Genomic DNA, 288,358 nt, shown 5'->3' with positions numbered 1-288,358 from the left:
TCTGTGCAAATCAGTTGATATGTGTTGTTGCATGTGAATAAATGCAAAAATGTGCTCTGTTGCCAGTGGTCATAAATTCATTGGGGTGTATACGTTCAATCTATCAATAAATCAGGGGGTTCATATAGCGCGGTACTAACCCGTGAGGGGCTCAAGGCACCTCAGCCAAAGAACCTGGTCTTGAGTTTCTTCATTAAGATGTGCAGGGTCTTGGAGTGTGTGTTAGCTGGGTGCCTGTTACATGGCTTGCCTGCGATGTAGGAGAAGGCTCTTCCACCTGCTCCATCTCTGCGTATGCAAGGGGTCTCTTCCTGCCCTTGTTTGGCAGAACGGAGTATCCTATTGGGTGCGTGGAAGGAGACACTCTTGTAGAGGAATTTGGGTCTGATTTTGTAGAAGTATTTGTAGATGTGGGTGAGGGGAGGAGTATGAAGGTTATTCTCCTCCTGACAGGGAGCCAGTGGAGGTCTCGTAGGTGTTGGTTCATATGTTTGCACCGTGGGGTCCGGAGGATGAGTCTGTCTGTGGCGTTCTGGGTTTTGAGCTTGTGTAGAAGAGTCATGTTGATTCCGGCATATAGGGCATTGCTGCTGTTGATTCTGCTGGTAATGACTGCATGGCTGGGGGTCTTTCAGCATTCAAGATTTATCCATTTGAGGTCTTATGTTGGATATGAAGGGAATTTAAACTGGTGAAGGCAACGGATTTGATTTGGGGGGTCATGGTGAGGGAGGATTCAAGGATGATGCTGAGGTTCCATGCGTGGTCTGTAGGGGTGGGTGGCATCCCGAGGGTGGAGGGCCAACAGGTGTTGGCCCAGGCTGAGGTGAAGGGTCTGTGGATCAGAACCACAGTCTACTCAGAGTTGAGCTCCATCCAGCTATCACTCAACCAGTCCGCAACATACTTCTTTCCTTCATGGGAGCAGCATCTTGTACCTTCGGGTTTCTTCAGGAGGGAGAGGATGAGCTGGGTGTCGTTGGGGTAAGACACAATGCTGAGCCCATGCTGTCGAATGCTGGTGGGGAGGGGGTCCTTGTAGATGTTGAAGAGCTTGGGGCTGAGCAATGATCCTAGGGGTACTCCGCAGTTGGTGTCCGTGGGTCCTGAGAGTAAGGGGGGAGTCGGATCCTATGGGTTCTGCCGGAGAGAAAGGATTGAATCCAGTTGAGGGTGATCCTTCGAATCCCTGCGTTGTGAACTTGGGCTGCAAGAGTGTGATGTGAGACGTCGTAAACTGCGGAGAGGTCTAGTTGGATGAGTGCCGCAGTATGTCCCTGGTCTAGTAGCATGCATATGTCATCAGTAGCGGCGAGGATGGTGGTCTTGGTGCTGTGATTGCTGTGGAATTCTGACTGGGAGGAGTCTAGGATGGAGTTCACTTTGACGATGGCAGTCAGCTGAGCATTCATGAGTCTCTCTGTGACTTTGGTAGCCAAGGGGAGGGGAGAGATGTGGCAGTTGACTTTCAGGCTTTGTCCAGTTGCATGGTGCTTCCTTGAGGATGGGTTTGACCCCTGCATGCTCCCAGCTGTCTGGGAAAATGCAGGATTTGAAGTAGGCGCAGAATGCCCCATCATAGTTAGTGGGCAATGGCATTGTTGGACCAGTGGTAGATGTGTGGTGGGCAGGGGTCGGGGGTCAAGAGTGGGTGCTGTGGTATTTTTTTTTTAAAACTTTCTGCTTTGGGGCACTTTTATAGTGCATTTTCCCACTCAATGCTTCAAATGCAAGGCTGGTGCTATTTCCACTTTAGCGTGCGTTTTTTTATCCCGGCACGCAAAATCTAACACCCTCCTTTTCCACCGGAAAAGGTATCTATTGCTTGTCAGCGGCGTCTTGCTGATATACCGCTAAAGCGGTGATGGATTCTGACGAAGTGTGGCGATAAGAAAATTATCACTTAGGGGAGTTAGCAAAAAATATTGCCACTTGTTGGTAATATGCCCCCAAATTTTTTGTATTTTACTGAGGGAGCTCAGTTTATGGAAAATCTAAAAAGATTATAAATCTCAGTTAAAATCACCAATTGTGCGGACTCCTTAAGGAAAATATTTACTGAATGATTTACAAAGATCCCTTTTTTGTGCTTCTTGACCTGATTGACAAAGATAAAAATGGAATTTTGGTTTAAACTTAGAGCAAATTTCTAAGTTTAAAACGTTTGGAATACACAAACGTTATTTACAAGTAGTAACTTTATGTCCTGGGACATAAAGAAAGTACTCATAAATTCTCTTTATGAAATACCTAAGTGGTAAACTTAGAAGTTTGGTCTAAGTTTAAACCAAACGTCTAAGGGATATATTTACAAGAATTTCCACTAAGCAAAGTTAGTTTTGCTTAGGGGCAATTCTCTTAACGCTGTGTATCACCCAAAACTAACACCATGGTATATGGTAATAGGATCAGCTTGGGCGGCAATTGTTGCCGCAAACACTAGCGTCATGGATATAAAAATATTGCCGCTAATGCGAAAAAAGTTAATCCCGCCAATGAGCAGCCAGAAAGTTCATTCGAGGCAGCCTCACTTCACTTTTTTAAGTTTTGTGGGAAAAAACAAATAGCCAGTAAAATACAAAAAAGGAAAAATACTACCTAAAAGCAAAAGGGAGCATCCTGGATCCAGTTCAGCAGAAGACAGTAACCCCCCTGAAATCCCTACAGCCAGGATGACCAGCCAGAGTCCCAGGAAAGAAGAGGACAAAAACAAGATTTAGTAAGGAGGAAAAGAAATCTTGATTGCGGAGGTGACGGAGAATCAACACCAGCTCTTCGTCAGCTCCGGGATGTCATTGGGGACCAGAATTGCCATTTGGCATCCATTGTGACCAAGGTGAATGCAGAAGCAGAAGTCAAGAGGACAGTGCCTGACTCCAAGAAGCGCTGGCATGGTGCCAAGTGCAAGAATAAGCAGAAACTAGGCAACAATCTACAGGCAGCACTGGAGACCGGAGGTGGTAGTACAGCATCACAGGAGCAGCTCGATGCCTTGGAGGAACAGATGTCCGCAGTCATTTGTGAAGAGTCGGTGGTTGGAGTTGAGGGACAGGATAGTGCTAACTATGACTAGCTACATCAAGAAGAGGGTAAATAACAACCAGGGACATATGGGGGTTGAGGGCAGAGTAATGTTACTTCCGTCTATTTAACTATAAATAAGTATCCTGCATCTACTCCCACAAACATATACTCTACCATCCTCCAGGTTTGAACGTGGAGTTCACAGAACATCCTATGGAAATCATTACTTCTAACTCTTCCCCTCACTCCAATGACATATTCCTTGACGATTTCAATCTCCATTGGGAAAACCTTTTGGACAAGCAGGTTAACACCCTCAAAACCTTCCTAGCAGACCACTCCCTGATCCAAGCCATCTCAAAGCCGACCCACACAATGGGTGCTACCCTAGACTGGATCATTTTTAAACAAAACATGATTGATTCACTCTCAGTTACCCCATGTGACTGGTCAGACCATCACATTATCACCATCCAAATTCCCTCAGCTAACAAGAAAACTTTCATGAAACAAGTCAAGCCAAAACAATTTATAAGAGACACAAAAAACATTGATTGGAACGACCTAGCCTCCCACTGTGAGAAGGTTCTCACTCCCCCCAACAACATGTCAGACGTCAATTACCTCACGTCTCTCAATAACTCCTCAATGACCAAAGTCTTCGACCGAGCTACGCCACCAAAACTAAAAAGAATTCCGAACAAAAACAAAAAACCCATGGTTTAGCGGAGCCTTGAATGAAGAGAGACGTAAACTTAGATCAACGGAACGGAAATGGGGGAAACATCCTTCCCCTGACCATCTTAAACTTCTCCAGGAATCTAGAAACTCTTACAATAAAAACATTCTACAATCAAAAAAGACTTTTTCAGATCAGAACTAGACAAGGCTAAAAATAGACCAAAGAAACTCTTTGCAATTCTGAAACAACAATTCCACAAATTAGCCAAATCTTCACTCCTAACATCAAAATCACAGCTGAGTAGTGAAGAATTTTCCACAACTAAAACAAACTCCCTCCAACTTGAGCTTAGTGCGGCGGCAAGTAATTCAGTCACCCCAAATAGCATGCAAGACGATAACTCTGCACTACATGAGCTACCACTGCCCAAGAATAACTCGCACTGGTCTACTTTCAAAACTATATGATCTTAATGACATCACCAATATTCTAGCAACTACCAAACTCAACAACCACTTCAATAACCCTGTCCCCTCAAATTGCTTACCCCACCTCTACCATACCATCGCAACTCTCTGGGCCAAAATAATCAATGCCTCGTTAGCACAAGGTCACATCCCGGATTCCTTGAAGATGGGACAAATCACCCCTCTCCTAAAAAAACCTACAGTTAACACCTCCGACCCCAACCACTTCCGATCAATAACCAACATTCCCATGCTAGCTAAAGTCTTAAAAAAATGTGTTGAACAACAACTGAAGCAACACATCTCGAACTTCAATCTACCGAGCATCCACCAATCGGGTTTTAGACCTAGTAATAGCACAGAAACAGCCATCCTGCACATAGTTGACAATGCCCTTCAAGCTCTTGACTGCAACGAAACCTGCCTGCTAGTTCTACTTGACCTCTCAGCAGCCTTTTTTACGGTCAATCATGACAAACTTCTAAGAAGACTAGAATACAGGATGGGTTCATCTGGGAAAGTCCTGCAATGGTTCAAATCCTTCCTGGAAAACAGAACACAATCGTACATGGTCAACAAAAATCTTTCCGCTGCCTCACCTAACCTACTATGAGTTCCACACGGCTCTAGCCTATCCCCCAAGCTATTCAACATTTATGTAGACCCACTTACCGATCTACTACAGCAGGCAAACATCTCCTTCCACATGTATGCGGACGACACCCAACTGTACATCAAGATCTCCTCTATCGAAGAGATAAAGACAATGAACCTGGCTCTCGAAAAGACCGTCCAATGGCTAACAACCAACTTCCTAAAGCTAAACTCACAAAAAAACGGAATTTCTTCTGATCTCCCCCGCTAACAACTCCACGGTGACAAATGAGTGGATCAAAATGATCACTGCTCTGAACTGCATGCCGACTCTGGTGGACTTCACCATATCACTTGGAATCACACTGGATAAAAACCTTAACATACAAAGTCATATCAACGTCGCTAAAAACACCCACTTCCACTTCAGCTATCTCAGCAAAATGAAGCCATTCGTCGAGAACACGGTCCTCAAAATTACAGTTCAGTCCTTAGTTATCTCAAGGCTGGAATACAGATGTACCACCATCTCCGGACTTCCTAAAAAATCAACCGTCCCTTTAAAAGTCTGTCTCAATGCTGCAGCAAGACTCTTAACCGGATCCAGGAAATAGGACCACATGTCACCACACCTGAAGGATTCAGAAAAGGGGGTGGTGATGAACAGAGTGCCTGAATTAAGCAGACCACTCTTACCCAGTCCAAAGATCAGGGCTTGATCCATCACCGTTTTTTAGCTCACTGCACCATCCCAGCTCAGAACTTGGCTATATGCAAATTAGTCTGTTCCTGTCCCAGTGCATGATGGGAACAGGGCAAACCAAACTACCAAGCCAATTCTTGTACTGGGAAGGAAACAAGCTTCCGGGGACCGGTTTCTGCCATTTCAGGCGTCGTCGGCCCGGCTTGCTTGAATCCTGATGGTGCAATGAGCAAGGGACTCACATCTGAGTATACCCTTCCACGCTTATGGTGGACAAAATGATTCAGAAAAGGGGGTGGTGATGAACAGAGTGCCTGAATTAAGCAGACCACTCTTACCCAGTCCAAAGATCAGGGCTTGATCCATCACCGTTTTTTAGCTCACTGCACCATCCCAGCTCAGAACTTTTGGGAAGGAAACAAGCTTCCGGGGACCGGTTTCTGCCATCCCGGAAGCTTGTTTCCTTTCCGGTGAAGAATTGGCTTGGTAGTTTGGTCTGCCCTGTTCCCATGATGCACTGGGCCAGGGACAGACTAATTTGCATATAGCCAGGTTCTGAACTGGGATGGTGCAGTGAGCTAAAAAACGGTGATGGATCAAGCCCTGATCTGTTGACTGGGTAGGAGTGTTCTGATTAACTCAGATACTCTGTCCATCACCACCCCCTTTTTGTAATTATTTTGGCCACCATGAGTGTGGAAGGGTATGCTCAGACATGAGTCCCTTGCTCATTGCACCATCAGGATTCAAGCAAGCCGGGCCGAAGACGGCTGTAATGCCAGAAACCGGTCCCCGGAAGTTTGTTTCCTTTCCGGTGAAGAATTGGCTTGGTAGTTTGGTCTGCCCTGTTCCCATGATGCACTGGGCCAGGGACAGACTAATTTGCATATAGCCAGGTTCTGAACTGGGATGGTGCAGTGAGCTAAAAAACGGTGATGGATCAAGCCCTGATCTGTTGACTGGGTAGGAGTGTTCTGATTAACTCAGATACTCTGTCCATCACCACCACCTTTTTGTAATTACCACACCTGAAGGTACTCAACTGGCTACCCTATGAAGCGCGAATCCACCTAAAGATGGCCTGTATCACTTACAATGCGCTACACCACAACACCACCCAGTACCTAGCCCAAAAACTTACCTTAGCGGAAGTAAACAGACACTCTAGGAGCGCAGACAATATACTTCTGAAACCCTCACGTTTCAACAAGACCAAAACCTCTAACAGAGCTTTCTCTGGAGCAGCGCCAAGAATATGGAACTTGCTTCCGCTATCTATCAGAAAAATCCCTTCCACGCCTCTCTTCAAAAAGGAGGCAAAATCATTCTTGATGAGCAAATTCCTGCCTTAAATCTGCACAATCATGACCCCAGCTATGCAACCTCCTAATTACCTCTACTTTTTAGTTAATGAAAGTAAGCTTAGACCTATTAAAACTCAAACTTTTTTTTTATTGCTCAATGCTGCTTTCCACCTGAACCCTTTTACTATATGCTGTTATTGTTATGCTTTTGTTTGTTATACAATGTGTTTTCCCCATTTGTTGTCACTTTGCTCGATATGTAAAGCGCTCTGATACCCTACCCTCGGTCTGGTTCGCGCTATAGAAAACTTGAAAAATAAATAAATGAACTATTTCTTAGTGCCCACCCACACTGTGTGCAGATCAAATGCCAGATGAATAGGTTCTTGGGGGTACAATCACATGTCTCTTGAGCTGTTGGTATCATTAACAGATACATAGAAAGTCACATAAGGGTGGTGTGAGGGACTTGTAATTGAGCACACATGCATATGTATCATGACAACTGACCACTCATAGGTCTCTTAACTATAAGCCATATTAATGAGCAAAGGAACATATTTACCAGAGAAGTGGCGGAGGATGACATTAGCGTCCTTGGCTTAACAGCAAGATCCGCCACTTCTGAACCACAGGGCTGCATCATATTTACAACAATATGGTGAAGCCCAGCGTCTCCCCCTGCGCTGGTGCTAAACTAAGCAGCCTAGCGCCAATGCAGGCACCCTTGCACCATAATGCAAGTGTCTGCAGTGAGGGGAAGATTGTTTTTGTGCAGAAAGGTCTCCCTTCCTGCACTTAAGCAATCAATGGACTTTTGCTATTTCCATGTGTGCTGCACAATGCAGCACACATGGAAACAGCAGAGACAAGGAGAAATAAAGCATTTTTGGAAATAGGGAGCAGCGTCTGAATCAATGTGTTTTGTGGTGGAACACCCACCGCAGCACACATTGCTCTCCCCTTTTACGCTAAGTAAAGTTTTTTACAAGGCAGTATTAAGCCATGTTAAGTGGCTCAACTCTGCCTTGTAAATAGGATGAAGCACATATCACACAGCAACATCACTAAAAGTGACGATCCTGTGGCGATAGAGGCTTGTAAATATGCCACAAAGTCACTGACTGTTGGGTCAGCCCTCTGCCACTTTTGAAATGCAGTACTGCACTGCATGTACAACAATATGGCTCAGTCCTGTGTCACAACATGCACTGGTGATGAATGTAGTTGTCTAGCGCAAATGCAAGCACACGTGCACTATGGTGCAAGAGTGTCTGCTTTGGGGATAGCCAGCTACATTTATTGCATGTGCATGCCGAAATGCCATCCTTCAACATAATGTATTAAGTGTGTCTGAGCCCAGCTTTACAAAAGTTACTGAGCGCTGTGTCAATCCAAGAAGACTAACACAGTGTCACATTACAGGCACTGCCTTGTTAAAATTGTGAAGCATGCTTTCCCTCAGTATACAAAAAAATGTTGATGGTCCAGTTGCGAAAGTGCCGTGGAAATATCCCAAAAGCTATTTTAATGGCTCAACTGCTGCCTTTATATGTGCAACGAAATGCAGCACACATCTATAAATGTTGGAGAGAACTTTTCAAAGTTGACTCACCCTTGTTGCCCACATGAAAAGCCGAACGCCTCTAGAAGCACCTTGTGTCAATAATGTGCACATTCCATATTGTCAAAAACATAACATATTGGATGGCCAAGGTGCTGCTATCTTTTAGTAAAAGGGATATGCATTTTAAAGTAGAGTGTAAGGGCCATATGTATCATCATCACCATTTGCGATTTCTAAATAGCGATTTTTAAGGAATCGCTATTTAGAAATCGCAAAATGGTATGTATGTAGAAATCAGCTTCTTTTTAGCGATTTCTTACAATTCCTTAATTGCGATTAGCCAATTGCTAATCGCAATTAAGGAATATTTTCCCATTCATTTCTTTGGGCCAGGAGGCCCATAGGAATGATGGGGAAATGTGTGATTAGCAATTAGCTAATCGCAAATTGGGAATATTTTCATAGGTGCAGGGGTGTCCAAAGGACACCCAGCTGCACCCCTGAAAATGACATGTGTGCGTATATGGCTCACATACATGCCCTAAGGGCATGTATGAGCGTCACATGGCGCCTTTTGTTTTAAAAAAAAATGTTTTTTCAAAGGAATTCGCAACTTACCACCAACTTGAAGTTGGTGGTAATTTGCGAATCCTTAGGGTAAATTAGCAATAATTTTTTGCTTCATACATTGCATTTAAGGAATCGCAATTCTTGCGATTCCTTAAATGCAATCGCAATCGCAAATTGTGCGATTCCTTATTGTGACCACATTTGCATGATACATACCATATTGAGAATTCGCATTCGCAAAGGCCGAAATTCTGCGAATTTCGGCCTTTGCTAATGCGAATTTCAATGATACATATGGCCCCAAGTGCTCAGAATTGTAGGAATGCGTACTATAAAATCACAACATGCATGTTCTGTTTGCAATGCTCCTAGAACCACACATTCCCCATTCCGTGCATGGCGAGTGAAGGTTGAGAATGGGCTTCATTCACATAGTGGAAATAATGTATGTCATTTGGCTACACGTTGCCTTGACATTATTGCTCAAAATGCACATTAAGATATCTTCTTGTGGTGTTCAGTTTGCAGTATGTCATTGTCATCATGGTCCTGGGCTTGGAGCTCCAAGACACATTGACATGCATAGAAACTGCCCCTTAGGTAAAGTTAACAGTGGCAGTGAAAAAATGCACAATTATTGGTGTCTGTATACATCCTTCCGGTAACAAATGCATCCAATTGCCCTGAGCTCAACAACAGTATGTATAATCCATGTGACCATCCCTGTGATATCCAGCAAAGGTCTGCTGTGCAACAATGCACCAATCTTATAATCCTGCTTTAAAGTCATATTTCCTCCTGCATGCATTAATATACCATTGCCATTGCACTAAAGTGAAAGGGTGCCTGGATAGAGGGAATGATTGTTAATGAACAGGAAGGTGTTCCTACCTGCACATCTACATTCATTCATGGGATTGACCCGTGATAATGTAAGTTGCCTACCTTGAAACACATAGATACTTCTCAGATTAGGGGAATACAAGCATATCTACTTGCCATCTCAACATGAACATCACTGTATCCCTGATCTCAAGTGCATAAGTGTTGTCCTCATCCTGCCTCTCAATAAAATAGGGTGCAGTGTAATCTCCACCTCAAAACCTAGTGACTAACACCCACACGCAAACTTGACCATGTAAGGGTGACTTATCCACAATACAGTTTTAAGCCACTTGAAGTAGATTAATTGTGCATTGTTAATAAGGTGAATCAACCAGCACTACAGGAAGGCCTGAACAGATGATGTAACAGGTGCAGCAGGGACCTATAAATAGGCCCCTCACTGTTGTTATACAGGGAATCTGCCCAAAACTATGAGAATGGGAAGTGTCATCCAGTCTTATTGTAAACTGCCAAAATGCTTGCCCAAAGTGGACATACAAATACAACAGTACCTGCCTTTTAAACTGCAGAGGAAGAAACATTATCTCCTTGTCATTTGCTTGTCCCACTATTCAATGAGGAAGATGAAGAAAAGCTCACAACCATCGACCAGGACCACCCTCCAAGAGCAGCTTGACTCCATAGGCAGCCCATCTCCATAAGCAGGACGGTCCACCAGCATTGTGGCATCTCCACCTGCCGTCCAAATCACTCAGCAGGCACCACCTTGGACCACACCTGTCAACCTGGACTCTGATGTCCCAACGATAATATCTCAATGTAGTGCAGTAGGAGTCCAGGTGAGATGATTGAGCAGGTGCATGTGGGGTCGGAGAGCCTGGCAGCCAAATTGGATGGTATCCGTGGGTGCCTCAGTCCCATTAGGGACCACTAAGAAGCCATCAGAGGCACCCACAGTCCGCTCCATGCCTTCAAGTATTGCATGGGTGACATCGCTGGTGTCATGAGTCAGAGACAACAACAACTGTCCTGTCAAAGTGGCACCAGTGATTTTGCCAAAGAGTTAGGGGAAATGCACCAGATCATAGAGAACATGGAGCGAAAGCAGGATTGCCACTTGGCTGCCATGGCTCCCTACCACGCTGACGTTGTTGGAAGAATGCTACTGCACCTTCAGGATCCACCTCTTCTGATCCTGATGTGTCTGTGTGTCCCTGTGCTGCTGCTAATCAATCACCACCCTCAATGGAGGCTCCAGACATATCAGAGGACAAAGATGTGGATGCAACTACATTCTTAAGGAGAAGGCAGTGTGTAGAAATGACAGGACTCCAGAAGATATGTTTGTAAGAGACATTTATTTCATGTAAGATAATCGCTGATCCCACAGACCAGCCAGTAGTGCGATGTCACATAACTCCACAGATCAAATTGTCAAACGCCAATGATTGTTCTCTCTCTGCATGTCACAGTGCGAGCTGTGACATCACCAAGTGTCAACACGCTAATACCAGCATGGACAAGATACTACATATCTCTTCACAATGGATACCATAGGAGCGAATGTCATATAAAATGGATTGTACATGGGCATCCTTGGAAAATAATGTTGTAGGGTATTGTCTTTCTAATTTGTTTTTCAATCTTCTCCAACATGATGTAAATGCATGTTATCAACAAATGTGCCATAAGGGGCAAACACTTAATTTCATTTAAAACAGTTTCCATTTTAAATGGCTAGCACCAAAACTGTCCCCCTTGCACAATTGTGGCAGAGTGTCTAATTGTTTGGGATGCTGCAGAAAATGCTCAATGTCAGTGCAAAACTATGAAATAAACCGTACAGTTGCTAGTAGGGTGCAGCGGTGGATTGAAGAAACTGGGGATGTGCAATCTAAAGTCAAGAAGGCTAATGCTGTGCTCCATTGGTACATCATGAATATGTGCATAAATTTCAACTTGATGTTGTCTCATCAAACTAGAGGTGAGGTCCATGCACACCGAGACTGTGTTCAACAACATACAGAAGCATTCACATACAAATGTTCTGTTCTCAACAACAACCAAAATATATGAGCATGGCACTCACCAGTGGTGTGTGGGTCCATGAATCATCAACATCTCCCTGAGTAATCAATGGTCTTCCAGCTGTGACAAATGGAAAAAAAGAAAATCATATTAAACCTGATTTTTCACATGTGTAACGTTCAGTATTGAAATCTAGTGACCACAACTTGAGGGACACATTCACAAGGCACTATTTACCCACACAACACCAATTTTCTTGATGTTGTGTGGTCAATATGGGCCTAGCATTTTTCACAAAGTTGTTTTCAGACACTAGATGTTGTTTGATCCTACCTTCTCTATAAGATAGCTTTCATTCTGAATTTTGTGTGAAGTGTTACAATGGGAATGGGTGTTGTGATAGGCAGTACACCACAACACCCATCTCATCTTGCAATGGAGGAAATATAAACGTGTGGCATACATATGGTCATGCGCCTACATTTGGAACATTTAAAACATGTTTAAAACCTTACACAACTGAGATAGATAAGTGATTCCATCAGGTCATGTGCTTTGGCACGTGTTCTGCGTTGTGCAGCTCACATAGGCCCTTCCTGCACAATGCAAGTCCTCACAGACCAATATTGTTGTCCACTATTTATGTATTCTGCATTGTGCAGCACAAATAAAAATGTGATAAAGCACTTTCTGATTGTTTATGTGCAGGAGGGTACACATTCATGCACATAGTCAATCATTAACATCAACCCAGGCACACTTGCACAATGGTGTGAGTGTGGGTTTGTTGGAGCTATGCATCTTTGGTTTACCAAAAGGAGATAGCATCATCCTGTTGCGTATATAACATTGTGTCACTGACTACAGTTATTAACCGAGACAACACACTGTGATATCATTCAACTTTTGGGATTTACTTACAACCTTGGCTGCCAACAATCCAGGTGATCCAATAGGCCCACCTCAAGTACGACACAATCCTGCCATCTGTGCTTCCACTGGTAGGCAGTCCTGTACACCCCGAAGATATGCATCATGTAGTTGCGGATGTGCTCCCACCTCAACTTCCTGATCTCAACAGCATAGCCATGCAGGAACCATCCCCCATATTCCACCACCAGTGGCAAAAAAACTGCACCAGCTAGAGGCAACCTCCAAATGCCCCCTCTGACATCCGTCCCTTCCTACCCTGACCCAACATCTCAAAACACACTACTGAACCCACTTATCAAACATAAATCCTAATTAAATACTCCCATAAACCTTACAACTTTCAAAAGTACCCCTTAGACAGACACCTGACAAGATAATCACAAAGATGCAAAAAATACGTAATGGACAAAGGACAGTCGGGGCAGTAGACTAGACACATAACCCCCCTCTTACACAACAACACCAGCAGATATCTCTCAACACCTTCACAATATTCAACTGACACTAACAGTGTGGTTAAAAGAGAAAGTGAAAGTGTACAGTACTCCGCCATGAAATAGGATGCTGACAGACACATGTACTGGGCATTTGCGGCAAGTTTTTGGACCCTGCAAGACAAATGCCACTAATAAAGGGTAAGCAGGAATTTTTCATTGTAGAAACTTGTATTTTAAGAGTGTTTGCCATGGCGGTTATAAAAAATATTATTACTTACATGTAAAAGGGGGCAACATTTTGCAGCTAAGTCATAGTTGATCAGCCAATCTACAATAATGCATGATATTGCATGCCTAACAACACCATATGGCTATGGGATGTGATCTGTGTTGTGTAGGTGACTTTAGCCATTCTGATATGTCTTGATATCAGTAATCCAGAGCTGTCAACATGCATTTGTTCCTCCCATTGATGCACATTAAGATATTGTCATGTGTGATAGATGAAGTATGCATAAGTGGTAGTCATAATGATTACCATTGGTTGTGTGGGTAACTACATATAAGACTGTTACATTACACATTGCTGTACTGTCTGTCCCATTTTAATGGGCTTGCAACACACATGAACTTGTACAACAAGCATGTACTACTTGTATTGAAGATTCATGATGCTGCATACAATGCAGGCGTTGACTACAGAATCACATTTGAGTATTTTCTTAGCTGGAGGCTACGAAGTGCACATTCACAATGTTCTGTCCAAAGGCACTCATGGGCATGTATTCAAGATTTTGTGCTAGGCATTTTTGAGCTAGCAAAACAACAAATGTTTATGGACTGTGTCTATCGAGCACATCCAATGTCACTTTTGCAAAATATTTACAATACGTTGTTACATGGCGTAAAGGCTCAGGTTGTGTCAAACAAAATTGCCCCTCACTTAAGCGTGACAGCGATACAGATCTTGAAGCTGAAAAGAAGAGAAAATGTCGGCTGGACAGTTAGCATACAAAAATTTCACATAAGTCAGCCCTCTGTTAATTTTCTGTCTCTAGAGGCTAAAAGAGCTTACAGAGACACCGCTGATGAGGAATTATGAAATGTACCAGCATGCAGAAGGGAGCAGCCATGACCAAACTCTGCACAGGTTAACAACCCACACAAAGGCAGCTATGGACATGATGTAGAACCAGAGTCCCAGCGGAAGAGGCAATGCCGAATCTGTGCCTCATATCTGAGTAGTGGCACATTGTTAGCGAAAAACAGCAATGCAGCTCTTCATATTGTGCACTCCTTGTGAAAGCATGGTGATCAATTCCTGGAAGCATATGCAGTCCCCAGGGCCTTGAGACCACGCTGTGCCTCTGTCTTTGATCTGGAGTGGTAGGTACAGGTGCAGCGGAGTTACTGCAGACTGACGTTGGAGGAGGATGCGTGCATTGTGCATGAGCCTGTGGCCCCCGACTGTAGACATTGATGTATCATTGATCAACCTTACTTGGGGGCAAAGTCCGGCATTTCACATGTAGACACATTGCTTACCTGATAAGCCCTCATGCTGCACCTGCTACCTGTGATCATTCGAGGCACTCCTGGTCAACAACAAAGGGAAGTCTGCATTGCATCACATGCACCAACACTGCACTGGTGCGATAGGGGAGATTTCCAATGTTGGTCTGCATCTCTCAGCATTACCATGCCAGAGGAGGTTGCGCTGGCCGGACCCTGTGGAGGGTGAGGCCCCTGAGCTGCACAAATCTTATGGCAGGAGACCTGTGACTTTGCACCTTAGTGGGGCAGCTGCATGTTCTGCATCTGGAGGTTTCCCTGCAGACTCAGAGTACAATGCTGTAGCCAGGCTTTTTTAAATCCAGACTGACAGAGGAATCTGCTGGTTGAGTCACATATTTGTAGCGTGTGTGGCGGTTTGTGGCCTGGTGTTGATGTCCATGTTAGGAGAAGGTTGGGCAGGGAGTAGGGAGGCCCAAGGGTAGTGTCTGGTAAGTATTGAGGGCAAAATTTGTTCCGCTCGCGGAATTTGCGAATTTTTGGCAATTTTGCGATCCACGAATCGCGCAAAATTGTCCAAAAATCCACAATTTGCGAGTTGGCGGATTTTTTTTTCTTGTTCGCACTACAAAAATACAATCTTGCGAGCGCAGCATTGACTTACCATGATTCTGCTTCGCTGATGAGTTTTCCTCCCTGTTCGCGTGCGCTGCGAGATTTTGGTAGCTAGCCGAGCGACGCCGGGAACGCGAACACGTCATTGCGACCCGAAACAGGAAATTGTGAATGCGAACACGTCATTGCGACCCGAAACTGGAAATTGCGAACGCGAACACGTCATTGCGACCCAAAACAGGAAAAAGGCATCGCGAGCAGGCTGGTTAAGTGGAAACAACATGTTCGCGACTTTTGGGACCGCATGCGCAAGTTCGCGTTCCCGAACTGGTAAAAAAATCTCGCAAACTCGCAAAGAAATTCACAAGCTCGCGGAATTTGGCGGATTTTTGCGAATCGTGATTACGAATTTGCGCAAATTCGCAAATTCCGCACATGCTTAGTGCCTGGGAAAGAGCCAGGGGTGCACTGCTTGTACTGTCAAGATTCCTGGGTGCACTGGGAAACATGGAATCTGTTTGCCAAAGTTCGATTGGAGGAGGCAACCTGGTGTTGCAGTCTTTCATTGCCCATGGTAGTGAGCTCTTTGGTGTATGGGCAATTTTCCTTGGTGACAGCCGGATAGAGATTTCTGTCTAGCATATACCCTACTGGAGGAGAGTGGATGCTTGTCCACAATGGACTGCAACACATGTTATACATGGAGCATGGCCCTCTGGTGCAACGATGTGCGTTCATGAGTGTTTGGTACATTCCTTGGGAGATACAACCGTATGTAACAAGCCCATTTTATGTTAGATGCATGGTCGTATTTGTGTTCAACTGTGCCTGTAGATGTAGGGATATTTTGACTTGTGCAATTGTGCTTCATCCCTAGATTACACACATCATGTAATTGCCATTTGTGAGCTTTTAGTGGCAGTCCAGAGGGAGTTGACACAACGTCAGTGTGCAAACATGTTTTTTGTGGTCCGTCTTCCACAATACAATGACCATTGCTAATGTGATTGATATGTATATTTTTGCTTTACTTATTGGTCTCCCTGTTGCACTTAACTCAACAAAGAGGAAGTATGATAGGATGGGGATATTGCCAGTGCTGCAAATTCATTGCAATGCCACACTCATTTTGTTGGGCTTGTGACAGTCACACTTTCTTGTCATAGCATTGCCATGTCTATAACCCTACATATACAGTGTTGATTGCTGATGCTTTGTCAGTTGTTCCATGGCTGACCTATATGTCATTGTTTGTGAGGATAGAAATATAGCATTGTTAGATCAGTGCAGTGTTGAATGATGAGTCATGCACAGTGTTTGAGATGCAAGACATTTGCTAAGGAGGTAGTTTGACTTGCCGATGCTGAATCTATGTGTATGCACTCTATTAACACATCCATTAGACTGGCTCTAGTATCCTTTGATTCTTCATCCTCAAAACCCCAAAGTTGATCCAGTCCCGGATTGTCATGTATCTTTGTGACTGTTTTCAGTAACAATATTTCATGTAGCACAGATTACACGGAGATGTTGTTTGTAAAATGATGCCTCATACACACATTGTATGGAGTACTATGCTCCTGTGTGAAAACAGACCTGATTGTGCTCAAGAGAATACACAATTAGCACTTTTTATTTCTCAAGGATAATCCATATGCAGTCAGAAGTTCAGATGCCCAAAACATTTGCCCATTCCCACTCCTACTTTAGTTGGTGTCATATCCCTTGCTAGATGAGTGATCTGTGTGACAATGTTGTTTTTATAACATAACTTTACATGATTGTTCCCCTTCTGAAGTTACAAACCAAGTATACAAGATAGTTGTGTTGTGATATTTTATTGTGCTAAATCACAAGGTCGATCATTTGGTTCAAAGCTATGGGTGAAACAAGACATTTCAGAGTTGTTATTATGAAAAGAAGTTACGGATAATGGCATCCCCCCTTGATGTTGTGTTGTATAGTGTTTTAGGACCTAGTGTAATTTTCCCGATTCATGCCCTTATATAGTTATAAAATACAGTATCCTTATATAGGCAGTGAAATCATTACCATATTAGGACATAACTCAAGTAGTCCTAATACGGCTTGGCTACTTCCACTAGTTCCGAAAATCTACACCGATTTCTTGGAAAAACCCGCCTTCAGCAGTCAGGGACCTCCCACTGCATGAATATTGATTTATCCAAGAACTCATGGAGTTTTCAGAGAATTAAGTCTCTAATGACGTTATTATGTCCAATCTTACGTCAAACTCTGCACCTTCAAGGTATAAATATGCCCACACTTGTCCAAACAAAGACACGGTGTTTTGGAGAAGTTCGACAATCTACTTGCCTGACGCACCCTGCTGCAGCAAGTGCCGAAGGAAGCCGACCCTCCAGAGATGCTGTACTTTCTCCAGCCGAGATATCCAGCTTTGGTGTTTCCAGGCTACCCTTGCGGGTTGCTGGGAAATAGAGTCCTGCAGAGAGAGATACCAGACCACCTACATTCTAAAAACCAAGGTACGGAGCTGATTAGACCCTAAGAGAATTCTTGGATTAGATTCTTGGCAAAGAATACTGAAACTAAGCTACACCTCACTTACTTCTTCCCTTGTACTAGACCTAGGTTAGGTACACCGGGGTAGGCGTATTTTAGAAGCACCAGTTGAGTACATTTAGTCATTATTCATCAATGTATGTATTTTATATACTATATGGCTTAGAAACCATATCATGCTTATACAGTATTATTTTATAATACTCTTCGTACTGTACGCAGTGTACTTTACAACAAGTATTACGATTGTAGCAGTTCATTTCTTTTGCTTGAGAAAGAAGATTGTTCAATAAATACCGTTTATTGAAAACGCCAGTCTATCTATTTCTCTGCATCTCTGGTGAAACGAAGCATGCACGATTGACTGAGTGAAATAACTGTCTAAACTACAGGATATACTATTCCAATGCGCAGAGCCTATTGGGAATGTAGGAACTACACTACAGTTGCAGCTGCTCAAGTTGTGGTATGGCTTGCATCAACTTCTTCATCCTGCCCATCCTCCAGCTTGTGCAGCCTTTCCTTGTCTTCTGGCAGAGGTGTATTAGTCCTTATGCAGATGTTGTCCAAAATAAAACAGACCAGTATTATTTTGCAGACCAATTTGGGTCTGTACAGGAGTCCCGCCTGAAATGTCGAGGCAAAGGAACCTGGATTTGAGGTCTCCAAAGTCCTGTTCCACAATGGCCCTTGTGCGTCACTGCATGCCACATTATAAGTGTGGGGCACTTTGTTAGGGTCATCAGCCATAGTGGCAGTGCATAACCTTGATCAGCTGAAACAGAAAATGGAAAAAAGTGTCCATTAGTATTTTGGCCTGATGTGTTTGCAGAGTAGACTTTTTGATTTTGTGTCATTGTGCAGTTTTCTACTGTCTCCTTCGACATGTTCTGGTACATACAATCGACCTGAATTGCTGACATCGAATTGCCTATACTTTACACCCTACACATCACTATGATGCCATTGGCCAGGCCCTGTGTAATACCTCGATGTTGTAACTGTCAGGATGACCGATTGGCTGAAGATGTAAGAGTCATGGACACTGCCTGAATACTTGGCGATGACATTGATGAGCACTCCAAGTTTGTCAACAATTGTGTGCATATTCATTGAGCATGTGTGCTTCCTGTTCCTGTAAATGTGTGCAGGGTCTGCAGGAGGCACAAGCTGCACCTGAGAGCAGTCCATTGCCCCAAACACATGCATAAAACCAGCAATGGTATAGCAGCCTTGCTTGTTGGTGAGTTGTTCTTGCGCAGTGTAGGGAAAGTGTAGACGCTGCGGCATCAGGTTGAAGATGGCATCCATGACAGTTTGAAGGTACCTGGGAAAGGATACCTGGGAGACATCCGGCCACTCTGGCAGTGGTAGGTTGGAAGGTGTATGAGGCCAACATGTGCAGCACTTCAAGTAGCTTGGTCTGCAGAGGGATGTTAGTGCTGCACTGTGATGTGACCTACAGCCTTGGTGCTATCTGATTGAGTAGGAATAGAATGGAGGACCTTTCACCTCATCTGGACTGAGGTGAATGAGGGTGATCCTTTGGCAGTAGACCCGTTCTCTTCTGTAACGCTGCCTCTGTGTTGGTGCTGGTGGTGATGATCTTCTTGGGGCTCCAAGTTGCAATAGTAGTAGCTCCATGGCATCATTGAGGTTGCCAATGAGGGTCTGTGATAATCTTCCTTATGTGTGTTTGCACAATTTTTAAGACCAGGTATGTATTTCAGCTAAAAAACTGATGCTAATTTGAGTTAGTTTTTGGGGGTTATCGACATACTGCAATTTCCTTGTAAATATCGTGTTGTGTGTTTAGCTGCAGTTTTTTCACGGGTACTCCTACCTTCCATTTCATTTTCATTATGTCTTGCTAACAGAAGTGGTGATCTTGGGGGGCGTGGCTTGAACACCAGACAAGATGGCGGCTTAGCTGCGGAGCTCCGTCAGCCGAGCTCCGATACCGGCTCATTACACCCGGTTGCATCGGTTGCAGGCTTCCTACGCTGCAGCACATATCGGTGGGAACATGAGGTGAGCTCATTACGCTACTCTATTACCTCCTACATCGCGGTTATGCCCAGAATTTTGCCGCGAATCGGCCCGTTTTTATTGCGGACGCCATTTTGTTTCACCTTCATTCACTTAATTGCCGATTTTTGCCAGATAAATGCCACAAAAAACGTTTTATGGCTACAATATTGCCATTATCTCCTTATTCTACATGGAAGCTTTTACTTTTGCTGTTGCCTGCTATTTTTTGTAATCTCTCCCTCTCTTCATGATTTTAAGTGCCGCCATTTTGTCAATGGAGGAGAAAAAGAACTCTCACACTTCATGATTGACTTTATATGGATTTATGCTGCACATTTGATGTTTTTAAGTCTTCAACATATTTTGGACATACTTGTTGTCTATTGTATCTCAGGTTCTGAGAGTTTTTAAGAGGCTTGTTGCTTTTCTATTATCTTTCCACATCCTCTATGGGGAAATTGCGCAACCTTAAACTCTCTGTCTCTGTTCAGTCTCGCACCTGCTCAGACTCCGACTCAACTCCTCCAGACATGGAAGAAAGTGCGACACAGAAGCCTGATTTGACACCTGGAGCAATTCCAAAAACGCAGTCTTCAAGTAAACTCCCACAATCTGGGTCAACAAAACGGCTAAAGAAAGATCCTCCTTCCCCAGGTGCTTCTTCAACTTCTACTTCCATGGACCTTATTCTAGAGGAAATTTGTGCGCTGAAACCATTTATGACTGAAACCACGAAAACTTTGCAATTTTTATACGATAAATGGTCCTCTTTAGAATCTCGTTTTCTCCTTGTAGAGCAATCAACAGAATCTCTTCAGACTTCGTGCTCTCGGATTACAACTCTGGAAAAGGACATTTCACTCCTCAAGAGGCAGGCGGAAGATTTGGAAAATCGAAACCGCAGAAATAATCTCCGAATTTATGGACTTCCTAAACACACAGAGGGTGCAAACCCAACCAAGTTTTTTCAATCTTTTTTGCCAAAAATCCTGGATCTTCCTACTTCTTCTGTTTTCAACATTCAATGAGCACATAGGCTGGGCCCAAAAATTTCTACCAAACCCCGAGGCGTCAACATGTTGTTCCTACAATATACTGACCTTCTCCAGGTTCTATCTGCAGCCAAGTCTGAAAAACAGATTGTTTGGGAAGGTCACCGCCTATATCTATCCCAGGATGTGGCTAAGGTAACGGCGGATCGTCGCAAGAAGTTTTTGGATTTGCATCCGCAGCTGCGTGCTCTTAACGCCAGATTTGGCTTACTTCATCCTTGCCTCTTCAAGGTTACCTATAAAGTCAAGACCACGACATTTGAGGACCCTTCCGCTTTGCAAGAATTTCTTCAACAACAAGGAGCTGATGTCATGGACACTTCAAGAGTTGTTTAATTGTTAAACTAACATTTTTGCTTCCTCAACTGTTTTTTGTTGCATTTCTTTCCTTACATGTCCACTCTTATGTGCTTATGTACTCATGTCTACACCCTTGTATTGTTACATCACAGACAAGCTTTGTTCTCTTGATAATCCTGTATTTCTTCTCATCTTCTTTACAGGTGTACTCTTTTCCTCTCTACCCCGATGTTGCCCATAAGTCATGTAACATGATAATTTACTTCGGATGTTCGATGATGTTTGTTCTCATTGTTGATGTTGTCATCTTCTGGCATCGTCACCCCCGCTCTTCATTTTGTATCTGTAGGTATGTTTTATAATTGTTTCTTTTTGTTCTGTACTGTCTACTGTTTCTCAATTTCTTACTCTCACTTTCTCTTTTTCATTCTCTCTTCTTCTTCCCTTGGCTTTGCTCAACTTTACCATTTTTCTTTTTTCTACACCTATGCTCTTAACTTTTCCGCTCCTATCTGTTCTCAACACTTTTCTCTTGCTTCACCTCGTAATTTTTCCTTACATTACTTCTTTCTTTCAAATTCCGGGTTGTCACATGGAACGTTAAAGGTTTAAATAACCCTATTAAAAGGCAGCGGGTTTTATCCCATTTAGCTAGGCTTAAAGCAGATGTGGCCCTTTTCCAGGAGACCCTCCTCTCAGAAACTGAAGCCCTGAAACTCAAACGGTGCTGGGTAGGCCATGTCTTCCATTCACCTGCTATAGGTAAGAAAAATGCTGTTGTGATATTATGTCATAAAAAGTTAAATGTTTCTATTGTTTCTCAAGAATGCGATGTTGATGGTCGTTGGGTGCTTGTTAAGTTAAATATAGGTAAGATTCCTGTAGTTATTTTTAATGTTTACGCATCTACTGGTATTGATAAATCGTTTTGGCCTGCTATATCGGACAAGTTGGTTACAATTACTGATGATTATATTATTTTTGGTGGAGATTGCAACCAAATTTTAGATCCTATTTTGGATTGAAATTCCAAAGTTAAGTTCTCCACTTCCAAAATGCATTCTCAGTTTACTGCTTCTATTCACAACAATGCACTAGTTGACATTTGGAGACTTTGTAACCCTGACCTTAGAGAATACAGTTTTTATTCTCCCTCCCATCACTCACAATCCCGTATTGATTACCTTTTTCACAGTAAATCCCTAGCTCAACTTACCCTTCATTCGGACATTGGATCTATTTTGATTTCTGACCACGCACCTGTTTTTGTTGATATTGACCTCATCCCCTTTTCCCCTCACCCTGGACAATGGAGGTTTAATAACTCTCTTCTCCTTGACCCTACTTTCTGTTCTAAATGTAATACATTTGCTACTGATTTTTTTTAAATCAATCAAACCCCTGACTCTTCTTTTGTGATAGTGTGGGATTCTTTTAATGCGGCTGCTTGGGGTTTTATTATTAATTTTGTTTCTCAAAAGAAAAAGCAGTTAGAAACCCAGTCGACTCAACTTTTGAGTAAAATTAAAAAACTTGAATATATCTATTATCAATTCAATACTGAATCCTCTCTTAGAGATCTCATTGATGCTGAATTTGCTTTTAATAAGTCTACCAGGATGGCTGCTTCGAATTCTTTAATGAAATGTAATTCTCATTACTATGGCGGTCAAAAAAAAAATGGGGAAATTATTAGCCAATTACCTTAAAATACGGAAAGAAAGAACGAAAATTGAATCTATTCAAAGCCCTGCTGGTGTATCCTTATTTAAGGATAAAGATATTCTAAACAAATTTGTTTCTTTCTATAAAACTCTCTATACTCCTGAAACCTGTACTGACTCGGCTGATCTTCTCTCCTATTTCCGGAATGTTCGCTCACCTCCTTCTGCTCATGTAGACTTTCATTCCCTGGATTCTGATATCTCTATTACAGAAATGGATTTCCCAACTCATTTCTCATAATCAACCTCTTTCTTTCTTTGAACTTCAAACGCAATTTTCGTTACCTTCCTCTTCTCGCTCACAATATAACTCACTCTCCCCTATTCTTATACAGTAACTTCAATCGCTACCTAACCCCAATGATAATCCCAATCCACTTCATCTCATATCTTCGGCACTGGATCACTCCCCAACTGCCTCTTTTCTCTATAAATCAATTCAGTATGCAGTGGATAGAGTTAAATCCAAAGTTGAATTGGCTTGGGAAAACGATTTTTCACAGGATTGGTTAATCCCTTCATGAGATAAGATTTGGTCGAAAATCCATAAAACCTCTAGAGCTGCTAACACTACTCAAACCCTATTTTTCATTTATAATCGTATTTTATTTGCCCCAGTTTCTAATCGATCTTTTCATCAGATACTCCTTCCACTTGTTGGTCCTGCTCATGCCCCTCTGCTGATTTAAAACATATGTTGTTTGAATGCCCACCAATTTCTCAGTTTTGGAGGCTGGTTTGGACTCAAATCAAAAAAATGTTTACATTTCAATTCCACTTCTCCATTATCAACATTTTTCTAGGCTCCCTTTCTCCTATTTACCCTCAATCCACACATCACTACACGCTATTAGACCTCTTAATAGCTATTGCTTTTCATCCCATTACCTCCAATTGGAAACAGGCTACTGATGTCACTTTTCGTGATTTGTGGAATGCGGTTTGTTTTCACGATCAACTTGACACTAATTTTGTCTCTCCCATTTCTCTGGCAATCAAACGAGATCTTCTATGGCTCCCTCTAACCAATTATTTGTCCTTGGTTGCTTCCTCGACATCTTCTTCCCAAAATTAAGCTAATGAGGTTCAAAAACCACCGTGATCCTTCCCAATGCCTTTTACTAAATCCACTAACTGTTTATTTATTATTAATTTCAATTGTTATGCTTACAATGTTTTCTCTTTTTGCATTAATTGATTGACTTTTCCCTGTGTTTTTTCTTGCTGATTATCGATATTTTATTTTGATCCCATTTAAATGAGATATTTCATATGGTTGTAACTTATGATTGCTTCTTCATTTTCTGCCTTTCTGTCCTTGCGTCCGTGATCTTGAAAATTCATGTTAACACCGGAAGTTGCCACTAACTGGAATTTGCAGCAAGTTGTAAATACAGCGATAAAAAAAAAAACATGCTGTGATATCAATAAATTGACTCTACAGCAACATTTACTTCTTGTAAATATGCCCCTGAGTTTCATTTTTCTTAATAGGGTCCCCAGTGTATATGTGCAAATATCTACAACATAATGGTTAAGCATTTGCCTCTCTCTGCCTTGACATGCCACAATTGAAATGCCTCACAGCTGGTTTACACGCTGAACATCTAAAACAAGGCAGCCATCTTTTTAATGTTCAGCAAACATGACAAATGGAGACTGCAGAATATAGAACCAGTGGAATTTAAAATTTCAGTACGTTATCACTCAACACTTGGCATTTTCCTGTAAATAATGTTGTTTATTTTCAGGGTCGTAGCAAAGGAGGGCAGTCCCCCTCAGGCGGCATGAGTTCTGGGGGTGGTGGCCTGACATCCCCATCTTACCTGCATCTGTGCAGGGCAGCCATCGTGGGACTCGTCAGCACCCCCTCTTACATGCGGCCACTGGATGGCAAGCACAGTGATCGCCGCGGGAGGCACAACGTCTAGCTACACCACTGTTTATTTTTGACACATTGTAAAGTAATTCTTAAAGATAACAATTGTTACAAATCTGTTCATTCGTCTGAGTATCTGGATCCCTTCTCCAGGGACCACTGAAGGAACAGGATGCCGGAGCGAGAGGCGCCAACTCTCTTACTCTTGCTCCTTAATTCCTAGTCCTCTCGTTCCTGCGCACTAACCTTCCATTTGGTTGTAGTCTGAACGTAGCCATACTAGACAACTCTTTTACTTCCTGCTCCTGTCCCTTCTCTCCATTGTGAACTGAACTGGAAAGCCATTTGGAATGCTGGTCTTCAGGAGCTCCACCTTTCTATACACCTATTCTGATTTTGTTAGAAAGAAGTGAAAAGAATAATTTAAAAAAAGTTAGGAAACCACCAAAATGACAACAGAAATCAAAATAGTAGCATTTTGTTTAAAACAAATGAGAATGTCTGTGATGGATATGAGTTTGTACTCCAGGAGTCACACCAGGTGATGTTATTGTACATAATCGCAATGGCTATGAAATTCAATAACCTTGAAGACCAGAGGTACGCAGACAACAGCTCACTCTATCACCACATAGAAATGCTATTGTAAGCCAAGCATTACCCTTCTTTCCGTGGAATAGATGGATTTTTTTGCTTCTTCTGCAGTAACTACAGAGACCCAGGCATGACGATGGAATAGGCACTCTCATTTGAAAGCCCAAATACCCATCCACAACATGAACATAGTCTGTGCCTAATCTTTGATCCCGAACGTCTTCCTTACATATAATCTAGCCAATGTCTGTGCAATGTTGTTTTTACTGTTAAAAACGCCAAATGGGGTCAGAACAGTTCAATAATAATGTGTTGCTTGGACTAATGTAATGTTTGTTACGGTCACCAAAAGAAAACATTTATAGACAGATTGCAACAAGTGCAAAATAAGGACGACATGTAGTCTGCTAGTTTAAAAAAAAACAGATCATAGCTTTGGCATCGATGGAAGACTAAGAGCATATTTTCATTTAGAGGCCACTGCTTGATTCACCCTTCAGTCCCATATCACTTATGTTGCCATGTGCTACACACTGGCAGTATGTATCGGGTCACATTGACAGCCCTATTCACCCTGAGAGAAAGAGTTAGAGAGAGAGAGGGAGAGAGAGAGAGAGAGAGAGATAGAGAGAGAGAGAGCGAGAGAGAGGGGGAGAGTGTGGCTTGCATTAATGGTGGAAAGCATGGCATATGCACCTGTGCTGAAACCTGATGTGGTCATGAGAGGTGGCTCCTGAGTGTTTGCTTCAGATGCCTCCTGTCATATCCTGCCATAGAGACATACAACCTTATTAACCAAATATATGGAAGCAAGATGAGCGATCTAGAAGGCTTAGAAGATGCCTCCACTTGCATGTAAGGAGGCTATTACAAGTGTAGGCTGTGGTACATCCTGCATGCCATGCAGCAACCACGAAGGGCCTAATTTAGGAATTGGTAGAAGCTGGTGGTCTGCCAAAAAGTGCCAGATTTCATGTCTGCCCAATTTGCCTCTAAACACTAAAAATTGGTTGGATGGTTTTTTGACACATTTCTCAAATCAGGGAATGGTAAGGTATGCACACATCTTTTTTTCTATGAAAGCAATGTGTGAGGATCATGATTCATAAGTGTTGGGATTGAGATTCCAGGTTAGTTCCATAATCCAGATTATCTCCCACATCCCAGATCTTGGACAATACCTAGATGGTATAAAACATGCAATTGCACATCCCAAGCATAGATCAAGTGAGAGAGGATGGTGAGAGTAAGAGCTCTGGATTATGTTTGAATTTTTGGAATAGGGTCCCTGGAACTTACAAGCCTAGGTTCATTTGTGTAGTGCCCCACTAATCTATGTTGTTGTACATATCTAGTTTGGGCTAGGGTTTTGCCTCGGCTAGACTGTTGCTTGTCTTATGGTCCCAGGTAACATTCAGAGTGTTGAGTGTTTTCCCTTGCCATTGGTTCACATTTGGTGATTGCATCGTGCTTGTTTGGTCCCAACAAAGCGAAGAGATAATTCCATAACGAGTAGTTGTTGTATAACGGGAGAACAGTAGTAATTTTGAAGAAAGAAATAGTTCTTAACACAATTGCCTATATGAGTCAAAGAATATACATGACATCATTGCCACTGTGCATGTATAAATCCATGTTGGTGTCGACTGGATGAAGCACTGCTTCCCTCTCATGCAATGTCTGGGGAAACATGACAGTGACCACAAGAAGGAGATGGCATATAACAGACTTCTAAAAGGGATCTTAGTTTTCCTCTAGAAACTGCAGCGAGGGAAGACCATTCTCTCCTCTGCATGTGGCCACAGTATGGTTGGTGCACCTCTGAGAAGGAGAAAAGAGGAAATCCTTTCAAGCTAGCAGGATGGCACCTTCTTTGGGGGCCAACTACCCCATCTGTTACCTCTAGTAAGTCGCAATCAGCAGGTTTGCAGGGAGGATGTCGGAGGCCACGCCCCCTTTCTTCATCACTCTCCAAATGCACAGGCTGGTGTGCTACTACTTGGGGGATGAACTCCCCTGGACTCTTGAGGGCCCTTGGGAGCTAACTACCCCTCCTGTTACCTCCGGTAAGTCACACACAGCTGGATTGCTGAGAGGTTTTCGGTGAACACGCCCTCTTCCTCCACCACTCTACAAACATTCCTCCTGGTGCACTACTAGTTGGCAATGGAATCTCCTTGGATGCTGAGGGTCCTTGGGGGCCAAGAACCCCTCCTGTTGTCACCAGTAAGGCCCACACAGAGGGATTGCTGAGAGGTCATCAGAGGCCATGCCCCTCAGCTTCGAAGAATGGACCTCCGCTTTGGAAAGTACCAAACCCTCTACTAATACTGAACCGGTATTACCTAATGAACAATTTAATAACTGGATCGAAGGGACCTTAGACTAGGTTCTCCCTAAGAAGAAGATCCAGATAAATATAGGGCACAACAAAGCAGCATGGTATACAGCCAACCCTTGTGAGCTAAAGCAACTGCGCAATAGAGCGGAGAGAATCTGGAGGAAAGATTATGCCCTCCTTAAGAAAAAGCAATATAGGGATACCATCAGAGCTTATAAAAAGGCTCAGGCTCTCTCCTTCAGCGAAAAATCACTGCTGCAGTTAATTCCCCTCAGGAGACCTTTTGCATTGTAAATAAACTCCTGAATGCACTCACCCCCCTGGACACCCATGAAGCTACAGACCACCAATGCAATGAACTTGCAGATTATTTCCACAGCAACATTTTAACCACCTGTTGCTTGTTCCCCAATTTCCCGCCCATCCCTCTGTCTGAGGAAACCAAGGTTTGGATCAGAGAACGTTCTCTGTGAGTGTTCCCGCCACTGGATACAGAAGCTTTCCAAACCACTTTTGCATTGGTCAAGAGTGGAACTCCCAGGGACCCGGCCTCCCTTAATATTTTGACATCTGTAGCTGCCTCTGTAGGCCCCACCATTATGAAAATCACCAATGCTTCGCATGCTTCTGAGGTGGTCCCTCCCCTGTGGGAAAAAAGCTTTGGTAAAAGCTTTGCTGAAAAATCCCAGCTTAGACTCCGACTGCCTTGGCAACTATCGACCCATCTCTCTCCTTCCAGGGGTGAGCAAAATCACAGAAAAGTATGTCAATCTGGCGCTCACAAGATACCTGGAAAGGGAGAACCTTCTTCTAGCATCCCAAACCGATTTTCGTCAGGGTCATGGGATGGAAACTGCCTAATTAGCAGTTGTTGAGGATTTGAGAAGGATCCCCGATGCAGGAGGCTCTCTGGCCGTGCTACTCTTAGACCTTAGCGCTAATCACTGCATCCTAGTCCAACGCCTTCAGGACTTGGATATTACTAGAGTTGCCCTTTACTGGCAGCAATCCTTCCTGAAGGACAGATACTTCCAAGTTGCTGAGGGTTGCAATTGGTCGTCGCTCTGAATCATACTAACAAAGCATCTACCCACCTTGGGCTATGCCTCCAAGAAGTGATGAGCTGGATGAGACACTCCCATCTTAAACTAAATGGGGACAAGACTGAGCTTATGCTGCTTGTTAATCCGTCTCTCTCTGAAATAGTCTCCTCCTAGCCTATAAGTATGGCCTCTATGCCTGCCCCTAAATCAGAAATAAAGAGCCTTGTTGTCTGTCTGGATTCCGAGCTTTGTCATTCTAACAATCCTTGTTACCACCTCAGCTCAGAAAGCTTGTAGTCCAGGCTCTTATCCTTTCACGCTTGGACTACAAAAATGACTTGTATCTTGCTTCCCCTAGCTTGGTGCTGGCCAAACTTCAAATGGTGCTGAACTGTGCGGCTAGGATTCTCATGGGAATTCGTAGCGGCCAAACAGCAAGGCCGGCCTTACATGCTCTCCACTGGCTTCCAGCCCTGGAAAGAGTCCAGTTCAAAGCCCTGTGCATTACTCACAGGCTGATAGGAGGGAAAGTACCTGTGATTATTTCATCCTTGGTCCAGCCCTACCTAGCCAACAGGGCCCTTCGCTCTAACGATCTTCATCTGGCCTACGTCCCCAGAATTAAGAGGGCTCAAAGCGGTGGCCGCTCATTTTCTTACTACGCCGCTAAACTGTGGAACTCACTCCCTCTGCAGCTACGAAAGGAACCCAACCATATGGCCTTCCATAAGATGCTTGAAACTTGGCTTTTGCCCAATTGATCCTGCCTCAGCCTTAAATTGGTTATGCCACAGCGCTGGGATGCCCTCAGGTAACCACATGCTTTGTAAATACTACTTTCATTTAATTTCTCCACCACTCTGCAAGCACGACTCTTGACGCACTACTGGTTGTGAAATGAATTCCCCTTGGTTGCGGATGGTCCTTGGTGGCCAAGAACCCCTCCTGTTACCTACAGTAAGTTCCATGCAGTGGGATTGCTGAGAGCTGGTTGGATGCCCCGCCTCCTTTCTCTGCCCCTCTGTAAACGTGCTTACTAGTTAATAAAATATAGAAACACACTTAAAAAACCAAAGGTTACAAGGACATTATAGTTATGAAATGGAGTTTAGAAAACTTTAGAAATTCACTTAAAAAACCAAAAGTTGCAGGAAAGTTATAGATAGGAAATAGAATTTAAAAAAACATGGAAATTCACTTAAAACATAGGCTACAGGGACATTATAGTTAGCAAATGGAGTTTAAAAATACCTTAGAAATTCACTTAAAAAATCAAAGATTACAGAAACATTATAGTTAGGAAATAGACTTGTAAAAAACATAGACATTCACTGCAAAAAAAGGTTACAGGGACATTATAATTAGGCTCAGTAATCACTCATACAAAGTCATGGGAATACATCAGATACAGTTAGCTGAGCTAACTATCACTTATGCCCCACAAGGCACTGCTTTTGACCTCACATATTACTTCACTCATGGTATGGCCAGTGACATCACTGCTGACATCTCAAATGACATCACTGATGACCTCATCCAGTGAGTGTACATGTTTATGAATGTTAAAGATGTATACTAACCTACAATAGTTAAATTAGTATACTAGTTGTACGACTAATTAATTTCTAACATGTGTGATGTGAGTGGGTTTTTGACTGTCTGTATCTGTGTGTGAGTGAGTGCCTACTGACATAGAAAGTTTTACTGGGGAAAAGTGGTAATTGACAGGTCACGGGCGGGGCAAGCTGGGTTCTAAGCAGGGCTCGCAACAGTGGGTTGCTGAAGAGTCAGGTTCAAATGTGGTTATTGACAAAGGCGGGAAATCTCCAATGGGTGAAGTCCAAAGTGTTCCTGCCTGGGAAGGCCACGACATCTAAAATATACTGCTCGGCATCTGTCCCAATGAAGTCTCTATCTTCAGACTTTTAAACGTTTCTCAAAGTCAGATCTTGACTGGTGATTTTACATCAACAACTACGACATAGATAGTGATACCGGTCTCCAACGGTTCTTGAGGCAAGAAGTTGGCAAAAGGTTTCTAAGTCCCTCTTCTTGCAGACAGGTGTAGTACACGGTAACACCAGCCAAGGGTCCAGGATCTGGGATGCATCACTTGATGGGAAGGACAGAAGCCAGCAGCAGGGTGCAGTATGATAGGTATATTTATTGTGTCCCTAAAGCTCAAACTGTAGGTCAGCCAACTGACTCCTGGAGTCATTTCTGAAATTCAGGGTTCAAGGCAAGTCTGTCCAGTCTTCAAGCAGAAGGGAAGTCCTTCTGATCTCCACATATCCATAGGTTTTTGGAGGAGAGCTGTGGGTTCCACATTTATGTCTAGTGTCAGCCTGTAGGTGGATGGCAAGACTTTGTCCACCCCCTTACTCCGTTCTGCTTAGTTCTTCCATCCAACGGGTGCAATCCTAAATAGTTAAATAAAGGGGAGGCAGGCCTTGATGTGAGTGTGATCTGCCAGTGATAAGGTAGGCATCCTTTGAAGATCAGGAAGAGGCTGAACACAACACCCCAGACTATCCTGTCAAGGGAGGACCACTCCTCACTCCCAAGTCCCTTTGTACACTGCCTGGGATCAATATACATATCACTAGAGGGATGTCATCAGAGGTTAAGTGACACCTGGACATTGGTAATCATGCATTTTGATTTTTGCCAGGAAACTGGCAGCTTTCTGAAAGTTGTAGCATTTTCCCATCCTGGGAACAGTGTTCCCTTAGCACACCACTGTCTATCCCAAATGGGATTTCTCCTTTGGTTGAACCATTGTTCATTCAATTTAATAAATCAATTTTGTGGCTCCAATATTTGCTATATTATGATTTAAGTGCTCATAAATGAAACTCATGAGTTGAAGCCTGACTTATCAATCATTTTATTCTCTATCACAAATATTTATTCATTCTATTCCAAGGAAGAGTAAATACTAATCATACATCCCAATGCATTTCAGGGAGTGCCCTTCATCAAGCGATATCATTTCTAAAAAAACAAGAAATAAACCAAATGAAATATATTGCTAATCAAATACAGAATCAGTGAAACATGTCTTGTGACAATATTATCAATAGTATAATCATTTAGTATGTATTAAAGTATTCACTAGATTGAATTCATTCATACAGGATGAACATCACTTCACTAGATTTCTGCATTTGAAAGATGACAGTTGGAATGGCAATTTATTGTGAGGCAGTCAAATACCTCAAAGTTGTGAAGCATTAGACAACCGTGAAAGATTCCAAAGATTATGGAAAAGCGTAATCTAAATCAGGAACGGAGGTTATGGATAATTATACTTTACTCTTTCTTTGCTGTTTATTAAGAAGGCTTCCAAGCAGCCAATTAAAATGGAACACTTGAAAAACGACATTTACCAACATTCAATTTATTTGACATCATTGCTGGTAAACCAATCAGACCGCAACTATACCGACAAGGTACCATAGTGCCATCTTCATTCCGCTTTCAGTGCCATAGACGGTGAACAATCCATAATCTAGCAATTTTTTAACTGGGGGAACTCTAAGAACCCAACTATCCTTTTGGGTAATGAACTCAGGTTGATTATTTGCTGGAACATCCAGAACTGTAACTGGTGCACTGGGTCAACATGCTGTGGCCTGCTCAATCAGTTTAACAGATCGCGCAACTACGCAGGTGTATGCTCTATTATCTTGACATTATTTCTATTTGGTAAATTCCTCTAATCTCCATTTGGCAGCACATTTACCAAGTCACTGTTAAAGTGATCCATTGTGGAACAAGCGCTCATGTATCTGTGTGAAACAAACGAGCTGACAGACGGTGCTGTCTGTGAGCGTGTGTTTAATCAACGCGTTAACTGAGCAAACAAAAAACCATGACCTAAAAGTAAGACTCCCATCGCATTATACTTTCAGATTGTCAAAGTTGAGACAGTCACCATGTTTGTTTCTTTTACATGTAAGGTGACCAAATGTCCTGGACTTCCACGGACAGTCCCGTTTATTGGTGGACTGTCCCAGTGCCCCAAAACTTTTCACAATTTTAAATACATGTCCCCTATGCTGAGAGGTCCGGATAGGCACTACAACTATTGCTTTTCTGTGAAATATTTTTATTAAATCATTGCTGCCCCATTGGGTGAGCCTGTTTTCTTAATTCCTGGATACTCATCTTATGGGCAAGAGTAAGAAGCTAATGCACTCCTCCAAAAACTTTAAATCCAGCGAATTGCAGTCTTGTCCTGCTCACTCTACAACCTCCAATAATTCCTCTCAGCCTTCTGAGGAATTACCACAAATGGTGTCTTCTCGCCCTACAGCTGTGTCGACCATGGCATCCAAATCACAACCTCCTTTCACCACCATAATAAGAATCAAACATGACCCTCCTTCTCTTGCAAAATCTGTGTCTCTGGTTTCTCTGGAAATGGTTCTGGAGGAAATTTGTACTTTAAAACCATTTGTTGAAGAAACAAGTTCTAGTTTGCTGATTTTAAATGACAAATGCTCATCCATGGATTCCCAGCTTTTGGTAGTGGAACAACAAATAATGATGTACAGAATTCATTGGAAAAAGAGGTTCTACAACTCATGAAATTGGCTGCAAATCTAACTGAAATCGCTGCAACAATCTCCGCCTGTATGCTCTTCCTGAAGGCCTTGAAGGGGAGGATCCAGTTACGTTCTTCACCGCATTTCTCCCATAGCTCTTGGGCCTTTCTACTTCAACCAAATTAAATATTCAAAGAGCACACAAACTAGGTTCATGCTTGTCGTCCTCATCTGCTCCATCTAAACCTCGTGGGGTGATCTTTTTGTTTCTGCAATTCACAGATTTACATCAAGTTCTGAACGCAGATAAATCCAAGAAACAGCTAAATTGACAGGACACAAAACTATTTATTTCTCAAGACGTTTCTTCAGCTACCCCCAAGCGGCAAAATGAATTTTTGGATCTCCGTCCCACTCGTCGTTCCTTGGGAGCTCACTATGGCTTATTCCATCCTTGCCTATTTAAAAGCCACATTTTAAAAAAAACTTTTACATTTGAGGACCCCACAGATCTTCAGAATTCATTCAATCTCATTCTCCTTCCTCGATGGAGATTGCTGGTTCTTCTACTCACACCTGCTTTAATAATTCTTCTGTGATGTTTAAATTGATTTTGCTTTCATTGTAACGCATTTCACAACCTTTCTATTCCTTCTTGTTTACATACCTTTTTGTTGCCTTTTCAGGTTTTCCGGATCCTAAGTTTGTACCTACCTCTTGTTCTTGTCCCATTCTCTGTCTTTATTGACATCCAGGTGTGGTTTACTGCCCTTTGTTAGGTGTGCCATCCCTGTTGTCTTTTCATGCTTCTCACCTCTCCTTTGTATTTCCCCGTGAAGGTACGTATCACAGTCGTCAATTGACATGTACTATCTCTTCTTACACATACTTCTTTTCTCCTTTCCCTCTTTCCTCTTAAGATATCTTTTTTCTATCCTCTGGCTTTACCAATTACTTTCTTTATACGCTTCTATTGTTATCAGTTCCATTGTTTTATGTGTATGGTTCTCGTTTTACATTCAGAGATGTTACATGGAATGTAAAAGGTTTTATTAATCCTATAAAGAGGCAGAGAATTCTTTCATACTTAGCTTCTTACAATCCTGATTTAGTTTTGTTACAGGAATCTTATGTATCAGAAGCTGAGGCCCTTAAACTTAAGCGTAACTGGGTTGGTTCTCTTCTTGTTTCTCAATCAATTAAAAAAGAATTGTGTTATTATTTTAGTTCATAAAAAATTGAAATGTTCTGTTATTTCACAAGAAATTGATGCTGAATGTAGATGGATTTTAGTTAAATTACTTATTAACAATATTTCTTTAATTGTTATTAATGTCTATGGTCCGACTCAAGCAGATTATACTTTCTAAGGTTGGGCGCAGTGCTCCGCTCCGTCCACGGAGTGTGCGTAGTGTTGCCTACTTCGCGATTCGCAAAGTAGGCCTAGTAGGCAACACTACACACACGCCATGGCAGAGTGAAGTTGCCTGCCATCTGCCTCCCTCTCGCCCTCTTCTAAATGTCCAAAATAATGTTAAACATTGTAAAACTAATTAAAAAGGACTTACCTGACATGCTGCGTCCCGGGGCTCCCTCTTCCTGGTGTCATGCCGACTTCTTCCAGACAAGTGCGCAATTATGTGATATTTTGTAATAGCCAACATTCAGCAGAGGCCCTCTTCGATATTTATTGTGTGTCAATAACAAATCACTCCACACCTCTCATGTGCATTCTATTAGTATAGTCTGCAACCACCAGTTGTTCATAGTTTGTGCTATTTGTAATGCAAATATTTGATGTGTTATGATTATGTATATTCCCAACATCACATAGAGTGCATGTTACCCAAGTCTGCAAGTATTTGAGGATTTTTTTTATTCAAGCTGATTTTTCTGAGTGGTCTTTATGGAATTATCTTAACTGTTGCTTTTTCCAGAGTTAGACAGCTTCTAGACTGAGTTCTTGCTGTGTTTCAGCAAATGTGATTAGACCACCCATCCATTACAAGTTGTATTAGTTGTTCTATACTTTCATTTTTTTGTTTACAAAGTATGCATATATGGGTTCTGTCTCCATGAATCTTATAATACCATTCCTTTACAACTCAGTCCAGTACTAATTTTACTGTCTTCATTCAATTTGTTATGTGACAAGGCCAGGGCTATTTTAATGAATATATTATGTGAAGGAAATTTGCCTTTCTTGCATGGTTACCACAGATTTTTCGCATTTTTGCTAGGTGTAGAACTGTGTGCACTTTATCCCTGTTAACCATTAGTAAAGTATTTGTGCTCCCCTAATTGTTATATTTAACATACCTACGCATCCCAAGTGTGTAGTCCAAGGTATACTGAGGACCTGTAAAACAAATGCCACTAGTGGACTGCAGCATTTATTCTCCCATCACTTTATACATGACTTCAGCTCTACTATTACAGCCTGACCATAGCAGCTTAAAATGTGCAATTCGACCTCTCACAGGAAACCTAAAAGGTCAAACCTACTTTTTCAATTGTATTAATTCCCCCCTACATAGGATTTATATACCATATGGGAAATTGAATGGGATTAAAAAGTAGGATATGTAGGAAATTATTTAGGAATATGTCCTTACAGTAACTTGCTCCTAAAAGCTTTTCACTATAGCATGCCTGGTTGTTCAGTAGAGAAACACTGGGACTCGTCATTAAATTCAATAAAGCTTTTTTTAACTCAAAAATACTAGAAACCTCTGCTAGGTTGTGTATTCCTTATCTGGAGTTTGAATGACAGGAGCTGGGGGATTCCAGGAGACAAGGTGAATCACCCCAGTGTTGACTAGAGAGATCTGCATTTAGATGGGAGGGAGGAGTTGTACCTCGGACCTGAATAGGGCTGTACCTTCCCTCCACAATGCTGGCTCCACTTCTGGTCGGGCGTCTGATGTTTTGCCCTATGAAAGGAAAGAAGGAGTCATGTAAACAGAGTGCTCCAGGACTGACCAGAACTGGTTTGGATTAGGCAAAGGCCCCTCTGCCCTCAGAGGGCAAAGGATTTTGTGGTATAAAAAGTGGGACCCTGATCCCAAGAATTAAGATCACTTTTGGACAACTCGAAGAAAACTTTGCTGAGGAGAGGAATCAGAAGAAACTGAGGAGAGACTAAGCTGAAGTGCTTCTTGGGGGATTGGCCTGCAGTTGTTGCCTGACTGCCAAAGAAAGGAGAAAGGAACTTTGTGTGCTTTATTCAACTCATGAAGGATCTTCCAGAGCTTGAGAGAAGAGCTTGCCTCCTAAAGTCTCAGGGACAACGGACGTCAACCCCCAGCTCCCAAAGAGTTTTTTGGAAGTGCCTGCTGCTGTTTTGTGCCTTCTAAAGGACTGCATGTCGCAAGGAGCTGGAAGTGTCTCGCAACGAAGAAGAAGTGTGTCACTGTCACAGCCGCTGCCGTCACATCGTGGATGTCGCCACTGTAGCTTTTGAATTGCACAGCATCTAGAGAAGTGCCTTTCATCCACAGAGAAGTGTGCCCCTCTTGGTTGCCACAGAGGTTTGAGAGCCCTGAGAGTCATAAGGCCTGGGTCTCATCACTGACTACTGTCAGTGGCTACTGTGGCTTGCTGTCTGTCTGTTGGGACACACCTAAGAGCAAGCTAAGGTTAGGTGCTGCACAGATGGTGTCCACAGAGGAGGAGAAGGGTTCCACATGGTTTTGCTTGGTGGGCCCTGAGAGTATGGACAGAGAAATTCCAATAGGTTCAGATTGGCGTAGAATTGGAGTATGCCCCTCCAGGTTGCGGGCCAGGTCCAGCTTCTATTGCCCAAAGCAGGGAAGCCCATCAAGGTAGTGATTGGTCTACCCTGTGTTTTGGCTGGAAGGGGGTTGTGTTGGACTTGGCCCTTTTTGCAGGGTCATCCCTGTAGTTTTTGCCTTCCTCCTGTATTTTGTCTGACCTGTTTTTGTTGGTTTTATGACTCCGGGCACTTTAACACTGCTGATCAGTGCTAAAGTGCATATGCTCACCCTATTGTAAATTAATGTATGGATTAGTGATTCCATGATTGGCTTGTTTGGTGTTCCTGTCAGACCCTAGTATACTACACCAGGAGTGCCCAGGGCTTGTAAACAAAATGCTGCTGGTGGGCTTGCAGTACTGGCTGTGCCACCCACAGAAGCAGCCTGTAAAAGTGTGTCTAAGGCCTGCCATTGCAGAGCCTGTGTGCAGACTGGTACTGCCATGCTGACTGGGCAAGTGCACCCACTTGCCAGTCCCTAAACCTTCCCTTTTCGTTATATCTGACACCCCTATGGTAGGCCTAAGGGCGGGGTGCATTGTAAGTCTAAGGTAGGACATGCCCTGGTGTGTGTGGCATGTCCTAATAGTGAATTACAGCTATTTTCATTTTTCACTATTGCAAGGCTACCTGTTCTCCATAGGCCAGAATGTGCAGTTAGATTATTACATCTTATAATCCTAACTGACTTAGGGAACTAGGTAGAAATTCGAGTTTAGTATGCCTGAACTCAGAATGATAAATACATCTTTTAGTGAAGATGATTTTAGCATTCTGTGTTTGAAAATACCACTTTTAGAAAGTGAGTATTAGCATGGGCCAAAAATACGTTCCGCTCGCAAAATTTGTGGATTTTCGGCGATTTCGCGATCTGCGAATCTCGCAAAATTGACGCAAAAATCGCAAATTGGCTCGTGGGCGGATGTTTTTTTTTGGATGGCCAGCTCACTCAAGGGGACCAAAGCTACAGGCACACAAGGTCACTGGAGGCAAATCTTCTGGCCCATTACGCAACTGCAGTGTAGGAAAACCACTATACATTTACCCAGCGAGGTAGCACTTACTGATTAGCCAGAAGAAAGTACTCCAGTTGAGTAGAGGTATTGCACACAATGGTGGCATCTTCGTGGATAACTATGCAGGGCAGGATTCATTCTGGCACGAGGCTCCTGTCACAAAAATTAAACCTCAACAGGAAGCACTTACAGATATAGCAGGTGCCCGAGTTGAAGCTCAAATTCAGTAACGTTTTAATCAGCCCAAAACCTTAGTGAACATGGTCGAGGCTGGGCAAGTGTGCTTTAACCCCATATCTGCCGTCGAAAATTAGCTCTAATACTCAAGGGAGGTCTTTGAATCCATGAGTTTCTCGAGCGCAATCCCCGTGTAGTTCCTGTGACCAGGAGGCTGTTTTCTCCTCACCTGCTGCCCTGCTTGCTCTCTGACCCTTTATACACAAGAGGCGTGTTGACACGCATAGAAACCCCGCCCGTTTGGCCCCGCACCACACACTAGCGGTATCAAACGTCTTCCCACCCTTTGCCAACTATGATGGACAGCTCACCCAAGGGACCTCGGTGCCTTTTGGCGTGGTGGCAAAGTTACAGTCACGCATGGTCAGTGGAGACAAATCATCTGGCCCTTTATGCAACTGCTGTGTAGCAAAAGGAGTATACATTTATCGAACAAGGTAGCACTTACTGGATTAGCCAGTAGAAAGTACTCCAGTGCAAATCGCAAAAAAATCTGCGAGTTCGTGTGGATTTGTTTGCGATTTCACGAGAATTCGCGGACCGCAGATCCGCAAAATTTGCCCATACTTAGTCGGTATTTTCTTGTCTAACTATCCAAGCCTGCCTCTGCTAGGTTGTGTATTTCTTGTCTGGAGTTTGAGTGACAGGGGCTGGGGGATTCCAGGAGACAGTTCGAGTCAGCCCAGTGGTGAATTGAGAGATCTGCATCTAGATGGGAGGGAGGAGTTGCACCTGGGACCTGAATAGGGCTGTGCCTTCCCGCCACAATGCTGGATCCACCTCCTGTGGTGCCTCTGATGCCTCTGGCCTGCACTGTGAAAGGAGAGAAGGAGCCATGTCAACACAGTGCTCCAGGGCTGTGCCTTCCCTCCTCAATGCTGGCTCTACCTCCAGTGGGGCGTCTGATGTTTCTGCCCTGGCCTGTGAAAGGAAAGAAGGAGTCATGTAAACAGAGTGCTCCAGGACTGACCAGAACTGGTTTGAATTAGGCAAAGGCCCCTCTGCCCTCAAAGGACAAAGGACTTGGGGTCTATACAGTGCGACAATGAGCCCAAGAATTTAGATCACTTTTGGACCAGAAGAAACCTTTTCTGAGGAGAGGAACCAGAAGAAACTGAGGAGAGACTATCCCTAAGCTGAAGTGCTGCTTGAGGAATTGGCCTGCAGAGATTGCCTGACTGCCAAAGGAAGGAGAAAATAACTTTGTGTGCTTTATTTAACTTGTGAAGGATCTCCAAGGGCTTGAGAGAAGAGCTTGCCTCCTGCTGAAGTCTAAGGGAAAACAAACTTCAATCACTAGCTCACCAAGAGTTCTTTGGAAGTGCCTGCTGCTGTTTTAGGCCTTCTGAAGGACTGTGTGTCGCAAGGAGCTGGAAGCGACTCGCAACGAAAAAGAAGCATGCCGCCATCGCAGCCGCTGCCATCGCATCGTGGATGTTACCTCTGTAGCTGTCCATTGCATCACATCAAGAGAAACGCCTCGCATCCACTGAGAAGCGTGCCGCAGTCGGAGGCCCTGTCATCGCATCACGGAACAAGGATGTCAACGCTGCAGCTGTCGCATCGAGTGGAAGCGTCTCGCATCATCGGAGAAGAGTGTCGCCGCCAAAGCCACTGTCGTCGCATCACGGAATAAGGGTGTCGCCGCTGCAGCTGACGCATCGAGTTGAGACTTCTCGCAACATCGGAAAAGCGTGCCGCATTAAGAAAAACACAATGTCTTTATTTCTTTGCACCAAAATTTCATCGCATCACCCCTAAAACGCAGTAAGGAATTAACGCATCACCATCTTTGCAACACTTTTGTTGCCCCGCGTGTCACATTTTAAGGTACAGTGACTCAAAGTGTCACATTTTAAGATCCAAAGTTAGTACAACTAACTAAAAGGGGGGAATTTCAACGGTTTTATATGAGTGAAATGTGTAGCTAACTATAACACCCCTTAAACCTATGTTTTTTTCAGTGAATTTCAAAGGTTTTTTAAATGCTAATTCCTAACTATAACTTGTCTGAAACCTATGGTTTTTTCAGTGAATTTCAAAGGTTTTTTAAATGCTAATTGCTAACTATAACGTGTCTGAAACCTATGGTTTTTTCAGTGAATTTTTAAGGTTTTTTAAATGCTAATTCCTAACTATAACATATGCATAACCTATGATTTTTTTATTGAATTTCAAATGGTTTTTAAATGATAATTTTTAAATATATTTATTGTTTTTTTTATATTTTCTAACTACATTTTTTGAATCTTTGTATTTTTAGATGTCATTTTTTAAATTACATTACACATTTTTTAAATTATTTTTTTACATAAAAATATTTTTTTTCATTATTTTATATTGTTTATAACATACTTACCTTATTTTCATTATTTTTTTTCTTTTTTTTGGAATTGCGCAGCCTACAAACACCCTGCTTGCTTACTGCGTGAAACGTGTCTGCCATTTTAGGGCCGCTGTCCAGGATCCACGTACAGTGTGTGACGGGTACGACTTTTCCAACGCGGTTGTTATGCGACTTGTACGCAACGCCTGGTGCATACGCGAGATGTACGTATAACGCGACGTTTATGTTGAAAAACTTATTTACATATATTTAATATACAATTTAAGACAAGAGATTATCTGAGGTTAATATAAAAATAATTTTCTTTAACTTTCTTAAAAAGTACATCACTCTTTAATGCAATTTCGCAAAGTCGCGGTGGGCGCAAGCACCGTGCGGGCAGAGTGCTTGCTGAATGTGCGCATCCTACGCGCACCCCATCTGACTTCAAAAACAGAGATTTGATTGGTTCATTACACTTCCTATTGAAACTATTGAAGTACCTCACTCATTTAAATCACTCTTCTTAGATCTGCTGCTCTTTCTTTTCTGGAGAAGAGATTCATGTAAACATAGCATTGGCTGCTAATCTACCATCATCCTCTGATTCGGAGAACTCATTAGAGCAACATTTTGTTCCTAAACCTGCACCAAAGGAAAAATATACCAGCATTGTCTGTACATTTTTCACCTTTCCACCAGGCTTATAAAAGGTGAATGCAACAAAAGTTACTTGCCGCATACATAAGGAAGTGCTTTCAAGGGGATACCCCAACAAAAAGTACTCCTGCGGAATTGCAAGCATGCGGAAGGACGTGCAATCTTAGCATCCGGTCAACTTTGCACGGGAGGAGTTAAGGAGATTGAGAGAGGCTCCTCCTGCTTCATCAGAAGGCCTGAGTACCAGTGGAGCAACACCAGCAAGCTCTACCTCACAGCCTGATATTTGTCTCCAATTTGGGAAACTTAGAATGAGCTGTGTAAAATGTGGACGGCTGATAGCATATGGAAAGCACTCGGTGGATCTGGTGTGTCGAGCTGTTGAACACCACCATTGTTAGATTTCTTTTCTCCTCTCCTCCCAGTTTTTAGTTCTCTTTTCCCAGTTCCCGTGTTTTCACCTGTTTTAAATAAAAAAAATACAAAATCGTTAAAAAAATCCCCAAAAAAACAAAACAACAAAAATAAAATAAAAGTTATTTTCAGAACTAACTACTCTGGTTAAATAAAGATCTAAACTAGTATGCTAGTGTGTGAAAGTTGAGATGAATGTATGTGTAGTGCATAATTGACTGTAAAAATACATTTCTGATGTGTGGTGAATGTATAAGTGCAGAATTATAAGGAAGTGCTGCAGCATGACACTGTAAACTGTTTAACTACATCGTGCTGTGGTACTTCCGAAGCACAAGGATGTAATATATGTACATAAATATGTTGCAACTCTGTGCTTCCCTCTGCACAGCTGCAGAAACCGCAGGCATGTGGAGACACAGTCACCCTTGCAACATGGAGCAAGGATGTCCGTGCCATGTGGAGATTGTTTTTGTGCAAGAAGGGACACCTTCTTGCACAAAAACAATCAGTAAATGCTTTTTTCTCCTTCAATATAAGCTGTGCATTGCAGCATATATTGAAAGTGAAAAAATGAGAAGTGAAAACTATGTTCCTCGTTGTGCCTGTGCTATGCAAATAGAAGGATGGTGTAGCATTCACAAACATGTCCAGATTCATGATTTCTGATAAATCTGGAGATGTTTTTTGTTCTATAAGTGTTCTGTCCAAACATGCACAGTAAAACTTATAGAACACCTTTTCAACGCAAAGTACTTTGTATAGTGAGATTATATTTACATGGAAAAGAAAAGTTATGCAGAATGCCTTTTCCTCACCTTATAAATAAGAAAGAGAGTTAATGGCCAGGCCAATTGTTATTATAGAAGTATATTTCTGTACTGATAACAGAGAACAAGATACATTTACAACTACTTACGTTTTAGGGAACTGATAGGACATGTTTATATATTACTGAAGGGAAGGGATGCAACCTAATATGACATTTGCAAAAACACTGACTGATGTGGTTTAAATTAAAAAGTTTCATTTCTTTTATTTCTGAAATTATCAAGACCTGCAAAAGCACCATTTTAGTCTATTATGTGCTATACCATATATCTTGCATACAGGTGTTCTGAAGCTGTCCCCTATTTTATACCTTTTTGCATTGCAATTTTCTGACAGAAAACTAGTCCATACATATTCATTTTCTTCAACTGTGTGGTAACACAGTTCATTCTGCATTTTAAGACTTACTAAAACTTACCTCAACAGTAATACACGTAAAAAACAGTACACATTTTATTCACTTGTTTTTTATAATCTAAATGGTGGTAAATTTGATATCTTAAAATTTAAATCTGTAAAAAAAAAAAGAAAAATAGTTATAACATATAATAATACATTTTTAACAGCACAGCATAATTTTAACATTTCACAAAGTAATTTTTTTGCCTTTTTTGGTGTTCTCAGAATATATTGAATTTCACTAGAATTAGTGATTTCATTTGTACTCATCACATAACAGCGGGCAAAAAAAACCAATCAATTAGATTGTTTAGAAAAAAACAATAAATTATGTATAGTAAAATACTAGATAATACAAATCACAGGTATATAAAATGATTACTGCTAAGAAAATGTTATAACTTAAATTTATATACACTTTAAATAATGCCAGTTAAAAGAACACCGAGACAATGTGCAACACAAGTCCATAATTCAAAGAAATACTTTTCCTTGAGGTCAAATTGTATTTTTCCAGTAATTTTTATGTAAATTGTCCAATGATAATCCTATGAAATGATAACATTATATTCCTCAGAGGCGGAATTATCTTCCTAAAACTTTGGCTTTAAAAATATTAGGTAGAAATGTGGTTATTCAAAAGGCAAACGTTGTTGAAAACCAACTCAGCATCATTACAAAGACTCCTGCCTTTCTCACTTTTGAGATATGCAGTGTAATGTCCAGATGTTATTGAAGGACCATTGTGGAAAAGTATTGCTACTTCTACAAAAGTCTTTCCTGATATTGATATATGTGTAGCTACAAAATGTTTTATTAAAGTGTCCAATTTTCTTCCATCAGCTGTACAATGTTGCATCATTAAAATGATATATTTTCCATACATTTGGATAAATACTGTTGATAACATTTCTGATTTGCATTGCCTACACTCCATGTTTTGGTTTGCAGCTTTAACTAATTCACAGAAAAAGACACTGATTTACAGACCCATAGTGTCAAATATAAAAATCTTTCAGTGTCTACATTAGTGCTACATGTATACATACAATTTTCACAATGACGTTCCCATTTATAACAAAGACCAAAAAGATTATCTATGTCTACACCTTCATTTTCCAATTCTGTAAGCATATACATTAGAAACTCCTGAGCATCTTTTTGGATAATTTGTGTAAATTGTGTAGAACCAGAACATACATCCAAAAGATTACTAACATCAGAAACGCTTTGTATTTTACTTTTATCTGTACTCAATTTTTTATAAAGAGAATGAATTAAGGAACAAAATCTTTTTTCGCGATTCTCCATAATTTTCTGTTTCAAACCTTCAAGAAAAAAAAACAACATTGAACACTACTTTAGCATAGCAGTTGACACCAGAACTATTTTCAAACTGATAACCAACAATCTCTTCAACAGTGTGCTTTTTCTTTGTGCTTGCAATCTCAACATTATCTTGTTTTTTTCCCTTCTCTACTCCTGCAGTACAGATATTCACATACCTTCTTTTTCGAGCAACCACACGTTTTTCAAATACAGGATATTGACCTAAATTAGGAGCATATGTTCTTCCTAACCTATTGTACTCTTTGACACAGTTGGCATCTGCAGTAATCTTAGTAACATCAAAATCAATCAAAAACAAACCAGATAATGTTCTAACTCTGGCCAAAGCAACATTGCCATGCCTTCTTTAAACACAGAATTTCCAATGTTCACCATAGCACTGTCAACACTTAAACCTTGAGATTTATGAATAGTCACTGCATATGTCAGAGAAAATTGAAAGTGTTTTCTACGGACATATAAATCTTTTACAAGCAAAAAACGAACAGAACAACGACCAATTTTTTTTACTTCTTCAATCTGATCAAATAAAATTTTTAAGTATTCAATACCATCTTTATTCTGATAATTAAGAAAATTCACAACTTTGCCCATTGCTTCATTAACTAAAACCATTTCTACATCCAAATTATACCTTAAAACTATCCGACAGTTCCTACATGCATATAGATTCTTTTCTAAACCAGCATTCTAAAGAATCCAAATTTTGACATCAATTTTTCGGTCAAATAATAGTTTCCTTCATGTTTTATTTTATCAATGGCTTCCACTTTTATTATTTCTTCATTTTCCAGTTTCAAAAGGTGTTCATTGAATAAAGAACACTCTGCAGTGTTGGCATTAAGCAGATCACAGATTTCTTATCTGCAGTTTCCGTGTATATTTTCTCAGGAACTATATTTTCATTTGGAAACAAATTGGAAAGTAATCGAGTCTGTAAAGCTTGTTTCCCATTTTCTGTCAGTAGTCAAATTCTTATATCTTGGAGAATAGTTCCATAATCAACATCATTTGCCTGTCTCATATTTGTATCGAGTTCTTTGTATTCAAAATAAGACCAAATGTTCACGTTTCCAGCACTACCCAGAGACTTTCGGGTGTCTTCATGCGCAAGTGTTTTAAAAATAGGTTGTCCTTTTACAGGAGTCAGATGCAGTAGATCTGCAAAAACTATGACGTGTTTTCCTCCAAATAACACGTCATACGCTGTTTTAAGAATTTGCTGCATTCTTAAATGCACAAAGGCAAGCATTAAGTTTGATACCATGCTTACCTCATCAATAATGAGAAGTTTCATTTCTTCAACACTCTTGAAACTTCACAACTAGCTTCTCCAGATAGCTTGTGGTATTCCAATTTGTTTTCATGCTCTACTGGTAGCATTAGTAAACGATGTAAAGTAATTCCTTTAATATTATGTGCTGCCAACACAGTTGGAGTAGTGACAACACAAGACAAATGCGACTCAGTTGTTTTCTGTAGATAACTTGTAATTACTTTAACTAAAAATCTTTTTCCTGTTCCAGCTTGTCCACTCACATACATTCGGATAGGTTGAAATGACGTGCATGAGCACTCTTTCTTTTCATGATGTAATCCATGGTCAATCTGTTGTCTCACTTGCTCATATATTTCTTTCTGTTCAATATTTAGGTGTTCTTTCAAGTTTGCTAAGTTTGATACATATTCTTTAGCTTGATAAATTGCTGTTTCCACCTCATTCATGGCGATTACTGCTTCGTTTTCAACAATTGGTTGTCCTAGTTGACCTTGACTCAGAGCAGCAGAACTTTGACTGTCTTTTAAACCTGTCTCTAGCAATCTCAGCTGCATTTGTAGCTTATTGATCAATTTCATTGTTCAACATTTTCACATAATTTGCAAAAGCACTTCATAGCTCTGGAAATCTCCACGTAATTCCAGTTCTGAACGCCATGGTTTGAATAGTTGTAAAAGAGATAAATAGTAAAATTCCCTTTTTATCAGCAGTGTCACAACTCAGTTTCCTGTGATGAATCAAATTTCTTTTAGTTTGTTTCACCAAACTTCCTTCGGAACCAATGACTCCATATTTTCCTTCATTGATGTTCTCTGTAGTATTCCGTTTAAAAGTGTTCTTTTGCAGTACTTCATAGAGACACATGTTCTCAAGATGATGACTTCTGTTTTGGATAATATGTATCCAACATATTAGTTTTCAAAATATCTGTACTGTCCGGATCTTTGGCTGCTAAATATTCAATTTCTTGTACAGATTTCAGTGCTCGATTTCGCATTGCTGCAAGACCTAGAGTCACATATATGATTCTTGTAGATTTGGAGTATAGACTTGCAGATGATAACAGATCTCAGCATTCATATGCTCCGATTTCTCGATGCAATAACATCTTCAAACTGAAAATTTATAATTTCTTACTTAGAGTCTTCTTGTGAGAAATGACTTCCCACATTTCTTTCAATTCTGTCTTTTCTGATTTTGTAATATAAGATTTTACATATTGATCAACAGCAATGGAATTGTCAGCATCATATTGAATATTCCACATGGACAAAATAACTGGGTTGTAGTCATTTATGTATTTTTTCTTAAGTTATAGGTATTTTTATTAGACTTTCTTGTGATAGTATGTCGCAAAGATGACATAAAACTGCTCACTCTTCCTTTCGATATTTATTTATTTTTATGCTTCTATAGCGCAGGAATTCGACCCCCGAAGGGGTATCTCCGCGCTTTTGTTCATACCAAAGCTATGACCAGAAAAAAGGTCATCAGGCAATACAGGATGTCTACATGGTCAAGAACAGATGAGTCTTTAAACCTTTCCTAAAGGTAGCTAAGTTGGGATTTTGCCTGAGGGTAAGGGGCAGGGAGTTCCAGAGAGTGGGGCCTCGATACGAGAGGACTCGGCCTCCCTGTCTTTTCTTCTTAATCCGTGAAGAAGTGTGTCTCACTGGTTAGAGGCGGCAGATCCGTAAGCAGAGAACGGCCCGGGACCAGGGTTCGATTCCCGACGCGGCAGGGTCGTGGACCAGGGTCAGCGGACTCGATAATTCTCGCCTCGGTGCCTACTCTAGTCAGAAACCACACTCGGCAACTCTGGGCATCAGCTTGCCTCATCTTCACAACGGCCCCCCCAGACCGCCGGGGATGCTTGGTCGCACCTTAGAGATACCCATCAGGGACCATCTCTCAGGGTGAGCCAGGACGGGTTCCCCAGCGGTCGAAGCGTGGAGATACTCCTCCGGGAGTCGATTCCTAGCGCTATATAAACCCACAATTAAATTAAATTAAATTACTTGTAACAAGGATTGGGTCTGAGAACGCAGAGAGCGACCAGGCTCATAGGGTCTGAAAATTTCAGATAAATACTTGGGGCCGGTGCCCAACAGGCATTTATGGATTATACAACATATCATGAACTTCACCCTCTGGCGAATTGGAAGCCAGTGAAGTTTGTTCAATAGAGGGCGTGAAGGGGTTCTGGGTGGAACATTCAAGATTAGTCTGGCCACTGTATTTTGGGCTACCTGTAGTCTGCTTAGTTGTTCTTCATTGGTGGAAATGAGCAGCCCATTACAGTAGTCCAGTCTACTGATTACTAGTGCCTGGAGTAAAGTTTTCCTATGACAGTCTGCTAAATAGGGGAAAACCCTTCTCAGAAGTCCAATGACCCCAAAGCAGGATCCAGTCACCTGATTAACCTGATCTTTAAGAGTCAGGGACTGGTCAAGTCGGACCCCGAGGTTTTTTACTACCTCTTTGGGGATGGGGACAGGGCCTAGTTCGGGGGGCCACCACTCAGGTGATCATAAGAGTGGGGCCTCTCCGAAAAGCATGACCTCTGTCTTACCTACATTGCATTGTAGGCAGTTAGAGGTCATCCAATGGGATATAGCTCTCATCCCAGCAGCAAAGGTATTTTTAACTGCTGGTGTTAGTGTCTGAAAGGGGAACAGCAGTTGAGTATCATCTGCGTATGATATTGGTGTGAACCCAAATTCCCTCACAATTTCTGCCAAAGGGGCCACATACACATTGAACAATGTGGGGCTTAGGCATGAGCCCTGTGGAACCCCCTTGGTGAGCTCCCTGGAGATGGAAAGATGGGAGCCCAATTGAACCCTTTGTGAGCGGCCACTGATAAAACTTTCTAGCCAAGCTAATGCAGTGCCTCCTATCCCTACCCTCTTCAGACGACTGATAAGAATGTCATGAGACACCGTGTCGAAGGCAGCAGACAAGTCCAACAGCACCAGAATCATAGATCCTCCTCTATCCTGTGACATCCGGAATGGTATCAGTCACGGAGAGGAGGGCTGATTCGGTGCTGTGGTTTGGTCTGAACCCAGATTGAGAAGGGTCCAGACCGTCTGCTGCCTCGATGTATTTGGACAGGTGAGTATTAACATGTTTCTCAGTCATCTTACTCAGATGGGGTAGGAGGGAGATCGGACGGAAATTTTTCAGGTCTGACCATGGCATTGCAGCATTTTTACGAATGGGGTTCACTATCACCTTCTTCCAGACACTGGTTACTCGTCCTTCCTTGAAGGAGAGATTGATTAGTGTACAAAAGCTTTGTATAAGCTGGCTCCCTAAAGAAACTATCATCTTCACGGGCAGGAGATCATCCGGAGATCCTGATTTAATATTACTATGCAGAGCTGTGACCTCAAGCAGACTGATTTCTGGAATGATTGTGAATCCACTGCTTTCTCGCTCTGGATTCCTGAGGGAGGGGAGGTCAGTGTCAATTGTATAGTTTGAAGTTTGAGTGATTTTCTGATATATAGATTCAATTTTATTTTCAAAAAAGACGGAGATATCGTCACATAAATTTTGTGTGAACTCATCAGGACTTTCGCAGGCCACAGGTTTTACAAATGATTGGAGAATTTTGTAAAGCTCTCTGGATGAATTTCCTGCGTCTATGAGTTGTGAGGCAAGACTGTTTTTCCTAGCCAATTTTATATTTTTGTGATATTTAGCTAAGGCCTCCACATACACCTTCTTACTACTAGTTGTATGCGTCTTTCTCCAAACTTTCTCCGATTTCCTACATCTCTGTTTTTCTGCCCTCAGTTCTTCTGAATACCAAATTTCTCGCTTATCTTTGGGATACTGTTATCACAGTTTCAGGGGAGCGAGCGAGTCTACCGCCTCTAGGAGGGCCTTATTAAACTTTATGATGCCACTTTCGACATTATCGTTCTCAGAAATAAGTGGATCTTTCCAGACCCTCTGAAATCCTTCGAGCATTATATTACGCCATCTCCTACGTCATGTGGCAGAAAGTGGCTTTCGTTGAGGCACGTGAAAGCCTAATACAGTGAATTCTACCACATAGTGGTCAGACCAGATGACAGGGGTTGGCGGGAGACATTTTATTTTAGGACAATTTGTAAAAATAAGGTCCAAAGTGTGTCCACCCGAATGCGTTGGGCCACTGTTTTGAATTTTCAATCCCAATAGCCCCAGATCAGAAAGCAAAGAAATTGTGTCAGGGTGATTGGGTAGGTCAGTGTGAATGTTAAAATCTCCAAGGAGGATAAATTCCTCCTTGGCTTTAAAATAGGGTGCTAAAAGCTCCGTTAGTGTGAGCGAAAAACCTGAACAGGGTCCGGGTGGTCGATAAATCAATGCTCCCTTCCAATGTGTTTTGGAGGAGGAGCAGATCTTGAAAATCATAATCTCCATTTGAGCACAGCATTTTTGCTCAAGCAGAGAGACTTTCAAGCCTTCTTTATATATCACTGCAATTCCTCCCCCTATTTTTATCGAGCGATCTACATTAAGAATCTTGTATCCAGCCGGGATTCCTAACATGATAGCCGGCACTGTGTGTGGTTTTAGCCATCTCTCCGTAAGGAAACATATGTCAGATGTGGTTGCGTGAATAAGATCCCATAGTTCCTGGAAATGTTTAGGTAAGGAGCGTATGTTTAATAGAAAGCTTTTCAACCCATTTAGCCTGATATGAGAGGGGTTTTCTTCAGTATTAGTGCTGAGAAGGGGGTTTGTGGGGGAAGTCAGGCAGTGTGACTCAACAGAAGCAGAGGTAGATGAAATGCTATAATTGCTAGCAGTCTGGTGGGTCAGGTGAGTAAAGGACGCTTGAAAGCCACAGATAATACACGATACAGGACCTTCAAGACATGGCCAATTGTGACAGTGACAGCCAGCGAGTGTGACTGGTTTCAGACTGCGCAATACCTGAGCCGAATATGAAAGTTTCATAGTACCTGCAATTTCTGGTATCTCAGCAATAAAGCCCATGGCCCCTGGTCCCGTCCTGTCGCGGACGGGCGCAGACGGGCTTTTCTTCGGTGCTTCTTAGGCGCGCTCATAGGCGCCCCCTGCGCGCAACCGCTGCGCGCTTGTTGTGAGGGCGTGGCTAAATAGCCCTGAGTAAGGTAGCCACTAGAGCGCTGACCTCTGCTCTAGCGGAAGTGCCCGGCTCTTACCTGTCCGCCCTCCGCTCTACGGCACTAATTGCCGAGTCAGACCAGGGCGGGCAGGCTGCAGTATCGAGCTCAGGTGATGCGGGGAGAGTGTCAGGAAATATATACAGCAATTAGGCAAGTTAGATTTTTTAAATCAAATCTAAAACAATAATACGACAAATTTTAAAAACTTTATCCTAACTCCTCGCAGCCCACGCAAGAATGCCTGGTGATCCTGATTCTTACTCAGCTAGCGCGTGAACAGCGGGTCGGGAAGACACTGCCACCGTCTTCCTACCGCAGACGCCCGATGCTCCTTCCGGTCTAAATAGCCCTGAGTAAGGTAGCCACTAGAGCGCTGACCTCTGCTCTAGCAGAAGTGCCCGGCTCTTACCTGTCTGCCCTCCGCTCTATGGCACTAATTGCCGAGTCGGACCAGGGCGGGCAGGCTGCAGTATCGAGCTCAGGTGATGCGGGGAGAGTGTCAGGAAATATATACAGCAATTAGGCAAGTTAGATTTTTTAAATCAAATCTAAAACAATAATACGACAAATTTTAAAAACTTTATCCTAACTCCTCGCAGCCCACGCAAGAATGCCTGGTGATCCTGATTCTTACTCAGCTAGCGGGTGAACAGCGGGTCGGGAAGACACTGCCACCGTATTACAGGACATGGAAATTTAAAATGACATTTGGTGTAGAACTTGTCCTTAGATTTGTACATCTACAGTATTTTCCACATCCGTGGCTTTGGAATCACAACACTTGTGCTTTTAAGTTATTTTCTTCTCTGCTTTTGGGTACAGCACATGTCGCATATTGTTCAATAAAACTCAAAAGAGTATCATCTGTATCTGTTCCAAATTTGGGAGCGTCCTTAATCCATAACAGCATATGTAAAATTGTAAAATGCACAACTTCTCCAAGAGGAGGATTTTTTTATTGCAGATAAAAGACATCATAGCCTCAAATATATGATTGAAATACTGGGATACAATAACAGGGTCCAAAGAGCACAATTCTCCAGGTGTCTTGTATTCAATGTTTTTTAAATTCGAATTTGCCTCTCGAAGAAATTCTAGTAAATTATCCCAAGCGTACTCAGCATAGCTCAGGGTAAGGAACCATGTTGGAGTTCCTAAGTTCCGTAGCATACATTTTAGTTCTCAATGACGACGGTACCAATATTCATTAGTTCCACGCTGACATGCCATCAAATGAATGTGCTGAGATTCTAGATGATCATCTCTCTGGTGCACTTTTCCCATAAAATCTTTTGCAGATACATTTTGCAGATGTATTCCCGATTTTAGAATATGGTTGACTGCATATGAAAGTCCAGACAAGTCACTTTCAAACAAAAGATAAAATATATAAAGGATACTTTCTCAAAATATTGGATCTTCTGCATATAATCTTGTTATATTAGATATTCAGATTCAGGAATCTGCACAGGACGCTCATCATATCGTCCTCCTTTTCCAGTTGGGAACAACTATGGAAAACAGCGAGCTTCCAAGCGCTCTTCCCATACACTCATGGGACTTCCTTTTGCTTTTTTCATTTGGAACAAATCAAAAGTGTTCACTTCTTTACAATGAAGTGGATGCACACTGTAGTGATCATAGATTTCTTCACATCTTTACATATCCACTTTTTCAATTTGTCCATGTGATGTTTCAGTATCTTCTGCTAAAACTATTTCTTCTTCTCCTATACAAACATTCTTATAGTATGTGTTGTTTTTTAACAAATACAATGTTGCATTTTGCACTTTCCCAACATCCACTAACTCCTGCCACATTTTCTTATTTTTAGTTGGCACACCATTAACCAGAATAACTAGTGGTTCACTTCCTACACTGTCTACACCAATAGTTTAAATATTTTTCTTTAAATCTAATGGTAAATACACAACTCTTCCTTTTAATCCTCTTTGTAAATCTGAAGAAGGCAATTTACCTGTTTTAGGCTCCTTATGAACAATAGCCGGAAACAGGTGCACACATTGAATGAGGATAGACTCATAGGTATTGAGATCTGTCAGTTGTGGAGGAATATCAGCCAACTCTAAATTATTATACACAGCTCTAGCTGGCATTCTATTCTCATCTAATTTGTTATAACAAAATTTACAAATACGCTGATCAGAACCCAAATCAAAACAATTCTCTACCAACAAATAAGTAGCAAATACCTTCCACTTATCATTATTTTCTTCTTCACTTTTTAAATATAGATCAACACTCCTAGTCTGATTTTTGTAGTGAGTTCGGCGACAGCATATACAAGAAAAATGTGGCCTTTCACTTGAAATCACCTTAAACTTTGTAAAATCATTTTCACATTTTTTTGTACAACTATGTAACTAACATTCTCTACAACATTTTCTTCAATTAATGTCTGTGTTTCTTCAGTCTCTTCTTCTGGACCAAAGTAACAAAACTCAATATCATCACAAACCTTTTTCACATCTGATACTGACCCACGTAAAAGAGCACTGTTCAACTCATTTAACTTTAGTGCTGGACTTTTTGCATAAAACAATCGTCTCACTAACTTCTGCATTTGAGCATGATGTACTGCCAACATCCTGAAATGGTGAAAAACACTTTGACATACTTTCCTAGAAAGACAAGCCAGAAAATGACCTTGCAAGCGAGTCTGTTTTCTCACTCTGTAAGGGTCTAGTCCTTGCAACACCTTGATCTTTTGTTTAACACTTTTTTTTACAATATTTTCATAAGAAATTACGTAATTTATCAATAGATTCTTGTCGTACACTACAAATACTACTACAATCCCAAGTGTACACTGTGGCTTTAGCACGTCTGCCTAGAACTTCATCAGCTATCACTTCTTCTGCATTTCTAGGAACCATTTGCACTTTCTCAGTTGGACAACCATTTTTAACCTCATAAGCTCGACCACTGGTGTCAACTGCATGCAACAAATCATTGCTCTGTAAATAACTCTCTTCATTAAAAAAAGGCTCTGAACTTGAACTGTGTTTACATTGCCCTAAAAAAAGTCACAAAAATTACTTCTGTTAATTACTCTTTTCCACTTTTGGCCTTCATGAAATGTATTGATTTATCTAGTGATCGAATTCTCTTCAATACTAAAATGAAGAGTTTCCTCTTTACTACAAAAGCCTTTTCAACAATGGATTAGATATGCTTCTTCTATTCATAAAATTGTGTTCTCTTTTTATATTTCTTTGTGTCTTTTAGTAAATTATAGACAACTCTGTTGTAAAATAATTTTTGGCGGATTTTTTTGTATTGATTTTCTTTTCTTTTACTATAAGTTGTATCCTTTGTTTTTACATTTCCTTTTTTGCCTTTCCAATTCTTTACACTTTTTTTGTGCCTGGAACATTTTCAATACTTTGCACATTTGCATTTTTTTCTGAATTTAGAAATATTTTTTATGAAGTCTTTTGTAGTTTTACCAGAAATGTTTCTCTTTTTAGCCACATTATGTTGGTCTTCCAATACATTTTCTTTCTTTCTGAGCATGATAACTTTATTTTAACGATGATGAACAGTATCTGTAAAAAACAAAAAAAAGTATTTATTAATAACTTAAAAGAATTATACCTTTTTATTACTATACAAACACATTTCATACATCATCATCATCATCAATAAACTTTATTTCAATCAATCTGACCTCAAACGTACAATCAAAATACATACAGGTGAATTCAGAGATAAAAGTAGCATCAAGAAACAATTACATATTAAAAAAGATAAAAGAAAATCGTTACACATTATTGCCGAGCATTAAGAATACAAGGATTCCTCAGACCATTTGGAGAGTACTAAAATCCTGAATTGGGGCACAACAACATAATATCGCAGAGGGTTGTACTAAGCTAGAAACAAGGATTTATCTGAGGAAAGTGCATAGTGAAAATAAATAAATAAATAAATAAGTCAGTTATAAAAGAGTTCATAAAAAGATGGTCACGATCTTATCATACAACGGTTAGTGTAGTCCTCACACTGGAGTTCCTCACTACTACAGGTTACTACTACACAAAAAGTTTTTACAAAAATTGTGGAAGTTAACTAATTAATTACCAGCTCCCTGAAGCGATGAGTAGGCTAGTTTTTGTCAGGACGAAATAAAAAGACTAAAATTAAAACCATCCAAGGTAACCACGGAGAGATCGTCTTCCAAGCTAATTGAGGATAAAATAATTAAATTTCTACTGTGGGAACTTCTGTCACTTGTAGGGGAGTTTTTACAAAAAGCCTGCGGGTACACCACATGGAGAATAAGAAACCTGCAACTGAATAGACAATCGGGGATCTGGTATCATGCTTGAGTATCCTGAATGCCTCTAAACAGCATCTAGTTCCAAAGTTCCTACAGATCTGCACCAGCCAGCGTTTTTTTGCTTTAAAGTAGCCAGGACTGCTGAAGAACACACGGAGTACTGACTCTTGGGGGCAATCTCATGCCGGGGAGTTCAAGACTTGCAAACCCCTCCATTTGTATGTGAAACAACGGAGTGGCAAAACCCCATACCTAAACTGAATTCTTGCAGCTGTGGCTTGATAACATCTAGAGCCAGCTGAAAACAGAACCTATCTTTTATTTCTAGGAATGCTGAGGTTAGTTTGCCTATTCAGGGGCAGCTGTGAAGCTGTGCCATTTTATACTCCTCAAAATGGGTCTTCAATTGTTTCCTGGATAGTGAGGAGCAGGCAAGCTCAGGATCAGCCCAGAGTTCCCGTTGCCCCATGCTGGTAAGCGTGTGTTTAATGTATGCTAACCATGGCATTTTAGCAGCCCCCAACAAATTCATTACTTCTAAAAGTTCCTCTCTGTAGGATGAAAGTTCTGGGGTAACTCATAGGCGACGCCAGTACATTAAGGGTTTAAGGTTTAGTACTTCTGAGATTGCCACGAGCCCCAAGTCTAATCGGAGGGGGGTTAACGGGGTACTCTGCGGGAGATTCAACAACTGTTTGAGGAAGTTGTTCTCTACCTGTGGTAAGTTCTCGGGACCAGAATGGCCCCATAGTTCAGCACCATATAATGCCCCTCCCCGGGCTTGCTCCTTATTCATTTCAATAGATGGGCTAACTGGTTTCTGGGTGGACTTACAGAAGACCTTCATGATTCCACCTGAAGATTGGCTAGTTTTAGGGACCATTTTTTAATGTATGCCTCCCAATCCATGGTTTCTGTGATAGTGATCCCAAAGATCACTTGGGATGGTCGATTGGTGTCGAATCGCCGAGAGGATGGGTGCATCCAGGGGAGCCGCTCAAGCTCCCACTGGTTGAACCCTCTCCCCTTAGGGGAAAAGGCCCCGTAGCGATAGCCTGAGTCGGGTTTTCTATTTGTGGGGTACTAGTTTGTGCCTTAATATTGGGGGGTTTCTTTTAGTCAATCTACTCCATCAAGGCAACTAAACCTGTTTCCAGTGGGAATATTAAAACTAAATTGCTTTTGCCAGTGATGGACTGGACGAGGGAACACACTGTTAGTAGGATCAGGTCTCCAGCCCAGCTCTGAATGCCGGGAATCGTAGGGAGGCCTAATGGGGGGGGGGGGTAAAAATAACCTAGAGGAAGTAGTAGGGTACCACCCTTATTCTTCACATCCCCTCTGGCTAAAATTCTTTGGGTCACCTGTGGATTTCTAAAATTAATACCAATGCAATCTCTGTATATGTCTTTGTGCCGTCTGCCTATCCAACCCACCCTGCGTGTAGTTAAAATCTCAACCACGTGCTCATAGCTAAAACAGCTTTGGTTTACAAGCCAATGGACGCATTTGTTTTTTAACTCTTGATGGGATTCAGATTTGCCCATTTTAAGTTCAGGAGTACCTGCAAGGATGAGAACATATGGGGTCGATGCAGGGGGTAAATTTATGACTGGAGGGGAGACAAAATGGTTAGTGCCTTCTGTATTTGTAGACTCACCACCCCCCACCTGCCTGTTATATGATTTTAGTTCTCCTGTTGTAGCCAGCAATGTATGCGACAGAGATGCTGGATTGACTTTGCCCACAGGTGGACTTACCCCGCTATCTCTATTGTCCTCCAATGCCAATCTTCCCTCATCAGAATTTAGTGGCAGGGGTTGCTCAATGGTGATTAGGCAGGGGTTGTCCGATACATTGCTTAAGGTGGGCTGGGCGTTTGTCCTCCTATCAGAGCCAGGGATATTATCGATTTTACCCCTTGTTCTAACCCAGTCATTAAAAATTGTGGCCAAGCCATTAATTCTCTCTTGTAGAGGTCTTAGTTCATCCTTGACTATATCCCTCATTTGGATCTGAAGATCCACCAGCTTTGTAACCCACGTTGGCAGATCACCTATGGATTCTGTACTCTCTTCTGGAATACCTTGAGGCTTTTTCCTTCTTGCTGTTACTTTCGCCATGGGGTTAGGTTTAGGTTTCCTTTGCTTCCCTGTTGGTTTGGCGTAAAAACCCTGGGTTGCTCTAGACTGGCTGATTCAGTAATTAATGGTTGATCGCTAGAGAACTCAGTTACTGAAACCCCTGTAGATTGTAAAAGACTGGGGTCAGAAGGTGCTATGTCTAGGGTTGGGGTCAAAGATAATCTTCTCTCAGTCCTCTCGATTTCAGTAGCTACTGCTCCCAGATCTTTTTCCAGCATTCAGTGGGTTTAGTGGATGTTTTGGGCAGGGCTATCATCTGTTTCTTCTCAACACATGCCCATTTCCCCATTATGCAGTTTCTTGGGGTAAGCTCTCCCAGGCATTATAAATTGTATGTAGGGTGAACAGGGAGAGTAATTGAAATAAATCACCCACTATGAGACTCAGTAGGGTACACACTATTAGATAGATAGATGCCAAAAAAAAGTAGTCAATACAGAAGAGCACTATCTAGGGCAAGAGGGTTATGTACACACAGGGTTCCTTCGAATTCACAATACAATATCAATTTATAGTTCACAGAGCGCCAGCCTGGTACCAAGCAAGGAAGAGACAGATCCGGTTATTTGGGAAGCAGAGCGTGGGATAAACAGTCCCTTTAGTTCAGGACCCAGTGAAAAGTTCTTAGATAACTGGCCCAGCCCAGCCTCTAATGGCCCGGACGGGTGTGGATGGGCCCGCCCTTGGCCCAGGCTTTGCCCGAGAATCGCCCGGGCACGCCAGCGCGTCCCGTGCTGCGGTAGAGCCTTGATCGTTATGAGGGCCTCTGGCACCCTCGGGTGACATGGTTCACCTGCGCCAGGCGGGGGCCTTCTGGGAAATGTAGTCCTTTGCCCAAGCCGTTTCCCTCACAGCAGTGGGGCAAGACCAGCAGCAGGGCTCCAATGGCTGTTCCCCTCACGGCGGCGAGGAGTGTGCAGAAGGGTAAGTTATGGGCCATTCCCCTCATGGCAAGGTGCAGAAAGAATGAGGCGTCCTGAGCTGTGGTAGAGCCTTGATCAATGTGAGGGCCTCCGGCAACCTCGGGTGACGTGGTTCACCTACACTGGGTGGGTGCCTTCTGGGAAATGAAGTCCTTTGCCCAAGCCGTTTCCCTCACGATGGTGGGGCAGGACCAGCAGCCGGACTCCGATGGCCGTTCCCCTCACGGCGGCGAGGAGTATGCAGAAGGGTAAGTTAATGGCCGTTCCCCTCATGACAAGGTGCAGAAAGAATGGCGCGTCCCTCGCTGTGGTAGAGCCTTGATCGATATGAGGGCCTCCAACACCCTCGGGTGACGTGGTTCACCTGCGCCGGACGGGGGCCTTCTGGGAAAGAGATCTGAGTGAATTCATAATTGGTTCACTTTTACTTTAGTAAATAGACTACTACATGGTACATAAACAGTCACTATGGTTTTGCAACAGTACAGATTTAGAATTTACAGTAGTGCAGTGTTGTATCTATAGTGTAGAAGTTGTGCTGAGGTACTGTTGTAGGGTAGTGCAGTGGTATTTCAGTAGTGTAGGATGTCTTGCTTTAGGTTTAGGTTTAGGTTTAGGGTAGTGTAACAATGTTTCATTAGTGTAGGGAGTCGTGCTAGGATAGCGTTTTAGAGTTTAGGGTACTACACTGGTGATTTGGTAGTGTAGGTGGTTGTACTGGGGTAGATATAGGGTTTAGGGTAGTGCAGTGGTCTTTGTGTAGTGTAGGGGGTCCTGCTGGGACAGTGTTCTAGGATAGTGCAGTGGTGTTTATATAGTGTATGGCGTCATGCTAGGGATAGTCTTTTAGGATTTAAGATAGTGCAGTGGTGTTTGTATAGTGTAGGGGGTCATGTTGGGGTAGTGCAATGATGTTTGAGTAGTGTAGGAGGTTGTGATGCAGTACTGTTCTAGGAAAGTACATTAGTGTTTATGTAGTGTAAGGGGTCATAATAGGGATAGTGTTTTAGAGTTTAAGGTAGTGTAGTGGTGTTTGTGTACTGTATAGAGTCGTACTGGAGTAGTGTTTTTCGGTAATGCAGTAGTGTTTGGGTAGTGTAGGAGGTCATGCTGGGGTAGTGTTCTTGGATAGTGCAGTCTTGTTTGATAGTGTAGAGGGTCGTACTGGGATACATTTAATGTTTAGAGTAGTGCAATGGTGTTTGTGTAGTATAAAGGGTTGTGCTGTGTTAGTGTTTTAGGGTAGTGCAGAAGTGTTTCAGTAGTGTAGGGGTTCATGCTGGTGTAGATTTAAGGTTTAGGGTAGTGCAATGGTGTTTGCGTAATGTAGTGGGTCATGCTGTTATAGTGTTTTAGAGTTTAGGGTAGTGCATTGGTATATGGGTAGTGTAGGAGGTCGTGCTGGGGTAGTGTTCTAGGGTAGTGCGTTGGTGTTTATGTAGTGTTTGGGTAGTGTAGGGGATCGTGGTAGGGTAGTGTTCTAGGAAATAAACTAGTGTTTGGGTAGTGCAGGAGGTTCTGCTGGGGTAGATTTAAAGTTTAGGGTAGTAAATTGGTGAATACGTAGTGTAGGTGGTCATACTGGAGGTAGATTAAGGGTTTACAGTCGTGCAGTGGTGTTTGGGTAGTGTAGGAGGTCCTGCTGTGATAGATTTAAGCTTTAGAGTAGTGAAATGGTGATTGGGTATTATAGGTATCCCTTAAGGAACCCTCCAGGCCCTGAGACTTGGTTTCAGGCACCGTGAGACACACCATCCCATACTCACTCCTTCTCCACTGAGACCGGACATGTGCCCCTACTCCCCTCCGACTACACTGGGACCTCACTAGGCTACACTGAACCTCTTCCACCTCGCAGTTCTGGACGATATCTAAGGCACTCCTTTTGGGATCACTCCCCAATGCCTCCTCAGACTCTCTGGAATTCACCAAGAGGTCTGCCTCCAAAGCAAGCTCTCTGGGATCAGAGAACTCACACTCCACCGGGTGCTGGCATTGCTCTGGAAAACAGGGACTTAAAATATGCTCTCCAACAAATGAATCACACAGCCCCCACAGTTGTTGACCAAGCTACCCTTTGCCTCACCCTCCAGTGCCTCACACAAGTACCTCACACCACTCTCCTGAGACGTGCAAGACAGTATCTGACTGTCCCTGTCACACAACCCACACTCTTCTGGCTGGTCTTCACACACACACACACACCAAGGTTTCTACCATGGGGGAACCCCTCTCCCTGTAACTCTCATTTAGAGTCAGTAGAGTGTCCCTCCCACCACTAGGAATATGGTCCCCTGTGCCAGTCCCCCAATCTATTTCAGGGACACTGCACTCCACTGGAACTACATCATGAACCTGAACCCCTTGGTGTATGTCAACCCCCTCCCTCAAGTTAGGTGCCACATCTCTGGGTGTTTGTATCTTTCTCTCAGCACTGGAAACTATAATCTTGCTGCCATCATCTGAAGTGGACTCCACTTCCAACTCAGCAAAGCTCACCTCTTGAGCTACCCATGTTTCTTCTTCAGCTGAGACCCTCATGGCTTCACGACTCTTGAACTCCAACTCAAGCTTCCTGATTCTTAATTCATGGGCCAAGGTCAATTTCAATTCGTCCAGGGCACAGGCATTTTTGCTCTCCTCCGCCGCCCTTTCTCTTTCCACTCTTTCTCTATCTCTTTCTATTTGCTTTAGCTTCATTTCAAGCCTCAACATTTCTAACTTATGATCTCTAGCCCTTTGGTTTTCCTCCAACTCCTCTGGGGATAAACTTTCAGCTGAATGTTTGCTGCCAGTCCTTGAGGCTGCTCTGAACACAGGCAGATCCTGTGGCCTGAACCATCCCTACAGTAGGACGCCAAAACAGAGATACGCGCTCCGAAGTACAAGATATTGTACGAGAGGTGACGGATAAGGACACCTTGACATCGATAATTGCTATATATGGGAGATCCGTATACACATATTAGAAATAGACTAAGACGTGATACGAACTGGACCATAATTTACTACTAAGCAACGTGGAGGAATATAGCCCTGAGGAAGTCTTAGGTCTTATATGACCAGACGAAACACGTGTTGGCTGCATGGCTACATGTTGACTGAAGAATTTTCTGAATACTGAAGATTATTTCCAATGAAGATGACAATTGGATTAATTCAAGATTAAAATTGACATTACAATATTGATATACCTGTTTTTGAGTGCTCAATGAAAATAATTGGTTTTGTTTGAGCTAACTTGTTAGCACATTGTTTTGGTCATGGTAACCGACCATTTTTTATCTTGAGCACCGCACATACTGTACAAACTTTGATATTCCTTTACCTGCAGTGCGCTCTTGTTCTAACAGTTACCGCATTTTGAGTGACTCCACAACAGTTTAGAAAAATAAAGGTATTTAATCTTAACTACACAAGACCAAAATGACAAAAATCCAACATACACAGTTCAAGAATATGGTTGCAAAGGAGTTCTTAAGGTTGCGATAGAATAATCCACAGTTGCGTGAAAAATTCACATTTGCGTCACGTTTAGTCAACAGTACCTTTTAAAAGCGACAAAGTTCCAAAGCAGAAGCTGGTGCGGTGGAAAACAAGCGATGCGTTGCTTCTGAGACCCTGGGGAGGCGATGCGACAACCCCGCCGCAGCAGCGGGCGTGTTGCGACAAATCCGGTCTGTATAGGGAGGAAGGCGGACTTGTATGGATTCCGGTGCGTAGGTTCCGTAGGAAGTTTTCTCTTGCAAAGGCACGATGCGATGATCATTGGAGTTGCGATGATCTCCGGGGCGACGATGCGCGGACCAGCGGTGATCTCTCTCTCGCAGCTCCTCGATGCGATGGCTTCTGCGACGACACTCGCGGCGATGTGATGCGGTCCGCAAGCAAGCGGTGCAGCGATCTCACCCAGTGACAACAGGCTCTGTGACGACACTCGCAGCAATGGTAATCTTCCTGCACCGGTCTGGTGCATCCCGCAAATGAAGGATGCGGCAGCTCTGCTAGCGGCAACAGGCGGTGCGACGATCTTGGCCTTCGTAGCGGCGGGAATGCGACAAAACTGGTGGAAAGTCTTTAAAAGCCTGATTTCCAGCTCCCCAACACAGGTACAACTTCCAGAGGCACCACACATGGGCCAAGCACTCCAGGAAGGACAGGGCTCTCTCATCAGAGCTCAGGGAAGCTGGGGGTAAAATCCTTTTGTTCCTAGGACTTCAAAACAGGGAGCCAGCTCTTCTCAGGCAGGCTCTTGGAGATTCCTTCAAGCAAGGGGACACAGCACAAAGCAAAGTCCTTCCCCTCTCCTTGGCAGCAAAGCAACAGCAGGTCAGTCTAGCAGAGCAACAGCAAGATAGTCTTCCTTCTTCAGTTTCAGCTTTCTCCTTGGCAGAGGTTCATTCTTGATTCCAGGATGATCTAATTTTCTGTTGTCAGGGGTCCTGTACTTATACCCCTAAAAGTCTTTGTTCTCTTTGTGCAAGTGGGCCCTGAGCCCGGTCTGAATTGGTTCTGGGTGTTCCTTGAGCACTTTGTTTTCCTGGCTTCTCCTTTCATTTCAGAGTGAGGGGCAGGGTCGTCAGCCGCCCAGCAGGAGGTGGAGCCAGCAGTGTGGAAGGCAGGCACAGCCCTATTCAGGCCCAGGTGCTATCTCCTCCCACCACTCAAGTTGCAAATGCAGTCTTTCAGCCTAGGGCTGACTCAGCCAGCCTCCTGGGGATTCCCCAGCCCCTGTCACTCTCAAACCAGACAGTCAATTCACAAACAGGCCAAGGCACACAGAAAGGTTAGACAAGAGAACAGCAACTTTCTCAAAGTGCTGTTCTCACACACAGGATTTAAAAACAACCTTTCCTGAAAGATGTGTTATTAAATTCTGAGTTCAGGGATACCAGACTTTTATGTCCTATCTTGTTCCTATGGGACGATATGCTGGTAAGCCACTGTAGCCAGCGTCCCTCATGATAGCCTATGGAGCAAGATAGCCTTGCAGTAGTGAAAAACGAAGATGACTGTAATTCACTACCAGAGCATGTCACCTGCACTAGTACATGCTCTACCTTTCACATACACTGCACCCTGCCCAAGGGGGTACATTGGGCCTTCCATAGGGGTGCCCAATGTGTACAGAAAGGGAAGGTTTAGGCCTGGTCAGTGGGGACACTGACCAGGAGGACATGGCATTTCACCGACTGCACACAGGCACTACGGTGGCAGGCCTGAGACACCATTTTAGGGCTACTCATGTGGGTGGCACATTCAGTGCTGCAGGCCCACTAGTAGCATTTGAATCATCAGCTCTGGCGCACTCAGTGCACTTTACTAGGGACTACTTGGTAACACAAATATGCCAATAAGGGATAACCAATTAAGATAACAATTATGCACTTTAGCACTGATCAGTAGTGGTAAAGTGCGCAGAGTCATTTTGCCAACAGCCACAGGTCAGGAAAAATAAGGGAGGAAGAAGCAAAAAGTTTGGGGATAACCCTGCAAAAAGGGCCAGTTCCAACAGGGAGTCATACTGGGGTAGTATTCTAGCATAGTGCAGTGGTGTTTATGTACCATAGGAGATCATGCTAGGGATAGCGTTTTAGGCTTTAAGGTAGTGCAGTGGTATTTCTGTTGTAGGGGGTCGTGGTACGGTAGTGTTCTAGGAAATAAAGGGGTGTTTGGGTAGTGTAGGAGATTCTGCTGGGGTAGATTTCAGGTTTAGGTTAATAAACTAGTGAATAGGTAGTGTAGGTAGTCATGCTGGAGGTAGATTAAGGGTTTACAGTAGTACAGTGGTGTTTGGGTAGTGTAGGAAATCATACTGGGGGTAGGGTCACTGCAAGACTACATGAACTTATTTGTCTGCAAAAACATCAAGCATGCATTCCATATGTTTCAGAACTGCATTTTACTATTAATACTAAACTCATTTTGGAAACACAGAACCAATGACTATTTTCTAATTCTACCAAAATGTGAGAACACAATACGTTTATAACCAATTACATGTCGGGAATCTTACGAATTACCAAAATGCTTCTCTCAGAGTGATTGCTAAATGCACAGACTCACTGTGTGATTCTAGACAAATAACAATATTTCTTATAAATATAGTAGTAGGATACTATATTGGTGTTTGAATAGTGGAAGGGGTCCTGCTGTGATAGATGTAAGCTTTACAGTAGTGAAATTGTGATTAGTCAGTATAGGGAGTCATACTGGGGTAGAGTTCTAGCATAGTACAGTGGTATTTATGTACCATAGAAGTCCATGCTAGGGGTAGCGTTTTAGGCTTTAAGGTAGTGCAGTGGTGTTTCTCTAGTGTAGGGGGTCATGGTACGGTTGTGTTCTAAGAAATAAACTGGTGTTTGGGTAGTGTAGGAGATTCTGCTGGGGTAGATTTAAGGTTTAGGGTAATAAAGTGGTGAATAGGTAGTGTAGGTAGTCATGCTGGCAGTAGATTAAGGGTCTACAGTACTGCAGTGGTGTTTGAGTAGTGTAGGAAATCATACTGGGGTAGTGTTATTTGTTGAATAAGAAGTATGTCAGTCACACAGAAGATTTTGTTATTCAGAATCTCTGTTTTCAACACCTCTCACCAGAACCATAAAATGGCAGAGTTTCCCTCTCATTTTGAACACATATACACCTTCATATCAAATTACATTCCTTCCCACATTAATTCAAAACCAAACACACATTTCTATTGGTTAGACATTTCAATCCTTTCCAAACTAAATACATTTGAACCCTACCCCCATTCTGCCTTCTGCCTGTTACCATAGAAACACTTCATAAACACTTAATTGAGCACACAGGTCAAACGTTCATCACACAATGTTGCTAATGAAAACAGCAAGTGTGCTTGACTTCTCAATATACCAACTTATCCTACGTAATGCTCTTTACAAACACATTCTGACCACTCAAGACCGCGCCGTGAGGGGAACGGCCATTCTGATAACAGCGCACCTACCTGCCGCCGAGGCCGCCGTGAGGGACACGGCTGGGGACATCACTGCACCCCTTGCAGCGCCGTGAGGGCAACGGCCGAAACTACATTTCCCAGGTGCCCCGGGGCTCACCGGCGCACCGGTGACGACAGAGGCAGCGCCCGGGGGCGCTATTAAACACGAGTGCGCCTCCCGTCCCGCGAGGACGCGCGCGGGACGTGCCGGGCGGAGCCCGGGCAGAGGGCGGGCCGTCTAAGGCCGTCAGGGGCCGGAGGAGGCCGGGACGGGCCAGATTGCTAACAACCTACATCAAATATGGGTAAGAGAAAGAAACATGCTAACGTGGAGGAGGAGGGAAAAAATGCTAAAATACCGAGGCACTTTAACTCCATTATGTCTTACCTCTCCTCGGCTGTGGGGGCCTTAACGAAGGAGATAGCAATTGCCGAGCAAGAACTTGGTATCGCATTGACATCCCCAAGATTAGCATCAGTGGCATCACCTACTGTGGAGGCTGTAACCCCCCTCCCAAGCACCTCAGCCAGCGTCCCTTTGGAACCCATTGTGTCCATTGTCAACCCCCCACCCCATGGTCAACCAGTAATTGACCCAGCACCGGGACCTCCTGCCAGAGAACAACTGCAGTTGCCCACTAGAGACATACCAGCCATTCTGGAGGGAAAATTGGAGGAACTCTTTGTAGCGAGGATTGAACCGTTGTTGGTGGGTATCGCCAAAGACATCGTGGATACCCTAAACACATGCCTAGAAGGATTATTAAAAAAATGCTCCTTATAGACAGAATTATCAACTCGCTCCCCTCTAACAATATCCAAGCGAGTGATGGCAAAATGGAGGAGAAGCGCAGGGATAAGAGAGTAGTGGGGGTCATGGACACGAATAATCCCATGGGAGGAACTCTGCCAAGACAACCTAGGCTTCAGGACTCCTCCTCACCCCTACAGCAACCCACGACAAGTAACCATAGTATAGCACTGGACTCACTTGTCCCGCCAGACAAGCCACAATTACTTAAGAGAAGGGCCTTGCCAAGTACTTACAAGCTGCATCTTCCACCGGATGCGGCCCCTTTGGTAGCAGTATTCATTGGGGTTGACCCTCTGGGGGAGGGGGAACGGGAATCATCAAGGGAATTACTGGACAAAGCTAAGTGGTGGACTGGCGAGAAATGTTGCGGAGGAAACATAGCTGATTTGATCATCCATGCAAGGAGGGTGGGATGGATTGGCAAACAACCAAAAACAACCTATGGTGACTGCGTGGTCGTAAATTTTTGTAAGGCTGATGTGGTGAACAAGTTGTTCTGGGATGGCTCAACAATATCATACGGGGATCGCCTAAGACCTGTGCCTTTGGGCTTTTTCTACCAACCACTACTCAGCCACAAACATCATATAAATTACCAAGCAAGATGGCAGGGCAGAAGGTTAGCAGCGGCACGAAGAAGCCCAAATGAACCCACTCAATTGCAACCACCAATATCTTTCCCCACACCTCCCACTACGGCACACCACATCCCACAGGTAGTACCTACGGAGGACGTGATAAGCGTGAGCACAAGTAATCAGTTTTCCCCCCTATCGAACTCGGACGAGATGGACTGACTAACAAGGGATGAGCCTATCACGCCCCCGGAAACCTTAAGCACTGACATGGCAGTCGCGAAGGAAGCAGGTTGTAAAATACTCAGCTGGAACATTGCTGGAATCGCCTAAAAAATGAGGGACACTGATTGGGTCTCATTTGTTTCAGACCATAATGTTATTGCCTTGCAGGAAACGTGGGATATGTCTTCATGTTTTTGGTTGGATGGCTATTCAGGATTTTCAGTCGCGGCATGCCCTAGTAACTCGGGCAGAGCAAGGGGAGGCCTTTTGACTCTTTTTTCCCTTGAACTTAGTGGAGCCCTGAAACAGATCAAATATGAATCTCCAAATTGTTTAATCGTAGAAAGGCAAATTGGCCCGGAGAAGAGCATTCTGTTTATTAATTTTTATAATTCTGTTAATATGGAGTTTGGTGGTGTTAACATCTCAAAATTGGATGCTTTTTTAAACCTATTCTGTCAAAATACTCTAACAAGCTATGAAATCGTATTAATGGGCGATTTCAACATCCACCCCTGTTACTTTGGTTGCACTACAATTGGAGGGTCTGAGATAGGGGAACAGGAGGTGCCGCATTTTGAACATACCAGGGCTGGCGAGGAACTTGAGGACCTTTTGGCCAACCTCAACCTCCTTGAATCTACAGCAAGGGAGGGGGAACCTATAATACCAACGTTTAAGGGGACATCCCGGGGACTGTTATTGACTATATTTTTGTGACACCTGGTATCTTTAATCACACCATTTCTTACTGCACCGTGCCATCCCCCTTTAGTGACCACAATCCTATCCTTTTGACCATCTGTTGGGGGGACCTCATGGGACCTAAGCCAGGACAGACCAGACCCGGACCTACCCTACGCCCTACAGACCAGGGTAGACGGCTGAAATGGGGGAATGTGGTACCAGATGACTTCTACTCTGACATCGGCCCACAGATAAATGATCAGATTACGATCTGCTTAGATCAGTCCTCTCAAGGCCAGGATATCATGGATGCCTTCAAGGCAATATGTAATACAGTGTCTTCTAACCTTATGGCCCCAAGGGGTAGGGGAGAGCCAAAGCCCTACAGGTGGTTTGATTCAGCTTGCACCAAGGCCCTTAAAGCCTTAAAATCTGCCCTTAAAACTATTCCTAGGGATAGAGCCTTGGTTGCAAACCTAAGAAAAGAATACAGGGAGGCTACTAAACACAGACGGGACAGTATTAAACAGGAGGCGTGGGAAAAACTTACTTCCACTGACATACTGCGGGACAGTAGGCAATTCTGGGCTGTGGTTAACCACACATATTTCTCGGTTTCACCCAACACAGATATTGATTGTGTGATACCAGATGAGAGATGGGTGGATCATTTTAGTACCGTTTATGGCGACATGGGTGACTGCATCAATCCACAAAACACTCCGGGTCCGGTGGCCATACCCCTATACTTTAATAGCGAGGAGGTGGAAAAGGCAATCCGTGCCACTACAAAGAATAAAGCACCAGGCCCAGATGGGGTACCAGCCGATTTTTATATTCATTCCCCCAAACTTTGGGCTGGAATCCTGGCAAAGGTGTTTACAGCCGTAAATAGAGCGTCCCCCCCAAGTACATGGGTGACCTCCACAATCGTCCCCATATTTAAAAAGGGCCAAAGGGACGACCCAGGGTGTTATCGCCCTATATCCCTCTTGGATTCTGCGATAAAAATCTTGGGCAGAGTCCTTCTGGAAAGGTTGAGGGATAGCATGGAGGGATGTGGGGGTTTGGCTGACATCCAGTACGGCTTTAGGGAAAAAAGAGGCACGATAGAACAGTGCTCAAACTTGCATCTGTTGGCCGCCAAGTATACGATGGTCGGGGAGGGGTCTTTGTACTTAGCGTTCATGGACCTCTCCTCGGCCTTCGACTTGGTCAACAGATCGAAGTTATGGGAAATCTTAATAAAGATGGACATTGAGGAAGATTTGGTGGCGTTTATAGCATCCTTACACCGGGACCTATTCGCCGCAGTTAGGGTAACAAAGGAGGGAAGATGTACGACCCGTTTCCACTCGAAGCGGGGAGTCAGGCAAGGCTGCATATTAGCCCCCCTGTTATTTACAATTTATATAAATGATTTAGGAAAGCACCTAGAAGGGGCAGCTAGAGATGTTCCGCGTGTAGGAGAAGTTAAGATCCCTGCTCTCCTATACGCGGACGATGCTGTCCTTATAGCACGTACAGGGGTGTGCCTTCAAAAGCTTTTAGATGCATTTGGGTCCTTTATGGACCGGCTCGACCTGAGGGTTAACGCCTCTAAATCCCACACTATGGTCTTAGGCCCCCAGGGGAAAAGGGCCAAAGCAAAAACATTTCGCTGTAGAGGTGAAGTAGTTTCGAGAGTGCATGTCTTCCCATACTTGGGAGTGCTTTTTGATAGTAAGGGTACCTGGGGTCCTCAGATACGAGCTAAAAGTTTAGCGGTAACAAGAACATCTATGGCTATCCTAGGTTTTGCCAAAAGGTTGGGCCATAGACCCATGAAAGCAATCATAAAGGTGTACAATAGTAAATCCCTTCCCGTGGCCCTATATGGTGCACCCCTATGGGGCTATGCATGCTTGGACAAAATCCAACTAGCGGAGAACAGCTTTTTACGTACTCTCCTCTCTCTCCCCCAATCTTCCGCAACTTTCTCTATTCATATGGAACTTGGCCTGGATTATGTTCAGGATAAATTGAGACTGGCACCTTTGTTATATTGGCTAAAGACTTGGTTAAACCCAGAACTAACGTTAAACCACATGATCTTGAGGGATGTGATGAGTCTGGAGAACTGTTTTAAGTGCCCATGGCTGGTCTATGTAAAAAAATCTTTTAATGATCTGGGTCGCCCAGATTTATTCACTGTTCCCTCGGGTATTACAAAGCAGGATGTGGACATAATTAAAAAACAGTTTATGACAAAGGTACGTTTGCTCCGAGAAGAATCAGAATTGCAAAAGTCTACAGTACGACTGCATTATGTGTCACTTTATTCACCTGCAATTGAGCCCTATTTATGTTTTGTCACAAACCCTTTCCATAGATTTTTGCTAACAAAATTTAGGTTTAATCTTATACATTTTTATTTGGGCAAATTTAATTTTTGGATGAAACCAGAGTTAGCACCTCCCTGCACATGTGACAATTTTTCAGTTCAGGACACGATGCATTTTGTTATATTTTGTGATTTTTTTCTCTGTACAAAGAAAAAAACATCTGTTACCTGTCTTAAAGGAATCTGGTTTCCTACAGGTGAGACCAGCCATGCTTTATTTAAAATCCCTGGGAAACATACGCATTACATTTGCCATGGCAAATTTCCTAGTGGCAGCGTCCAGAACAAGAAAATGTATGAACTTGTCAAACCAGCATACGTAACCTTTTTAATTGTTTTTATAACCATCATGTCACATTAATTTGATTGCAAAGAAACTGTTTAATAGCTTTTTAATTGTAAATAACTTTGTTTTTATGTTCTTTGTATGATTTTAACTGAATCGAATAAAGTTAATTTGACTGACTGACTGACATTCCTTCCCACATTAATTCAAAACCAAACACACATTTCTATTGGTTAGACATTTGAATCCTTTCCAAACTAAATACATTTGAACCCTACCCCCATTCTGCCTTCTGCCTGTTACCATAGAAACACTTCATAAACACTTAATTGAGCACACAGGTCAAACGTTCATCACACAATGTTGCTAATGAAAACAGCAAGTGTGCTTGACTTCTCAATATACCAACTTATCCTACGTAATGCTCTTTACAAACACATTCTGATAACGAATAAGAATAATGCTTTTAAAAACAGAAACATGCACCCTAGTTTTCAGTGTTGAATGTTGTCAAACAACCAATCATTTCTTTTCGGTTTTTCAACACTGCATCTTATCCACCAATTTAGAAAAATCTTAGTTTTCAAACTGCCATTTCATTTACAGAGACCATCTGAGTGCATCCAGACATCCTTTCAAGATGCTTAGAGTGTATATTGTGGGACACAGCTATATTTTCTGGAGCCAAAGATATGCAGAACACAAACGAAATCACAAAGACCTAGGTTTACCAAATGTAGACATTAAATGGATTAGACAGAGAGGGGTACAGTGCCATTGGTGAAATCCTTTTTGCATCTCCGACACCCTGACCTCATAATTGTGCACTGTGGTGGCAATGACCTAGGCACTTTGACTGGGGTAGGTCTGGAAATGCTTATGAAGGACACCTTTGGAGAATTGAAGTCACTTTTCTTCCAAACTGCCTTTATCTATTCTAACATATGCCAAAGGAAGAAATGGAACTGGTCCTATCAATTTTGTCCACAGATTGAGAAAATTAGGAATCGTGAATAAATCTGTTTCTGCTTTTCTCCGAGACTATAGAATGGGGTCCATATACCACAACAACCTGCGTTTCAATATGCATTTCATTTATAGGAGAGACGGTGTACATTTCACAGATGAGGGGAACAGAGTCTTCCTCTTGAACTTTAGACTCTGCATAGGTACTTACTTGTAGGTACTAAATTCTCTCTATAAACACAAGGTTTTTTTTCGTGCCACCCAAGATCTAAACACATAATCTTGATGTATATCTAAAAAATACATGCTTTGTTTGTTTCGGCGGCGAAATGCGTGGATCCTACGCGCATTCCGCGATTTAAAAAAATATATATATTTTGTATTCTTTTGCCCTAGAGGTCCTTATGGGACCCCCTGAGCAGCCTGGGGGTCAAGGTGTGTCTACCCTGCCCCCTTCTCATGTTTTGCACACATATTTCACAGACTTATGCAAATCCTCGCACAATCCGTGGATCCACCGCGCCCATAGATATATAAATGACTTTAACCGTAATTTTCTCAGGAACTACTGGACAGATTGACACCATATAAGCAAAAGGCACAAGACCTGAGGACTACCTCTCTGCCAAATTAGGTGTAATTCCGTTCAGCCGTTCGGGCTGTAGCTTGGCTAAAGGTCCTATGGGAAATTGCATGGGGAAAACACGTTTTGGGACCCCCCTTTTTTCTCGGCACCCGCTTGACCAATCACCCCCAAATTGAGCTGGCCAAAAGTTTAGAACATTTCAAGAAGATTCATCAATCGATGCCAAAGTTATTGCCAATAGAATGTTGCAGTTTTCCTATGGATAATAGGTCCTAACTATAACTACCTACTAGCGACCGCCAGTAGGTAATACATATATATGTATATATATATATATATATTGTCTACATTTTAAATGTTCCATGTGAAAGCACCCGGTTATTCAAAGTGAAGGGAAGATGAACTGCAGTGATATACAAAAACATGAGAGACTTACCTTCGAGGTGCATTCTAGGAGTTGCAGGATGTCAAGACTGCGTGACACTTAGCAGTCGGGACAAAGGCATATAAAGGCACGTTGCAACTTTAGTAGATTGCTTACCTGTGCTCAAGGCTACCACAGAAGCTGAAACATGTTAGGTTTTCAAGCAGGCTTTCACCTTGCAGTAATAAAGTGCCTGATCTTTCCAGCAGTCTGGCGCCCTTCTTTTCCATTGGAGTAGAAGGTTTTCTTTGGATGTTATGAGCATGAAAATAACACTTTGAAAGAACTCTACATTTTAAAGGTTCCATGTGAAAGCACCCGGTTATTCAAAGTGAGGGGAAATGAACTGCATGGATATACAAAAAAGTGAGAGACTTACCATCGAGCTGAATTCTGGGAGCTGCAGAAAGTCATGACTGTGTGATACTTCGCAGTCACGACAAGGGCGTATAAAGGCATGTTGTACGCCACTAATTCAGTAGATGGCTCACCTGTGATCAAGGCTACCACAGTAGCTGAACCGTGTCAGGTTTGTAAGCAGGCTTTCACCTTGCAGTAATAAAGTGCCTGATCTTTGTGATTAAAAACTGGACTCAGACCTTTACTATGGCCCCCGCTGCCAGTTGTAGCACACTGCCGGTATGCTCCTCTCAGGGATTCCCAACCCGTGTAGTTGACACTTACTCCCGGCACCGCTCATGGTTCCCTCTCCCCATGTTCACTTCTATTGGTTAAACTGAAGGCAGTTACCTTGGGTATGCGGGGGAAAAGGCGACCACCACTTTGTTATAACTTCAGGCAGTACAGCTCTCCTGGTGTCTCTTGTAGCAGGGTTAAGCGCTGGGCCAATCCCAGCACAGTTCCAGTGGGACGAGCCCCCTATGTCAAGGCGGCACTTCTTCTTGGCTGGGCCAATCCCAGCGCGGCTCCATGGACCAAGCCCCCTGCGAGGACCAATCACAGCGCGCTTCACTGATGATGTCAGCGGGCCCCGGGAAGATGGCAGTGAATTTCCCCGCCTGTTCTTCATCCGGGGCAGCGTCGGTGATTTGTATTGGTGAAGATTTTGGGGGGAAGCAGTCCCTACGCAAATTTACATGCTGTAGGCAGGATCGCCCACTGGATACAGGCACAGTCCAGTGAGGTGGGGTTCAAGTTCACACCAAACCTCCAGGCAGGAGTCAGCAGTGTGCCCCGCGCACATTGAGATTATACCTTGGCAGGATTCCGCCGTATGCCGATGAGCACACTGAGTCCACTACCTGGTCAAGTAGTTCCGTGAAGCACTAGATGAGCGCAGCGATTGGCACACAGCACCTTAACAGATGATCTTCTTGGGGACAGTTATAACCCTGTATTCCAGAAACAGGAGGCCAGCTCTTCTCAGGCCCTTGGAGACTTGGTTTTAGACACAGCACACATCAAAGTCTGGTTTTCAAGTAGGTGGGGGTAATACAGCACACAGCAAAGTCCCCTTCTTCTCTCCTTTAGTGGAATCAGAAAAACAGCAGGTCATCCCCAGAGCACACAGCAAGGGCAGTCTTCCTTCTTAGTTTCTCCAGCTGTTCTTCTTCCGGCAGAGGTTCCTCTTGATTGTAGAAGTCTAATTTTCAAGGGGTCTCAGTCCTACTTTTAAACCCCAAAAGTCTTTGTTCTTCATGTGTTAGGGGTTCTGGACCCAGTTCAAACCAGTCCTGGGGCCCTCTGCCAGTGCACAACTTCTTCCTTTGAGAAAGGGAGCCAGGGTCCTCAGACGTCCAGCAGGAGGTGGAGCCAGTCCTTTGTGGAGGCAGACACAGCCCTACTCAGCTACAGGGATCTCCCCACCCACCTCTCTAAATGCAGATGGGCCTATTGAGCCTAGGGCTGACGCACCCAGACTCCTGGAGCCAAGACACTTCACCAGCCCCTGTCACTCCCCAAAGCCAGACAGTCAATCCACAACCAGACAGTGGCACACAGGAAAGTTTGAACAGAAACATAGCAACTTTCTAAAAGTGCTATATCTAAACACAGGATTTAAAAACCATCTTCACTAAAAGATGTGTTATTAAATTCTGAATTCGAGGGTACCAGACTCCATGTCTCCATCTTGTTCCTATGTGAAGATAGGCTGCTAAAATGGTACACAGTTTTCCCTATTCTGTCCTATGGGCAAGATGGCCTTTCAATTGTGAGAAACGAAATTGGCTATATTTCACTATTAGGACATGTTACACACATCAGTAAATGTCCTACTTTTCACATACACTGCACCCTCCCCAGGGGAGTACCTTGGGCCTACTATAGGGTTGTCCTATGTGCACAGAAAGGGAAGGCTAGGGCCTGGCTAATGTGTGACATGGCAGTTTAACAAATTGCGAGCGGGCACTACAATGGCAGGCCTGAGATTTCTTTTAAGGCTACTCGTGTGGCTGGCACAATCAGTGCTGAAGGCCCACTAGTAGCATTTCGATTATCAGCGCTGGCACACTCAGTGCACACTACTAGGGACCTTACAGGTAAAGCAAATATGCCAATCATGGAGGACCAATCACGTTTAACAATTTACACAGGGAGCACTTGCTCTTGGACACTGATTAGTAGTGACCAAATGGCCCAAAGCATCTAAACCAGCAAAAGTGAAATCTAGGGATAGGCCCATAGGAATGAATGGGAATTACTAAATCGGTATTTACCGATTCGGTAAATAACGAATCGGTAAATACCGATTCTTAAATACCGAATCTTACCGATTCGGTAATTGTTACCGAAAAATTATCTACATCCCATTTACCTATTCCTAAATACCGAATCGGTAAAATTCAGTATTTAAGAATAGGTAAATTGAGATTACCTACATCTGGTCCAAAATGCTTAGTATTAATCTGTGAAATGCTTCCAACCTAAAAGAGGCTTTTAAGTGCACATACATAGACAACTTGACGATGCTGAGCATGTTTATTAGTCTGGTGTACTGAAGACCAACATCTGCCCTGGACATTTTGTGAAAAATAAGACAGTGCCTTTTTTATTTACTTCACTGTAAAGTAAGAAGTTAGGTAAGTTATCCAAAAAGTCGCTTAAGTCTAGAATCACAGATATATGCACAATGTGATATACACCAACTTGTGGAGTTGCAGAAACGCACACACATGCAAAAACAAATACTAATTTTTTTAACAAAGTGACACAAACAACCAACACACACAAACAACAAACAAGCAAACACATATTCGTAAAGATACACAATTAAACACACATGTGCAGATACACACACAGTAACCAACACAAATAGGTAGACTAACAGCACTGCTACAAAAACGCTTACTTTTTGGTGCAGAGCTTGAACATGTAAATATATAAATAAACTGTTTAAAAAAAAAATCTTAGTGCCCAACACTAGTCCTCTCACATCAACTGGGACACCCAGATTTGCTTACACAGGCCAAGGTTGGATTTAGTCTTGCGCCTACCACTTTCAAAGTTCACCAACCACCACTGATCTCTTGAACCCAGACCAGGAGAGTGACTCCAAGGACTAGTTGGCTGACCTCCTTATCTGAAACCTCAGAGAAACAACAGGCTTCCAACAAAATTGCACTTGCACATGAACTCTGCCAACTGTGAGTCTACCCTGGCAAGTTGTGCCACCCCAGTTCTAGACCCTTGGAAATTGGCCTAAGGTACTCTGACAGCTTCTGTGGATCCAGTGGAACTAACGCATCTCCTCTGTTGCGTTGTGTAACCTCAGCAGAATCGAGGCTCCGCTGCTGCTGCCTGGGTAAGAACCATCACCAAGACCAGCATCCCATTTCAGCCCGTTAACAGACCAGAACTGTTACTGCTCGACACATCCTCAGTGCAGGCCCTCGCATCTCTCATTGATGGCAGCCTTGACAATGACACCAAACTCCACATCGCAGGCTTGCAGATCCTCGAAAGCAATGCATTACTTCAACTGTGCAACGCATTCTCAATGTCAGACATTGCTTTCCAAGCCCTCGTCGACAGGATCCTCGAAGACAAAGCAGGACCTCGTACCACAGTTTTGCTGCATCTCAAAACCAACACATCGCTTCAGCAGCGCTATGCGTCTTTGAGGAAGATCCTTGCAATGCTCTGCAAAACAGGTTTTATGGTACTCTGTTCAGCAGACCTAACTGTGTCCCTGCAGCCTGTGCTCAATCAAGGTGGACCTGAACATTCACAGTTGGCGCTTTTGGCCTTTTGGTGCTATTCTCACTAAAATCTTTCAAATTGAATACCTCCGGTTCTACTAATTGAATTTTTGTGGTTTTGGTCTTCTTTTACTAATGAAAGATTACCCTGTTTTCCTAAGCTGGTGTGGGATAGTTTTGTGGTATGTGTTCATTGTGTTACTGCCTGAAATGTTGGACAAATACTTTACACATTTCCTGAGTTAAGCTTGACTGCTATATGCCAAGTTACCCGATGATTGAGCACAGGTTAGTTTAGGGTTTTCTTGTGACTTCACCATGAGAAGAATCGTGGTTGCTGCTTGGGGATGGTAACCCCCCGCCCTCACCCAGAAAACCAATTTCTTATACTCCCTTTCAGTAGATGCTGATTTACAACCATATCTGGTTTGTAGAGCGGACTCTCAGCATTGATATTTGCTTACTTACTTCAGATTGAACATGGTGTACCACATAGTCACAGTACCATGTCGAAAGGACTGGTTAAGTGGTCTAGATAAATGCCCATGCAAAAGAAGTTCTATTTAAGTGATGTTAAATCTTATGTTTCTCTGTTGATTTTATTAGGTCTAGACCAGTGATACTCCAAGTACAGCCCACGGGCGATTGCGACACTCCTGACCTTCACATGCGGCCCTCTGGTGAACAGCAACCCTGGGCTGCTGTTTACTTAAGATAGCACTAACTATCATAAAGACGGAGAATAAACGGGAAACCGTTTATTTACAAGATAACCGAAGTAAAAAAAACAGAAGCAAAAAAGGGTATCCTGCATCACTTAACTTTCATAACACATTAATTTTTAAGACAGCTTGCAACAAACGTGTATAAAAAAAGTTACAAGGCCTCTTCAAAATACATTTTTTTAAATTGAATATGCAAAAGCGTTTCACCTAAGTACATAAGATTGAATCAGTGCTTTTAGAAGTATTTTTCTAAAGTTTTTAAAAAAGCACGTGGTAATATTCATGCCTCCTTCCACCAGGATAACAATGCCAACGGTGAACTAAGAGTCAAGTTAGTTGTCCTATGGTGGGCTTGGGTACTAACTATACATGGACAAAATCACGGTTTTTAAAATCAAACTCATTAGATGGTTTTATCTTGAACACGGATACTTCAAGGTCCTTTTACATGTGAAATGAAGAAAAAAAGAGGCAAAGTGAAATAAAACAATTGCATTTGATTCTGAAATGATTTGGCATTTGTGAAGTTTTTTTATGATTATGTGACTTAAAAACGATTAAAGTTAATATTGATTGATTACATGAAACGTGCTGTACTCTGGACTCGCACATATGTGTATTTGTTATCTTGACACATTGACGATTTGACTTACACCATTGTTTATATCTGAGTCTGTAATTCATGAAATGACATTTTTTCTTTCTAATAAAAATATACTTGATGTACAAATAAAACATTCGTAGAACATTAAATCAACATAGTTGAAATACAGAACGCTGTCACTGCTCAATCCAAGCCTATTAAAATGCATGTATAGAGGAATCGTAGGGGTAGTCATGCGGCATTTACAATAACTTCAAAATGCACCACGAATCAAGCTGAAATGCATAATTTTCCGTTGCCTCCACGTTACAAAAGGCCATGTCAATACCACTTAAATTAATTTCTAAGTATGTTTAATGCTGCTCGATATACTCTGCTTCTATTTTATACTAGATACAATATTTCCTTTAAAGAAGGTAACACGTTATGCATCTCTGCTTCAGGAAAAATGTGTTGTTCAGCATCCCTGCACTCAAGTGCACTGCCTCCATCTGGTCTTGGCAGGGTATTGATTGGCAGGTTGTAGAGCTGGAAAGAAGAGACATTGATTGAGCAATGTGTTAACTGAACATTTCCTGCCAGCGTAATAAGTAACCCCTGGTATGTTTTGTGATGTTGTCCCCACACAGCGGTGGTGACATGAGGGAAAAGGACGGAACAGGAGAAGGCAATTACTTTTAAGCAGGGATCATGAAAAAAGATTTCAGGCCTCTAATAAACACCTTACAAATTGATTGATCCATCTTTGTATAACTGCGTTTCTGAGCTGCAGCAGAACTCAGAGCGCACTGACTCGCTCTTCAGGCAGTGAGTGTGCTTGTTCCACGCAGGTGTGAGCACTGGGCACGCAGACATTCGCGATTTTTAATGGAGTTAGGTAGTTTAGTTAAAGATTGGTACAAAGTGCCTCAAGTTGAACTTCCGTCCAGTTCCAAATATCTAATCTAGTGGACGATTCATTTTAGTAAACTAAGTGAAGCCCTGCTAACCTTGTCATAAAACACAACAAATGTCTATGTACGACCACCAAGTGCAATCACACATTTTCCTTTTCTAACAAGCCAGCACCCAATTAAGTACCAACCTAGATATTTATGTGTATGATGTTCTTTAGGTCATGAAACAAGCCTGAGATGATGTCAGTTAGTTTTGTGTACAGTAATAGTTACGTGAACTCCGGAATAGGGCGTGCACAGTGTCCGCAGATTGCAGCAGTTGAACTCAACGTTTGTCGTGGAATCGAGTGTGTCAATTCCAAGAATGGAGAATCAATGCTAGTAGGTGAAAATGTCATGTGGAATACGACTATAGATGATACTAGGGCATTCCGTGGCCTATTCACAATATTTCTTTACATTTGTAGACTTGGTGGGGAATGTGCTGGTCGGTCTATTGTATCACCATTGGGTTCAGCCAGGGGGAGGCTTGGGCCCAGGAGAAGAATAAGTAGATGGATCAGAGTTAAATAGACTAGCATTTATTTGCTGATAGTTAGTCAACAGAAGATTATGACATTGTGGGTGTTTCTGGGGGGTTGGGGGGGACATGACAATGTAACCTGTCCAGCTGAGACTAATGCATGTATGCGTGATAATAGGGTGATCCTAAACTAACATGTTTTGTCTCTCTGGCTCCACGATACAGAAATTGATCATGCAAGCGGAACTTCTGTGGAGTCTCCAGGTGCGAAGAGCTTCACACACATACGTATAGAGAGTGAAGAGTTGTACAACTCTGCACGTAGTTGGTGAATTCCAAGAAGAAGTAAACTTATACAAATGTGTACGTTTTGCTTTGTAATGCAGGCACATATATTTTAGGAGTTTCATTTAACATGTATTGCATCATGCCAGCTCGGATAATTACATGCTAATTTTCAAAAGAGACATCTAAAGGATTAATATAAACAGTGGTGTCACTCTTGCCAGACAGAGGTGATCATTTAGATTTTGATGATGTGGCGATCTGCCAAAAACAAGCAAATGCCCAACCCAGCAAACTTATGGTTTATCTACTCCATTGTAAAGGTGGGCAACGAACCAAGGGGCATATTACCAAGCAATAGCGATAATTATCGCTATTGCTTGGTTAGAGACAATTTTTTACCGCTGAGCTGCGGCGATTTTTACCGCAGATAAACCTAGGTATTACCAAGATTTATCGCAAATGCGATAAAAAACGGCCGCAATGCATGAATATCGCTGAAAAGTCAGCGATATTCATGCATTACCGAGCGAATGCTCTTAGCCATGTTATCCACCTCCCATTGGATAACATGGCTAAGAACTGCTCAGGGCAGGTGTTAGCTTTTGGAGATATTCGTGCTTAGCGCGAATATCTCCATAAGTTGGTAATAGGAGATAGCGATGTTAGCGACTGTTTCCAGTCGCTAACATCTTGGCACGCCCACTTTGCATGTCATTAGTGATAAATATCACTGACATGCAAAGTGGGGCCCAAGATGGTCACTATCTCCTACTAGCTGTCGCTAACTGGTGGTAGCGACAGCTAGGTAATAGGGAGATAATTTTATCTCCGCTTTCTTGGCTTTTAAAGCCAAAAAAGCGGAGATAAACCCCCTTGATAATATGCCCCCAAGTTTCTGATGGCTGAGCCTTAGTTGACTTTGTTGACAGAAACCTTTCACTGACGGCCCATCCTTCTTATGCCCTATGGTCAATTACATCAAAACATCCTCACTACAGAGGACTATCATTTCACCACATATTTTTCCTATTCGCTACCACCAGCGAACCAAGAACCAAGAAAAATGCCCGGTTCATGCTGTGAGAAAATGTCCAGTGCATGTGGGCAATTATTTTTTGATTTTCAGTAAGAAACTTCTGCTTTAGAGAGTTTTTCATTGAAAAACACAATCTTAGCTGAGTGGCCATCATAAAACTGGCACCTGCTCAGCAATACTTCAGTGCCTTAAGAGGGGCCATCGCCGTTAAATATTGTGGGCTGCCTTCTGCCAGGAGAGCAGAGACAATAGCCTGCACTGCCCTGGTGGACTGACTGACCTTCCACCTAACCAGAATCTTAATCTCATTTATCACTTAACTTAATAATTAATATTATAACATTTTAATGTTGGGAGCTCCATTGAAAACAATGGAGTGCTCTGAGCTTCTAATGGCTGGAGAAGCCCAGAGCTCCAACATTTCAACGTTGTCGTTCACAGCTGCTGCTGTGCACAAAGGCCTCACAGAGCCGGAGCGAATTTAAATCCCATTGAGCTCAGTGAGACCTTTGTTTTATTTGTCAGAACATTCTGCCCTCTAGTAGCGAAACGTTCTAATAGCCTTATAGTCCTCCGTAGCTGGGCTATACTGGCATTGAAGACCTGCTCCCTTGTTGAAGGCCTTCCTCTTTGGCTTGGGCCTTTAACACCGGAGAGGGCTTTTAATGGCTGGTATAGCTCACTACAGCAGGCTATAAGACTATATGGGAACACTGGAATTTTGGGGCTCCTATTGACAACAATAGAGTGCTCCGGGCTACTAATGGCTGGGTGATGCCTGGAGCTCCAACATTTCAATGTTGTTCTTCACAACTATTGCTGTGAACAAAGACCTCATGGAGCCTGGGGGATTTTAATCCTCTTGGGCTCTTAGAGGTCTTTGTTTTAATTGCTAGAAAATTCTGCCCTCTAGTGGCGGAATGTTCTAATATTTAGAGGAAGTGGTATGCAGTTCCTATGGGTGGCAGAAGAGAGGCAGAGGCTAGGTTGGTAAAACACCCTTACCCTAAGGTGGAGATAGGGTGTCTCCCAATTTGGCTGACGGGCACCCTATGAGGGGCTCAGACATCTTTTTCCCAAGCCGTTAGGTGGGGTGGGGAGGCCTCCTGGTGTAGATTTGGATCGGTTAAGCGAAGGAATGGTGTGAGAAGGGATAAAAATGGGGTGCAATGCAATTTAATCTGCAAGCCCTCTGGTCCCAATTAAAAACCGAAATGGTGTCACCGCTGATTTAATAGTCAGAGGTGGCCACAAGTTAGTGGTCAACATGTTTTTTGCCTAGTGTGTCATGGATCACATGGCGATTCTTCAGGACCAAAGGATGTAACTACATTATCTATACAGTGGTTGGTCCGGTGATTCTCTCTGGGGTGAACCAAGCATTCGTAAACCCAGCATTGAGGTACCTTTTTATGAGATGGACTGACCTATACAAATAAAAGGACACAAAATTACAATAACATAAGTCATAGTTGATCAACTGAAAATAGACAAACAGCCTCTGAAGTAACAACATGCCAAATCTCATGCAAGGGTGGTTTGTTCAACTAAAACAGTTTTTAGCCGGGTAAAAACAGGGAATCAAAATGTGTTATATGTGCAACACAACAAGGTACTGAGGTAAAGGTGGTGGAAAATCAACCACAGTCACGTTTTTGCAGCATAAGACTCACCCGATGTGGGTGGTAATAAGACTCAAGTACAGGTAGAGGGTTTACGTTACAGTTGTTAACATCCTTATGGTTGAAAAGTAAAAGAAGGGTTTGCCAATAGTTCAGAACCGCAAGAGAGACGAGCTACAGTGGACACCATTCATTCACAGTCGAAACGGCAAGCGGTGTCCACGGGGACAGAGTAGTATTTACAGTACTGTTGGAATCCATTGCCGGAAACCTGCTTCAAAGAGTGAGGGTGTGTGTGTGTGCAGGACAGACATAAGTACCCGGCATGCTGCTGGACCCTGCACATGTCCTGGAAGTGGCCCAGTCACGTGTTGAGAGACAAGCTGGGCGTTACGACTGTTGCTCGAGGGTGCTAAGCTACAGTGAGTGAAGGTGGGCCCCATATTGGGTGAGAGATCGCGGTCGTAAAGACCATATGGATTCCTCTGTGAGTGTGAAACAACAGCAGAATTGCAATAGGAAATTAATAAAAATGGAGAAAGGTAGCAAGGAACCTATGGGCACACAGTGGTGATGCCAGTTGTATCGGTATACAATAGAAAATTGCACTACAAAATATTTTACTGACACTACCAATGTACTAAAATAGGCTGGTGATTGGTAACAGTAGGGGAAGGTAGAGAGATCACCCAACTGTAAACGCTTGTAGTAGATGTGGACAAAGGGAGGGATGTATGTTAGCTAATGGCAGGAGTAAAATGTCAGTTAGTTGTCTGTTAGCTAGAGGAAGGTAAGACATAACACTCAAGAGGAGAACGCGACACCTTGAACGCATGAAAATCAGCTGAAGCGCTCAGTGGGGGCTGAGACAAACAGGTAGTCCGTGACCAGAGGCCACGGTAGAGTGGGGCAGTTAGGTTGCAAGCACCCTATATATCACAGGATGGTGGGTTGGCATTGCGTTAATCAGGGAGCTGTGTAGAGGGCTTATCTATTGACCTCACACCATGGAACATCCTATTTAAGCCCATTCCTGTCACAGGACAAGCAGAAAATCCAATGCTGTTCTCTTCTAAAGAGTGCCTGCTTGTTCAGGTCTGGGTGTGCCTCTATGATAGTCCAACCTAGGCTATCGTAGGAGTGTCGTTTCTCAGCAAAATGCTGGCAGAGTTTGATTTGAAGTTTGTGGCAACAAATGTTGCTACGGTGTTCCATAATTCTAGTTTTAGCTAATCAAGTAATGGTGTAAATACAATTGCTTTTGTTACAGTTGGTATGCCTCATTTGAAGGTGGGTGACAGTTGGATTTGCTTCGTGGTTACAGTGAGGGGCATACTGACCATGACCCACAGGGGAAATGGCCTGTAACTGCAGGGAGGCCCCACAGAGGAGGTTGATTGGTCTGAGTGGTAGGTAACGGCCTGGTGTGTACGAGGAGGAATGTTCTAATAGCCTTAGAGCACTCTTTAGCTGGGCTATACCGGCATTAAAGTCCCGCTCCCCTGCTAAAGGTACTCCCCTTCGGCTCGGGCCTTTAATGTTGGAGTAGGCCTTTAATGGCTGGTATAGCCCACTACAGCAGGCTATAAGGCCATATTGGAGTGAGGTGCACAGTGATTATTCAACCAAGGGTTTCACATTTACTAACAAGGATAATCAGTTATGCCTGACATGATCTAAAATATGTCAGGTGGGACCACAGATATGTTAACCGGTGTATCTATGTCCATTGTATCTCAGTCAAACAAGTAATGCTTTCTAAATGTTTTTCTAGCAAGAATATCAGTGGTAAATGATGAGATGCTAGCGGTTATTTGCATACTTTCGCCCCCACTACATCTCACATCAAACATGCATGATGCAGCTTGCTGCCCTACTTCAGTACTGGTGACGCCTTTAGTTGCTCTATCTTTTTGTCCTACTGGTTTCTGCTAATTTCTGCTTTGTTCATGTGAGGAGGGTCTCTGTTCCCTTCCCCCAGGGGCACTAGTGAAATGAAATCCATATTTTGAGCTAATAATTCGGGATTGCAGCTTCAGTGTTGTTTTGAAATAAACAAGGTGGACTACTGCACTCTTCCCAATCATACTTTTCCTGTGTAGGCTGACCTATGACCAAAATCTGTCTGGAAAGCCAATACTCTTTGCCAGGTCGCCGATCTCACAGCCCTGAGGCCTGTGAGGTTATCTGCTCAACAAAGACATAGACTCAAGGACTGATCTCCACCCCGATGACATGAGAGAAGAGTTAGCCCCGGGCTTTTAAGGTTGAAGACCTGTAGTGCCGGGCGTCACGTCAATCAGGGAGTGGAGACCATAACATCCACCCTTTCCCAGCTCATTCCTGTGACAAACTGGTAAAGGGTGGGGTAGAGGCTGCAGGTGGGAAGCAGAGAAATCAAATCTTAGCAGACAATCACCACAAGTGTTGAAGAGAAACTGTGCAGACTCGAGGTGTCTGCTTCCAATAATGAATGTATTAAGCCATGCTATTATAGCTCCATTGCCAGCAGACTCATGGAATGCAGAAGGCAGTCAGAAGGCATGCTGCTACTGCAGGTGTGGGCTCAAGAATGGAGCTTGTAGCTAAGCTTAAGCTTCCCACAATGCCCCAACCCGAGTGTAAGATAAGCAACAGAGAAGTAAGGGGCTCATTAGGATCGCGGATTTCCCGCATCCTCCGGGCCGGCGGAAGCCACCGCCGGCCCGGAGGATGCGGGAAAACCGCCGCGGATGCTTTAAAGACCCACCGCCAAATTAGGATGCTGGTGGGTCTTTGAATCTGTCCACAGCTTTTCCGCCGCTGTCGCCTTCCGTGGCGGAAAAGCATTAACATGGCTGGCGGTGTCTATCAGACACTGCCAGCCATATTATGATGGAGTAGGAAGTATGCTTTTCCACGGCGGCTTTTCCGCCGTGGAAAATCATACGGACCTTCACTTCGGGGGCCCGTTGCGGGGGTGGGGGGTGCACAATGGGGGTACCTATGGTACCCCCCTGCATTTGCGTGAACAAAGCGGCAGGCACCGCGCGGTGCCTGCCGCTTTGTGCACGCAAATGCCGTGCATGCATTTTTATCATTGCGGCGGGTGCAGCTTGAAGCTGCACCCGCCGTAATGTTAAAAATAGAGGATGTGACCGCCACCCTGGTGGTCACATCCTAATCTGCATGGAGGGACCGCCGCTGCCCCTGCGGACGGTCCCTCCTACTCTATGGTGGCGGACGGACTCAGGTCCGTCCGCCATCATAATCGGCCCCTAAGTGTATAAGAGGCAACAGGGACCCGCTTGCATGTTTCTCCCTCCTTAGGAGCCCGTGTTTCTTCCCAGTTCATTTCTTCATTTAGGATAGAGGCCTGGTCACACCAGATTCCTTTGTAGGGCACCTACCCAGGAAACCAGGCAGGCCCCAGCAGTCCACTTTGCTTCATAGAGTAAATCTGCTAGTCGGGCCTTATGTACCTGCTGTATGCAGATGTGGCTGTAAACTGAAAAGGCACTTCATTTTAATCGGTATGGCTGAACCAAATACATTTCACTGTGCGGCACAAAAATAGAAAATATTGTACACAGGATTAAGTATCATTGTTAAACCAAGCATCCCACCTGTGACGCGCAATGAATGTATTGACAAACGTGTCACTGCACAACAATGCAGGATATTACAGTGTTAAAGATTCCATCAATGAGCAACATCCATTGATCCATCTGGATCATAGAGGTAGGAGGTGGTCAGGCCACATCGCAAAAGTATTCCCAAAATAAAGTAGAGGAGGGGCATTTTTTTAAATAAAAATATGGCAGTACAATATAAAAACCTCACAACTAAAAAGCGTCATCTCACATGGTTGCAGAAGGGCAAGATCTGGCATGTTAAAGTGTAAAGCATATTCGTTCATAGCTAGGTAAGCAATACATGTGAACCTAGAGGTGCGCCAATGATAACACAAGATTAAGCCCCCCATCCCTCGGAATTCAAGCGACGGATGGGTGGAGGTGCAGAGGAACGAACTAGTAAGGATAAACATGGTATGGAGCAGAGAGTTACAAAGGGCAAGCTGGCTATGGAGTCAAACCTAATCCCGTACGGTGTGGGGAAATAGAAATTATGAAACAAGTTGTGCCGTGCATGCACAATGTGAACCTGGGTTCAGGAGTACTACAGGTGTTCAGAGCGAGAGGCAGGCAGTGGTCGAAGTGGGCATGATTGAAGGGGCACGACGTGCCAATACTTTTTTAATTTAAGGTTAACAGTTCCGCTACTTTCTCTGAAAAGACAACCGTCCTGGGAAATGATTTAGCTGCAGTACAGTGCAGGGAGACTCCAGTGTGGTGAACACAAGGGAGGGGCAAACAGCTAAGCAAACCTTCTTGACAGGGTGCCAGGGTGCCCGCTGCCTGAAAGTAATGCAGTTATGCACAACGGGCCAATCTGTAAATATAAAGGGAGCTCAGAAGCCGAATTTGGCTTTAATTAATGGAATCACTTGACACTTCCTGATGATACAAATGTATTCTTTTTGAGTGGTATTGGAAGGAGTTACTAGGTGAGCTGTGAAATGTGTACTTTTTAAAGGAACAAAACCCAGGCCCACCGCAGGGGCCTGTGATACACCTTTAACTATTCTCCAGTGCTCCATCCATGCTTCACATCTGTGGCTCTCTGGTTACATACATAGACCTCAGCAGTGCATTACTTAACTAATAGAGATTTAATTAAGGACGATAGTGCATTTTCCACTGTTCAAGTTAACTTGCACTTATTTCATGTATTTTACATTTAAGCTGTGTGTTATTTCACATGTAGTTACTTGAAGGTGAAAGACCGAAAAAAGTTATAGAACATTTTTTATTTTTTAGCCATGCCTTTGACCCCGCCTCCATGCTTACTCACCATTCCCCCTTTGTGCATAGCATTACAGTTTACAAACTTTTTTTAACATACTGTGACCGCTTGAGGCAGGCACTGTGTGGGCAGAGTTGTTATTCCTTCCCTCAATTGAAGAGGGAGGAAAGAGAATCTGTGTCCAGTTATTCCATATTGACAACTCTTTTTGCTGCCCGGCCTGTGCTAAAGCTGCGCTGGTGACTTCTCCCAAGGTCAGAGGTGGAGATCCAGTGTCTCTGAATGAGGCAGCAGCTCAGGTGTGGTGCACACCTGTAAACCTTTCAAAACCCCTAAAGAAGTGCAGTGGGGGAGGGGGTGAAGCAAGAGGGTCTCCCCAGGGAATTGTTTGTAAGTAAGCCTGGGCGCAGTTTGCGGAGTTTCGCAAAGTGCTAAATAAATCTGCCGTGCTATGTGGAGCTCTGAAACCGGCGGAGTGCATAAGATAAATTCCTTTTGCAGTGATTTTCAGTGCTGGTTGTTTGTCTGTACTATGTAATCATCGCAAATGGCACCATGCACAGTGTAAGCGGGTGCTGCTTCCTGTCTGCTGCTCAAGTAGATTTTTTACTATTTATTCAGCAGCTTTCTCAACGCAAATGGATGGTTTCTCAAAGCGAGCATACGCAGCCAGTCGCAATGAGAAACCCGACAGCCCATGTTGAGAAATCTCACCGGGAGGTTGAATTTCCTTGCTCGCGCTCACCAACTTGACTTTGATGAGCGCGGACAAGAAAAAAACTCTGCTCCATTTATTTGTAAGTTGAGCTGAATGGTGCATTTTAAAGGTTATCAGGTAAAGGGCTTCAACACCTTATCAGTTTTAATAAGTACTATGTACTATGTAAATGTAGTTAATAAACAGACAACCCTAAAGCGTGCGTACATTAAATACACAACCAGCTTCAGTAAGAATCAAGGCAGGTCTCTTCTTCTCACTTGCTGGGCAAAAACCCAAAATGTTGGTGTCAGCATGCAAATCTGTGTCTTGTTTACTTTGCAAAATGCATGCCAGAAGCTTGGATTGGGAGTGGTGTAGTCCATTGTATGGAACAATGGGTAAAAAACAAGAAGAAACATTTTACTACATTCAAGGATTCCTTCACCATTCTACTACCTTAGACTCAGACATTCCCAGAGATTATGCGTGTGACATGACTGGTTCCATAGTATGTTAGTCAATCTAAGACAGGTAGATTGCCCTTGAATAGGTACATTTTGTTCAGCATAGTTGAGTTAATCTTAGTCTTGTATTGCCAACCCCACAATTCTATATTACAGTGAAAATAACAACAGCGACAGTGATCACATGCTATGCTACGATATCACATTCAATATGGAAGAGAAGCACATAATCCTCCTAAGTTAGTGTAGGCTTCACCTCCCATATGTCAAATATGTTGAACCCTTCATGATAGAACAATAGATCCCACAATGGAAGAAATGCTTAAATAAATCTTCGTCACTGATTTAATCATTTTAGATTTTATTTTGCTTTCCACAAAGTGACTTTACAACTTTTTCCCCATTCCTACATGGTAAACTATGTGTCTATTTTTTATTGTATCTGAGAAGCATAGGATTTGAACTGCATAGCAAAAATTAAAGGAAAAGATGGGACATCATTTATTTTACATTTGAAGAGTGGTGGGTATATATCTCCAATATGTAATGAGAGGTATGTTTTTAAACTCTGTAAACAGTTCAGTAATGTGTATAAGAGAGTGAGAGATCCTAAAAATCTTGCTTTCTTGCTCCATGGACCTTGGGCCAGATGTATGACTATTTTTAGCAGTCACAAATGGAGAACCAAGCCAATGGCGTTTTCAATGTACTTACCCCAATTTGCGAGTCGGTAACCTGTTACAGACACGCAAAATAGGGCTTGCGAGTCGCTATTAGGAAAGGGCTTTTCATGGACCCCCTTCCCAATAGCGAGTCTCAGTGGCATTTATGAACGTTTTGCTACCGGAATGTGATCGAAAAACAATAATATTTTACCAACTTCATGAAGGGGGTAGTAGCCTATTTGCAAACGGGCTGGGGCCCAAAAGTGAACCCTTCCACTTTGTGAATGCAGGTGCCAACATTTTTTAAGAGCAGGCAGTGGTTCCAAATACCATTGCCTGCTCATAAAAGCTTTTTATTTGTTCTTTTTTAAATGCATCCATATTTCCTTAAAGGAAAACGGGCTGCATATCAGAAAAAAATGCTTTTTAAAAAAAGCAATCACAGACATGCTGGTTTGCCAACCCCAGCAGCTTACCATCCTTGTGATTACAGGCCATTCCCAGTGTGTCGCAAATTATAACCTACCTCATGAATATTAATGAGGTAGGTCTTTTACGACCCCCCTGGGAATCACTAAATGTGTCTGAGACACATCAGTACATTTCATTTTGCGACTCGCAAAAATTGCAATTTGCGATTCGCAAAATGAAATGGTCATACATCTGGCTTTAAGTGTTTTTTTTTCTTGCAACCACAGGTGTGAATTTGTGCTCTACTCAACTTCTAGATTACAAAATAACTTTGAAGCATTTATTAAGAATTTGTAAATATCTACCATTATTATTTTAAAATAAAACTAATTTCCTTCCATGAACACTTTTTCAATGCATCTGCTTAGACGGTTAGGATTCTCACTTTCATCTTTCTTTCTTTGGAGTTTTCAACAGTTGTGGGGTCTGAGAGTCTTAACAGGTGACATTCTGTGATGCATGGCAGCAGAAAGCTGCATTCCCGCGTGACCTCCGGCTGGTGAATGACTGGCCTAAATTGAGGTGTCTTTGACTGAAAGTAAAATGGAGGGTGGCAGTTGGGAAGGGTACTGCTGGTCCTTCGAAAACAAAAATGTAAATGTATGCAGTTGGTAAATCGTATGTAAAGGTTACTTCAAGCTAGTAAAGACTTTAACTTGTAGAATCTTTTGATGCCTTAAGGTGACAGAGATGGTTTCTTGATCTTTTTTTAGAGGAAATGTGAGCTTGATACCAGCTGAGTTGTAAAGTGCATTCTTCTATGACTACAATTAAGTATTTTAAAATCACTTGTTTTTGCACATTTTGCAGGAGTCTATCTTATATTGTGTAAGACATTTTTGAGATCTCCCATAGCTATAAATACACACCATTATTTCCCCACTGCACCAATTAATTGTATTACTTGTTACACACAATCATCTGCAGTGACTGCATTAACCAATTTTGCTTGTTTAGTTTAAAATAGGGCATATCCCGAATATTACACTAACTTCTATTGATTTTTCATTCAGAGAGAGTGTGTGTGTTGCAGTTTATAAATATGCATTTTCCCTGTGGTGAAAGGCCACATCTCTGATCTTTCCCCCATTGCACTCTATATCAAAGCTCCCACACCTCTTTTTGACACCTCAACTGCTGGGCTTTACGTGATACTTGTGAACTCCTGACAGTCCAAGAAGTGTGTAAAGGGGACGTGGCTTGGACGCCGTAAGAGATGGCCGCTCACCCGTGAGCTCCGTGATGGAGCCGGAGCTTTTTTCTTATTTCAACGTTTGCACTACAGCAAAAGGCTTGGAGGACAGCCGCTGCTTCGCTGAAGATGTTGTGCACATTATGATCCGTTTTGTGAGGTTCCCACAGCTTGTATATTTTGCTTTTCACGTGCTGGCTTGTGTATTGAGACTCGTGGCCTCCATTTTGTTTTGGGGAGAACAAAATCTGCTAAACGTTCCACGGTAATGTCCTTTTATTCGGTGGTGTATTACAATCCTTTCACTGTTCTTCAGGAGAATATGGCTGAGTCAGACCAGGTCCCATTAAATACACCTGCTTTAATGTTTCATTGCCTACTTCTAAAGTTTTATTCAAACCACCGGGCACATCGACTCAATCACCTGTGAAGAGGGTCAACCAAGATCCTCCCATGCCAACAGTATCTCCTCCCCCTATTTCAATGGAGTTAATTCTAGAAGAAATTTGAGTTCTTAAGCCTTATATGGAGGAGACTAATATATGCCTTCAGCAGTTAGACGATAGATTGCCTCATATGCAGAGTAGAGTGGTTCAATTGGAGAGTAAAGTGAAATCTTGCAGTCTACTGTGGTTCAAGTTCCCTCAATGCAGTCACAGATTTCAAGTCTTCAGAAGCAGGTTGAAAACCTTGAAAATTCCAACAGGCTCAATAATGTTTGCATTTATGGCTTAATAGAGGGACTTAAAGGTATGAATTTGCTCTCCTTTTTTCAATCGTTTCTTCCAAAACTGTTAGGCATCCCCAACTCTCCACCTTTGAATATCCAACGTGCTTATCGCTTGGGACATATCTCTCAGTTGACAAGTTTATCAACTAAACCGCGAGGATTGATACTGTACTTTTTGGAATATACAGATCTGCTGAGAGTTTTACAAGCCGCTAAAGCCAAAGGTAGAATCTCGTGGCAGAGTTCCGATCTTTTCTTTCACAAGTTTATACCAAAGCCAAAGCAGATAGAAGAAAGCAGTTTTTGGACATGAGACAGGCACTAAGAGATATCAACACTAGATTTTGCCTTATTCATCCATGTCTGTTGAAGGTCACTTATAAAAATAAAACTACATCCTATGAGGATCCCCGCCTACTTCAAAGAGTCAAGATCCACTTTTTAATCTTACTATGTTTTTTCACCTTACTAAAATGTTATGATTGTTTGTTTGTATAATGTATTTGTTACCTCATACATAACTTATTTTATTTCTTTTTCATTAGGCTTAACTTCCTCATATTCATTCATGTGATTACCCTTTCTCCTGATGATATTTTGTTCTCCCCCCGTTCTCATCAATGGCATTCCAGTTGATGTGCCATCCCTCATTGTGGCTCCACTACCCTTGATCTCTTTGTTTGTTTTTTGGTATGTCATTTTTTGTATCCCATACATGGTTTTGGTGTCTTTTTGTCTCTATAGTCCTCCTTTTTGTGTTTTCTTTCTCTCTTTTCTATACTTTCTGTTTTCTTACAATGGTCCTTATCATCTATCCTTATCCTTTTCTTATATCTTTTCCTCGGTCGAATGCCTCTTAAAATTAGTGTTCATATCACTCCTTTTTTCATGTTTTTTCCATCCTTTACCATCTATTTCTTGTTTTCTATCTTTTTGCAAATTTCTTCTTCTTACTTCATTGTTTCACAGTTATCTTTTATTCTTTTTTTCCTATTGTTTGGATAATGCACCAGTTAATGCTAATCTCATACACGGCAATGTTCTTAAGTTAATATTGAGTGATAAATGACTTTATGGAATGTTAAAGGTTTAGGTTCCCCTGTAAAATATGAAATGGTTTTTATCTCCTCTTTCCTCTTTAAAAGGAGACATTACTTTGTTGCAAGAAATACATATTGTTGATAAAGAAATTGCTAAGCTAAAGCGTCAATAGGTTGGTCAGGTCTTTGCTTCTTTGGGGTCAGGAAACTGTAATGGGGTAACTATCTTATGTTACAATGTCTTAATATACAATGCTTACTCAAGATGTGGATTGTGATGGCAGATGGGTTTCTGTCTCTTTATTTGTTGATAGGATTACTGTAACTATTGTTAATTTGTATGCACCTACTGCCAGGAGTATTATCTAAGTTGGTGACCTATTCTGATGATTATTTAATTGTGGGTGGTGATTGTAATATGGTTTTTGACCCTATCCTGGACAGACACTCTAAAGTAAAATGTATACCTTCTGCCATGCATTCTAACCTTACATTAAGAAAAGCCAATAGTCTGCTTGTCTTCAGGAAAGAGCTGAAAACCTGGCTCTTTACTCAATAGAGTTCTTCTGGTTCTTCTTGTTTTTAGTTGTTGTGTTTTCACTCTGCCTTTAGCACTCTTCGCTAAAGCGCCGGGATGCTCTTTGGAGTAGCCGTGCGTTATAGAAGAGATTAAATAACATAACATAACATAACATAACATCAACCCTTTCCCGATGATCTCTTGTTGATGCTTGGAGATTACGAAATCCCTCTCTCCAAGAGTATACTTTCGTTTTTCCTGCCCACTTTTCCCAATCTAGGTTGGACTATATTTTTATCTCCAATATTCTTGCTCAAAGAATTATTAATTCAGATATAGGGTCTATATTGATCTCTGACCATGCTCCAGTAACTTTAGATCTAGTATTTCTTCCTCCTCTTCAGGGAACCGGACGTTGGAGATTTAAAAACGCTCTTCTATCAGACTCACCTTTGAACATTTTGCCCATACTTTTTTCAAAGAAAATGAAACTACTGGTATTACACCCTCAAATAGTTTCGGACACTTTTAAAGCCTCCTCCAGAGACTTTATCAATACATTTGTTTCTCAAAAACAGAAATCAGCTGCTAATAAATTAAAGACTCTCACCTCACAGACTAAAGCACTAGAACATTCTTATTAAAAATCCCAATCTACGAACACCTTGAATGATCTTCAGGCCACATTTGAATTCAATCGAATTTCTACTGACAATGCTAATTATTTTCTACTAGGCTAGTGCGAAGTATTATGAGGGTCAGAATAAATATGGGAAACTTCTTACGAATTATTTGAAAATCAAGAAAGAACGTACTGTTATTGATTCTATCCTATCTTCTTCCAATCAAACTCTTTATAAAAGTGAAGATATTCTTTTAGAATTACATTTTTTTTAGCAAACCCTTTACTCCCCAGAGGTTCACTTGGAAACATATGATGCATTTCCCTTTACTCCTCCATTTCTGCATCTTTACTTCCTAACTTAGATTTTTCCTTGTTGAAACAGGATATTCTGATTTTACTGCTATTTGTTCCATTAAACAAGGTAAAGCTCCTAGACCTGTTGGTTTCACCATCAAAATTCACTATTATTTCTCGTCTTTCCTTATACCTAAATTACATCAACTCTTTACTTTATTTCAACTAAATCATCTAGCGATTCTTTTCAAGAAGCGTTGATTTGCCTTCTGCCAAAAGATGAAAAAGACCATAAATTATAGAAGAATTATCGCCCAAGCTCCCTGGTTAATTTAGACTATAAGATTTTGGCAAAAAATGTTAGCTCTACGCTTGTAGAACTTTTTACCACATTTGGGAGAGGACAGTGCAGGTTTATTAAACTTAGACTTCTTTCTGATAACATTCGCTTATTTATGGATGTTATTAGTACGTACGAATCTTATAAATCCTCCCTAGAAGCCATTTCTTTAGACTCAGAAAATGCTTTTGATAGGGTTAATTAGTCATTTATTTTTGCTTCCCTTTCCTGGTTTGGGTTTGGTCCTAAGTTCATTCAAATGTGTCAATACTCTATTCAACTCCCAAATCTTCTATCCTAGCCCATGGCCTCTTGCCTCCTTATTTTCCTCTACGTACAGGTGTGCGACAAGGTTGCCCTCTCTCCCCTTTATTATTTATTCTCACCTTAGGACCCTTTTTAATAAGGATTTTCTCTATTCTCCAAATTACTGGTTTTTCTTATGGAACACAAAATTTCGGCTTATGCTGATTATATTAAGTTACTTATGTCTCATCCTCAATCTTCTTTACCTGCCATTTTATTCGAAGTAGATAATTTTGTAAAGGTTTTGGGGTACAAATTGAATGCAGATAAATGTGAAATTCTTATCTTAAATAAGTTATATTTCCATGCTGACTTCAGTGTGTCTTCCCTTCATTGGAATCCAATACAAATTAAGTATCTTTAATTATTGTTGTCAGATTCTGTTACAAATTCTATCACTTTGAACTTAAACTCTTTATCGACAATCCTACTCAATCTTATATCTCACTGGAATCCATTATTTTTATCCTGGTGGATGCATCTTGATTCCATCAAAATCATGCTGGTTACCGTTGTATTATTTTATATCTCTAACATGTCTGTTAATATTCCCAAACATCACTTTAAAAATCTACTTAATTCTATCAACATTTTTATGGAATAGGAAAAAATCTAGGATGTCTTTGTGTAAAATTAAAAAACCAAAACTCCTCGGGGGTGCTAATTTTCCAACTTCATAAAATACCATCAGGCATTCTGTCTTAAACAGTTTAGCCTTTTTATTACAAGACAACAATGTTGTGCCTATACCTTTATGGGCTGATCTAGAGAAATCTTCATTCAATCCCTTTTCCATGTTAGAATCTTTATCTTTTTCTTCTAAACCTTCTTTCTTGTCTTCTCCAATTTTCAAGAAAACCTGCAGGATTCTTTCTCCTACTTTTTATGACACTCAAATAGCCTAGAGAGAAATGTTTAGCTTTCTCTATCTGGTATAACATGTTGATTAAGGTCAAAAACAAGGTTATTCTTTGTAAATATTGGTATTCTAAGGGATTGAAACGGGTATCTCAACTATATCAAGATGGTTCTAGTCTTCCTTTTTCTGAAGCTCAAACTCTTTTTTCACTTCCAGCGTCGTATGAAAATAAATACAACTTACTTACCTTAGAAATACAAAAGCTTATCACAATCTCTCTTCTGACAAAATATTTTCATTTTGTTTTTCTACTCTTTGCAAGTTATTAGACACATTACCTTCTGCTTCTCAGTTATATAAACATATATCATTTCTTGGGAAAAAGACCTATCAACCAATATGAACACACCAAAATGCTGCTGGAGATGTGTGAGTGGTGCCTTACGAATAACACATTTATATTCGATAGACTGTTTTACAAACAAATCCAAGGTTCGGCGATGGGCACTTGCTTCTCCCCCAGCTAAGCGAATTTGCATATGGGCTGGTGGGAGGAGCAGGTGCTAATGAAACTATATGGAGAAACAATGAACCACAATGTTGTTATCTACAAGCGCTTTATTGATGACAGTGCGAAAAGTTTTACTGAACAGCTAAATGAAAATTCGCTGAATCTCAAATTTACTTGTAATGTAAACAGGGAGAGTATACAATTTTTGGATGTAGAACTATTTGTTATGAATGACACAATACAGACACGCACCTACAGGAAGCCCACTGCGGGCAACACAATCCTCCACGCCAATAGTTTCCACCCGACACCTCTAAAACAGTCTATCCCATACGCAGAATGCCTCAGGATGACACGCAACTGCAGCACCAAGGAAGGGTTAGCTGAAGCAAAAACTAATCTCTTTACGAGATTAAAGCACAGGGGATACACTGAAAAAACATGCAAAACTGCGGAAGAAAAATGTAGCGCTAAAAACAGACAGGAGTTATTATTCCCTGATGTGACAAAGTCTGAAACCCGAGGACAGGAAAGACAACCCCCGAGGCTAATTACGGGTTACAATCGCCACCATGCCAACCTTCGAAAAATACTCAGAAGGCACTGGCCATTGATCCGTAATGACGCAATCATAGGTAACAGAGTGGGTGACAAACCACTGGTATCTTTCAGAAAAGCCCGATCAATGCGTCAACAATTGGTCAACAATGCCCCAGCCATCCAAAAACAGAAAAATTGGTTTCAGTCACAGAAAGGCTTCAAAAAATGTACCAAATGTAAAGCCTGCACCCATGGGAAAAATACGACGAGCGTTACAGTACCCTTTCGCAAGCAGCCTTATTCCATCAGGGAACACTACACATGCAAAACGGAATACGCCGTTTATGTGCTTGTATGTGTATGTGGAAAACAATATGTAGGGTCGACTATCCACCAAGTGCATGTAAGAATTTTACAACACCTGAGGGCCATTACAAATAAGGACCCAGCCTACCCAGTAGCGAGACATATCCATGAGATACATGGAGGGGACGCCAAAGGTCTGACATATTTTGTCATTGACAGCATCCCAAGAAATGTAAGGGGCGGCAATCGCAAGCTTGCGTTACGCCGCCTGGAATCCAGATACATTATCTTACTGAATTCCAAGATCCCCTCAGGGCTGAACGCAGACGAAGCCCTAAGTGTGCACATCTAGAAAAGCCTACCCCCACTTTACCTTAGTACCTTTTAACAAAGACCCAGATTGCGCCATCACTTTAACTAATTTCACGAGCAGTCACATGGAATCTATACCCGCAAACCACACCAAGCATTTCACATCGTTATCTAATCCCCGTATAGTCTAACAATCTTTTAACCATATCACAGGAGGATCTGCATACAACCAAAGGAATGGGTTGCGCACTGGCGCGGTATGCAAATTGTCATCCATGAGGTAAACGGGGGTGTGTGTCCTCAAATTAGGAACGTGAACGCTGACAAACACACGCTTCACTTACCAGACACACGAGGATGAACTGTGAACGCAAAAACATGTTCTGACTCTGCCACTAGGCCAGCAAACCGATTACCGGTGTTACCGAGCCCCTTTGTAGATTTTCACTTGTAAACCAATCCCGGCCTTGAGAGTGACACACCCTTTCCACAGATACGCCCAAATGGCAATGACGTAAACAAAGTAATATTACGTAGGGTGTAATGTCTTATGTTTTAAATAATGTGGTTAATGAAATCAATTCAATACGGGGTTTTTGATGAAATGAATAACGAAATAACGTCATTATGATATTTAAACATGACGATAATGTTTAGTCAACATGAATTTAGAAATGATGTTTTCGCTAAATAAATGTTGTATTCATGGTAGTGGTCACGTAGACATGTGGGTGTAACCAGAATCACCTAGGCAACAAACCAATGCCAATTAGCAATTTCAACTATGACTCATGTGATTGTGCAACATGTGTATGTATATATAGCGCAGATTCAAAGGGTCTGATGTTAGTGAGCAAGGCGGGAAGAGCCGCCGAAACGCGTCTGAGCAGAAGCTGATGTAACAAATAAAAACCCTTGAACTGAGATACACGGAGTAAGCGCCTCTTTTGATGGTGAAAGTTTGGTTGGTGTCAAAACATATATCTTCTATTACAGTGGACAGAGATAAAACTGAAGTTGAACTTTGTTGGGAAATAGATCTACAACCATTTTCCCACTTTCCTATGGAATAAGATTTGGACTAAAATAAGAAAGTCTTCTAGAGCGGCGAACACAACTCAAACTTTATTGTTTATATATATTACAGATTATTTATTACTCCTGTTGGACTTCAAAAATTAGATCCTACACTATCCCCCATATTTTGGACTTGTGCTCATCCATTTGCAGATCCTAAACATATGTTATTTGAATGTTCCCTTATTTATGTCTTTTGGTTAAAAGTTTGGAAACAGATTCATTTAATTTTTAATTCCCACTTTCCCTTTAATTTTATTAATCTTTTTCTAGGTAGTGTTTCTGATGATTGGTTATCTGAATCTGGTGATTTTAATATATTTATTTACTTCTAATGGTAGCTTTCCAGCAGATGACCAAATCTGTTCTCATAAATCCCGGATTGAAGAAGTACCTAAACCTCCATGATGAGGTTTTTGTTAGAGACCTGTTATCCTATTTTATTATGCAAAATGTTATTCCTCTGAATTTTTCACTGCTTATTTCGCATTTGTTATATTATTACTATCATTTATGTCTCTCTGCTGGTGTTATATTTTATTTTCCCTTTTTCAGGATTTAGGATCTCATGTTTAATAATTTCTGATGTTCATTTAAATGTTATCATTGCAAAATATTTTATTTACCATTCACTTTAAACTTGAAAAAAGAAGTGTGGAATGCCTCTAAGGAGAAATGTTTTTATTTCTCTTCGTTTTTCCTACTTTGCCTGTGTGCTGCAATCTATTGCATGCACACAAAGGAGGAAAAGCCTTAAAGTTTTGAACTGGAAGGGACACCTTCCAAAATAAAACCTATGTTTCAGAGAACAAACCCCCTTTTTACTATGGCACCAAGTTGTATGCTTTGGCGCATGGCTGCCAAAAGTGTGACAGCGCATGAGGAGATTTAGCGAAAATGGAGTGCACCACTGGGTAGCGATACTGGCAGTAGGCAATGCCAGACTTTAACAAAGGATGTATCTCTAAAGACCTAATAAAGCATCAAACGGATCGCAATACGGAAGATTGGCGCTGGGCCCAAGGTTTCAAGCCACAAGTGGCAAGTCAATGTGACACCTAACTTGTTAGTACCAGCCCAATAGTGCTTGTGTTTCATTCACCAAGATAGATAAATGGACTTGAAGCCCATAGTGAGGTCTCCAGGTTTAGTACCGTTATCAGCAGCCTGGCCCAGTAGATCAATTTGTGATCATTTAATCATCCAGCAGGTCAGTACATGATCATTCAATCACCTAGCTCTCAGTGCCCCATCTGTACCAAAATAATCCAGCCTGTTAAGAAGTCTGATGGGCTGGTCACTCGAAAGACAAGTAACAGCATGACGATGAGCAGAGCTTTAGTCACTACAATAATGACAGCCCAATAGCATCATTCATTGGATGGCATGTGTTTACATTTCTGCAAGGAATTGTCCAACCCATCAGAGAGTCTACCGTCTCTGGCTAGTCTATGTGGCGGCTATAACTAGAGGAAATCATTGATGGCTAGGACTACGAGGAACACCCCCAGTGAGATGTCTTATGTTGTAGATTTATGCAGGTTTACATGTCTGAACCTGTCTGAACCAGTCCCCACGGTCTTCAGGGGAGCAGTGGACTGTCCATTGATGTAACAAGCTGGCCCTGTGAGAATCCTATTTGTGTATGCCTGAACGGGTGAGTGGTTGTGTAGAATGCTCCCTAATCAGGACCTCTTAATAGACACTAAGAAGACAAAGTGCCAAACATTACAGTGGGCCCTGATGCTAATAGAAAACTAGAGGAACCAGCATTGGGTCTCACACTGTCTGTGAGCCTTTTAACTTTGTCAATGCGTGTTGTGTTTTCTTTTTAACTTTCTTAGGGGGATAACAGACATGAGTCGATATAAAAAAATAATTGGTTTGGAAGGCTTTGGTTCAAGAAGTGCACATTTCCTTTACAGTCCCTTGAAATAAGTAGTATGTGCAGAATACAGACAGTGATGTTAGCCAAAGGCTAAATCGGCTGACTCACTGCCATATGCTGAAGGGGAGAAGAAAATGTGAATGAAACAACCGTTCATCAAAGGATTACTACAACCAAAATGTCTAAACGCAAGGCCTAGAGGGAATGGAAGAGACTGCAGGAAAAGAGTGCCGGCTTGGTCAGGAGACAAGAAGGTGGGTGAGCAGTGTGCAGGGAGAAAGAAGACGAGAAAGATGGAGACAAAAATGGACAGGAGAGTGAAAATGGAGGGAAGGAGAGATAAAGAAGAAAAACTGAGGAGGGAGGGGAAAGAAGGAACACCTCATGTGAGGGGATCGATGTGGGGAGCAAGAGGTGGCAAAAGGGAGGAAGCGGAGAAAGGAAATGGCGCACTTCAAAATGGAGGTTGTAGGTAAAAGGTGACAAGTGCCTACTGGTCTCTAACAAGGGAAAAATGGACAGTTCCCGGTGCTCAAAGGGGGATATTCTCGAGAACGTGAGAATCATCGCCAAAATAGGTAAATGCAAATTTTCATATCGCAGTCTATCGCTGGAAAATCACTCTGTGTTAACGTCGTATTCACAACACAGCGGTAACATGCAATGGTTTCCCGATAACGCTCAAATGTACGTGATAAAATCACCGGGATGGCGATAAAAATCTAAACCCGAACGTGAAAAAAGTTGGGATGGGCCCAACTGCGATAAAAAATACAGCGAAAAGCAGCGCCACACCGCAAGTCCCACAAGCCAGTCAGAACAAATTACTGTAAAAGCGGCAACCAAAAACACAAACATAACGCAAACAACTCCAAAGCACCATGGAAGTAGCGCGAGCAAGTACAGAGGACAACCAGAACCCCACAAGCCCCATGGAGGATTAGCCTGGGACCATCATTGGGGAGATGGTGGCAGGAGTTAGGGGACCAGACACTGTACAACATGCCCTGAGCCAACAGCAACAGGGTGAGTAACGACCAGGGACTGGTGGGACAAGGGGAGATGGGTATAATGACACATATGCACAATTAAATATAGCACATCTGTGGACAAACCATGCCCAGGAGTCAGATATATGACCAAGAGCCCAATTTTCCCAAGTCTGCAACATCTCAGCACTGTATAAGCACAGAAGTGTAAGGCACACTGCTTGAAAGGGATAAGGGCCAGCCAAATCAGAGCTGAAGGGGCTACTCACCCACAATGCAGCACACACACACATAAGAATCTCAACATTGACAACAATGTGGAACAAACTGCAACAGAACAGAGGACACAGCTACTGCCGCTTCTGTGCAGACAATGGCCATTGAAATTTGGCTTTGCAGGAAACTGTTAGATGACAATGTACAAGTACAACCTCACATCCGTGATGGTGTAAAAATGTCAACTGTTCCGCATCAAATAGGCATCTCCTCACAAACAGTCACAATGTACATTGTCTTGCAGTCTGTCAGTAAACTAGTACAATGTGTGAAAATACATGTGAACACAATGTCAATCTGCATCTCCCTTTCACATTGCAGAGGGAGAATCAATACCTCCTGCAGAGCAGACCCAGCAACATAGCACTGATGATGAAGAGGACCTCCCCAACACCACCACCGATGCCCTCCAACAGCTCATGGACAGCTCTGGCACCCCATCTCCAAGAGCAGGGCAGCCCAGCTGCATCGAGGAGATCCTACCCCCTGCACAGACCACACAGCAGGATGCACCCACCACCACGGCTGTCTCCTAGGATCCCTGCGACCAACACATGGCATTCCAATGCCGTGTGTTGGGGTGCCAGGAGCAGATGGCTGATCAGCTGTGGGTGGGGTTTGATCTCATGGCAGCCAAACTAGATTCCATACATGTGTGTCTAAGTCCCATCAGGGACCACTTACAGCCCCTATTGGATGCCCACTGTCCGCTACATGCTCTCCAACAATGCATGACTGACATCGCTGGAGTAATGACTCTGAGCCAAAAACATCTGTCTATTCAGAGTAGCTCCAGCGAAGTCAGCGGGTGGACACATAAGGAGAATGATGGAGAGCTTGGAGCGGATGCAGGCAGAAAGAATGTTTACCATGGCTGCACACCAGCGAGATGTAGCTGTGATCTTCCATGCCCTGAAGATCCTCGTCATAGCATTGCCACCACAAGGCCTGGCGCCGATGAATGCTGCTGCTACCACTCCATCCACATCTCCGCACCTTGAAGTGTCAGTGCCACACAGTGCATCTGCCATTCCACCTCCGTTCCCTGATGTGTCACTGCCACACAGTGATGCAGACAAAACACCACCACCCGCATGTGAGGCACCTGACACATCAGGGGGCGAAGATGGTTTTGTGGTAGGAAAGAAAATACTTCTTTCTTACCACAAAACCATCTTCGCCATATGGCCGGTTACAACTTGGTTCTGCCCTCAGCATCATGGAATAACACCTTCCAATGATACACTCAGCGACACTCACCTTAGACCTCGACATCGACTGCAATATTTTGTCTGGTTACAGATGACACAGCAATCACACTGCAGACTGAAGTCTTCCACTTCTGATGAACTTGTCAATCCATAAAGCATTCTGGCTGGCCCTCCATGGGGCAACAATGTAAAGTGAGGTTTGCTTGGCCCTGTACTGGTTCAGCTACAACACTCCACTTAATGTGAATAAAACATTCTAATTCAGACAGATGTATCATGGCTATGATCAATCAAGTATGTAAGTATAGATGAATGTAGGGACAGTGACTCAACAAAAAGGTACTCCATGGTTAATGCGATCAATGAGCATGTATTGCGGTGACCCTGATGGGCAGTGAGACACACATTATCATTCAAATCAACACTCATCACAGTTGAATACAAGTGAAGGTGCGTAGACTTTATTAGCATATGCATGTCAGTACGGGCAAGATAAGTGCCACAACATGCAGACCAATGCAGCAGTATGTCAGAATGGGGTATGTTGCCAAGCGCCGCTGTCCACTCTGGGGGAGTGCCTCACCTTTCTCAGGTGTGTGTTAACCCACGTTGTTGTCCGCTCATGTATTTGGAGTCCAGGCGAATGCAGCCATGTCCACTGTTGTTGTGGGAGATGTGACCCGATCTCCAAGATGCAACAAGGTGTTGGGACATGTGCAATGGTTTCCAATCAGTGTGGCTGCAGGTGTGTAGTTAGTGTTACTCGTCCATGAAAGCGATTTCAGCTTCGTAGGCCATCATTTCCAACATGAGGCCGTTATCGACTTCATCAAACAGGACGACGAGTCGGTCCATTAGCAGGTCCGGACAGACAATTTCCCAGGTCCAGCTGCCAGCATGTTTGCCAAGTATCCCATATATGGGTATCACGGTGAAACTCCTGGTTGTGTGCCAACAGGGGCACACACACATGTCAAAATCCAGTTTGGCTACCGTCCTGTTGGATAGGCAGACATCCATGCACCACTTGAATATGCACGATTGACAATGCAACACAGGCTGAACGCAGGTGACATTGGCAAGGCGGAAGCCTAGCCGGTAACTGATCCGCAGCACTGCCAATGGCAGTGCCCCCAGTAAATGCAGCATACCTGCACAGTAAAGCTCCTTGTGACAGGGGTTGTGCATGTGTCCGGGATGTTCTGCCACTGCGTCAGTGGTTTTGGTTGAAGCCACACTGTTCTGACCTGCACCAGTTCTGTGGATGAAATGCCACAACTCAGATCAATGAGTTGTTTAGTGTGAAACAGTTTTACGCCTGGGATGTTGTGGGAGGAAGTGTGAAGGCCATTACATGCAAAATAACTTCGAGCAAGGACTTCTGTCGGCAGGATGTCCATACGTTGGTCTTTGGTTGGGCTGTGCATAGTGTGGAAGTTGCATCAGCTTCTATAGTATCTGTCAGGGGGTACCGGGCACATGCAATTCCGAGGTTGGAAGTGCAGATGTGCTCCAACCTGATAGTTCAGACAAAGGAGCTTTCATCCCTAATGTTAGTTTATCATCTGCTTGCATTTAGGAAATGTGAGGCGGCTTGTTGGGGGTGGGGTGGGATCTGTGCAACTTTGGGATTCATGTTTGACATGTCTTGCATGTGGCAAATGTGTGGCATGAGTGTGTGTTACGTTGCCCACAGCTGTTCGTCCCTCCCCCAAGCCTATTTACTTGTGTGCGCTGCGTGGTTGCATCACTTGCACTCCTACAGCACACCATTGTCATGCCTGTCTGCACATGTGCACAAGCCTGACAATGACACAGTGATGTTGGCCATTGAAGGTGGGCAGCTACGTGAGTGTAGGTCTATGGTAAGGATAGGGAGGATGCAGCTGTCGAGTTTATGCCTGACTGAACTCGTGCTGCGAGTAGGTCTAGGCATTTGGCTCATGCTGCGGCAAAACAGATACATACAACACTTGGCATGCATGAGCCAATACTCCGAGCAGTCTTGTGCTCCTTCATTTATCTGTTTGTGCGAGCTGCCCCCCGGGTGCATGCTACATTGCTACATTGTCAATTGCAGGCCGGGTGGCTCCAACACTACAACAGAGACACATGCATTAGTTACTTCCTTGTCCAGGCCAGAACTGAACCATGCCCAGAGCCCCGGGTAAATTCTTCACACCCCTACGCTGGACTGGCGTATGCCAGCCCAGCCCATTCCCCTTACAATTACAGGTGGGGCGACAATACTGCATGTCCAATATCTTAGCCACTGCCCGAGTTGACATAGTTGCGTCCACAGTGTAATGTGGTAGGGCCCTGGCCCATCATGCATACATAATGACCACATGGACACACTTAGATAGGCAGTGGAACTGGCTACGGGCATGTGTGCACGGCCCCGTTTTATTACCAGGGTCACATGTCCAGTGACGCCTGTGCTGGGTGGGTGTCGGGTGAGTATAAGCCAGCCCTCAGGTAGTGGTTGGTGCTGGCAACAACTAGAACAGTGATCATCATGATCACACACACAGATTCAATCATCAAGGGTCCATGACTTGTGTTTAGGGGTGGGCGGAATTTGCGTAATCGCGTTACGCAAATCTCCACGAAATGGAAAAAATCTCCGCGAACACGCAGAAATTTCGCGAACACGCGGAATTGCTTATTCACGGTGCTTTTTTACAGTTCGCAAAAGCTGTTTGCGTGCTCGGAGGGGAATATCTCGCAAACACGCATTTGAGAACGCGATCAAGCAAAAAATTTTGCAAAGTCGGGTAAAGCAGAATTTTAGGCAATTTCGCATTCTACGTGAAATTACCCAAATTCCGCAAATTCCGCGAACAGAACGGAATTTACCGCGCAGGCCTACTTGTGTTGCACTGAGGTAGGGGGATCAGATCTGAAATCACACACAAAAGATTCAAGCATAAAGGGTCCACGACTTTTGGTGCACTGAGGTAGGGGCACCATATCTGAAATCACACACAATAGATTCAATCAGAAAGGGTCCATGACTGAAATCACACACAAACGATTCAATCATAAAGGGTCCATGACTTGAGCTGCACTGAGGTAAGGGCATCAGAGATGAGCATGTGAAGAAATTGTTAATGATTGTGTCCCTTTGGGATATTCCTGCTGCAGCTGCAGTGGGGTGTGGTACACCTGCCTCATCTTCATCATCACTGTCCCAGGTCTTCCCCACTGCCTGAGGTCACTTTGTAGCGTCCGCTGTCCACAGCACGAAACTCAATCATAAAGGGTCCATGAGTCGTGATGCACAGAGTTAGTGGCACCTGAAGAGCTCAGCATGTGCGCAGCCAGCGATGATGGCTTGTCCTTGCAGGTCAGGATTGGATTTCATATCTGTGAGCCCTGCTGACCGCAGTGTAGGCCTGAGGCAGCGGTCAGCAAGTGCCCACAGGCACATGGCGTTGACTTGAGCTGCACAGAGTTAGTGGCACCTGTAGCGTTCAGCGGGTGCGCAGACTGCAATGATGCGTCGCCCAGGCGGGCCGCACTGAAAGCAATATCTGTTGCCTACCGGACTTTGCCATAAATAAATCAAGACTCAATTTGAATTGGGGGACCTGCTGACCGCAGTGTAGGCTGAAGGCAGTAGTCAGCACACACATTACTCCGCAGTGCTGTGCCGCTGGGTACGCTGGGGGCCTGTGAAATGGAGGCTAACGATTGTCGAAGGAGGCTGGCAGTCACAGTGGCAGACTCGTGGCTGGGTGAGGGGTGTCGCACTGGCAGACGCGTTGGCCATCCCGGAAGTGAACCACGCACAGAGCCCCGGCCTATTTATTCACACTACTACTCATACGCCGGGCCTGTCCACTCAGCTGATGCTTACAGGGAGGGACGACAAAGCTACATGACAGAGGTCTTCCCCACTGCCTGAAGTAATATGGTTGCGTCCACTGTCTATAAAACTACAAACACCAGCAGTATATGTCCATATGGACATGTCTGTGCTCTGTTTCCAGCACATAACCGCCACACTTGGCATTGTGTACATTCTTATTCATGGGAAACTTGCCTCCTTCACACATACTTGGTTCCCACCTCTCCTCACATTCTGCAATTGTGTGGCTGGGGCCATACCGTTTTCTGAAGGTCAGCTGTCTTGTTCTGCACTGCCTCGGTGGTAGTCTGGGGTGGGTCTAGGGGAGTCCTGGGGGTGGTGGCGGTGGTTGTTGTGGCCCTTTTGTGTCTTTGTCCTGCATGATCACTGTCTCCATGACATGTGTTTGTCTTCAGATGTGGCTCTGGGCTGGGTTCCCATTCATGCTGCAGGTTGTCATCCTGCTTAACACCAGTTAAAGGCAGGTGTTAAATCACTGCTGCTAACGCGCCTTATCGCCTGTTTCTTGATCACATTGCAGATCGGGCAGGTTGTTGAGAATGTCGCAAAGTGGTGTTTTCCTGTGTTTTTGCACTGGAACACCTACTCTGCATATCAATAGTGTCTCATCCGTGGCGATGTTTTTTGCAGCTGCTATCTCTGGAAAACTACCAATATCGGCAGTTTGCACCAGCTTGTGAATTTTGTGGAGTGCAGATAAATCAGCGATAGGTCCTTGAGAATATGGAGTAGTGGCTTTAAAGAGAGTTCCGTCGGGCGGTGCGGAGGGGCGGGGGAGGGACAGGCTGGGGCGTCGTAATCACCGGACTATTGATGAACAGAGGTAAGTAAACAAATACATAAATAAAATATTTTTTGTTGCACGCGCAGGAGTGACTGGGAGAAAAGTACTCTACTGTTTCTATGATCCCTGAGGGGTCAAGGTTGTCATGCTTGATAGTCGCCAGAAAACTATTCGCTCTTTGGTAAGGTTGTGGGGCTTATAGTGGCACTGTGAACCAGCTGGTCTACAGACTAACGTATCCTTTGCGGATTTCTGGAAAAGTCTGGACACAAATCCCTCAGTTTTATGTTTTCTAAACATGCAAACCCTTTATAGATTTGATGAAAGTAAGGAGGTGCACCAAGCAAGCAGATCCAGTCCAGTATAATTTTTGAAGATATTCTTTATTCCAAATTCATGCAGAATAAATGTTCCCAAGCTACGTTCGTGGAACTTCGTCAAGGCTGTAAAGAATCACATAGAAAACATAAATGAAAAACAGTCCTAAATAATAACATAAACTAATATAACAATGTCACAATATTGTAACAATAACTATGAACTGAAATAGTTGAGGCTCTTAGGACACACAGTAAACACAACAGAGGATAACACGTTAAAAGTGACTTAACGGAACCACACATTTTGGACATTGGTAAGCACCCAATTCTGCAAAGAGAAACAGATGCCTAATATTATAATAGTATAAAAATAAATGTTAATTGGAAAAATTTATACTTAAACCAATATGACTTGATCATTATTTTCATCCATATAGTTAAGGATTTCACCAAAGAGCCAATAAGATTTTACACTCTACCATAAAAAAGAGGATGGAAATGACTTGTCCGATAATGAAAAATTGAAGCTATTAAAATATAGCTGGGACAGATTACAGCGGAATGGAAGAGTGAAGGCAAAAGTGAACATGGTCAAAGTAGGATGAAGGGGAATCTGCAGGAGCCACATATTAGAATTGTGTAGCTAAATCCTGGGATATCTAAGTGAATAAAAGGATGTGATAATAGTTATTTAGATGTTAATCTTAACTCTTACCTCTACATTAAGGTAGGATAGTACGCCATGAATGATTATCACAATTAAGTAGTAAAATCATAATAACTGGGAAATCCCAGGTTCGATGTCTGACACCTAGGGCCCCCATTAGGATGGGGGGCAGATGGCAGTCACCACCTGCCCGGCGGGGGCGATTCGCCCTCCATCCTTGCAGCAAAGACCACAGCCATTTTACAATCGACAAATCGACCAGGCGGAAAAGGGTTCAATATGGTGGCGGTGTCTGTCAGAAACCGCCAGCCATATTAGAATATGGGCTGGAACATGCCTTTCCGTGGCTGCATTGCTGCCACTGAAAGGCATGCAGAGTCAGCTTGTGGGTGCCTGTTGCGGGCCACCAGTGACCCCAGGGGTCCTCATTGCATGCACAACAAGGCAGGCACCGTATGGTGCCTGCCATGTTGCGCATGGAAGTTCACGTCATGCCTTCCTGGCATTGTGGCAGGCGGTGCTGAGAGCACCGCCCGCTGCAATTTCAGAAATGCAGGCCGCCACACTGGCGGGTGCATCCTAATGTCATCAATGGGACCCCTGCACCAATGGTGGGTGGTCCTATTCCACGGGAGGATGGCAGGCAGACAAAGTGCGCCCGCCGTCCTAATGACCACCATTGTTTGAAAACAAATAGAAACACTTGAATGGAGTATGGTTCAAAGTACGCCGCTAGCTATGCAAAAGATGTAAGGGTAATAGAATTTTTTTAAAGTAAAGATCAATATCATTACTTAATATTAAACTAAAAGAAAGCTAACAACATGGAGCAAAAATAACCGTCCTGATGTAAAGGAACTAGAGCTTTCTTATGTGAAAATAGAGCTGAAGCTTACAAAAGTTAAAAACAGCAACTCAAAATCTCCGCCATTTCCCGAATGTACAAGTAGTGCAATATCTTTTGTTAACAAAACTTAATATTTAACTTGGTGAATAAACGCAAACATCGTAAGACCACAAGCTTAAAAAATGACTATAAATCACCTTAATAATAGCAAAGGAAGCAATGGTAAGACCCATGATAAAATTGAACCAAACAGAGGTAAGGACTCCATTCTGTGGGAAGCGAGCACCAGTCATCGTTCTGAATGCCATCTGCCCAATAAGCCTGTGATTGCGCTCCAGTCCACTCCCACGGCAACCTAAATACCGATTGCACAATCTAAGATCATTTTATTCAAAATCTAATGCAATAACATCCTTGGTTGCTTTCATCTGAATCTTAATGTGATATCAATATCGGTTCCCCATATCCAATGGGCAGATGTGCCAATGCACACATTACAAGTCTAGAAGGACAATGTAGCACAGGGGAAGATTAAATCAATCACGAAACACCCTTTTATTTGGGGGAATAAACAGACCACATTCTAGAGTAGTTCCACCCTCTACCTATGTACCTTGCTAAGTGTCTTTCCACGGGTCCCGCGGTTCTGTATGTGTTTAAAGGTCGTGCCATTTTCATGCATGTAAATGTCCAACGACCCGAAACGCTGACAGGTGTAAAACCATAGTGTCACATGACATAACATTGATCCTATGTAGATCCCGCTCCTGACTACTACCACTAAGTATGGCCATCTTAGAAAAGTGTTTTGTAAAGAATACACTATTGGAAGTATTCCAGATGTTAAAAGTGTTATGTCTGCAATCCAACAGGAGCAGAGCGTTGAAACTTATACCTGTGATCAATCCAAAATGAGGAAACAACAGTAATAAAAAATTCTATACTCAATGCTAACCACTGCTGTTTTTGACTGCAACCGCAATCTAATAGTGCAGCCATCTTTAAACATGCAGGCGGCATAAGTCATCAATTTAGATGAGACCATCCGCTGTATGTCTCAATCTATGTTCTAACTGAAATGCAGCATCAACGCCATAATAATATCAAAACAACGCTCCATTGTTTATAGTATTACTAAAGTGGTGAAAGGAAGCGTAGGCAAAAAGAAATCGTTTACTGTCCACAAAGTCCCAATCAGGATGTCTACAATCAAAATGTTGCGGCAATCTTTAAACAGTCAGGTTGCCTTGTCTCTTAAAATGAAATAAAGATTATAGCTCAAAATACTTGAGAGCGGGGCAGCAAAGCAAATTAGAAGTCAGACGATAGGAAAGGAGTATAACATGTAGTGATAGAAAATAAACCACGTTCAGCAATAGTTAATAGATTTGCACCACTAGCCACAATTCACTTCTATTGGAAAAATGTTTAGTTAAACTTGAAGAATAACCCTAAAATTGCGATCCTGCTATTGTTAGTGACACAATACATCATTCAGTAGGTATTTTATTTGACAAAGGAACTAATACCTAAACAACCTGATCATCATGTTTGTTGCTGTTATGCATAAACGCACCTGTATTAAGCATGGTTTGTACCCTTAGATTCAGAAAGGGATTGGAAACTCTAAACATCGACTACTAGCCTGGTTGAATGAATACATAAACTAGACCAAGTTGCATGGACTGAGAACCATATTTCGTAATTATCATTATCATTGGGTGAAATTGGATATTAACCCCCTAAGGTTAACTTTGAAAGTAATGAAATTCATCATCGGTATTATGACCACAGATAATCGCCCATAATCTGCAGATCCTCTTAGCTTCCTTCTGTCTCAGAAAGAGCTCCCTATCTCCTCCTCAATTGCACATTCGGACATACTCAAACCCATGAAACCAAAATCTGGGATCGGTCGGATGGACCTATCTATAATTTTCAGCCAGAGAATACCTGGTCTCTTCATTAATTATGTCTCTACGGTGCTCTTGAATTCTCAGCTTCAAGCATTGTGTAGTGCTGCCCACATTAATCATTCCGCATGCAAAGCCGAATACATATACCACAAATGACGTATTGTAGTTAATACACTGATTGATTTATCATCGTTGTGTGCTGTTAAAGGCAAATTCCTTGTTTGTTTCTTTTGAAATTGACAGGTGTTGCAGAATTCACAATTATAAAAACTGATAGGTTTACGAGGTAACCATGTGGTAACTGTTTTGTCAGATGTCACATAACTGGGGCAAAGTTTATCTTTCAAGGTTATCCCTTTCCTGTATATTAGAGGCATTCTGTGTTATGCTTTTTTCAAGCTTGGAATGTCATGCAACATGTGCCAATTCTTCATGAGAATTCTGAGAATTCTATCACTATACATGGTGTATTTACCTATGAATCTCAGTAGATTTGTAGGAACTGTATGACACTCCTAAGCTTCCAACAGGGATGTATGCCATGCCATGTTTTTACTGTTATTTGAGTCAAGACATGCAGCCTGCAATGGCATTCTGCATGAGTCAGGTGAAGGGTCCCTTAGGATGGCACAATACATGCTGCAGCCCTTAGGGACATGCTTTAGTACCCATGCCCTGGGCACTCATGGTACCCTGCACTAAGTACTTACAGGGTTGCTAAAGGTATGGTAAATTGGGGGAACAATTGTACAGTCTTAGGGAAAGAGATATGGCACTGAGAACCTGGGTAGCAGGAACCCAGTGCACTTTCTATCAAAATTGCATTAAATACCAGTCAAAAAGTGGGGTGACCATGTAAAAAAAGGGCTCTTTACTACAAGACTCATAAGTGCACAAAATGCGGGGTATGAAATAAGTGTAGAAAAAGTAGATAGTCAAAGAGAATTTAAAATGAGGTTTAGCAACATTTCTCCTATTATTTTGCACTGGAACGTCCACTTTGCATCTCATTAGAGATGCAAAGGGAAGCGTAGTGAAAAAGGGTGCTAACATGCGATTTTGCATGTTAGCACCCTGTTGTTGATAGGGGGATATTTTTATCTCTGCTTCCTTGGCTTTTAAAGCCAAAAAAGCTAAGATAAAGCCCTTGTTAATATGCCCCTCAGTTATTGGTTGAGGGGAGTGGAAGTCACACTCAGGCAACAAACAAAATATATGTAAGGGTGAATCACAAAAGTCACTAAAATAATCTGTGTTTAACACCCTGGGAGATTGGCACAACCGCAGTCTGGCCTTACTTAGAGGCAATGTGTATGGTAAGTATGCAGCACACAAACAGTAATAAGGTGAAAACACAATAAAATAAACATCCCTTACCAATTTAGATAAATAGACTACAATGTATTAAGTAAAATGATACAAGAACAAAAAAAGTCCAACCATAAGAACTGGAAATATGCAATTTAGAAGTTTTTTTGTGAAAATGGCACCTAAAAGCACAAATCGTCACTTGCAGTCATCGGGTCATGCTAGATCTGGGAAAAGTCAAAAGTTCAGGCCAACAACAATGGAATGCAGGTCGGATATTGGGACAAGATTAATCCTGCTAAAAATGTACCTTCATTAGACTGGCATGGAGAGTTCCGCTCGTGGTGGAGAAGGCCAAGAGGAGGAGTCTGAGCACCATGGATGGTTGTCACTGTAGCACAAAGAGCAGAATGAGCGCCAGGGATAGTAATCACTGCAGTTTAAGAAGTCAGCCTGGTATCATGAATGGTAAATTCTGGAGCTTTGCTTTGACGGTTGCTGTAGAATGAAGGGCAGGTTTTCCATTGGCAGTTGTCGCTGGATGTCACTGTCAACTCAAAGCCCTGGATTTACTGGAGATTCACACTGCCTGTCATTGCTAGTGGCAGAGTCTTGGTGCGAACAGGCACAAGGAGCCCACACTTCAGTATTTTCACCTTTTCATTCCGAGGAGTACAAGGCTTCTCTTGGGGATCAGGACTCACTCTATAAGAGGCCAGCAGAGTTAAGGCAGGTCCAGTTGCAGGTCCAGTTGCAGCAGATCCGCTGGGCAGTTACAAGGAGGCCTCTAAAAATGTTGGGGCAGATTTATAAGCCCCCTGAGCCACCACTACGTCACTTTTCGTGATGTACTGGTGGCGCAGGTGTTACCTCCATATTTACAAGGAGAGGAAAAGCCACCCTGCGTGACTTCTTCACTCCTCGTAAATATGACCCCTTCACATGCATCACTGTACATGGAAGGAGCGTTCCATAGGTGTTGCTGTGGGTGTTCCAACGCAACACCCATGGAACAAGACACATCTCCAGATTTATGAGCAATCGTAAATCTGGAGATGCATGTGAATGCTACGCCACCCTCGAGGTGGTGTAGCAAGGTGCAACGGGGAGAAATGTTTTCATTTCTCCTCGTTTTTTTCCATTTTCAATGTGTGCTGCATTCTACAGCATGTATTGAAAGAGGAAAAAGCCTCTTGTGATTGTTTTTGTGCAGGAAGGTGTCCCTTCCTGCACAAAAACAATCTCCCCATGATGCAGGCATCCATGCACCATGGTGTAAGGGCGCCTGCGCCGGCGCATGGCTGCAGTTTGTTTGCCAGCGCAGGGGGAAGCTTAGAGATGTGACATATTCGCGACGCATCAAAAAGACTGCACCATGCTGCGTTACTTTGTTGTAAATCTGTCCCATTGTTCCTGTAGCTAACACAGGAGGTCAGCCAACTGGATCTCGGAGTCACCCTGATTAGCCGGAAGGTTCAATCTTCTTTCTCAGAGAGGAAGACAGTCCTTTAAACAGCCTTGCAGTCCATCCACAGGTTCTGGAGTGTGCTGATGAGTGGCTCTGGAGGTTCAATATTTATACCTGGTGCTAGCCTTAGCATAGACGGACTCCCTGTCCTACTCCCTTATCTAGGTCTGGAAAGTGCTATCCCTTCCCCTGTCATGGACCCAAAATATTTATGGGGGACAAAATGCACTGCAGGCGTTGTGTCAAATTCCTTTATGTGTGCAGAAGTAAAAGCTCTTGTACACTGGGCTGGTTACAGCCCCTCCCCAGTCATCCTGCTAGGATGGCTCATCCTGCCCATACCTAATCCCCCTTTGTGTTACTTTCTGGGAGCAATACACACTCCCCAGCAACAGAGTCATTCACAGTCACTTGTCCTAGTACACTGGTAGACGTCACAAATGGTTCGGACACGAACATGCACTATTAGAATGGTGACTTAAAATCTGGATTTACCATTAAGGAGGATTTTAAATTACAATTCATTTATCTGTATACAGCATATCTTTATTTATTTATTTATTTATTTATTTATTTATCCAATTTCTTAAGCGCACTACCACCTAACAGGCATCTTGGCGCTGGTAACTCTGAGACCATGTCAGCACAGGAGGGAGTTGAAGCGCAGGGCTAGTTCATAGGGAATCCCAATCTAAAGTTAGCACTATTAAACGTAATAAGGTAACCTAGTGTTGATCAAAGGAAGAGAAAGGCCTCACCACATTTAAAAAGGAGTTACCTATAAGTATAAAAAAGTAAGGTATGGGCCTGTTAAAATGTTTATTTTGTCTGGTGAAATTGGCAGCTTAAAAAAGCACTACAGGGATGCAGAGGCATGGCTGAGACAACTGAGCTGAGGCTACTTTAATGGATGGCACAATGATCTGCTGGATATTGACTACCAGCGTTTAATTTACAGGTCCTAGCTACATGTAGTACCATTTACTAGGGACTTACAAGTAAATTAAATGAACCAATCAGGTGTACGCTAATTGTACTATGTTTGAGGGATAGAGCAGAAGCAACCCTAATGTCAGCACTACTGCCAACAAAAAAAGGTCCTGCTAGAATGGCCAAGCCCAATAATTATCCTATCATTAAAGTACACAGAGGGAACAATACTATTTCAGGGATGCATGTTATTTTCCCTGAAGAACACTTTACAGATACTAACATACATATACCAAATTATAATATGGTGATAGAAATGCCATCTTTAATATGAACCCATCTTTCTATATCTTTCTGTATTAGCATGAACATTAAAACACCCTCTCTAGCATGACTGGGATCATTTTTAGTGTACCCACTAATATGATGCACAACAACATAGTTCAACCTCTACAAGGGGCCCCTAACTGATATCCTCAAATGCTCCCATTTCTCCTTCCATATTGTATTGTATTGTAATAGTATTTATACAGAGCTTACTACCTCATATGAGGCATCAAAGTACTTTGTTGGCAAGTAACCTGCTACTCCGGAACACACTAAGGACTACTGGTGAATTTGCATAGTGAAAATATGAAAGTAATTTGAGCTGTGGATATGTTAATCAGTTATTTGGACTAAGAAGGATAATAGAGGGATAGAGAAGGGGAAAAGATTTGCATTTACATAGTGCTTGCTACACTTGATGTGGTGTTAAAGTGCTTTTTGACGAGTAGCACGCTTCTCTGGAACCCATTCAGTGTTATTGGTAAATTAGTATTATGAAATATGAAACTAATTTGATTGGTGGATATGTTAGTTATTTGTATTGAGAAGGATAGCGAAGGGGTAGAAGAGGTAAAAAGGTTTGCATTGATATAGCGCTTACTACCCCTGATGATGTGTGGAATTGCTTTTTTGGCAAGTAGCATGCTACTCTGGCACATAAAGGATTAGTGGTTAATTAGTGTAGTGAAATATGAAATTAATGTGAGTGGTGGTCATGCTAGTCTGTTATTTGGATTGAAAAGAATAGTGGAGGGATAAAAGAGAAGGACTTAGATTTTTCTTTTGTTTGTAATTTCAGAGCTCATATCAGTAGGACGAGGCTTGGGAAGAGCGGGATGCATTAAAGGGAGGTGGTGGGGGAAGAGTCAGAGGGAGGATTTAGAAAGGCTTGTTTTGGGGGATCGGACTATTAAAAAGATATATGTGATGATGCAAGGAGGGGTGGAGTAGGGAAGAGTCATGAAAAGGTTATTTTGAGGATCATAGTGGTCGTATCGGGTTTGAGATGAATGAGAGTGGAGGTAATGGATATATTGATAGAGGTATAGGGTGAGAAATAGAGTAGTGCATTGTAAAGAGTAGTTGAAAGAGATTTGAGATGACTGAGAGAGTTGAGCTAGAGGATATATTGAGAGCGGTATAGGGTGAAAAATAGGGTGGTGCATTGGATATGCTGAACTAGAAGCAAAGTAATAGATAAGTAAAAGTAATAAATATATAGATCCAAAAGTAATAAAGATATAGATCCATAAGTACATGGAAGATATATAGATACAAAAAGCAAGGTAGTATATGTAGCTCAAAGATAGATCAAATAAATACCGGCCTTCAAGTGTTGTACTTCAAATTAGTGTTTATATATATATATATATATATATATATATATATTCACTGAAAAAACCATAGGTTATAGACCATATATAGTTAGGAATTAGCATTTAAAAAACCTTATTTTACTCACACAAAACCATTGAAATTCCATATATAGTTAGTTGCACTAACTATATATTGCGCACCCGCAATCCACTGCTGATGATGTCACATATTACATCATTCATGACATGGTCAGTGACATCACTGATGACATCACTGATGACATCTCAAATGACATCACTGATGACATCTCATTTGACATCAATGACCACATCACTGATGATATCATTCATGTGACAATACAATGCATCTCCTCACATTTTAATATAACCTCTGTTTCACCCAGTGTTAAAAACAGAGTATAATTTTTGAAACCATTGACACACCAATACTAGTTACTACATACGTACTCACTGATTCCTACGTCTACACACACATTCACTCATTCACCCATACAATCATTCATACATACAATCACTCATGTTTACAACACAATCATATGCACTCATACACCTATACAGACACTCACACTCTGCCACTCATCCATGGAGTTACTCACACACCTAGTCAGTCCTGTAAAGAATCAATCACACTTCCATTTTCTACTCTATACAGTTAAACATAGAGCACCTTACGTTTTCAACCATATACTAACACATACTTACTCTCTTATACAATCATTGATACAAGTACACATTGATCTGTACAGAGTCACACACCTCCCATCCAGCCACACACACACTCAGTCTCCCATGCAAATACTTGGGCAATCAATCAATAACCCATATAGTTACTCATATAGCTACTGATCAACACATGCAGCAGTTTACAGAACAACAGACATAATGATGCACAAATTAAGACAGTTTAGTCACTAACCCATGCACTCAGTGAGACACATTTAATCACTCACTCATACATTCAGTCATGCACCTACTAAATCCTTCGTCCAGACACTTATACATCCACTCATTCTTCAATATGTAAGACATATTTTAACTTTACAGAAACATAGTCACTGGATGTTGTCATCAGTGATGTCACTGACCATGTCATGAATGATGTAATATGTGACATCATCAGCAGTGGATTGCGGGTGCGCAATATATAGTTAGTGCAACTAACTATATATGGAATTTCAATGGTTTTGTGTGAGTAAAATAAGGTTTTTTAAATGCTAATTCCTAACTATATATGGTCTATAACCTATGGTTTTTTCAGTGAATTTCATTGGTTTTTTAATAGCTAATATCAAAACCTTTACAATGTATTATTCTTTAAAAAGAAAAATATTTTTTACATGTTTTTTATACAATTTTTTTTTTATTTTTTTTTGTTTCGCTCCCAGTACGCGTACCGGTTAGCTTCCCGTTAGCTCAATCCGGAGGCGCGACCCGGTACGCGAACTGGTAAACGTTCCTTTAGCGCACCTCTCGCGTTACAAAACAACATCGTGACGCGTCGCGTCAGCATGACGTTTCGCGTTCTCGCGTAATACGTCATATTACGTGCTACGTTAGCGTACCCGGAAGCGCACCGGTACGCGAACCGGAAGCGATCCGCGGCGCGGCGCCGACCGCGTAATGTAAACATAGCAGGTCATGTGACTCGATAATAACACTTTTCATTGGTTCATTTCACTTTTGGTTTCCTAATGATGTAATACAAGGTCATGTGATCTAAAATGGACACTTGTCATTGGTTTAGAACTTTTGTTTTTCCCAAATGATGAAAACCCCTCCTTCTTTCATCACTCTGACTTTCATCTTGGTGAGAGAAAGACCCTTTATTGAGACTTTGTGATGGCTTCATTAGTAGCTTCAGCTGGTGCTAGCCCACCACCTCCACCAAATCCAAGAAAGAGAGGACCACCTGCAGAAGTAATTCTGCAAGAAGAGGAAGAACAGGAAGAGGAGGAAGAGGAGGAAGAGCATGAGTTTTTGCCAGAGGAGCCCAGGAGGTACAATCGACAGGAGAATTATATCTGGCAATTCTACAGAATTCCTGAGGGGCAAAAGAAAGTGAATGCTCGTTACGTGTTTTGCCGCATATGCGGTGACAGATTGTCAAGGGGCACCGATAAAAAATATAGTTATGGGAATCATACTATGCATCGGCATATGAGTAGGTGGCACCCAAATAACTATAGTGCTGCCCAGCTACGTGACCAACAACAACATCCCCTCCAAATGGCAAGAAGATCGGTGGTTCCAGAGGTGTCGGGACCAGAGGCGAGGGAGGTGATTGCAAACATCCAAATGTTGTTTGGTCACGTAAAACAAGTGTGCGTGGAATGTGGCGCTTTCATCTGCTACAGAGAAAGTAGCATCACTTTGATTTTGCGAGCAATTCAAAATCATATTAATGTTTGCACAAAACGCACCAAAAAATAAATTCATTTTTTTTTTTTGCTCCTGTTGAGCCCTTTATAATGGATCGTTTTTGTTTCCCCCCCCCCCAAAAAAACCAAAAAAATTTTAAAAACGTTCAGAAAATACAAAAAAAGTAAAAAAATGTTCAAAAAATACTAAAAAAAATATAAAACAACAAAAACATAAAAAAAAAAGTTCTTTTCAGAACTAACTCCCCATTATAAAAAAATTGGTAGAAAATTTGGAACTCTGCCAACCTGTATTTCTCTTAGTTCGCTCCCGGAGCGCTACCCGGTACGCGTACCGGAAGCTAACCAAAAAAATATTTTTTAAAAAAGAACAGTAACTATAAGGAAAGGAAATACACAGTTATGTTAAAAGAAAGACAGCTCTAGGGAGTAAAATAAGGATACTGTTACCTACAATCCACTGTTGATGATTTCACATATTACATCATTCATGACATGGTCAGTAACATCAACAGCAGTGGATTGTAGGTAACAGTATCGTTAGTTTACTCCCTTTAGCTGTCTTTCTTTTAACATAACTGTCTATTTCCTTCCCTTATAGTTACTGTTCTTTTTTAAAAAACATTTTTTTGATCAGTCATAAACAGTGACATTAATAGAAACAGAGAGAGTGAACAAGAGTGAAGAACTATGGTCCTCCTGAGCCACCCTCAGAAAACCAAGGGGGTCAAGATACATCTACCGTGCCCCCTTCTACCTATTCTGAACATTATTTGCCCTCCATCTTGTATCTTGATTCGAACGAAACACAAAATGGTGGACTGCCATAACGCTGCTGGTTTGCGAACCGGGCAACTTCCCAGGAAGCGGTCCCCAAAAAAAAAAAGTTGGGAAAGTAATTCACAGACACTAAGAGTAATAGAGATGGAGTGAGTGAACAAGACTGAGGAACTATGAGAACAGAGGGACTGAGAAAAAGAGTGGAAGGAGTTGAGTAAATAGGTAATAGAGAAAGGAATGAGGAAAGTAGCAAAGGCAGGAAACTGAGGATTAAAGAAGTGAAGCAGTGGATCTAATAGTAGGTGAATGTGATAGAAATGTAACGAAAAGAGTACAACTATTTACCTTGTAATTGCTGTTAAATTAATCACATTTTATTTCTATACTTTCAATCTGTGAAAGAGAGAACCAACATTTAAAAAAAAATTAAAATATGTATTTAAAAATTACAAAAGACAAGGGAAAATATTGAAGGACAAATAGTTTTTCAACAACTTTGACACTGACAGAAGCTTCTGCTTCTCCAGGTCCTCTACACAATGCTAAAGATATACATTTTAAACTAACAGTATCTTGATGCAGATGAAGTGAGGACTATCTTAAAACATGGTGCATCTTTTGCATTGCTCTTGTTTCAGAAAAGTGTCGCTTCAGTATGCCAATAACATGTCTCCTATCCAGAGATTTGTTTGAGGTGAGGCCTACTCAGAGTTCAAGATGAGATTTACACTTGTTGAAGTGTACAGAGGAGATAATATCTGTGAAAGTCTACTAATGAAGTGAGTCATGTCCACTGCACTCTTCAACAAAGTAGAAACCTCCTATGTTTCCCTGGACAGACCTAAACTTGATCTGCACAATGTGATTCGTAATGATAGGAAACTCAAGTGATGTAATTGAAATATGTGCAATTTATTTTGCTCATTTCACAATCACATCACTTGTGTTTCCTTTGCTTAGGTATCTCATTGTGCAGATGTAGTCCAGCATATGAAAGATTACGTAGAAGTGCAGCACTGCATACAATAAATTTAACACTTACAGAAAACTCACCTTCTCCATGCCTCCTACACAGTTCTACATATACATCATAAATGCAAACAGTACAGAATTAATTATACATGTTAAATGGTTTATTTTTGCTGTTCTCAGAATGTATCAAAATTCACTAAAAACAGTGACTTGAAGGTATTCATCATGTAACAGCGGGGAAAAAAAAACACAATCAAAATGATTGTGTTTAAAAAACCCATACAACATCAGAAAATAAAATTCAGAACTCCTTAAAGTTAACTTACTTTCCATGACGTCCAAGGATGTCCTATGAACAGCTTACACTCTTTTGTGCTGTTATTACTTTCAGCCCGCCACTTTCTGAAAGAAAACCTCCATCGTTTTTAAAAACACGTTACATGCAATAAATGACTTCTTGCTCTCTACCACTATTTTCCACAAGGCCAAATCTAGTCAGAGATATTTATAACTCTTGGATTTCTTGTAAGCCAATCCCATCATTTGGCATTTCCGCAACTTTCAGAATTAAAATGTTGAAGATCATTTTCACAATCCTGGAATAGTAATATCTTCCCCTTCTTGGTCAGTCATGTTCTACATTTCCTATGACACTGATACTGCTTAATATGAAGCAGACTTACACTACCTCTATGAGTACTACAATTATTTAATTCTCTACATCACTTTTAATCACAAAGCAATGTAAAACAGTAGACAGCATTGCAGACTTACATTCCCTCTACTCCATGTTTTGATTGGCTGCTTCAATTAGCTTATGAAAAGAAACAATTTTTCTGAACTCATTTAAAGTGCACATACATCTCCATGATGTCCAATCCTTTGATTAGAAGTTATGTCTCTGAACTACACTTATCCTCAAGGCCAAATTGTGTAGGAGCCATTAGAACTTCTTGAAATTCCACAGATCATATCCCGAGATTATTTTCCTAAAATTTTGGTTTTAAAAACACCAGGTAAGAGTTTTTAAGGTCATACGGCAATTTTTTTTTGAAAATTAAAACAGAATCATTGCAGAATGACCAGCCATTTCTAGACTTTAAATAAGCTGTGTAATGTCCTGATGATATTGAAGGGCCGTCATGATATATAATTGCTGTAGTTACAAAAGTCCTTCCTGATATTGACAACTGCGAAGCTACAAAATTTTTTATTAAAGTTGTCAATTTTGTTCCATCAGGCCTACATCGTTGGAACATTAAAATGACGTACTGGCCATATTTTCGTATAAATAATGTGGACATCATTTCAGATTTACATTGGCTACACTCCATGCTGTGATTAGCAGCTTTTACTAGCTTATTAAAGGAGACTGATTTACTGTCTGGCAAAGTTAAATATATAAATCTTTCTGAGTCTACACTAGTAGTACTTGATACCATACAGTTCTCGCAGTCATGCTGCCATTGATAAGAAAGCCCAAACAGCTGATCTACATCTACACCTTCAGCATGTAATACATCAAGCATATACATTAAAAACTCCTGACAATCTTGCTGAATATTTTGAGAGAATTGTGTTTGCCCTGAACATCTGTCTAACAGGTTTCGAATTTCAGACACACTTTCTATTTTTGTTCTATCTGTGCTACATTTCTCTAACACAGAATTCAACAAACTGCAAAATCTTTGATCAGAATTGACCACAATCTCTTCTTTTACATTTTTTAGAGAAAACAAAACATTCATTACTACATTAGCATAGCAGTTGACACCAGAACTGTTTTCAAACTGAAAACCAACAACATCTTCAACAGAATCCTCTTTGTTTCTGCTTGTAATTTTAGGTTCATTCACTTTTTGTCTTTTTGCTACAACCTCCCCAGTATTGTTCTCATTTCTTCGTTTCCGGCCTACCAGACGTTTCTCAAACAAAGGAAACTGAGGCAAATGTGGCGCATACTCTCTTCTTAACCTATTGTATTCCTTAACACAATCTAGATCTGCACAAATGTTTCTGACATCACACTCAATCAAGTACAATCCCGATAAAGTTCTAACTCGTGACAATGCCACATATGCCATACCCTCCTTGAACACAGAACTGCCAATATTCACCAATGCAGTGTCTACACTTAAACCTTGCGATTTATGAATTGTCACCGCATATGCCAAGCAAACAGGGAACTGCTTACGGCGAACATATAAGTCTTTTACAAGCAAAAATCTAGCAGAACAACGAGCAATTAGCTGTACTTCCTCAATGCCATCAAATTTAATTTTTAAAAATTCAATTCCATCTCTATTTCTGTATTTCACAAAATCAACAACATTACCCATTGATCCATTTACCAGACCTCTTTCAACATGTAAATTCCTTCTTAAAATTATACGGCAGTTCAAGCACACATTCAGAGTCTTTTCAAAACCTGCAGTTTTAGATATAGTCTTCTCTAATGAATCCAATTTTGATTTCAGATTCTCAGACAAAATAATTGTTGATCCCATATGCTCTACTCTATCAATAGCTTCCACTTTCACAATCTCTTGCTTTTCTAAATGCAACATTTTGTTGTTAAATTTGGCACATTCTGCAAGAGTTGGCATCAAACATATTCCAGATTTCTTATCAGTAATTTTCTGAAAAATATTCTCAGGCACAACATCTTGTTCTGGATATAAATTTGACAGTAATCGTGCATGTAAAGCTTCTTTTCCATGCTCGGTCACTTTTCCAATTCTAACATCTTGTAGAATAGTCTTGTAAACTTCATCCTTTGCCTGACGCATATTTTCATGCAGTTCAGCATAATTGAAGTTTAACCATATATTGACGTTGCCAATGCTGCCTAGGCACTTCCTGGTATCTTCATGCGTGAGCATTTTGAACACAGGTTGCCCTTTCACTGGTGTCAGCTGCAGAAGATCTCCGAAAACAATGATGTGTTTGCCACCAAATAACACATCATACTCTGTTTTGAGAACTTCTTGCATCCTCAAATGCACAAAGGCAAGCATGACATTGGAAACCATGCTTACTTCGTCAATGATAAGAAGTTTCATTTTCCTCAAGATTCTTGAAACTTCAAAACAAGCATCTCCAGATAGCTTGTGATATTCTAATTTGTTGTCATGCTCCACTGGCAGCATCAGTAAACGATGTAAAGTAATCCCTTTAATATTATGTGCTGCCAGTCCAGTTGGAGCAGTGACAACACAAGACAGCGATGACTCTGTCCTTTCCTGCAAATAGCATGAAATTGCTTTAATGAGGAAACTTTTTCCAGTTCCCGCTTCTCCACTCACGTACAGTCGGACAGGCTTCAACGACGTACATGAGCACTCTTTCTTATCATGACTTAATCCATGATCAATTTGCATGGTAACTTCGTCATATATTTTCCTCTGCTCAACGTTGAGTTGCCTTTCCAACTCTTCTAAGTTAACCGCATCCTCTTGAGCATGTGCCATGGCTCTTTCCACCTCATTCATAGCAGTGGCAGCTTCATTTTCAATAAGAGGTCCTCCTAGTGGATCCTGACTCAATGAAGCAGAACTCTGACTGTCCTGAGAACTGTCTCTGGCAATCTCGGCTGCAATTGTTGCTTCCTGCTCAATTTCCGCATTCAACATTTCTACATATTTGGGAAAAGCAGGACATTCTATGGTCTCCTTGGCGGCATTGAAAGAGTCTTCATAACAGAGGAAATCTCCAAGCAGTTCCTCTTCTGCACGCCAAGGCTTGAAAAGTTGCAAAAGTGCTAAATAGAAAAACTCCTTTTTTTCAGGAGATTCGCCACTCAATTTTCGATGGTTTATCAAGTGGCATTTTCTTTGCATCACCAGACATCCCTCACTTCCTATTACAGCATACACTCCTTTCTCAGTATCTTCTTTGATGTTCCTCTTGAACATGTAATTTTGCAGAACCTCATACAGACAAACATTCTCTAGGTGACTGCTTCGATTTGGATAATATGTATCCAACATGTTTGTCTTCAAAATGTCGGTACTGTTTGGCTCCTTTTCCGCCAAATACTCAATTTCCCGCACAGGTTTGAGAACTCGATTACGCGTTGCAGCAAGACCAAGACTCGCCCAAACGATACTCCTGGACTTGGCATAGAGACTTGCTGAAGACAACCGGTCAGAACATTCGTACGCTCCGATTTCTCGATGCGACAACATCTTCAGACTGAAACTGTACAACTTCTTGCTGAGGCTCTTTTCATGGGAAATGTCCTCCCACATATCCTTCAATTCTGTCTTCTCTTTTTTGGTGATGTAAGACGTCACATACCGAGCCACAGCCATACAGTTATCAGCCACAAACTGTATATCCATGTTAGCATTCCACATGGACAAAATCACCGGGTTGTAGTCGTTGATGTACTTGGACTCTTCGTTCCTCTTCAAATTGTAAGTGTTTTTAGGTGATTTCTTCATGACATTGTGTCGCAGCGAAGACATCAAACTGTTTACTCTTCCTTTAGAAATCACCGGTCGTGGATAGCCGAAACGACATTTAGTGTAGAACTTGTCCTTGTTTCGGAATTTACGACGGCAGTACTTTCCACATCGATGGCTTTGGAAACGCAGAACTTTTTCTCTTAGGCTTTTCTTCTCCTTTGCGTTTGGAACAGCACACGTAGAATACTGTTGGATGAAACTCATCACTGAGTCATCTGGATCCGTTCCAAATTTAGGTGCATCCTTGATCCACAGCAACATATGTATATGAGGAGCACCTCTTGCTTGGTACTCCTTTCTCCAGAAGAAATCCAACACCTCTCCAAGAGGTGGATTCTTCTTATTCATGATGAAAGACATCATAGCTTCAAATCTATGATTGAAGTACCTACATACATTGACTGGATCCAAAGAGCACAGTTCTCCGGGTGTCTTGAATTCGATGTTTTCTACGTTAGCATTTGCCTCTCGTAGAAATTCAAGTAAGTCTTCCCAGCCATACTCGGCACAGCTCAGAGTGAGGAACCATGTGGGAGTACCTAAGTTCCTCAGCATACATTTTAAATCACCATGACAACGGTACCAGTACTCATTAGTACCACGCTGACACGCCATGAGATTAATCAGGTGAGAATCCAAAATACTATCTTGGACATTCACTTTATCCATAAAATCACTTGCCGAGATGTTTTGCATGTGTATACCACTTTTCAAGATGTGGTTCACTGCATATGACAGTCCAGACAGATCGCTTTCAAACAGGAGATGAAACAAATATGGAATGCATTGTCGAAACCTAGCATCTCCTGCATACAATCGCAAAGTCCGGTATTCAGAAGCAGGAATTTGATGAGGTCGCTCATCATATCTTCCTCCCTGACCTGTTGGAAAAAGCTGTGGGAAACACCGAGCTTCCAAACTTTGCTCCCAAACACTAATGGGACTCCCTTTGGCTTGTTTCATTTGAAACAACTCAATAGCATTCCCCATGACTTCCTTTGAATGCAAAGGATGAACACTATAATGTTCATATATTTCCTCACTAGTAGAGGGTTCTACTTTCTCAATTTGACCAGCACACAAATCGCTATCCTCTTCCTCACTTACTTCCTCTTCTTCAACATATACATTCTTATAGTATTTATTATTTTTTTTCAAATACAATGTTGCCTTTTTAACTTTCCTAACATCTACTAAATCTTGCCATATTTTCTTATTCTTTGTCGGAACCCCATTAACTAAGATAACCAGAGGTTCCTCTTCCACTTTTTCTACTCCAATTGTGTTAATGTTTTTCTTCAAATCTAGAGGCAAATAAACAACTCTTCCCTTTAATCCTCTCTGTAAATCTGATGGAGGCAATTTCCCTGTCTTTGGCTCCATTCTTACAATAGCCTGAAAGGGATGGATACTTTGAATCAAAATAGATTCATAAGTATTTAAATCCTTCAATTCAGAAGGAATCTCAACCAATTCCAGATTATTATGAACTGCTCTAGCAGGCATCTGGTTTTGTTTTAATTTGTTACAACAATAAGTACACACACGTTGATCCAATCCCAAATCAAAACAATTTTCTACCATCAAGTATGTTGCAAAATCCTTCCATTCACTATTATTTTCCCTTTCACTTTTTGCATATAAATCCACTAACTTAGTCTGATTCTTATAATAAGTGCGTCGACAACACACACAAGTGAAATTAGGCCTCTCACTTGATTTCATGTCAAACGTCGCAATTTCCCTCTGGAAATTATCTGTACCGGAAACATGTACAGTATCTTCCAAATGACCCTCTATTTCTTGCTCAATTTCAACATTCTCCTCTTTACTTCCAAAGTAACAAAACTCAATTTCTTCACATATATTCCTCACATCTATTTCAGAACCATGCAGAAGAGCAGCACATAATTGTTTCAGCATAATTGCTGGACTCTTAGCATAATACAACAGTCTAACTAACTTCCTCACTTTGTTATGATGCACTGCTAGCATCCTGAAATGATGAAAAACACTCTGGCATACTCTCCTGGAAAGACAAGCCAGTGAATGACCATGCAAACCTGTCACTTCTCTCACTCTGCAAGGATCTAATTCTTGCAACAACCTCATTTTCTGCTTCAAACTTTTCTTGTTAAATGACCGTACAAAATCACAAAGCAAATTGATAGAATCCTGTCGCACACTGCAAATACTACTACACTTCCAGGTGTACACAGGACCCTTAGCACGTCTTCCTAAAACCTCATTACCTAACAACTCTTCTGCCTCTGTTGTCACAAGTTTTTCTTTTTCAACTGGACAACCATCTTTCACTTCATAAGCACGACCACTGATGTCAACTGCATGCACCAAATCATTATCCTGGAAATAACTCTCTTCATTAAAAAATGCCTCACAGCTTGAACTATGTATCCATTCTCCAGAAAAAACTTCACAAAAATTACTACGATTAACTATTCTCTTCCATCTACTATTTCTTTTGAAATCAAAAATTGCCTTGTTTAGCTTCCTAATTCTATTGATTATCAAAATAAATAACTTACGTTTAATTTCAAAAGCCTGATCAATAACTTTCTCAACTTTTTTTTTTCTCCTATAAAAAACTAATTTCTGTTGACCTTTCTTAATATTTTTTAACAAATTGCCAATTATCCTGTTACGGAACATTCGTTTACGAATCTCCGTAAACTGTTGTTTCCTTCTACTATCATGCACAGATTTATCTCTTGCTCTAGCAGTAACATTTTCATTTGTCCTTTTCTTTCCATTTGATTTACTTGTGTTGTTATGGATTGAAACATTTTCTGTACTAATATTTTTTTTATTTGAAATATTTTTTATGAAATATTTAGAGCTCTTACCCGGTGCTTTCTTCATCGCTTGAGAAATCTTTTTGTTAGAGGACTGCTGCATTTTTTTTTTCTCCTGCTGTCTTTGACGTTTTGCAGCCTTCATCTCTCTTATTTTTGTAGGCATACTTGAATCTGAGGAAAAATATAATAAAAATGTTAATAAAAAAATATTATCAAACAGTAAATCAGTAATAGTGATCAAAAACATAACACACTACTTGACATTTTAAATAGAAGATTTTTTAGTCCTTGCAAATTTACAATACAGAAGTAGCAGAAAAGAAATGAGATTTATATTTATGTTACCTATGCTATTTTATATGTGAATCTGATCTAATTTTATGAGCATATTTTAATATTTTATTGAAGACACTACACATAACCTGTTTTTGAAGGTGTCTTTATTTTTAAATTAAACGGTTTACCTTTTTACTTTTTATTGATTATAAATTTTAAAAATAAATGTTTATAATTCCAAAGGCTCAAGCAGGTCATCTTCCCATCCTATATCATATAATTCGGACAAATCTGCATCCTCATCACGCTCTTCTTCATCCTCAGGATTTAAATCATCCAATGGATCAACATCCACTGATGTTTCAATTACAAGTTCAATGATGAGGTCAAAATCAACTGATTGCAGATTGTCGCTCATGTTGAGGTTGTCTTTATCTTTAAAGAAAGACAACAACAATGAGATGTTGCAGAGTAAGAGACAAATCTCACAGATTATAATAGTAAAATTATTTAACAAGAGTAACATTTTGCAGCTATTATTTAGCCATGTCCAGCGATGCTGAGCAGGTGAAGCCTATGTCTAATTTTTCACTGGACAGGACTCATCTGTTCTTAACCTTGGATAAGCCTCAACGACTCTGTGTCCCCTGCACATACTCAAATGTTAAAGTGCAGATTTATATTAAATGGCACATCCCCAGGCATGCACCAGTTAATGTGCACCACTGCTTTACCACCCATGGTGTGCCGCATTTACAATCAGATAGGAGAAAGCTGCTTCAAAACCCTGCACCTGCTTGAAGCTGGCATAGGTCTTGACGCAGCATTGTATAGATGGGGCACCCCTGATCCTTGCTGGAGCTGCATCGCACTTACGATACAACTCCAGCAATGCGCCACCTTTACAGCACAGATGCGTCACACATCTGTGCCTTTTTTGCCCCATGCTGCGCCGCATTGTAAATGCAGCACACCATGGGTGGCGGAACAGTGGCGCAGGATGACTGTCACATCCCTGGGGATGCGCCACTCATCATAAATCTATCCCTAAGCTTCTTATCTTGTTACAGATGAACTGCCATATGTATCATCAAAATATTTTACATATTATAAATAGCAAATTTTAAGGAATAAATAGCGATTCTTTACTATTCCTAATTTGCAATGAGCAAATTGCTAATTGCAAATTACCCATTCATTTCCATAGGCTAGGAGGCTCATAGGAATTAATGTTGCAAGTTGTGATTAGCAATTAGCTCATCACAAAATAGGATTTTTTTCAAGCGTGCAGGGGTATCTCAAGAACAACCTGCTGCACCCCTGAAAAAGAAATTTGGGAGCACATGGCACACCTACATGCCCTAATGGCATGTATGGGCGTCATATGGGACCTTTTTTTTTTTAAAAAAAAAATTCTTTTTGAAAAGAATTCGCAAATTACCACAAACTACAAGTTGGTGGTAGTTTCCAAATCCTTAATATCATTTTTTACATATTTTTTTTTATACATTGCATTTAAGGAATCACAATTTTTGAATTATTGACATTTTAAGTAATTTCCACATGTGCACTGTTTTCTAAATATAATTTGAAAATCGTTTTTGGGGAAAAGTAATGGTTTGCAAATTTATGACAAGGACATAATGGTGTATGCTTCTCTATAAGGCATTTCAGTATCTCTAATGTCATTTTTCCCATATTACATTATAAGACCTTTCCCCATGAAGCACATTCCTTGTAAATATGCTCCCACCAGTGCATTGCAAATTTAGATTTTGACTGTTTCAGACACATAGCCATGTTGAAAGTGACCCAAAAAAATTGCAAACGTTTAAAAAAAACACATTCATGTGTCTTAATGACATTTTAATTCATTTCCCCATGGACAATGTTTTCTAAGTGGCACAAAAGAGGTATACACCTATCATAAATCTGTCCCTAGAATTATAAATGATTAAATCAGGATGACAATAAGATGTGGCCTATCCAGAGGTTTGTTTAAGGTGAGGCCTACTCAGGATTGCAGATTAAAGTTATGCTTGATGAAGAATACAGAGGAGATAATTTATTGTAAAGGCCTACCAATGAAGTAAGTGATTTCTACTTCATTGCACCAGTCATCATAAATGTATCCATAAGCTTCTTATCTTGTTAGACATCAACCGCCATATGTATCATATAACTATTTTGCATTTCCAAAAAAGCGAATTTTAAGGAATAAATAGCGATTCTTTACCATTCCAAATTTGCGATGAGAAAATTGCTAATTGCAAATTACCCATTCATTTCCATGGGCTAGGAGGCTCATATAAATGAAGGTGCAATTTGCGATTAACAATTTGCTCATCACAAATTAGGAATTTATTCCAAAAGTGCAGGGGTGTCTCAAGAGCACCCTGCTGCAACCCTGAGAAAGAAATTTGGGGGCATATGGCGAACATAAATTTTAACAACATTCCTTTACCTCAAAAACGATTTTCAAATCATAACTTCAAAACACTACACATGGGAAAATTACTTAAATTGTCCTTAAGACACATAAAAGCGTATTTTGATTGGCTTTCCTGCATGGTAGGGTCACTTTAAACATGGCTATGTAACATAAACATTCAAAATCAAAATTTTCAATGTACAGGTGGGAGCATATTTACAAGCAATTTGCGCCACAAAGAAAGGTCTGACATTAAAATGGGAAAAATAACATCAGGGACAGTCAATTGCCTTATAAAGAACCATACACCATTATGTCCTTCTCTTGAATTTAAAAACAATTCCTTTTTCCCAAAAACGATTTTCAGATCATAATTTCAAAAAACTGCACATGAGAAAATGACTTAAAATGTCATTGAAACACATGAAAGCGTTTTTTTATTGGCTTTCCTGCATGGTTGGTTCACTTTTATCATGGCTATGTAACACAAACATTGATAATTAAAATTTTCATGCACATGTAAGAGCATATTTACAAGCAATTTGCGCCACAGAGAAAGGTCTTACAATAAAATGAGAAAAATAACATCAAGGACAGTCAATTGCCTTATAAATAACCATACACCATTATTTCCTTGTCATGATTTTAAAAACAATTCCTTTTCCACAAAAACGATTTTCAAATCATAATTTCTAAACACTGCACATCAGAAAATGACTTAAAATGTCATTAAAATACATGAAATCATTTTTTGATTGACTTTCCAGCATGGTTGAGTCACTTTTAACATGGCTATATAACAGAAACATTCAAAATCAAAAATTTCCATGCACATGTGAGAGCATATTTACTAGCAAATTGCGCCACATAAATCATAATTTTCTCCTTAAAGCACACTATTCTCTATCTAAAGTAAAGAAATATTTTCTCACCTTAGCAAATACTTTGAGTTTGAAAACAGTCTCAGAAACACACCAATTTGTCTTCAGCAGAGCAAAAGGTATGCACTCCAGAGTCTGCAGCTATCAAAAGCACAGAAATGGTGTAATTCTTCACACATATTTCTCATGTCACCCAATCAAAACTCTTCCCTCACTTTTTTTCAAATGAAAACCCTTCCCCCTCTGCCCTTTCTGCCTATTTTCCATAGCAACCACCTCTTGGAGAAACTCTGGTGTTTGCAAATTCACACAACAATGTTGCAATTGAACTCTGAACTCTCAGTGCACCTGCATATCCAGTGCTTTCTTTCATTTAATGATTTTTTATTGACCACTCAAAATACATCTTTCAAAGAACACATCTCTACACCCTAACTTTCTGTTTTCATCAATCAAAATCCACCAATCACTGTTACTACTTCATGAACACAGAAACTCCACAGTTTTTTTCATTTCAAACTCACATTTTTTCAACTGCCATTTCATTGCCACACTTCATCTGACTGCAGGAGAACCTTCTCTCACCATGTTTTCTGTCTGGATTGTTGGTCATAGTTATATTCACTGGGCTCAAAGGTACGTTGAAAGCAGGAATTTACCTAACCTCAATTTACAAGATGTGGAAATTAAGTGGTTTGGCCAGAGAGGATTAAAATGTCACCAATTGATACCATTGGTGAAAACCTTTATGCATTTGCCAAAACCTGACCTGTTAATTGTGCACTGTGGAGGTAATGACTTGGGCACTTTGACTGGTGTAGGTCTGGAAATGCTTTTAAAGGACACCTTTGAGCAATTAATGGCACTTTTTCCTCAGACTGCCTTGGTATATTCAAATATATGCCAAAGACAGAAATGGAGGTGGTCAAACCAATTTTGTCCACAAATTGAGAAGTCGAGGAAGCATGTAAACAAATCTGTTTCAGCTTACATGAGAGACCATGGAATGGGCTCCCTGTACAACAATAACTTGCGTTACTACATGCAAGATATCTACAGAGGAGATGGAGTTCACTTCTCAGATGAGGGCAACAGAGTTTTCACTCTGAATTTAAAAATGTGCATTGGTACCTACTTATAAGTACCTAAATGTACCATAAACCCAAAAGCTCTTCTCAGAGCTACCCTACATCTAATCACTCACAATTATTTTTTTACTCTAACTATTTTCACTAATTTTCAACAAAATACGCTCCCTGGTGCGCTACCCGGTACGCGTACCGGGAGCTAACCTCGCGAAATTTTTAAAAAAAATGTTTTTTTTTCCGCACATATGGGCCTCCTCAGCCACCCTCACAAAACCTAGGGGGTCAAGATAAGTCTACCGTGCCCCCTTCTACCCATTCTGAACATTATTTGCCCTCCATCTTGTATCTTAATTCGACCGAAACACAAAATGGTGGACTCCCGGAACGCTTAAGGTACGCGAACCGGGGCGCTCAACGGTTCGCGTACCGGGTCGCTCCCTGGGAAGCGCACCATCAAAAAAGGTGGGAAAGTAGTTCACAGAAAAGCCACTGGAGACAATTTCACCAAATATAGAATAGCTCATACTACATACCAATCCCTACCATTTTCACAAATTTGATTGGAATTCCATTTAGCCATTTAGCCTGTAGTCCTCTCTAAATACCGTGAGGTAAATTACTTCACAAAACACATCTGAAGTGTTGGAATTGACAACCAATTAAAATGTTACTTTCATTTTCTACTTTTTTTACATGATATTTGATTGGTTATGTACCCGAATATATATAAAGGAAGAGAAGGAAACACAGCCATTTTGACTACTACTTCCTGGTGTACATTTCATTTGGATTTTCATTAATAACTTCAACTTCTTTTTAAAGGTAAGTTGTTATTTTTAAAACTGAAGTATATTGTGCACTTTAAGTTAATATGGCAAACTTTTTCTGTTAGTTATATACTATCCCTCTGTAGTACTTATAAATTTAGATACACTTTTTTATATTCCTACTTCCACTCTGATACTATACACTGCCCAAAGATAAATTCTCTGATAAAAACTGCCTATCTAAAATTAATCCCAACAGTGCCCTACCTCTACTAATATATATTTTTTTTATGCAAATTTCAGGAAAAATGGAAAGTGAACAAAACATTTCATTTGAAATTGTCCTTCCAGAGTCCAACACAGAAATCATTGATCCAAATGAGATTGAATTTATGGATGAAACATGGGACCAAGAACTACTGCAATGTGTGCAAGCAGTAGATAACCTCCTTGCAAATGAGGACATTTTACAACCTCAGAGACTACAATCTATATTCCATGATTATGAAATTTCTGACAATGAAATGTTAGAAAGTTTAATAAATTATGAAACACAATAAAAAAAGTTTAAAAAAAAAAAAATAATCAACAAAACCAACAATCAATTAACATACAGCATTTGAAAAGTCTATCATTCATTTTTTATTGTGATACGCTCCCCAGTACGCTTCCCGGTTCGCGTACCGGGCGCTAACCACGAAAAAAAACAAAAAAATTTTTTTTTTTTTTTTGCTTAGCGGGGCCCCTTTAAAGCCTCCACATCAAACCTAGGGGGTCAGGGAGTATCTACTATGCCCCCTTAAGGTCATTTGCCCCTTCGCTTTTGACCTCCTCTTGTCTCTCGATCCTACCGAGAGACAAGATGGCGGCCGCTCCGGACTGTTTAGAATGTTGACAGACACCGGAGAGCCAATCAACTTCGCTACGCGAAGTTCCGTTACGCGTCAAGTACGCGTACCGGGGCGCTGCCTGGTCCGCGCTTACAGATATATATCTTTTTTTGAACGTTATTTTCTCAAAATCCACTGCAGCACATATATTGAGACCTACAAAAGGCACATCGGGCTACCAGTCCCTACAAATTTGCCAAGTTTCGGGCAAATCCATTCAGCCGTTCGGGCTAAAAGTGAGGCTAACCGCCCTATGGAAAACTCAATGTTAAAAACACGTTTTGGGACCCCCCTTTTTTCTCGGCCCCCCCTGGACCAACTCCCCCCAAATTTCCAGTGGCTGCTCAGAAACAAAATGTTCCATTTTCCAGAAAATTTCAGCCAATTCCGTCCACAAACGCCAAAGTTATTAGACATAGAATTTTCAAAAAACCCATAGAGAAAAAATCCTAACTATATATACCTACTGGCGACCGCCAGTAGGTAATATATATATATATATATTCACAGAAAAAACCATAGGTTATAGACCATATATAGTTAGGAATTAGCATTTACAAAACCTTGAAAATTCACTGAAAAAACCATAGGTTATAGACCATATATAGTTAGGAATTAGCATTTAGAAAACCTTATTTTACTCACACAAAACCATTGAAATTCCATATATAGTTAGTTGCACTAACTATATATCGCGCACCCGCAATCCACTGCTGATGATGTCACATATTACATCATTCATGACATGGTCAGTGACATCACTGATGACATCACTGATGACATCTCAAATGACATCACTGATGTCATCACTGATGACATCTCAAATGACATCACTGATGACATCATGACACACCAATACCAGTTACTACATACGCACTCACTGATTCCTACGTCTACACACACATTCACTCATTCACCCATACAATCACTCATACATACAGTCACTCATTATTACAACACTATCATATGCACTCATACACCTATGCAGACAGTCACACACTGCCACTCATCCATGGAGTTACTCACACACCAAGTCAGTCCTGTAAAGAATCAATCACACTTCCATTTCTTCATCTATACAGTTAAACACAGAACACCATACTTCAGTGACATCACTGATGACATCACAAATGACATCTGAAATGACATCACTGATGACATCTCAAATGACATCACTGATGACATCATGACACACCAATACCAGTTACTACATACGCACTCACTGATTCGTACGTCTACACACACATTCACTCATTCACCCATACAATTACTCATACATACAGTCAGTTATTATTAGAACACTATCATATGCACTCATACACCTAGTCAGTCCTGTGAAGAATCAATCACACTTCGATTTCCTCATCTATAGTTAAACACAGAACACCATACTTTTCACACATATACTAACACATACTTACTCTCTTATACAATCACTGATACAAGTACACATTGATATGCACAGAGTCACACACCTCCCAGCCAGCCACACACACACTCAGTCTTCCATACATCCACTCATTCTTCAATATGTAAAACGTATTTAAACTTTACAAAAACACACAGACACTAGATGATGTCATCAGTGATGTCATTTGAGATGTCATCAGTGATGTCATCAGTGATGTCACTGACCATGTCATGAATGATGTAATATGTGACATCATCAGCAGTGGATTGCGGGTGCGCGATATATAGTTAGTGCAACTAACTATATATGGAATTTCAATGGTTTTGTGTGAGTAAAATAAGGTTTTCTAAATGCTAATTCCTAACTATATATGGTCTATAACCTATGGTTTTTTCAGTGAATTTTCAAGGTTTTGTAAATGCTAATTCCTAACTATATATGGTCTATAACCTATGGTTTTTTCTGTGAATTTCATTGGTTTTTTAACAGCTAATATCTGTAGCTGTAAAATGTATTCTTCTTTAAATCCAAAAATATATTTTATATGTTTATGAATAATTTTTTTTTTTAATATTTTTTTTTCTTCGTTCCCGCTTCGCGAATCGGGAAGCTTCCCGTTAGCTGACCTTGATGCCGCGAAATAGACCGCGAGCCGGTAAACGTTTCTTTACCGCAAGTGCCGCGTTAGAAAACAACATCGTGACGCCTCCCGTCCGCATGACGTTTCACGTTGTCGCGTGATACGTCATATGACGTGCTACGTTAGCGAACTGGTACGCGAAGCGAGTCGCAAAGTGCAGGTTTCTGGAAGCAAACCGGGAGGCCCTGCAAAGCGCTTAACGTAAACACAGCAAGTCATGTGACTTGGTAATAACACTTTTCATTGGTTCATTTCACTTTTGGTTTCCTAATGATGTAAGACTAGGTCATATAATCTAAAATGAACACTTTTGATTGGTTGAGAACTCTTGTTTTTCCCAAATGATGAAAATCCCTCCTTCTTTCCTCACTCTGACTTTCATCATTGTGAGAGAAAGACCCTTTGTGATCACTGAGCAATGGCTTCTTTAGTAGCTTCAGCTGGTGCTTCCCCACCACCTCCACCACATCCAAGGAAGAGTGGACCACCTGCTCAAGTTATAATTCAACAAGAAGAGGAAGAAAAGGAACAGGACGACGAGCACGAAGAGAGGCAGTTTTTGCCTGAGCAGCCCAGGACGTCTCACCGGAAAGAAAACTTCATTTGGCAATTTTTTTAAATTCCCAAAGGTCAGAAAAAAGTAAATGCAAGATACGTAACTTGCCTTATATGTCAAGATAGACTGTCCAGAGGAACCGAGAAAAAATACAGTTTCGGAAACTACACAATGCATCGCCATATGACTAGGTGGCATCCTAACAACTACAGTGCTGCACAGTTTCGGAACGACCTAGATAATCTCCATATTATGGCCAGAAGATCTGTTGTACCGGAAGTAACGGGACCAGAGGGCAGGGAGATGGTGCCAAATATACAAATGAAATTTGGTGAAGTAAAACACATCTGCGTATTTTGCGATGGATTCATTTCCTACGGAGAAAGAAGCATCACTCTGATCAACAGAGCTATTGACTATCATATGCAAGTTTGTACGAAACGCCCAAAATAATAAATACTTCTTTTTTTGTTTTGTTGCTCCTGTTGAGCCCTTTACAATGAATCGTTTTCATTGCCCCCTCCAAGAAAAACCCAAAAAAATATAAAACTGTTCAGAAAAATTCAAAAAAAGTAAAAAAATGTTCAGAAAAATAATAAAAAAAATATAAAACAACAAAAACAATAAAAAAAAAAGTTCTTTTCAGAACTACCTCCCCGTTATTAAAAAATTGGTACAATATTTGGAACTGTGCCAACCTCTATTTCTCTTAGTTCGCTTCCCAGTTCGCTCGCCGGTACGCGAACCGGAAGCGAACCAAAAACAGTAAGTATAAGGGAAGGAAACAGACACTTATGTTAAAAGAAAGACAGCTATAGGGGAGTAAACTAGAGATACTATTACCCGTAATCCACTGCTGATGATGTCACATATTACATCATTCATGACATGCTCAGTGACATCATCAGCAGAGGATTGCGGGTTTTTTGGCAACGTGCCTTATCCACGGTTTAATAACGCTGCCTTTTGCTTTATATAAGTTTTCAAATTGTATGAAATATATATCAATAGGTCGTTATGAACCTTTAGGTAGTGCTTTTCTTCATGAGGTCCGGTCGCTTCCATACACATACAGATGTTTCAAAGATGATCAAGAAGTTTATCTGAATGGAGAGGAATGCACTGAGACGCCAGATCATTCACTAATGTGTAGGCACATACAGTTACACGGTTCATGCAACAAACACCGACCAAATATGGCTTGCGTGTTGCAAGGCACGCCAGTTCCTGCTATCATCCCCACGTTCAAGTTGTTGGAAAATGGTAGTTATTTGATGCTCAATAATGAAGATTGTTCTGAGTTAATTAAAAGTATTCCTTTTATCGTAACAGTAAGTGAACGGGTTATTTGCTGCAGAAATGTTCTATTTCCTCCCACACATGAACATAGGGAGTTTTCAATCTGGCCACAAATACCAACCTTGGGACAGATTTCAACGGCATGGCAAGAATAAGAGCTCTTTTGTCTCAGAGAGAGGTGGCCTTGAGTTCGGCCCGTGAAACTTTCGTGCTTCACATAGCGAACACCCGTACAGAGGTGCAGACCCTTTTCAATTCAGATTTGCCTTTCAATTTCAGCAAGATGGTTCCGACTATCTTTAACGCATCCTCCACAAAAGCCCTGGCGCACTTTTTTAAAGTTGTTACCAGTGGTCTCGTGACTTCATTTGAGAAAATCTTTGGAGTCATCCCTGCTTCCTTTCATTCTATTTTCTCCACTCTGGTTCGTGGATTGGCATTTTTACTTGCATTACCAGCGGACGCTCTTGTGCTTTTTTACATTTTTAAATATGGATGTCCCTCCTATGCAACCTCCCACCCTGCAGCTGCTGACACTGTTCCGCAATCGCATGCTAGAATATTATGGCACAATGCCGTTGGCGATATTAAGCACGGCATATGGATTATCTTTTCGATTCTCCTACTTCACCTGTGTCCAGCCTGTATTTCACTGCCTGACCTGTGATTTCGATTGGGCCATTGATTTGTGTCTCTGCGGACCGGTTTCTCCTGACGTCGACTTTAATCAGCTGATGACTCCTATCATTACTCACGAGTTGGTTTGTCCTGGCGAAAGGATTATGGCTGTGGCATTGATGCATGGACTACTTGGTCCCTGGAATTTACTGGCGGCAGCACAGTCTTTCTTGGAACAGAGCTTTCTTGAAAACCCACCGAGCTGTCCTCTGATGGTGATAGAGGATCCGGTGCTGGGAGAGCACGTATGTTCTTTTCCGCTTTTAAATTGGATGGCTGAACTGTTTTCGGATGAAGACGGTGACTTCCTATTGGAGGCTGTTGCAGCTTATTTTGCATACACAGTTATGTCATAGACCATTTTCATGTTTGATATGCTGAGTACTAGCATTTCATTGACAATTCATTGACTTATTTGTCAAGTTTTTATTATTTACCTTGCCTATTGGCTTAAGACTCGATAAAGTACTTGGCTGTTTTATTTTTCTTTAGCATTAAATTTTCCTAGTTTTTAATGCTTTACCTTGCGGACCGTCCACATATAAACTTGCAATCTGCTCTCATGAGATGGCACTTCTATTATCTTATTCAGTTCGTTTCCGGATCATGGGGAGGTGTCATCTAGGTCCTGGATATCTTTACACCGTGTTAAGTTAGCATGGGCTCATTACCGGTTTAAACGCCATTTTTCCTTTTTTGCAACTTCTGCACACGACACTTAGTTGTTGCTTTAGCTTTCCACCTAGTAGTTCATCGTGGTTTACATGAGAATAATATGTTATTGCTCTACTATCTGCTTTGCTTGTTAAACTATATCTGTACAGTGAGTGCTAAAGTTTCAAGAACAACACGATACAGAATTGTTATGAGGTCTGATCTCCACGACTTCATACTCATAACATAAGTGCAACTTCTGCCAATTCTGGGCATGAGGCGGGTTTTATATTGCTTTGCCGAACACACATACACAACAGTTGATGCGGTTCACATGAAGAGAGAGCTGGTGTATGCTGATGTGATTCCTTCAAATCTAACACACTAAAGTATGGGCACGCCCTAAACCAACACAAAGAGACCTTCTTAGCAAATAATATAATATGTGTATTAGGGAGGGTGAGATATAAGCAGCCGCGGGCCGTGGAGGGAGTTACGGTGAGGCAGGGAGGCGGGGAGGGGGAGAAGCAGGGTGGAGCCCTCTCTACCTTGCCCCTCCCCCTCCCCGCCTCCCTGCCCCACCGTAACTCCCTCCACGGCCCGCGGCTGCTTATAAGTGTTGCTAACTCTTATTCATTTACAGCATGTTAACATACTGTCACCATTCGCTTTTTATGTACTAGTAACTATGCTGGTAATTTTGCTACTGATAATATGTGTACTTGTATTCTCCACCCTGCTTCTCCCCCTCCCCGCCTCCCTGCCTCACCGTAACTCCCTCCACGGCCCGCGGCTGCTTATAAGTGTTGCTAACTCTTATTCATTTACAGCATGTTAACATACTATCACCATTCGCTTTTTATGTACTAGTAACTATGCTGGTAATTTTGCTACTGATAATATGTGTACTTGTATTATCTAAGATACTACGCCTGAGAAGACGGCATTAGTAAATAAACATTTCAAATACACATGTGTTCTTCTTAACTCCATGTTCTGGTTTCTAAGAAATATATAACGACCGACTGTTCATGAGTTCCACGTATCCTGAGGTACTATAAATTCATATTCTGGATTGTCTAAACATTGAGAGTTTGTTATATCCAATGTGACACTGTACCTAGCTTGCTAAGGAGTTTTTGATTACTAACGTGAGTTTTGGGACACCCTAATTCGCCGAGGTTCCAATCCTCTGTCCACAGTTCTGTGTGAGAACAGAAACCCTGCGACAGGGGCACCCCCGACCCTTGCTGGAGCTTCATCACACTTGCGATACAACTCCAGCAATGCGCCACCTTTACGGCACAGATACATCACGCATCTGTGCTGTTTTTGCCCCATGATGCGCCGCATTGTAAATGCAGCACACCATAGGTGACGGAACAGCGGCACAGAATGACTAACACATCCCTGGTGATGCGCCAGTCATCATAAATGTATCCCTATGCTTCTTATCTTGTTAGAGATGAACCGCCATATGTATCATCAAAGTTTTTTGCATTTCCTAAATAGCGAACTTTAAGGAATAAATAGCGATTCTTTACCATTCCTAGTTTGCGATTAGCTATTTGCTAATTACAAATTACCCATTCATTTCCTTCATTTCCATAGGGCGGTTGGACTCACTTTTAGCTCGAACGGCTGAATGGATTTCCACGAAACTTGGCAAAATTGTAGGGACTGGTAGCCCGATGTGCCTTTGCTATGTCTCAAGATATATGCTCCAGTGGTTTTTATGAAAATTAACTTTGAAAAATATATATTGGGCTACATTGGCCTATATATATGTTGGAGCCCAAATGTAGCCCAATGTAGCCCAATGAAGCCCAATGTAGCCCAATGTAGCCCAAAGATGGCCGCCAGACACACAAAAAAACAAATGTAGCCCAAATATCAGCCAGATGTAGCCCAACTATAGCCCAGTGACAGAATGACCAATCAGCTTCGCAAACCTCCGTTACGCGAAGCGGAGCGCTGTTACAGATATATATCTTTTTTTGAACGTTAATTTCTCAAAATCCACTGGAGCACATATATTGAGACCTAGCAAAGGCACATCGGGCTACCAGTCCCTAATATTTTGCCAAGTTTCGTGCAAATCCATTCAGCCGTTCGATTATTATTATTATTTTTTTTTTTTGCCCCGCGGGGCCCTTTTAAAACCTCCACATCAAACCTAGGGGGTCAGCGAGGATCTACTATGCCCCCTTATAGTTATTTCCCCCTTTGTTTTGACCTCCTCTTGTCTCTCGATCCTACCGAGAGACAAGATGGCGGCCGCTACGGACTTTTTGGAATGTTGACAGACGCCGGAGAACCAATCAGCTTCGCTTCACAAAGCTCCGTTGCGCGAAAAGTACGCGTCCTGGGACGCTGCCAGGTCCGCTGTTACAGATATATATCTTTTTTTAAACGTTAATTTCTCAAAATCCACTGGAGCACATATATTGAGACCTACAAAAGGCACATCGGGCTACCAGTCCCTACAATTTTGCCAAGTTTCGTGCAAATCCATTCAGCCGTTCGGGCTAAAAGTGAGGCCAGCCGCCCTATGGAAAACTCAATGTTAAAAACACGTTTTGGGACCCCCCTTTTTTCTCGGCCCCCCCTTGACGAACCCCCCCCCAAATTTTCAAGGGCTGCTCAGAAACAAAATGTGCCATTTTCCTGAAAATTTCAGCCAATTCCGTCCACAAACGCCAAAGTTATTAGACATAGAATTTTCAAAAATCCCATAGAGAAAAAATCCTAACTATATATACCTACTGGCGACCGCCAGTAGGTAATATACATATATATATATATAAACACACTCCTTCTAAACCAATTGGAAAGAAGCACGCCGACCAGGCATCAGGATTCAAGGTACTGGATTTATTCGGGCAAAGTGGCAGCAGTATACAAATCTCAAGTCCACCCATTACGGCTTGGGTCTGCATGTAAGTATTACATGAGAAGGCACAATGTCCAGACGCGTTTCGAGAACCCCTCGTTCTCTTTCTCAATGGCGTTTGTGCTGGCTAGATTTCATGTTACCACCCATTCACTTTAAACAGTCCTGCCCCAAAGTGGGCGTGGCACATTGCATCTTGGGACCTGTAGTGCGGGGTCTGTCACATTTAACGTTGATACGTCGAACTCTAGCACATGATCTCATTACAACACCCAGTGGTTACCTGAAAGGCTTGTTTAACAGCATATCGACCAGTGTCATGAAATTTGGATCCATTTCACGCTTGCATCCTCAATGCAAAAACGCTCTTCTGCCTTCATCCCGTTATGAACCAGCACCCTGAAGTTGATGCCCACGGTGTTGCACGCTTGTGCTCCACCTTCCCACGCCCACAACTTGCACTGGGGCTCAGTAATCGCCGGAAACTCCGTGCTTGCAGGTACACTCCGTGCCGCTTACCAGGCAAGTGCAGGCGTGTCCTATTCTCAAATTGATTTGCCACACGTTTTGTTCGCAGAGCAGGACACAGGTAAGAGCGGTCAAGGCGCTGGGAGCGAACACCTCCAAGGAACATAAACACACTCCTTCTAAACCAATTGGAAAGAAGCACGCCGACCAGGCATCAGGATTCAAGGTACTGGATTTATTCGGGCAAAGTGGCAGCAGTATACAAATCTCAAGTCCACCCATTACGGCTTGGGTCTGCATGTAAGTATTACATGAGAAGGCACAATGTCCAGACGCGTTTCGAGAACCCCTCGTTCTCTTTCTCAATGGCGTTTGTGCTGGCTAGATTTCATGTTACCACCCATTCACTTTAAACAGTCCTGCCCCAAAGTGGGCGTGGCACATTGCATCTTGGGACCTGTAGTGCGGGGTCTGTCACATTTAACGTTGATACGTCGAACTCTAGCACAGGATCTCATTACAACACCCAGTGGTTACCTGAAAGGCTTGTTTAACAGCATATCGACCAGTGTCATGAAATTTGGATCCATTTCACGCTTGCATCCTCAATGCAAAAACGCTCTTCTGCCTTCATCCCGTTATGAACCAGCACCCTGAAGTTGATGCCCACGGTGTTGCACGCTTGTGCTCCACCTTCCCACGCCCACAACTTGCACTGGGGCTCAGTAATCGCCGGAAACTCCGTGCTTGCAGGTACACTCCGTGCCGCTTACCAGGCAAGTGCAGGCGGGTCCTGTTCTCAAATTGATTTGCCACACGTTTTGTTCGCAGAGCAGGACACAGGTAAGGGCGGTCAAGGCGCTGGGAGCGAACACCTCCAAGGAACATAAACACACTCCTTCTAAACCAATTGGAAAGAAGCACGCCGACCAGGCATCAGGATTCAAGGTACTGGATTTATTCGGGCAAAGTGGCAGCAGTATACAAATCTCAAGTCCACCCATTACTGCTTGGGTCTGCATGTAAGTATTACATGAGAAGGCACAATGTCCAGACGCGTTTCGAGAACCCCTCGTTCTCTTTCTCAATGGCGTTTGTGCTGGCTAGATTTCATGTTACCACCCATTCACTTTAAACAGTCCTGCCCCAAAGTGGGCGTGGCACATTGCATCTTGGGACCTGTAGTGCGGGGTCTGTCACATTTAACGTTGATACGTCGAACTCTAGCACAGGATCTCATTACAACACCCAGTGGTTACCTGAAAGGCTTGTTTAACAGCATATCGACCAGTGTCATGAAATTTGGATCCATTTCACGCTTGCATCCTCAATGCAAAAACGCTCTTCTGCCTTCATCCCGTTATATATATTGTCACTCCAAGGTTTTCCACCTTTGAGTAGCACACGAGCAGCAGCTTGATTTATGTGTAGGTGAGGACGGGGATCCGCTTGTAGATGCCGCTCCGTAATGGATCTGCCCGACGCGTTTCGAAGCTCCATATGCTTCTCTTCAGGGGCTTTAACGGAAGCGGTGTGCGCAACCGCTAACCCACTTCTCCATTTTCCATATGACACACCCACCAATGGGAGGCTCAAATGAGACTGTGCATTATGGGAAGTGTGGTGCGGAAAGCACATAATCAAGTCCTGTATGGACCCCGCAAGTGGGCCCGTCCTCGATCCCGTGTACGGCTGCTGTTTCACTTTCGTGACCCCCAAGGATGACTCCGCTGCTGGACGGCCGCGTATAAATTGTTGCTCCAAGGTTGTCCAACTTTGAGTAGAAAAATTTATGACGGCGTCGAGTTGGAGACTAGACGGCCAGTCTCCTCGCTAGTGCCCAGTGAAAAAAGACTTGACGAACTCTCTCCCCTCAATCACCACCTAATGCGATTGCGGTGAACCAGAGACGGCGGCGAGTTGGAGACTAGACTGCCAACCGCCTCGCTACTGCCCAGTGAAAAAAGACTTGATGAACTCTCTCTACTCAATGTAAATGTAAATGTAAATGTGTAGTACTGTATAGCGCATAAGTCACCCATGAGGCATCTCGGGGCTTGTACGCATACCGCTGTGGAACCCTTCCTGGCTTTTCCCTGTACTGTGCCCACTCCTGGGCACCCCCAAGGTGAAGCTAGGCATCCTAGCATTATTGGGGCTGTTGTGGAGATTAAGCAAGCTATTGCCCAGAGTTGCAGGGTAGGACCCATGATTAGAATATGCACCAAGGCGAGAATTATCAGGTCCGAGGAAATTGAGCCCGAGACCCGCCGAGGAGGGAATTGAACCCTGGTCCGGGGCTAGACCTCTGCATCAGGGTCTGCCGCTCTAACCATTGAGCCACACTTCTCAATAAATCGCCTAATGCGATTGCGGTGGACCGGAGAGTGTTATAAATGCCCCCGCACAGTTAAGACCCAGCAGTCAGGTATTAAATGCCCCCCTTTGCAGCACAGTTCCCAAACGATAAAATAACAGTTAAAAACACAGTTGGGCTTTCCATACTGCCCCAATACCTCTCTCAAAACTGTCACATTATTTCCTCCAAATAACAGATGATATTCTGTTTTTATAATTTGCTGCATTCTTAAATGCTCAAAGGCTAGCATTAAGTTCGAGAGCATGCTTACCGCATCAATAATCAAATGTTTCATTTTCTTTAGTACTCTTGAAACTTCCAAACAAGCTTCTCCTGAAAGCTTGTGATATTTCAACTTGTTTTCAAGGTAACATTAGTAAACAATGTAAGGTAAGCCCTTTAATGTTGTGTGCTGCATACTCAGTTGGAGCGGTTACAACACAAGATAAATGTGATTCAATGGATTTCTGTAAATAACTGGTCAAAACTTTCTTTAAGAAACTTTTACCTGTACCAGCTTGACCCCTGATATACATTTGAATAGGTTTAAAAAAATAAACCATGGTCAAGCTGTTGTGTCACTTATTGATAAATTTCTTTTTGTTCAATATTTAGTTGCTCTTCCAAATTTCCTAAGTCCATAATATTGTGTTGTGCCTGATGCATTGCTGTTTCTACTTCACTCATGGCGATTGCTGCTTCATTTTCAAGAATTGCTTCTCCTAGAGGATCTTGACTCAGTGGAGCAGAACTTTTACAGATAATTTATGAAAACTGTGCGTTCAATGTTATCTTTACATGCATTAAAGGAATATTCATAGCAAAATATCCAAGTAATTCCAGTTCCGTTCGCGAAGGCTTGAAGAGTTTCAGATGTGCTAAATCCTAAAATTCCCTTTTATCAGGAGTATCACAACACATTTTCCTATAATTGATCATATTTCCTTTACTGTGTTTCACCAAACATCCTTCTGAACCATTCACTTAATATTTTTGTTCATTTATGTTCTTTGCAACATTTCTCTTAAAACTGTAATTTTTCAGCACTACTTCATAGAGACATATGTTTTCAAGAAGAGGACTTCTATTTGGATAGTATGTATCCAAAAAGTTTGTTTTAACAATATCTGTGCTTTCCAGTTCATTTAATGCTAAATATTTGATTACTTGGATAGATTTAAGTACTCGATTTTGTGTTGCAGCAAGACCTAGACTAACCCAAATTATTCCTCTTGACTTTGAATATAAACTTGCAGAGGATAACGACCCGAACATTCGTAGGATACATGGGACAGCATCTTCAAAAAAGCTGTACAATTTCTTACTAAGACTCTTCTTGTGGAAAATTTCTTTCCACATTTCTTTCAACTCTGTCTTTTCTGATTTTGTTATGTATGAGGTTACATTCCGAGCAGCAGCAATGGAATTATCCGCAACATACTGGATATCCATATTAGCATTCCACATCGACGAAATAACTGAATTATAATCATTAATATACTTTGATTGTTCACCTCTTTTTAAATTGTTAGTATTTTTTGGAGATTTTCTAGTAATGGTATGTCTCACTACCGACATGAAACTGTTGACTCTTCCTTTGGATATTACTGCATGTGAAAATCCAAAATGACATTTGATATAAAACTTTTCCTTCGACTTGTATTTCCGTCGACAGTATTTGCCACATCGGTGACTTTGAAACCGTAAAACTTGTTACCTTAAGATGTTTTCTTCTCTTGTTTTTGGTATGGTACATGTAACATAGTCTTCAATAAAATATAAAACAGTCTCATACGAATCAGTTCCAAATTTTGGTGCATCCTTGATCCATAACAACATATGTATATGAGGAGCACCTCTAACTTGATACTCCTTTCTGCAAAAGAAATCAATAACTTGCCCAAGAGGAGGACTGTTTTTTATTGCAGATAAAATACATCAAAGCTTGAAACCTTTGATTAAAATATCTGCACACAGGATCCAAGGAACACAGTTCTCCAGGTGTCTTGAATTCAATGTTTTTAATATTTGAATTTGCTTCTCAAAGAAATTCAAGTAAATCGTTGCATGCGTATTCAGCACAACTTAGCGGAAAAAAACACCTAGGAGTTCAATCAATCAATCAATCAATCATAACATTTGTATAGCGCACTACTCACCCGGAAGGGTCTCAAGGCGCTTGGGGGAAGGGGTCCGCTACTGCTCGAACAGCCAGGTCTTGAGTTGTCTCCTGAAGGCGAGATGGTCCTGGGTCAGACGAAGGTGGATGGGGAGGGAGGAGAAGGATCTTCCTCCGGCGGTGGCTCTTCGGATGCGTGGTACGGCGGCGAGGGCGAGGCTGGTAGACCGTAGCTGGCGGGTGGGCGTTTAGAAGGTCAGGCGGTCGTTGAGGTACTTGGGGCCCAGGTCGTGGAGAGACTTGTGTGCGTGGGTGAGGAGCCGGAACGTGATCCTCTTGTTGACGGGGAGCCAGTGCAGGTCTCTCAGGTGGCCGGAGATGTGGCTGCGTCTGGGGCCGTCCAGGATGAGTCGGGCGAAGGCGTTCTGGATGCGCTGGAGTCTTTTCTGAAGCTTGGCTGTGGTTCCGGCGTAGAGGGCGTTTCCGTAGTCCAGTCGGCTGGTGATGAGTGCCTGGGTGACCGTCTTCCTGGTCTCGGTCGAGATCCATCGGAAGATCTTGCGAAGCATGCGCAGGGTGTGAAAGCACGATGAGGAGATTGTGTTGACTTGTCTGGTCATCGAGAGTGAGGAGTCCAGGATGAAGCCCAGGTTGCGTGCGTGGTCTGTTGGCTTGGGTGCAGTGCCCAGGGCGGGGGGCTACCAGGAGTCATCCCAGGCGGAGGGCGATGGTCCCAGGATGAGGACATCCGTCTTGTCTGAGTTCAGCTTCAGGCGGCTGTTCCTCATCCACTCGGCGACGTCTTTCATCCCTTCGTGTAGGCTGGTTCTGGCGGTGTCGGGGTCTCTGGTGAGGGAGAGGATCAGCTGAGTGTCGTCGGCGTAGGAGATGATGTTGAGGTTGTGTTGGCGCGCGATGGCTGCAAGAGGTCTCATGTAGACGTTGAAGAGGGTGGGGCTGAGTGATGATCCTTGCGGTACGCCGCAGATGACTTTGGTGGCCTCGGAGCGAAACGGGGGGAGGCGGATTCTCTGTGTTCTTCCGGCGAGGAACAAGGTGATCCACTCCAGTGCCTTCTCTTGGATACCGATGTCGCTGAGGCGTTGAACTAGGGTGCGGTGGCAGACAGTGTCGAAGGCTGCAGAGAGATCCAGGAGGATGAGTGCCGCTGTTTCCCCGTTGTCGAGCAGGGCTCGGATATCGTCGGTGGCTGCGATGAGGTCGGTCTCGGTGCTGTGGTTGGCTCTGAAACCGGACTGCGAGGGGTCGAGGGATCCGTTCGTCTCGAGGAAGGCGGCAAGCTGTCTGTTGACGATCTTCTCGATGACTTTAGCAGGAAAAGGGAGGAGCGAGATGGGGCAGACGTTCTTGAGGTCGGTGGGGTCCCCTGTTGGTTTCTTCAGTAGGGCGCTGAGCTCGGCATGCTTCCAGCTCTCCGGGAAAGTGACGGTGTTGTAGGAGGTGTTGATGATGTTCCGGAGTTGGGGTGCGATGGTGGAGTCGGCCTTGTTGAAGACGTGGTGGGGGCAGGGGTCGGTTGGAGATCCGGAGTGGATGGTGTTCATCGTGCGGGCTGTGTCTTCGGTGGTCACCGTGGTCCAGGTGCAGAGGGTGGTGGTGGGGGGCGTTGGTTCGACGGTTGGGTGCGTGGATGGTGCGCTGAAGCTGTTGTGGATGTCGGCGATCTTGCGGTGGAAGAACGAGGCGAGAGAGTCGCAGAGATCTTGTGAAGGAGAGATGTCGTTGTTGCCGGTGCTGGGGTTGGAGAACTCCTTGACGATGCTGAAGAGTTCCTTGCTGTTGTGGGCGTTGTTGTCCAGTCGTTCCTTCAGTGATTTCTTCTTGGTGGTGCGGATAAGCTGGTGGTGCTTGCGGGTGGCGTGTTTGAGGGCGGTCATGTTGTCAGTGGTCTGGTCGAGGAGCCAGGCTTTCTCGAGGGTGCGGCAGGTCTTCTTGGAGTCCTTGAGTTCGTCGGTGAACCAGGATGCCATCTTGCTTCTGGGTCTGCTGGGAGGGTTCTTCAGTGGTGCGAGGTCGTCGGCGCAGGCGGTCAGCCACTGTGTGAAGTTGCGGGCTGCTTCGTTGGGGTCCGTTGTGCTGGCGGGTGGGTTCTGGCTGAGGGAGGTGGTGAGCTGGTCGGCGGTGATCTTGCTCCAGCTTCTCTGGGGAACCTGTGGCGGGTGGTGGTGGGTCGTGGTTCTCCTGAGGCTGAAGTGGACTCAGCTGTGGTCGGTCCAGTGGAGTCCGGTGGAGTGGCTGAAGGTGATGTGCTTGCTGGATGAGAAGACGGGATCAAGCGTGTGGCCGGCGTAGTGGGTGGGGGTGTTGACCAGTTGCTTGAGTCCGAGGTTGGTGAGGTTGTCCAGCAGGGCGGCGGTGTTGCGGTCCTTGTTGTTCTCCAGGTGGAAGTTGAGGTCTCCAAGGAGGATGTAGTCAGCGGAGGGAAGGGCGTGCGGGCTGATGAAGTCTGTGATGTCTTCGCTGAATTGTGTGCGTGGTCCTGGGGGTCTGTAGACGAGGGTGCCTCTGAGGGTCGTCTTTGGGTCGGTGTGTATCTGGAAATGGAGGTGCTCGGCGGCGGCGAAGGTGTCGTTGGAGTCGGTCGTGATGCGGATGGTGTTCCTGTGGACGATGGCGATGCCTCCTCCGGTCTGGTTGACGCGGTCCCTCCTGATGATCTTGTACCCGTCCGGGATGGCGATGGCGATGTCGGGGGCTGAGGAGACGTTCATCCAGGTTTCCGTGAGGAAGGCGACATCTGCTGATTTTGCGTCGAGGAGGTTCCAGAGTTCCACGGCGTGTCTGTGGACGGAGCGGGTGTTGAGCAGGATGCACTTGAGGTGGTTGCTGCTGGTGCTTGGATTGGCGGGTGCGGTGCAGATTCGGAGGGAGGTGAACTTGCAGGCCTTGCAGGTGAAGGGTCCGTGGATGCGTCTCAGGGTGGCTCGGCAGCAGGTGGGGTTCCGGCCCGCATTGAGTGCGTTGAGGGCGGCGGTGTCATAGGTATGTCGGGTCCTCTTGCATCGGCGGAGGCCAGGGGTCCTGGCACTGGGCGCGGTCCAGGCGCGGACGGGCGCAGACGGGCTTGCCTTTGGCGCGCCTTCGGTGCACAATCGGCGCGCCCGCTGCACGTCAACGCTGCGCGTGCATGGGGGCGTCATAAGAAGGGAGCCAGGAGGGAGGGTCCGCTGGGTGGCGGGAGCGGGTGAGCCAATCCGCTGGCGGGGGGCGGGGCCGCAGGGAGGCAGCGGCGGGAAATCAGGTGCGGGCGGGCGGGCGGCTCAGCGGCGGCTGGGTCGCCTGCAGGGAAGTGAAGAGGCAGCGGCGAAATCAGGAGCGGGCGGTGAGGAGCAGGAAGTAGGAGGAGCGTGGGGGCGACCAGGCCTAGGTAAGGCACAGTGGTCGCTCCCGAGTTGGAGGCAGGGTCCCCTTAAAAAGGGAGCCAGGAGGGAGTGTCCGCTGGGTGTCGGGAGAGGGTGAGCCAATCGGCTGGCGGGGGGGCGGGGCCGCAGGGAGGCAGCGGCGGGAAATCAGGTGCGGGCGGGCGGCTCAGCCGCGGCTGGGTCGCCTGCAGGGAAGTGAAGAGGCAGCGGCGAAATCAGGAGTGGGCGGTGAGGAGCAGGAAGCAGGAGGAGCGTGGGTGCGACCAGGCCTAGGTAAGGCACAGAGTTCCTTAGTTCATTAACATACATTTAAGTTCTCCATGACGACAATACCAATACTCATTTGTACCACGTTGACACGCCATCAAATTAATCAATTGAGATTGAAAATGATCATCTCTCTGATGTACTTTCTCCAAGAAGTCCTTTGCAGAAACATTTTGAGGATGAACTCAGGTCTATATGTGGTTCACTGCATATGAAAGTCCAGACAAGTCACTTTCAAACAAAAGATGAAATATATATGGGATACACTGTCGAGATCTTGGATCTTCTGAGTACAATCTTGTTGTCTGATATTCTGATGCGGGATCTGTTCTGGTCGATCATCATATCGGCCACCTTTTCCAGTGGGGAAGAGTTGTGGAAAACATTAAGCTTCTAAACTTTATGCCCAAACATTCATGGGAGTCCCCTTTTCTTTCTTCATTTGAAATAATTCAATAGTAGTTCCGATCAGTTCTTTGCAATATAAAGGATGTACACTGTAATGTTCATACATTTCTTCAGAGTTGGACATGTCCACTTTTTCAATTTAGCCACTTGAAATTTCGCTATTATCTCCTAAAGGTATTTCTTCTTCTTCCACATACACATTTTCATTGTAATCATTGTTTTTTTACGAGATATAAAATAGCCTTTTGCACTTTGCTCATATCTACTAATTCTTGCCATATTTTCTGACTCTTCATAGGAATACCCATAACTAGAATAAGTACAGGTTCCTCTTTATCTACACTAATAGTTTCAATATGTTTCTTCAAATCTAAAGGTAAATACACAACGGTTTCTTTTAATCCTCTTTGTAAATCTGTGGGAGGCAACTTACCTGTTTTAGGCTTCATACGAACAATAGCCTTAAACGGGTACACAGATTGAATCAGAATGGACTCATAATTATTCAAATCAACTAGCTCTAAAGGGATAGCTACCAACTCTAGGTTATTATGTACAGCTCTAGCTGGCATTTTGTTATCCTCTAATTTGGTATAACAAAATTTACAAATACATTAATCGCTACCCAAATCAAAGCAATCTTCTACCAACAAATAAGTTGCAAATTCCTTCCACTTATCATTGTTTTCTTTTTCACTTTTTAAATACAGATCAACATTTCTAGTTTGATTTTTATAGTGAGTTTGTCGACAACACATACAAACATAATTTCTCTGCAGTTGGGCAGATCTGCCCAGCTCTCCTACCTCGGTGCATTGGCCTCTGGGAGTGTTCATTTTTTCCCCACTGCCTGTTCATTGTGTAGGTCAGGGAGGGGGGAGGAGGTTGCAGGTCACTCTCATTTCACTCTGCACTCACAGCGGTAGGGCACCTACGCTGCTCTCTCCCCTCGCTTCGGGGCTCCTGATCTTTACCTTAGTGGTTCTAGTCTCGGCCCGCCGCTCTCTCTACACCCACTGCACCAGAGATGGGGAGTCCCGCAGGCCTCGTCGCTCTTAGGGTACTGTGGCTCTGGTTTCCTTGTTGTGACGTCTCCCAGCTCTGGTGGGCACCGTGCAGAAGCCGACGGGTTGGAGAAAATAAGCCTTGCTGCGTACTCCATCGGTGTCAAGCCATGCCCCTTGGGGAAGAGCCAATTCTTGAGTAGTTTTCTGAAGAGAAGGTGGTTATCAGTGGATGTTATGTTGGGGGTAGAGAGTTCCATAGTTTGCTGCTTGAACAGAGAATGATGTGCTTGTATCTTGGGATTTTTGAGGAGAGGTGCTAATCTAGAGTGGAGGTTCCTTTGTAGAATGTGTTTGGCAATTTTCTTCCTGACAAAGAGCGGTCTAGTTCCATGTATTACTTTGTGGGTGATGCAAAACAGCTTGAACATGGATCTTCTGGCAATGGGTAACCAATGCAGGTCTTTCAAGGCAGGGGAGATATGGTGTTGCGGTTTAATATGTTGGAGTAGTCTCGCAGCCGAGTTCTGAATCCATTGTAGTCTTTTCATAGTCTTTAAAGGTGATCCTTGGTAGAGGATAGTGTCATAATCGAGTTTGGTCAAAACAAGTTCGATGGTAGCCTAGACCTTTTGTAGAAATCCCAAATGGAGGAAGATTTATCTAACTTGGGCACTTGGGCATTCATCGATCGCTTGAAGTCAATGGTCATTCGAGGTTTAAACAACAACTGAAAAGGAGTGTTCAATTAAGTTAATGAGTGTCCTTTCGAAAACCCCAAAGATTATACTCTTCTTCAACAATACATCCAATAATCTTGATTAAGTGCAAAATAGTTATTCACGGCTGCAAATATGAAACATACATATCACAAGTTTTGCGTCATATAAATCATATTCATACACACATATAAACTCAACATTCACATTTAAATACTGACCCTCCCTACCTATATACATAGTATTACAACACATTTTTCTGAATATTCATGGATTTTATACTTTCTGTCTCCCCTCCAACCTACCAGTCCAATAGGAAAGTGTTTATGTTATACAAAATTTGTAATATGTATGTTTTACATTTGCGGCCCTGATGAAGTCCCAGAGTGACAAAATGTGTTGGCTGAGCTGAAAGGACTGTTTCTGTCAAATTGCATTGTTTGAATAAAATTGGCTGTTAGTGTGCTTTTTCTTGCATCATTCAAAGGTTTCCAATCGCCACACATGAGTATTTCTGTTGTGGAAGCATTCAATTTGAGATGTCTCAACGTCATCCATTGATCCATGGCTCTGAGACAACTGAAAATTGGTGAGTTTCCAATGTCTTTGGGACATTGCAGTTGAAGGAGTATCTGCCTGTCATCTGCTTAGTTATAGCACGTGAGGTGAAATTTATTGATCAGCGCCGGTAATAACTTCATGTGTATGTTGAAAAGCATGGGTGAGATAATAGAGCCTTAAATGACCCCTACTTTTGTGAAGTATGGGTTAAACAAGAAATGTGTGGTATCAATGACATTAGTTCTGTTGCAAAGCTAGGACGTGATCTAGTCTAGAACAGCCCCCTCTATGCCGGCTTCTTAGAGTCTTTGTAGCAGATTGTCATGGTCAACCAAGTCAAAGGTAAGCCTGGGCGGAGAACTCTGCTTCATTCACTGAGTTTCTCCGTTTTCTGCGCTCCACACTTCGCAGAGCTTACGAATGGGCTGAAAACACAGATTCCACATAGTGCATCAGAGTTTTTTCCCTGCTGGAGCCTGGTAAGTTTGCAAGCGCGACATTCCGCTCGTGTAGACATTCTGCCTGAGCAGGATGACCAGTGCGAACGGCTCTGTGGAGTTTTTTGACAATTTTCGGAGTTCCGAGTAGCTGAGAGCTCCAAGAGAAGTTGCACAGCAACCCTGTTGCAGTCAACTGTGTTCCTCAGGTCATCTCAGATGGAAATGAGGGCAGATTCTGTGCTTCCTCCTGCATGGACTCCCGTTTGGAAGTCTGAAGAATGGCATTATTTTCAATAAATTATAGCATTTGGGTGAAAGCTGCTCAGGGAAGGTCCATTTGAAATCGGTCTTGTCGGGGTTCAGCAAATCTAAGTTTGTTTTCTTAAATGCATGAGAATTTGAGTTCTTCTCAAAATATTCAGGTTTTTAATGAGTTGTTGATCATTCACCTTACTGGAGTGGAAGTAGAGATTGTTAGATGAATTGTTTTGAAGGTTTGAGGTGAACACGGGTCAGAAGGGCTGGCGGCAGGCCTGCTTGCTTATACCAGGTCCACAAATTCATTGTGTGAAATGGACGGAGGGGCTGGATTAGAGTATTCTTGGAATGTAGCTTTAGTGCTGATGCTTTGTCTCTGTTTTAAGTATGAGTCTAAAGTGTCTGCTTTGTCCGTGTAGTGATTTGCCAGTTTGTCTATGAACTCTTGAGTAATGGAATGGGCTGCAACCAGGGAATTTGGTTTACAAAATTCATTGAGAATTTTATAGAATTCATCATTTGCACAATTAGCATTTTGAATTCTGTCTGAATCTTATTTTTCTTTGCTTTTTTGATAGCCAATGTGTACATTCTGTTAATTTTCTGAGACAAAGTTTGTCTTGTTTGCCAATTGTTTTAAGGAAGGCATGTTGCAATTTTCTAATTTGTTGTTTCATCTCTTTATTTCTCCAAGGTGATTGTTTTCTTTTGTTCTGTTGTGTAGATTTTAGTGGTATCTGGATATCAAAAGCTTTCTGTAGCCACTCGTATATATTTTTTGAACCAAATGTATTTGTTTCCAGATCTGTAATGGATGTTAGTTGTGTATTCTAGGTGTTTCAAATTGAGTTTGTTCCACGGCTGATAGGTGGATGCACATAAGGTGGTTTAAGTGCGTTGCTTAGTGTTGTTTTATGTTTAAAGGCAAGCAAATGGTTGTCTGACCATGTGACCGAAGTCATCATTTTAAAGGTAACTAGTTCTGTATTAGTAAAAATGAGTCCTAGGATGTGTCCAGTGATGTGTGTGGGTTTATGGACGATCTGATGTAGGTTCAGTGCTTCTAGGCCAGCAATGATTGTTTTCGGATGGGGCATATTTTTTCTCCCTGCCATCACCCCAGCTTTTCTGTGGTCACCACAGACCGTGTCAAACACCTTGTTAGTGTGCTCAGGCAGAGCCTTTGTGATGTGTATGTGATGAAGGTGACAGCTCCTCCCATCAAGTCAGTTATGGCCCATCCTGCCAACACCTATCTTCCCTTTGTCTCACTGTCTGTGAGCCACACACAAAGGCAAATTGCTGACTATACCTGGTCATGGGACCCAGTTTTAGGCAGCAGGCACCAAACAGTAAGCCCATGAAAATGCCACATTTCTAAAAGTGGCATGTTCAGAATTCTGACAATAGCATTAAAGAGGGCTTTTTATAAAAATCTTTAGACACCAAACTTGACCTCTCTTACTGCTTCCAACTGGTAGCTACAGCTTCATTGTAATATGGTAACTCCAAGGTTATCCAATGGGAGAGGTAGGCCTTGCAGCAGTAAAAACTACGTTATGCATTTGTCACTAACAGGACAGAAAAAACGTAAGGTTTGGGCCTGAGAAAGGTTTTACTTTGCCAGGTCGAAATGGCAGTTTTTAAACTTCACACACAGGCTGCTGTGGTTGGCCTAAGACATGTTTGAAGAGTTATTAAATTTGGTGGCACAATCAATGCTGCAGGCTCACCACTTGAAGGCCCTGGGTACATGTACTACCACTTTACTAGCGACTTGCAAACAAATAAAATGTGCCCATTTGTGTAAGCCAATTTCACCATGTTTTAAGGAGAGAGCACACACACTTTAGCTCTGGTTAGCAGTGGTAAAGTGTGCATAGGCCTAAAAGCCAACAAAAATGGTTCAGAAACCAGGAGGATGAAGGCAAATAGTTTGCGAATGACCTTGCAGAAAGGGCCAATATACCACAACACATTTTTAATCAATAATCCTCTCACTCAATCATGCACATCCTTAACAGACACAAAATGCTGCAGTCAAGACGAGCTCGCAATTAAGATTGTAACAATTAAGATTGCTACTGTTGTACCAATATGCTGGCCAGACTAAAGTTTAATCCCTTTTCTTCACTACTGTAATGCAGCAACTACTAGATAGCCAAGAAGACCTCAGCAATGGTTAATAGGTCCATGGAATATTTACACTCTCTTGCAGCCACTGAAAGTCAGCCACATACCAATATCCCTTTCTCCAGGAGATCAAAGGGCTTACAGCTCTGTAAAATGGAAACAATATCCTAATAGTGTATATGTTTTTTTCCTCATGATATGGATGGCGGTGCCTCCCAGGCACCGCCACCATATAATGCCCCAGCTCCGCATGGCCGGAAATCATAACGATTGCCGACCGGCAGAAAAGCGGCGGTACCCCCGCCATGGTAATATGGCGGGAGTAAATCATATTGCGATGGCGGGATGATCGCCGCCACCGGTCGGGCGGTAGCGATCCGCCCGCCATCATAATGACCCCATTTAGTACTCAATTATGAGTGCCTTGTAAAAAAATGTATTCTCATGCAACTAATGTTTGTTAAAATGTCAGAATTATGAGTATGTTGGATTTTTCTGAGAGGCGAATTTTCACCCAATAAATTTCAGTTGGTTATTTCACATGACATTTGCGACGTGAAAAAGACAATAATGTGAAATGTGGATTTTGGTGAGGTAAGTCCTAAAATCTGTATATGATACCCCATTCTCAAGGCAAAATGCTTAGCTGTTTTATGTATAATTTCCGAGTTAAATAATACAACCAACGGTACTGTTGTTTCTCAGTAGCAATAAACTATTATGCAATTACGACTAACTTATGATTGAGAATTTAACGAACTGCACATTGGTTATATAACAATGGCAGGAAAACTCTCTGATAATCAAAAAAAATGTTTTGTCAAAACTCCTCTCCAGAGAGCCTGTTACATCTCTGAATTGGAAGGAGTACATATAGTAGGATATCTAGAAAGTAAAATGTAACCATAAAAAATGAGATAAAATGCCAGTTTTTGTTCAAGCTCATAAAACAATACTCTCTACAAACAGGGAGTCAACTGCGTCCCCAAAGAAACTTGTGAGGTATCCTCTGCTTCTTCAATAGAGAATGAAAAGAAGATATACCTCTCCTTAACACACCCCTTAAAGCCCTAGGTCTACAGCGTCACCACACAAAAAGGAAAGGTCCCTTTGTCTTTCTTTAAAGAAGTCACTTATCTTGAATTACCCAGTACTACTAACAAAGCAAAACATTCCTCTCACTTTAAATAACTTATCTCTACCACACTTCGCTATGAAATTTGGTTTGGTTATGAGGAACAGCCTCTGAAGGCATACACAGGTCGGATACTTTCTTAATTTAAATTATCTACTTTCTTTTTAGTCACCAACCCAAGTTGGATTGATAGCAAAAAAGAGAATACATTTCAAAATTCTTTTTTTCGAAGTGGGCAAGTGAGTGGAGCAGAAGCAATGAGGGGGAATAGTGAATCCTCACTGGGGAGGGTGGGACGAACAGTAAAGTAACACAGGTAAGTTAGGGCAACACCGGAAGGAATCTATAAATTGAGCCTCTAGCTTATACTCTCAGCCATTCGTACACCTCACATAGCTTTTATGCAAATGACATCAAACCGCACCTGTGAATTTGAATTTGTAGATGTTCTATTCATGACTATTGCTCTTGAAGACATTCCAGCCTGGTTGTCAAAGCAACAACCAAGTTTAAATCAGCTTAAAACACATCTCCTCTTGTTATGACCACCTAACTTTCCAATCCTGTTTCAAACTTGGCTCTCGTTACATTCACTTATGAAGTGCACTAAGTGCCTCCATTTCTTCTTGATAAAACCCTTTAATGTTCAACAACACATAAAGACACTGGCAAAAGGGGCATAAATTGAGTCATAGACTCAAACATTTTTTTCCCAATCTAGATTTTAACCTTGTTAACCACTGCTTTGTGCTTTGACATTGGATTGTTTTAAACCTCCCTCCTCACAGTATTCCCCAAACTGCAAAAAGATTGTTTCACAGCAGTCTCTCTTCCCCTCCCACCCCAGGATGCCAGTGGCACAAAACATTTGCACACTTACACTGGGCTCTCTGAAATAGATCGCCACAGAATCAAGCGCATTTTCAAACTAGTTTGCATCAAGAATGAAGCCAAGGGGTAGATTTTTGAGACCCCTGCGCCACCAGCACATCACTTTTTGTGACGTACTGGTGGCGCAGTTTACTGCTCCATATTTACAAGGACAGGAAAAGCCACCCTGCATGACTTTTCCTGTCCTTGTCATTATGGGCCCTTTACATGCAGCACTTTGCGTGGAAGGGGCATTACATGGGTGTTGCTGGGGGTGTTCCCACGCAACACCCATGGAACTAGACACATTTCCAGATTTACGTGGAATTGTGAATATGGAAATGCGTCTGAATGCTCCGCCTCCCTAGGGCAGGCATAGGGTGGTGCAACGAGGAGAGAGGTTGTCATTCTCCTTGTTTTTCCTCTTTCAATGAGTGCTGAAAGAAGAAAATGCCTGTAGTGATTGTTTTTGTGCAGGAAGGTTCCCCTTCCTGAACAAAAACTGTCTCCCCACAACGCAGGCATCCTTGCATCATGGTGCAAGGGTGCCTGCGCCAGCACAGGGCTGCAGTTTGTGGGCAAGTGCAGGGGATGCACAGAGATGCAACTTATTGTTGTAAATATGTTGCATCAATGTGCATTGAAAGTGACTCAGTGTGGGGCAGCCAAATAGCTTGCAGAACGCACTGAGTCACTTTCATTGTAAATCTGCCCCCATGTTTTTGGGAACCTCTAATCCTCTTTCCCAGAAACTAACCCTCTCTGGTAGGCAATGCCACTTTCAGAGCAGCAAAAAGTTTTACCTTAAAACATCCTGACTTAAAAGAATCCAACTAAATCAATGCTCTTAGGGAAGTACGTTTGGAATTTTGGCATTCTTCCTTACAGACATTAGAATCTGTCTTCCTCTGACTCATTAAAAACAACAGCTAAAATGTCTTTAATTTCACCCACTCCCAACTGCCAAAGCTTTAATCTCTTTGCTGTGATTTTCATTTATTTAACAATTTTTTGATCCTTCGGGATGATATCCAATCACCAAATTCTCTTTGGTAGTGTTATATTTTATATTTCACTGTTTTAGACTGTATTATTATCTACTGGCGTCGCAAGTATATAGTTATAGTTAGGACCTACTTTCCATAGGAAAATGGTTTATTGTTTTCCCAATAACTTTGGCGCCAGATGACGAATCTTCGCAAAATTTTCAAAACTCGTGGTGTGCTCTGGTCAGCTCCTTTCTTGAAATTTCGGGGATTATTCGTCAAGCTGGGGCCGAGAACAAAGGGGGGTCCTAAAACATGTTTCTCCATATTATTTACCATAGGAAACTTCAGACACGGCTACAGCCCGAACTGTGGAACGCAATTAAACAAATTTGGCGAAAAGGTAGCCCTTGTTTCAGAAAGAAGTCTTTTTGTTAAATGATGTAAATTCGTTCAGTAGTTCCTGAGAAATGTTTTAAAAAAGAGGTCGGAAAATCAATTTCCCATAGGAAATTTTAGACAGGGCTACAGCACGAACTGCTGAACGGAATTACACCAAATTTTGCAAAAAGATAGTGCTTGGTTCAGAGAGCGTCCTTTTTTTTGTAATGGTGTAAATCAGTTCAGTGCTTTTTGAGATAATAAAGGAAAAATATCTTCACATATCTGGGCGGGACCTAACTACACAAACACAAGCCTGGCTCTAATTGGCTGCCAACACTTCAATCCAGGTTGGCAGCCATCTTGGTGCAATGCTTTTTAGGTCTCGCCTAGTGATGCAGCGCTGTTTACTACACAAGCACCACTGCACTACCCTAAACACTAAAACAATACCCCAGCATGACCCCCTACACTACCAAAACACTACTGTACTTCCCTAAACACTAAAACACTACTCCAGCATGACCCCTACACTACCCAAACATTACTGCACTACCCGAAACCCTAAAACACTGCCCCCAGCATGACCCCCTACAATACACAAACACCACTGCGCTTCCCTAAACCCTAAAAAACTACACCCAGCACAAACCCCTACACTACCCAAATACCGCTGTGCTACCCTAAACCCTAAAACACTGCCCCCAGCACGACCCCCTACACTACCCAAACACAACTGAACTACCGTAAACCCTAAAACCGAGCCTCCAGCACGACCACCTACAATACACAAACACCATTGCACTACCCTAAACCCTACAACACTGCCCCAGCACGACCCCCCTACACTACTCAAACACCACTGCACTACCCTAAACCCTAAAGAACTACCCCCAGCATGACCCACAATACTACCCAAACTCCACCACACTAACCTAAGATGGAGCAAAGTCACAATTTGTTCTCAATGAATGACTAAATGACCATACATTTTTCAAACTAATGACAATATTGACTTTTGAGTAATCTTGTACAGAAATATGAATTGACCTTTCCTACTTAAATTATGACTTAAACCAATACTATAAAGATGTAGTCTTTTAATGTAGTTCCTTATTTGATTAACATTTGGTGCTAGAAAGGAACATAAGAGTCAAATCCAGAGCAGAAATGAAGAACACTGTGTCGTATAAAGGTGTTGGCAGCAGGCTCCTTTAAAAAACATTGTTTAAGAATGTTTTTTTTTTTTTTTTAAATGCCCTGTACTTCAATTTTTACAGTACATTGCTAACGAGTGTTGCCAAGGAGGGTTGTCAGCATTGAGAGCTGTGCGAGCGCTCTCGAAGACTTATTTTCCTTAGTGCCGTGTACTTCAATAGGCGCAGTGCATTGCTAAGGCACGTTGCCAAGGAGCCGACTCATCAATGAGGACTGTGCGAGCGTTCTCGATAACGTAACAACTCCCCTTTGTGACGTGTGTGCATGCGTGTAATTCCTGCGTTTCACTACTGAACCGCAACGCACTCACGTCTTCGAAGAAAACTGGTGTTGCTGGAACGCATATGCGTTTCACTGAAACTGACCTTAATTTTCTCCCGTCAGTGCCAGACAGGCCTTCCGTCGCTCACCGCGGTAAGTTAAACGAACCTTGGAAGGATGACAGGATTGAGATGACCTCCAGAAATGCTGCAGACACCTTCTCGGTCCGAAGTGCAGCCAGAATCAATGCTTCTGAAAGTGAGGGTCTGCTCCTCTCGTGGGTTCTTTGAGACAGCCCAGCAATTGTCGCCAAGAAAGATGTGGTAAGGAATGGCATAAACAGTCAAGTTGGTACTGTTTATTTTGCATCAGGCTGGGCCATCGGGACCGTCTACTGCCCCTCATAAAAGTACAAGATCAACTGCCTGGAACTGGAACGCAGTCCAGAACCCTCATAGCAAAAAGTTCCATCCTCAAATAAACAACAACCATATCTAAATGCAACGTAGAATACTACAGAGTGCTTTGGTTTTTCTTGTTTTAATATTCCATTTTCTTGCAGGCGTCAGGCGAGGATAGGGTGGCAAAATGTATTGAATGCTACAGAGAGGTCCAAACGGATGAGGTGTGCCATGTCTCCTCTGTCTAGTATCATGCTGATGTCATAATGTTGGCGAGGAGGCAGTGTCAGTGGTGTGGCTGACACTTTGGACTGACTGTGTGCCATCAAGGAGTTGGTGGTTGTTGAACTGGTTGGTGAGCTGTCTGTTGATGAGTTTCTCTAGGACTTTGGCTGGGTAAGGTAGGATGGAAATTGGTCTGTAGTTAGTGAGTGTAGATGGGTCCACAGAGGGTTTCTTGAATATAAGGGGGGAACTGTAGGGTGTTTCCAAATGACCCAAAAGATAGCTGAAGAGATAGATGTGAGTGCTTTGTTGATGAGTCAAAGTCCTCTACAGAGGGTGCAATGGTAGAAGGATGGTGTAGCGGATTTATGAACTTAATAGTGGTGGTGGTCTCACTCAGTTTGATGCAGGCCGTGTTGTGAGGGTAGTTTCCTTGGAAGAAATGGGGAGATTAGTTGGGAGGGCTGGTTGAGGGTTCAAATTGCAGCCCAATACACTTTGTATGCCCCAGGGGTTAGTGTTTCCTGTTTCCAATATAGACGATGGTTGCTTCCACCCCACGGAGTCACAGTGGCACAGTACCCTTTGTCCTTTGGCATTGCATGATGGCTCCGTCTACAGTTCATCGTTGGCTGCATCCAGTGGTGTAACTCCCCTCATTATTTTACATTTAAATTAGCCACCCACACCTTCAGAAAGATAAACATAGTCATACACGCCATATATAGTTGTGATAAAGGGGTCACAAATGTTTTACCAATATATATATTTGGGAGTACCCTGGAGGGAGAGTAGAAGCTTAACGTCTGTCACAATCCTGTCTCTTCAGTGTAACAATCTGCAGTTGGATCTCAGCATCTGTGATTGCCACCTCAAAAAACGATTTATAACAATATAGCATGCGGTAATATTTGTAAGACTCAACATCCACTATTGTTGTGAAGACAATTGTAGCTATTGGCTACTAGCACTTAATTGTTAAAATAATATTTTTTCTTCACAAGGTGGAAACCGTACTTTAATAATGATGATGGCTCATGAACAAACATGATGCGCTGCAGGCAAGACTGTTGGCATTGCTGAAGAAGTGTCATTAAGGTAAGTCGGTGACAAGAAGAAATACCAAATCGGTGGACCTCATGGGGAGCCCCAAAAAAGTATCTTGGAATATTGTTTGGGAATACAGATCTATTCCCTACTCTTTCAGCACGGTTAGCAGAGGATGGGGTTATAGGCGAACTTTTTGTTTTTCCAGGTGAACCACTAAACATGGCAACATAGAATTAGCTTAGCATCAGAATCATTGATTGCACTTTGCCTTCCTATTATGCCCTCACTGTGGTGCATTTGCTGGTATGACACTCACGTACCACGTTGTACAGTTGGTTCAAGGCAACCTCTTTGTTGTTATGTGTCTATTGGCTGCGCCAAGAATCTTTAGTACAGGTGCAGGTTGTAGGCGAACTCTCTCTCTTTTTCCCTCCCCTTCTAGGTGGACCAGGAACTTCTACAGCCATCAACTACACATGTTTATCATAGGGACAGTTTGTAGGTTCATCATTTTCAGCTTGCCTCGAGCTAAAGCCCTCGTTGAGGTGCTTTTGCTGGCATGAGACTCACAGCATCACTTTGTATTTTTGGTACAATGCAACCTCGCTCTCGTTTAATTTCTCCTGGTTGTACCAAGAATGTTTAGTACAGGGGCAGGTTGTAGGCACACTCTCTCTCTTTTTCCCCTTCTAGGTGGGACATGAACTTCAACTGCCATCAACTTCAAATTTTTACTGTAGAGACATTTTAGAGGTTCATGATTTTTAGCTTTCGGCAGCCAAGAGTAGCTTACACCATATTCATAGTACAACTAAAAAATGTGGGGCCTCAGAGACACCCCACAAATATAACTCATATAGCCTGTATTTTATTTAACTGGTCATTCAGGCTATAAATCAAATGTTCATAAGAGACAATAGTGTACATTTTCATTGATTATCCATTGATCTCAGTGACCTTACTATGGGGGAGGACCTCTGTCACGGTCCCTATTTCATCTTTCGTGATTTTGTCATTCAGACTTTGCATATGATCATGCAATGGGTGTGAAACATGAATTTTTCTGCTTCTAGTTGTATATTCTGGCACTTTGAGGAGTGGACGGGGCTTTATAAAAGTCACAAAACATGTATAGAATTTCAGTATTGTGTGCAGGCAGGTGTTCTGAATGTTTTAATTTGAAGAAGCGGAATGGCATGCCACCTGCATGCCACCTAAGGCGCGACTAAGGCACGCCCGTCTGTGCCAGTCCGTGCCTGGACTGTGCCCAGTGCAGGAACCCATTGTCCAATGTCCTCCCAAATGCTAAGTTACTCTGCGAGAGAACTACTTGCTTTTAATAACATGAAGGATTGTTGTTGTCTGTTTGGTCCTGGAGAAAGCAATGTTAGCTGCTTTTGTGGCTTTACACTTCCGCAAGCACAAGGGATCACTGCCCTTCAGTCTCCCCAAAACCTTCATACCTACAATTCTTCCAAACTTCCCAACAAAACTATGGTGGTCTTGTTAATGCTAGATAATTGGCAAAGCCTAAATATGAAGTAGCATATGTAATAGAAAATTTGGGATTAGACATACTATTTATAACAGAAACTTGAGCAGATGCTGCCTCTGACCCAGGTTTCATCAACGCAATCCCTGTTGGATTTCGAACAATCAGAGTAGATAGACCATTAAAAAGAGGCGGTGGAGTGGCTAATATTTTTAGAGAACATTTTCCAGTCACTTATTACCCTACTTCAACTTCTTATGCGGCCCTTCACTTCACATTTGAACTGAATCCTAAGGTGACCTTTAAAGGCATCTTATTGTATAGACCACCAGGCACTAAAAGTGCTTTTATAAAGAATCTCAACAGCCTCCTTGAACACACTCTTTTAAATAAGGATTTTACTATCCTTGGTGATTTTAATTTCTATCTGGAAGATGAGGACAATAGAGATACGGGGATGCTTTTAGATACATTGGGGGCTGTAGGGTTAACCCAATTAGTACAAACCCCTGAGGCCGGGCACACGCTAAATGGCATTTTTAGCTCAGCCCACGGGCTCAAAATAAACGAAAACCTTCCTCTGATGTGGTCAGACCATTCATTAAATAAGTTCAGTCTGCCATGCACTACAGCTGGACAGGTTGGTACCACTAAGTCTCCCACCTCCTCTTATATAGCATGGAGTAAAGAGGATAAAATAATCCTCCGTACCCATCTGGAGGGTTCCCCACCTTAATTTACGGGCCACATCGACTCAGCAGTCACCAAATATAATAATTGGATTACCGATGCAGTTAAGGCCTCGGTTCCCACAAAAATATCATTAGGAAATAGGAACACTCCATCTGCCCCCTGGTTCTCGGACACACTTCGGAAAGAAAAGCAAAACTGTTGCCAAATGGAACGTAGTAGGCGAACAAATTACCATGCGCCGAAAAAGAAATGTGTATAGAAATGCCTTAGTGCAATACAAAAATGTACTTATATCAGGAAAGAGGGACTAATTCAGATCGAGACAGCTAAAATTCCCCATAGGAATTATTCACAGTAGTAAATAGACTTACTTTACCCAATAAGACGAAAGAAGGGCAACCAAAAGTTCTGCAATGATATTGCGGCAGTGTTCAAATCAAAAGTCCTGGATATTTTTAAGGCCCCTTTGTTCAAATGATCAGCCGCAACCCTGATAAAAGCACCCTGCTCAAATTCTCCCCCATCTCTTCGGAAGCAGTAGAAAAATGTATAAATGAAGCGAGGTCAGGATCCACCTTCAGACTCATGCCCACCAGTACTTCTCAAAGGAATAGTAGATCTGGTGAGCCCCGGGCTTGCAGATATTTTGAACTCCATGTTTAACTCTGTTACCTTTCCCATTAGCTGGAAAGAGACGTCCATACTTCCATTGTTAAAAAAATAAAACAACCCTAGATGCAACCAATCCAAATAATTATCGACCTATAGCCAGATTGCCAACACCAGCTAAAATAGTGGATTCAATTATGAATATGGATTTAGGCCCAGATCTCTGTACTTGGGTGAATGTATGACATTGCTCTGCATTCTGTCCATCAACTGTTGTTTTTGCATTTGTCACCCTGAGTGGAACAGGTATGCTCAGACGTGGGTCCTGTGCTCTCCATGCCACTGGAATCAAGCTATCCTGGCTGAAGAGGGGTGAAACCCCGAAACTGGTCCTAGGATGCTTGTTTCCAGTCCAGGGAGGACCTGGCTTGGCAGTTCGGGCAGGACTGTTCCATGAGTCACAGGGTCAAGACTGATTTGCATATGACTGGTTTCAAACTGGAATGGCATGGTGAGCAAAAAAACAATGGTTTTAGGCCCAGATCTCTGTAGTGGGGTGAATGTATGACATTGTTCTGCATTCTTTCCATCAACTGTTGTTTTTGCATTTGTCACCCTGAGTGGGGCGGGTATGCTGAGACGTGGGACCCGTGCTCTCCATGCCACTGGAATCAAGCTATCCTGGCTGAAGAGGGGTGAAACCCCGAAACTGGTCCTAGAACGTTTGTTGCCAGTCCAGGGAGGACCTGGCTTGGCAGTTCGTGCTGGACTATTCCCATGAGGCACAGGGTCAAGACTGATTTGCATACGGCTGGGTTCAAACTGGAATGGCATGGGGAGCAAAAAAACAATGGATTTAGGCCCAGATCTCTGTCCTGGGGTGAATGTATGACATTGTTCTGCATTCTGTCCATCAACTGTTGTTTTTACAATCATGAATATTCAACTATCTCAATTTGTCTGTGAAAATAACTTGCTTGATCATTCCCAGTTCGGATTTCACAAAGAACATAGCACGGAAACAGCGCTTATTAAGGTTACCGAGGAGATCAGAGCGGTGATGGACGGAGGAGGCACAGCTGCCCTTGTGCTCCTTGATCTATCTGCTGCTTTTGACACGGTTGATCACGTCCTTTTGCAAACAGAGGTTGGAGAAATTGGGGGTAGGGGATATGGCTTTGGCTTTACTGTCCTCCTTTCTTAAAGATCGGAGATTAACGGTGTCACTTGATGGATTTAACTCGATACCTTATATTCTGCTGTTTGGAGTGCCCCAAGGCTCTTCTTTAAGCCCTTCATTGTTCAACATTTATGTTTCCGAACTGGCTCCTTTGATCCGGGAATTTGGGTTTAGTTTGACGTCATACGCCGACGATACCCAGGTTGTGGTGGCTGCATATATACATCAAACCTCTCCTTTCTAGCAATTTCAAAACTGTATGGGTACAATAAATAGATGGATGAGTGCACATTAGATCAAAATTAATTCCAAAAAAACGGAGATTTTGATTTTTGGAAACATGCAGCCAACTTGGGGCAATCTGTGGTGGCTGGCAGAGATGGGAATGCCACCTAAACCAGCACGAAAAGTCAAGAACTTGGGTGTATGGACTTACAATAAATTAACACTGTCAGCAGACCAATACTATTCTCTCTGCTTCATATTTTCTTATAAAGAAAATAAGGAGGATCCTTCCGTACATCGTAGACTTCTGAAATGGGCTATATCTGAATATTCAAAGCAGTGTTTAAAGAAGCTTCAGATGGTCCAAAACACAGCAGCACGGCTATTGCTCAACATCCCCAGGCATAAATCGGTATCTAAAGTGATTTGCAATTTACACTGGCTCCCTGTACCTTGGCGTATTAAGTTCAAGGCACTGTGTCTCCCCTACAAGGCTTTGAATCAAACCGACCAGACATCTTCGGTCTGCAGGGGCCAGACTTCTTACAATTCCTAGAATTTGTACCCCACATTGGGGCGGCCGTTGTTTCCATTATGGCACTTCTAAGCATTGGAATTCCCTTCCAATGGGACTCAGAAATGCTAGCTTCATATCCAATTTTAGGAGAAAGTTAAAGACCTGCTGTTTCAGGACTAGACACTGTGCATGCTTACTGTGTCCCCAGCGCCAAGACACCTCAGGGTAGGTGTGTGCTTTTACAAATTTCATTAAGAATAACATTAACATTAACATTAACACCTGCTGTTTCAATTGCATGGCCAATAGTTTTCCAGCCTTTTCACCCCTTTTGCAATAAAGAGAGCTCCAATGAAGTGTGGTCAGGGAGACTGGTAAGGTACTTTCAAGGGAAAAGGCCTCATTGATTAGTTTCCTTCCAGTGTTTGATGATTCCTTATCATCAAGGTGCAGCATCCCCTTCATCATATTATGAGCGTCTCAGTTGCGATCACGACCTCCCTCTGATGGAAGAGGCATTTGCTGGTACTTTGATTTGTTCTCAATGGACCACTGCCTAGTTACGTCATCCATCTAGTTCGGGTCATCTACTCACTGTTCTACATGTTTATGCTATAAAGAGTGAACAAAAAAAACTTTTTACAATTTTTTTTAGCGATTTTCTTATTTTTTATTTTCAATAAAACTTTTTACAACCTGTTTCTTACTCAATCTATAACTAAATATAATATACTATTAATACTGAAATAATCAACTTACTAATCTAGTAACAATAATGTGAAATAAAATGGAACTTACTTAGAAAAATGTAAGGCAACACAAAGCTAGTTTTGTTTTCTTCCTTCTGATCAGGAGGAGAGAAGTGACAGTGATGTAACATTTCTCATGAGCCTCTGGTTTACACGCAGGACACCAGTAGCGGGACCTTTTTCTCCCCCCAAGCTAACTCTTGTCAAAGCATACAGCACAGTCTCTCTCCTTTTGCACAGGCAACAGCGCAAAACCATGCTTCTCATTATAAAAAGAAAGTAGATATTTGTTCTTGAGAGACCCCCATCTTGCCTGAGATAAAATGGCTCTACAACACTCACTATAAAACTATGGCAACTCTGGACATTGCATGGATCAGTATTCAGTTGATACAATTCTTTGTCAGGACCAGAGACAAGGATTGTGCTCTACTTTCTTTTGTTTCCATTCCAACAGTCTTCAACAAAAAACAATAAAATCTAACTTTCCCAAGATGCGCAGGGAAAAGTCAATGCAGATTACCCATTCAATAGTCCAGGATATCACTAAAGGTAGGAGTCACCTGAATGACCTCATCTTTACTGCTTCCAGCAGTTAAGTGTTCTTTCCATTACTCTTGGGGTAAATGTCTTTTTCTAGTTGATGTGTTGTGCTTATATGGTGTTTGTGCGCCTATCATTCTGCTACTTTGTGTGGGCCGTGGGAGGGCTTCTCGTTGCTCCATTTGCAGCACCTTGTAACCCTCAGGACTGCTTGAGTGCAGTGAGGCTGGCTTCCACCAGAGGTATGTGACAGCACTACAGCATTTCTTATTGCTCTGTGGGGGGGACGCTTGAATAAGTTTGGTGTAACTGATCAGCCTAGCTACCGGCAGAAGAAGTCCCTACCAGGGCCACCTGGAGGCATCAGATGTCTATTTCCATACAGGCCTGTACTTATATTAGCTTGATGCCTGTGTTCCATGCCAGTGGGCCTGTATCTCATGCCTATTTCACACAGCGCTCACACGGGTACCGTCTCAGCATCCTGCCACCCTAGCATTCCATAGAGTAAGTCAGCCCCAGGACACAATCCTGTTTTATTCACGCTAGGCACACCAAAAAATGAAACTGTCACCAGTTGCCAAATTGAGTCTATGCTGCTATACATTATATCATACCCCTCAGCCAGAGTGAGCTGAATCTAAAGTGTGTGGAAGGTCTTGCTCTCTGCATATAGCTGAACCCCAGGGGGTGGGAGGTACACCTGCTTTATTCTGCATATAACACCTCCCTGGTAGAGGCACTGTGGCCTGAGCTTGCTCAAAATCTAGTGGGTCATGGAGGAGGATTATGCAGAAGAGGAGTCTCTGCAGGTCCTTCCCCTGGACGACGAATTTTATGAGGTGGTAGATGCCTCCATCCATCAAGGAGCGGATGCTACTTTGGGGCCCTTTGATCGCACCCCACTCCACACTGGATGACACCCACCCGGCGCTGGGGGCCTCCATCTCATTTATACTTGCACCTAATTCCAGTAGTGACCACCGAATGTATTTGAGCACCTTTAAGTGCCTTAAGAAGGCCTTCCTTGCCCACCCTGCCCGAGTACACCTGACACCTTTGATGACACAGCCGATCTCCCACCCCACACCACAGCCGTACGCAGAAGATTATGACTCCAACAGTGTCTCTAATGATGAGGCCGGTCCCTCCCAACCCTGACTTCCCTCATTGCCCCCCCACTCCCACTGAGCCCTTAGATCATGACAATGAGGACTCTCCAGATATGTGAGTCCTGAAGGACTATTTGCACCCCTGCTCGGTGGAATGGGCCCCCTCTGACAAAGTTGCTAAGTTCATGGCAGGCCGCCTTAGGAAGCCCCTAGAGAAACAAGTCAGGGCATGCCTTAGAGCAAAATGCTCCCATCTCTCCTTCTCGGGCAAGGTTACAATGACACCGTAGATAGATTTCTGATTGGCTACGTTCTTGCAGAAGTATATTAGGGACACCAAATAGGGCACAGATAGATCCTGGAAATCCTGCCAGTACACCCTTTGGGATATGTGTTGCCTTATCACAAAGATCTTAGATCTGGCTGATTAGACCAAGGCCTGGGGTACCCCAGTTTACCAGAGGTGATCTTGGAGTGAGTGCAACGTACTGCAATTTTACTAGAGAATGCGAGCTGAATCCTATCAACGAAGAGGTGCCATTCCCTCCTTCTGAACGTGGACCCTAAACTGGAGGATTTGGCATCCATGGAGCCTGGTATAGTGGCACAGGGTAGGCTCTTCAGGGAACCATTCAGTATGGAGCTTGGCAAATTTGCAGCCACCTTTACCGCCTTTGATAAGGTGCAAGCATTAATCAAACAGATCACCCACAAATTTTGGTTGGAGCTGGCGCCAATGGTGCTAGACCGGCCGCTTTTACACCCAAGGCTCTTCCAGGGGCTTCAAGAAGTCCCAGGACTAGTACAGACAGGTGGAATTTTTCCAATCATGAAAATGTTAACATGGACGCGGTTCCCGAGGTTCTTCCAGAGGACAATTCCAGGCCCCAGCAGAAAAAAGTTTGCCTTTCTTCCCAACTAAAAGTAGGATGCTGGTTGGCCCTATTTGCTCACAATCAAGAGAAGCTTACTTCTAATGCATGGATTCTACATAACATCAAGTGTTTACACATAAAGTTATACGGGACCCGATTCAGGAATCCAGCCCACATTTGCCAGTTTTCGCAGATGATCTGGCTGCCCTGATAGATCAAGAGGTGGGGGATCTACTGCAAAAAGGAGTTATTGCCTGGATCTGCTTCCACTCCCAGGGATTCCTCAACAACATATTTTTATTGGACAAGACAGATGGTGGGCAGCGACTAATGAACAGGGAAGATCAATTGGTGGTTGGTCTATCATATCAGGGAAAATCATAACACCCTCTGGGAATTCAAGTTCCATGGAATACAGAAAATAGAACCAAATATCAGAGGAGGGGATTGGGAATTATCCATCAGAAAGCAGGAAGCAAGGTGGATTAGCCGCTGTAGAGCAGTTAAACTGGGCTTAAACAGCGATTCAGAATTACATTACTTTCTATAAGGAGAGGATATTACAGACTGAGTCTGTATTAAAGTTATCTTTGGGTGGTTAAATGGGGAAATCCGCCTTTCTAAATAGTTTGTTTTGTTTCATTTCTGTAAAATGTATATCCAACTCTAAACGCAACAATATCGGTTTACTGTGGTATGGCATAAAACCTAGAGGTTGTAGTAGCACTCCATATATACAGGTACAGGTGGAGTTTTTCGGTTTTTAAATGCTGAAAAGGACTTTTTGATGGTGCGAATGTTAAACAAATAAAAAAAAAGAAATATAAGTCGAAGGACCGCGAGGTGATGCGGAAATTGGGCTTTTGTTGATTGATTGAATACGGTGTCGCATACTTTTGTTTATGATTTGCTTAACAAGAATTGAGCTGGCCGCCTACACACGATAAGTTGCTTCAACAATAAATATTGGCTGATGATGTTTCAGGAAATATACTTAAGTATTTCCTGACAGCACTTCGTGTAGACTCGATGCGATTGGCTGCAATGGCCGAATAGGAACTAATTGGCACCGTTCCGGACGCGGCGGGTGGGTGTGAACCAGACAGGAAACATTGTTTGAAGGAAATTGGGTGGTTGTTGACTTGTGCTTTTTCACCACAAATACCGTGTTATGTACTTTTTTGTATGATTCGTCAATCAAGAATTGAGTTGGCCATTTACAAACGACAAGTTTCTTGAACGACAAGGATTGGTTGATGGTGGTTTGCAGGAAACAAACTCAAGTACATCCGAACAGCACTTTGTGTAGACTCGATGTGATTGGCTGTAATGACCAAACAGGAAATAATTGATACCTTTCCGGTCGTGGTCAGAGGGCGCAAACCAGAGAGGAAACATTGTTTGAAGGATCGCGAGTTTTCGCTGAAAATTCATGGTTGCTGATTGGTGGTCTGTGACCATATATACTGGGGACGGATCAAGAGCTAGTTACGGCGGGATTTATCATACTGGCTGTCAGTACGGTACGAGCTGTTTTTGAGAAGGGTCGAGAAATATAGGTAAGACGACGTAGTGTTAATTCTCAGTAGGAAGTTGGGACACAGCAGTGAATGCCTTTTGACTTTATGTTTTCTTTGATAGTTTTAGGGCGCCCTCAGAATACGGAGAAAGGACGTGAATGAGGAATTAACTAGGTTGAAAGTAGCAGTCAATGGAGTAGACAGGGTGATTTTGTCCACGGGGGAACAAGGTGAGCATGTTGAATATTGTTGTCAGTTTCAAGAGTAGTGAGATTATAGATATATGAGACGATGAGCTTATTTCATATTTGATATTTTATTGGATTGTAGATAATCAAGCACATCTTATATTAGCGTTTCGCCGTAGTTCAGATAATGGAACGTGTGGCACACAGACTTCAAGAGTGAGTGGAAAGTAGGTACTCTAAATAAGTTTATCTTTACTTGGAGAGTATTTTAGAGAGAAGATCATACTATAATATCAAGTCCAGAATGGGAGCGCTTAGACTTCAACGGTTTGTTTGTTGTTTTTCAATTATTGTGCAGGAATAATTTTTATCGCCTAAGTGAATTAATATTCCATTGACCAGGAGCGCAGCATCCTTGATAATTTTTGTCTGTGAAAGTATTACATTAAGGAACAATCTTACAAATAGTGTGTAGGTGAGTGGTGATATTAGTTATGATTACTTGATTAATAGGTTTCATGCCAGTATAGTAAACCGTAGACGGAAATATAGGTAAACTCATTATATTTCTTATTTTTCTGTTTCCTTTCAAGCAAAATGGAGTTTTGAATGTTAGTAGGAAATATCGATATACTTTGGAGAAATATTGGGATTCACTTAGCAAGGTTATTGAGGATAACTTTGTTTAAAGGTGAGAAATGTGATTTTGTCAGAATGTAACTTTTCGTGTAATATGAGCTTTTCTTACAGATAAATGTGATATGATTAGAATTGTATGGTCAATATAATATGATAGACTCTAATTGTATAATAGCACAATATGAAGCATGTGAATGATACTTCAGTATGTTTTTTTATTGATACTAAGGGACCACCTTTGAGAGTGTTATGCTTGTTGAAAAACCTAGTTTTAATATAGTTGATCTTTCAGAATGGTATATAGGCAGGCTTGAATAAGTATGCGTAGAATGGCATATAGGCAGGATAAAGTATAAAAATGTGTATATGAAATGTTGTTTGGTTATTGATCCTTTGACCAGTTTGGTTACTCTTTTTTTTTATTATCTTTGTCCCACAGCCCTGATGATGTCCCGATGGGGTCGAAACGCGTAGGCTGTAGCGGTGGAAATTGTATAAACTTTGCATTGAGCATATATGAAAAGAAAATAAACATCGATAATTGATATCGTCTATCAAAAAATTTAAGATTTTGATTCAGCAATGACGAAAACCTGTCTGGAACTTCTGGTTCATTGGTTTTCAATTAATGGCAGACATTGTTGCATTATATTTATGTGTACATGTGATGCTCCTTGGGTAAAACGTGTGTTTGATAAATAGTGGCTTTCACGACGGACTGCTTCAAGTAGAGCTTCAATTAGTAAATACTTCTGGCACTCAGCACATGATTTAATATCTCACTGTGCACACGATTCAGGACCCTCATCGTGTGTTATATTTTTTGAATAATTGGTCTATCATCAGTTCAAGATGGAGGGTATTTATCTTTTGTGCAATCTTCTTTGCCTCGATAACTGGATGGTGTGTTTGGACTTGAAGTATGTGTAGTTATCGATCCCTATTGTTCCCCTCCACTACACAGTCCTGCAGTTCAGGTGTATGAGTTCACACCTCTTCCATTCGGACTATACTCAGCTCTCTAGTCTTTCACCTAGCTTCTCAAACCGGTGGTGTAATCTCTCAGGGTTTGAGGGTTTCCCCTAATAATTTACTTGGATAACCTCCCCTTTTGTACCTGTGCCCAACATGCCTGGTGGAATAGTTGCAAATAGCAATAAATTTGTAGCAGAATTTAGGATTTGAAAGACAGCAATTGAAAATCACTTCTGGTTCCGGTCAGGCAGATGATGTTCCTTGGGTTTGTCATTGTATTGTATTATAATTGCATTTATGTAGCGCTTTATACCCCTGACGAGGCGTTGAAGTGTTTTTTCAACGAGTAGCAAGCTACTCAGGAACCCATAAAGGATTAGTGGTGAATTAGTATCGTGAAAGTTGAAAGTATTTTGAATGGTGGATATGTTCGTCAGTTTTTTGGATTGAGAAGGCTAGTGGAGGGATAGACGAGGGAAAACGCTTTGCATTTATATAATGCTTGCTACCCCTGATGATGTGTTGAGCGTTCTTTCGGCCAGTAGCACGCTACTCCAGAACCCATTAAGGATTAGTGGTGAATTAGTCTAGTGAAATATGAAAGTAATTTGAGTGGTGGATATGTTGGTCAGTTATTTGAATTGAATAGGATAGCAGAAGGATAGAGGAGGGAAAAAGGTTTGCATTTATTTAGCAATTGCTTCCCCTGATGAGGTATTGAGGTGCTTTTACAGTGAGTAGCAGGCTACTCTGGAACCCATGAAGGATTAGTGGTGAATTAGTATAGTGAAATATGAAATTAATTTGAGTGGTGGACTTGTTAGTCTGTCATATATTCTGTGGCAAAGACTTCAAGCCTTGCCTCTCAGAACACAGCCAACATTTGCAGTGAGTTGAGGAGGACGTTGTCCAGAGCCACAACCTCTCTTCTGGGTGTCCTATCATCCTTTGTGCAGACAATCTTTCTGGGCCCTCTTCATATTACAGGGCAGTCCAACGCCTCAAGGTCTTTTTCACCTTTGCAGGGATCTCCAATATTTGGAGCAGATCCTGCTTACAGAGGAAGTCAAGATAGAAATGAGATGATGGCTGGACCACATGGAGGCGTGGAACGGTTGAGCCATTTTCTGTTCCAACCTCTACCCCTGAATGCAGTTATTGAGTCCAATGCCAACAAGTCCAGCTGGGGAGTCAGCTGCAGGGAATCCTTTTCAGGAGGAAAATTGCATGCAGATGAGCAGGGGCTCCACATGAATTGCTTTGAGATGAAAGCAGTTTCCTTCACCATCAAGTATTGGACAAAAGACAGGGTTGACTTCAATGTTCTCCTCAAGATGGACAATGTGTCAGCGGTATGCTATATAAACCATCCAGGATGTTCCAAGTTGAAAGAGTGGAGCTGGCTGTCTCACAATTTCTTAGTGAATGCAGAGCACCTTCCTGGACCATCCTATATGGTAGCGGACTGGTACTCCACAGCATGGTCGGGCAGGAGTCTGTGGCAGTTTAACCCGTCAGTCTTCCGGAGGCTGGACTCCTTGTGGAGTCCCTTCAAAGTGGATCTCTTTGCCTCCAGGCTAGATCATTAGTTGTCTAGGTGCTTCAGCTGGAAGCCAGATCCTCTGTCGACTGCAACAGATGCCTTTCTTCATGATTGGTCTTTGGAGACACATTAGGACTTTCCCTTGTTTGCCATGATCATGAGGTTCTCAGCTGAGGTTCAAAGATAGAAGGCATTGTTGCCTAGATAACTCTCTACTGGAGGACTCAAGTATGGTTTCCATTTCTTCTGGAACATTTCTGTGATTCTCCAATCCTTCTACCCATGGGTACAGGAGCTCCTTCTGGATCCCTAGGGGATTCCTCACCCACTAGTCCTCCAAGGGCACATGCCTCATGGCCTAGCAGATATCCAGCAATGCTGGAGACTCCCTTGTCCTTCACAAGGAGCTGAAGAACTCTACAAATCGCGGTGGACTTTTTTGGTCACTTCAAGGAGTTCTACATAGTAGAATGCCACAAACTCTGCCTAGGCCTACTTTACAGGTCCGCATGCGCCAGGAAGGCTGTTTGGTGTCTTTGAAATGATCAAGATCCCATGGGGTGCACAATGGTTCAACCATTTCTTAGCATCCTTCGTCTCCCTAGGATTGAAATATCGTACAATCAAATTTTATAGTTCTGTCATTTCTGTTGGTCACATTGCCATGCCAGGTGCTCCGGTATGCGAACACCCATAGATGTGTACACTGATGAGACAAATGCATTTGGCACTCCCAGCGAAACCCAGGTACTCAACATTATGGGATGTTAACAAAGTCTTATACCTTTTCTGATCTTGGATACCAAACAAGTACTTGTTGCATAAGACATTGTGAGCAAAACTTGCCATGCTTCTATGCCTTGTGTCATATAGAAAAGTGTCAGACATGAGGGCCTTGGACATCTCAGGAAGGATTTTTACCCCACAGGGGTAACCTTCTACTTCTTTAGAAGTACAAAGTCAAACTTCAAAGTTGTGTCTTATACAGATTTTGACAAAGCCCTCGGGTTGTGAGTGGTACGTTGCCTCAAGGCTTACGCAAGCATGACGGACAAATTATTTGTGCATATGGCTTCTTTGGTGGTGGACAAGCTTTGAACGAGCATGATCCTCACCTCCGGTCCTGACAGAGAATGAAAGTTTCCCTAGTAAACATGAAGTAAACTTTCAATTCTATTAAGGACACAGATGCGAGGATTATTACCTCCCAGGTTTCCTGAGACCCTCTGTTTTCTAATCCAGGAGAATGTATAGGATTTAGACCTTGTTTGAAAGCAAGATTTCTTGACTTTCTTAAGGCATAAGTATCTTTGGTTGTTTCTACTTAACAATTGCTGCAATTTTTTCTATTGTGAGCGTATCCACTATAGAATTTTATAAGTATCTTCCCCTCTGGAAAGCCATTCCAGCATGGATCAGTTATGAAGCACCTCTGCCCAGAGTAGGCTTTGTTTTAGGCCTCTGAGAGTGCAGGATTTCACCCCATGAGGCCATAAACATGTCTGGAGGTGGCAGACTGGCTATGACTAGTCAGATACCACACCAGTGCTTGGTAGGTTTTCAGGGCAGTGAAGCCGTCATGGAGCTAGAAAACACATAATGACAAGTATCCAGCCCATGGGGGCGTGGCTTGGATGCCGAGGCAGAGAGCAGCGTGAGCGCCGAGCTCCGCTAAGGAACCCCGCATTTATCCTGCAAAATTTACCCCTAGACCCCCCACGCAGCAACTGGGGACACGGAGAGGAGCTGGTCCGGAGTGTTTCCGCCTCATGGGATGGCGTAACCCGGGATTGCGGAGCAGTCCCCCGGGCCGCGCTAGTTGCTGCCGGTCACCTCAAAATGGCAGAGCCATATTAATGGGAGGTCTGCAGGGTGTGTGCCGAGCCTTTGGCCTGCCTAAAGATAAGAAGGTGACTGGGAGCCTACCCCGCACCTTCTGAGCCCAGCGTGAGCCCCCCCCCTGCGTGGGGTGAAAAGTGAGCTGATCGGAGCCCACCCGCATCGGCCGCCGCCGAGCCATAACTGGATGCCCCCACAAATGCGATAATCCATGCGGAGCCCACCCGGGTGGAGGATGAGGCCCTGTGGCCGAAGGTGAGAGGCCTCAGACAGAAGGGGAAGCGAAGTGACTCCGTGCGATACGCAAGCCAACGGGAGCCCACCCCGCTCCTTTAGCCCCGAAGTGAAGTGTCCAATGCCCTGACGGTCAAGGGGCGGGTGAAGAACCCCATGGGAGCGGAGCCCACCCGCGACAGGGGAAATACGGAGTGGCCATGCCCGCAATAGAGCCTGCAACCTACGGCGCCTAGCTCCCACGCAGCCCGTGCAAAGGAAGAGCCTACGGCAAGTGGCAGAATGGACAAAGGGCCGTAGGCAGCCAGTGCCACCGATAGCAGTGAGGGAAGTCAGCATTCTGCGGCCCACGGCTGAAGAGAGCAGAACCAGCACCCCCTGCGCAGCCAGCAGAGTCAAGAGGCCAGCGTGCACTAAAGCCCCCCCTCCTCCTCCTAGGTAACAACGGTGAAAATGGGAGAAGAGGGGCGAGGCCCGCGCGGCCCGCCATGGTAATGGAAAGAGAAAGGACTCACCGGGTATGAGGCGGAGTCCCCCGGCCGTGCCCGATTGCCTGCGAGTGCCCCATGAAGCGGTCGTACCTGTGACTGTGACCAGCAGAGGGTAAAGTTTCCCGAAGCGCAGGCAAAGTCGAGGGAAGCACTTCAGAGAAGGAAAGAAGGAAAGACTTCCGTCTGGGTGTGAAAGAACTACTCTGCCACCTGATGGCCATTTCGAGCTACTGCCGGTAGCTAAGGAAAATTACACAGCAGCTAGAGCACAGCTGCCATTCAGAGACATAAACACACCGTTACACAAGAGACGGCACCTGGCTACTGTGGCCCCCAGGGAGAGGCTGACTGAGAAGTGCCCATCCTAGCTGAAAAGGGTTCTGACTCCAAAGCCAAAGGACGAGAGGAACACAGCCAAGAGTGCATGGCCCACACAAGTGATGCCCAGAGACTGGTAGAGAACCACCTGCTGGCAGGTGGCTACTCCCAAGGAGAAGGGAACTGAATAAAGCGCACACGTCTACAGAGACAGGGACACGTGCTCACGCCTGCCTGAGACTAATGCCACGGCTGGTCAGGAGAAGCAGCCAAGCGCCACCCAGATGGCGGACGGAAAACAACACTGGACAGTGAGTACTGCCAGGTACAGCAAAGCAGGCTCCTAGGCCGCACCACGGGTGACAGAGAGGTGAGAACGGCCTGGCTTGGAGACATTGGGGCGAGGCCAGAGGAGGCAGAGACAAATTGGGTGGCATGTGGTGTTGACAGCGGGGAGGCCCATACCCGGGTGGAACTGGACACAAATCCATTGTGCAGATCCACACTTGGAGCAAATTGTAGCAACGGGGAACCTCACTGGGAGCTGCGACGACGTACCCAGATGGCTCTGCAGCGAACTGGCTTTTGGACCATTATGACAATGGGGATCTGATGTAGAGCCATGAGTTGCTGGGCTTTGAGCTGCTGAGAGATGCGCGATCCTCATGTTCGGAAGGCCATTGGATTGAGCGGTCCTGCTGCTGTTGCTCTGCCGGGGTCTAAGCAGATGGCGCAGTGAGATAGAAGCGCTGATTAGTGGAGGTGAAAGGGGTGAAATTGGCGACAGACGGGTTGAACGGCTGTGGGACGCTTATTTGAATCCTCTTACCTAGGAACTGACTCTCATACCCGCCTACCACGTATTGGGTACTCCGACATTGCGGAGTAGGTACTGGCAGTCGAGGATATGGGCAAGCCCCGAGGGAGGAAGGAGGGGGACCCCCAACCCTCTGACGCTGAGTCCCCACCCCAGGCTGAACAGGAAACACATGGATTGTCTCAAGAACCGGGGCTGCAGTAACAGCTCGATAGGATCCTGGCTGACATTGCGTACTCTCGCACTGCCCTACAACAGGACATGGCGCAGGTGGTGACGGGGCTGGGCCTTCTGCGAGCTGATCACTCAAAATTATCGGACAGGGTGAAGCACGTGGAAGAAGCGATCTAGGAGGTTGCGCCCGCGCAGACCGCTCTGGCTGCAACGATGGCAGGCGCTTTGGACCGGATCGCAGTGCTGGAGAAGCGTGCTGAGGACGCGGAAGGGAGGAACAGGCAGAACAACATTCGAGTGGTGGGCTTAACGGAAAAGACAGGGGGATCAGACATGGTGAGCTACCTCGAAGACTGGATGAGAACGGTCGTGGCCCCCGAGGGTTTATCTGCCTTCTACACTCTGGAACGCACGCACCTTCCAGGCAGTCAAGAAAGAATTGCGAGCAGAGGGGATCCAATACTCCCTGTTATTCCCGGCCAAACTGCGCATAGTCCTGGATGGGAAAACCTACTTTCAAGACACGCCGGAGGATGCGTGGGCTTGGCTGGAATCCTACACAGCTGGCAAGGATGGACCTGAGCGGGAAGTGCGGGAACTGGCTGGAGACTCCCAACCCCGTAGGTCACAGCGAATAAGGCGCCGGCGGTGGGGATTGCGGAAACCGTCGACCTCACAAACAGAGTTGGAGCGCAGAGGTGCACTAGAAGCGGTGATGGCGATATCCGGAGACTTGCTGATGACTGCGCCGAGAGGCTCGGACCTGGAGAATGACAAGGGTCAATCGGAGGCAGACTCTTCGACATCAGATAGTGTACATCTGCCGCTGGTTACACCGAGAACGGCGGATGGACTGCTGGATGAGTAAATTCTGTGGCCTAGGTGGGAGTGGGGGATCTGCTATGACTGGATGTGGAAAAGTTAATATTGCTGTGGGCTCCCTATGAAACTGTTTAGATATTTTTTGTGTTCCGGATGTACCAGCGCAGTACCTAAGTAGACGGGAAGCGTGGAATTATGCGTTGGAAAATGGGATGGTTATGGTGTTTTGGGGGATTCCCGGGGCGGTAATTGGGTGCTGCATTGACTACTAACAGGTTACTTGCTAGGCTCTATCCTACCCCCACCGGATGGTCCCCGGTTAGTCAGCCTTAGCACTGTTTGAGGCGATTGTTGGGTTTGGTTTGGATGGGAATCACTACGTTAGAGTCTGTTCTTGGGGGGGAGGGTGATGTTGCGGTGGGTTGGGATTGTTTGAATGGGAAGAGGCACCTGCCGGCGCGTCTAGGGGGACATGAAGAGTTCCTGTGTTTTTTTGTGCCTGAACTATGGGTCCATTACCTGATGTGAAATGTGTGACTTGGAATGTGCGGGGATTGCAATCCATGCACCGCAGATATAAAATCCATTCCTACTTGGTGCGAAGGGGCGCGCAGATAGCATTTCTACAAGAAACACACCTGACTGGGGTAGAGGGGTTGGCGCTGCAGTGCAGATGGCGGGGGCAGCTTTATTACACCACTTATTCAGCTTTCACACGAGGGGTGTTGATTTGGGTTAGGGCTGGGTTCCCCTTTCAGATGATGGATCAACTAATAGACTCAGAGGGACGCTATGTTGTGGTTAGGGGGTGCCTTCATGGACGGGAGGTAACCCTCTGCAGTATTTATGCCCCTAACGTGGAGCAGGCGCCCTTCCTCGACCACTTGTCTGATGCCCTGGCGGTTTACTTTACAACCCTGATATTGATGGGTGGGGACTTTAATTCCATTGCAGATGTGGTCATGGACAGATCCCACCCCCCGCTACTGGGTGCCTCAATCAATCAATCATGCCATTTGTATAGCGCACTACTCACCCGGGAGGGTCTCTCAAGGCGCTTGGGGGGAGGGTATGCTACTGCTTGAACAGCCAGGTCTTGAGTTGTTTCCTGAAGGCGAGATGGTCCTGGGTCAGCCGAAGGTGGATGTTGAGGGAGTTTCAAGTCTTGGCAGCCAGGTAAGAGAAGGATCTTCCTCCGGCGGTGGCTCTTCGGATGCGTGGTACGGCTGCGAGGGCGAGGCTGGTGGACCGTAGCTGGCGGGTGGGCATGTAGAAGGTCAGGCGGTCATTGAGGTACTTGGGGCCCTGGTCGTGGAGAGACTTGTGTGCGTGGGTGAGGAGCCGGAACGTGATCCTCTTGTCGACGGGGAGCCACTGCAGGTTCCTCAGGTGGCTGGAGATGTGGCTGCGTCGGGGGACATCCAGGATGAGTCGGGCGGAGGCGTTCTGGATGCACTGGAGTCTTTTCTGTAGCTTGGCTGTGGTTCCGGCGTAGAGGGCGTTTCCGTAGTCCAGTCGGCTGGTGACGAGTGCCTGGGTGACAGTCTTCCTGGTCTCGGTCGGGATCCAGCGGAAGATCTTGCGAAGCATACGCAGGGTGTTGAAGCACGATGAGGAGACGGCGTTCACTTGTCTGGTCATCGAGAGGGAGGGGTCCAGGATGAAGCCCAGGTTGCGTGCGTGGTCGGTTGGCTTGGGTGCGGTGCCCAGGGCTGGGGGCCACCAGGAGTCATCCCAGGCGGAGGGCGAAGATCCCAGGATGAGGACTTCCGTCTTGTCCGAGTTCAGTTTCAGGCGGCTGTCCTTCATCCACTCGGCGACGTCTTTCATCCCTTCGTGTAGGCAGGTTCTGGCGGTGTCGGGGTCTCTGGTGAGGGAGAGGATCAGCTGGGTGTCATCGGCGTAAGAGATGATGTTGAGGTTGTGCTGGCATGCGATGGCTGCAAGAGGTTTCATGTAGATGTTGAAGAGGGTGGTGCTGAGTGAAGATCCTTGCGGGACACCGCAGATGACTTCGGTGGCCTCGGAGAGAAACGGGGGAGGCGGACTCTTTGTGTTCTTCCGGCGAGGAACGAGATGATCCACTCCAGTGCCTTCTCTTGGATACCGATGTTGCTGAGGCGCTGGACTAGGGTGCGGTGGCAGACCGTGTCGAACGCAGCGGAGAGGTCCAGGTGGATGAGGGCCACTGTTTCCCCCTTGTCGAGCAGGGTCCGGATGTCGTCGGTGGCTGCGATGAGGGCAGTCTCGGTGCTGTGGTTGGCTGAAGCCGGACTGCGGGGGGTCGAGGGATCTGTTCGTCTCCAGGAAGGCGGTCAGCTGTCTGTTGACGATCTTCTCGATGACTTTAGCAGGAAAAGGGAGGAGCGAGATGGGGCGGAAGTTTTTGAGATCGGTGGGGTCCGCTGTAGGTTTCTTCAGGAGGGCGCTGATCTCGGCGTGCTTCCAGCTCTCCGGGAAGGTGGCGGTGTTGAAGGAGGCGTTGATAATGTTCCGGAGTTGGGGTGCGATGGTGGAGTCGGCCTTATTGAAGACGTGGTGTGGGCAGGGGTCGGTCGGTGATCCGGAGTGGATGGTGTTCATCGTGCAGGCTGTGTCTTCGGTGGTCAACGTGGTCCAGGTGCGAAGGGTGGCAGTGGGGGGCATTGGTTCGATGGTTGGGTGCGTGGGTGGGGCGCCGAAGCTGTTGTGGATGTCGGTGATCTTGCGGTGGAAGAACGAGGCGAGGGAGTCGCAGAGGTCTTGTGACGGAGTGATGTCGTTGGTGCCAGTGCTGGGGTTGGAGAACTCCTTGACGATAGTGAAGAGCTCTTTGCTGTCGTGGGCGTTGTTGTCTAGTCGTTCCTTCAGGGATTTCTTCTTGGTGGTGTGGATGAGCTGGTGGTGCTTGCGGGTAGCGTGTTTGAGGGCGGTCATGTTGTCGTGGTCCGGTCGAGGAGCCAGGCTTTCTCGAGGGTGCGGCAGGTCTTCTTGGAGTCCTTGAGGTCGTCGGTGAACCAGGATGCCTTCTTGCTTCTGGGTCTGCTGGGAAGGTTCTTTAGTGGTGCGAGGTCGTCTGCGCAGGCGGTCAGCCACTGTGTGAAGTTGTGGGCTGCTTCGTTGGGGTCCGTTGTGTTGGCGGGTGGGCTCTGGCTGAGGGAGGTGGTGAGCTGGTCTGCGGTCATCTTGCTCCAATTCCTGTGAGGTACCTGTTGCAGGTGGTGGTGAGTCGTGGATCTTTTGAAGCTGAAGTGGACGCAGCTGTGGTCGGTCCAGTGGAGTCCGGTGGCGTGGCTGAAGGTGATGTACTTGCTGGAAGAGAAGACGGGATCAAGCGTGTGGCCGGCGTAGTGGGTGGGGGTGTTGACCAGTTGCTTGAGTCCGAGGTTGGCGAGGTTTTCTAGCAGGGCGGTGGTGTTGCGGTCCTTGTTGTTCTCCAGGTGGAAGTTGAGGTCCCCGAGGAGGATGTAGTCAGTGGAGGGGAGGGCGTGCGGGCTGATGAAGTCTGTGATGTCTTCGCTGAATTGTGTGCGTGGTCCCGGGGGTCTGTAGACGAGGGTGCCTCTGAGGGTCGTCTTAGGGTCGGTGTGAATCTGGAAGTGGAGATGTTCGGCTGCGGCGAAGGAGTCGTTGGCGTCGGTCGTGATGCGGATGGTGTTCCTGTGGACGATGGCGATGCCACCTCCGGTCTGGTCGATGCGGTCCCTCCTGATGATCTTGTACCCGTCCGGGATGGCGATGGCGATGTCGGGTGCAGAGGAGGCGTTCATCCAGGTTTCCGTGAGGAAGGCGACGTCCGGTGATGTAGTGTCGAGGAGGTTCCAGAGTTCCACGGCGTGTCTGTGGACGGAGCGGGTGTTGATCAGGATGCACTTGAGGTGGTTGCTGCTGGTGTTTGTCTTGGCAGGTGCGGGGCAGGTTCGGAGGCAGGTGAACTTGCAGGTGCAGCAGGTGAAGGGTCCGTGGGTGCGTCTCGGGGTGGCTGGCAGCAGGCGTGTGTCCGGCCGGCATTGAGTGCGTTGAGAGTGGCGGCGTCGTAGGTCAGTCGGGTCGTCTTGCCTCGGCGGGGAGGGCCAAGGGTCCTGGCACTGGGCGCGGGCCAGGCGCGGACGGGAGCAGACGGGCTTACCTTTGGCGCACCTTCAGCGCTCAATCGGTGCTCCCGCTGCGCCCAATAGCAGGATCATTGGGGGTTTTGTGGATGTTTGGCGAGCACAACACCTGGTTGAATGGGATTACTCTTACTTCTCCGCATTACGCGATTTGCATGTGCGGCTCAACGCGGTTCTGTGTAGCCCGGGTCTGGCCGTTATGGTAGTTAGTAGCGAGTTTTTGTCGCGCACCATCTCGGACCACAATCCACTGTTGGTGAGTTTCTGCTGGGCTGCGGAGCGCCCTGCTGTCCCGACCTGGAGGTTGTACCCGGAGATGTTGGAAGATCCGGCCTTCCGCGCCGAGCTGGGAATGGGGATTGAGAAATACTTTGTTGAGAATGAAGGCACAGCCACGACAACTGCCTTGGAGTGGGACGCTTTCAAGGTGGTGACCCGTGGGTTTTGTATTTCTAAATGGTTAGGAATGCAGAAGCTCTTAATGCAAGAAATTGAGGCTGCGGAGAAGGCCCTTAGGGAGGCTGAGCGTGCCCACTCCACTAACCCTGAGACGCGGGACACGGTCCGGACCTTGAAGGAGGCGGTGGCGGCGGTTGTGGAGCACTTACGGTGCTTTGACTACAGAGTTTATTTGGCCCGTGCGCACGCTGAACGGGATAAGGTGGGCACCTTGCTGGCTTGGTTGGCCAACCCCATCCCTAGATGTGTTCCTGTTCAGGCGCTGACATCCGCGTCGGGGAGATTGGAGTATACGCAACATCAAATAAATGATCGGTTTCGTGCCTTCTATGCTGACTTATATACGAGCCACTTGCAAACTGGGGAGAGGGACATACGGGCAATCTTGGAGGACTTGGAGCTGCCTACAGTGGAGGCGGAACAGGCAGATTCCCTCGGACAGGATATCTCGATTGCTGAAATTCGTTGCGCGATTAAACAGTTGGCGCGTAACAAAACTCCAGGTAGTGATGGACTACCCATTGAGTTCTATTCGGATTATATTGATGTCCTGGCTCCTAGATTGCTGTCGATGTACAAAGAGGCCAAGCAGTTGGGAGTGCTGCCGACCTTGACTAGGGAGGCCATTATTATTCCCCTCCTTAAATCGGGGAAGGACCCTACGGACCCGGCAGCGTATCGGCCGTTATATATGCTCACTACTGATTATAAGATCGTGAGTCAGGTGCTGGCTACTCGACTCCTTCCCCTTATGATGCAGTTGGTTCACTATGATCAGGCTGGCTTCATCCCTACTCACAACACTGCTGGCAGCATACGCAGGCTGATATGCATATTGAGTGGGGACTATGGCGAGGATGATCAAGCAATAGTCCTTTCGGTGGACATCACAAAAGCATTTGACAGCTCGGAGTGGCCTTATTTGTTTTCAGTCATGAGAGCCTTCGGACTCTGGGAGGGATATGTCCGCTGGACTGAAATTTTATATTCTTTGACGAGAGCTATGGTGAGGGTAGGTAGGGTCATTTCATCCTCGTACCCAGTAGGGCTTGGCACCAGCCAGGGTTGCCCACTTTCCCCGTTGCTATTTGCCCTTGCCATTGAGCCTCTAGCGACACGAGCCAGAATGGGGAGGGCGTTCCAAGGCTTGAGGCTTTGCGGCCGGATACACTATATCTCGCTGTACGCGGACGACCTTTTGCTCTTCTTGAAAGATGCTGCAGGGGCGTTGGAGGAAGCGTGGGACCTGTTCGCCGATTCGGAGATATCTTAGGCTTGCGAGTCAACTGGGCAAAGACTTGCGTATTTCTGGTAAACAGAGCATGCGACCAACCTGCACATATGTCTGACGTAATGTGGGAGCCCAGATGCCTCCCCTATTTGGGGATGCATGTATATCATACCCAGGAAGACCTGCTTGAGGGTAATATAGGCAGAGCAATAAGGGGTCTAAAGAGCAGTATGCAGTTCTGGGGAACTTTGTCATTGTCGGTGGCGGGTCGGGTGGCACTGCTAAAAATGGTGGCGCTTCCTCGGCTGCTATATTTTTTCCGGACCTTACCTATACGAATACCCGTCGCACTATTTCGGCAACTCTGCTCAGCGGTGGGAGGCTTCATCTGGGGGACGGGAAGACGCCGGTTAGCATTGGATACTCTAATGCGGCCAAGGGATGAGGGGGGCCTCGCTGTCCCCGACTTCAAACTATATTATTTGGCCGCACAGTTCCAGGCCCTCACCCAGGCAGTGGCACAGGAATTTCGAGGACTGGAGCGGGAATTCGAACCAGATGTGGCACGGCACGTGTTATCATATGTGATAGTACAACAAAATCTACGGGCTGATGGATTATCGGGTGAGGAAAATGCTCTGAGACATTGTTGGAAGCGATTCCACAATAGAATTGGGGTGCAGCAACCCTATGCCCCAGAGATACCACTGGGAATGTGTACGGCCCTACCACATGGGGGGGGATTGGTCTGTCCTGGTGGAGTGGGAGATGTTAAGGTTACAGATGGTACGGGACTTGTTTGAAGATGGCGTACTATTGCCCTATAGCACATTGCAGGAGAGTTTTGGGCTCCCGCGGGGCCATTTCCTAATATATGCGGACCTCGTTGCTGCCATCCAAAAACACTGGGGCACTGGCCTTTCGGAGCCACCGGTAAGTGAGGCATGCCAATATGTAGTGATGGTGGCGGCGGGCACTTATAAGGCGGTCACCTGATTATATAGGCTCATGCTTGGGGAGGGGCTGACACCATTACAGAAGCTGCAAGCGCAGTGGGCGGCGGATATAGATAAAGAGATACCCGACTCGGCCTGGTCGCACATCATAAAGAGGGCATGGAAGGGCACTAAAAACGCCATATTCCAATTGATTCCATTTTTTATCTTGCACAGAGCATATGTTACACCGGCAAAAATTAACCAGTATGTCCAGGTAGATACTGCACAATGCCCCCGCTGTAGGTTGAGGAACGCGGACCTGGTACACATGCTGTGGGATTGCCCACAACTGGGCACATACTATGAAGAGGTAATCGATTTACTTTGTAGTGTGACGGAGCGAAAGCTTACTCCGGATAGGGGGACCTGCTTGCTACATTGGTTTCCGCATACTAGCAAAACAAAATTGACAAGTAAATTCTTGGACTTAGGATTGCTGCTTGCCAAGAGAGAAATTACGTCCCATTGGAAAGCCCCGGCGGGGCCCGGCTACCCCAGATGGAGGACGGCATTGCTCACGTGGGCAAGCAGCGAGGGCACAGTTTGTCTGCAGCAGGCCCATAGGTCCCACAGTGACAAAGCACTAGAGGCGGCATGAGCATGGGAGGCCCTTGTTACCGAGCTGAAGGTGGCGGATGTAGAATCTGAGTCAGAGATAAGTGCTTTAACTGGGGATGAGGACTAGTAGAATACTTACCTAGATGGCGATGAGACAGCGTGTGAAGCATCTCCCTGCTCCCCATAATAGTCATTATAATTAATAACGATGTAAAACTGACGACAGGTATGGACCCTATAAATAAATAGACTTGCCATTCTATCACACTTAGCCTCATACTTGACGCGCCGGTGGGGGGGAGGGTACAGGGAGGGGGAGTTGAGGGCGGGAATGTGAATGGATCTGATGCATGAGCATTATGACATAGATGTATGATGTTATGTTACTATCCTGTAACTGCTCCGGTCGCTAATTCTAACAGGAGAATCCGGGACAATTGGGATAGTTTCTATTAGTTAACTTTCCTGGGCAATAAGAACAAATGTCATGTAATTCCTTGACTATATTGGAGAACCATGTTTATGTAGACATGCTCAACCATTCGCATGTTTGATGTTTGTGTTGGAAAACAATAAAAAACATTTTTTTAAATGACTAGTATCCAGCCCATGAACTCTTTATGGATTCCCTGTACACTCACAATATCCAAGAATGGCCAAGATATCACTGGGTCATATCTGCTCATGCAGGTATGTCCATACATGGGATACAGTGCATCCTACCTTAGGACTCTAAGGCCTGCAGTAGGGGTGATCTACCTATATTTCATGCAGTGTGTGAGAGCATGGCACAGACTGTGTGCCATGTTGACTCTTCGGATTTCTCTGCACCAAGACAAGCAGCCTGCAATGGCTGTGTGCGTGGTCTTGTGGAGGGTTCCCTAGGGTGACACAATTTGTGCTCCAGCCCCAGCGAACCCTCATCAGTATCCATGTCCTAGGTTCCAGGGGCACCATTTACGAGGGACTTGCAAGGGTAGTTGAAGATGTGCCAATTATGACACCGTTTTGGGAAAGAGATCTGGCAACCGGAAACTGGTTAGTAGAGACCCAGATCACTTACAGTTCAATATCACATCAAGCATCAAGCAACAAGTGGGGATAACCATGTCAAACAGACATTTTCTTACAAGAGTATAATCCCTGTCATCATGTGCTTAATCGAATTGAAATTTTCCTTCATGTTTACTAGGAACTATTTAATTCTCAGCATCCATGATTGACACCTCTATCAGATTAAGCCAAACCTTGGACCAATATCTGTGTGTTGATCTCTCAGCTCCAAATTCTTATATTTTGTGGTTGCTTCAATCTACCCTACCCATTCCTTTGTTGTAATCTAGAAAGATGTGAGGTTTTTTGATTGACTACCCACATCTGGTCTGTACAATCCCATCATCTACTAGGTTATAGGTGGACATTAGTAGGACAGGCTTGTGTTGGCTTTTCTTTTCCCCTTAAGGAAAATGCTAATACCCCTCTCTTTCCCATATCCTTAGACATTTCTGCCTGTGCTGAGTGAAAAGGAAAGGTCAGGAATGCACCATATTGAACATTATAAGGTGCATTCCTGCCCTTTCAATTCACTGTTGCACTGTGTGTAGGCTAGTGCCAGTGCGGGTGCCCTTGCCTACGTGCTTTGTAGGCAGAATTGTTTTTGTGCATGAGGGATCCAACCATAATGGATTAATAACCTTGAAAGACTTATAAAACTGTAATTAGAGGTCAACGTTCTACAGGCATGAATCCCCAACACCAATGAAACCAATGAAAATTCAAGTATTTATCAAGACAATTACAATAATGCAACACTAGTAACAAATGATCCACGGGTAGTGTAATAACGACCTTGAAACTCCTAAACAAGAATAATTAGTGGTCAAAGGTCAAATAGCATACCGTCCTCCAACACAGTAACTAAATAAGATGTAAGTACACATCATGTCCGTTCCAGTAATGCCTCACTTGTAACACATTATCTAACGGTAAAGGATTAATTTTCGGGCTCGCAGGAACTGTGATACCAATTGTGAATACAGAGAGGAATGTGACACAATGCTAAAAAGGTTTAAAGGAAGAGGCTTCTCCGATAAAATCTCTCAAGCCGTAACCAAATTAAAAGATGTGAAACACGAAGATGTGTTGTTTAACAAGGATAAATCATCTTCGGAGAAGTGCTTACCTAATGTACCTAGTGTACCTAGGATGATCACTACTTATAATGATCGATCAGGAAAACTTAAATCTGTCACGAGAAAGCATTGGGGCCTCATACAGGCGGGCCCCATTATAGGAAGTATATTGGTAGCTCTCCCACTGTAACCTACAGAAGAACTAGCTTGCTTCGTGACAAATCAGTAAAAAGTTATTACCAAACTGAATCCACTGCTTCTTGGTTACAATCCAACAAAGGGTTCCAAATATGTCATTCCTGCTAGCCATGCACGAACAACGTTAAATGTAAAATATACACGACATTTAGTGGCAAAGAAAAAACTATCTCAAAAATTCTTCACATGTACTACTGACTATGTTGTCTATGAATTTGAGTGTCCGTGTGGTCTCCGCTATATATGGAGTACCAAATTGCCGGTAAAAAAATGGATACTCGAACAACTGAGGGAAATAACCAACTTGGATTCCAACTATCCTGTAGCCAGGCATTTTTACAATGTCCATGACAGCACCAACAAATTGCGATGATAGGGAAAAAGCACTGCACATTCTTGAATCCCAGGATATCATCGACCTAAATACCAGAATGCCTTTTGGCTTGAACAAAGAGGAGGAACTGGCAACACATATAGGAGTATAGCTTCCTGCAGCATTCCCATGCTTCCATCACTTGATTTTAATCTTTATATATCTTAGATGTTTGCTTATCTTTATTGATATTCTGATTTTAGGACTATGGTGTGCACTTTTCTTTTTAATTTTATCATTCTGTGTGGTATTTCATTTTTTTCAACTGAGGTTGGGCCACCCCAGATTGTAAATCTAAATGTCAGGTCTATGGTTACTTGCCCCACATCGCCCTTTCCAACTATTAGGTCTCAAAAGTAATGAGTATGTAATATAGGCATCTCTAACATGGATGCGGGAGATTCTCTATTTTAGATAAATCTCCAGCTTACCGTACCTGTCCGCCCATATAATTGTGCGGTAAAAATGTATACACACATATAATTCCTCTTCTTTTATCATCCTTATGGTTTTCACTGCATCACTTGGATCACATCATTGATATTAGTCCACATACATATCACCCAGATGCCTAGAACATGCTCATCTGAGGCCATTGACTAACACTTAATTGTAACACTACATATGTCTATGCAGTGGTGCAGTATTTATGCAACATTGATGATTGGTTAAGGGCCAATTGTTGAATTTATATTGGTTTCCATTTTTCACTGCACTCCACGTTTTATGTTTAACGTGAACTTATTTTCTCAACAAATTGTCAGCAATGTAGAGTCTGCACATCATGAATTGTTGCATGACAGCTTATTAGCTTATGTGCTATCATTTATCATTGCTTCTGTTTGCATGAATCAGCGTGAACTACTAACATCTGTTTACTATGTCTATGATAGGCCAAAGGTCGCCCCCATGATAACAATGCCAATAGATAGTGCCGTATGAGAAGTATCGGCACCTCATGAATGTGCTCACCATGACAGACAGTTACCTATGACATTTTTGTAATACCTGTTATGAGGTTCTTTATTTAAATATTAGGCTATATGTTGAATGGTGATCATCTCTAATATTGCGTAACATAATACGTTTTTTATTATGGATTATGGCCCATACATGAAATTCCCTTTACATATTGTACCTCACGTCTTAGGGCAATTATGTGTCATTGTCGAATCTTGATATGGATGAGCGTATACTAGCGACATCTTTCTACTATGTCTATGATAAGACCAAAGGTCACCGCAATGTCAATAATGCCGGTACACATTGGCGCAGGAGAAATACCATTACTGTATGTACATGCCAGCTTTTGCCTGCAGTTATTTATAAAATTCCTGCAACAATGTTATAAGGTTTATACACGTATATTGACATATGTTTTGTGATGATTAACGGCAACAGCATACTATAGTATGCTTTCCATTTTTTATATTCCACTCCTGATGTATTTAATGGCGCCATGGACGATTGTATGATAACTCGACAAAGGCCATTCCGGAAAAAACATGTTGTTCTTGCTCAAATACACTACTCGTGGTTTGAATTGCTGTACCGCCTCCTTTACGATTGGAATCTGGACTTTGATAGATACATTGTGGCTTCTGCCACCACGACTGGCACGATGATTCATTGGCAGGCAAGCGGCTTAACAGGCCTGCCATATGTATATATTTGTAAATGCTAATTCCTAACTATATATGGTCTATAACCTATGGTTTTTTCAGTGAATTTTCAAGGTTTTGTAAATGCTAATTCCTAACTATATATGGTCTATAACCTATGGTTTTTTCAGTGAATTTCAATGGTTTTTTAATAGCAAATATCATAAACTGTCGAATGTCAAGTACGTGGTAAGTAAAAACATTTTCGTGTTTATGCACACTGATCTGCTTTGAATGCTGCCCCCCACCCCTCATTTCTATTAGGAGTACTCTCTCTTTGCAGATAGTGAAGGGTAGTTAACGCAGGCCTTTGCCCCCGTTGTAATCCGTCGTGCCTGCTTCTCTCTCCATTTGATTGATTGTTCTCTTTGGTTCATTCTCTATTTACAAACAAGCACAGAGTCGCAATACTCTGTTTAGTCTTTGCAGATAGCGAAAAATCGTGTAAAAAAACAAAAGGAATCGAGCAAAATCAGTAGGCCACTAATGGGATCTCTTTTTGACCTCGCTAAAATAGAAACATTAGGAACAACCTGTTGAAAATAGCAATGTGTATGTACATAAGCGGCGTTCATTTGTGTTCACAGTACCCCTTGTTGATTGTTTGAATCGAGCATTGAATTGTTCGAAGTTGGTTCTCTTAAGGATCTTCTCTGCCTGCAAACGAGGAAGAATAGGAATATTCTCTCTCCCTTTGCAGATAGTGAAGGGTAGGTAACGCAAGCCTTTAACACGTCGTACCTATTTCATTCCTCATTGATTGATTGATTGTCCGAACATTGACTGTTTGGGAATTAGTTCTTTTTGGAGGTATTCCCTGTTTGCAAATAAACGTAGGAAAATCTTTGCAAGTAGTGAAAGGGTACGTAATGCGGACCTTTCTCCCCCGTTGTAATCTGTCATGCCTATCTACTCCCCACTGATTGATGCACCTGTTTCACCCGGACCATTTACTAGAGATAGGTCATCTGGCCCGACCAGAGAGCACCCCTAGTGAAAAGGACATATGCAATAATAACGAAGTGATCACTGTATCCTGTTAACAGAAACTTTAGCATGAAACAACCTGGAAAGAAAAGAATAGGAAAACGAAAATCAGTAGGCCACTGATGAACTTCTTATTAAATAACAAACAAAGAAACGATAACAATACGTAATGATAAAACCTATTATTGTCCTAGAAACAAGAAACGTTAGAAGTAAGCCCGTAATAAGAAACCTGAAAACATCGCCCCTCACTGCCCCAAAACGTGTCTGTCCCACCGCCTGCCACGGCAAAATAACGGCAAACTGGGAAAGATAGAAGTCAGCAGACATCCGCCCCATTCTAGAAACTTCCAAAGGGCAACAGGTTTTCGGCTACGCCCAGCCGGAAGCAACACATATAAGGCGGGTCCTGCTGCCACGCCTCGGCCAGCAGATCATCACGTAGGGTGTAGCCGGAGGAGAGGCCGAGGCCAGCGGGACCCGGCCAGGGGGATTGACAACACTGGAGAGTTTCGGGGGGGGAATGTCCGTGTCCTCGACCCTCCCCTCTCTCTCCCAGTCCGGCCGCGGTGGCCCTTGAGAGTTGCAGGTTGTCCCTCCACACTCTCTCCCGGTCCGGCCACCAACGGCCGGGGGCTGGGGCCGACGGGATCCGGCTGCAGCCGATGAGCCAAGGAACCCGTTCATGAGGCCAGAGCAAAGGGCGTCCGGCCGCCATCCACCGGAGGTCCGGCCCGAAGACGGACTGGACATTTCTTCTTTCTTCTATAATTGCTGCAACAACCCTGGGGGGGGGGATGTCTTGCACATGCCTCCGACCCCCCCCACCCCCCTCGTCCTCATCGCCTGGTCCGGCCATAACAAATGTCAAGCGAGACGCCGTGGGGTGCACTGGGAGGGAGAGACGGTGCGAACAGGCCTCTCCCGCCTCCCCAGGTGGAGGCTTCCCAGCTGCACCCTCAGCGCTCCAGGCGCCCGGAAAAGGATCCGGCTGCAGCCGATGAGCCAAGGAACCCGTTCATGGGGCCAGAGCAAAGGGCGTCCGGCCGCCGTCCACCGGAGGTGCGGCCCAAAGACGGACGGGACATTTCTTCTTTCTTTTATAATGGCTGCGACAACACTGGGGGGGGATGTCTTGCACATGCCTCCGACCCCCCCCCTCATCCTCATCACCTGGTCCGGCCATAACAAATGTCAAGCGAGACGCCGTGGGGTGCACTGGGAGGGAGAGACGCTGCGAACAGGCCTCTCCCGCCTCCCCAGGTGGAGGCTTCCCAGCTGCACCCTCAGCGCTCCAGGCGCCCGGAAAAGGGTTCTTCCACTGTGGCAATGCTGCAACGTCTCGCCCGGCAGGGTGGAGCCCGTCCGCTCATTTGACCCCGCGATCGCCAGTAGCTACCGAACTCTCAAAATGGCGGTCGACCTGGCAAGAGCGGGCCCAGCATAAAGAAATGGCCCGGTCACTGGTTGACTCCACCACCGTAGTCCTCCACGACCTTGAAGATTCTAGAGGAGCCGCGGGAGTCTCCGACCCCCGCAGACACCCCTGATGGGGAATGACTGCCATGATCGCCCGTGGAGTGACGAAACTGTATCCGCGGGACGTCGGCGCTCCCATGCTGCCGCCAGCCTCAGTTTGAATGACTAGAATCCGGCAGACCTCAGTTCCGGTGAAAGCACAGTGTGACCCGGTAGGAAAAATTGTTGCACCCCCTCCCCTTTTTGACTGATAGTTCAAACCACCGATCCTTTCCTTTGCCCTTTTACCGGAACTTTGGACTGCCTCCCCCTCTTTTACATTTTCTAGAGAAAACAAAACATTAACCACTACATTAGCATAGCAGTTGACACCAGAACTGTTTTCAAATTGAAAACCAACAACATCTTCAACAGAATCCTTTTTGTTTCTGCTGTGACCCTGCTACAGCACAGGCATTGTCCCCAGAAGTAATTCTGCAATGCCGGTAAGTATAGCTGTGGTGCCTACTGGACTCACTCACCCCCGCGGCGCCCCACGCCGTTATTTGCTGGGCGGCAACTTACTAGACATCACCTTCGTGACATGCAGATTTCAGCGCTTTATGCTGCCTTGGAACTATTCGCACAACAGACCGCTACTGACAATCCACCCCCCGGGACGCCCCACGCCGGATACCCAAATCAGTGCGGCACCCAGGCAACATCTTCTGAATTTTCATAATTTGAAAGAACTAGTAACATGTCCTCATCAGGAATTTCCTCATGAAAAGTCTGCAATGATGATTCTTGTAACTCTATGGTCTCCAAACATTCGATAAATTCGCCATCAAGAGATTGATCAAAAAAATCATTCAAGTCATCTCCTCCTTGTGAGAATATTTCATTATTGGTGCTGTCAATTTCAATAAATGTATTGGATAATTCAAAAGAAATTGCCACGGTCTCTTCGTTGTTTAAATGTTTTTACTGTTTTTGTTTTGTTGTATATATTTATAAGTTATTAAAGTTTTATAATCCTACTACTTTGTTGGAGTGCTATATATTTTTAATATGACACATAATTGTAAAAACTTTGATGTACAAAGAGTCATCCCTGGAATCTTCCGCTTCAGGCTCGGTCCCCTCCCCAATCACAATACAGGATGGTTTTCAGATAGTAGGAACACGTGACGGATCTCATCGGGTGTGGGCCTTGATCTACTATAACTCCTTTGAAGAGGGGTGATTCTTTACAGCTGGGGCCATAAACTACCTCTGCAGGGCTAGCTGATAGCCTGGACAATCGGACACAGAGGAAGAGGAGTGTCAGAGGGTGCGGTAGTGAATCGGGCGAAAGGGAGGTGTCGGGCGGGCACAGAGTGTGATTCTCAGGGAAGAGCAGCGCAGATGGGGGGTGGTTTATTGCCCATGCATAAGACAGAGAGCGGGGGTGACCAGTGCCTGGGGAAGATGCTTGCGAGGGTGGGGAGCCATGCTACGAATCGACAGCGTGCAGAGAGTGGGTCTGGTCAAGGCATCTAAAATGGCTGCCGTGCACGACAAAAGTGTGGCATTTCAAAAAAGGCAAGATGGCGCAGACAATGTTTTTCAACACTTCCTCATTTCCTTCGAATCGAACGTTAACAGACGTTGGTGCATATTACCAAAGTTAAGCGATATTTATCGCTAACGATGCTTAGCAACGAATTTTTTACCGCTAAGCATCGTCAGAAATTATCGAAGATAAACCTTGCTATTATCAAGGTTTATCGCAAATGCGATAAAAAACGGCCGCAATGCATGAATATCGCTAAAAAGTCAGCGATATTCATGCATTACCGAGCTAATGCTCTTAGCCATGTTATCCACCTCCCATTGGATAACATGGCTAAGAACTGCTCAGGGCAGGTGTTAGTTTTTGGAGATATTCGCGCATAGCGCAAATATCTCCAAAAGTTGGTAATAGGAGATAGATATCTTGCATGTTGTAATGCAAGTTATTGTGGTATATGGAACTCATACCATAATCTCTCAGGAAAGCAGAAACTGATCCTTTTGGGACCGCCTGAGAAGGCCTAGGAGGTGAGGGGTACTCTACTTTGCCCCCTTTTCACGTTCCGAACTATTTTTTTTTACTCTCTTCTGTAATTACACAAAATGGCAGCGATAAGATGCATCAGAGAGAGACAGTGAGAGAAAGGAGGCCGGAGATGAAGAAGAGATGTCAAATACACATTGGAGATAATATAGTGGGAGAAGGGAAGTAAATATGAGTAAACTTACCATGTAACATAAAAATGTTGCACTCTATACTATAAGTCTCATTTTATACTACAATCACTTCGCTACAACCTCATAAATTAAAATTAAAAATGAATAATGTCTCAAACAATTTTTGATTTCTAAATATAAATTTATTCTTCTGAATTTTCAAAATTTGAAAGAACTAGTAACATGTCCTCATCAGGAATTTCCTCTTCAATCATCTCATCTGGAATCTCCTCATGAAAAGTCTGCAATGATGATTCTTGTAACTCTATGGTCTCCAAACATTCGATAAATTCGCCATCAACAGATTGATCAAAAAAATCATTCAAGTCATCTCCTCCTTGTGACAATATTTCATTATTGGTGCTCTCAATTTCAATAAATGTAGTGGATAATTCAAAAGAAATTGCCACAGTCTCTTCATTGTGAGCCATTTTATTTTGAAATTGCTTGCTGTAAATTGCAGAAAAAAATAATCACTTTCATTTATCGTTTTTAGTAATACATAATATAAAACTAACTTTATCAAGTATTTAGTATAACAGAAGGACTGTAAATAAATAACAGAAAACATTTTTCAAATTATCTTCAAGTGTACAACATAGTTCCCCTTACAAATTAACAACTCACCTTTTTAAAAGTAGGAGAAGTGTTAGTACTGTGTAAATCAAACACCAGCAATTGACCACCAAAAATTCCTCACAAATGTACCTCAGACAGTAGTATCACAAAATGGCTGTGGTTTCCTCTCATTTTAGATATATACATAACCAATTAACTTTCATCACACACAAATACAAAACCAAAGTAACATTTTAATTGGTTCTAAATTTCAACACTTTCAAATGTGTTTTCCCCATGCAATGGCTGAACGGAATTACACCAAACTTGGCAAAATGGTACATCAAACCTAAGAGGTCAGGGAGGATCTACTATGCCCCCTTATGGTCATTTGCCCCTTCGCTTTGGCCTCCTCTTGTCTCTCGATCCTACGGAGAGACAAGATGGCGGCCGCTACGGACTGTTTGGAATGTTTACAGACGCCGGAGAACCAATCAGCTTCGCAAAGCTCCGTAACACGAAAAGTACGCGAAGCGGAGCGCTGTTACAGATATATATCTTTTTTTGAACGTTAATTTCTCAAAATCCACTGGAGCACATATATTGAGACCTAGCAAAGGCACATCGGGCTACCAGTCCCTACAATTTTGCCAAGTTTCGTGCAAATCCATTCAGCCGTTCGATTATGATTATTTTATTTTTTTTGCCCCGCGGGGGCCCTTTTAAAACCTCCACAACAAACCTAGGGGGTCAGGGAGGATCTACTATGCCCCCTTATGGTCATTTGCCCCTTCGCTTTGGCCTCCTCTTGTCTCTCGATCCTACCGAGAGACAAGATGGCGGCCGCTACGGACTGTTTGGAATGTTTACAGACGCCGGAGAACCAATCAGCTTCGCTTCACAAAGCTCCGTAACGCGAAAAGTACGCGAACTGGAGCGCTGCCTGGTCCGCTGTTACAGATATATATCTTTTTTTGAACGTTAATTTCTCAAAATCCACTGGAGCACATATATTGAGACCTAGCAAAGGCACATCGGGCTACCAGTCCCTACAATTTTGCCAAGTTTCGTGCAAATCCATTCAGCCATTCGGGCTAAAAGTGAGGCCAACCGCCCTATGGAAAACTCAATGTTAAAAACACGTTTTGGGACCCCCCTTTTTTCTTGGCCCCCCCTTGACGAACCCCACACAAATTTTCAGGAGCTACTCAGAAACAAAATGTTCCATTTTCCTGAAAATTTCAGCCAATTCCGTCCACAAACGCCAAAGTTATTAGACATAGAATTTTCAAAAATCCCATAGAGAAAAAATCCTAACTATATATACCTACTGGCGACCGCCAGTAGGTAATATATATATATATATATATATATATATATATATATATATATATATATATATATATATATATATATATATATATACTCCAATCTACAGTTCCCCAATACAACCATAATATTTACTCCAATATCCAGTTCCCAAATACAACCGGATATCAACATTGCAGACTCGGTCATAGGTTTCACACTTTATTTCTTTATTGATACACGTTTTGGCAGTATCTTCTGCCTTACACACACACTGATCACCATTGCTCTCTGTTCTTTGATGAGAGCAGTTGATCACATGATGCCATAGACATAGAAGACATACTCCAAAGCCAAGAGGCTAGAGGGTTATAGTGCGAACAATTGCTAATGAATCATTACAATTCCTCCTATGTTTCCTAAATGCAAACATACACTTTTTTTGTATTTTAAACTTTTGTTCTGATTCATTTTTTTAAAAATGTTTTATGTTTAATAATTTTTTCACAAGTTGTCCTTAACATTATTGACATCAGTTCTCTTACAATAATTTGTTTCTATTTGAACCTATTTTCTCGAAAACATTTTTGTTCTGTAATGCTCAATTGTCAGTCACGTTCACTAAGATTGAAAAAGTGCAAGTGCTTAAACGACCTAATTGCTAAATTATTGCACAAATGGATGACAGTTCATATTCACAAAGTGCACATGCATACAGGAATGCATCCCTCGATAGTGCACTAACTCATACTTATTTTATAATAAAAGAGCTTTCAGACACCAACAGTTGTGTAAATGGAACTAATATCTTGATATGGGTGCTATGTAAGTATAACATTCTCCATAAAGTGCTCTGTGCAAGTGGATAATACAACATTCCTCAAATTTGATTTGTAACAATGCACCCCATCACATTGTTGCTAAATTCCCATATCACTTATATTGACTTCACTCATCAAGTTTGAAAGTGCAAGTACCCAAATGGAGATGAAATACCACCATGTTGCACATATTACAGAATTCATAATCTCACGAATGTTAAAGTGCATGTGCCTATAAAAATAGAACACTACACAAATACACAGTATGTCTCCATATTTCAAATCTTAAGACCTTGCACAAAGTGAAGAAAAGGGAAGCTAACGGAGATAAAGTGCTAATGAATTAGTGCAATAAATCAAATTCTGTTTTGATTGCTTCTAATATGCTAGTGCAAATAGCTACAAATCATATAACTCCCCTACCCATAAATAAGTTCAGAGACAAGACGTACATATAATAAGTGAGTACACTATTCCTGTTTCACCTATATGTAAAACCACATTTGATCTCCTACTGTAAATCACTGGCCCGGAGAGAGGCTGCTTTTATATATGGCCAAGCATGTCTTCTTCAGAGTTAAGACCATGTGGTATCTTAGTGTTGAGCATAACTATGCATCTTGACTCTAGCTGCCTTGGTTTTAATTCTTGATTTCCCCCTAATCTGTTCTTAGGACTGAGTCAATTACGAAATAAAAGAGCTCATGAAAGTTTCCACCATGCACTTCATTGATATTCTTGCTACAGGATAGGTCCTGTCTTTATTTTTCACAGCCCTTAGGTGCTGAAGGAATCTTACATGTACCATATGGATTGTACTCCCCACATATATTTGGGGCACGTCCATTGTAGGTTGTACATCACATAATCGCTTCTACAATTGAAGAAGCGAGAGATCTTCTAAGGCTTTTTAAGTAAGGGTCATTGAATTTCCTTCTGGTTTATGTCATGTTGGCAGGCCTTACATTTCAAACATCTTGAAAACCCCGGGTTGGCTTTTAACCACCCTTCCGTTTCCCTCACTTTAAGGCTGCCGACCACCAATTCTCGTCTCATTGACTTTGTTCTCCTGAATGCCAAAAGGGGTTTGTGTGAAATGTGCTGCCAATTGTAACTGCAACCACTAAATGTATAGCGATTAATATCTAACTGTGTAAATAAATTCAGCTTCGTTACATATGAAATTGATATCTCTGCACATCCTTTTTCAATTGAACTACAAAAATCGACTCATGAAGAGCGTGAATTGATTAGTTGCGCATAGAATTTTCGAATTTTTTATTAACTCTGACATGTTGAAATGTTTAGTTTGAGGACCATTTTTCTTCTATATTGAATGCTACCCAGGTCCACAAACTCATAATGGGAAACCCCTTACCTGTAATGGCTACTCTGAGCAGGAATTTCTGCGAGGGTTCTTTATGTTGAATGTCTTTATGTTAAATATTTTTGATTATATGTTTTGTAAACTGTGTAATCATAGGTGATCCCACGGTTTCCTTTAACCATATCAATTTATTGTTGTTCTTTCAATGTCCGAAAAAGAAACTCTAGCATATACCGAGGAGTATATTCACAAATTGCTACAGGCCCAGGGTGGAGGGAACCTACTGGAGCTTGGTACTACTAATATTGATATTACACTAAAAAAAATATATAGAAACTTGAACATCTGGAAAAGAAATTAATCAGAACCAGGCTTCATGGCCATGTCCTATGGTCAAATGTAATTCCGGTAGGCCTCGAAGTAAGGAATGAGCCTGCCATTTTCCTTGAAAATCCAAAATTCAAGGTAAATTTCAGTTTTGTCTCGAATAACTGCAGTAGACACTGGATGGTATTAGGCATAGAGACAGCTGTAGAGGAAGCACAACGCCTAATCAAGATAATTGCGGATCTCAGGAAAGAGATTGTAGAGAACAAGGCACTAACGCAAAAGAAGCATTGGAGAGGCTTACTAAAACCATTCAAGAATTTGAGATACACACTCAATCATTGAAACTAGAAAAACTAGCAAAGGATGTGAACCAGTATGACAAGAAAATAACATACCCTTACATCGAGGAAGGTTATTACACAAAGGAACAACAGGGTACATTTTCCAGTAGAGGGAGAAGAGGGTTCAGAAAATACAATACCTTCTCCAACTCATCACTAAGCAGCAACTCAGGAAGTGACACAGAAAGAGCACGTCCCAGCAGTGCTACACATAGTGCATGCAATATCCACACAGAACAGCCCCCTTTTTTAACAGAGGGACAATGGTGGGAAGCCCGAGGCCAAGGCCGGCCCTGGGGCAGACCTAGGGCAATGAGGGAAACCAATTGGAACAGGGGCGGACGGGGTCAACCGAGGAAATCAATTCACTTTCAACAAGACTACCAAGGGGACATTCAGACCCGCCGACAACACTACAGGTGGTAAAATATCAGACAGAAAACCCAGTAGTGAATTTATCTGACTATACCCTTACACCTGATGAACAAAAAATTCTTGAAAAAGGACTGTCCTTTGTTTCTACAGCTAAGCCCAACCAATGTAATTTGAAAGTGGAACTACACCAGTTTTTCAGAAAAGTTAGGTTAAAACATTACTTCCAGAATATCCCCTCACAACCCACCTTTTCTGCCAGCGGGCTGAGACCACCGTCCAAATTCAATCCCCCTACACACATGCTGACTCATAGAATCCTGGCATACGAACAGGTTGTCATGCGTGATGTGAACCAAATATTGGGACAACAGAAATACATACGATATAACACCACCAAATCAGAGAAATTGGCGTTAGATACCCTCAAGAACAACAGGGAGATAGTCATTAAGCCCGCCGACAAAGGCGGAGCGATAGTCGTTCAGAACACCATAGACTACAAAAAAGAAATTCTATCCCAGATGAATACTGAGGGCAACTACCTTAAACTAAGAGGGGACCCTACACGAGAAATCAATGAGAAAATAAGAGGTATCATCCAGAAAGGTCTAGAGAGTGGGTATATCAACAAACAGGAGTACGACTATCTGCATAACAGTCACCCAAGAATGCCCACCATATACACTTTACCTAAAATTCATAAACGGATACAAGACCCGCCTGGTAGACCCATCATATCAGGGTGTGGTTCTCTCATTGAGCCCCTCTGTAAGTATATAGACGTGTTCCTCAGGCCCTTGGCAGAGGACACAGCTACATACTTGAGGGATACAATGCATACCATACAGCTAGTTGATGAACGACCGTATAATCCCAACATTAATCTTTTAGTGACCATGGATATTTCAGCATTATATACCAATATTCCCCAGGAACAAGCATTGGCCTGTATCCATGGTGTGCTGAATAGACGCCCCAGACCGCACCAGGTACCCACTGAATTCCTCATCGAACTATAAGATATTGCCATGACTAGAAACTTCTTTATCTTTCAAGGAACATACTACCTCCAAACCAAAGGCGTGGCTATGGGGTCTAGCTTCGCCCCTATTTTAGCCATATTGTTTATGGATGAATATGAACAGACCCATGTTCTGAGTGAGAACAACCCCCATAGGGACTGCATAGATCTTTGGCGTCGCTACATCGACGATGTCCTCATTATTTGGAAGGGTAGTGAGGACCAACTAAAAGCCTTCCACACCTGGCTCAACACACGGTCTGTCACCAGGTAGGTCGCCCCCCAGCCACCGCGTGGTCCTCCCCGTGCTGTGCGCTGTGCTACGCTCTGACCACTGTTTCCTTAGTTTTCTCAGTGGTAACCTGTGCCATGTTTTGTTTTTGCTTTTCGTTTTTCCCCTTTTGCCTTCTGTATAACCGTGATTGTTTTCCCCTTCGCCTCTGTACCCTGTGATTGTTTCCCCTTTTGCCTTCTGTATCCGTGATTGTGTCCCCCTCGCTCCCCTGTTGCCTTCTGGGCCCCCCCGCTCTCCGCCTCGCCCTCTGCTTCCCACCGCTGCTCCCTGCGGCCCCACCCGCCGCCGTTCCCATTCGACACCCCACTCCCGCCTCCCAGCTGCTCCTCCCTCCTCAGCCCCTCCTATGGAGGCCGCCCGGTGGTAAAGGGAGCGACCCTTGACCCTGTCACCAGGTAGGTCGCCCCCCCAGCCACCGCGTGGTCCTCCCCATGCTGTGCGCTGTGCTACGCTCTGACCGCTGTTTCCTTAGTTTTCTCCGTGGTAACCTGTGCCATGTTTTTTTCGCTTTTCGTTTTTCCCCTTTTGCCTTCTGTATAACTGTAATTGTTTTCCCCTTCGCCTCTGTACCCTGTGATTGTTTCCCCTTTTGCTTTCTCTACCTGTGATTGTGTCCCCCTCGCTCCCCCTTTTGCCTTCTGTGCCCCCCGCTCCCCGCCTCGCCCTCTGCTTCCCGCCGCTGCTCCCTTCGGCCCGCCCCCAGCCGTTCCCATTCGACACCCCGCTCCCGCCTCCCAGCTGCTCCTCCCTCCCTCAGCCCCTCATATGTAGGCCGCCCAGAGGTAAAGGGAGCGACCCTTGACCCTGTCACCAGGTAGGTCGCCCCCCCAGCCAGCGCGTGGTTCTCCCCGTGCTGTGCGCTGTGCTACGCTCTGACCGCTGTTTCCTTAGTTGTCTCCATGGTAACCTGTGCCGTGTTTTTTTCGCTTTTCGTTTTTCCCCTTTTGCCTTCTGTATAACTGTAACTGTTTTTCCCTTCACCTCTGTACCCTGTGATTGTTTCCCCTTTTGCCTTCTGTACCCGTGATTGTGTCCCCCTCGCTCCCCCTTTTGCCTTCTGTGCCCCCTGCTCCCTGCCACGCCCTCTGCTTCCCGCCGCTGCTCCCTGCGGCCCTGCCCCCCGCCGTTCCCATTCGACACCCCGCTCCCGCCTCCCAGCTGCTCCTCCCTCCCTCAGCCCCTCATATGGAGGCCGCCCAGCGAACGCGCAGCGGACGCGCGCAGCGGGTGCGCCGATTGTGCCCCGAAGGTGCGCCAAAGGCAACCCCGTCTGCGCCCGTCCGCGCCTGGCCCACGCCCAGCGCCAGGACCCCTAGCCCCCGAGGAGGCCAGCCCATGCGACGGACCTACGACGCCGCCACCCTCAACGCACTCAACCCCGGCCGGAACCCCGCCTGCTACCGAGCGTCCCCGAAACGCACCCACGGACCCTTCACCTGCCAAACCTGCAAGTTCACCTGCATCCGGACCTGCACCGCACCCCACAAGCCGAGCACGAACAGCAACCACCTCAAGTGCATCCTGCTCAACACCCGCTCCGTCCACAGACACGCCGTCGAACTCTGGAACTTGCTCGACACAACATCACCAGACGTTGCCTTCCTTACAGAAACCTGGATGAACGCCTCCTCAGTGCCTGACATCGCCATAGCCATCCCGAACGGATACAAGATCACCCTGAAGGACTGCGTCAACCAGACTGGAGGAGGCATCGCCATCATACACAAGAACACCATCCACATCACGACCAACCCCGATGTCACCTTCACCGCTGCCGAACACCTCCACTTCCAGATACACACCGATCCCAAGACCACCCTCAGAGGCACCCTCATCTACAGACCCCCGGGACCACGCACACAATTCAGCGAAGACATTGCAGACTTCATCAGCCCGTACGCCCTCCCCTCCGCTGACTACATCCTCCTAGGGGACCTCAGCTTCCACCACCACCCTGCTGGACAACCTCGCCAACCTTGGACTCAAGCAACTGGTGAACACCCCCACCCACTACGCCGGCCACACGCTTGACCCCGTCTTCTCCTCCAGCAAGTACTTCTCCTTCAGCCACTCCACCGGACTCCACTGGACTGACCACAGCTGAGTCCACTTCAGCTTCAGGAGAACCATGACCCACCACCACCCGCAACAGATTCCTCGCAGGAGCTGGAGCAAGATCACCACCGAGCAGCTCACCACCTCCCTCCGCCAGAACCCTCCCGCCAGCACAACGGACCCCAACAAAGCAGCCAGCAACCTCACACAGTGAGTCACCAACTGCGCAAATGATCTCGCACCACTGAAGAACCCTCCCAGCAGACCCGGCAGCAAGAAAGCCTCCTGGTTCCCCGACGAACTCAAGAACTCCAAGAAGAACTGCCGCACCCTCGAGAGAGCCTGGTGCCACGACCAGACCACAGACAACATAACTGCCCTCAAGCACGCCACCCGCAAACACCACCAGCTGATCCGCACCACCAAGAAGACAGCATTCACAGAACGACTGGACAACAACGCCTACAACAGCAAGGAACTCTTCAGCATCATCAAAGAGTTCTCCAACCCCAGCGTCGGAAACAACGACATCACCCCCTCGCAAGACCTCTGCGACTCACTCGCCTCATTCTTCCAATGCAAGATCGCCGATATACACAACAGCTTCGGCGCACCTACCACGCACCCTACCACTGAACCAGCGCCCCCCACCACCACCCTCTGTGCCTCGACCCCGGTCAGCACCTAAGACACCACCCGCACGATGAACACCATCCACTCCGGATCACCAACCGACACCTGCCCCCACCACGTCTTCAACAAGGCCGACTCCATCATCGCACCCCAACTCCGGGACATCATCAACACCTCCTTCAACACCGCCACCTTCCCGGAGATCTGGAAGCACGCCGAGCTCAGCGCCCTCCTGAAGAAACCAACAGCAGACCCCACTGACCTCAAGAACTACCTCCCCATCTCATTCCTCCCTTTTACTGCCAAAGTCATCGAGAAGACCGTCAACAGACAGCTTGCCGCCATCCTCGAGATGAACGGATCCCTCACCCCCTCGCAGTCCGGTTTCCGAGCCAACCACAGCACCGAGACCGCCCTCATCGCAGCCACTGACGACATCAGATCCCTGCTCGACAATGGAGAAACAGAGGCCCTCATCCTCCTGGACCTCTCTGCAGCGTTCGACACTGTCTGCCACCGCACTCTAGTGCAGCGCCTCAGCAACATCGGAATCCAAGAGATGGCACTGGAGTGGATCATCTCGTTCCTCGCCGGAAGAACCCAGAGAATCCGCATCCCCCCGTTCAGATCCAAAGCCACCAAAGTCATCTGCGGCGTACCACAAGGATCTTCACTCAGCCCAACCCTCTTCAACGTCTACATGTGCCCTCTCGCAGCCATCGCACGCAAACACAACCTCAACATCATCTCCTACGCCGACGACACACAGCTGATCCTCTCCCTCACCAACGACCTCGCCACCACCAGGCCAAGCCTGTACGAAGGGATGAAAGACGTCGCCGAGTGGATGAAGAACAGCCGCCTGAAACTGAACTCAGACAAGACGAAAGTCCTCATCCTAGGATCATCGCCCTTCGCCTGGGACGACTCCTGGTGGCCCCTTGCCCTGGGCACCACTCCCAAGCCAACAGATCACGCACGCAACCTGGGCTTCATCCTGGACTCCTTCCTCTCGATGACCAGTCAAGTCAACGCCGTCTCATCATCATGCTTCAACACCCTGCGCATGCTCCGTAAGATCTTCCGATGGATCCCCACCGAAACCTGGAAGACGGTCACCCAGGCACTCGTCACCAGCAGACTGGACTACGGAAACACCCTCTATGCCGGAACCACAGCCAAACTTCAGAAAAGACTCCAGCGCATCCAGAATGCCTCCGCACGACTCGTCTTGGACGTCCCCCGACACAGCCACATCTCCGGCCACCTGAGAGACCTGCACTGGCTCCCCGTCAGCAAGAGGATCACATTCAGGCTCCTCACCCACGCACACAAGGCCCTCCACGACCTGGGCCCCAAGTACCTCAACAACCACCTGACCTTCTACGCGCCCACCCGCCAGCTACGATCGTCCAGCCTCTCCCTCGCCGCCATACCACGCATTCACAATGCCACCGCCGGGGGAAGATACTTCTCCTACCTGGCAGCCAAGACATGGAACTCCCTCCCCATCCTCCTCCGGCTGATCCAGGATCACCTTTCCTTCAGGAAGCTCCTCAAGACCTGGCTCTTCGAGCAGTAGCGGACCCCTCCCCCCCCAGCGCATTGAGACCCTACCGGGTGAGTAGCGTGCTTTACAAATGTCCATGATTGATTGATTGATTGATCTTCTGACATTCAGTTGACCATGGAATTTAACACCTCTACCATTAACTTCCTAGACATATGATAAATGAGGAGCAGGAAAGATTATATACCAACCTATATAGGAAGTCGAGTGATAGAAACACCTTACTCAAATACACCAGCCACCATCCACGCAATCTCAGGGACAACCTACCCTTTGGTCAGTTTCTGAGATTGTGTAGGAATTGTGCTAAAAAAGATGATTCCTTCTAAGAATCCACCGACCTTTTGAATCGATTGAGAGACCGGGGATACCCTGTCAGACTACTCAAAAGGGCTCGCAATCGTGCGTGGTTTAATCATAGGGAATGCCTCCTTTTGCCAAAAACCAGACAACAGAATGACCAGAAACGGTTAGTTTGCGTCACTACATTCTCTACAAAAAGTAACGATATTAAAAAAGCTATCAACCGCCACTGGCACCTGGATCAAGAAGACGTGGGAGGAATACCACCACCTCTACATGCCTTTAGAAAGGCTAAAAATGTAAGAGAATATGTGGTTAAATCACTACTCCGATATACTGTAACACAGCAAGTGGCCACCCTGTGGGGTCTACCTCCAGTCAAAGGACACCACAAGTATGGACAGTGTAGGGCATGCCTACTCACGAGGGAATGTAAACACTTTAGCCATAATCATTTCACCCATTACATGCAGGAACAGAGTAATTGAAATACGTCAGGAGTGATTTATGCAATTGTATGCCCGTGCAATTTCCTGTACGTTGAACAAACGATCCAAAAAGTGAAAAGTAGAATCCTCCAGCATTGTAGCCGCATTCGGTGCAGGGTCCAGGAGCACATATAGTGGACCATTTCGTAAAATTTGACCATGCCCCAGAGAGTCTTAAATGGTGGGTCATCGAAAAAGTGACACCCAACCCGGGGGGGGTGATTTTGCCAATACCCTCAACACAAGGGGGGCAGATGGATACATTTGCTTGACACAGTAGCCAGGGGACTGAATGAGACAGAGGAAATAGGGAGACAGATAGCCATACTTAGCAACAACTAAACCCATACTCTGCCACCCAGGAACAGCAATTATCACACCAGAAACGGAAGGGCCCTTCCGTTCTCAACATTAATCTAAAGAAACTGTGATGTATATATTTGTAATTTTTGTATAAATTCATATCATTGTATGACATCTTAGGTCCTGTTTTTGATGTTTTCAAAATTCTGTATATAGTCTAGTTGTTTTAGGTATTGTCAGTACTTTGGTTTATGATTTATGTGTGTCATTTGTATACTGAAATGTAACAATTATCAGCTGCCATGAAGTTATATGTGGTATCAGTAGTAACTCTCCTAACACAGGGTTAATACTCAAGCAGCCTTTTGTTGCCCGATCTATTTTAGTAACATCCACCGCACTAACCAACCATAATGCTGGATCACTAAGTGATTATGGCAGGTTCTGTTCACATTAAGAACCAGAATCTCTTACATGATCCAACCCTCCGACCGCGTCTGTAGGTTGGCCAAGGACTAATTAGTCTGTTCTCACTGCTCATTAAGACGCGCCTCGCGTTTTGCCAGTGAGGACGCATATAAACGAGACGCGCCATTCCGACGCTGTCTCTCGTCTTCTACACAGACGCTGGTGAACAGGTGAGCTACCAACCCCGCCTCTCTTCTCCTCAAGGACTCTAAGTTGGATTATAGACAGGGGTACCTCCGTAATCACTTTTGTATAAATCAGGTGTACCCTGATGTGGTGTCACGTGACGCCTTGCATGGCCGTATTCCAAAGCTCAGACTCGGCCCGCGAGTTAATTTCTAACTGCGGTTTCACTATGGTCGTGGAACTTTCTAACTACTGGTTCCGAGTTTTTAACAAGACTCGGTTTTATCACACTAAATTGTATTAGTTGGCAGCTATGGATAAACTATTTTAGGTATTAGCCTTGGAAATGCTATGTGTTTATAGATACTGGGCCCACCTTTAATTACCACGAACATCAGATACTTCATTTTTTAATCGGTTTTTAAACCCATATACCCAACTAGTAGGGAAACTAGTGGTCAATGCATGGGATAGGTTGGATATGACATGTATAACCGAACAAAATTCAGACTGTGACTATTATAATTTCAGAAACAACGCCCAATTGAGTTGCTCTAGCGGACTGACCCTGGATGGGCTTCCAGCTTTATTTTTCAACGCCAAGGAACATGGCATTATCCGCACACGGATAGGAGCGGGTAAGCGCATTTGGATGTGAGAGTTCAATTAAGTTCTAGGATGTTTTCTCTAAATCATGTTCTGATAGCACCCTTTGTTCCCCCACCAGATAATGAACAATTAACCAGGGTTTGGTTGCCCCCGTCCCCTATCCCATTCATCCCGTCCTGAGGAAAACCCGCGGGCAAGGTTCAAACATCCCGTAAGTGAGAAGTTGGACTGGTATATGATGCTCACTAGTTCTAGTGATCACCTTGTACCATGCCAAGCAACCCTTATGATGATTGGTTGTAAGTCAACCTTATAGACCAGCTATCCTAGTAGCGTAGACAAAGCAGTCTTAGGCTAAACTCTGTAAAGGCATGTGAAGCAAGCTGTTTTACCATACACAATCCCCTTGAATACCAAATGAAAGGACACCACACAGCTATATATTGAAAATATATATATATTTATTTACTACAAATATCCCCTATACTCTTTATGAGCACAGAAGCAAATGCGTTAAAACAAAACACAGTTTAAATATACAAAAGTTGCACAATGTGGATGAGCCCTAGTGGCCACCTAAACCATATACTAAAATAGTGGTATAAGAACCAACAATTGGAAAGGAAATAGGCCTAGGGCCTGGGGAATCGCTGGAGCTGTTCGGGACTAACAGTGAAGAAGTCGGAAAAGGCCCGCGGGACTCGGGTGCAGCGCTTAAAGCACACGCATGCACCAATGCAATGTCAATGGTGCATAAAAGTTATAAAGTTACTGTTTTAGGAACCTTCCGACTGACCTAGAAGGACAAAACTTTAGATCTAGGCACTAGAGGTGTGTACCAGTGGAGGAACACTGGCGTTGCTGAGTTACCTCACCCACAGGAAGCGGGTGCACAGGTGCCAAGTAGTGTCGGGTTTCGTCACGCAGGTTGATGGTGCCTGGAGATGAAGATGCTGCAGACGGGTCTTCGAGGAGAGTTCCGGTGGATCCAAGGATGGATCTGAAGATGTGAAGACCTGAAAGCAGAGGGGACAATGTTCAAAGTCACTAGCCAGTGACTACCGTGGAACCAGGCGATGTTGGGTACAAACAGGCGATGAGGTGCAGCTTGTCTCCGCAGCCACGTGGACACGAAGAGGTGGAGGACGTCCAGGAGTCAATCACGAGCTGTCCCACAAATGTTCTAGCGGATGGCGATGTCGGCAACTTGATTGGAGCAAACAGGCTTTGGCTAATGCAAGCCATGCAGGAAGTGAAGAAAGCCTATTTCTTGGACCAGCAAGGTCAGAGGGGCTGCTCCTTTTTACAGGAGCGAGGGCCAGTCTGGAGCAACCAGACCAGTGGTGTAGATTGTAGATTTTGTCGCCAAGATGGCCACCAGCCAACGGGCTAGCGACCGGGATGACGCGTCAAGTGGCAAAGTTAAAAAAAGCCCCACGCAGATCGTGGAGATGTTGGGGGTCTGATCTTTTGTGCAAATGCTGCCCGGTGGTGGGGCTTCTCAAACCCCAAAGCACAGCATCGAGGGTACCTCGGGTGCTGCGCAGTCAGCTTCTCGGGGGTCTTTCAAGATGGCCGGTCCCACGTCTCTCGATGCCTCCACGGGTCTCTTCTTTTCAGGGACTGTGGATCAGGCTGTGAGATGTCTGGGAATCCAGGTCTTGTTGGGCTCTGGGCTCGGGCTCCGGCAGGAGATGGCGGCAAAGCAGACGTCGAGTTGCTGGTTGGTGCCTGTATTCACAGGGTGGTCACTCCTTGGCCACAAGGGAGATTCTCTTCAGTCTTCTGTGCAGCAGAATGTCGAAGTCCAGTTTTCTTCTTAGTTTCAAGTCGAGTTCAGGATGATCTGAAGTCTTGGGACACAGCTCCTACTCTTATTCCAAATCTAGGGGCCGGATTACCTGCTAGGTCCCTCCTCTGGGTGGGACCAGGAAGGAGGGTGGCTACACCCCCTTTCCTTTGTCCATCTCTGCGCCAAGACTGGGGCTGGAAAGCCCCAGCACCGGTTTGGACTGGCTTATGCACAGGGACACCTTGTGTGCCCCAGGCATGTCTCATTCTATTCAGCCCTGTCCTACCCAATACACAAAATCCTGTCTGGGGTGGTGCTAGCACCTCCCAAGACAGGAAACCCTTTGTCCAAGCCTCCCTCGCTGGAAGGACTCCCAGCAGCAGGAGGTCAGACTTGTATCTGTGGTGGCAGCATCCATTTTGTGATACTGAGGCTCATGTTTAAATTTACCCGGGTTTCAGGTTATGTACATGTCGTGTCCCTCTAGAAGGGTGGAATGCTACCCCTGTCGCCAGAACTGGCGAGGGGGTAGTATTCCATTAGTTCATTTCGTTTGATAACTTTATTTCGGTCGAAGACCATAAAAGTGCAATAAGATATATACAGGCACGACAATAAAACCATAAATACAGTCAAGTTAAAAGTTATTAAACGTTGAGTTATCAAAGAGTAAGGGTACAATAGATAATTATGGGCCATTATTTCATACTGATGAAAAGAGTTCTTCTCCGCCACATGCCATATAAAAAACGGGAGACAGCAAAAACAATGGGAGGGGCAGTATCATAGGTTAAAACTCGTGAAGCTTGTGCACATTGTCTAAAACCCAGATTTTTACACAGTGGAAGGATCCAGCATTTCCGAATTTCGCTGTATGCCGGGCAGAAAAAAAAGATAAGTACAATGTCTTCCCTCCAGTAGTTGCAAGCAGGGCAATTGGCCTCCATCGAGTTTGTCCATCTGGATGTTAGTGCCCCTATCGGTATGGAGCCATGCCTCAGTTGAGTGTATAATTTTCTTGCAAGTGGAGGCTACACCAGGTCCAAAAACACCTCCGTCCTGAAATCAACTTTCATCAATAAAAACTCTGTGGACAGCCTGCCCAGGGAGCTCGAGCAATGTAGAGTTTCAAGGTTATGTGACCTTACAGCCGCCACTATTTGGGACCTTTGCGTCCTCACGCAGCTGTCTTCAGGTGCATCCCAAAGTTGTGGCATACCAATTTGATGGAAGAAAGCCTTAACATGAGCCAGCCAGGGTATGTTCTTATGCTGTAACTGTCCCCAAATTGCAGTGAACTCTGTTCTAAAAGGTACAAGCTCCGGCACGGACCAGAGCCTTCTCCAATAGAGCAGAGGTCGTGCAGCTGCCAGTTCATCGATGGATTCCAAGCCTAGGTCTAGGCGTAGTGGTATGAGGGGAGTGCTTTGGGGAAGGGCAACCAGGTGTCGCATGAAGGCCTGTTCAACCTTCAATAACTCATGTACTTTCGTGTGTCCCCAGAGTTCTGCAGCATACAAAGCTGCTGACCTGACCCCCAAGTATACAAAAGTCTTGACTCGCTCCAGGGGAGTTCCGTTCAGTGTGGGATTTGGGCGGGTGTGCCTCGGGGGATTGAAGATCATGAACTTGGTTTTCTCCAAGTTGACCTCCAGCCCCCGTGAGGCACAGAAGGACACAAACCCGTCCAGAACCCGCTGGATGCCCGTTGATGTTCGCGATAACAACAAAGTGTCGTCCGCGAACATCAGAGTGGGCACCCTACCAGTGGCCAGGCGAGGAGCATCGTTAGTATTCCAATTCGCATGACACCTTTCTCGACATGTTTTGATAAAGCCAAACCAAAGATAGCATTTAACCCCGAGGTTCATAATGCACTTAAGAGTATATGGTATGGCAGTATCATGGAACAGCTAAAGGACGTGGTTCCAAAAGCGGCAGACAGGCTCGGCTCATACTAGAGCACCATCTCACATATTGCCAAGCACTCTGCCTCCAGGATTGATGAGGCCTTCCATAGGAGTGGCTGATAGGAACATATGTGTCCATTTTAAGCTAGATATAGACATACTATACCTACGTAAGAGGTGATTACACCGACTTACCCTAGCTGATTGATCAGCCAGTTGTGTCAAATATGGAGGCCAGGCCAGGGGTGGCATAATACATGCTGCAGCCCCTGGTAGGCCTTGGAAACACCTATTCCCTGGGTACCTGAGGTACACTGTTACAGGGGACAATAAGGTGAGCCAGTTCCAATTCATAATGCACCTAGGGTGCATTGGCATTAATTTAGAGAGAGAACAGCAGGCTGTGGGTCTGATTAGCAGGCCCACAGCCACATTAAGTCATAAACCAGTGAAGCAAAAAGCAAAAACTTGGGGTGACCATAGGATAGAAGACCCTACTCTCCTACACAACCCCCCATACGCAGGGACATTAGACTAACCATGACCAGTTGTGTCTTCATGTTCTAAGTGGAAGTACCTGGAGAGACCATCTGCATTACCATGGTCAGTCCCTGGGCGGTGCTCCACTGTAAAGTTCATCCCCTATAGGGAAATGGACCACCTGAGTAGTTTGGGGTTTTCACCCTTCATCTGATTAAGCCATAAGAGGGGCTTATGGTCGGTCTGAATCTTGAAGTGAGTGCCAAACAAGTATGGTCTCAACTTCTTCAGGGCCCACACCACAGCAAAGGCCTCCCTCTCAATGGCTGACCAACGTTTCTCTCTGGGGGTCAGCCTTCTGCTAATAAAATACATTAAGTTGTGAAAGCACAGCTCCCACTCCCAACTCAGAAGCATCTGTTTGGACAATGAACTCTCTTGAGTAGTCAGGACTCTTCAGGATAGGTGCAGAGCACATGGCTTTCTTCAGGTCATCAAATGCCTTTTGACAGTTTACTGTCCACTGGACCTTTTTGGGCATCTTCATTGATGTCAGATCATTAAGAGGAGTCACAATGGACCCATAGTTCTTAACAAACTCCCTGTAGTACCCAGTCAGGCCCAAGAAAGCTCTGACCTGAGTCTGGGTAGTTGGAGGGGACCAGTCCTTTATGGTCTGGATCTTACTCTCCAGGGGTTGAACTTGGCCTTCACCTACAAGGTGGCCCAAGTATACAACTTTACTCTGCCCTATCTGGCACTTTGTGGCCTTGATAGTGAGGCCGGCCTTTTGCAGAGCCTCTAGTACTTCCTTCATGTGGACCAGGTGATCCTCCCAGGTGGAGCTGAAGACAGCAATATCATCCAGATATGCTGCGCAAAAGTCATCCAACCCAGTAAGGACTTGATTCACCATGGCAGTTGCATTTTTCAAACCAAAGGGCATCACCACAAATTGGTAATGCCCACCTGGGGTAGAAAATGCAGTTTTGGCCTTAGACTCCTCAGCTAACCTGATTTGCCAATAGCCAGCTGTCAAGTCAAATGTGCTCAAATACTTGGCAGAAGCCAATTTGTCTATGAGCTTATCTGTCCTTGGAATATGGTGTGCATCTGTCCTGGTGACAGCATTGAGTCCTCTGTAATTCACACAGAACCTCATCTCTCTCTTGCCATCTTTGGTGTGAGGTTTGGGGACCAGAACCACTGGGTTAGCCCAGGGGCTCTCTGAAGGCTCAATAACACCTTATTACAGCATCTGTTGCACCTCAGTCTTTATACAGTCCCTGACATGGTCAGGTTGCCTGTAAATCTTGTTTTTCACAGGAAGACTGTCACCAGTGTCCACCACATGGGTACACCATTAGTCTGACTGGGTGTCAATGAGAACATATGTCTATATGACTGCAAAACTTGTCTACAGTCATTTTGCTGATGTTCAGTGAGGCTGCCATCTAAGGCCACACCATCAACTGAGCCATCCTCAGGGTTCTGAGTCAGCAGGTCTGGGAGAGGGTCACTCTCTTCCTCCTGCCCCTCATCTGTAGCCATGAGCAAGCCCATGTCTGCCCTGTCAACATATGCCTTCAATCTGTTAACATGGAGCACCCTATGGGGGCTCCTGGTAGTTCCTAGGTCCACCAAGTAGGTAACCTCTCTCTTCTTTTCAATGATAGTATGGGGCCCAGATCATTTGTCGTGGAGTGCTGCTGGGGCCACTGGCTCCAACACCCATACCTTCTGTCCAGGCTGGTACTCAGTCAAGACAGCCTTTTGGTCATGCCAAGCTTTCTGTAATTCTTGGCTGGCCTCAAGGTTTTTGGATGCCTTCTCCATATACTCAGCCATCCTGGAGCGGGGACCAAGTACATAGTCCACTATGTCTTGCTTGGGATTTCTGAGAGGTAACTCCCCTCCTTCCCTCTCTAAACACAGGGGTCCTCTTACAGGGTGCCAAAACAACAATTCAGAGGGGTTGAAGCCAACCCCCTTTTGTTTGACCTCTCTGTAAGTAAACAGAAGGCAGGGTAGAAGGATATCCCATCTTCGCCTGAGCTTTTCAGGTATTCCTTTGATCATACCCTTTAGGGTCTTGTTGAACCTTCCAACAAGCCCATTACATTGTGGATGATAAGGAGTGGTGAACTTGTATTTGACACTACATTCCTTCCACATAGCTATTAAGTATCCTGACTTGAAGTTGGCACCTCTATCAGATACTACCTCCTTAGGAAACCCCACTCTGGAGAAAACTCCAAGTAAGGCCCTGGCCACAACAGGAGCTGTTGTGGTCCTAAGGGGAATTGCCTCTGGGTACCTGATGGCATGGTCTACCACCACCAGTATGAATCTGTGCCCAGATGCTGTAGAGGGATCCATTGGACCTACAATATCAATCCCCACTCTTTTAAAGGGGACCCCTACCACAGGTAGTGGTATCAGGGGGGCCTTTATTGTTCCACCTGCTTTGCCACTGGCTTGGCAGGTTACACAGGAGTGACAAAACTCCTTTGTATCTTCAGACATGTGAGGCCAGTGAAAGTGAGGGACAAGCCTGTCCCAAGTCTTGTTCTGGCCTAGGTGTCCTGCTAAGGGAACATCATGGGCCAAGGTTAGAAGGAAGCCCCTAAATTGCAGAGGTATAACCAACCTCCTGGTTGTACCAGGCTTGGGGTCTCTACCCTCTGAATAAAGGAGCCCATCATCCCAATACACTTTATGGGTACCTTGAGCATTCCCAGCAGCCTCAGCAGCAGCCTGCTGTCTGAGGGGTTCAAGAGAAGGACAGGTTAACTGAGCCTGCCCCAAGTCTGCCCTAGAAGGTCCCCTGTCCCCAGAAACTCAACCTGATCAGGTTCAAGCTCTTCAGGGACAGTTCCTTCAGGGGTCTCAAGATCATCTTCCTGTGAAGGCTGATCCTCACTTGTAGGCAGTTGGGAAGGCACAGCCTTTACCCTCCTGTTCTTCTTCTTAGAAGGTGCTTGGTCCATTGTTCCAGGATCCAAGACCTGAGGTTCAGAGAGGCATTTTTTGGCCTGTGACCTGGTCACAGCAAGGACATGTGATGATATCCCTAACATATCTGCATGAGTCCTGTACTCAACTTCTGACCATAGAGAGCTCTCCAGGTCATTGCCCAACAAACATTCAACTGGGAGATCAGCACTAACCACAACTCTTTTTAGGCCAGTTACCCCTCCCCAGGAGAAATTAACAAGTACAACACTATGTGTAGTAGTGACATTGCTGGCATTGGTCACCAGGTAATTGTCACCTGGTATGTATTGTCCAGGGCCCACAAAGCTAGGTGTCACCATGGTGACACTGGCACATGTGTCCCTGTTTGCTTGAGCCACTTTTTCATTAATCAAAGGCGTCTGCCTGTACTTGCCCATATTACTGTGGCTGACAGTTGTGGACAAATCTATGTCCACATCACAAATCAGAACAGCCTATGTAGGGGTTCTGACTAGGCCAGACTCTCCCTCAGTTCCCAAGGTGATACCTTCTACCCCCTTAGTTTGTGGACCAACACGGCTGACTGTACTATTGGGTGCAGGTGCCTTAGGGGCTACAGTGTTGGGGGCTCTTCCCTTTTTACACTCACTGGTCCAGTGAGAGGTGTTTTACAATTACTACACCAGGGTTTTCTTTGACCTTCTTTCTTCTTCTTCTTGGAAGTTTGGGACCCACCCTCAGTATTAGTTTGGGGCCCTGTTGAAGACTTCTGGTCTTTAGCTTTCTGCTCCCCACCCTTCTGGTCTGTTTTCTTTTGGTCACAACCCTGGTCCTGGTTCTGGTTCTTTTGCTTAACTCTGGTTCTAATCCATTTGTCTGCCCTCTTTCCCAATTCTTGGGGAGAGGTCAGATCTGAGTCAACCAAATGTTGATGCAACTGCTGGTTCTGACAATTATTTAAAATTTGTTCTCTCATAAGCAAATTGTACAATCCTTCATAGTCTGTAACCTTACTTCCCAGCAACCAGCCCTCCAGAGCCTTAGTGGCACATTCAACAAATTCAGACCAGTCCTGAGTCTGTGTCTTCTGGGTCTCTCTGAACATTAACCTGTACTGTTCAGTGGTTAAGCCTAACCCATCTATCAGAGCACTCTTCAGGACCAGGTAGTTTCTAGAATCCCCATCACTAACTGTGAGGAGTCTGTCTCGGCCTCTACCTTCAAAGGAGAGCCACAAGATTGCTGCCCACTGCTCCTGAGGAATCTGCTGTACTCTGCAGGCTCTCTCAAGTGCAGTCATCCATTTGTGGATGTCATCCCCAGCTTTGTAGGGGGGCACAATCTTACTCAGGTTTCTATTGTCATAGGACCTGTCTTTATAATTAGAGATAGTGCTGCCACCAGTGGATCCTAATCCACCCTCTCTAGGCTGTCTTGCTCTAGCAAGTTTCTCTCGGGCTAGGGCAACTTCTAATTCTTGCTTCTGGATCCTAAGCTCAGCCTCTCTCATTTTGGCCTCATGTTCCCTCCTCTGAGGGGATGTCATTCTCCTTCTGGAGTGACCATGAGAACCTCTAGAAGCATGGGAAGTGTCAGATTCACCTGAGTGATTCCTTCTCCTCCTAGACTCCTGGTTAAGTCCACTTGGGGGTCTGAGTGGGTTGGACCCTGACTCAGTCCCAAATTGGCTTAAGATAGCCTGGCTAAGTCTCCTGACTGGCACCTGACTAAGTCTCTCATCATCAGAATCACTTTCTTCTTCCTCCTCTTCCTCCTCCTCATCCTCAGGCTGAGTATCTCCAGTGTTCTGGTTTTCCTAATCTATCTGGACAACAGGGACAGGGGTGTCAGTATTATCATCTTTAGTGGGAGAGCCTCCTTCAACATTCCCTGTGGGGTCTGCTTTAGAGGTCTTTAGAGCTTCAGACTGGTCTAAAAGCTCTCTGAGGTGTGCTGTGGTAGGGGCTGGACCCGTCTTGCCTTTGGAGGGTCACTCTCAACAGGGACAGGTCCAGTGGACCCCTCTGCTCCAGACATTGCTCTAGTGTGGGTGGATATGTTGCAATCTACCTACACTGGTGTTTCCCTACTAAACCTATCTAGTAGTTGTAGTCAGGGTGTGCTACTCCCTATCCTCTACAACAACTAAGTTCAGTAGAACTTAAGTATACTAGTCTTGTTTTATTAAACACACAAACCTCCCTTAGCGGCGAGGAATAATGGGACGAACTCCCGTTCTCACTTTCTTTTGCTGTTTTTATTATTTTTAAGCCTTCAATTAAGCATTATGCAGAAAAACACAGATCTACGCGTTTCGGGAGCACCTCTCCCTTGCTCACGATCAACTGGTTCACAGGAATTCAGTACTTTTAAAGTGACTTTTTCTCTCACTTCCTGTTTAGTGTGTTTCTTCGCTCAAAGCATTCTGGAGGCTGTAGTTTTTTTTAAAAACCCATAAGTAAAACTTATGCTAAATTTCATCCTTTTTGATGTCAGCTGGTTCCGACAGTATACTAATTTTTGGCATAGTATATGTAACGCAATTAGGTTCATTTTATTTTGGATATTGGATTATTTCAAAAAGTCTCATTTGTGTATGATTCATTTTTGCCCTCTTGAGGGCTGTATCATTAAATGTCTTTCTTGATTAGAATTATTATTTCTTTATTGTATTTCTTCATACATTTGCTTCTTTTTCTCTTTTTTTCTTTTTTTCTTGGCTCTTTCTTTCTTGATTTGTTTTTTGTTATTGATGTCGAATCAATTCAGCTTACAATTTTCTTGAAGTTTTACGGAGTGTTTCCTATCCTCAATTTCTCTTATAAATGCCCCCTACAATATGTTGGCAGCACAATTTGCTAATTAAAAAAACAAATCCTGGAACATGTGAGAGCGACGGTGCACAAAGATCGAGCAAATGCCATCGCAAAACATATGGAATCATATCATCAAGGTGACTGGACTAAACTAAGATTCTTTGGAATTGACACAGTGCCACAAATGAAGAGAGGCGGTGACAGAGAGAGAGAACTTCGTCGAAAAGAATCGAGGTACATCATCAAGCTGAGGACAATGCACCCACATGGCCTCAACCAATCGGAAGAACTCTATATACATTTATAAGAGAAATTGAGGATAGGAAACACTCCGTAAAACTTCCAGAAAATTGTAAGCTGAATTGATTCGACATCAATAACAATAAACAAATCAAGAAAGATAGAGTCAAGAAAAAAAAGAAAAAAAGAGAAAAAGAAGCAAATGTATGAAGGAATACAATAAAGAAATAATAATTCTAATCAAGAAAGACATTTAATGATACAGCCCACTAGAGGGCAAAAATGAATCATACACAAATGAGACTTTTTGAAATAATCCAATATCCAAAATAAAATGAACCTAATTGCGTTACATATACTATGCCAAAAATTAGTATACTGTCGGAACCAGCTTACATCAAAAAGGATGAAATTTAGCATAAGTTTTACTTATGGGTTTTTAAAAAAAACTACAGCCTCCAGAATGCTTTGAGCCAAGAAACACACTAAACAGGAAGTGAGAGAAAAAGTGACTTTAAAAGGACTGAATTCCTGTGAACCAGTTGATCGTGAGCAAGGGAGAGGTGCTCCCGAAACGCGTAGATCTGTGTTTTTCTGCATAATGCTTAATTGAAGGCTTAAAAATAATAAAAACAGCAAAAGAAAGTGAGAACGGGAGTTCGTCCCATTATTCCTCGCCGCTAAGGGAGGTTTGTGTGTTTAATTTAATAGCAGCGTGGTTCTGCTGCAGGGACCTTGAACCGAGCGCCGAGCGCTGCAATTCCCGGGCACATGGAACCGAAGGCAAGATAGTCTTGTTTTATATGTACCTAACAGGTACCTGTATGATCTTTCAAATGATACTCTCAAAGATTGTAATGGTAAAACAACAGCAAGCTCAAATCCCAACCGCTGCTCACCAATGTGAGAAGTTGGCCTGGTATAAGATGCTCACTAGTTCTAGTGATCACCTTGTACCATGTGAAGCAACCCTTATGATGATTGGTTGTAAGTCAACCTTATAGACCAGCTATCCTAGTAACGTGGACAAAGCAGTCTTAGGCTAAACTCTGTAAAGGCATGTGAAGCAAGCTGTTTTACCATACACAATCCCCTTGAATACCAAATGAAAGGACACCACACAGATATATATTGAAAATGTATATATATGTATTTACTACAAATATCCCCTATACTCTTTATGAGCACAGAAGCAAATGCGTTAAAACAAAACACAGTTTAAACATACAAAAGTTTCACAATGTGGATGAGCCCTAGGGGCCACCTAAACCATATACTAAAATAGTGGTATAAGAACCACCAATTGGAAAGGAAATAGGCCTAGGGCCTGGGGAATCGCTGGAGCTGTTCGGGACTAACAGTGAAGAAGTCGGGAAAGGCCCGCGGAACTCGGGTGCAGCGCTTAAAGCACACGCATGCACCAATGCAATGTCAATGGTGCGTAAAAGCAATAAAGTTACTGTTTTAGGAACCTTCCGACTGACCTAGAAGCACAAAACGTTAGATCTAGGCACTAGAGGTGTGTACCAGTGGAGGAACACCGGCGTTGCTGAGTTACCTCACCCACAGGAAGCGGGTGCACAGGTGCCAAGTAGTGTCTGGTTTCGTCACGCAGGTTGATTGTGCCTGGAGATGAAGATGCTGCAGGCGGGTCGTCGAGGAGAGTTCCGGTAGATCCAAGGATGGATCTGAAGATGTGAAGACCTGAAAGCAGAGGAGACAATGTTCAAAGTCACTTGCCAGTGACTACCGTGGAACCAGGATGGAACCAGGTGATGTTGGGTGCAAACAGGCGATGAGGTGCAGCTTGTCTCCGCAGCCACGTGGACACGAAAGGGTCGAGGATGTCCAGGAGTCAATCACGAGCTGTCCCACAAAGGTTCTAGTGGATGGCGGTGTCGGCAACTTGATTGGAGCAAACAGGCCTTGGCTAATGCAAGCCACGAAGTAAGTGAAGAAAGCTTATTTCTCGGACCAGCAAGGTCACAGGGGCTGCTCCTTTTTACAGGAGCGAGGACCAGTCTGGAGCAACCAGGCCAGTGGTGTAGATTGTAGATTTCGTCGCCAAGATGGCCACCAGCCAACGGGCTAGCGACCGGGATGACACGTCAAGTGGCAAAGTGCAAAAGGGCCCCACGCAGATCGTGGAGATGCTGGGGGGCTGATCTTTGGTGCAGATGTTGCTTGGTAGTGGGGCTTCTCAAACTCCAAAGCACAGCATCAAGGGTACCTCAGGTGCTGCGCAGTCAGTTTCTCAGGGGTCTTTCAAGATGGCCGGTCCCACGTCTCTCGATGCCTCCACGGGTCTCTTCTTTTCAGAGACTGTGGATTGGGCTGTGAGATGTGTGCGAATTCAGGTCTTGTTGGGGTCTGGGCTTGAGTTCCGGCGAGAGGCGGCGGCAAAGCAGACGTCGAGTTGCTGGTTGGTGCCTGTATTCACAGGGTGGTCACTCCTTGGCCACAAGGGAGATTCTCTTCAGTCTTCTGTGCAGCAGAATGTCGAAGTCCAGTTTTCTTCTTAGTTTCAAGTCGAGTTCAGGATGATCTGAAGTCTTGGGACACAGCTCCTACTCTTATTCCAAATCTAGGGGCCGGATTACCTGCTAGGTCCCTCCTCTGGGTGGGACCAGGAAGGGGGGTGGCTACACCCCCTTTCCTTTGTCCATCTCCGTGCCAAGACTGGGGCTGGAAAGCCCCAGCACCTGTTTGGACTGGCTTATGCACAGGGACACCTTGTGTGCCCCAGGCATGTCTCATTCTATTCAGCCCTGTCCTACCCAATACACAAAATCCTGTCTGGGGTGGTGCTAGCACCTCCCAAGGCAGGAACCCCTTTGTCCAAGCCTCCCTCGCTGGAAGGCCTCCCAGCAGCAGGAGGTCAGACTTGTGTCTGTGGTGGCAGCATCCATTTTGTGATGCTGAGGCTCATGTTTAACTTTACCTGGGTTTCAGGTTATGTACATGTCGTGTCCCTCTAGAAGGGTGGAATGCTACCCCCGTCGCCAGAATTGGCGAGGGGGTAGTGTTCCAATTCGTATGACACCTTACTCGACATGTTTTGATAAAGCCAAACCAAAGATAGCATTTAACCGCGAGGTTCATAATGCACTTAAGAGTATATGGTATGGCAGTATCATGGAACAGCTAAAGGACGTGGTTCCGAAAGCTGCAGACAGGCTCAGCTCATGCTAGAGCACCATTTCACATATTTCCAAGCACTCTGCCTTCAGGATTGATGAGGCCTTCCATAGGAGTGGCTGATAGGAACATATGTGTCCATTTTAAGTTAGATATAGACATACTATACCTAAGTAAGAGGTGATTACACCGACTTAACCCAGCTGATTGATCAGCCAGTTGCGTCAAATATGGAGGCCAGGCCAGGGGTGGCATAATACATGCTGCAGCCCCTGGTAGGCCTTGGAAACACCTATGCCCTGGGTACCTGAGGTACACTGTTACAGGGTCCAATAAGGTGAACCAGTTCCAATTCGTAATGCACCTAGGGTGCATTGGCATTAATTTAGAGAGAGAACAGCAGACTGTGGGTCTGATTAGCAGGCCCACAGCCACATTAAGTCATAAACCAGTGAAGCAAAAAGCAAAAATTTGGGGTGACCATAGGATAGCAGACCCTACTCTCCTACACCGTATGCCACAAGTCGAGTCGAAACATCGTCAACCCTTATGTGCCTGGACCCCCTTATCTCCTTACCATTACTACGTGCCACAGATGAATACAATCTGTGATTGTACTAAACCATTGTAAATAGCCCATGTAAAATAGTATTTGGGACAGGACAGCAGGATTTATACTTATGATCAATCACACAAAAAACTTCAACTCTTCTCTATTACTCTTCTCACCTTGGGAATAAGTTCCCCCACTCACTCACTTATATTGGAGCACCACTTTCTTTGCACGTTCCCCCTCTGGAGCAACCACTAAATGTATAGCGATTAATATCTAACTGTGTAAATAAATTCAGCTTTGTTACATATGAAATTGATATTTCTGCACATCCTCTTTCAATTGAACAACAAAAATCGACTCATGAAGAGCGCGAATTGATTAGTTGCACATAGAATTTTTGAATTTTTGATTAACTCTGACATGTTGAAATGTTTAGTTTGAGGACCATTTTCCTTCTATATTGAATGCTACCCAGGTCCACAAACTCGTAATAAGAAACCCCTTACCTGTAATGGCCAATTGTAGGGTAATTTCTTACCAGATGCCAATACCCATTCATGCAATCTCTCACCTTGACATGATAGGCATTGTATCTCGTATTCATTCTTATATCATCCTTACTTTTCACTTTTTTAATTTCTCTTGCTGAATTTGGGAAAAAGATTTAATCTCTTGGGATCCCCTCCACCTTCTTTAGGGCTTGGTTAAGGACCTGGTCACTGCCTCTCAGGATGAATCTCTGAGAATATGTCAACTGCGCATCCCTCAGGAAGACCAGCTCACTGCAGTTTCTCTTCATGAAAAGGTGTTCCGCATAAGGAATACTCTGTTTTAGTTTCTGCGGGTGGGAGCTATCTGAGTGTAAAATGGAATTACTTGCTGTGGGTTTCCAATGGGTGTGAGCATGTATTCTCTGATTCTCCATGTACACTTCAAGATCAAGTAAACAACCTGGGATTCACTCATGGTACTTGAAAATTGTAAGTTTAAGGAGTTTTCATCTGAAGCAGACACAAAGCTCGATGCTGTTTGTTTCGATCCTTGAACAAGTCATCTATAAATCCAGTCCAGATGACTACGTTCTACCTTCACTCTGCTGCTCCCACCAGCCCATATGAAGATTCGCCTAGCTGTTCCCTTCACTTGTCTATATGTATCTTTCCCACATAGGAAGAAGTTATTCTCGCGGCACAGCCTAGTCATTTTAAGTAACATTTCTGAGTGCTGATATAAATTAATGGGCCTTATGTCTAGAAAATGTCTGATGGCCCTCAGTCCTTCGCCATGGGAAATGCTTGTATATAGCAAAGCTACATCAAGAGTTATAAAAATATATGTACCCTCCCAAGTCACATTGTTAACTTTCCTCAAAAAGTCCCTGGTGCCCTGAATGTAAGAAGGAAGTTCCTTAACAAAAACTTTTAAGAAGGAATCTATATAACAGGTAGCTGCCTGAAATAGAATTTCTATTGCTTATATTATCGGCCTTCCCAGAGGGATGGTCTGATCTTTTTGGATCTTCTGGATCAGATATAATATCGGTATTCTATAATCATTAACATTCAGATACTGATACTCTTCCTGCATTATAAGATCTACACCTTTCCACCTCGCTAGGTTCTTATGATATTTGATTTTAACTTCAACCAGATTTCTCTGTGGGACTCTTTGGTTGCACTTGGTATCTTTTAGCAGTAGCTTGACTTAATTGTCATACATACTCAGGGGAAATAAGACTATATTACCTCCTTTGTCAGATTGACAAACTATAATATCTTTCCTAGATCTGATTTCTTTCCATTACTTTAGAGAAATGTCTTTCTCTTTGTTTAGTGCATTTCAGGAATTCCTCACTGGATGACAGAGACAGAGAATACAAACCTAGTTAGGTTAGGAACAAAAGTAGACCTAAGTTTAAAGGGCGTTGTCACTTTTCCATGGATGTCAAGTCACAAGAGTTCTCAGTCTTCTTACATGATATTAATGGACTGATAATATCACCTCCCCTCTCCAATTGTTCTAAATCTTGTAACACTTTCAGATCACCTTCCACCAGATTCAAATGATCAGCCTCTGTGATGGGCTGTTCCACTTCTTTCAAGCCCGCTTGATTCTGAAAGAACTTTTTCAATGTAAATTTCCTTATGAATTTATAAAAGTCAATCCGAGTTTGACCATAATTAAAGTTAGTTCTAGTACAACATGAGACCCATTATTGTACATAATTAGACGCAAGGACAAAATTCCAAGTTCATGATCTGTCAGAGCCAAGTCAGATTGATTGATAAACGTGGCTGAATGTTTATTTATTGATGTTGCCTGGTTTCTTTGGTCTTGGCTCCTGAACGGAGTTCTATGCCTCCTCCTCCTCCTCCTCCTTCTCCTTCTTGTCCGTTGTCTCAATTGCCCTTTCCTTTTCTTTGAGGCCTCGATCTGTCATTGTCCTGTCCAGGCCTAAAAAACACATCTCCTCAACTACTGAAGGTGGTTCTTGTTGATTCCAATTCTTACATTGCTGACCCGATCCGTCCTTCTGGTCTGTGTCTAACTCAGGTCTAAACTCAGAGCTGGTCTCTGTCACTGTTCTCCTTGCCCGATCTTTCGTTCCAGAACCTGCATGTAAATTGTCAAATTATCGAACAAACATATGGATTTGGCCTCTTTGTTAGCCCACTCTGTCTCTTGTGAATTTGGTTGCCTTTCTCTTTTTGATCACCTGTTCATGTTTTTTCAGTTTGGCTTCTAAATCATTGTTGAATTTTGACACTGCATTACGTTTAGCAAAATCATTGATGTCCTGTTGTAGCAGTTTGATTTAATACAAGATTTTATCTCTGTCCCGTTTGGCATATTTAATTAATATCCTCATCATATTACGAGATGATTCTGCACTCTTGTTAGCCCAATCTTGCAGAGTTTTGGGGTTTTCAAAAGTGAGGGCGATCGCTATCCATAGAACTCGAGGTACTCTCCCCACTTCTAGATATCTATCCAAAGATTTGCATTCCTACCATTTGGAGACTTCCATTTTACTCAATTTCTCCATTCTATACATTTTGATTTGCACATTTATTTCTGGTGGTGTTGCATTTGTCATCTCAGCTCAATCAGATCCACTCACACTCACTGTATTTTCATCAAATAGCACATAGGCTGCCTCTTCCCGCTCATGAAGCACCTGAATGAGGGCCTGTCGGAGCAGCCTTGCTCGGCAGTGGCTACATTCTAAAATTAGCTTAGATTCAAGTTGCCTCAGCAGCAGCCACTCTCAATTGCCACCTCTTCTTAGAATTTTTATTGCCCCTGTTTCATAGTATTTGATAATTGTTATGAACCAGTTTAAAATGACGTGCAACAGGGTAAGAAGGATCAAAGTTCACAAAAACTCTAACATGCTGTAATATCCTCATGTGTGACTTGTAATTTTGTACTACCAATTTATTCTGAGGCCACATCCACACTCCAGAAGGTAAACTGCGTATTCCATTCTGCAAGTGTAGTGATCCCTAATTTCCACTTGTTTTACACTAAAAGCGGACTTATAACTGGTCATATTAACTCCAAATTTGCATGCTCTACATGAGCTGCATTTGTATAATCCATTTTTAAGGGACAGCCAATTGGAACTTGTTCCTAGCTCAGGACTGCTGTTAACCAAGCAATCTCTCGTTGATGGAGCTCGTCTAAAATTCAGAAATGTTTAACAGACAAAAATTGCCCCAATGTGATATCAGTAAGTACAATGGGCCTTTGTTTGTTGGCTATCGATTTTATTTGTTTGTCCTGTTTGCTGAAGGTCGTGATCAGCCTGATATTGTTGGGTTAAACTAGAGTCATAGAGGTAATATCACTGTCATCTTTAGTAATGGTTGGGATCCTATACAGCATAGAATCCCTAGATATAACATTGGCCTTCACCTTAGCCTGATTAATACACTTCAAATTGTATCTTCGCTATAAGAATCTGTCTGTTATCTCCCTTTGATACATACTTAGATCTTCCTCTGTACAACAGATTCTGCGCATTCTAAGAAATGCAGCTCATGGGATGGTTTAAATCAGATGCTTTGGATGGAAACTGGTAGCATGTAGAATTGAATTTCCTGCTGTCTCCTTTCGATGCCGTTTATATTGAAACCTCACTTGTTTGACATTTATTTGGAAAACCAAAAATTGTACTTGATGACTATCAATTTGGGCAGTAAACTCCAAATTCAGTGAATTTCTGTTGATGGTATCAACAAATAAAACAGCACTATTTTCTGATCCCGTCCAGACTATAAAAACTTAATTTATGATACGCTACCAATTTACCACATGATTGCTCCAATCCTGACTATGGTCTACCTTAAGAACACGCTCCTCCCACCAGCCAACCTGCAGGCATGCGTAGTTGGGAGAGAAGCAGGCTCCCACAGCAACCTCCCTCAATTGTTGGAATATGTATATTCCAAATAAAAAATAGTTGCTTGTCAGGCATAACTTAATCATTTTGAGCAGCATTCAATTGTGATTATAAAGCTGGATTGGTCTCTCATTTAGATAATGTTCAACAGCTCTTAGACCATCATCATGAATACCGATCACGTTTAAAATGAACCAGCTCTTCATACTAAACAATTACATAGTTCCTGAAACACCGCAGGAAGAGTAGGGTGAGGGCGATCAGGCAGAGTCAAGTGCGGTAGCTGACCAACCTCTGGATGAATCCCATGAGTTTGAGGACAAACTCTACTTCCCTGACTGAGTAGGCCACCATAGAACTTTTCAAATTATTACTGAGCTGTGTTGCCAAAAAATATAAATGGATCTATCTGGTGTATTTACCTGTGCAGCACTCACCATGTATTCACATGTACGACTGGATAGGAGTCGAATCAGTGTGTACAGAATAAGCCTCCCATTTGTTTAAAAGACATGAAGAATGCCTGCCTCTATCCCATTCCTATCCTTCTATTTTCATTCCATAGCTGTGCTGCCCCACTAAAAACATTAATTTACATGAATACCATTGTAGTGCTTGCATGGGAAAAAGAGAACATACAGCAATAGACAAATGTGTACCACCGTACTTGGCTTGGAACAGATAACTATAGCACAAATGAGTGGTCATTTTAAGTGAATGTGAGTGGTGATTATTAATGGTGGTGGCAGGCAGTGAGGGTGTTCAACTAATATTTGTAAACTTGATTTAGATGATTAGTAATGTTTGGGGACTGATGCATGATTGCATGATTCTGTCTGAAGGTGATTGTTGGCCCTTTCTTTGCAACGTATTTAGATTTACATGCATGCTCTTCTTGCTCATCTACAGCAGTGCACTACAGGTCTATCTCTATCACATTTGAATGAGGACAAAGGAAATCTAGGACTTGGGAGTCAGATAGAGATGGGACTCTGAGTCAGACAGACTCAGGGCAGGACTTCCTTAACTACAGACAGATGAAGGAAGCTAATTTATCTACTTCAAGTGACTCACAGAGACCTACTCAGTCCTACGGATATGAGTGTAGCGGTATAGTGTGCTGACTCAATTGTCAAACATCTCCAAGGTTGATGATGAGGGGGCTGTGACTGAAGACAAACACACATGTCTTGTCAGATGATGGCTGCACTTGGCCAAATGTCATGACAGTTGTGAGATTGATCAGCCTGGTACATACAACTAATTTTCTGGGCTTGGCTGTAAATTTGCTCTCACTTCACAGTTAATTGCACATGAGTCATTACGATTGCAGCAGCCTATGCTCTTGCTCTGCCTCTTGGTCCATCATGAAGCATACCTTCTGTCCTTGACTTTACAATATTGTTACTGTTTTAAATCCACAAGTCTTCTTTTCTTCTGCAAGAATCAACTTGGCAAAAGCTCTATAACACTCCTGCTTACCCTAACAGACACCCAAGATGGACATTCCGATGAAGAATGCAGATGCACTGCTCAATTTGTCATTTATATACAGTATCATTTTTCTTTTAACAATCAGAATTTTAGAACAGTGTGGGTGACAAAACATTTAAAGATAATAGAACATTTAGAAATAGATTTACAGTATCATTTTTCTTTTAAGAATAATATTTTTAGAACTGTGTGGATGACAGAACATTTAGAAATAAAAACAATTGCTTGGGTCTGTCTGGGGCCAAAGGACAGTTTCCAATGCATTTAATTGAACTGTGCCCTTCATTTTCTTCCACAACAGATTTGATGACATGCTGCACATTGACCTGATGAATAATGTTGTTGTGTTATGTACTGTTTGTCTTTGTCACACTTTTCTCCAACTCCTCGTTCCCAGTCTTTCATCACTCCCCTAACTTCTTATCACTGGCTAGGGGATTTCTTGAGGTGTGACTTAATTTACACCATAAATGGATCACACTTTTAGTTGCATGGATGTTGTAAAAGCAACACCAATTCACTCTGGGATCTAGTTACTGGAACAATACAATACTCCACACCAGTCCCATTTACCAACCCAGTCATGAAAGGGATAGCATAATAACACCTCATCATAGTGACAGAACAGTGTCTGAATTTGTTCCAGAGTCCCATGATGGTGCACACTAGTACAAGAATGTTTTATCATCATTGTCTGGTGCACTCAGTCTTTGATAACCTGCTAACTCTAAGTTTTCTTTTATTCAAGTTGCCTGTGACGAATGATCTTTCTGATGATTTGACATTTGGAGTTCACCTCATTTGAATAGGAAGGGAGTGAGACCTTGTTTGGGTGATGTCATGCACAGTAGCACAAGAAGAAAAATCTAATACCGCTACTATTATTAAGAAGGCCCTTTTGGAAAAACCTGCAATATTGCTTGGGAAGATTTTCGATAAGTACCATCACCTAATCAATCCTGGTAAGAAATAATTAGAAGAACTAATTAACTTAGTAGTTAAGTTGTTCTTTGGAGGGGGAGCTAAATTATATTTTTGTATGTTGCAGCCCCTTTACTGGGCACATCGTTACAGACGATAGGACAATACCAGTTACGACACTAACTACTACTATACTATGCAGTATAATTGATTGGTGGCTGGGTACTGCATAAAGTCATCAACTGAAACAGATTGAAATTGAAATGTTTTCCGTTCCTAGACAGTGTCATTCTGGTGGCAGGGTATAAATGGACTGCAGGAAGAGGTTAATAACCTACTGAAGAATAAAACAGGGCAAGGGAATTCAGGTAGGGAAAGTTTAGGGAGAACAACAGTACGCTCAATAACTCTTTAATAAATTATACCAGACCAACTAGCAATAGAAAGACAAATAATGAATTCATGACAAAAGTAAAACCCATTTATTTTTAGACCCCCTGCTTCTTCAGCCACAACAGGCCCACCCCTCCCCAAGTCAAAATATCCCAAAAAGTCAGAACAAAGTCCAGAAGTCCAATGGAAACCATTTCCCCAACTTTGTACAGCCACCATCTCCACCCACATGCCTTCTCACCAAAATAAAAATCATCAAGTTCATGGGCTAAATCCTGCAGCCCTTGCTGGAGCAATGCTCTCTTGCATGTAAGGTGTTCCAGATGTCATAAGATGTGGGGGAGGAGGCAGTGTGTTACAGCTAAGAAGGGGAGGGCAGTAGTGGTACAGGTGGCAGTGGAGGACACGGCTGCAGACGACAGTGGTGGCAGTGGCGTAGCCAAGTTGGAGGCAGGCCAGGCTGGCGGCCTGTGGAAGGCTGTCATTTTTGGACAATTATCTGTACCTCCTGCTCCTCAGGCAAGGGCCACAGTCTGAAAAATTCAGCAGCCACTGCCTTTAAATGTTGCCATCAGCCAGGCAGCTATCTCCTGCTGTGTTGGTGGTTGTGCAGGTGGAGGTTGCTGCCTGTCTCCAACAGCAGGAGTAGCTATATCAAGAAAGTAAGAGAAGAACAAACACAAATTGTGATGCTCACTTGTTTATACTGGCTATAGTGGCACAGTACAGTAGCAGAACATTGCTGTTCTTCTAGCACAACTGGAATTTTATTTAGATGTAATGATTGATGATATTGGTAGTGTTACTAGTCAGTCACACATAACCTGGGCCAAGTTTTTCCCACCATCACATCATAGCTAGGCAATCAATCATAGCACTTACTGCTAGAAATAATTTTGAACCGGAACACCAATATATATTCAAAACAAAGAAAAGGAAATTTGATTTTTCACAAGGATTTAATTTCATAGTTCAACACAACACACACTTTGTGAATTAAGAAATTTTGATTACATTATCTGCCATTAATGAGCAAGACAAATAAGTATGTATACTTGACTATGAAATATAACAGAGCTATGCTGGTGGGTCTGGTTATTGTCCAGCATATTTTTGGGGCAGCTGCTGTTGCAGGTTATGTGAACTAATAATTCCAATGGCCCTGCTCTTCTGCAACTCCCTCCTCCAATCTCCTACCCTAGGTCCGAACTTAGGTGGTAGGCTTATGCTGATAGCCTGGCAGATGGTACACACTTGGTGGATAACAGATATCCCAGCCACTGCATTACAGTAGTAATGAACTGCAGTGCAGTGAACAGAATCTTTTAATTGTCACAGAGTATCCTACATGCCAAAATCTAAACAAGGTCCTCATTACACTCAGGCATCCAAAACAAATTATTCTCAAGAAATATCTTCACTTGACAGTGGGGTAAAATGTGTCCACAGGGAGGTAAGTTATAGAGATTAGGCTAGGTGAAGGTTTAGCTATGGAATGGTTGGTTGGGTGTCAATATATGATCATGTACTATGAATTGATGGTTCAAATCGTTTTTTCCTATCAATCATTGTGAAGAAGAACTTCAAAGTCACATTGATTCAGGGACGGAAATATATTCGAACTATTAATCTGTAATAGAAGATAACTTCACTTGAGCAGAGAAATAGTCCACATTGGCAGGATATTTTCATCGTTAACCAGTTATTGACATAGTCAATAAGTTAGCATGGTGACTTACCACTTGTCTCTGCCACCAATGAGAAAACATCTCCCTAAGTCAACTACACCTCTACCGATGTACCGTCTACGACAGCACTGCTGGTGGTGGACTCTGCGCCTGGTGGTTAGGTTAGCTATCTATCAGTATCTTTGTATCAAGGAGGGAGGTTTGTGTAATTATTAGATTGATCACAATTGAAACATCAGGTAGACTTTGCATCAACCATAATAACCTTTTTTCCTAATGGAGGGATAGAGATCAGGATGAGGAAGTTTCAGGAATAAGAGAAGGGCATAAGGTAAGGCTGAGCTGAGATTCTACAAATGGATGGGGGGGTAAAACGGAAAGCCAAAGACACATGGTATTGGATGTGGACCTGGTATCGCATTTTTGCCATGCTGCATTGTTATTGAAACTGCTGTTATAAGACAAAATTAGGGGTCCATGACCATGATGACCACTCAATATTAGCTCATGTACCTTTCGACTGTTTGATCAAGATAACAACCAATATGTTTGTGATTAAAGCACTACTTGAGCTTGGCTGTGTGATCCACTTTATATTACCAAAACTCTTTCCCCTCATGTTACTACGTAACAACAACAAGACATGTAATTTAAAAAAAGGGGAAAGGGGATGCTTAAGAAAAAAGAACGTAAACAGGAAATATAGACTACAAAGGGAAAGGCCAGGATAACAAACATCCAACAGGAAAAGAAAACAGGTAGGATACAGAAGGGCATAATTGTAGTAGTAAGGGATATAAATGACTCACAGGAGGCAGCACAACTATCAGCTGGGGCCGCAGTGCTGGTGATGGGGGCGGTGGTGGTAGTGGTCACGCCCGCCATGACTCTGGTATCACCTGGAACAAATTATGTTCCCTTTTTCTTTGGTGCTTAAGAAAGAAGATAAAAAAGCAATGATTGTTGGCCCTCTGCACAAACACATTCTTTTTTTACAGGTACAAATGTATACTTTTTCAATCAGATAGCCTATCCCATCTTTTGTACTCCTAAACCTCAAACTATAATATTTTTAACTATTCATGCATTCCAAACAATGATATTTGATTCTTCACCCACTTTTGATGAGTTTAATTGGGCCCTCTTTGTGTGCTGAACATCCGGGAGATTTGAACTATGAGCTTGTTAGAAATGGGGTCTCTAGTTAGCAGTGGTTTGCACCCTTTCCAAGTAGGGACCCTCACTCTAGTCAGGATAATGGAGTCACACAGTTAAGATAAACCCTCTTGGCAGCCTGGCACAAGCAGTCAGGCTTATCTCAGATACACTGTGTAAAGTATTTGTACATAAACACACAGTAACACAGTGAAAACACTACAAAATGAGTCCACACCAGTTTAGTCAAATAGCCAATATGTATCTGAAGAAAACAAGACCAAAACGATAAGAATCCAACATACACAAGCAAGGACATCAATGTTTAAAAGTTTAGCAAATGTAGTCTATTGGAATCAATGGATGCGTCATTTTTAGCACAAAGTACCTTAGTTGCGTTATAATTCAATGACGGTGCAAGGTGCAGAGAAGATGAGGCACCGGAAAAGCAAAGCGATGCGTCAGTTCCTTACTCCCAGGAAAGGTGATGCGTCGGTTTCTTACTGCCAGGGGAGGTGATGCGTTGGTTCCCTACTACCAGGGCAAGTGATGTGTCTGTTCCCTACTGCTATGTAGGGTTAATGATGAGTTGGTTCCTTACTATCAGGGGAGGTGATGCATCAGTTCCTTACTGGAATGGGAGGTGATGCGCCAATCTCCAGACATGCGGACTTGGTTTTTCTGCATTGATAAAAATAAACTCTGGGAGTATATGCTTGGATTCACCAGATTCCACTTCCAAATTCCCATGGACTTGATTTGGCACCACTTGGCAGGTCGAGACACTCAGCAGAAGAGTCCAGGCACTGGTAGATGAAGTCTTTGATGGCTCTGTGACTTCTTAACAGGAGTCAAGCACACACAAGCCCTCAGAGTACCTTGGAAGCAGGATACAGAAAGCAAAGTCTAATCCTTTCACTCCCAGGTAACAGCAGCAAGCAGTGGGACAGAAAAACAAAGCAACAGGCAGAGTGTCAGTCCTCCTACAGCATCCAGCTCTTCGTCTTGGCAGACTGTCCTCACTGCTTAGGGTTCTGATTTTAGAGTGTCATAGGCCCAATACTTATACCTCTTTTTTGCATTTGAAATAGGCAAACTTCAAAGGGAAATCTTTGCAGTGCCCAATACCCTGCTTTTCCCTGACCTGGCCCAGACACACCACAGGGGGTTTGGGCCAGGCAATTGTATGTACTTGCCGGGTCTAAATGACAGTTTACAACTGCACATGCAGACACTGCAGTGGCAATTCTAAGTTATAATTGCAGGGCTACTCATGTGGGTGGGACAAGCAGTGCTGCAGGCCCACTGCAGGCCCACTAGTAGCATTTAATTTACAGGCTCTCGGCACCCATGGTGTACTTTACTAGGGACTTAAGTCTACATCAAATATACGAATCATGGATAAATCAATCACAAACACAATTTAGACAGAGAGCATAGGCACTTTAGCAGTGGTTAGCAGTGGTAAATTGCCAAAATGCCTGAAAACAAACAACAACAGGCCAATAAAAATAGGAGGAAAAAGACAAAAATACAGGGAATAACCCTCCAAAAAGGTCTAGGTCCAACAGAGCTCCATAAAGAGATAAAGCCACAGAGAAGAATCCAAGCTATTTATGCGACAGCTTGATATGCTTTACTAACACTGTAAGAGTGAGTGACATGATGGCGAGTTGACAATCATGGATAAATCAGATCAAGTGAGCACCTGTCTAACGCACACTGGAACAGAATCCTGGCAGTATCATTCACCTGACTTCCACTACCCTACTACCTACCCTACGACATTCACAACTTTCTACATCCTCCCCTTCAGGCTGGCACCATGCACCAATACTGTACTCTATCAAGGGTTTGTGTTGCCCTTGATTCTATGGATTGTTTTTGAGCAGGGAGTTGTGCCTCCTGCCCTTCACAAATAATGAAGGGTGCTGTTCCATGTGTCTGTATGTATGTGTGTGGTGCTCATTTGGTGCATGCATGTTCACCGCATGCTGTACAAATGCAAGCATATTTTCCCAAAATCCCAAAAGGAATGGCACTCCAGGCACCGTGTTATGCACCAAATGTATTTTTATTCCGCTTGGCTCAACACATCCACAGCAACGCATTTCAACCATCAATGGCCTTAGTCAAAATGTTGGGGTGCCATGATTGGTGACATTATTTACACATTTAAAATAACCCAAAATAAAGAATGGGCTGCTAAAATAAATCACTTTCTGCCATGTATATGGTGCCATTCTTGAGCATACAACATCAATACTCCAATGTGTGTAAAATATAACAGCACCTGCACATGTGTATGTGCTAACATGCATAAACAATATACATTTCTTTCAATTTCATCACATTCTGTGCATTAATGCAAATTAATGCAGAGTTCAACAAGTTTGACCCAGTGGGTAAACTAAATTGAATATTGACTGCATATTTGAACCAAAATAGAATAATTTTGAACCTCAAATTTTAAATAGAAAGAAGTTGGCACAGAAACTGGAATAGAAAAGACAAAGGGGCATATTATCAAGGCGGTTTATCTCCGCTTTTTTGGCTTTGAAAGCCAAGAAAGCGGAGATAAAATTATCTCCCTATTACCTAGCTGTCGCTAACACCAGTTAGCGACAGCTAGTAGGAGATAGCGACCATCTTGGGCCCCACTTTGCATGTCAGTGATATTTATCACTAATGACATGCAAAGTGGGCGTGCCAAGATGTTAGCGACTGGAAACAGTCGCTAACATCGCTATCTCCTATTACCAACTTTTGGAGATATTCGCGCTAAGCGCGAATATCTCCAAAAGCTAACACCTGCCCTGAGCAGTTCTTAGCCATGTTATCCAATGGGAGGTGGATAACATGGCTAAGAGCATTAGCTCGGTAATGCATGAATATCGCGGACTTTTCAGCGATATTCATGCATTGCGGCCGTTTTTTATCGCATTTGCGATAAACCTTGGTAATACCAAGGTTTATCTGCGATAAAAATCGCCACAGCTCAGCGGTAACATTTTGTCTCTAACCAAGCAATAGCAATAATTATCGCTATTGCTTGGTAATATGCCCCATAGTTTATTAAACCTCATGAGGTGGAACGATATTCACACAACACCCCCTTCGGCAATGTATGAAGTAGCACACTGACTGGAAGGAGCTTGGTCCTTTTATACTCACACAGGGGCTGAAATGAAGTCGGTACAAAGTACAGAATGCTGGTTTCAAATACATGTAAGGTCATACAGAGAGTGTGCTAGCAACAAGTGGAAGGGGCTGACAGTTAGCTAATTCTGGTGGACACATCCTGACAGTTACAAGCAGGGACAGATGTAAGCTCAACTGAGCATGTAGGAAGCAGAAGAGGCTAAATATATCTCGTCTCTAGGCAGATTTCAAGAGCAGTTGACAGGAAGGTAGGACAGAGCACATGGCGAGCACATGGCAAACAAAATAGCTGACAAAAATACAAAATGGTTCAGAAAAATGGACAAGATAGTCTCTAAATACAAGATTTCTTCTGCTAATGCTTAACCTAAACGCTGCTAAATTACAACAGACGACCCTTTCAGCATTAGCTGGAGACATTCGTTTATCTGGGGTAATCTAGATATGCATCCTGTACATTGATGCTCATCATCTGAGCTATTTCTTTATTTGATATTTGCTGTGCTTTTATATCTGCAATATTTCTTTTGGCAGGTGTACAAGCAGTGATGCACATGGAGCAAAGGGATCACTGACATAATATCGATGGACATAATATCGACTATCAAAAATATCGGCGACAAAATATCGACAGACAGAATATCGACTTTGTATCTACAAACAGGTAAGTACAAAAATATCGAGCAAAAAATATTGTTTACAAAAATATAGTTTATAAAAATATCGACTTTATTAAAAACAATGTTAAATTAAATTAATATTAAAAATTAATTACTAAAATATACTTAAAAATACTTAAATTACCTTATAATAATTAAATATTTAATGAAAGTTATAAAAAAAAATTTACAATCATATTTGTTAAAACATATATATATAGTAGCATAATATAATTAAATATTATCCAATATTATTACCGTAGGATACCGGAAGTGTAAAAATTACTATTTCTACTCCAGAGAGTGCAACAGTAGGGAAAGCGTTGGATAGCGTAGGGGTAAATATTACTATTCCCACTCCAGTGGGTGCAACAGTAGGGAAAGCGTTGTATAGCGTAGGGGTAAAAATTACTATTCCCACTCGAGAGAGTGCAACAGTAGGGAAAGCATTGGATAGCGTAGGGGTAAAAATTATTATTCCCACTCCAGTGAGTGCAACAGTAGAGAAAGCGTTGGATAGCGTAGGGGTAAAAATTACTATTCCCACTCCACTGGGTGCAACAGTAGGGAAAGCTTTGGATAGCGTAGGGGTAAAAATTACTATTCCCACTCCAAAGAGTGCAACAGTAGGGAAAGCGTTGGATAGCGAAGGGGTTAAAATTACTATTCCCACTCCAGTGAGTGCAACAGTAGGGAAAGCGTTGGATAGGGTAGGGGTACAAATTACTATTCCCACTGCAGTGGGTGCAACAGTAGGGAAAGCATTAGATAGCGTAGGGGTAAAAATTAATATTCCAACTCCAAGTAGTGCAACAGTAGGGAAAGCGTTGGATAGCGTAGGGGTAAAAATTACTACTCCCACTCCAGTGGGTGCAACAGTAGGGAAAGCATTGGATAGCCTAGGGGTAAAAATGACTATTTCCACTCCAAAGAGTGGAACAGTAGGGAAGTCGTTGGATAGCGAAGGGGTTAAAATTACTATTCCCACTCCAGTGAGTGCAACAGTAGGGTAAGCGTTGGATAGGGTAGGGGTACAAATTACTATTCCCACTCCAGTGGGTGCAACAGTAGGGAAAGCGTTAGATAGCATAGGGGTAAAAATTACTATTCCAACTCTAAAGAGTGCAACAGTAGGGGAAGCGTTGGATAGCGTAGGGTTAAAAATTACTATTCCCACTCCAGTTGGTGCAACAGTAGGGAAAGAGATGGATAGCGTAGTGGTAAAAATTACTATTCCCACTCCAAAGAGTGCAACATTAGGGAAAGCGTTGGATAGCGTAGGGGTTAAAATTACTATTCCCACTCCAGTGAGTGCAACAGTAGGGAAAGCGTTGGATAGCGTAGGGGTAAAAATTACTATTCCCACTCCAGTGGGTGCAACAGTAGGGAAAGTGTTGGATAGCGTAGGGGTAAACATTACTATTCCCACTCCAGTGAGTGCAACAGTAGGAAAAGCGTTGGATAGCGTAGGGGTAAAAATTACTATTCCCACTCCAGTGGGTGCAACAGTAGGGAAAGCGTTGGATAGCGAAGGGGTTAAAATTACTATTCCCACTCCAGTGAGTGCAACAGTAGGGAAAGCGTTGGATAGGGTAGGGGTACAAATTACTATTCCCACTGCAGTGGGTGCAACAGTAGGGAAAGCATTAGATAGCGTAGGGGTACAAAATACTATTCCAACTCCAAAGAGTGCAACAGTAGGGAAAGCGTTGGATAGCGTAGGGGTAAAAATTACTAATCCCACTACAGTGGGTGCAACAGTAGGGAAAGCATTGGATAGCCTAGGGGTAAAAATTACTATTTCCACTCCAAAGAGTGGAACAGTAGGGAAATCGTTGGATAGCGAAGGGGTTAAAATTACTATTCCCACTCCAGTGAGTGCAACAGTAGCGTAAGCGTTGGATAGGGTAGGGGTACAAATTACTATTCCCACTCCAGTGGGTGCAACAGTAGGGAAAGCGTTAGATAGCGTAGGGGTAAAAATTACTATTCCAACTCCAAAGAGTGCAACAGTAGGGAAAGAGATGGATAGCGTAGTGGTAAAAATTACTATTCCCACTCCAAAGAGTGCAACATTAGGGAAAGCGTTGGATAGCGTAGGGTTTAAAATTACTATTCCCACTCCAGTGAGTGCAACAGTAGGGAAAGCGTTGGATAGCGTAGGGGTAAAAATTACTATTCCCACTCCAGTGGGTGCAACAGTAGGGAAAGCGTTGGATAGCGTAGGGGTAAACATTACTATTCCCACTCCAGTGAGTGCAACAGTAGGAAAAGCGTTGGATAGCGTACGGGTAAAAATTACTATTCCCACTCCAGTGGGTGCAACACTAGGGAAAGCGTTGGATAGCGTAGGGGTAAAAATTACTATTCCCACTCCAAAGAGTGCAACAGTACGGAAAACGTTGGATAGTGTAGAGGTAAAAATTACTATTCCCACTCCAGAGAGTGCAACAGTAGGGAAAGTAAATACTTCTTATATTATTTAAAAACAGTATAAATTAATATCTATAAAAAATTAATTGCAATTAATTACCAATTTAATAAAATATGATAATTAATCAATTAAAATTACAAATTACTATTACTTTTTACTATTAGTTACCTATTCAAATTAATTACAAATTAACAATTATTTAATTAACAATTAAAAATTAATTAACAATTAATTCAAATTAAAAACAATTAAATAAATTGAATTATTTAATTCATTATGAATAAATTACTTCCCACCCTATTCCCCTATAAACTCACAACCCGCTACAAAAAATACATTAGTAAAATTAACATAATTAGCAATGAATCAATTAAAATAAAGGAATTGGCAATTAAAGTTTAATTAATTACCCATAAAAAATGAATTAACGATTCATTCTAAAAAAATACCAATAAATATTTTTACATATTTAATTAATTATAAATAAATTACTTCCCACCCAATTCCCCTATAAACCCACAACCCGCTACAGAAAATAAATTAGTAAAATAACATAATTAGCAATTAATCAATTAATTAAAATTAATTGCCAATTAAAATTTAATTAATTACCAAATATAAATTAATTAACAATTAATTAAAAATGAATACCAATAAATAAATTTACATATTTAATTAATTATAATTAAATTACTTCCCACCCTATTCCCCAATAAACCCACAACCCACTACAGAATTAAATTACGCAAAAATTAAAATACCAAAATTCATTAATTAAAATTAATTATAACATAAATACACACTTTTCACACGTATAATAACATAACAAACACTATAAAAAATTCGATATTATTAAAAATTCTATAATTTTAATAACCTATATTATATACTTTGATATTTTAACTTTCTATATTTTTAACATTCGATATTACATTACTTACCTTCAAACGGATATTTTTGATGTCTATATTCTGTCCATTCGATATTTTGTCCAACCTATATTTTGTACTCGATATTATGTCCATTCGATATTTTGTAGTCGATATTATGTCTGTTTACCGGAGCAAAGCATAGGACCACATTGTATACAAGTACAGCATGTAAATAGTATCACCAGTAGTATACATAGAATAGTCAGTAGCTTCCAGCCCCAAGTAACAAAGAGTGTCCATATCCAGTTCGAAAATGTCCATGTACCAGTATCTTAGTGAATTTCTGCAGCAATCTTATGCAGTTTAGAGATTGCATCATAAACTGAAGGTGAGTGATCAGGTATGAAAACACAGAAACTGCTACCGATGTTGCGACATGCACCACCTCGATCAGCCAAAACCACGTCAAGCCCCATCCTTTTCTGAAGTGCTACAATTCTTGCAATTTGCAGTTCTTCTGTAATGTTCCCAAGTGCCATGGCTGTCTGATTGGTGACAGCTTCCACAACACAAGCCAATCGTCTGATTTTTCTGCTATTCAATGCAGCACCCACAAAGAAGAACAAACCCAACTTGAAATCGACATATTGTTGTAAAGTGGTATCTGTGTGGTCGACTTCATCTGTACTTATTGTTCGTTTGTATCTATTCTTAGATATAGCATGGTACAATTTTAGGTCAAGGTGATATGATGCAGGTGCTAAAAACACAGGGGGTAACAAAAATGATATGTAACATACCCTGGACCACGCAACAGGCAATTGATAGTATCCTTTATTACCACACACGAAGTATGTATTGTGCGACGATGTAAAACTACTGTTATTAGCACCTTCAATAGTTAATGTAGAAATACATTCACTCCGTCCTACGGTAATTCTCCCAACACTGCCAATACATAAATCTGCTTTAGCTCTAGTTACAGAAATCACAAAGGGCCCAGTGTTTTTCATATTCCTGATATTTGTAAAGACATACGGTGTCGAAATATTGTCCGGTTGGTACTCTTCCCATTCCCATTTAGTCCCTTTAGCTTGAGGATAACCAATTTCATCTTGGTAGCATTCTTTATTCAACCAAAAAATGATTCCACCTACTGAGGGCTTTCTGAAAGCAAACAAAAGAGCATACTAAGCTTGACATGAACCACTATGGGAAAACGGTAGAGAAATAAAAGGCGTTCCTCCTTTCTTTTGATGTGCAGGTATCATCCCATACAGCCAACAATCGGTAGTATTCGTGGCATTGTGTGTATGATGCAACATCTGGATGAATGTGTTAATCAGGTAGGATTGACGATGCTTCTGCTCATGATAGGGAAGCGTATAATAATGGTGTTCCACTGGAGATGTAGTAGTGGCAACGAAAAGCTATCAAGCAGGAGCCACTTTCTCAACAAACCAGGTGATTATTGCCATAACCACCAGGGCAACCAACAAACCCTACAGCACAAATAATACTTTTGTTATTCATTTCAGCAACAGTAATGATTGATCTTTCTAAAAACTTGTTGAAAACAATCGTTGGAGCTCTTCTCCCTGGGCAGCCGTTGATTTCTTCACCGCGGGCCAAGACGGGTGTCACTACACTAATCCAGGGCGGATCCCCCTTGCCACATTGGCTCTCCGTTTCACAAACCCAGGGCGGTAGCTCAACCAGTCTCGTTCAACACTGCAGATTCTTTCCTCTGTCTCAAGTGGTATCGCGATGCTCCAGGAATCGTGTGGTCCGGGAAGACTTCCGCAGATCAATCAATCAATCAGGACATTTGTAGAGCGCACTACGTACCCGGAGGGTCTCAAGGCGCTTGGGGGGGGGGGTGCTGCTACTGCTCGAACAGCCAGGTCTTGAGCTTCTTCCTGAAGGAGAGGTGGTCTTGGGTCAGGCGCAGGTCGGGAGGGAGGGAGTTCCAGGTCTTGGCGGCCAGGTAGGAGAAGGACCTTCCTCCTGTTGTCGCTCTTCGGATGCGGGGGACGGCGGCGAGGGCGTGACTGGCTGATCGGAGATGGCGTTTGGGAGCGTAGAAGTTGATGCAGTTGTTGAGGTAGCTCGGGCCTTGATCGTGTAGGGCTTTGTGTGCGTGGGTGAGGATACGGAAGGTGATTCTTTTGTTGACGGGGAGCCAATGCAGGTCTCTCAGATGTCCGGAGATGTGGCTGTGTCGGGGGATGTGTCGGGGGATGTCGAGGATGAGTCTGGCTGAGGTGTTCTGGAGTCTCTTCTGGAGCTTGGCGGTGGTTCCGGCATAGAGGGCGTTGCCGTAGTCCAGTCGGCTGGTGACGAGGGCCTGGGTGACCGTCTTTCTGGTCTCGGTGGGGATCCACCGGAAGATCTTCCGTAGCATGCGCAGGATGTTGAAGCACGACGAGGAGACGGCGTTGACTTGTCTGGTCATGGAGAGGGAGGAGTCCAGGATGATGCCCTGGTTGCGTGCGTGGTCTGTCGGTATGGGTGCGGTGCCCAGGGCGGGGGGCCACCAGGAGTTGTCCCAGGCGGAGGGCGAGGAGCCCAGGATGAGGACTTCCGTCTTGTCTGAGTTCAGTTTCAGGCGGCTGGTCGTCATCCACTCTGCTACGTCTTTCATCCCTTCGTGAAGGTTGGCTCTGGCGGTGGCGGGGTCGTTGGTCAGGTAGAGGATCAGCTGGGTGTCGTCAGCGTAGGAGATGATGTTGAGGTTGTGTTGGCGTGCGATGGCCGTGAGGGGGCTCATGTAGACGTTGAAGAGGGTGGGGCTCAGCGAGGATCCTTGCGGGACGCCGCAGATGACTTCGGTGGCCTCTGACTTGTACGGTGGAAGGCGGACTCTCTGTGTTCTTCCGTCGAGGAAGGAGATGATCCACTCCAGTGCCTTCTCCTGGATTCCGACGTTGCTGAGGCGCTGCACTAGGGTGCGGTGGCAGACAGTGTCGAATGCCGCGGAGAGGTCTAGGAGGATGAGGGCCGCTGTTTCTCCGTTGTCCATCAGGGCTCGGATGTCATCGGTGGCAGCGATGAGGGCGGTCTCGTTGCTGTGGTTGGCTCGGAAGCCAGACTGTGAGGGGTCGAGGGATCCATTCGTCTCGAGGAAGGCGGCCAGTTGTTTGTTGACGGTCTTCTCGATGACTTTGGCTGGAAACGGGAGGAGCGAGATGGGGCGGTAATTCTTGAGTTCGGTGGGGTCCGCTGTAGGTTTCTTTAGTAGGGCGCTGAGTTCGGCGTGCTTCCAGCTCTCCGGGAAGGTGGCGGTGTTGAAGGAGGTGTTGATGATGTCCCGCAGGTGGGGTGCGATGGCAGCGTCGGCCTTGTTGAAGACGTGGTGAGGGCAGGGGTCGGTCGGAGATCCGGAGTGGATGGAGTTCATCACGCGGACGGTGTCTTCGGTGCTGATCGGAGTCCAGGCGCGGAGGGTGGTGGTGGGGGGCGGTGGTTCGGTTGTGGCGTGCGACGGTTGAGTGCTGAAGCTGTTGTGTATGTCTGCGATCTTGTTGTGGAAGTAGGAGGCGAGGGAGTTGCAGAGGTCTTACGATGGGGTGATGTCGTTGTTTCCGGCGTTGGGGTTGGAGAGGTCTTTCACGATGTTGAAGAGTTCCTTGCAGTTGTGTGCGTTGTTGTCCAGACGGTCCTTGAATGCAGTTTTCTTGGTGGCGCGGATCAGTTGGTGGTGCTTCCGGGTGGCAAGCTTGAGGGTGGTCATGTTGTCCGGTGTTGGTTCCCTTCTCCAGGCTTTCTCGAGGGCTCTGCAGTTCTTCTTGGAGCTCTTGAGTTCGTCGGTGAACCATGGGGCCTTCTTGCTGCCGGGTCTGCTGGGCGGGGTTCTCAGTGGGGCGAGTTCGTCCGCGCAGTAGCTGATCCACTTCGTGAGGTTGTCGGCGGCCTGGCTGGGGTTCGCTGAGCTGGCGGGAGGGTGCTGGCTCAGGGAGGCGGCGAGCTGGTCGGCTGTGATCTTGTTCCAGTTTCTTCGAGCAGCTTGTGGCTGGTGGTGGTGGATCGTCGTTCTTCTGAAGGTGAAGTGGACGCAGCTGTGGTCCGTCCAGTGGAGTCCAGTGGCGTGGCTGAAGGCGATGTCTTTGCTGGATGAGAAGATGGCGTCGAGTGTGTGTCCGGCGAGGTGGGTGGGGGTGGACACCAGCTGCTTGAGACCGAGGTTGGCGAGGTTGTCGAGCAGGGTGATGGTGTTGCGGTCGTTGTTGTTCTCCAGGTGGAAGTTGATGTCCCCCAGGAGGATGTAGTCAGCGGAGGGGAGGGCATGCGGGCTGATGAAGTCGGCGAAGTCCTCGCTGAATTGTGTGCGTGGTCCCGGGGGTCGGTAGATCAGGGTGCCTCTGAGGGTGGTTTGGGGGTCCGTGTGGATCTGGAAGTGCAGGTGTTCGGCGGTTGTCAGGGTGTCGTCGGTGTTGGTCTTGATGCGGATGGTGTCCCCGTAGATGATAGCGATGCCTCCTCCAGTCTGGTTGTTGCGGTCTCTTCGGGTGATCTTGTAGCCCTCTGGGATGGCGATGGCGATGTCGGGCGCTGAGGCGTCGTTCATCCAGGTTTCTGTGAGGAAGGCGACGTCAGGAGCTGTGGTGTCGAGGAGGTTCCAGAGTTCAATGGCGTGTCTGTGGACGGAGCGGGTGTTGAGCAGGATGCACTTCAGGTGGTTGCTGCTGGTGTTCGGCTTGGCAGGTGCTGGTGCGGGGCAGGACCGGATGCAGGTGAACTTGCAGGCGTGGCAGCTGAAGGGTCCGTCTCGGGGTGGCTCGGTAGCATCCCGGGATTCGGCCGGTGTTGAGTGTGATGAGGGCGGCGGCGTCGTAGGTCCGGCGGGTGGGCTGGTGTCTGCGGGGTGCAGGGGTCCTGGCCCTGGGCGCGGTCCAGGCGCGGATGGGCGCAGACGGGCTTACCTTTGGCGCACCTTCGGCGCGCAATCGGCGCGCCTGCTGCGCGTGCACGCTGCGCGTTGGCCACTCTGCCATAGGAGGAGAGTGGAGGGGGCGGAGCGAGGGAGGGGCAGCTGGGAGGCGGGAGCGGGGCGGCGAATGGGAAGGCTCCAGGTGGAGGGGGGGCGGGGCCGCAGGGGATCAGCGACGGGGAGCGGGGAGGTGGCGGGGGCACAGCGGGAAAAACGGCGGGAAAAACGGCGGACTGGGCAAGAGACTGACAAGAAGAAAGAAAGGCAGGGCAAAGCGGGGGAAAGCAGCCCCAACACAGGGGGACAGACGAGAGTGCAGAGGCAGGAACAAAAAGGTCACGCAGGCAGCAGTAAGCGGCGCTGCGCTCCAGAAGCAGAGACCATGCCTCGTGGTCAGGGGCACAGCTGCGAGCAGCGGCGGGAACGGGGCAGCAAGGGCACACCCACGGGGAGTGTGCGCAGTGCGTGGAGGAGTGACCGGCCCAGAGGCCAGATTCATCAGGTGAGATAGCTTGACCTTTCTCCATCTCCAGAATCTCTCGATGGTTGGACAGTGCAGCAGGTTCCACCAAGGCATGCGACACACGCTTGCAATGCGTGCTGTGGACCCAGTTCTTTTTGTTCGTTACTCGAACTGCTGTCCTTGTAGCCATAAGCACCTGCTCCGGACCCCGCCACCTCGGTTCCAAGCTGGTCGATCTGTCGAAGACCTTGACCATCACATAGTCGCCAGGACGGAGTTCATGGGCCTCACCTGTAGATCTGTCAGGAAGAGCTTCTCAAACCTGTTGATGAATAGAGAACAAACTGTTGGTTAACTGTGCCAAATAAACATTCAACAGAATACAAGGTACATCATGTATGGGACGTGGCTTAGAAACACCCCAAATGTTCATCGGTCTCCAAAATACCACCTCATACGTGGCAAGACCTGATCGTGAGTGTGGCACCGATCTTATGGATAATAATGCCAAAGGTAGTGCATCTGGCCACTTTAGGGACAGTATTTTTGCCAGCTTCAATTTTAAAGTAGCGTTATACCTATCCACCAATCCTGCTGATTGCGGGTGGAAGACTGTATGAAATTTCTGTTTGATCCCTAACCCTTTCAGGACATACTCAACAACTTGCCCAATAAAATGAGGTCCGTTGTCACTCCACAAAAGTTTACAAACACCATACCTAGGAAAAAATTCCTTCAGAAGCACCTTTGCTGTGGTAAGAGCAGTATTATCCTTTAGAGGGCACGCCTCGATCCATTTACTGAAGGCACATACCACCACCAGGACATATTTTAGATTATTGCAGCGATCAAGTTGGATGTAATCCATCTGCAAATTTTCAAAAGGTGCGGTTGGTGTAGCAAACCCTCCTTTAGGAGTTTGTGTCCCTTTTCCAGGATTATACTGCCAACAGATCAAACAGGACAATACTATTCTTTTAGCTGTGCTGGCAATTTCAGGATGCTCCCAGACTTGTGAAAGCAATTTAGTTATTGCTAGGGCTCCAACATGTGCCAGCCCATGTGCCATTTGAACCATAGGTTGTAAATAGGCTGCAGGCAATTTCCATTTATTCATTTCTTTGTTAGGCCAACAACCCTCATCATCTAACATACTTTCTTTAGACCATTGCTCAAGTTCTTCCACAGAGGCAGATCTCTGTATATCCAATACTTCCTCTCTAGCATCATGCCAACGCTCAGCTTGTGATTTTACTATGTACATGGATGTAGTGCTTCGCTGCATTGCAGTTTCACGGGCTATGCGGTCTGCGAAGGCATTGCCTTGTCCTATTTTGTCAATGATTTTCTTGTGTGCGCTATGCTTCATGATGGCAACTTTCTTCTGGTATGTAAGTGCAGTCAGGAGATTATGCACTAAGTCTCCATGCATTATCTGCATCCCATGGGATGTAAGAAAACCTCTTTCCTTCCAGAGTTGGCCAGAATCATGAACCACTCCAAAAGCATAGCAGCTATCCGTGTAAATGTTCACACACAAGTCAGTGATAAGTTCACAGGCTTGTGTCAAAGCTATTAGTTCAGCTGCTGGAGCCGACATCTGTGGTATGCGAGCTGTTTCCACTACTGTCTCAAGTGTTGTGATTGCATTGCGGCAGAGGTTGTGCCATCTGGTAACTTCAAACAGGACCCATCAACCCACAGTTCCCCATCTACATCTGGAAGGGGCATATCTTGCAAATCGATGCGACCCTTTGTCTGTTCCTCAGTAAGGAATATACAATCATGAGGCTCTTTTTACTGAGTTGCAGGATATGACAACAAAGTGGCTGGGTTCAGTGTTGCGCACCTCTTCAAGGTAATATGAGGTGCTAACAGTGTAAATTCATATCTTGTCAGGCGAGCACTAGTTAAGTGTTGTGTCTTAGTCTCATTCAAAAGGCATCTACTGCATGGGGTACTCGCACCAACAGTTTGTGTGACAAAACTATCCCTTCACTCTGACGTATGGACACAGCTGTTGCTGCAACTGAACGGAAGCATCCAGACAACGCACGAGCAACAGGATCAAGAACTGCAGAAAAATATGCACAGGGATGCTTTATCACCATGTGTCTGTACTAAAACTGAAAATGCACACCCATCTTTCTCAAGCCTTCGAGTAATCTGGTGTGCATAACACTGGTGCGTTGCAGAGAGATTGTCTTAACTGACGAAAAGCGTTTTGGCAATCATCTGTCCATGGAAGGGGGATCGGGAGTGTTTTAGTGAAAAGCGCTAGCAGGGGTTTAACAATGTGCGAAAAGCCCAATATCCATTGCCTACAAAACGAAGTCAAACCAATGAACGCACGGACATCTTTCTGTGTGGAAGGTACTGGGGTGTCTAAAATTGCTTGAATACGATCTGGTGTCAGTGCACGGCCCTCCTTAGACAGAAGGTGACCTAAGCAGGTTACCTTCGGTCTACAATATTGCAATTTCTTTTGTGATACTTTATGATGGTGTGTAGCAAGAAAGGAAAGCAAAGACAAAGTAAAATGTTCACACTGCTCAGGCATTTCGGCTGCCAACAAGATGTCATCGACATATTGTATGAAAGCCACTTCTTCATGTAAAGTAAACGAATCAAGCTGTCTCTTCAATGCTTGACTGTAAATACTAGGACTCTCAGTATAGCCTTGAGGAACTCTACAAAATCTATACAATCGAATATTCAAAGTGAACACGAACAAATATCGGCTATCAGGATGAATAGGGATCGAAAAGAAAGCGTTCTTCAAGTCTATAACAGAGAATGTAATTGCTGTCGGAAGAACCAAAGTAAGTAGTGTTGTTATGTCAGAAACCAAAGTGTACTGCGGTACTACAATCTTGTTTACTTCTCTCATGTCAATGTCAGTCAGTCAGTCAAAATATCTTTATTCGATTTAGTTAAAAATCATACAAAGAGATAAAAACAATATCATACAAGTCAGAGCATACATGGGATTAAAAAGAAGACAAATTAAGTTCATTTAGTGTTATACAAAGTTCAAATGCAATGATTAAACGCGGTTTTAAAGGGGTCCATTGTTCTGATGTGTTTTTTTTGGTTCTGGCTGCTGCCACCAAGAAATTGGCCATACAGAATGTGATGCGTATGTTGTTGAATGATTGTAGGTAGAGCAGGGCTGGTCTCACTTGTGTGAAGCCAGCCTCCTTTAAAACAGGTAACAGATATTTTTTTCCTGGGCTCTAAATAAAACCCACAAAACATAACAAAGTGCATGGTATCTTGGGCAGAAAAGTGATCACAACAACAGGGGGGGCTAATTCAGGTTTTTCCCACGTTTTAAAATTGCCCAAATAAAAATGTAACAAATTAAACCTAAACTTAGTCAGGAGAAACCTATGGAATGGGGTCGTAACTAAACCAAGGTAAGGTGCTAGTGCAAATGAGTTTACAAGCAGATAGTGTCTCCTCACTGCCGGTTTCACTAGTTCCTTTTCCTCGCGACATGCTCTTGCCCTACCCATGAATCAAGTCAATGTCCTGGTTCTTGATGTCCCGGGGGGATGTAAAGAGTTCTGGTCGTCCCAGGTCTGGGAACAACTTCATCAGGTAGGCCAACCATGGCACCCTTTTAAAGTGGTCCAAAGACATGACATCAGCCATGATCTTATGGTTAAGGGGCAGTTCTTCATTGAGCCAGGTCTTTAGCCAAAAGATCAAGGGTGCCATGTTCAGCCCATCAGTGAGGAAATCTAGGCCCACCTCCATATGTATGGAAAAAGTCGGGTGTGGACTGTGGGACAGACAGGAGTGGAGTTCTGGACTTTTTGGTTCCGTCCAGAGGTGTCAGGGAAAACACCCGAAGACCCCGGAGTTCAACCTGTCTCGGTGCACAAACAAACAGAAACACGGGCTTCTCGATGGTGGCGTCAAAGACCAAAGGTTTATTACTGCAGGGACACAGAAGTCACAGAAACTGCACACGGGCAGTGTCTAGGAGCCTGTTCAATTTGTACAAAGAGGGTTGTTCCTTATATACTAAATATTCTGCTCAGGGCAAATTCTTTACATGTTACCACAGTTCTAAACATTCGTGTCTTAAACAATAAATATTTGGCGTTGCACAGGAATCGTCAACAGTATCCGATGTCAAAACATTACGAATGAGGGGTTCCCACTATTCCATCATAATCCCATGTCAATTTCTCATTCAAGACCCGGACCGCCTCATCGTAAATTTCGTTACCTCCCCCTAATAAAGGCCCAGAAGGAAAGGAGCAGAGCCAGGTGCAGAAGATAGAAAGACAGGATAAGAGATGTTTGTGGGTCGTAAATGGGCACGGTTACCACCTTCGGCCGCCTAATCATGATCAGGCCAACGAACACAAGAACCAGTATAGCAGGACTGGCCTCAGGCTGGGGAGGCAGTTCTTGCCGAGTCATGCTGCCACAGCGTTGCTGGCCTAAGGTGCACGTGTCACTAGCAAGGTGAATCGCCGGTTAAAGCCTACGTGTCCTTAGATGAAAAAGAGGTCATTGCGTGTCCATTGACTATGTGAGGGCAAGGAATACAAAATGGCTTCCGTGTTCTAAGATGGATGCCATGGGTAGAACAGAAATGTGTTTGTAACTGGAGTGCTCTTGCTCGTAGCATAGCGAAAACACCAGGATATACTAAATGGATCATTTGCGGTTCACTGATACCAAAATTATGTATTTACGACAATGTCAAAAACACGGGTAAAATCGTCACGGAACCTCAGACCCTCCTTTTGCCCTTACATAGGCAATTACTCAGTCTATGTCAGAGTCAGAGTCTAATTCTATGCTCATTAGGTCAGTGACATGTTGTTGCACCATCATCTTGTCTCGTACCTTTTCTCCAAATGCAGGTGGTTTTCTGAAACAGGTTGCAGCACAGAGACTACACAAAGCGGGACCACATTGGATAATAAGGCAGCACGAGAACAGAAATACTAGGATGGCACCAATGACCATCAGAACCTTCCATCCCCACGCTGATACCAGAGTCCAAAACCACTCCATGAAGGACCAGTTTCCCTTATCTACGTGTATAGAGTCGGAAATCTTGTGTAGCTTAGAGATCGCTTCATAGACTGTTGGAGCATTATTTGGAATAAAGACACAGCAGCTCGATTGGATCATTCTGCATACCCCACCTCGATCTGCAAGTATTACGTCTAGAACCATTCGGTTCTGCAACGTCATGAGACGATCCGCCTGAAGCTCAGCTGTTAAGTTACCAAGGGCACCAACAGTTTCTGAAATAGTAGATTCAACTACCCGTGTTAGTTGACGTAGATTTCTACTATTGGCCATAGGCCCCCAAAACGGAAGGAAACCTTTGAAGAAGTCTCCAGCTTCCTGACCAGCGGTATCTTCCTTGCTGAAGACACCTCTTGCTACTCTGGTCTTGTGATAATCTGAAGAAGCAGTGTATGTCGGAGGTAACAATCGAGCAATATAACATGAACCTGAAAAGTCAGCAGGCAGCCATGTATATGCTCTGTCCTGACAGATGAAGTAGGTACCCCTAGCAGTCAGAAAGGCAGGGGAGGAATTAGACGGAAATACGTAAGTCTCAACGCACTCACTCCTCCCTAGCTGAGCTCTCAGATTTCTCCCATTTCCTTGTAACCAGACCTGACCTCGGTATGGCACGACCCAAACTGAAGTGGAGCTTTTACGCTTGCTTTCTCCCAAACTAAGGCGATACTCGGTAGAGTTCCAACTCAAATACACCCGTAATTCATCTCTAGGGTAAGATGGAGTATTATTGACGTCTTTAATCATGTCAATAATTCCCTGGACTAAAGCTTTGTTGGCTGAGTTGTATTTAGTGGACCGTGGTGGACGCGGAGGATAGGTCTCAAGGGAATATGAAAAAATGGTCTGAAAGGCCTGAAATGATCCATTGTAGCTAAAAGGCAAGACTAGATAGGGAATGCCTTTATCCATAGTGTGAGGTATCAAGCCACACACCCAGCAGTCTGTAGTATTAACTACCAGTTGGTGTTGATGCAAGAGCTGTACAAATGTATTGTTAATAAATTCTGAGCGTCGAGCTTGTTCGTGTTCAGGAAATGAGTGAAAAGAATGCATAGAAGAAACCGTAGAAGTAGTAGGATCAAGGGGAGGTACTGTAGTTACTGGCATAAAAATCAAATGTACACCAAAGACGATTCCACCCACCAACGTTATCAAAACAATTAAAAATGTAACTGCACATTGCATTAGAAAGCATTTGCTGTGAAGTATTCTGTGCAGTCTATTTCTGCGAACATAAATTACATTTTCTCGTTGCAGCTCAGGAAGCTCCATCTTCTACGACCGTTCGCGACCACTGATGATGTGTACGTAGATGAAAATGCCTCTATCAGCCCTGGGAGTTCCCAGAACTAACAGAAAGATCGACCTTGTGTCTGACCCCCGCAGATTCAACTAGGCACACAGCCACGACCCTACGGCTACCCAGACGGCAAGGCAATTTTAAAACAAAAAGAAACAATACAAAGTATTAGCAAACTTCCTGGCTGGAGGCAATGTATAGGAAATTCAAATCTGAAAATAGGCAGTTTCCTGCTTTATTTGTCCATATTGCGAGGTCGCAAGTTGTATCTCAGTTTTGCAGGAGCTGTCTGGTCTGGAAACAATGTATTTTCAGCCGACGTTGCAATGTTCACGTTTTCAGATGACAAATGTTCTTTTGGTGCAGATGGCAAATGTTCGTTGGGTGTGGATGGCAAATGTTCAGGGTTCAAAAGAGCAGTTTCAGGAGGAGAGTCAGAATTTGGTGAATCCGTGATCAGTTCTGCATCGCTGAAAGGTATGAACCTGGGGACTTGTTCCGTTTCAGAGGCACCGATTCCTTTCTTTACCCAGTTGTCGTAAGGAAGTGGCAGAGGCACACGTTTGACATGTGTCGTATGGATCCAGTTCTTCCTTCCGGCCACACGAATAGCAGTTCTCGTTGCTAGTAGGACTTGGAAAGGGCCAATGAATCTGGGTTGAAGATTTTTCGTTCTTGCAAAATTTCTAATGACCACCTGGTCACCTGGTTTCAGCTGATGGCCTGGACTCTCCGGTGGCTTTGGCAATGCATCGAAAACCTGTTGGTGAATAAGACTCAATTTAGCAGTCAAGTCGAAAAGGTAATCAATTAACATTGGGTATTCCAGCTGCTTGAATTCTTTTGGTCTAGGTACCCCCCAAACATTTGCAGGACGACCAAAAACTATTTCATATGGACTAAGCCCTACTCTAGAATGTACAGTTGCTCTTGTTGATAGCAAAGCCAAAGGCAATGCGTCTGGCCAGGACAAACCCGTGGACGCTTGTATCTTAGCAAGTTTCAGTTTAAGGGTGCCATTGTAACCCTCGACTAAACCCGCGGACTGGGGATGATTCGCACTATGAAACTTCTGTCTAATCCCTAGACCGGCACACACACTCTGCATAACTTTCCCTACGAACTCACTTCCGTTATCTGACCATACAATCCGTGGCATTCCGTATCTGGGGAAGTATTCTTTAAGAAGAATTTTGGCAGTGGATAAGGCAGTATTGTCCTTTAGCGGGTATGCTTCGATCCATCTGGAGAAAGCACAAACTACCACTAGGACGTATTTCAGATTATTACAACGATCCATGTGAATGAAGTCTAGCTGGATCACTTCGAAGGGGCAGGAGGGAGGAGCGAAATGACCTGCAGGTGTGGGGATTCCCTTGCCAGGATTATGCATCAAGCATACCATACAATTTCTCACCACTCTCTCTGCACACTTACTAATCCCATCATTCTTCCAGACCGGAGCCAACATCTTACAAATCCCTTTTGAACTGATGTGTGCTGTTCCATGTGCCATCGTTACTACTGCAAGCACATACGCATCAGGCAACATCCAACGCTGTTGTTCCGACAAGTCAATCCAACACCCACTCGAGTCCAATTTACCCGTGCTCTCTCTCCATGCAAGTTTTTCCTCCTCAGTCGCCTCTTTCTGAATTTCCTTCACGCTTTCCACTGTGTCCTCACACATTCCAGACTCAGAAATCCATCTTGCAGACGTTGCAACATACATTCTACTCATCGTATTTCTAGCTGTCTGTTTTGCAGTCTCATCAGCAAAAGCATTCCCACGACCAACATCATCCGTGATTGCTTTATGAGCACTGCATTTCACAATCGCAACTTCAGTCGGCAAGGTTAGAGATTCCAACAAGACAAGTCATTAACTAGCTGACCATGTTGAATCTTAGTCCCATGGGACGTAATGAAACCTCTCTCTTTCCACAAACGGCCAAAACTATGGGCCACGCCGAACGCGTACTGACTATCTGTGAACACATTCACTCTCTTTCCCTTAGCTAAAACGCACGCTCTTGTTAGCGCGATCAATTCTGCAGCCTGGGCAGAATTCTGACTCACTCTTGCAGTCTCCACAATCGTACTCAAGGTCGTTACTGCATAAGCAGCAGTCACATCACCATTCTCCAATTTGAAGCAAGACCCATCAACATACAACGTTCCATCTGGATCTGATAACGGAGTGTCCTTTAGATCAATTCGTCCTTTTGTTTCTTCCTCAGTTTTGAAACAACAGTCGTGTGGTTCGGAATCACTCGACTCTTGGCTAGTCGGCAACAATGTTGCTGGATTCAATACATTGCATCTCTTGATCTGAATATGACTAGCTAACAGTGTCAGTTCATAACCTGATAATCTAGCACTGGTAAGGTGCTGCGTATTGGTTCGGTTCATGAGTGTATCCACAGCATGAGGAACCATAACTACTAGCATGTTGTTCATTACTAAACCAGCAGATTGTCGAATGGAGGCTGCAGCTGCGGCTGCAGCTCTCAAGCAACCAGGCAATGCTCTGGCTACCGGATCTAACGTTGATGAAAAATACGCACAAGGGCGTTGTTTATCACCAAATTTCTGCGTCAAAACACTCAATGCACAACCTTCTCTCTCGTGGACATAGAGCGTGAATGGCTTACTGTAGTCGGGTGTACCCAATACAGGAGCTGAACACAGTGCATTTCGCAATTCAGAAAAACTCTGCTGACATTCTGCAGACCATGGTACCGGACTCGGAACATTTTTCCCAGTCAAGGCTACCAATGGTTTTGCTAAAAGAGAAAAATTTGGGATCCATTGCCTACAATATGAGGTAATACCTAAAAAGGCACGTACTTCTCTCTGCGTGCTAGGAACATTCATCTGTGTAATTGCTTTTATTCTCTCTGGGGTCAACTTCCGTCCCTCCTTTGACAAGAGATGACCTAGGTAGGTCACTTCTTGGCAGCAGTATTGCATTTTTGAAGGTGACACCTTGTGATTCAAATCTGACAAGTGATGCAATAAAGAAATCGTAGCTGTTTTGCAAGTTTCCTTGTCATCAGCAGCCACTAGAAGATCATCGACATATTGTACTAAAGCAGAACCAAGAGGAAGTACGAAGGAATCTAACTGGCTTTTTAATGCTTGACTGTAAATGGATGGGCTTTCACAATAGCCTTGTGGAGCGCGTTTAAACCTGAAGCTTCGTCCTCCTAGAGAGAAACCGAAGATATCTCTGCTTTCTTCGGCTATCGGAATGCTGAAAAAGGCATTTTTCAAGTCGACAACCGAAAACCATGCTGCTGTAGCAGGAATCAACGTTAACAACGCAGTAATATCTGGAACCACAGGACACTGTGGAATCACAATTTTATTAACCTCTCTGAGATCAATTACAAACCTATATACTGGAGGTTTTGTTGGGTCAGTTCGTTTCAAAATAGGCAGTACAGGACTATTACAGACATTACCTCTAGTTTTTTCTATAACGTCTTTCTTAATCAGATCTTGCACTATCAGTAGGAGCGCACGCTCACCTTCACTAGAGATTCTGTATTGTGGAATTCGTGGAAGTTTGACATTTGCTTTCAAAGTTACTACATAGGGTGGAATTTCCAATAGACCTACATCATTAGGACCAGTCGCCCAAAGAGTATCAGGGAGTGAACGCAGCTCTGGTGGGAGCGCATCCATCGACAAGTACATCGGTGAGATTATTCTTTTACCCAACGTAAGCTGTACTCCTGCTGGAGAACAGTACAATGTCGCGTACAGGCGTTTTAACAAGTCTAAACCAAGCAGATTTTCGTTACAACCTGTCGTCAAAATCAGGGGTGCTTTCAATTGACAGGGTCCAACAGAAATAGACAAAGGACCAGAAACAGGGTTATGAACAGGGGCGCCAGAAAAACCTACTGAAACGTTTGTTAAGCCAGACAAAGGTGCGCCAGGGAGTTTCGCATGTATGATAGAACTTTTTGCTGCACCAGTATCCAACAGAAACGGTTCGACTATACCTGATGTTGCTACTGCGACATAAGGCCCACTCTGATCTACTGGAACTGATACTACTCCCTCTCTTTGTCCATGGCTGTCCTAGTACTCACTTTGCTGACCTTCCTCACTAGCTTCATAATAGTCTTCAACATGATACTGTGGAGACCTATTCTGTTGGGCAGATTGTCCATTTCGCTGGTCGAAATAATTAGAAGGGCGATCACTCGTCCGCGGAGGCATAGCACCTCTTCCTCGACCTCTAGAATTTTGCATAGAACTACCACAACCTCTCTGAGCAGCCGCAGTATTATTTTGCGTTCGAACTGGACACTCATTTTTGTAATGACCTTCCATTTTGCAATAAGCACATTGATTCCATTGGTATTGTGGCCTTTGAAAATTATAATCCGTTCTTTGATATGACCCTTGCTGCATGTTAGTCTGATTCGTGCGAGGCGGATAAGCTTGCTGTAAAAGTACTTTAGTCTTTAAATCTTTCGTCTTTTTATCTGATTTTTCCTTCTCTTCTTTATCCCTATTTTCATAGTACTGGGCAGTCGCAAGTATTTGCGCAGTCGTAGAGACAGCCCACGCACTTTCAGAATTCTTTAATTTACCACTAAGTTCTGGCAACAGATTGTGCACAAATTTATCAACAAATAATCTCTGGCCTCCTTCTGTGCTCATATCCTGACCACTATGATCCACGAAAGTCTCCTCGAATCTTGTGAAAAAGTCGGAGACGCTTTCGTCTTTCTTTTGTTTGCACGCGGACAATTTGTCCCAGTTAACGCGCAATGCTGGCATCAAGGTTTTCATTAAATCGATTATTCTACCAGGCAAATTAGCGATTAAGGGTTCTGGTTTGGAACCACCTATTTGTTGACCATCCGCTGCAATTATAGCTGCCCAGTCACCACCTAGGGCAACTGGATGATTCTCTTTACGAATTTTAGCCCAAATTGGTTGCGGTACTACATTACCAAATAGCAGATCTATGTCAGCAAGATTCAATACACAAGCGTCAACTGTTTGAGCCAACTCTTTGTAGTACCCTGCAGGATTTTTACGCGGATCTGGCAAGGCCTGTTTCACTGCTAATACTTCAGCTCGCTTCCATGGAATATGTATCCATACTCTCTGGAATTGGGCCGGAGCGGCTGCAATACCAAGCGGTGCATTAGCTTGCACAGCTTCACGCCAAATTGGTGGAACCTCTCTCATTGGGTATTGACGATTTTGTTTCGTACTACGTTTCCCTAACTCTCTTGGTGAACGAAGGGATGAGTCGGTCCTATAACTTAGAACCAGTTCCATCGCTTCTTTTATATTGTGTCCAACTATCATACCTGCAGCAAACTCTTTCTGAACATTAATTAATTCTTCTAGATCTGATTCAGGGTCATCCTCTTCCAATTCCTCACGTAGAAGGAAACACATTTCATCGAACACATATCGTTGTGTCGGTTCATTCCATTGCATAAATGTATCTAATACATCTTGTACATTATATCTTCCAACTTTTGAAACCCATCTAAGAGCAGTGGAATCTAATATTCCTCGCTCTTCAGTACTGGGAAGCTGACTACGTCTCTGCACAGAGTCAGAGGTAGGAGTCTTAATCAGAGTTTTATAGAAGGGAGATAGAATATTAGAGACAGAATCAGTGATTCTCCGACGAACAGAAAGTGGAGTCATAATATTAGCAGAAGCAGTAAATAGAGTAGCAGTTGGAACAGATAGATCAGGAACAGTAGGAGTAGCAGGCAAAATAGCTTGTGAACTAGCAGGTGTGAGCGACACAGGCATAGGTAAAGAAGCCGGCAACCCTGGAAGAGGGGTTGTCGAAGGAACATTAATATTGACCACAGGAGGTACAGGAACTTGATTCAGGGGAGCGGGAACAGGGACACCAGGTTGTCCAGCAACCGGTAATTGAACATTCGGTATAGGTGGAGCCGTAGCACCCTGTGCATACGGTGGGGGTGATCGTAACAAGTAAGACAACAGGGGATCCTTTTCAGGGTCCTCTACTATCTTAGCCGTACTCGATGGCAAAGCAGGATAGCACTTGTCTATCGCTAAATTACGCTCTCTATTGGCCACCTCCATCGCTTTTTCAGACTCGTTGAGTTGCAGCTGTTTAGCAGACTGTTCTAAAGTCAACTCTTGCTCTTTCTGTTCTTTCTTCAACTTTTTAATTTCTCTCTGTTTAGATTCTTTTCGCCAATAACGGAAAGAATCAAACATTGCCGGCCGGGCTTTCTTCTTGAATAATTTCATTTCTAAATTATCAAGAACTTGAGGTTCAAAACTACCATGCAGTGGCCAACTAAGGACACCATCTTTCTCTGTGAAGCGGATCCATACCTCGTTATAAGAGATAGGGCCCACACCAAATTTGCAATATAGATCATAAAGGGGAGTTCCAATCGGAGGAACCAAACACGAGTCCTCCAACTGGGAATCACTGTTGCAACTGAAACAAGACAACATACAATTTTTTCGACTTACCATTTTATAACCCGGAACACAAAACAAACAAGACACAAACAGAAAAGATGCGCACTCGAACCAAGAACTTAGGCCTACCAGAACTGACAAATGTATCGATACCTGAACTGAACAGAATGATTATCGTAACCAGAATAACCAGTGATAATCTTACAGAACTGAACTGAACTGAGAACTAAAAAGGATTATCCAAACGGGAGCAACCCTCACAAAATACTTAACTGAGGCACTGAAGACGTCACCAAGGAGAAACCCGTCACGTCTCGCCGTACTAAGGACTGCACCTCGGGTCCAAGACAGGGCGATGGTCAAGGCAACGGACCACTGCAGCCGTCTGAACGGGAACCCTCGTGGAAGAGAACGTCGGGGCCACTTTTGCGATATGCCGGGATCGATGAAGTGGGGCGCCTCCCTCTGAAATCTTCACACGAAGCTCCTCGAACTCTTCAGGCTTTTGGACCGGTACCGAATGACGTCGCCCCACGTTGGGCGCCAATTGGAGTTCTGGACTTTTTGGTTCCGTCCAGAGGTGTCAGGGAAAACACCCGAAGACCCCGGAGTTCAACCTGTCTCGGTGCACAAACAAACAGAAACACGGGCTTCTCGATGGTGGCGTCAAAGACCAAAGGTTTATTACTGCAGGGACACAGAAGTCACAGAAACTGCACACGGGCAGTGTCTAGGAGCCTGTTCAATTTGTACAAAGAGGGTTGTTCCTTATATACTAAATATTCTGCTCGGGGCAAATTCTTTACATGTTACCACAGTTCTAAACATTCGTGTCTTAAACAATAAATATTTGGCGTTGCACAGGAATCGTCAACAGTATCTGATGTCAAAACATTACGAATGAGGGGTTCCCACTATTCCATCATAATCCCATGTCAATTTCTCATTCAAGACCCGGACCGCCTCATCGTAAATTTCGTTACCTCCCCCTAATAAAGGCCCAGAAGGAAAGGAGCAGAGCCAGGTGCAGAAGATAGAAAGACAGGATAAGAGATGTTTGTGGGTCGTAAATGGGCACGGTTACCAGCTTCGGCCGCCTAATCATGATCAGGCCAACGAACACAAGAACCAGTATAGCAGGACTGGCCTCAGGCTGGGGAGGCAGTTCTTGCCGAGTCATGCTGCCACAGCGTTGCTGGCCTAAGGTGCACGTGTCACTAGCAAGGTGAATCGCCGGTTAAAGCCTACGTGTCCTTAGATGAAAAAGAGGTCATTGCGTGTCCATTGACTATGTGAGGGCAAGGAATACAAAATGGCTTCCGTGTTCTAAGATGGATGCCATGGGTAGAACAGAAATGTGTTTGTAACTGGAGTGCTCTTGCTCGTAGCATAGCGAAAACACCAGGATATACTAAATGGATCATTTGCGGTTCACTGATACCAAAATTATGTATTTACGACAATGTCAAAAACACGGGTAAAATCGTCACGGAACCTCAGGAGGGTCCGTATAAATCTATTTTCCGCCTTCTGAATTGGTTCCAGGTTTACGTAACCCCAAAGGGGTGAACCATATGAAGCCAAAGCAACGGATTTACTTTTATAAATCTTCAGAAGGGCTTCCATCGGCCTAGCGCCCAGCCTACCTGCAAATCCAATGAGGGCTGCTGATGATCTAGTCACCGCCAACCTCTTCGCCCTAACCTGGCGTCCCCAAGATCCCCTCTGGTCAAAAAGAACCCCCAGGTAGGGGAACGTGGAGACTCTGGAGACGACCTCGCCCTTACATTCAAAGATTTTAGATTTCCCCTTGCTACTTTGGCGCCCCACGACCATGGTATGGGACTTATTCATGTTTATTTTTAAGTCCAGATTGTCCATAAATGTGCTAAAAGCATCCAGGAGACGTTGCAGGCAGACACCAGTGTGGGCTATCAGCACCGCGTCGTCCGCGTACAGGAGCGCGGGGATCTTAACTGCTCCTGCACGCGGAACATCACCCTCAACATCCTCCAGGTAGGCACCCAAGCCATTAATGTAGATGGTAAAAAGCAGCGGGCCAGAATACAGCCCTGCCTGACCCCCCGCATGGACTTAAAACGGGACGTACACCTTCCCTCATTAGTGACCCGCACAGCAGCAAAAAGCTCTTGGTGAAGAGAAGCCATTAACTTGACCAGTGCCTCATCTATCCCCATCTTCAGGAGGGTGGTCCATGGCTTAGACCTGTTCACCAAATCGAAGGCCGAGGAGAGGTCCATAAACGCTAGGAATAGAGACCCCTCCTTGGCCACCGTGTATTTCGAGATCAACAGGTGTAAGTTGGAGCATTGCTCAACCGTTCCTTTCTTCTCTCTAAACCCGTACTGAATGTCGGCCAGCCCCCGCAACACTCTACACTGTCCCTCAATTTGGCCAAAAGGACTCTGCCTAGGATCTTAACTGCAGAGTCCAGGAGGGATATGGGCCTATAACACCCGGGATCGTCCCGCTGGCCCTTCTTAAAAATGGGGACGATGGTACAAATAGCCCAGGTGGATGGTATGGGGTTGCCATTAATGGCAGTAAAGACATTAGCCAGGACCCCCGCCCATAACTTGGGTGCATGTATAAAAAAGTCACCCGGCACCACGTCAGGTCCAGGGGCCTTGTTCTTGGTAATGGCCAAAATAGCTTTCTCCACCTCAGATCTATTAAAGTAAATGGGAGCGGCATCCGGGGCCACCAGGGGGCATACTTGACCAGCCGTCTCATTGTCTCCTTACACCTTTTTAAAATGGTCCAGCCATTTGTCGTCCGAGATAACACAGTCCATGACCTCGTTAGTTAGATCAGAGAAAAATGGCTGTTTAATTATTTCCCAAAATTGCCTGCTATCCTTCAGGACGGCCACGGAAAGGAGACTCTCCCAGGCTTCACGTTTGATATTATCTTGTCTGGTCTTGATGGCTAGTTTGTAGTTCTTCCTCAACGTTACAATGTCATCCCTTATCCTAGGTATTCTCTTCAAGGCTGTCATTAGGGACTTATGTGCTTTTGAGCAGGAAGCATCAAACCAGCGCTGCTTATTAGACACTCCCTTCCTGGGTTTTGCCAAAAGATCCTGTGAGACCTGCCCACACATAGTCTCAAAGGCCCCTATAATTTCGCAGTCCCGGGCATTTGGGTTTTGGCACACCGCCACCTGGGCCTCGATTTTCGGGAAAACCTCCGCATAAAAGTTCTCCGGAACACCTTGGCCCATTTAAGTCTTCTACCCTGGTCGGATGTGCGCAAGGTATGCACTAATTTAACTGGCCCCGGGATTGGTCCCATATAATCTCCCAGAGCTACATCAAGTATAACAGGATTGCGATCACTGTAATGAGAAGGAACTGTGCGATAGGTGATGACCCTGTTTAAGATGCCAGGTGTTACAAAAATATAATCTATAATTGTTCCAGGGTCGGTACCCGTAAAAGTAGCTATTCTTGAGCCCCCCTCCGGTTCATAGAGTTTGAAATTGGCCAGAAAGTCTTCTACTCCTCACCTGATGTAGTATGCTCGAAGTGGGGTCCTTCGGGACCTTCTCCCCCTTCCTTGTTACTTGAACCACACACTAGCTTGCAGGGGTGAATATTAAAATCTCCCAATAGTATGTACTCCGAATCGAAATATGTATTCTGACTGAATGACGTTAAAACAGCATCTAATCTGGCAATATTATTGTCACTATTGTCCCTGTTCCAGGAATTATAAAAATTAGTATATAATGTCCTCCTGGAGGGGCTGATTTCCCTTTCAACAATAAGGATGTTGGGAGAGACATTATTGATCTGTCTTAGAGATCCTTTAAGTTCTAGGGAAAATAAAATAAGGAGACCTCCCTTAGCTCTACCAGCACAGCTAGGGGTAGCAGCTTTGGCAAAGCTGGTAAACCCATCCAGCCAGAAATTAGCGGTGGTGTCCCATGTTTCCTGTAAGGCAATAACCTTGTGCCCAGAGACAAAACTAATCCACTCCTTGTCGTTGCGTTTGGAGTTAATTCCTGCCACGTTCCAGCGTAATAGCTTGCATACCCCAGCTTCATCATTTATTGAATGCCCTACCTCCTCTGTCGCACGGGTAGAGTTGGCTGCTAGTCAGTCTATGTCCTACAGACCCGACAGGGGGGCAAATCATTTTCTGTGACCAACACCGGACCCTCCCGGACATTCTGGTGATCACGGGGTTGGCAAGTTAATGAGGTAGTTGGGCGCCTTAGGGGTCATGGGGATGTGTGTGTATTAATCCTTCCCTCTCCTAGAGGTGGGCGCCCTCCCAACCTGCTGCTCCCAGGGCATCTAGATTGCGTAGTGCGAACAGAGGGAGGGTAAAAGAAACCCAGCGGGACAGGTCTCAATTGGTCCTTTAAGGATATATCAGAGCCATCCCAGAAGAGTCTATCCGCTAGGTTAGCCCTGCTAAAATTAATAACCACACAATCTCCTTGGGTAGATTTCTTTACCGATTGAACCCACTCTCCTTGCGTAAATAATCTCATCTGCAATGTTCTCAACACAGCATTTGTCCGAACACCACCTGTTAGTTTTAGCCATAAGGTCCGTGGTAGATTCCACCTCCCCATCCCTTAATGGGGGAACCCCGATGAAGACAGCTACTAGTGGGGACGCTTCAGGTGGCAAGTTAAGTTTATATTTACTGTGGGATACCCTCACAAGATCAGGTGTGCAAGGCTGGTACTGCGGACGTGGCTGCCCCTCCAAAGTTAGAGGGGGTACATCCTTGACTGGAAATAATGTATTGGTGACCCCTACGCTGCTTTCAAGTTGCAATGCCGCACATGGTGCCTGTGCCAAATCCCCCTTATAAGTCACCTTCCTCCGTCCCTCGCCCTCGGAACACATCGCTCTGTCATGTGGTACCATATGAGGTGGGGGGTTGTTGACAAGTCTATCAATTATTGCACATTTCTTAAGTAATCCTTCTAGACAGGTGTTTAGTGTGTCAACAATGTCTTTCACAATCCCAATGAGTAGTGGTTCGATCCTAGCAACAAAAAGGGGCTCTAATTTGTCCCCCAGAAAGTCAATTGGCAAATTTGATGGGCACGCACTGATGACGTTATTATCCAACGATCTCCTGGTTGGTTGAGTAATTGTCTGCTGACTCAACTCAGGCTGTCTGACTGGCGAGGTGGGGGTAGATGCCTTAGCTGTAGGGCATATGGAAGGAGGATTAACAATTGTCACAACGGGGTCTAGTGGTAACGGGGGATTGCCATTAGGTGTGATATCACCCAGATCCGGGGGGGGTAGATGGGATAGTGGTTGGTGAGGAAGTGGATGACAGACCCAGTTCAAGCTCAGCATTGGCAATTTCCTTCGTCAATTCTCCCACCACCGATGTAAGATAAGTCATGATAGAATTAGAGTGTCTTGGCACCTTAGCGTTCTTCCCACCCTCCTCCATATTTGTGGCTTTCTTGCGCTTACCCATTATCAGCTGCAGATGTTAATGGAGTGGCCCAGCCCAGCCTCCTTCAGCCCCTGACGGCCACAGACGGCCCGCCCTCTGCCCGGGCTCAGCCCGGCGCTGCACTCGCGCATCCCGCGAGGCGGGAGGGGCCTCTGCGTTTTCAGCGCCTCCGTGCGAGCTTCCCAGTGGGCGTGTCACCGCCAAGAATGCTGGGGACTCTAGTCTCTACCACGGCTGCCGCATGATGGAGGAAGCGGCGGCCGGGGAGCAACAGCTGCGTGGAGCCGGCGTGTCACCGCCCGGTGAGTGCCCTTGTTGGTGTCTGAGTCCCCCGCTCGACCGCAGGGGCCTCTGCGTTTTCAGCACCTCCGTGCGTGCTTCCCGGTGGGCATGTCACCGCCAAGAATGCTGGGGGCTGTAGTCTCTACCACGATTGCCGCGTGATGGAGGAAGCGGCGGCCGGGGAGCAACAGCTGCGTGGAGCCGGCGTGTCACCGCCTGGTGAGTGCCCTTGTTGGTGTCTGAGTCCCCTGCTCGACCGCAGGGGCCTCTGCGTTTTCAGCGCCTCCGTGCGAGCTTCCCGGTGGGCGTGTCACCGCCAAGAATGCTGGGGGCTGTAGTCTCTACCACGGCTGCCGCGTGATGGAGGAAGCGGCGGCCGGGGAGCAACAGCTGCGTGGAGCCGGCGTGTCACCGCCCGGTGACTGCCCTTGTTGGTGTCTGAGTCCCCTGCTCGACTGCAGGGGCCTCTGCGTTTTCAGCGCCTCCGTGCGCGCTTCCCGGTGGGCGTGTCACCACCAAGAATGCTGGGGGCTGTAGTCTCTACCACGGCTGCCGCGTGATGGAGGAAGCGGCGGCCGGGGAGCAACAGCTGCGTGGAGCCGGCGTGTCACTGCCCGGTGAGTGCCCATGTTGGTGTCTGAGTCCCCCCTGGTGTCATGTCAATGATAAATCTATAAATCTTAGTGTCAGTATCTTTTTTTTTAAATGGGAAGAATCAGACTATTGCAAACATTGTAAGGAACTTCTTCCACAACCCCCACTTTAATCAAATCATAATAAGTGCTTCTTCTCCTTCTTTATAAATCTTATACTGAGGCGGTCTTGGCAAAGAAGCACCCTCCTTGACACTAATATGCACTGGCGGAATAACCATTTGCACTACATCGGTGTCTGAAGTAGCCCTCAAAGTACTAGGGAGTGAGGCTAGTGCAATGTCCTCTTTAACAATACAAGATCTCTCAATCACAGGGTAGTTGTCATTCAAAATAACCCATACTCCTTCTGGAGAACATCGTATCTTAGCCCTGAAATATTTAAACGTATCAAGACCCACAATATTGTCTGGTGTGTTTGGAGAAAGCAAAAATGGACATGGAGCAGTACACTTATCAACATGAAATGCAAGTGGTTGTGACAATGAGCTAAGGGAAGGTGTTCCATCGAAACCTATCGATGTAATGGTTAAGCCAGACAGGGGAGCCCTTGGAACCAATTGTTTAGACAAGGCACTACGAGTAGCTCCTGTATCAAAGAGAAACTGATCAGTAGAACCCAAAACATGTGCTGTAATATAGGGACTACTACTGGAACTTCAACTGATTCCTTACCCCATCCTAGGCAATCCTATGCATAAGCAGAATCTCGAAAATCAGACGGCACATAGTCGGACATTTGATATTGGTTCCTTCTGTCAAAAGTATTAGAACCCTCCTGTCCACATGTATTAGCGTCAAACCTAGCACGATCATGTGTGCTTCCTCTAGGCCCTGAATATCCTGAACGATTTCTCATTTGTCCCCGACCATGTGAACCCTGCTGAGCACGCAGTACTGGACAGTCAGAAAGCCAATGTCCAAATTTCTTGCAATACGCACACTGATCAACAGACAAATTCGAACAAGTATAAGAAGGAAAAGACGAACCATAAGATCCACGTCTGCCTCTATCATTACCTCTAGAAGGTGGTCCATAAGCTTGAGCTAAAATAACCTTTGTTTTTAACTCTTTAGAGTTTTTATCCTCATTACTTTTAGCTTCTAATTCTTGTCGCTCATAATACTAAGCCATGGCAGTAGCGGTCGGCAGTTGGTGTTTCTGTAGGGTGGTGACAAGGGCAGGAGGAGGGGCAGGGTGGGGGGTAGTAATGTATGGATTACGGAGTTTTACAGGTAAGTAAACATTTAAATAAATAAAACGAATTTCGTTGCGCGCACTGCATCACCAAATGAAAGGGAGGCATAGAAGACTTCCTGCTCTAATTCTATCTACTTGATTACCTCCAAAATCAAAACCATCTTGGACGCAACCACAGGTAAGTGACCCACATACTTGTGGACATTGAATCAACAACAAGTCAATGGTCCCTAATTGAAAATCTGGGCTGCTGGGTGGTCAGCATGAGGGGGGCTCAACATGGGATGAGGGTGAGGGAGAGTTTGAAAATCTAAAACCAGGAGAGGCCCAACACAGGAGTAGGACTAGAATTGCACATATACATATATACACAAATATATGTGCAATTTTAGTCCTGCACTTTTAACCATGTCACATGTTTTCTAGATATATCGACCTGTTGGAACAGAGATTACATAGAGTTTGGTATGTACATCCACATGCCTGGGAGATAAAAAGGTCTTGAGGTTAACATTGGCAACTTTCCCAGTTATGTTAGACTCAGTTTCATGACATTATACCTCAATTACACAAAGTGGTATGAGCCTGCTCATTAGCTGTGCCAAGATGCTTTATTTTGCAATGATAGATGGAAAAACCAAATCCCAGTGAACACACTGTAGAAGATACAGGATTAGAACATTCCAAGTCCGATTTGGGTCCAGTACAGACATACACACAAATTGGTATTAGATTTGTCATTGCTATTCATGTGTGCTGTGCAGTGTCAATGTATCCCCAGGCAAATGCTGTAGTCATTTAAAACACTCCCCCCCCCACTTGACCAATGGTTAACTGCCTGTGAGCGGAACCTTAATATTGACATGGCAGACAAGTGAGTATGGAGAAACAACACAGGTGCCTCTTGTTCAGTGGTTGAGGTAGAGGGCTTGGTGGTAGCTGTAGTCCTTTTAATTTGTCAACACTTGGCAAACTAGTTTGTGTTAAAAAACTATTAGCTAAATACAGCTGTGATGGCCCATACTATATTACCACATGTTATTGTTCCTGGGATGATTTCATGGTAATGCACTTACAGTCAATATTTCCACATGTGAAATGTAATTGCTGTTTATACTTGTGATCTTATGTGCTGGCCTACTGATTGTCACTATTAATCACACATCTCAGTTACTTTGGCTACTGCATATTGAACCAATAGATGGACAACACTTTGGCAAAAACTATGATGTGTGCTAAGGGAACTTGATATGTTATTACAGTTGTTGTGATGATACTTACCAGACTCTATTACCCCAAGTATTCCTATCAAGCCCTCTGAATGCAGAATGGCATGTACCTTCTCCTCCCAGGCTGTGAGTTTTAATGTTAGTTTGGGAGGCCCACCGCCAGTCTTCTGGGCTGCCAAATGGTGCCTTTTAACAATGGCCTTAACCCTGGCCTTCAAGTCATGCTACTTCTTCCTGATGTCCTTCTTTGTGTGCAGGGTGGTACCTACTGAGTTCACTTTGTTGACTATCCTGTCCCACATGTGATTCAAAAATCTGTGGCTCTACTCTAATGATTTCTTCCACCAGCACTGACAACTCTGTATCCAAAAAATGTGATAATTGTATGTGTGACAGAGTGTGATTTAGAGCCAGCGAGGTAGAAATGAAAGTGATTTACAGGAAACACTTAAAAAAATATTATGTACAGTGAAGGGTGTGATGAAGGAGTGTGAATGCGTGGAAGGGCTGGCTGCTGTAGAACAAAAGACATGGTCAGCATCCCTGGGTAGTGAACTTTGCTCGCTCGCAGAGTTTTCCGCATTCCACATTACGTGGAGCTCGAGGAGTTCCCAAAAACTTGGTTGCGTGTCTAAGCATTAGGTTGGCGAATGAGGGAAATTCACTTTCTGGTGGTATTTTTCTTTGTTCACAATCGTCAATGTGAAGTTGGTACGCGCAAGCGTGGAAAATTAACCTCCCGGTGAGATGTTTCAATGCGGGCCATCAGATTTCTCATTGAAAGTGGTCGTGTATGCACACGACTGTTCGCGTTGAGAAACCGTCCATACGCATTGATAAAGCCACTACTCGAACAAAAAATCTACTTGAGCAGCAGATAGGAAGCAGTGCCCGCTTGCGCCCTTTTCCGCTGTGCATGGTGCCTTTCACGTGAATGTGGATAAAACACCCGGTGCTGAAAATCACAACAAATGCACTCTGCTGCTTGCGGAGCTCCGCGTAGCGCAGCAGAGGGTTTTTTCACTTTGCAGAGTTTTGCATAGCAGAACTCCGCGAACTCTGCACGGGCTTAACGGTCAGTACTTCTGGGCTTAAGGGTGGTGGCAAAGGATCATGTTCTGGGATTGGGTGTGTTTTATCGTTAGAATGGTAGGTGTGTCCACTTAGACATATGACATCAACTGTGTCATTTCTTGTATGCATACAATGGGTATTGTTGTGCTTTGATGTAGCAATACCTCAGCAGACTTGCGATGAGAACCAAGGTATCAGATGCATCGTAATTTGCTCAGTGGTGGAACCGCAGCCATGGCAGAGTCGGAATCTCTATCTGCATCCTTTCCAACCACCGTAATCCATGCAAAGTCAACTCTGTTCACCATAGTTGGAGATTCAGCTTCCATACATCATAATACGGCAGAGGGAGAAACCGCTGCCTCGGCGATCGGAAGCTCAATCCAACTATCCTTGTAATAAGCCCCTAGGTTGTTAATATCATTTACAAAAATATCTTTGTTAATAATATTGTTGTTTTGCTATTTTTATGTATTATAGTATATGTTAATATTCATTTAAGTCATCATTGATTATGTATATTGTGCAATTAATTTCTTTTTAAGTGATGTTTGAGGTGCAGGTTGTGGGGTTTGTATAAGGATAGGGTGGGAAATAAATAAATTATAATTAATACATGTTAATTAATAATAATAATATTTGGTGGGAAATAAATACATTATAATTAATACATGTTAATTAATAATAATAATATTTATCATTGATAACTAATTATGTAAATTGTTGATTTTATGGTTTTTTTAAAGTTCTAGTTCAGGTGTGGGTTGTTGAATTTGTAAGGGTGAAGGGTAGTAAGGGTAGTGGAATATAATTATTATTAAATATTTAAGTGATAATTAATAATGTAAGTTGTGCAATGATCATTTTTACATTATAATTTAGGTGTGGGATGTTGGGTTTTTAGGGGTACAGGGTGAGAAGTTAATTATTAAAATAATTTTGGGTAGTTAATTATTAATGTATGAATCATTATTTAATTGATTATTATGTCAAATAAATTTACAATTATGTATTCCTTTATTAATAATTGTGTAATATGTTATTTGTGCTTTTCTTTTTAATATCAATTACGTTTTAATTGTTGGATGTTACTAATGTGAAAATAGAGTGTGGTATTTTAATTAAATTTATAATATTTGTTTTAATTGATAGGTATTATTTGAAATGTAATAATTATTCAATTTGTTTAATTTTTGTTAAAATTTAGACACATAGGGGCTCATTAATTTGTCAGTCGGAGTTGCCACTGACCAACATCACTGAGGTCTCGAGACTGACCGACCTCCAGGCGATGGTCCTGACACTGCAATTATGATGCAACCGCACATGGTGCAGTTGCAAGCTCCCATTTCTCTCTTGTGGGGCTGACAGAAACCGGCTGCAACACAAGCTCCCATATAGAAATGGAAGTTTCTGTTAATATCTGCACCACGTGCCAGGCACCTCAGAGCAGAGATTAACAGGGGGCGCCATGGGTCTCCCACAGCCCCCTAACCAGAGGCCGCTGAGGGTATGGGGGCAAGGATGCCCTTCTCGGGGCCCCCAAAAGTCAGTTACTAACAGGCTTTTATGTTGGAAAGTCCAACATGAAAAGCCTGTCGGAAACCAATATCACAATCCCCACTTTGGAAACGTCTTTAATAGGGGATTATGTGCGGCCTTCGATTGGCCGGCAGGCTCCTTGAGCCCATGGGAAGCCAGTCAGTCTATGCAGCCGGTATAAACTACCAATGCCTAAATTGTAATTAGGCGGTCCGACTTTAAACCATCAATGTCGTTCGTTGAGCCTCCGACGATCTGTCAGAGGCTCACCAGCCGACATCGTAATGAGCGCTATAGTTTTACATTTTAAATATATATTTTTATTTTATTTAATGGAGTTGTTAAAATATTTTATTTGTTTGGAATGAGCGACTCTTTCTCTACTGTTGCACCGAAAGGAGTGGAAATAGTTGTTTTTACCCCTCGTGAGTCCAACACTTTACCTACTGTTGCACTGACCGGAATGGGATTAGTAATTTCCATCCCTCTGGACTCCAATGATTTCCCTCCTGATTCACAGACTGAAGGGGGAATAGTAAATTTAACTCCTTCTAAGTCCAACACTCGCAAACTGCGTAGTGTGCTGTTCGTGATGATTGCACAGTGCCAGATGCTTGTCCGCACTGTGCAATCATTGAAGACGGCATCTTGCACAGTGCGAGCTGTCGTTTTCTGCTGCTCGAGTAGATTTTTACTCGAGCAGCAGCTTTCTCAATGCAGACTGGTAGCTTCTCATCGCGAGCAGTCACGAGCATACGCGACCATACTTGACCACTCGCAATGAGAAATCTGACCTCCCTGCGTTGAGAATCTCGCCAGGAGGTTTATTTTCCACGCTCGCGTTCTGCAACTTGATGTTGCTGATCGCGAACGAGGAAAAAGTCTCGCCGGGATGTCATTTTGCTGGCTCGCGGTCACCAACTTGACGTTGAGGACCGCGAGTGAGCAAAAAATGCCAACTACACTATGCTACGCAATTATGCACTGTGCTATATGCAATTCCCGTAGCACAAAGTAGCATAAACTACGCAAACTTCGCAAGCGTAGCTTAGTTGCCCGCCCAGGGTTAATTATGATGGAGGTGGTCAGAAAGTAATCTGATCTCCAAAGGGCGTCTCTTTCTACCCAAGGGATTATAATGACCGGGTTTTGCAGCCTTTTCATGCGGTCCTTTCTGACGCAGTTAGGTTGTTGGAATTCGACTTTTTGGGCCCCAGCAGGGGTCCTTTGGGTGCACCGCCTCCGGTTGAAGGCTGAGGGGGCACCTATGGGGCCCTGTTGATCCCTACACCCCGGAGCAGGCACTTTGAGGTGCCAGCCACGGGCTGCAGGGATGAACTGCACCTCCAATTTTACAATGGGAGCATGCATTCCAGCCGGAACACATGATCCCATTGTAAAGTATAGGAATGCAATCGGTTGGGACCGAGACAATGTCAGGTGAAGAAAATTTCACTCAAAATCATAATAGGGCGCATTGTGTGGTCCCATACTCCCATTTACCTTCGGGAACTTGTACTGCGGCCATAAACCTCACTGTGCCTGCCACATGGGGGAGGGATTAGCAGGGGCCTCCTTGGTCACCAACCAGAGGCTGCAGGGAGACAAAGTCGCTTTCTGACAGGCTTTCCATGTAAGAAAACTTGACTTGGAATGCCTGTCAGAAATCATAATCGTAATCCCAACAGTGGAAATGCCTTACATATGGATTTAGCTGAGGCCTGAGACCTGCCGACGGGTTCCTCATGAGCTCATCTGAATCCAGCCGGAATGACCGGCCAGTTTCACCTTCGACCACCTCCATTGTAATGTGTCATTTGAAAGGGAAACCTACAATGTGACTGTGGTCGGAGGCTTCCGGGTTACCTCATAATGGGGCCCTCTATGTATAGAAATACTATATTTTTTTTAATCAATATTTTTCTCATGATATTTTAATATCACAATATTTATGGTTTTGATATTGTGTAAGTAACCATTATCTCCTTGATGCTAAGGAGATCTAGTTGAATGTGTCCAACCAAGTGTGGGAGGGTCACAACAGTACCTTCACTAAATGAATCTTGGTTTTTTCACCTTGAGCACAAATGAAATGCTTATCTAGCTTGGACACCAAATGTAATTAAAAAATATGATCTGTGTGCATGGCATTCTATCAGTATAAGGTGATCTTTCACTGTTAATTACTCATTTTGGACCTCTTTATAGTTTACCTCTGACTCAGCCTAATGTATATTAACCTATTTGATTTTAAGTTCTGCTCCTGGGTTGTGCAGTGGTTAGAACCAAGATACCCTCAGGGAGCAGTGCTCCTTTGAACAACCAATCAATCTATTAATCAGCAATACATATGCAGACCTTCTGCCTGACGCACCAGAAGAGATCATAATTTTGTGGAGCTGTATATTTATTAATATAGTGTAAATGAAAGCTGTGCAGCCTAGACTGCTGCAGTCACCAAATACCAGTCTTGATGCAGCTTCCAAGCTCACAGAAATATATAAATATACTTTATAGGAAGAGTGTGTGGTGGAGGCAATAAATAAAATATTTCTCTTGCATGAATATTTTAACCTGAAAAATTACAACTACAACTAGATTTTATTTTTGGCACGTAAATAGTAAATTGTGTGACTGAGCAAGCTTAAATGAAATTAAACTGGAAGAATTCTTACTTTATCTCAGGTTTTCCTTCTTTCCTTCCTTAAACTATCTGTGGTCCAAGAGTATCAATGAATTGCAAATAATGTACACCAAGGAGAAGTAGAAACTGCCTTGACATTTACTAGTGAAAACCTCTGCCAGTGTATGTAGTGTCTGAAACAGGTCACAGAATATGTGGCCTGTGGCAGACACTGAGGGCTTGACTAGAATGTTAGGCGAATCACAATTAACAGGCCCTCTGTGACGGTCCCCCCGACATCAAGGGCAGTGCTCTAAACACCGGATTATGATGCCGGCGGTCAGAGTGCATTGGTCTATGGGGGCTGCCAACCCAGACTGGTGTCAATTTTAGGCTGTAGAGGTGCCATCTGGCCACTTCCTACCTGGTGTCCTAAGTACACCACAGACCCCTGCTCTATCTGGCACTTACTGGCCTTGATAATAAGGTCTTCCTCCTGCAGAGCCTTCAACACTTCCCAGAGGTGCTGCAAGCATTTTTCCGGGCTAGAACTGAACACAGCAATGTCATCCAGGTAGGCAGCACTGAAATCTTCCAGTCCAGCCAACACCTGGTTGACCAACCTCTGAAAGGTAGCAGAGGCATTCTTCAATCCGAAGGGCATAACACTGAACTGGTAGTTCCCCTCTGGTGTTGAGATGCAGACCTCTCCTAGGCCCCATCAGTCAATACAATCTGCCAGTACCCAGACTTTAAATCGAATGTGTTGAGGTACATGGCAGATCCCAACTGATCAATGAGTTCATCAGCTCTGGGGATAGGGTGTGCATCAGTCCTGGTGAGGAAATTGAGCCGAAAGTCAGGGGATACCAGGTCTAACAGGCACCCCCTCCATTCTGGGGTAGTGACTTTTGGCCCAGCTCTTCTCCTTAACCCCCAACCTCTGACATAGGTGCACAAAAGCTGAGGGTAAAATTCAATAAAATACTGTCCTTCAGTTCTCAGGTAGACAGTGTGTTAGGAGCTTGCTTTGGCCTCCTAAGAGAACAATTGTTTTTGCTCTCATCACACTTCATAAAATGCTCATTTATGCGCTTAAACTCAAGAGACTTCAGTTTGTGCTGAATGCTGCAGCCCCACTTCTCCTAAATCTCCAAAAACATAACCATATTCATTTGCACCTCAAGGATTTGCATTGGCTGCCAATCCACCAAAGAGTGCATTTCATGGTGCTTGTGAAGGCTCACAGAGCTTTCTACAAGGCTGCCCCCTTCTTGGTGAACAGACTCATGCATTACCTTCTAACAAGGTCTCTGCCCTCCTTTGCGCCTAAAACCAGGAGGAAGAAATGGGGCAGCTCTTCCTACTCGGTCCTTGCCACCTCCAGCTGGAAAGCACTTCCTTTTATCTCTAGGCCACCAAAAACAAGAGCACCTTTAAATGGAGCCTAAAAACCTGGCTGTTCAACCTGGCCTTCTAACATTCAACCTTTCTCTGACTAGTAGTTATGTGTTCTCAGTGCCAGTTAACTCATACAAGTAGCTGTGCGCTTTAGAAAAACTAAATAAATAAATAAAAATCAATACGTTCCAAATAACAATTAGGAGTGGGTTTGAAAGGCCATCCCCTGCTAATTGTTATTGGAAATGATATGATTCAATGGTGTGTGTCTGCAATTACAGTTGCAAACCATTGCTCAGTCCAGGGGACACTGTATGTTATTCTCAATATATTTACAACGAGAAAACTTTTTTCTTTTTTTTAAAGTATAACCAGACCCAGAAGGAACACATGGGGCCATATTATCAAGAAAGGGCAATACATTATCACCGCTTTGATCGGCAGGAAACTGCCGCTAAAGCGGCGATAATGGGCGTGATAATATGCCCTTGTGAATTCCCATAGAAGCCCAGGTTCTGGAGTTAACCTGGGCTTCTATGGGAATTCACATGGGCATATTATCAAGCCCATTATGCCGCTTTTGCGGCAGTTTCCTGCCGATAAAAGCGGCAAAAATGTATCGCCCTTTCTTGATGATATGGCCTATGGTGCTTTAAAAACAAGTTTTCTGTTTGGAAAAGTGCATGGTGGTATGCTGTTCCTTACAGCCTGTCATCCCTCTGTTTGTTGTCAATCACACTGGGGTCACAAATCCAACCTGCCTAATTAATATCATTGGGCATTCCAACCACCTACCACTCAAGATTTTGCAATGTGTCTTAATAGTACATTGTTTGTATTGTAAAATTAGAGACAGGTCGCATAAATTCTTTGCACAATTTGCAGCCACTTTTTGCAACCTTTCTCTTCCTCTACATTGGCCCAATAATGTTTATGCTTATGAGATGAAAGCTCAGATTGATATACCTAAAAAGAGTACAAAACAGGTTGCTAATGTTTCAAGGCTAAATAATTAATACTTGCATGGCTTCCACGGTGTTGACACAGGTTACTGAGAAAAGAACTGTGACCCGGAAGAGTAGGATGTGGAATCAACCAATCCATAACCATCACACAGCTGCACTGAGATTTGCTCTACAATAATCAGGAAAAAATTCTTAGGTGATATTGAAATGTTACTAAAAAATGCTGATGCTGGGTCTCTTTTTAAAGATCTGAGGGGTACAGACCTGGTCTCCGGGTCCAGTAAAGAGAAGATTAGATCCCAAACTGTAAAATTGCTAAAACAGTGAAACCTCTGAAAACAACTACTGTAAAATTTACAGCAGGTTGAATCAAAGCAGCTACTCTGAGAGACTATATCATGATTATTACAAGTTGGAAAAAATAGGGCAACAAATTACCTGTATTGCAATAAGACTAGGAGCCTCATTACGATGTTGGGCAGTTTCCTCTGTCTGACATCGTCTCAGTCAATGGACCGACCAACACCCTGTCGACGTTTTGGGCTGACTAATTAGGATGCGACCAAAAACGTTTCAGTGGCATGCCTATACTTTACAATGGGAGCATGTATTCCGGCAGAAATACAGGCGCCTATTGTTAAATAGGAGGTGCAGTTCATCCCGGGAGCAGTGTAAGTATAGTAGTTAGATTCCACCTTCAAATAATTACACTTGTGCCAGTAATCAAGTTAACTTTCTTTTATTCGTACAGAGCGCCGGGGAAACACCCTCTCACATTAGGGTCCGGCCGCTATCTGAAATGGCCGCCCTTCCGGTTCCGGTCTGCGCCTGTGTCGCAACAACTAGACCCACACCACATATCTCCCCCCCATAACACAATACAATAACAAACATTGGAACAGTCTTACTTGGTGCTCATTGTATAGTCTGCGAACTTCTTGGGAACTCTTACAACTCTTCCTGCTCTCATTCTCACCATCCCCTTCTGGTTCCGTCCATCTCCCTCACTGTGGGCTGTCTCCGGCCGACTTCCTTCTATGCTGCTTCGTCTCTCACATCCAATGTGAGTCCTGTCCAGTTCCCTCCTGCTTTCTCCTGGAGACGCCTCTACTCCTCTAGCCGTGTCCTCTTCATCTCCTGGGTGGTGGTTCGCTCTCTCCATTACCATGTCATCTTCCTCTCCTTCTCTTCCTAGCTCTTCCCTTCCTCCTTCAGGGTGGTGACCTCCTTCCGTTGTCTCATCCCATTTAAGAATCTTGTTGCATCTTGCCATCCTGTCTTGCGACCACACTTTGCCGTCGCTAAGCAGGGCTGACCGAGCGTATGGTTCAATGACCTTGAGGGGTGGTGTGAATTTGCTTTCTCCTTTCCTCTTCATCGTTGCTAATTTCACCCTCACCCATTCTCCCTTCTCCAAGGTCACTCCTTTCACACTGCGCCGCTTGTTGTAGTGTTCAGTATATGCTGCCTGTGCTTCCTCCAAGTTCCTCTTCACCACTGCCGGGAACCATTTGCTTTGTACCACCATGTGTCTCCATGCTAGATTGTCCTTGGTGAAGGGTTCTCTTCCCCTCAGCACCTTAAATGGACTGTATCCTGTGCTCCCCGGGGTAATGCGATACACCCACAGCATTTAGGGCAGTTCCTTCTCCCAGTCTTGCCCCGCACTAATCGCTGCCTGGATAGTCCCCATGATCACCCGGTTGAACCTTTCTGCCAATCCGTTCCCGGCCGGGTGGTAGATGGGCGTGTGTTTTACCTCAATCCCGTTCCTGGCCATAAAAGCTTCCCATTTGGCCGACACGAATTGTGGTCCATTATCGCAGGTTATCACCCTCGGGATCCCTTCCTTTACAAATATGGCATTCAGGAAGGACAGGACTGCTTCGGTGTCAACCGTCTCCTTTACTTCCACCTCCGGCCATTTGGAATATCTGTCCACCATCACTATGGCGTACATCTGTACTCCTTCCATGTTGAGGATGGGTCCTATGATGTCGATAGACACCATTTCCCACGGGCTACTGGGCGTTGAAAACTTCCCTAAGGGTGGTCTTATTAAGGTTTGTGATTTGTCCGCTCTGGCGCATGATTCACACATCCTCACGTACCTTTCCACCTGGGAGTCTATCGCAGGCCACCAATATGCCTGTTTTGCCAGTGCTTTTGTTTTCGTTATTTCTTGATGTCCTTCTTGCAGAATCGTTAAGAGGTGTTCTACTAAGGTCTGGGGAGGGATTACTTTGTCCCCCCTCAAATGGAACGTAGGGTTCTCTCCAATGAACAGTTCTTCTCTGACCTCCCAGTACATCCTCAACTGGTTGTCCAAGTGTCGTTTGTCCGGCCATCCATGCATCACGTATCCTTTGACTGCTTCCAGAGTCTCATCTTGCTCGTACGCTTCTGCCCACTCCTGCGCACTAATGCTCTGCTCCACGTCTTGCGTTGTGGCCACCATGTATCCTTCCCATCCGGGGGGTTCTTGTTCCTCCACTCCTTCTTTGGCGGCCACTCTGCTTAGGAAGTCTGCCACCCAGTTCCTTGGGCCTGGTATGTACTCCACCTCGTACACATAATCCAACAATCTTAGCGTCATTTTCGTGACTCGAGGTGTTGCGTGTGCGTGTCCGTTGGAGGTGAGAACCTTAATGAGGGGTTTGTGATCTGTGCGTACCAGGAACTTGGCATAAATGTTCCATGGCCCATACCACCGCCAACATCTCCTCTTCTATCACACTAAACTTCTCCTCATTAGGCGCTGGGGCTCTGGAGGCGAAGCAGACCGTGGACACTTCTCCCTCGCTGGTCTTTTGCATCAGGACCGCCCCGAGGCCCTTATCACTGGCATCCGTGGCTAAAATAGATGCTGCTGTTTGATCAAATCCTTTGAGCGGTATCGCCTCGCTCATCTCCTTCTTCAACGCTTCAAACTCCTCTTGCTCTTCCTTGTCCCACTTGAATCCGTTTTTCTCTTTCAGGAGTTGTCTGATGTGAGGGGTTTTAGTGGCAAAGTGGGGAATGAACTTACTATAAAATTCTGCCATCCCTAAGAATGACCTGACATCTTCCTTCCTTGAGGGGGCTGGCGCGTCTCTTATTGCCGCCATGTTGGCTCTTTTTGGTTCAATCCCTTTTTCACTGATTTCATGCCCCAGGTAGGTCACTGATTGCTCTCCGAACTTGCACTTTCCCCACTCAGCTGTGAGTCCATTGTTTTTCAGTATTTCCAGCACCTTGTGCAGTTTCTCATTGTGCTCAGGTTTAGACTTCCCCATTACAAGTATTGCACGCCTTCCACCTTCTGAAACATCTTGTGCATTAACTTTTGGAAGACTGCAGCCACCGATGCCAGTCCGAACAGCATTCTCACAAATTTGTAACACCCGAACGGGGTGATGAACGACGTGAGGTGGCTGCAGGTAGGGTGCAAAGCTACCTGATGGTATGCCGACGACAGGTCCACCGTGGAAAACCACTTTATGCCTTTGGTTTTCGTGAGCATTTCATTGATACGTGGTAGGGGAAACTTGTCGACCAGTATGTTCTTGTTGAGCTCACGAAGGTCAACACACAATCGCACCTTCCCGTTGGGTTTTTGCGCTACCACCAAGGGGGATAGCCATTCCGCACTTTCCAATTCTTCTTGCGCCGCCTCACGGCATCGGAACGGGATGTTTCTGGCTTTGTGACTCACCAGGACGGCTCCTTCCTTCAGATGTATCATGTGCGTGAATTTTGTCAATCTTCCGATCTCCCCACTAAACACCTCCGGGTACTCCCTTCTCCATGCTTCTCCTTCGTACCTTTCTTCCGTGTCGGTCGACATCACCTTTTCCACTCCTACCGGATTGAATTTGATGCCCAAATCACCTTGGTCCCTTCATCCGAGCACCGAAGGCCCCTTTTCCGACACGTATAGCTTGCATTCGGCTTGGCGTCCTCTGAACTCAAACAACAATGGACAATACCCCACCATGGGTATCCTTTGCCCTGTGTAGGTGACTGGCCTCACGTCCACGGGATGCAGCTCCTTCTGTATTACCTCTTGGAATTCTTCTTCCCATACCTTCCTTTGTACAATCGTGAGATCCTGAGTCCGCTACTATGTCTATCTTCACACAACCTATGTTCATTTTTAACACTGGTTTGCTGGATGCTTTGCAATCCACATCCAGTACTTGCGCATCTATGTAGAGTACATCCTCACTGTACTCTTCTCCTCCTTGTTCTTCCTCTTCCTCCGCGCCGCCCTGGTCGATGTATTTTATCGCTGCTCCTCTGGGCTTCCGTCTGCAGACTCTCTCATAATGGCCAAATGTCCCGCAGTATGCACATTTTGCCTTGAACGCTGGGCATACTTAGTCATTTCCTACATGTGAGGAGCTCCCGCACCGGTAGCAGCTTATTTTCTTCTCCCAGTTTGTCTTCTGTGCCGCTCCGGCGTTTTGCTGATTTTTCCTAGTATACTGGGTTCTGGGTGGTCCCATTTGTTTGGGTTTGTCTCCTTTGTTGCTCACCATGACTCTGCATACCGTCTGTTTACTGCTTGTTTCCTTCCCGGCTGCTTCCGCCCACCTCTTGGACAATTCAGCCTTTTTCACCAACGCCCATACTTCTTTGAGGGGCGCGTCTCCATTGACCCATAGTTTTTCTTGCACTGTGGTGTTTGAGGTGTGCATGATGATCTGATCCCTCACTAGTTTGTTGTGTAGGGCTCCGAACTTGCACGTCAGCCCTAGTTTCTGTAACACCGCCACATATTCGTCTATGGTCTCGCTGCACTCTTGCTTCCTTTGGAAAAAATTGCAACGGTCTATGGCCAAGCACACCACGGGCCGATAGTGTGCATCTATGTCCTCAATGGCGTGCTGGAACACGTCATTATCCGTCGCCTGTCGTGTAGCTTTTACTAGGTTGTCGTACACTCTTATTCCTTCCGGCCCTACATTGTGCAGTAGAATCTTCTTCCTCCTTTGGCTGGTGTAGACCACTTCACTCTCCTCTTCTAGCGCCGACAAGTAATTTAGGAAGTACCTCTTCCAGTCCTCCCACGGCATCGAGGGTTCGCCCCTTTTTGGCAGGAATGGCACCAATCAATCAATCAATCAATGAGTCTTTATTCGGTATTTAAAAAAATACCATAAAAGTACATAAAAGAGTTCATTCGTTAAAAATAAGGTTCATAATCCCCACGATTATACAATTTATACAAATATCAACACTGTCCCCTCGAAACCCTCAATCTTACAGCAATCCCAATAAAAGAAATTATACAAAGCAGAGTGTGGAAACTCATTGGCCCTATACAGAAACAACAATGCCAACTTTGCACATTTAATTGCAAATTGCAAAGTCTTTATTCTAATACTGTTCATTTTGGCGATGCGGCAGAGCATAAGATGTTCTGGGGTAGAAATCAGCTAGACTCCAAACGGATATGGGCCCATCTCCTAACTGTGGCTGTTGAGATTGAAGGTATGAGACGACGTGTTTGTTCTTGAATTTAACAAGTACCAGATCGCCCGCAATATGTTTTGGGAGAGATCCTAACCAGCCCGCCCTTCTGACGCTAAGTACGGTACCGTCAATGTTTGATGGGAGAGGTCTATTTTTAGATATCCAAAACACTACCTTGTTTCTTAAATCCTGGTTGTGTTCGTATTTCCCCCTTGGGACTTCTGGTACACCCGAGAGGACGCACACAATGGGCGCGGCCTCTGGTGGCAAATGTAGATGATTGTTTTTTTGTGGCAAATTATCACAATTTGCCCCCATTCCCGTTTGTGGTATCATTTTTCTGATTGACTCTTTTCTAGGCTGAAAACTATGTGAAGTTGTGAATACCTTCAAGTGGTTTATGTTTTTACTATGCGGGGCTGCTGAATGGTTGTGGGTTGATTTACTTTGTATGGTGGTATTATGGAATTCTGTGGGGGATGGACACCGTGGATGAGCGGGCTCTGCCTTAGTTCTTAAAAGTAGGGAATTAGCCTTAATTGCTTCCTCGACCCCTGAAAGCCTATCCCCTAGACTGGTCATTTTGTCAATTAACGGAGAAATTAATGACTTTATCATATTTTTCAGTGAGGCCAGTAGGGAGACATTGGTACATACTTTAGCTGTTACGATGCTAGGAGTGTTAGGGAGTGGACAATTTATAGTTAGCGTGTGTTTCTTGGCCTGCCTCCCTATTTGTCTAAACCCATCTCCCTTCCTGTTAGTAGAGGAAACCTGGTTAGCGACAGCGAGGTGTGAATTTACTGTTGGACCTGTTGCGTGTAGTGTACCCTGTGAGATTTGGGTAAGTTGAAGTGAGCAGCTGGTCCTAGGGCTAGGCATTACTATAGGGGAAATGGGAGCTCTAGATTGAAGATCCACAGGAGCATATGTGGTTCCACACATGTTATTTAGTTCCTCCAGTAATGAAATAGCTTGAGTTGGATCAGTAGACAGTGGGGGCAAACACGCACTCTGGGAGCTAACCATAACAGGTGACTGCTCTAATCTCTCTAATTCGCGGGCAATAGGGAGAACAGAGCTCTTAACGTAATAGTCCATTTTTCCCCTAAGTGACTTACTCTGATAGTAGGATTCTCTAAGGCCCCCCTTACTGATCATAGCAAATTGGCTATTGATGGTGGACACTGGAGCAGTACCCCCTCCCCAATGGAAAGTTCACCAGTCTGGTTACTCTGACACTTGGGGGGAAACCTGTATGTCAGTACAAATAGTCAAAAGGTTGTCTGTACCTTCTATTCTTTTCCTCTCTTTTCTTCAATCGGTTCCGAGGGGGGATGCCCCGGCCCGGCCTCCTCTGGCCTACGATGGCCTTAGATGGTCCCGCCCTAGGGCGTCTGGGGGATGTAGTCTTTTCGCCCCTCGCCGGGTCTGGTGTCCTTTAGTTGCCCCTCCTGGGGCGGAAATCCGCTGTTGCGCCGCTAGGGCATCTGGGGGATGTAGTCTTTTCGCCCCTCGCATCCGGTGGTGCTGGTTTGCGGCGTCAGTGGGCAGATGTGGAAGAAGATTGACCCCCTGTGCAGGTAGACGCTAGCAGCAAGGTATGCCCCCGAGTGATTGCTGAGCAAGAGAATTCCCACAGGCGCTTACCTCAGCGGAGGATTCATAACACTTGGAATATAGTCCCTTCTTCCCAACTTGTCCTTATATATCGAACCGGTTTCCCTCCTGCCTGCAGTTTCTTCAATGCGGCGAGGCCACTGGAAAATGCTCAGTCTCCAAACAACAGTAATATTCCAGGAAACGAGAAAGGTTAACAAAGGTTTCACGTCGATGCTTCCTGCAGCTCGACTGAGACGATAAAGTCTTCTACCGGCTACTCTTCTTTGGAGCCGGGATTAGCCAGGTGACGAGACGCGCTCGGCCAGCGCTAGTCTCGTTAAACTTCACGGACTTTGGCAGATCATCTCCGCGGCAGCGCTTCCTTCAGCGCGGCGCAAAACAGCTCAAAGGCGACTTTGATCCCGCGACTATAGCAGAAGCTGAAAGCGCTTTCACAGCGCTTACGAAGGTTGTTCAGGGCAGTTAACGGAGTTTCAACAAAACAGAACAGGCTGCCTCTGGGCTACCGTAACGGGATTACGCCACCAATGCGGTGAGTGAAGTGGACGGTGTAGCCATTCTCCCTCTGTCCCTAGGGTTCTCTTGGGCCTGTTCACTGTTGCCAGACGGGCTGCCTGGTGCTGGTCCTTCCTCCCGTGTTCTACTCGAGCTCGCGTCGTCTCCGTCGCTGCCTGATGCACCTCGGGAATCCAGGGTTGCTCCTCCGCTTTTTCTACCTCCTGTGGTTACCCTCCTTGGCCCGAGCCTAGCGTCACCTCTACGCTTCCATTGCTGTGGTTTCGCTGTGGCGTCTACTCGGCCTCCACTCTTGCCCCTGGCTGAGATCTGTTCACTGGCGCTTGTTCCACCCTGCAGAGCGCTGCCACCCAACTTAGATGGGTCCTGCGCTGCGTGTCATTGGTGCTTCCTGCGCCTCGTTGTGACTATGGTTCTGGTGCGTCTTCCCTGTCTCTTTGCTGTACATGGACACTCGGGTCCGCACTTTGCGTTTTCCCCCACGTGTCTTGCCGTCTTAACTGTAGCCTTGATGGCTCTGTGCAGCTGATCAATGCCTGCTTTGACCCTCTATAGTGCTATTGGGCACCTGTGCCTCTCACCCGTGATGTGGGAGCGTTTCCTCTCTGCCGGGTTCCTGGTTACTGGCTTTTATCTTTTAGTCCGCTTTCCGACTTTCCATTAAGTCCGCTTCCCGAATTTCCGCCGTTTTGAATTTGCCGCGTTTCTAATTTTTTTTTTTTCTCTGGGTCTCTGGTTCAAACTTCTATTTTTCGTGGATCCCGCCTCGTCGCCATTTATAGTAGTTAGATTCCACCTTCAAATAATTACACTTGTGCCAGTAATCAAGTTAACTTTCTTTTATTCGTACAGAGCGCCGGGGTAACTCCCTCTCACATTAGGCTCCGGCCGCTATCTGAAATGGCCGCCCTTCCGGTTCCGGTCTGCGCCTGTGTCGCAACAACTAGACCGTCACCACAGTAAGGAGCCATGTACTTAGTCCATGTGCTCTGGGAGGGTCAAACACACGAAGAGGGCATGAAGCATGTATGCCATGATGAATGGCTTAAAAGAAAATGAGAATGATGCTGAAGTTTAGTAATGGTAGAAGATGAGCGTTCTCCTGTCAGCCTGCAGGGAGAATACAACACGTCTCTTCGAGACAGTGCAGACCGATGATGAAAAAGGGTTCAGGCAGATCAGGTCATTTTACCCCTTTTCTAGGTTTGCCCGGCGTTAGCCGCTTCTCACCCAACTCACGATTACCAAATAAAGAGGCAGGCGCTGGAGACTGGAAGGCAGGAAACAGGAGTTTATTTCCGACGGAACAGAACACGTCAAATCAGACAACAGGGTATCTTCTCGAGGTGCTCTAACCGCATCTCTGAGGCCTCGCCTCTTATACACAGTTTTATGGCTTTATTGCATTTGTGACATCCGTGGTATTGCTTTGAAGTACGGAAAAGGCATCTTTGGAATCCCCGGTTCAGGCCCGTTCCCACACATATCTACAGTAGGAGTCCCCACCCCTAATCTCAGCATGATGGCTATCGCGCAGCTGGACATTCCGCTGGGAACAGGAATGCGGGTAATCGATCGGATCTGGGGTGTGAGGGCATTGATTAATCCCCGCTCCTTTGAAGTGAGGCGAGGTCCTACTGTAGGGGCAATAAACTGCATCTGCTGGGCTAAGTGATGGCCTGGGATCAGGCCGAACAATCGGGCAAAGAGGAAGAGGTTATCAAAGGGCCTGTTTTATGAATGAGATGAAAGGGTGTGGGGGGTTCAGTACGGGATGTGGCTCGGAGGCAGGGTAGCGCTGGAGGTGCGTCTAGGGCCCAAGCAGGAGAGACTGGGGGCTGTCAAGGGGGGGGTGTGTGCTTGCGAGGCCGGGGAGTGAGGGGGAGAGAGAGACGCTGGCTATCGGGAGTGGGCAGAGAGGCCATGGCAATCAAAATGGTTGCTGCTTACGCGCACGTATGGATCTGAAAAGGACAAGACGGCGCCGATAATGTTTACGCCACAATCCAGATTTTAACAGTTCTCCCTTTTTTAACATATCTAGCCAGATTGTCAATTTATGTCTATCCCCATTATATTACGTATTTCGATATCATACAAAGTGTTCATACGTTCAGTGTCGAGATTTGGAGTCTTAGGGCACATTCAGTTGGCGATGAGTGAGCACACAGGTGGCAAGCATTGAATACCTAGGCAACACCCACACAGTACCACGACCGGTATCAATATAAATGTAAACAACCTCCATCCCCAGTCCTTCAAAGTACCCCAAAACCAGCTCCCAAGCGACCATCCTTCTTGCTCCTGGTGAACCTCTGAGGAAAGTCTGTGGAGGTGTTCGATTGCTTTGTAGACTGAGGGCGAGTTATCTGGCACGTAGGTGCAACAGCTGGATCCGATGATGCGGCATGCTCCTCCACGGTCAGCTAGAACCACATCTAGAACAAGGCGGTTCTGAAGAGCCACCAGGCGGACTGCCTGAAGCTCGGCTGTATTGTTAGTGAGGATGCCAGCCGTGATGTTCATGGTCGTTTCTACTGCCTGGGTCAGGTGTCGGATGGCGCGGCTGTTTGCCATTGGGCCCCACAGAGGAACAAGTCCCTTCACTGCATCCAGGAACTGTGCTCCGGTGGAGTCGGCTTGTTCAATGTATCTTGCGCGCTTGTGCCGGTGATGGTTTGCCGGAGACACGTACGTTGGAGGGAGAACGAAGGCGACGTAGCAGGTACCACCCCAACTTTTTGGAAGCCAAGTGTAAGCTTTGGTGCCACAAACAAAGTACATATTCGGAGAAGCAACAAAGGAGGGGGGGTCGATGGAGTCCAATGTTCTGGTGATGTGGCAGGAACTGTGACCCACCGGCTGTGTTCCCAAGCCTTCGAGGCACACGAGGCCCGTGACATTGATAACAGACAGAGCCACCGTCAGAGTGGCAGCAGTTCGTTTCCGTAAGTAGGAGAAGGTGGGTCTGGCTGGATTATGGAACACCTGCATTTCGACTCGCTCCTTGGCAGGGATATCCATCTGGAAAGAGGAGCCAGAGGTCAAAGGACAAAAGAGAGCAGAAGTCCTTCCGGTTTTGTTCAGCCAGAACCCGTGGTAGAAGTGCGACACTGTTTGACCAGAAGTGGCGTTGTCCTTGTAGCTCTCTTGCAAGAGGGTCAACCAGGCAAGGCAAGAACCGTGAACCGAGAAAGGGGAAGGGATGAAAGGGATGGAGTGTCCAGTGGCATGCGGGAGCAACCCGCAGATCCAGCAGTTTGTGGCATTGGCGGCAAGGTTGTGCTGGTGCAACAGTTGTACGAAGGAATTGTTCCAGAACTCCTTACGCCTTTCTCGGAGCTGAGGCGAAAGGGAGATCGGGTGATGTTCTTTCATAGTGGTTGGCTGTGCAGTGGTCAGCAATATCTGATGAGCGGGTGCGCTCTCTTCCATGATCCAGAAGGAAGTCATGAGGAGGAGGCAAAAGAGGAGGACAATGAAAAGAGCAATTGTCTTCGATTTGTGTATACTGTCAGTCTTTGGGTTTCGATAACGGGTATTTCCTGTTGCTTCCGTCGTCTTCTTATCTGGCGCTTCCATCATCTTCTTATCTGGCGCTTCCATCATCTTCAAGTTGCTCGGTAGTGGGCAGAACCGCTGACTTCGTTTAGCCTCTCTTCGGGTAACCCTTGGTTGTGTTTAGGCTACCGTTCTGAGATTCAACTTAGTCTGTGGTCTACTTAGCCGAAGCTCCCTCCTTTCGACGCAGGAAATACCCTTCCCTGGATGGCACAGTGGGATCAGAGAATTTTGCAAGTTCGAGTGCCTCGGTATCAGGATAACAGTTCAATGATGGCCGGTCTTTGTTCAGCAGTTCTTCTTGGGTGCTGACGTTTTCTGTCGTGGTCAGGGTCGAGGAGACCTTCTTACAGTGGTGTGCGTGCAGCCAGTGTCGCTTCCCCTCCACTCGAAGAGCCGTTCGGGTGGTAATCAGTACTTGCCAGGGGCCCGTCCACCGGGGTTCCAGACTCTTTGTCCGTTGGAAATTCCGGATCAGCACATAATCTCCCGGTTGGATATCGTGACCCGGACCCCTGGAAGCATCGGGGATGGCCTGCTGCACCTGCTGATGAATGACAGACAACGTTTTAGTCAATTTGCACAAGTAATCAGACAGTAGGACGTCCGGGACGTCGTGAATGGAGGTCGGTTTAGGGGCAGTCCAGAGGTTCATCGGTCGCCTAAATACAACCTCGTAGGGGGTCAAATGGTGCTTAGTGGGAGTGGAGCGCATCGATAGCAATGCCAGTGGGAGGGCATCTGGCCATTTAAGTCCTGTGGTGGCCACTATCTTTGACAGTTTTAGTTTCAGTGTGGCGTTGTGTTGCTCAACTAAGCCAGAAGATTGGGGGTGAAAAACTGCATGAAACCTCTGTTTTACACCCAACCCTTTCAAGATTAGTTGGATAACTTCAGCTATGAAGTGGGGGCCGTTGTCGCTCCATAGAATTCGACAAAGACCGTAGCGAGGGGAAAACTCTTTCAGCAGTACCTTGGCAGTGGTCATGGCAGTGTTATCACGGGTTGGATAGGCTTCTACCCATTTGCTGAAAGCACACACAATGACTAATACATACTTCAGGCTTTGGCATCTTTCTAGTTGGATGTAGTCCATCTGGAGGACCTCAAAAGGATGGTCGGGGACCCCAAACCCTCCCCGGGGTACCACAGTTCCTTTCCCAGGGTTGTGTTACAAACAGATAAGGCATTGCTGGACCAGGCGTCTGGCTGAGTCGGGGATTTTGTCGTTGTGCCAGACCTTGGAGATGAGTTCGATCATGGGGGCTGATCCTATGTGTGCAGGGGAGTGAGCCATAGTCAGTATGGGGATCAGGTATGAATTGGGTAGCAACCATTTGTTTGTGTCCTTTGTCCGCCAGCAGCCTTCCTCATCTTTCAATCCCACCCGTGCCCATTCAGTCAATTCGTGTGGTGAGCTGGCCATCTGGATGTCCCTAATCGTTTCCCTAGCATCAGTCCATTTTTCTGCTTGTGACCTGGTCACATACATGCGGGTCGTCGTCCTATTCTCAGCTGTGGTTCGGGCAGTGATGTCGGCCAGCGCGTTTCCCTGTCCGACTAAGTCTGTCACCTTCTTGTGTGCCTGACATTTGATTACCGCTAATTGTTTGGGAAGGAGAACTGCTTCAATCAGGGCGGAGACTACATCTCCGTGGAGGATGGGCGTGCCGTGGGACGTCAAGAATCCCCTTTCCCTCCATAAGAGTCCAAAATGGTGAACCACTCCGAAGGCGTACTGGCTGTCCGTGTAAATGTTTGCAGTAGTCCCTGTCGCTATAATACATGCTCGTGTGAGGGCAATCAGTTCTGCCGCCTGTGCGGATCGCTGCGCGATGCGGGCAGTTTCAACTACGGTTTGGGTTGTGGTAACTGCATAGGCAGCTGAGGTGGTGCCGTTGGGGAGTTTTATGCAAGAACCGTCTACCCATAGCTCTCCGTCAGGGTCTGTGAAGGCGGTGTCCCGGAGGTCAACTCTACTCCTAGTCTGTTCGTCTGTGAGGGTCACACAGTCATGTATAGGGGGGACGTTCGGGTCGTTTTCGGGCAGGGGCAACAAGGTGGCTGGGTTCAGTGTGGTGCATCTTTTCAGCGTAATGTGGGGTGCAAGCAGGGTTAATTCGTACCCGGTCAGTCGTGCGCTGGTCAGGTGTTGCGTCTTAGTCTGGTTTAGGAGGGTGTCAACAGCATGGGGCACTAATACCGTGAGGGAA

Source organism: Lissotriton helveticus, chromosome 3_1, assembly GCF_964261635.1.
Source record: "Lissotriton helveticus chromosome 3_1, aLisHel1.1, whole genome shotgun sequence".
NCBI classification, from domain to species: Eukaryota; Metazoa; Chordata; class Amphibia; order Caudata; family Salamandridae; genus Lissotriton; species Lissotriton helveticus.
Note: the sequence above shows the minus strand (reverse complement) of the source record.